We start from the raw sequence: 260,729 nt of genomic DNA, 5'->3' as shown, positions 1-260,729 counted from the left end.
AGCAGGTAAAGAACAAAAGTTTCCTTGCTAGTTGCTGCAAACTGGTATCAGTGCCTAATGGACTTACCTTCTTGCGCAGGACGCACGGTAAGAGATACGGCGACAGCACTAGCCACTGACCATCAATCCAGCCAAATGTTTGGCAGCAACGTTTCCTGCTCATTAACACCAGAGGTCACTGTTGGGCCGTACTGGGCCAGTGGCGAGCTGGTCCGGAAAGATTTGCGGGAATCTCAACCAGGCGTTACTCTGTATTTAGACCTTCAGGTCATTGACGTCAAGACGTGCAAAGGCGTTCCAAACGTTTATCTGGATATCTGGCACTGCAACTCTACCGGAGTTTATTCGGGAGTAATAGCAGCCGGTAATGGAGACTCCAGCGTCACAAGCCTCCTGGTACAAGCTTCTGTAAAAATAATTTAAATAACTTAATGTTACTGTAAAGTCAAGCAGCATACGTATAGGTTAAAAAGAAAGTTACAGTGGAGCACGGTGCATTATTACTTAATGCTGGCAGAAAATCCAGAAATGTAAAGTGAATCCGTAAACAGTTTTTCCCAAAACAAGAGCAAATAGATATGTTTTTAGTATGCAGATAAAAATTAAATATTGGAAGTGTTTCGATATCGGATTATTTAGTTGTAAACTGAATAGTGAGTACGTGCTAGGCATCGCGGTCATCTGGTCCTGCTACAGAATGCGACATTCCTCCGGGGCCTGCAACCAACGAACAGCGACGGCGTGGCTCAGTTCACCACTATTTTCCCTGGGCATTATACCGGTCGCACAAATCACATCCACACCATGGCGCACATCAACGGCGCCGTGCTGGCCAATAATACATACTCCAGCGGTACCATTCCCCACATCGGACAGATCTTCTTCGACCAAAGCCTCATCACTGCTGTAGAACAGCTGGCACCGTACAAGCAGAACACCGTTCAAGTGACCGGCAACGCCAACGATGATATCTTCAAGCAGGAATCAGCGAGCACCTCCGATCCCGTTATGAACTGGTCTTTCTTGGGTGCCACTCTCCAGGATGGACTAATGGGCTGGGTAACCTTAGGCATTGATCTGACGTCGGACCAGACCAGTCAGGCCAGTGCGCATTCGACACTGACAGCCAACGGGGGCGTCGACAATGGGAATTCCATGGGTGGTCCGGGAGGACCGGGTGGCGGCTGTGGTGGTCCGGGTGGTAACGGAACCGGCGGACCCGGTCAGGGCGGCATGGGCCAGCCGCCACCCGGTGGAATGATGGGACAGCCACCGCCTGGTAATTTTACTGGCATGGGCATGCCAGGAGGGAACATGACAGGTTGCCCAACAAATAATCCCAATACGGGATCACCGTCGGTGACCCCTGTTGCCGGTAGCACTGCAGCACCCGTTACGCCGGGTTCTCAGCCGACCGGTACTCCCTCCGCCACTGGAAGTTCCTCTTCTCCAGGCGGGAACCCGTATTACGCTTCGGGATGAGTAGCCACGGAATCCTTTATACCGATCTATCACATAACTGGAAATGACACCCAAGGAGTTCTCTAATTTTTTGTTTTATACTTTTTCTACATGTTTAAGAATGGTTCCTCACTTCATTCATAAGCTGTACGCGTATTTCACAAGCCAAGCTCTTTACAGTTTTTCACTCTGATATACAGCTATAGGAAAACCAACGCACATGCACCTACAACCAACGCATTTGCACTTTGCACAATAGTATTTGCCCAGTAGCCATTCTACAGCGTATAGTCATTCTACATTCTACAATAGCCATTCTACAACGCATTTGCACAATAGCCATTCTACAGCAATTAGCTAACAAGTAAGTTTCTTTCGTCGCCATAGTAACAATAACCGGCGGTCCGGCATAAGCCACTGGATGTACGAGATGTCCACAATGTTGTATCGGTACTGACGTGCATCATTCTAATGACTGGGTGTGCACAGTGCATAGTCTGATTTATTTCGTGATGTTAACGTAATGCGTAGAATGCTGTAATTATTACAGTAATAAGCGCACAAGACAAACATGTTTTGTTTTAATACCGGGAATAAAATAATAATAATTATGATCACCGGCGATCATGAGACCTTTCGAAACCATTGGACAGAATTTACCTGTCCTAATCGCCCTGAGTTTAATTGGATTATCGCATAGTTTACCACTGAATTTTCGCTTTTCGCCCCGTTTCGACTATGCTGACCGCGAAACCAATAAGCATGCCAGAGCTGTAGCACAGCATTCCAAAAAGCATCATGCACACTCAGGCGCGGCGCACCGATATCCTGCCCATCGGCGGTATCCGCGGTCGGTGTCGGTTGAAGACAGACTTAAATTCCTTAAAGCCCGGTTAGCTGCCTTGAAAGATGAACTGGCATCCCGGCAATCAAAAACCGTGAATCAAGACATCGATTCTGGAATCATGTTCGACAAAGTACGTAAGTGCGCATTGCAGCTCACAAAGGTCATGCCACCTCGAACATAAGCCGGTTGCCTATTTCGTCCCATAACCCACTAACATCCAGTTTTAGCAAAGAAAATTATTTTATAAATTATTGTTTTTAAGAAAGCTATTTTGACTGATCTAGTATTTTTGATTTAGGAGGATCAACATGGAAAGGTCGACTGGCCAGCGAAACTCCACAATAAGCACATCTTCTCTCGAACCGTTCAAATTCTCGGAGCATTTCCGAAAGCCTTTCCAGAACCTCCCATCTACCAGGTGGCCGCCGCGAATGCTGCAAACGCAGCTGCCTTAGCCAGGAAAACCAATCAGGATTTAGGCGCAGTCAGCGCCGACAAGAAGATCATCGATGATCGTCGAAAACTGTTGGATCTGAAACGGAAGCAGCAAGAGGATTTAGAACGTCAGCAACAGCAAATGCAAGAAGAGCAGGAAATCCACGACAAGCAAGAGCGCATGAGATCGTTTGACCAACCGCGAACCCATATTGTGAGTGATGAAATGACAGATGAGAATGTCATGACCGCCGATACACCTTTCTAGTGATGTGTCACCCAGATGCAAAAAATATCTGTAAGGATAACTGTCATTCCTCTTACTGGAAAAGCAAAGTCTCCGGGACATGTAGCTGAAGTGGTATGAAGCTTTATATTGTATAATAACTGTGTATTAAAGGCTTTAAGTTACGGTACGACATATTGCCAACTATTTCTTGGATTTTTGATTGTTTGATTAAATCCTCCAAGCACATTTAGATTACAATGCGTATTTCTTCTCCTTCATTTCGTGCCATAATTTAAAATTTATCCATCATAACACTTGTACAGTGTACTGTATATATATTTCACAAATGATATGAAGCGCAATTTATTGTACATGGAAATTGTTCATCCAAACCTCATTGACACTGGCGACACATTACAACCACTTCCAGTCAACCAAATCACAGAATCAGCATAAAGGATATATCGTGGATCAGGATATTCGCGCAAATCATTGTACATTAGGTATACAGGAAGACACACGGATTCACCACCACACCACCGGATTAGCTTTCAACCATCCGACACTGTCCGGCCTTTGGGGCTTTAGGGCAACGTCATCATTGGTTCACTGTGACCTCGATCCAGCGATCAAGTTCACAGTGTCGTTGAAAGCGTCCAGTTTCGAATAAGATTTCTACGAAGATCAGGAAACCCGAATGATGGATTCTTCCGGTGGTCGCGCATCGTATTCAATTCTGCATTTTTTCGGTGGCCGAGAGCAGGATGGATTATCGCTTTTAGCATCATCATCCACATTAGTAACGTTTGCTTCCGGTCCCTCCACTGCTTCGTCAAATGCCGTAAAATCTGAGTACCGAATCGACTCATCAAACGGATCCTGCACAATTCAGAAAATCATTATGAAATCCCAACGACTTTACAATGAGTTTTTAACATCTGCAGCTTGCGTTATCTCAATTAATGATTTTCCGCTTATGTAATCAGTACCATTCTACAATAACCGGCAGCAAATACCGTTCGATGATAATCTGAAATCGCAATCGCAAAAAAAGAAAATCGTCTGTTTCAAACTAACCTGGAACGCTCGTAACACTCGTCGAACCTCTGAGTAATCTCCCTTCTCAGCAGCATCAATGGCGCCTTGCGCAATGAAATTCCGCAAGACGATTCTCGGATTGGTGCTGTTCATAATTTGCACTCGATTCCCATTGGGATCTTCCTGACCCACTCGATCAGCATACTTTCCCAGCCATTCCATCCACAACTTCCGGTCACTTTCTTTTTTCTTTTCTGGTGTTAATCCCTTCAGCTCCTCGGCTTTCTGGATCATTTCCATTTCCCGTTGCAGAGCATCCGCTTTTTTCCCCAACATTGCGAGCAGTTCTGGGTTAGACGATTGCAGGAGCAGCAACATTTGCAACTGCGTCGGGTCCATTTGGGGAGAAAAAGCTTTGCGATACTGGGCCGCAGAACAACACTGATTCAAAAGATACTCTAACAGCGCCAGAATATCTGCAGCGGACTGAAGTTTGCTAAGGATACGGAAACAGTTCGTGAAATCCGCTCCTGTACGGTACATTGTTTCGAGAAAACCATCCATTAATTCCCTAAAACAAATGGAAGTTCTTACGACTTAAAAGAGCAAACTACAATACATTTACCTGTCGTTGGGTATTTCTCGCAAAAATCCAAATTTCTTCCTCATAATGCCCCAATATTCCGCTTCAAAAGCCTCGTCATACTCCTTAAGAACCGGTGCGGATTTACTTAGCGGTAAAAGTGGCTGCAGCGCCTCCGCTAGTTTGCCACAATTCCAACGACAAATTTCAGGCTGTTTATTGTATGCATAGCGTCCTCCATCGTCGGAGGAATTACAGATGAAATCCGGATCATAACGATCCAGAAACCCGTATGGGCCGTAGTCGATCGTCACCCCAACTATGGACATATTATCGGTGTTCAGCACTCCATGGCAGAATCCAACGCACTGCCATTTGGCAACCAAGCGCGCCGTACGCAGGCACACTTCTCGGAAAAACGCAAGATACATCTGCTCCAGATCCGAGCTGTTTTCTTCCCAAATCTACAAATATTAACGTCATGCCATCAAGTAAAAAACGAAAATTCAAGAATGCATTAAGCACAAACAAAGCAGCTCACCTTAGGATAAAAAGTCTGAATAACGTAATCCGCTAGCTGAGGCAGCAGATCCGGCCTATTATTGCTGGGGCCTTTTCGACCGGTTTCTCTGTCAGTGCCTTTAAATATCTCAAATGATCCGAAACGGATGAAGGTGGGTGCAATTCGCGAAATGATGGTACATCGCTCTTGAATGTTGTTTCCGGTATAAAAAATATCTCGCGTCACGTAGGAATCGGAAGTCACACAGCTTCCCGATCTCGTTGTAGGCACACCCAAATTATGCATCACCTAGAAAAAAAAATTTAAATTCCACAATGCACATCTAAAGTACATACATAGATATAATTTTACAATCTGTATACAGCCTGCACCTACTTCGCTGCAAAGAAATTCCCGAATACTCGATCGCAGCACTTTCCGTCCGTCCGCTGAACGGCTGTATGGCGTCTTCCCGGCTCCTTTCAGCTGCAACTCCCATCGTTCGCCTTTATTATTTACCACCTCTCCCAAATACCTGCAACAAAGTGAAACTTGATGTCACCATACGAATTAGGGTTGCTAACTGGAAGAAAAACGTCAGTCGCAGATTCGATCTTAAGAAAAATGCCACCAGAAAATATCACATGATTAAAGTGGGATTCTCACTAATTTTAGACACAAATAAATCAAATACAGGTCACAAGAGTATGAAATCATAACATTTAATGATAAATCCCGTCAAAAATTAAAAATCTACTGAAAATCCAACAAAGTAAACAAATAATATCACAACTATTACCAGTAGCAATATTACAAAATTAATAATATTACAACTCTGCAAATTACGTTTGGTAAAACCATAAATCTTAAAAAAACATTCCTTTCTCTGCACAAACGCCAGCCGCTGCAATAAGACGCAAATAGTTGCCATTCTTAAAATTTTGTTAATTTATGGCTATTTAATGACTGATTGACTAACATTGCCGCACCGTCTCCGAGCTGGCCTGAAAAATATCCAAACTGATGTCCGCAATAGCAGTGTGCAGCGGATTCGGCTCCCGGAGGTAAAACATTTCCCGAGAAATATTTAGCGAAATCCCCTCTTCGGCATTCTTCGTCCGGTAAATCAAGCAGAGCCATCGCTCCACTAGAGTATGCCACCACTTTCGGGTTCTTGACGGGGGTGGGAGAAACTCGGGAAAAGCACGCACCATTCACCTGCCGTACGTAATTGTCACTCACTGGATCGATGGGCAATCTTTGTAGAGCAAGGTTATCAAAATTCAGGCTTTCTAGAGTCGCCATCGCCGTGCTGTGAAAGGACGAAAGAGCAGAAGCAATAAACTTTGGCAGCTTCTTTAGGATCGAAGCACGGACTGATAATGCTGAATTCATACAGAGCTCGGACAAACGTTAATTCACATGAATAAAATAGACTGTAAGAGCCGAAGTATCAAACTTATCATACAAAAATCTAGATACACAAATCACAACTGCACAAAGTTTGTTTGACCAAAACCGAAAGCCAAAATGGTACGATAAACCATAAACTGATAAAACGCACTCAAAAAATTAGACTAATTTCCAAAACACCACGCTAACAAGTAAGTCAGCGAGAGCGGAATTTTCTGTAAGTTGCAACAGCTGATTTCCGAGCATCGGCGCCGAGGCCATTAAGTATGACTTCAGGACCACGGACGTGCCTTCAACCGGAAGTTGGGTTGGCCGCTACCGGATACGGCGCAAAAACAATACAATACAGTGCCCGGAAGTCAAGAGTGCGCAATATATAGATACAAGAAACAGCCTCGGCTTCGCCTCCGCGTTTCTTGCGGTACCCAGTCTATGGCCGGTTTAGTCAAATGATTTCGATCAGCTATTTAGTTACCATCTTATTCCTTCAGCGAAACTAAGCTAAAATGCAGATAGGATAAAAAGTGAATTTATGGCTTTTGTGCACTTATGGTTAGACGCATTCACTTTCACACAGAAGGAATTTTGTAAACTTCTCCCTCCAGACCCCAAGTCTACCAGGTACTAAATTTGAAATTTCCACCGAAAGAATGCTTGCAATAGATTCTGGTCGTAGTTCGGTCACTCATTTTCCTAGCGGGCTTCTGGACAGTAATGGAAGTTCGGTCACTTGCTCACCCTGCGGGGATCCATGCTCTGTACAGCAGCGGTAGTTGGGTCACTCGTTTACTTAGCGGACTGGGTGCTCTGGACAGCAGAGGTATTTGGGTCACTCGTTCACTTAGCAGGCTGTGTTTTGGACAGTAGTGGTACTTCGGTCACTCGTTCACCTAGCGGGCTGGGTGCTCTAGACAATAGTGGTACTTCGGTCACCCGTTCACCTAGCGGGCTGTGTGTTCTGGACAGTAGTGGTACTTCGGTCACTCGTTCACCTAGCGGGCTGTGTGCTCTAGACATTAGTCGTACTTCGGTCACCCGTTCACCTAGCGGGCTGTGTGTTCTGGACAGTAGTGGTACTTCGGTCACTCGTTCACCTAGCGGGCTGGGTGCTGTAGACAATAGTGGTACTTCGGTCACCCGTTCACCTAGCGGGCTGTGTGTTCTGGACAGTAGTGGTACCTCGGTCACTCGTTCACCTAGCGGGCTGTGTGCTCTGGACAACAGCGGTAGTTCGGTCACTCGTTCACCTAGCGGGCTGTGTGCTCTAGACAGTAGTGGTAGTTCGGTCACAGCGGGGGCTCTGTGAAACTAAGACCGTCTGGCCGGGTTTTGGAATATGAGCACTCAGATTACGGAAATGGTTTTTGCTGTTGGAATATGAGCACTCAGATTACGGAAATGGTTTTTGCTGATTCCATACGGGAAAGCTGGGTTCGTGTATCCCTTTTTATTTTTTGTGGTAAAGATCTAGAATGTAGATACCGTATTATTCCGTATTATGCGGAATAATTTAAGGACTGTACATGCTGATAATTAATCCCTGTCCTTAGTTTTGCTCGGACTGCAGTGAAAGGTCAGCCCGTTTAAACGATTACTATGGTCAGTTTGGTTTGCAGCTGCCTTCAAATGGCTTTAAACGAGAGTTCTTATTCTTAAGGGAAGTGGGCCGGTACATGGTACCAAATTCGTGTACATGCACGAAACCTTACACTTTCGCGCACTCCCAAACACATTTTTGTTTCGGTTTATGACTTTCTGTAGCCCGAAGATTTGTATACACTGGCGTGAAAACCGTTTGTGCGCGCAACATCCGGTTCGGGAGTTATGGCTTTTCGAAAATTCCAAAAAGTTTAAATGCATTCAGGTGTACCAAAAGTCTCATTATGGACCGATCTCGCTCAAATTTTGCACGTAAATGCGCATGTCCAGGAAGTTCGTTTTTACACCAATCCAGGCTTCCATGATTTTTTTCAAATTTTAAAATGAATTTTAAACTTTTTGAAACTCATTTTAAAATTTGAAAAAATTGCTGGAACCATGGATCGGATCATCGGTGTAGAAATGTTCTTCGCGGTTATGTGCATTTACGTGCAAAATTTGAGGGAGATCGGTCGATAATGAGACTTTTACACCTGAATGCATTTAAACTTTTTACCATAACTCCCGAACCGGATGTTGGTACCATGTACCGGCCCACTTCCCTTAAGTCATGTTTTTGAGCGCTTTAAATTGTTAATGATTTATTTAAACAGAGTACCAGTTTAAATTTACTGGATTCGTGCTCCATGCAACAGGACTTTGAAATTGTTTTCAAAGTCACCTTGAGCTTTCAGCTCTACCGGCACCGGTGTCTCTGCACGGAAGCCGGAGCGGATAATTACCAAAACAAATGCATGTGACACAGTTTCCAGACATGCTGAATCGAATGGCGTTAGCAGTTTTTCGAATAATTTTTTGGTTTGTTCTGACCACATCGTACGGGGTTTTCCGTTGTAATATAGATCTTTACCTGGATACTGTACAGTCATAGACATCCAGCATTTACACTTATTTTACAGTACGAGGGAAATACACTGTAAGTTTTATCTTGTTATTGTTATTCTCGCTTTATTAACATCTGATTCTGTCATTCAACTTCTGAGCACAGAGAGAAGATACTGACGAGTGAGATCCAACATGACGAAAAATCCAGGAGCAACCATTAATAAAGCACTTTCAGAAATAGCTACATTACGGCAAATTTGTACAGTTTAAAGAGACCGTTACGGCTTGTTTACACTTTTACCGGGCCCACGCCGGAATTTAGATAAATCCACTGATTGAAGTAGGCAACATCGACGTACACACCGGGATGATCCGGTCCAGCACAGCCAAACCCCCACGACACCACGCCCATTAGAATGTGCACACCATCCACGATGGAGACGATCGGACCACCGCTATCTCCCTGGCAGCTGTCTTTCCCATTTCCAGCGGCACAAAACATGCCGCTAACAACCTGCCCACCGTATGACGCCGGTGCATTGCACGTCTTCGTATCGACAGCCTGAACTTCCACCGACAGTAGCACTTCGCTGGCTTGACCACCGGAAGTGGTGTGACCCCATCCGCTAACGGTCAAAGCGTCTCCGCCAACCGGTGACGCCTGGGTCATCCCAATGGGTTGGACATATTCAGTAAAGGCAATGGTTTCCACTTCCAGCAGCGCCACATCGTTGGCCATGGTGTCCGGGTTGAACTTGGGGTGTTCGATGACCTGCAGGACCTTGTAGTTTCGTGCGTGTGATTCCAGGAGAGATGAGTCGTGCTGACCGACGCGGACCAACATCTTCGACGGTTTCAATGTTCTAAACAATAAGCACAAAACCTGTATTTATGGATGTAAATCTAATTCTTATGGATGCTTTCGTGTATTCGTAGCAAACCGAAGCGAAACCACAACCATTTGCATAATTACGAGGCTGTTGTTTCCTGTTTTTATAAAACTGTCATCTATAATTATACATAATGCAACAAGAGATGACTCATTTATTTTTATTTAACTATTTTTTACAACATAAAAAGACTTACGTTCGCCCATCGTAATCTTTGATACAGTGGGCCGCTGTCAGAATCCATCGGTCACTAATGATAGATCCTCCACAACCAAACCGTGTCATCTCAAAGATGCCGAAAACGCTGAGGGTCATTTGCAAATGAATCTGGTATGGATGGTCACCCTTATTAACAGCGCTGCCTCCAACAATTTTGTGTGGCGTTGGGAACGCATCGGAAAGTCCCGCTGTATATTCAAAAGGTACATTTGATCATGCCGTTACAACAGCTGCTTAATTAATTAATCTTCTGAACCTACTTACCGAACAGCAAGACGGCGATCAGCAAAACAGGGTGCATGATTGTATCCATGATGGAAATTTTTGTAACTGACAAAATTTCCAAACAAGTGCAGCAGTTGCAAGATCAATTTGACAGAATGCGCTTCAATTGTTTAAATGTAAGTTTAAATGTAAGTACAACTGTAAGATGCGAAGTGATGAGATGTTAGTAAACTTTGTTGGATTTTATATTGTGATACCAGCGCGTTGCACTGTTTCGCTATCAGGACTTCCGTTGGCACGTGTGGTGTTATCACAACATATCTCCGACACCGCTCGTCACTGCGGCACGGTACCTGCTGTACTGTAATTATGGGAGTGATTATTACTTGCTTCTAGATAGCAAGACAATGTACGGAATGCTGAGATAGCGTATTTTGTCTCGTTTGATCGAGAACGGAAACAAAAACTTCCGCGGCCGATATTAGAAAAACAAAGGCCGACAGCCGTGTGTATGACGTTGCAAGTGGTCATTACCATGCTATTTGTGCGTTAAACAAGCAATGAATAATCACAGCTCGCGGTATCAGTTGCCGGCAATACTTAGTTTCCAAAGGTCACCATGCTTTCCAAGCCGACACGTGAGGCGACACGAGACCTTACAGATTTACAACGGGCACCCCAGAAATCAGATTCTGATTGCACTTTTGTATTTCGACGGAATCACCCAGCACAGTTTCATGTATTATCGAAATGAGAGTTATGGCTGTGTGTTACATAGCGATTACACGTTTTGCAAGATATATTATTATGCAACACCATCCATGTCTTTGGCTGCAGTGAGCATAAGTTACCAATAATATGCAGTGCATACCTTTGCTGAACCCTTCAGTTCAGCAGTGGTATGCACTGCAGTCCGTAATTTGGTAATCGAAAATGCAGGCACCATAAAGCATTGTCGACGTTGGTAGAATTTCCTGCAGATTTTTATTATACTTGATATCAATGCTCAAAATATCTATCAATGCCACCTAACCACCATCAGTGCAGTTTAGCAAGTATTGAAACAATAAGCAAAATATCTCCTTAGCGTTAGAAAATCCTCCGTTCCTTCTTCTTGTGGCGTTAGCGTTATTCTCCCGCCGGTCTTCCTCCTTTTCGAAAGTCGCTATTGGCCTCTAAACTGCCGTCGGCCAGCCTGTGAATTCCCTGCACAGCCGCATACGGCGCTTCCTGCATGTGGCTCGTGTCCACTTTGTGCCCTTTTTGCACGAGGCTTACGACGTCAGCCTAAACGAAACAAACCATTATCTGTAATACTGTTCAATTCCCAAATCCAGAAGGCCTGGCATTCTGTTTGCGGCACCGAACTACGTCTGATTATTATGCACATGACCACACGGTCCACACTCACTCGTCGCGTTCCTGGTTCGTACTCCAGGTGCATGGGCAACAGTTGGTGGTGCAATCGAGGATGATCGATAGCTTCCTTGATGTTCAGACCGAGGTACATTGCCCGCATGAGAACCTGTGAAGTGTAAAACTATCAGTAGAAATTAATCATTAATTAAGCAATAATTAGGCGTTTACGCTGGCCGTTGCGGAAATTATTCGCGATCCACCCGAGGCTCCAATTACATATGTGACGTCACCATGTCGATCAGCCACTATGGTTCCGGAAATGCTGGACTGTGGCCGCTTGTGAGGCGCCACATAATTGGCTTTGGATGGCGGTAAACCGTAAAAATTTGGTTCGTTCGGATTTACACTGAAGTCGTCCATCTCGTTGTTGAGAAGTATTCCGGTAGACTGCGACAAACGCCGCGACCCGAAGCTGTAAAAGAGAAACGCCGATAGCGTAACGATTGTTCCGTTTACAGTCAAAAGATGTACACGGCACTGCTGTTGGTGTTAATTTTTAAGCATTCATTCGCCTTATGCGTGCTCATTTTCACTAGTTACAAGTTACATTAAGCTTAATAGGCATTATTACAAGCATTATGTATTTAAATATATTATTGCTTAATTATATACATAAACCAACGATGAAATTAGTGCCATACAGCTAGAAGCGACTCACAATGTGTTGATTGTCGTAGTTAACGAGACGGCATTTCCATCTTTATCCAGAACACAGAGATGCGACGTTCCTGTTTTGCCAATTTTAGCAACAGTTTTAACACCGTAGGTGCTCGTATCATTAGAGGTCTTATTTTCCATAATGGATCGCCGTGTAAAATCGGCCAACCACGGATTGAGCAGTGCTTCTTCAATCTGAAAGTAAGTACGGTACAAATCATCGGATATCCCAAGCAGAACGCCTCGATAAGACAAGACCCAACAAGAAATAGATTACCGTCGGAGAGCGATAATCTATCAGGAATACAAAAATCTCAACTCAAGGGGTTTTTCTACATAAAGGTCACCTCCTGTACTTCCGCCTGAAAATCTTTGTCACCGAGTTCGGTTCTGCGGGCATAACCGTATTTCATGGTTTCCACCAGGCGTTGGTTGAACAAATCCCGGTCAGTCTGCTTTGCAGTGCGCCAATCGAGACTCACATTGCCGTAGTAGCCATCCATAACTTTCACCATATACTGCAGTATAAGCCCGCTTGAAGGCGGCGGAATGGTGTACAAAAGAGAATTATCTTGTAAAGTAGTGTGGATAGCCGGTTCTACAGCGGCCGTGTACTGTTGCATATCGTCCAGAGTAATTATACCACCTCAACAGCAAATGCGTTGGTGTCAGCAATAAATGTCAAATACGTTTGCGGCAAATAGCAGTAAATTAATGGGGATCCTATACATAGCAGATACTGTAGTTTACCTCCATTTTTTATGTCATTAACCAAGTTTTCGGCGATTCGGCCGGTGTAAAACTCTTTTATTCCTTCGGGGTCATCCGCAATCATCTGCATGGTATTGACCAATTTTTCGTTGGCATAGGTCTGATTTTCGACCAGTAGCCTGCCGCCTGGTGCGAACAACGTGGTCAAGCCCTTATCGTAGCCTCCCAAGATATCGTCCTTGGCAACCCGAATTGCGAAGGCAAGACGGTTATTAATGCGAATCCCTTGTTGCAGTGCTTTTATGACCGGTGCAAAAAGATCTTTCCACTGTAGTTTCCCGCCGACTGATTTAGAATACTGGTACGCTGCCCAGAGTCCAGCAAGTTCACCTAAAGCATTAAAAATGCATAAGTTTTGTCGTCATTTTTGCAAAGCACAGGCAATGTACAGAATAGTACACATTCGGCACAGTAGAGCACGCATGAAAGATGCATTCATAAAAGTCATTTTTATGTGTCATTACGTTGCAATTGAGTCCATACTTTTTGAATGCTTTTGAATTTATTGCGCTTGGTTTCACTGTTCCTGCTAAACATAACTAATCGAACTGCTATATGCCATGCTTTGCTTATTGTGAATAGTGTTTAAATATATGCAGTACACGACAATGCGTGAAAATTTACCTGGTACGCCGGCCGCATGCCATCCTTTGATGGAGGAAATGTTCTTGTTGTCCACATACATGAAGGTCGTAGACGCAGCTGGGGCCATTTCTCGTGCGTTGATTGTGGTGGCACTTTGGTTCTTCCGGTTGTATATCACCATGAAATGACCCCCGCCCAAACCGCAGCTTTGCGGGTCGTAAATACCGACACACAACGAGGTGGTGATGGCTGCTTCAATGGCATTTCCTCCTTTTTTCAGAACATCGCTATAAAAACTTTTTTATTAAGTTTTTGTACTTATCGCGACGACACTGTACTCACTTATTTTAGGCAATAACAAGTGGCGGTTTATTAAGCGATTCAGAGTTATGAAAATACCCATCCGTACTTTCCCATTTCCGAGCATTCGACCGAATCGGCGGCCACAGCCTGTTTGGCATATCTTCCCAAAACTGACTTCGAAGGTGGAAATTTATCTGCTACAGTCCCAGGGTATAAATCCTTTTTCGATTGGGCTGTTGTATTTTTCTCCAATTTGGGAATGGAGGCGGTGGAGGAACGCTCAACCCCAACGGTTGCTAATACCAGCAAGCTTAAGGTCACCCAGATCAGCGCCATCGCGATGCTCCGAAAACCTGTTGGCAATGTAGCCGAAAGCGGGAAACTAAACAAGTGCTAGTGGAGACAAAGTTTAATATACATAACATAACTGTGCATTTTTACGTCGGGTAGGAAAAGCCGCAATGCAAATGCATTACAGGTGAATGCGCACCTGCCAGTCATAAAAAATAATAATACCTTTGACAAATGGATATGACTTCGAGTTTTGCAAAATTGCCGCACTAAATATTATGCCATCTCACGCTAGTTTTTCATTTTGGAGCGTTAACAGGAAAATTTAATGCTGCGTGAGTGCATGTTGATTGTATAAACTGGTTAACGCGGAACTATTTAGCGGAATTCGTTGTCCATAGGATGGAGGGTGTACTCTCATGTTATACTTAATTTTCCAACTGCGTGTTTACTACTTTTTTACGAGCTGCTGGTAATTCTAACGCATTATCAGCCAAGCAAAAGTAAGAAAACGACTCCACATCTGGTGTTTTATAAAATTATTTTCGTAAAATACCGTCGTATGGAAAATTCCGCAATGAATTTAATCTTACGATTAGAGGACCTCAAAACTCTATGAATGAATGTCGGGAACATTTTATTGTGACAATTCAGCAATGTGCGACAAGTACTCGTAGTGAAAGTGATAATGCCCACAGCTGCTGTAAATCTTTACCATATTATAGCATGCAGTGATGGTCAACTATTGGCGAAGGTTGTAATTTGCACAGCAATCTAACAAAGCTGATATAACCACTACAATTTGTATCACCTTTACGCCAACAGATTTCATAAACACTTTAGGACACAAGCCCGTCACAAGTCGAAACAAGAATCAAGCTCCAGCAGGCTTTCCAGATTTGCGGTGGTCACTGTTCGCTTCCAGACTTCCATCGGCCAGTCGATGTATGCCTTGGACAACGGCATAGGGGGTCTCGTTTATGTGACTGGTATCGAGCGCATGACCTTTCTTAAACAAACTCATCAAATCAGCCTGCAATAAACAAACAAAAGTACGTCAAAATTCCTCGCAAAACAGGAAACAGATCTTAATTACCAGACGCGTTCCTGGCTCATATTCCAAATGCATAGGAAGAAGTTGATGATGCAGACGAGGATGATCAATAGCCTCCTTGATGTTAAGGTTCAAAAACAGTGTGCGTATTGTTGTCTAGAAAATGTGAATAGTCTTGCAAATGTGAAAACTGATGGTTATTATCGTCAACAATTATCGAAACCGTTTCATATGAAGCTTACGGTAGCGGTTGCCGAGATAATTCTAGATCCACCGGAGCCACCGATAACCAATTTGGCATCGCCATTGGGGTCAACAATAACGGTGCCGGAAATACTTGACTGGGGCCGTTTAGCAGGAGCCACATAATTAGCTTTAGATGGCGGTAAACCATAAAAGTTCGGTTCGTTGGGATTAACACTAAAGTCGTCCATCTCGTTATTCATCAGTATTCCCGTCGATCTGGACAGGCGTCGTGAGCCAAAACTGCCAAGTAAACGTTCTTTTAAAATACTGCTTATGCGTTACCAATCTGAAACAGCTTATAAAAATGCTGTCAGAATCATAGCAAGGCTGCAGTCGATGAAAAATGTACAACACGAAGCAGAAGTGGACTATACTTGAGTTATTGTAGCCACCGTAAAATTGTCATCTAATTTCCATAATACATTACGCATAGCGCTTCAAATGGGCAAATAAAAAACTCACTGGGTATTGATGGTTGTGGTCAAGGACACCGCATTGCCGTCTTTATCCAAAACACAAAGGTGAGACGTTCCTGTTTTGTCGATTTTCGTTGCGGTTTTCACGCCATAGGTGCTGGTATCGTTGGAAGTTCTCTTTTCATTTATCATTCGACGTGTCAAGTCAGTAAACCATGGAGTGAGAAGCACATTTTCAATCTGGGAAACGATGCGCATATGCTTATTATGTCACAGACGAAAGTAACCGTGAAAACACAATGACTTACTTCGTGCACTTCCGGTTGGAAATCTTCATCACCCAATTCACTGCGTCTTCCATATGCGAACTTCATTGTTTCCGCCAACCGCTGGTTGAACAGATCCCGTTCGACCTGTTTAGCCGTATGCCAGTCCAACGTCCGGTTGCCGTAGTAGCCATCCATCACTTTGACGATGTACTGCATAATGAGACCACCCGCCGGAGGCGGCACGGTGTACAGTGTAGAGTTGTCGGTTAACGTTGTATGAATCGCCGGTTTAATAACCACCTTGTAATTCTTTAGATCGTCCAGGGTAATTATACCACCTAACAGTGTAAATTAACATCAACAAAATTTTCCAACGGCTGTGTTTTCAGAGAAGCGCTCTAACATTCTAATAACTATCTTAATCCAAACTGAATGACTTACCACCCTCCTTAACATCCTTGGCGAGCTTCTGCGCGATTTTGCCGGAATAGAATTCTGCGGTTCCTTGAGGGTCATTGGCGATGATCTCCATCGTGTTGGCCAGTTCTTTGTTGGTGTACATGTCGCCCTCCACCATCAGCTTCTTATTCTTCACAAACAAGGCCGACAGTCCTTTGTCATACCCACCAAGAATGTCATCCTTGGCATCGCGTAGAGCATCAGCCAGACGATCATTTATGCGAATTCCTTCTCGTAAGACCTTTATAACCGGAGCAAATAAATCTCGCCAAGGCACCTTTCCACCGATACTCTGTGAATACTGGTATGCCGCCCACAATCCGGCCAGTTCACCTAAGAAATAAAAAGAGAAAAATAAAACGCATGTTTGCTTTTAACTGTTGATTGACAGTTTTGATTTTAAAAAATTATCACTTCTCACAAGACGAACAGAATGTTTGTACACATGTGAACAGTAAGAAGAACTGCCCGTAAGGTCTCACTTTTCATCGGCATTCACGAAAGTTTGGGTTTCAAAATCAGTGCTCGGAATCTGCGTTATTCTTACCGGGAACTCCTGGCGCATGCCATCCTTTGATAGATGAAAGGTTCCTGCTGTCGGCATACATCAAGATGGTCGACGCAGCGGGCGCCATTTCGCGAGCGTTGATCGCCGTGGCATTCTGCGCCTGTCGGTCGTAAATCACCATGAAATGACCACCGCCCAGACCACAACTGTGCGTGTCATATACTCCCACGCACAAGGATGTCGTAATAGCGGCTTCAATGGCGTTTCCTCCTTGGTTTAAGATGGCACTAAAAAAATCCAAAGAGGAAATGACTATATATAAAAATCTTAACCAAAAAAGCATTTTCCTAACAGGAATCTTTCAACAGTTCGAGTAATTTCACCTTGTAATAATTTCCGGTGATTCCACTTACTTTCCCATTTCCGAGCATTCGCCGGTATCAGCGGCCACCGCTTGTTTGGAGTACTTTCCCAGCACTGATTTAGAAGGCGGAAAGTCTTTGGTAACAGCTCCAATAAAAGTCACCGGCTTCGGCTTTGTTGGTGATGGCGGGCTGGCTACCGGACTGCCCAGCGTGGTTTCGCTGAGCACAACCGACAAAAACACCAAGAAAGGTACTGTCGACGCCATTGTCGTGCGCCCTTTTAACGCTGTCCCGCAATAATTTTCCAACTGCACCACTGCGCTCGTCAATGAAATTCGGTATTTATGGAAACATAAGTGTACCAACTGCCTCGTTAACGCTGTAGGCTAGAAAACGTACTATCCTGGAGTCCGAGTTTTACAGTTAAATGAGTCACTTTATCACAATACTGCAGCAAAACTCAATCCAGAGAAACATCGACCAGCAAGCCTCATTGTCAGTTTGCCAACACCCGGCAGCCATAGCCAGCAAGGTTGGACAAACTTCCAGTTTTGTAGTGTGTTCACCAAAAGTCACACATAAAAATGAGAAGTTAGCCTAACGGCTCTGGTTACCAATTACATTTTAAAATGACACAATGCACAATGCTCTTTGTGTCTGCTTTATTAAGCAGCAAATTCTCGGTGTGAAATATTAATTTAGCTACAGGATACCTTGACTGTCTTCTATGTTTTACAGGACAAATTATTTCATCAGTATTCACGCAGCTGCTCAGTTCACCCTCGGCGCATTCTAACGAACAGAATGCAAATGCGTAGTCAACACACTGTATTAGTTGGTCATAAAACAATTTTTTTAGAAATGCTACTCTGTACTCTTTGTACTGTACAATAAATGCATAAAGGTTACACAGCTACGTACGGTATGCAGAGAGAAAACACCAGCGAGCGTCACCACAACAATCATTAACAATGACAGCATCAACTTTTCTGCTCAGCATCCGTTTCAGTTTTATCCTTCCTTATGACATCAATGGGCAAATCGTAGCTCATAAACAATTTATAAACTTCGTTGTCGATAAATTCCTCCGGATTAATAAACAGCGGAATCTTCTTGTTCCCCTGCTTAACCGTTATCGTCGTGAAAGCTCCTCCGATAGGCGGCACTTCCACGTCTTCTCGCGGAAACGTCAGGTACTTCCACGAAGGAATAAACTTGGTCGTCACCGCCGTGAACAACTTCGTCGAGGGATCATAATATATCCGAAACACATAACGCTTGACAACGAGGTGGAACAGAATCGGGGTAATGTAGATGAAGAAGCCGAAAAAAGAGAACAAAATCGCCTTCACCCACGTTGGGAGAGAATCCACATTGCGCAAAATAATCGGCTGGCCCATGAAGCCCAACGCACTGCTACCGAAAGACAGCAACTTCACTAGCACCACTTGCTTGGAAATCGATCCCCGGTAGACCAGGTTGCCGAATCCTAGCTCAATGGGCGGCAGTTGTTTTCGTGCGGGGCTTATCTCTTGCCGCGAATCAGACACGGGAGCCCGAAGGCACGGATGCTGTGCGGTGTGGAAACCAGCGGAAGTGGTGGAACAAGCAGTGATGTTCGCCAGCAAGGGAGCGCTGCGCCTGCACACCAGTACTGGACTGATCCACGAACAAGCCAGACGAGCGTGGCAGCATAAGACGGAAGGATTTCGGAAGGCCATGACAGGCGTGCGTCCACAGATATTTCGCAAGCCAAACGCCGATTACTTCGCACTTCTGCGTAGACCGCAAATCGGTTGTATGTTCTAATCGCAAAGGTGTAAGTCAGTATTAAAGTGAAGTCCTGCGTTTCTGGTAAGTTCTCCAAAGCTAATCGGTGGCGGCGAGCCCGGCGACCAACGGATAATCGAAGGCGCAACCAAGCCAATCAAAAACCATTACGTACTCCATAAAACTCGGATCAAAGCAAGGAAATATCCTGTAATCCTGTTGTAACGTTTTCCAGAAGTGAAGATCAAAATTTGCAGTTGGACGTCAAGTTGTAAACGGATTTGTACGAGTATGACGGAGTATGTACTGTATACTTGGATCTTATGTTTATTACATGATGGACCGGAGGGGCTTCGAGTGTATAAAGTCAGGTAACCGGAAGTTTGGAATCCGGCGGTACATAATAAGCAAAATATTAGAATGGGTCCTGTGTAAGTACTTTTATGTTGTGCCACATATTAAACGGAAATTATGGAATAATAATTGTTGCTGTAAAATTACAAACTGTTTGTAATTTTCAATATTCACGTGAATCACGAGTTCACGACCCATACTGTCATACAAACACTGGGAGAAATGATCAGTTCTCCTTGGATGCATCAGTGTACTTCGACAGCTGATGTACTTATTTTGGGCCGATTTTGCGCAAGTGATGTTTGGTTTTCTTCATTTCTAAATCTGGGATCCTCTGACACTTCGCGATATTTTCGCATTTGCATTCACCGATTTGTAACGTAGTTTGTAAATTGTAAATTTTGAGTTGAGCGACGAAATTACGAGTTAATGTGTTACTTTGCGTAGCTGTGTGGTATTGTCACTATTGTGATTAGTGATTGTGTCCTGTCGCTGTCTTTGTGGTTCCGCGGATAGAAGGGCGAACAGCGAGAGCATAGCCAGCCCGAGCCTTTACCTCATTCTTTCTAATCAAGCAGTTCAGACGATTCTGAAGGAAACGAGTTGTTTGACATTTGCGGATGGAATTTGGTTGGTCTTCGCTCCGGGATCGATCAGATGTGGCAGCAGCAGCTCGGACGAGCTGTTGAGAGCAACTGGAGAACTCTTCTGAAAGGCGTCTTAGTTTACGGCGCGTATCGCAAATTTAAAACCTCCCCAGCCATGTTCCGCACACTGGTACGGGCGTTTTCTTTTGAATTTGCGCCGATTTTGCTTATAGAAATGTTTAGGTTGGTTTCGCTGCGGGACTGTACACCGGAGTTTATGCAGCGCAAAATTATGAGGTATGTCGTATGGTTGCAACAAGGTAGACTGGTAGAAGCTTCCCTGTCTTGTTGGTGTCTTATTTAGTCTTACGAGCTGTCTTTCTCTGATCGGAACAAATGCATTTATTGTGTGTAGTTTGAAATTATTCAGTTTAAATTAAATTCTTTGAGTTTTTAAGTGCATGATATGCTTCCTGCAGTTAGAAAACGAAAGCTTGGTTATTAAAGACACCATTGATTGCGATTCTGGCATTGTTTATGTACGTTTTGCTTTACCTAAAGTCTCAAGACGATGAAAAGTATTGTGCGTAAGTTAGATTTGTGGAAAATAACATCCTTTTAATTATGTGCTGCAATAAAATTTAAGTTGGCTTCTCTTACTCACCACACTTTCTATACGGGATACAGGGTAGAATTAAGATCCTAATTCATTTAATTGTAACTTGCATTGAATAACAGTATGTAATGGCTAACGTTTTTGTGACGATGGATTTTCACAAATTATTATTCGATTTTCAGGTACCTAAAGTGATGAGTCCCGCTGAAGGGTGGAACAAAGTGACTTCGTTAATCGAAGATAAGAAGACAACACCGCCGCCTCCAACAAAATAGGCCGCCTGGTTTCGGCTTTATGGTTTGCAACAACTTTGTATAATTACAGTGAATTCGTTTTTACTGGTCTATTCATGCTTTGCTCCGGTAAATTGGTGTGGTGGTTTGAAACTTTACAATACGACTGGTGACGGAATGACGGTTGCTGCATCTGTGATGGTGCACTTTATTGCATTTACAAGAATTATCAATTTCTGATGAATTACGCATCAGTAAATGCATAAGCACAAGTGGTCAGGGTGATATTGTTAATTTTATAGTTTAATCCAACGCAAAAAGGTTGCAAAACGTTTTTTTACATTTGCACGATAAGTACGAGCAAGGTATATAGGGTTAAACCCTATATACCTTGGTACGAGTATTAAAAAAACGGCATCATCATATTTACAATTATTCATAAAATACTCTGCAAGAGGACAAAAGATTCATGCGTCGGCAGCATTCAGTTCATCCAGTATTTCCAGACACGAACCACGGTATCTAAAATTTTAACTGTAGTTGCAAGAAATCTTATTCAAGTGTAGCAGTCTGAAACAATTAAAAAAACTTTCTCACCCAGATCCAAAATGGTTATAGTGGTTTAAGTAGTGAAACTGCAAAACGAAGAACGTACTCGCACATCATACACAAGTAGATATAGTAAAACGTCATATCAATAAGTAATCATTAAGGACGAACGAAGTGCGAACTGTCTCTTACCAAACGGTAAAGTTGCTGGCGACGCTCAAACCCGGGCGATTTCGGTATAACTTTATGATAAGAATTAAAGAATGCCTTCCCGAATCCGCCGAACATCGTGGCGATGGCCAAATCAAACTCGTGATGTCCGTACACCACTGCCGGATCAAAGATAACCGGCTCTCCGGTGCCCTCAGCTGATGCTGCGTTTCCTGACCACAAATCGCCATGCAGTAAGCTGGGAAAGATGTCGATGCCTCCGAAGAATCCGGGAATCCTCGGTTCCAATTTGCTCCATTTCTCCTTTAAAGCAGTATCTCTATGTTCCTTCACCGCCATTTCAATTTGAGGACACAGACGACAATTCGAGTAGAAAGTCTGCAAACAGTTCCAATGACCCGTTATTAATTCAAATTAAATTTACACGCAAGTATTCATATTATATTATCAATAAACAATAAATTTTTAGCAACAAATTAAAAGCACATCATAATAAGTATAAGCCCTGTATAACTTCAGTGAGTTCGCGAAACTTACGGGCCAGTCATCGTGCCACGTGTTGTCCTGGGGAATGTACCCGCAGCAAGTGCTGACATGGAAGCCAAACTTGGTAACCAGCTCACCAGATTCCGAATTGCCGTCGGTTTTCAACGAGGCATTATGCAAGTGCAACCTGAAATGCAGCAAGCAAATGATACAGAACGAGTAGCATAACGATACTTTGCAGTGTATCTACGACAAAAAGACTGGGAAAACGCAAAAATCCAAGGAAACGATATCCAGCAGATATCTGTCAACTGTCAAGCAACCAGTTGGAAGACGCAAATAAGTAAGCACCAACATTCCAACAACAAGTAACTCAACAGAAATAGAAATACCGATAGAATGATATTTGCACGATCGCAGTCATTCACCCATATACCTATTCTGAATACACAGTACATATTCTGAGTCCCCCAGCTGATATACTTAAATTCTCAGCACACCCGTATTAAAAGGCTAATTTCTATCGAACGATTAGCAAGCAGGCATACGCACCTGGCCAGTTGTTGGCCCAATTCCGCAGCCTGAGCGCCCAGTCCCCGCATCTCAATGTATTCCATCACACAGGCAGCTCCTCCACCTGGAAGATCAATCACCTAATCAAACCCAATCTTCTTGTCACACGTTAAGGAACCGTCTCAATGCCTAACTGACTAACACTGGCCATCTGAGAGCGTTTTCCTCGTACTGAGAAGCACTTGATCTTAATTGACAGATATTATAATATTGGCTTGCTAATATTTAGCCACTGAAACCAAGTGTTTTCAAAAATACGAGACGTATCGCTTTGCCACCATATTCCCATGCCCACAGTACGCGTCCCAGCTCAAGCGTCTAAACTCCAAAGACTTGAAGATTGCAATATTAATCATTTCAAACCTTACCAGCTCGGGCTTCAACTCGCAATTTGTGAACTTCAAAGCGTAAGCGCATGCGCGTAAAGTTTAGTAGGTTCATCATTCATGAGTTGCGCCTGCGCTTGTTGCACTTACTGAGTTACAGAGTAGACTTACTTTAATCGGCTTGGGCACACGAATACATCCCGTAGCATTTAGCGCTTTCAGCCCCTCGAATTCTCCTTCGAACATCAATCGAGCCTAAAATTAATACGCAAAATTTCTTCACCATAACAGTCTTGCAAGAGCTAAAGTCAATTTCAAGAGCGATATTCAACGGCATACCCCGGGTTTAGAGTTTTCCTTGACGAAGACAGATCCACTGTCAGTCAGATATCCCTGTCCGTGGTTGATGCATCCTCCGCCACCTTTGCCGAACTTCTGAATGTTAGCGGAACTCAATAGCTTCTTCAATATTTCTTCCATGCTGATCTGTTCAAGAGTATTCGTAGAGTCGCAAACTAAACTAGAGTTATTAGTTTCCACTTTCCAGCAGACTGCGAAGACGCCAGACGGCAAAAGGTGGAAGAGATGAAAACGAAAACGAGCTGAGAAAGCATAGTATGTAACTGCCACCTCGCGTAGTTCGCGCTGAATTTGCTAACTTTGCTTCAACTGTTAAAAGGCAGAAATTTATCGTTAATGTAAGTACTATAAATACTGTACGTTTGTAGTAACGTACTGTACAATAGTCAACACTTATCCTGAAAATTTTGCTACCTGCATATTAGAAAAGAGAAGATTTCTGGTTGCATAAAAAATTTTCGAAAAGCACAAAAAAAAAATCCCGGGGAGACGTCCGGAGTTAGACCGCACATTATTGCCTGATGTCTCCCGACTCGGATGTGCATAACAAGATGGTGCGGCCACATGCATGATGCGCGAGAAGGTCAGCATGTCAGGTGCCATCATGCGTTGACTGGTCTCCGATCCCACTCCCAGCGCACTACCAGGCTCAAAGCAACGCGGCGGGTATATTGCAGATTGTTGTTTATGGATTTTCATTGTCATATTATGAATTGTCTCACACTGACATATTATAAACAGTTTCAGAAAGTTGAGGGCACTAACGATTTATGTATACAATCTGTTAGCTTAGAATCGTGTACTAGGGGTTGCAGCTAGGACACTTGTACTGCGCATGGACCAGCAAATGCGCTGGACAGTAAATATCTACTATGTACCCAGACCGGAAGGCAGAAGAACGGTTAATCATGAAAGAGTTGCTTGTGCGCATACGGGTAATTTGAAATCTAAAGTGTACAGCCGCCGGTTCCGTCTCGGCCGTTCCCTCTAAGCCATGGAAATCCGCCCCCCGGATGGTATCGTTAGCCGCTGGATAGACATAAAATACGCCAGCAAAGCACACGTTTTCGCTAACAGTACATGACACTGTCTTCGTTCAACATACAAGCCCCTGATACTTCCGGTGTAGTACTTCCATCTCACCACCCACTACCTCACCCAAATACGCAGCTTAAAAACTTTATTGCTCGTCGAGACAATCAGTTTGTAGACATTTGATTTTTAATGCACCTTTGTGTAATAAAAAACGCGAAAACAACAACCAACAAGACAACCTTCGACAACTCCGTTAAGATAATTATATTAATTAATAATTTGATTTGCTGTACGATAGTTCTTATGCTCTTGAATTGCAATCACAACCATAACAGCTTAAATTCGAGATTTCTAACTGAATTAAAGGTATGCGATTGCATTCCAGCTTGTGCAGGTACTGAAAATTTAATTAACCCAACTTGTTGCCGCCGATTATATTCCACTTTTTTATCATTGCCTTCGATTGTGCCAGCTCTGCCGGCAGCCATATCGGGCAGGTCTAATCGCAAAAACTGTGCAGGCATATATATGAGCATACATAACATTCCCACGGATACAAATCGCATTTGATCAGTAACCAAATCGATCAACTTATTGCGCAATCTTACAATCGTTAACAGCCGACCACGGAAAAGAGCAGCCATATATTACACATTCGGAGTATCGGGTGAATTTCATCCGTTTTACTTTTCTGGTGTTCGTGCTTAACAATCGCTCTTGGGCCACGGCAAAAACGCCGGCCCGGGAATGCAGCCAATCAGATAATAATAAATATTCCCGAGCCATATGTGCGCGGCCTGCCAATATCGCCATCGTTTTTCGCTTTCTATTTACTTTTCCATCCTCTCCTATCTGCAACACACCGTCGGTACAATAATCGCACTGCTATGACCGTATGGACACAATCGGGTTGGCTGCTGCATTTAAATGGATTATCATGATTCGGTTAATCACTTTCTACTGGTAATGTTACCATTTCATAATCAACGCTGACATTCTGTCACCGCTTCAGCCTGATTAAGCGCCGCTACGCATTACAACACACGCCAGCTCCTCACGGCATCTCCACCTTTGTGTGGCCTGCAATATCCAAGGGAATATTCAATTATCTCATTTATCTGCAATTCTTTTCAGTCGACGTAATACTACTTACTAGGTAGGTGGTTGTTCCGTGGTTGTACTTCGCCGAAAATAATAACTGTGCTCTTTTCCATGATATACAGGTAATATTCCGTTGTAGTAAGCGCTTTGTACGTGATCATGACCTTAGAAATTCGTCAACAGCAAACTTATCGGCGTTCTGAATTCGCCGGCATTTCAGAAACCTGAGAATTTTCGAACTTTTCGAACTTTTCGTTTCGAATTCGCCGGCATTTCGGAAACCCGCATAAGATGTTTTTTTTTCTAAATTCTTTAGTACCAACTAGTATGTTTCGCTGCCCGAGTATTTAAAAATCCCGGAGATTTATAAGATTCTCTGGAGAAAACTTAGGTTAAGTTCACAGCACGCAGCTTAATTGACATTTTCAATTTTGACGTATACAGACTGTAACAATTTAAGCAGAATGTATGCACGGAGCAAATACATATACGTACACAACTATATAAGTTTTCTCAATTTAATTTATAATTTTTTGATAATTATTAATTTTAAGGTAACTTATTGCGAAACATTCATACAACGATAAAATACTCTGTAATAGTCTCATAAGTCTCGACACTAACCGGTAAGATATCGGAAAACCTAATAAAACAAATAGCCTTAAAAATCAGAATTCGAAATGGACAGCTTTCGAAGCAGTTTCGACAAAATAATACATATAATTTATATGGTCAGTAAAGTAAACCGTCTTTCAGTGAGTACTGCATTTCCAGCACTTCTTGTTTGTATAAATTACTGTGTTGTCGAGTACCATGTATCTAGGTATGCAGTTCAGTTTAACGATGCGATAGCACAACCAAGCCGGCACTGTAACAGCTAGTTTAGAATTTATGAAATTACTACACAAAATTAATACAATAGATACCAGTTAGTCGGTATATACTGTAATTAATTTTGTTGTTTGACTAACACGTAACTTTATCTGATTTATTTCTGCTCAAGGTAAATGATGGCAAAATAACATTTTAAATTGCTGGCGTCGATAACATTGTTCCAGCGATGCAATCTAATCAATTTGAAACGCTTCGAAACACTTGAAGTGTTTCGCGGCGTCGCGCACGCATAAGCCACAGTATAAGAATTCAAAACACAAATTCATCGTCATGTCGAACGGTTCGACATGTGTGAGTTAACTGCATGTGTCATTGCGAGATAAGGCTGCGCTCATAGATTGGATGCACGAAACCGTCAACACATGCCCACTTTAAGGCAACGTTGCATAAGTCTGCCGTATCGTAAACCTAGTCGCGACTAGATTTACGATTCGGCATCGTTGACTTATCCATGCAGTCTGCAGTTGTTTTAGGTCGTGTACAAAGTTTCATCTATGGAATATCTGAATTATTATTAAAAATAACCTCTGCCATTATTATGAATCTTCATTAATTAGTTCACCAGCAGAGCGACTTCTTTATTTTGGCAACAATTAAGTCTGAAATTTATTTAATTAGACAAATTGATTAATTTCAGTGCTAATTTGCATGAATATGTCATGTGGATATTCTGGCTACTGTGGTATCGCATAGTAAAGTGGAAAACGTTGTTCACCTGCCGTACAAATTAATTAAGTACTGTAGTAAATTTTTCTAATTTTCGTTTCGCGTTCCTTATACAGCGCTCACCATACCGTATGATACGTATAATTTACCGTAAGTTGGGGCGCTCAAATATCGCAGCTGCAACGGTTGCTTCGTTATCGCGTTATTGGATGTTTTTTCTATGCATCATTCGTGATTACTCATGGGTTGTTGCCGTATCGTACGGTTAACGTTCGATAAGTCGCCATAGTTGAATTCTTATAATATGGTGAATCGTATAGTTCCTAAGCACCGAGCATAAACATGTGGATGTAGTTTCCCTTGTTTGCTAATTTGCTTCCCAGCACGTACAACAACGCAGTACGATCAAAGGAATTCGAAATTTTTCAGCCGTTATGAAAGCATTTTTATTGTACGGTGTACCCCATCTCCTAACGTTCTCCTGCATACATTATAATTTCTTAACGCACTAACGTGTGTTTTCAAGACGTAGCGTTAGCCGTCATAAATCGCCTTATTAGAGCAAAAGTGGATTGTTATTTTGTCGTTTTTTAGCTCATGCGAATGTTGGGAAATTCCTTCGCTGTGGCAAATTCTATCCATGCATTCCTAACTGTTAGTGCGCTGCGGCAGGCTGCAGTCTTGCAATGAAATCACCGTCTCGTCGACGTCGCCGGCGGAATTAATTGCGGCAGGAAAAACAGCTGATGCGTGGGTGGATGAAAATTGATTGCGACAGACCAATGGGCACGCAGGGCATCTGCTTTATTTTCGCCGTGGTATAAAGTCGGTATTGTGGAAAAACCGGTATGAATTTGATAGGTTCAAGTGCACTCGCTACGTCAGAGATGCCGACTGTTTCAAGCAACTCTTTTCCGGGTCGCTCTCGTTTCTGCGGTACATGGCCGTACACGAGGAATGAGCAGCTAATAGACAACATCCACCAGCTGTCATGCACATGCGTAAACAATTATTTAAGGCTTTTTAACGAGTACTTTTTGCTACGTTTCCCCTGTTAAAGCTACTTTACAAGCTGAAATTAAAATACAACCCTGACATGAGGAACTTTATATTTATGTTTATACATTTTGGCGGCCACTAGTTTTCACTAAGGTGACCATACAATTTTAATTCATCACATTGTGACATTGGCGTGATGCGCGTAATGGCATTATAACCACCCGCACATGGATGTGCATTATTGATGTCGTGAAGGTCCAGCGCGTGAGCGCCGTGATCTACCGGCGGATCCTTCCCCGTAACCATTTGATTATTATCTCCGAAATCATCTCCGCTTTCCTCCAGACAACAATGGCCGGAAACACTGCTGTCCGCGCGTGTGCGCCCTAAATCAATACAATCTAATTGGCCGATATATCGCCGCCACGCAGCGTCCGCCTACGTTTGGGGATCGTTGTTCCCTGAGCGCGGTTGATATAGTACGCGCGACACAGCAGCGGTGTGTGTTGGCGGCACTCTTAAGCGCCTGTCCTTGAGGCATCTCGCACCATGAACGTACACACAACAAAACCATGTCATTCGACATTTTGTCTTTATGTACAGCAATTTAGAACATCCACACAGAGTGTTTTCCGCCACCCTTGACAAGTTCTGGCGTAAATGTGTAAAGTGTCAAACCCTATTCCGGTCAATGCGATGTGATCAGCAATTTCTCATTTTCTCGTATCACTGACACAGCGGAAAGGTTTATGTTGGCTGAGGTTATGCTAATGCCGCATATACTCCAGCTAAAGCCCACCGACTGGTTATAAATTTAATAACCGTCCATATCGTGCAGACCGCAGTCTTCTCAGTTTAATATTAATCTGATTGTAAATTTTGGATTTTTTCTTCCCTTGCGTCCGGCCTTGTACAAATTCGTAAAAATGGCGAAATTTCACAATAATAACGATTATGCTAACGATGACATCTCCCATCATCACAGGAAAGATTCGCACCATTCGCAAGTCTCCACCCATTCTGATTATCGGCTAAGTGATACGGATAGTATTGGCGGCTGCAAGATGCCCACCATACTGGAGAATGGACCGATTAATAATCGTTATCAGGCCTCCTCGCTCTATTATGGATTACGCCGCGGCCCGGTGGTGATGGGTTTGATTGAGATGCTCTTGGGGATCATCCTCTTGTTCCCCAGTTTGCTGGTCGGTAAGCGGCAGTTTGACGATAGAGCTAATATAAAAATAGTAAAATGTTAAGAGCTAAACGACAGATTTTGACAATGATGCATGGGCATGTAGGTGCCTTTGCGTGTGTAAATATAAACTTTTATTCTGATAATGTGATATCAACCAATATATTTCGGTTTTACGCGATCTTGCTGGTTCTAAAACGTTTGTTGCATGCAAAGCTTCTCAGCAAACGCGCAGAATTTTGTACGTACGGTAATCACGGAGAGATCATTCTCATAAACAATAACTAATACGCTGTGCAAAGTTGTGTGTCGCTCGCTAGTGGTAAATTTGTTTGTTTTCATTAGCCAAAGCTGGTTGAGCCAGTCAGATGCGATGAGTAGAAGTACTCCAGTTAAGCTGTTTATTTGTAAAAATACGCCGGTCCATGCGGCATTGCCGGTTCATAATTTTTTGAGTTGCATTGGTTGAGTTGCGCTGTTTTACTTCATTCCTTGAGGATTTAGGCACGTTCTGAGTCTGACAATATTAGGTAGTTTATGCCGTGTGATTAAACGTTTTTGCCGTCAATCGTCGTAGCAGCCGGCATTTTCGTCAGTGCACTCTGTTCGATTGCATGTTGTGTAAGTGCAGGAAATAATGGTCGGCGCGGCATTGATACAACCACATAATTCAAACGCGAATAAACTTCCTGTTTTCCACTTTGGCCTTGATAGTCTGTGTGTATTTACGTAGTTGAGCTCGTAATCACACGATCTTTGTGCTCCTCATAATCGTGAATCACATATACGAAATTCCATTCTGCTTTGTAAACATGAAACTTACGTTTCCATTGTAAAGCAACCGGCAGCGTATTAAAATTTAGATACCTACTGCGTACTGTACTAATTGGTTGCCTTAAGTAACATAATTATATTTAAGTAACAATGCTTGCCTTAAGTTATTTCAGTAATAATGCTAGCAAAGCAGCCAAAATAATTACTATGATTTTTATGCCGAATTTAGATATGCTGCCATAATTTGCACAGTAAAAAGTTGCAGTTATTTTTTCCCGTTTTGTTTGAAATAATGCAATCACCGCAAGTATCTTACAACTTGCAGTTTGTTGGTCACAAGCAATGTAACAAAGCAATTCTGAAGCGTGTCCGCACTTGAATTTTGGTCAATGTTATTGCTACATGCTCACAAATAAAATTCGAGTAACATTGTATGGCATAAAATACATAATATTGTTGCATCCCGCTGTGCTCTACGAAATGAATATTTGAAAGCGGGAATATTCCATGTCGTAAAACTAAAACGCAAAGGATGCGGAACTTAGAATTATGCGGAAATCCATATAAGCGTTTGCAGCTTTTTGTGGCACTAGTACACACACTGCATCGCTTGTTCGTGGAATAAATGGCTGGTACTTGACGATGGGGCGTAATGGAGCCAGACGATTGTAATTATATCGCCCTTTCCGATCTAATTTTGGCTGCACTGCTCCTGGAGGTTGCCTTTTTGGCCAGCTGCCGGAAGCAGTTTTGGCGAAGTGTTACTCACGTTTTCCGCGGCAGATGGGTGGCGTCACATATACCGTACTTCTCCTGCCTGTGTATATACGGCCTTATGTAACGGCGTGTTTATGCAACACGGGATCAACAGGGTCATATGCAAATTCCGGCCAAACCGCATTAACTAAACAAATTCAGGATGAGTGAGCAAGAATACAAAAGAGCACAATGATTAACTCATTAAAAATGCGTATTTGCTAACATCCTAATGGATCAGCGCTGATTGTATTACACAAATTTGCCGTACGCTTAGGGGCGTAATTCAGGGAACAAGGAGAACGCTGTCAACAATCCGAATGAAATTACGGCACACATGATCTTGTTGTCGCTTCGCATACCATCGTTTGTAATAAAACATTCGCTGGGGAATTGCGCTGCCAGAAATTTTATTTCCGGCGGAATGTTTTCTACATTTACGCGTGATATTTTCACTCGTTGGCCAAATCGACTGTGAACAGAAACACATATCTATATTTTTACAGTGCAGTACGATTAAGCTTTTCTCAATTATTATCTTGAATATCTTCATTTGTTGCAGGAAATTTGCCCACGTGCTATGCCACAATTGGTCTTACCATAGTAAGTGAAATGCTAACATTTGTACTACTAATTAACGAGACAGCCAGATCATAACGGCCATATAATTTCTGAAGCAAAACCATTGAATTATTGGTAGAGAATGCATAAAATAAGTAGTAATTTATTTGTAAACTGTTGAACATTTTACCTACAGATCTAAAAATATGGTTGTTTTCATTGTACAATAAATGCTGGCCTATTATTTGTGCAGTTTACGGGCATCGTGGGGATATCCCTGGGCTGCATCTGTATCCAGCCGCCTAATCCACTGGAGATTACCGAGCATGATGTGCAGTCATTATTGCCCATGCTGGAGTTGTATTTGGCCCTGTCCATCCTGGCGGTATGCTTATCATTAGCTTCCATAACCCACGGTGCAATCATCATTGCCCTCCATGCCATCCCGGAAAACCTCCTGGGCGTGGTCAGCACCACGATGGGGCTCTTTCTCCTCCTAATGAACACATTCCCCACCGTTATGGTTATACAACAACTGCACCGCTTAAAGAAACCCAACGTTATTCAGGTATACATACGTTGCACTGAAAACTGTTTTGTTTGGTACTCATAAGTTGCCAGCTTAACATCTGCATTTTCGGATTAATTAATTTCATTCCTCCCACCACCAAAATTTTCAAATTAACCATAAGTCAGCGTCACCGTTTGATTTGTACTACTAGCATAGCACAACTCTCCATTCGAAAATTTTCCAGTGCACAGTAAAAGTGTTGTCTTGACGTCGTAGAAGTATGTTTGGAAGAATATTTGGGAGAGTACACTAGCTAAATTCGATTCTGTGTACAGTACATCGTCAACTTCTTTTTTGTAAAACGTCGCACAAGTACTCAGTGCTTTCTATTAACTAAGGATACATTATCCATGTACTCGTCTTTCCGCAGGACATTTTATTAGACTAGGATGAAGCGGCGTATCGTATTTTAGATCGCTCTTCCTCGATGTAGACAGCAGAAATCATTTTATTTACTTTGATACGGCACGCATACTGTATATATATTTCCATCTCTACATCCCTTTGAATGTTCTACAGAATTTAACCGAGCAGCGGCGACGACCGCTCCTGTTGGGTGGCTACCATCCATCAGCATCCAGTTTCAATTTAAACACGATGGCCCACATCCAGACGGCCATGCGGCGCTCATCGTCCTCCAGTAACACACTGCACTTACTGCCTAACGTCATCAACGACAACCAGGCCAGTCTACTGCGCCGGCTGGATAATAATGGACCACCGGTAGTCCACGCCGGACGCGATGTCTTCAACACAGCCAGTGGACGGCAGATTAGCGTTACTGTGGATGAATACAAATGAACGGCGCACCTAGTCCGTAGCATATCAGTTGTCACAAAATCTCTATTGCCACAACAACGATAACCAGAGGAAATTATTTATTCAAGAGGAATACAAAAAAATCTATTTCTTGCAATGCTGTTTTGTACGGACCAATCGTATCCGGTGGAAGTGGTGCCGGTAAATGTCATACGATGCTCGTTGACATTTGGGACAATATTATGAAAATGCTTCTTATCCGATCCGGTGACCGAGAGTTAGTGGCGTCGGGGAATCCTGTTGCCGACTGTACAGAGTACAGACTATAGACCGTTGTAAACAGCTGATTATCCACTACCGCTTATTCACAGGAAGCCTGTCGTTGATTTCCGGTGTCCTTGAGATGGCTTCTCTTGGAAATGCAAATGGGCTCGTCCTACCGCTCACGTTTCGGAATGCTAACGACCTCATTTCCCGACGTACCACATGCTCGACGAGTGACAAGATAATATTATTGATTGTGATAAATGTGTACGGTGGCATTGCCGGAAATTTGTAAGTTAAATCGTTAAGCAGATTTTTGCAGTCTATTTTCGGGGCCAAATTGTGTAGCTGTCCACTGTAGACCTTTCTCTTTATTGTGATAGTATTTTTTCTACGGATTGATCTATTTAATCAATTGTTTATTTTCGGTCAGAATTGTTACTACGAAAAAGAAAACAAACCACTCGAAATTTGCGCGCGCAATAAAATGAATGTCAACCGGTGTATTTGCACGAATATATGATCAGTGATTCCACTGCAAATCTTTTGATATAGTACTGCCAATCCTTCGGCAACATGCGCATAAAAACTGGAACAATATGCCTAAAAACTGTGCTTGTCAGAAAGATGTACACGCCACAGTAAAAACCAAAATAACAGAACCCATTAATTTTACAAATCTATATTTGCAGACCGTTGTAAGTATTAAACGGCAATTGCAGCATGCCAGAAAAATATTAAAATACCAGGTAATTGTGTTGTGCGTGTTTTAACGCTGAAGAAGCTTGTGAAATTGGCTCAAACAGCATCTCTTATAATCTTCTTGTGCGTGACGTTTAATCAAACTGTTAGGTAAAAGCTGCAATCCATATTCCACCGGAAGTTGCCGCACTGCAGCCTGCAGCAACTAAACGTGACTGCTACACATATCCGGCAAGCAAAGCGTGTAAGCGATACAAACGTTATAATCCTCCTACGATTTCCTAACGATAATGCAGTTAGCAGGAAGCATGATTGTCGCACATTAATTCCAACAACGCGCTGTTAACATTTTAATCGTGTTGCTTCTGTGTAGTATTGCGTAGTGATGTATTGTACTCTGTATAATATACACTAAAGTACGAGTTCTCCATCTAGCATTCAAATGCCAACTGATAATCGGTAGCAATTTATATAGAAACAAAAATTAATGTGTCGCCAAACTGAAATCTGCAAAGCTTTGTTCTCTGCACAAACATTTCCATGATACATAATTACATATTGTACATCCCTTTAAACAAGGCTTGAATAACTAACAATGCTTTGGATTACACCAGGAAAGTATAAATTCAGCCGTGGCATACAAGTTCAAAAAAACATTTTGTGTGCAAATTCCAGAAATCGACATAGATGTTTTAAAGAAGCTTAAAGTTCGAGTTTTTTCATTCGTTGCTTAAATGCTTTTATCTCTTGTTTCTTCCTCTCCATGTCCGCTTGAACAATTTTTTGTCGTTTTTCGCAGTCATCATTATAATGATTTTCTTCTACAGTAAAAAACTTCTGCTGCCATGCTGTTCCATTCTTTAGAGCCCCTTCGAGATCATCGGTGAGAAGAATATTGTCAACAATAGTACCGGCATGCTGCTGCCATGATTCGATCCCGATATATGCAATATCTTTGAATAAATACAATTCCGGGTCTTCCTGGTAGTCGGGATTGTCAATTTCTTGCGGTGTCCAGACTCCTTTAAAAGCTGGGTTAGGAATAAGACGAGTTGGATTCCAAGAACCCTAGAAAAAAATGCAAAACATTAAGCGGTCACTGTAAAGTGATACTTAAATTTTCATCACAGTTGCCCACGCATAAGAACAATATCGTACAGTATAAGCATATAATATTAATATAAGCGCATTGCATGTTAGTCGGACTACATAACATATGATGTAAAATGCATCTGACGCTAAAATTCATGTACTCGTACTTGAACAAAAATGACGAAAAGCGCAAGGTTGGGAAGGTTCGTGAAATCTCAAAGACTACGAATATCGTACTTATACGTAGGTTATGCGCCAGTATTCGTGTAACACACCTTGTAATCAGGATTAGGAATAATTGGATGTTCCCATTCTCCATCAGCAACATCGTCCCACTCTTCTGGCTTGCTGGCAAACGGATCCGGAATGGTTTCCGGTTGATCCCAGTCACTTGGCTTTTCTTCGGTTGGATCAACAATAAACTCCCGCTCATCCCAGTCGTACGGGCGTTCCGTTTCCAGCTTGAGTTTTCTTGGAGGTAGCATTTCCCAAGCTCCTTCTATATTCCCGCTTTCTTCGATCTTTCCGTCAATGAGTTTTTGGTAGGTATTATCCGGGAAGATTGCAAAAGTGTACAGATGGGTAAACCCATCCTGTGGACACCACGGGAACGGGGAATAAACGAAAGGATCACCGTACGTACGACTCCACTGCTGACCTTTGAAGCAACCGCGAAACATAACAGTAAAGGCAAGGCAAGAAAATCAAGGATAAATGTTTTTTTAATAAAGCTTGATCGTACTCCAGCACCGACAATTATAGCGCTAACTTTTGATACACTACAAGACTACATCATAAGTTACGTATCGCAATTTTAAACTTATGTATGGACATAATCTTATCGTTACGCCGGTTACACGTAAAATAGGCATAAATTAAACAGGACCTTGTGGTCAATATGGTGTACTTTTAAATCCTAAAATTATATGACATTGAAAACATGGGCTAAGTACAGTAAACAGAAGAACAATCATACAGACGCAAACTTAAGTTACGTCAATTATACAGTATTTGTTTGTCAAAAGTGTCGTATGCATATACTTTTACTGTTCAAAATGCATTTGTTGTATAACATAACGTTAGCTTTTAAACATTACCCATATGTGAGTAGTATTTCCCTTTATAGAATAATTCCGCGTGCACCTTTCCACCAGCACTGCAGAAATCCGGTCCATATTTGATGTGAAACTTGGATTCGGCGTTGAGTCTCTTGGGGTTAAGTGAGGACGGAAATAATTTGAGCAACACAGCCGCAAATAATCGCAGATCCTCAGACTGATTTTTTACTTCATGCTTGACAGTTAACTGAATAACCAGTGTTTTATTCCGATTGGAAAATCGCGGGAGTTTGGCGGAAATGGCGTAATAACTCTCATCATCCATGCTGCGAATACCTTTATCACTTGGATCGGCACTTACTTTTCCTATTACACAACCATGAATAACTAATAGATATCAAATGGATATAAAATTTCTCTGTATGACATTCTGCTTGAGTACAAATTGAATATAAAAAACAAATATATTGACATACTGCCTACTAAAGTTCTCACAGAGTAGTTTTCTTCGAAACATAATTTTATATTACCGGATGACAATTCAAAATGCCCAAAAGGTTTTCCCATCCACTCCTTCTGTTCCGTTTGAATCCATCGCTCTTTCCAGCTGATATCGTCGAATGTTTCGGAAAACCATATTACCGCATTTGAAAAATTTACAAAAATATTTAGTCCAATAGTACAGATAAAAACAAACCATATTCGTACAGAAGCCATGTTGGAGACTGGCCAGTGTATGATAGTAACTTTTTTCATATAGAGCCTACATCTTTTCGGTCAAGCACAAAAGTTGAGCTTCTATAGCGTTCGACCCAGTTTTCTACAGTGTTACTTCAGTTACGAATTGCCGTGGGTGCCGCTGCGACATACTTACGCTACGGCATTAGTAGTATTTTATAAATTAATAATCTTTTATTGTGGCAGAAGCCATGATAATTTGTTTAAATAAGCAAAGGTACAGTGCGAATATGGAAGATCCGTGAATCACCCTTAAAATCAGCACTCGATCATATTAAAAATTTAAAATAAAGCGGTGCTCCGTTTGTCACATTGTATAAACCAAATGCTGAATGGTAAGGGTTTCCCGAATAGTTGAAAAATAAATTATTAATAAATTAATGGCTTGAAAAAATACTGGCTGTCACTGTCAGCTTACCGACAAAACAATCACAGAAAAGTATGATTATGCTGAAGTGACTTTTATTCTCCCGATTTGCTGCACTGCAGCTGCTCCGGCTCTTCGAGTTAATTCGATAAACCCACAAAACATAAATCTGACGCAAATATCCTCTCTGGACTTTGGTTAGCAAAAGTCAAAATTATTAGCAATTTAACCGTTTGCCAAAACACAGTTTGCGCACTCATTAGAACATTTCGAATCCGAAAAGAAAGTATGTTGCTTGTCGACGGGAATATTAATACAATCCGAATCTGAAACATAGAAAATTTTAGCAAGCTCTTCAATAAAGCTGTTCACTTCATAATATATTACAGTACTTATGTGAAATTATACTCCTAGCTGCGATTTACAAATGCAGTTATTTATTCATAGTGTTACACACATTTCAGTACTTAAATTAAATATCTTTGCAAAACTGATGCTGGCTTGTTTGTGCTGCTGATTTGACTATGCTTTTGTACATGGCCGCCAATTTTTAACGGTCCCGGCATCGCAACTAACATATCAGTTAAAAGGCATTAATGATTACAGTCAGGATGCACAACTGTTAACGCTAACTAGCGAATGATAATGTGCTGACCGGGAGTACATGAGTTATTTTAACATTCTTTCAACGTATTTAATTCCACACTAAATGCAGTGGGGCCGGGTACGCTACTCTCTAATAATTTTACTTGTAAACTTACTAGTGCAGTTATTTTTTATCCAGCACTCCGCCACCGTTCCTGTCGCTTCTCCACCTGAAATAATTGGAGATTACGTACGATCAAACACAAGTATGGATAGCTTTGCGCTGGTGTTGCTCCAATAAGTTCAACCATACTTTTATCACACTTGTGCTGAAAACTTCTTCGGTTTTCTTTATTGAAAACTATCCAAAGCTTTCTGTTAGATTGTCTACGTACGTACAGTATTATCTTATACTTAAATATATTTTAAGTGTTACGATGCGACGGAAAAAGTGCATGTCCGGCACAAACCTTTATGTTCTGGATCTGCAGCAGGTGCGGCAGCTGCTGTCGCATTACCAGCTGGAAGTGTCGCTCCCCTGCTCAAGGTTACGGTTAAGCCAATAAAGAGGAACATTACCGCAAGTTGTACATCCATGTTTAATACGCTTTATATGTTGTGACAAAGTAATCCGGTGCAACAAAGTTCGCTTTGAAATGCTACACTAAACTTGCGGGATCGATTATACGTATGCGCCGCTGCACTTTTATTATAAATAAACATCTCCGAAGCGTACAGGTATGAGACAAACTGAATTTTATATGTTGGGTAAAAAACACTGTTAAAAACTTGCGCAATCTTGATACCTAGTAGTGTGCCAGTTTTAGTATCGCTGCTGATGTTCTTTAGCTGCCAAAATCTGCCGGATGTAAAATTTTGGCATTTATCCTACTAAACAATCTGGTGGTAATACAAAATTTAATTCCGGAACGATGAAATAAATCAAAGACGATTTATAATGTGCTGCGAAAATAGTACCTTGGAGCGCCCCAGTAGGGAAAAAGACTGTTACGAAAAAGGGAATAAAATTTTCGAATGTTTAATTGGCGGTAAAACAGTGCACGCAAACACTATAGGCTAGCTGTAAATTTACTTCTGTGCAACGCCGAAATTTATCGTGTCAATACATTCTTGTTGTATTTTTACCAATAAATAAATCTACTCCTTGACGTGCACGGTGTTGGTTTATTGTACAACACATTTGTACTTGTATATGCAAATTAAGTTCGGTTGTTCTTTTATAAAGTGATATGGTGCAAGTGAAAAAAGCAATGACTCTCTTTTACAAACTTTTGCACTACGCACCCGGCCATCATTTTACAGTTAATTAACCACAGCGCAATAAGTCTGAGCTGTGTTGATTACTGATTCTCGTTGAGTGTGGGGTTTCTGTAGTCACCGGATGAATAATCTTCAACAACATTGTAATATTCTATGAAAACATTCGCCAATCTTAATGATGGATTTTAATCATTGTGTAAGCAAATGACCTTTACCTTTGCCTTGAAGCCATAATAACGGTGTTCATTGCCTTATTTAATGGTTGACCAACCCAACAAACGTCTGCAACGCGGAAAGACTTGATTGGTCCACATATGTATTCTGTGACGTTGGCCGGTTGAGTACTCGTGTACTTTTTTCTCACAACCATTGTATCGCGGTATCTAGTTCTAGATTTTATATCGCGAATACCGGTAACATGAATTAATAATTTCCTCGTCGCCTTTCTCTAGAGTATATCTAGCAAGACAAGATACTAACCTACTGGCGCTTCCCAGAATCATATACTTTAGAAAAGCGATTCGCTTTATTGTCTACAACTTGACCTGACGTGGACTCCATAAAGGGAGACTAGCACTACTTTTATGCTTCTTCTTTCGGTATCGTGATTTAAGTGGTCAAGCTTATTATTCTCTGCGCACTCAGGATTATTACAAAATAGTGAATCGTGACGCAAACCACAACAAGAAATTAACGCAACGGAGGCAATTCAGATTAAGCAAGCATTCACCGTGCTAAAGTCTAGACTAACGCTAACCATTCGGACGAAGTTACTGCTACAGAAAATCTTCAGGCAAGCAAGACAGTCAACATATTTTTATTTTCCAGGTTTTCTCTGTCTGTTCAGCACGGGATTACGGTCAGTCTATTTATAAATAAAACAATCAGAGAATAAACACAGAACAAAAAAGAAAGAAAAGTCGTGAAACGAAGAAAAACCAAGTAACAAACAACGCGTGGGTGGCACGTTCGAGATGGAATCCCAAACAAAAAAAACATCAGAAAGCTACGCGGACTGCAGGCAACTTGTCACTTTTGAACATTTTGGTGCTGGAAAGATCGCAAACAAATCCATTAAAAACCTGCAAATAAAATATCAAAACGTGAATGAGCATTCAACAGTGACAGTTCAGTCCTTATTGCCATAGAGTATAAAAAGAAACACTAAGAAAATTTAAACTCGAAACTGTTTAAGGTTTCATTATTTGTAACATGAACTGCTTTGTACTAAAAAACGAAAATTTCAACATGAATACCCGGCGATGGAAAATCTTATCGTGTACGTTTAGAAAATTTCGCTGTAAGTTTCGTAGTAGTTACTTACAAAGATATCCCGCATTTATAGCTCATCATGGTCATGATCATGATCGTGATCATGCTCATCCTTATCATCATCCTTCTTATCATCATCATCCTCATCGTCGTCTTTCTTATCAGCGGCGTTCTTCTTAGACTCTTCCTCGGCCTTCTTCCTCTCCTCTTCGTCTTGCTTCTCCTTGGCTTTCTTCTCCTCGTCCTTGGTGGCACCCCATGTGTCTTCGGCGTGCTTCGCGGCTTCCTCAATGTCATCGGTTATGATGACGTTGTCGAATATCGAGCCGGACTTCACCTGCCAGAGATCGAAGCCGATGGCGCCAATGTCCTTCAGCTTGTACAGACTGGTGTCGGGTGTGTATTCGGGATTGTCCACTTCCGGATGGATCCATTTACCCTTGTAGGCGGGGTTGGGAATATCTTTGGGTTTCCATTCTCCTGCAAACAGAAACACCGATTAATGCAGTGCAGTTTCAGCGATTTGAAAACGCATTCGAATACAACCATGAACTCATAATGCGGTCTTTAATAACCCACTAACAAATTAACCCAAAAAGCTTACATTATAATTCAGCAAACAATATACTAACACTTAAACGCCGTACTGCATTATGTATTTGAAAAAACGAATTAAAATAGATAAAAATATTTGAAAAAATCAAATTACTAAAAATAACATTAATATAAATTCCTAAAAATTTAAATCAAAGATAAAACTGAAGATAATACCTTTGTATTCAGGGTTTTCAATATTGGGAGGCTCCCATGTGCCGTCCATCTCTTCATCCCAGTCTTCGGGCTTCTTGGCCTCGGGATCAGGGATGTGCTGAGGCTTGTCCCAGTCTTCGGGCTTGGTGTCGGCCTCATCGGCAATGGTCTCGCGTTCGTCCCATTCGTCCTGCGAGGGCTTCTTGGCATTGGGATCCTTGATCTTCTTGGGCGGCAGCAGATCCCAGTCCTCCTCCAGCGTGCCCTTCTCCTCCTCCTTGTTGTCGATCTTGACGACGTATGTGCTGTCGGGGTTGATGATCAGCGTGTACACGTGGGTGTACTCGTCATCCTTGCAGCGGATGTTCTTCTTGATGAGATGATTCTGACCCTTGTAGTTGATGATCACGTGGACTTTCTTGGTGCCCGGTCCGCAGATGTCGGGCCCGAACATGAGCAGATAAGCCGATTCACCGTGCAGATCCTTCTGATCCAGATCCTTGCCGAAGACTTTCACATAGCCGCCGCCGCAGTCGATGTTCTGCTCGTGTTTGACGCTGAACTGCACGACGAGCGGCTTGTCGTCGTTGGAGAAGGCATCGAATTTGGAAGAGACGGCATAGAAGCGGGCATCCTGAGACGTCTGTATGCCCTGATTAATCTTCTCGTCACCGAAGAATTTACCGGCTGTCAGCTTGAATTTACCGAATTCCTTGCCCGCATGCTCGGACTGTACCCAGCGATCTTCCCACGATTTATCATTGAATTCCTCTTTAAAGTAGGTTTTTGCAAAGGAATACGAGGAGAGACATATTAAAAGGGATAAACTTAAGAGATGCATGGTTGTGTCTGTTCGTGTGTGCGGAAGTTCGCCACCGAAACGCTAGTTTCCTGAGAGGACGAAAGACCAAGGTTGAGTTTAGGCCGTATTAAGACAGAAACTAAACTCTCCGATCGCAGCACAAATTCACTGAAGGTAAATAGGGTCGACACCCTCACTGCGCCGCATATACAGTAGTGTAAAGCGTACAATGCGGTCAACGTGGCACACTTGGAGACGTGGTGCAGTGCGCGACGGAGAGCGGAGTTGCATCGAAACACGTACAATCGAGGATTTATCTAGGCGCAGGGAAACTTCGCGAACTCGTATGGCAGCGTTACACGTATTAGTGCAGGAGGAGGGCCCGGAAGGATATGGACACACCGATGGCGAAATACGTACTTGCACGGGCTCATCTTGCAGTGATGCGGCGAAAAGATACTGCATTGATTTTATGCCTCATGGCAAGTCAATTGCCGCAAAATTTTATTGTTGCAAAGTGAATCGACAAAGGCTTCCGACAACCGGCTTGCATTTGGCACGTTTTGATCGTTCGATAGCCCACGTAGCATATTTCGATTGGCTGCCGCATGGATCTCCAATGATTCAAGCTGACCCTGGATTTTTGACCTGGTTTGTGACGTAGCATGTTTACTGCAGTTATAGAGCAGTGGTTCATAACTTCAGAAAATATTATAAAGCGCCGGTGAAAGCAAACCGGTCGCTAACTTTTCTGAATCTCAAACTGAAGATCGGAATATCCACAACAGAAAATGTCAAATAATCCAGTGTGAATTATGTTTTAATAAAGTGCAAAGATAAAGATTTTTTTATTTCGCTTTCCAAAAAAATTATAGTCACGAATTAGGACAACTGGACAAGAATGCAATGCGGAACAAAAAATCACAAAAATTCCAATTGTAAGTTAATCCATTCATGGATTCCACTAACAATATCCAGAGAATTTTTAAAAGGCGCTGCCATAAACCTTACAAAACAATTCAGCTTAGAAATGCAAACGGGTATTACATCAAATCCCAACAAAGACCCAGCTGAGATTACTTAACACAAAAAACTGCTGAAAGACAAAGAGTAAAAAACACGATTCTCGGAACGCTAATGCCTTACAATAAATATTTCATGGGCACAGGCGCACAAGAAAGAGTTTTTAAAAGAATGAAAATTTTAAAAGCAATAGCTTTTAAAAGCAATATTTACTCCAAAGCCGGCGCCACCACTACATCAATTCCGGATATCTTTGCTATCACATCAACAACAACCATCTGCTGCAAAATGTCGGTTGGCTCCATGGACTCTTTCATTCCCGGGATGCCCACTTCGTTAAACCGCCGCTGTTGCGCAGTTAACAACTGATCGATTGCTGCCACAATCTTTCGATCCAATGAAAACAATTCCTCTTTCTGTCGAGCTAAAATCTGAAACAATGTTTTTCGCAAATATTAACTCTTGCTATCCCGAAAATTTCAACACATACAAAACAGCAATGCGATGAGTTACAACCTTCTCAGTTCTGAGCGGGGCATGAGTACGAACCATACAAAGGTATGTACTCGTACATGCAATAATTATGAGTTAAAGTACTAAATGCGGCCGATATGCACGTACATGTAGTAATTTTTGGTGCATTAAACTGCACAACATTGAATGATTATTTTTATGTTCGTCAGCATTCTGCATTCAAAAACAAGAATTTTAAAATCGACATACTTTATGCAATTCTTCGTCGTTCTGTTTGGCTATTATAGGTTTCCTGTGCGGTGTATTTTTGTGATCACAGTCAGTCAAAGCTTCCTGGTGAGTCTTTTGCAAAGTGTGGAGTTCTTTTTGCTGAGCATTTACCATATCTTCCCGCTTCTTATGAAATTCTGCCTCTTTTCTGTAAAAACAATAAGTAGTTAAATAATTCACTGCTGCTGCTGCTTAATTAGTGGGCTACTTACACGGAGATATCTATGAAAAAAGAAAATTACCGGACTTTTTAATACATAGTACGGCGGACTACGGATTAAAATTACTCATACTGAAACTGTAAGGATACTTCGCAAGCCAGTAAAAATACAAACGAAGCATCCGAAGAAAGTCAGAATGCTTCAGCAAAACTAAAGTCTGCAAAAATTGGACGCCTACTCCCCGGACGTACCGCTTTACAGTCAGTACGAGTACAGCATTTATACATATTAATTTTTTGACGAAGGAGCGCCGGACACATACAAAACCTATGCTCATATTTAAACAAAACTCAAATGTGATCGTACCTTATACTTTTTTTGTTTATGTTTCGAAACATAAAACTGACAAACCTAGTCTTGGAGAAAAGTTAGTAAAAAGTAAAAACAACTGACCAGACCAGTGCAGTTATGGAAAATTCACCCAGAGTTAGAGTTACTGTAGGACTTAGGAGTTATAGGTAGTTTGCGAGTTACGCTACGAGTTACGCTATTTAAGGAAGGAAACCGAGTTTCGAGTTATTCAGCGAGTTACGCTACCATAGACAGTACATACAATTTTTCTGCGAGTTACGTTAGAGTTAAGTTTTCGGGGAAGCGAGTTACGCTTCGGAGTTACGTTATAACTCGATAACTCAAAAATAACTCGCGTTACGTTGAATAGTTAAAAATAACTGCACAGGTTTGCAACTGACTTAACCTGAAAATTTACATGTGAGCGGTGAGTGTATGTATTATGTATGTACTGTACATTATTGTATGCAGTGTAAGTTGTAAAATGTAAGTATTGTGGGAAGCAGCTCATTATTTTTACGATTAATACCGGCTTGATTACCGTCATACTGTCACTGTGAAGAAGATGACCATTTACAGTACTGATTTACAGTTACTGTACCAGATATTAGACATTAAGTGCAATATATTTTAGTTTATGAAAACCTACAGCTTTAAGCATTAATTATTTACCTATTCTGATCCAGAATGCATTGTTTGATAACGTCCGGTTGATTGTGGTTAATAATCCAATTCGCCAAGGAAAAGAGAAAATCTTCGGGGAAAAGCAATCTAACGTCTCTGAAAATAAACAAACAACGTGAATCGGAGCCACATCCATAGCAAATATTTTATTTGTAAAATCAACCAGGATAGGGGTCGAACCGCCGAAGTTGCAATAGACTGATTAGAGCTGCGGCGGCTGGCGCGCTGGTCGTAAGTTCGTAATACTGTAAGAAACCACAATTAACAAACAGGCTGAAACAGCCCACCAACGCACTCGCCAACTGCATCCCAGTCCATGATGCTTTTCATCTGTGCCACGGTGGCCTCTTTTCGGTTCTTCTCGTCCAGCATCTTCTTCAGTGCGGCCGCCACGCCTGGCGTCAACTCTAGGCCCTGCAGGGAAATCGCAGGGGAAAGACCAGGAACTGCGGGGGACGAGGCAACCGGGAACGAAAGTGGACCTTGACAACGAAAAACAGATGTGGAACAATCGAGACTGACCGTAATGGAATCGCAAATTTCAGATGTCCATTATGATTTATACTCGTAGAGAGGAAATAATAAAACCTTGAGCTTTAGATTACGAAATAATTTCATTGTAATAATATTGGACAACAATTTGTTTCAATCACAGCTGAGTCCATTTAAAATACCTGTATGATCGGAAACCAGCATCTCCTCGTCTTCGGGTTCGCGCTTGGAACCATTAGGTTCCATTTCACTATGGCTAGCATTCGGTGTCGTTGCCAAGTTTGAATCCAACCCCTCTCCGAAGTCGATAACTATGTCAGGCTCTGGACTATCTGGTTGTCCGCGGCGTTCCATTTTGAAAGCAAATTACAGTGAAGATTCAAGTGAATCAAGTGTCAAGTCACTTGAAAAAAATTATTAAATCGTAAAAACCATCAGAAACGATCATGAGAGTCATGAGACGGCAAGAAAAGCGAAGACTACAGTATAGCAGAGCGGGAACTGTATCAACGATCGGGAACTCACAATGGTAAGAATATCCGTCTCTGGGATAAATATGACGATTCAATGGAGAACTACGCAGAACCTGAGAACCAACAAGAATCCCGACTAGGGCTGGATGGTAAATATTGGTAATGAATCTAATGATTAAATTTAGTTTGTTAGTTTTCCCAGAGTCTACCTATTAAATTTTAAACAACAATAAAGTCACTCGATATCGCTCGCTTGCATCGTCTCCCAATTAAATTGTAACACAAAAGTGACCAAGTCCCAAAAAAGGCCGGATACTGGATGATTTTCCAGGATTTTTCCGCTCGCGATTTCTGGCGCTCATCAGTTTCCGTGATTGTGTGTCACATTCCACCGCTGAGCGCTCCATTGATACCAATGGCCATGCCGCCACACGCAAAGACTGCCGCTACCGGAAATCCATTTCCATTGTTTCCAAATGGAATGGGCTGATGATTATTAGTGATGCGTAAAGAAAAACGTTTACTGTAGCCGCCCGCACAAGTTGCCCCACAGAGTGAGGTATACGGATATTTGGCTGCCAATGGAGCAACTTGTGCGGGCGGCTACAGTATCATCACTCATACAGTCATACCGCAGTCATCATGCGGTTTGTTGCACGCAGTCTGGAATCTTTTCGAAGTTGTTAAGTTTTAACGGCTTAGTTTATAAGGCAGATTTTATTTGTTGTTCTTTGGCAATAGCACCTGTAATTGAATTGTGTATTTCCGGAAGATGTGCGTACGGTTTTTGTGGAGCATGCAAGTCTCGGCTCGTGACTGTAGAAGCTCCAAATCTTAACTGTTGTTTCTAACGATATCTAGGCCGATCGACACATCATTTTATCAAGCGCCAGAGCAGGTATCTCCCGACTTTCATTCGGAAAATATTTGTGAACTGATGCTGATGCTGATTAAGGAAATCTTCCCTCGGAAGTGGCAACTCGACAAAACAGTGTCCTGTTTTCACCGAGGCTGTAATGCCTATCTGGCACTGACAGTGGCAGATTCACAAGATTCTCGAGTTAGGCGAGAGCTGGATTTCTTAAACGTTGCCAGTTGTGATTCATCTTGACTGCACTTGGCTAGCAGAGGAGTCATGCAGGAGAGCCAAATTCCTCGTTTCTTACATTATGGTGCATCCGTGCGGGTCGGTAATTTAGATCCTGTCCCAGTGATATCGGTTGTTCCCGAGATTTTTCTGTAATCGGTAATCTTGCTGATTAAATGGAACTGTGGACAGGAACAGCCGACGCTGTTCGTCGGAATCATCTCTTGTGCGCTACGTCTGCTCTGCTGTGCTTGCTGGCCTCATTCCCCGCATCAGTGACAGCTGCGAAGACTACACTAGTCACGCACTATCAGGTATCACTGGACCGTTGGTACTCTGGGACGGTTAAAGCGGATGCCAGCATTACCTTCACCTTCGACTATAAGTCGGTGGCCAATGAAACCAGAGCTCTCCGGCTGCAAGTGGCCAGCACCAACGCCACTTCCGCGCAGCCCATGATTGTGGTGGTGCGGGAGGCCAAACGGGTGACATCCTGGGAAATTCCCATGTATCTGGAGAAGACCTATCCCTACTGGGCTGTCAGGAGGACGCTTTGCCCGGGTACGGCGGTTAAAAAATGAAGTCATTAAAGTTGATTAATTTAAACAAATTTTACACGGTTGCGAAGATTATGAGAAAATTTTTACAGCTATTCGGAGAACATTTTGTAAATTTTATCTACACTGCGAAAATAAATTTAAAATTTGAGTTTCTGATTACATCTTGCCAGATTGTTTTATCATAGATTTCACTGAAAATTAATTTTAGTGACATGACACTTGTTGTTAGTATTGCTGCTTAATTAACTGCTCATTCTAAATAAAAAATATATATGTTGCATTTCATGTGATATTTAATTCGCATCCAGAGTTGTATCCTGTTTATGCTTAATCTTGCAGCCAAAGACTTCTTGGATTATGTGTTGGGTAAGTGTGGGCTGAGTTTTGGCATTTTAAGTGTTTATAAGATGGGAAGTGACGTAACCTCTATGGCATTCGGAAGTGGATCTCATTCAAGTTGATAAACACTTTTTATTTTCGTTCTTGTCGGAGTTATGTTACACTGCGCTGTCGCCGCATTCACCCAAACCGCAGACCTTGTTTGACTTTGATTTATGCTTTTCTATGTTTAGCCCTCTCGTTTAACTATGGATCCGCAGTGTAAAGTGTTATCTGCATACTTTCACTCCATGCATTATCAAATTTATTGCGTAGGATTCTTCGCTGTTGACCAATGAGTGCTGCTCATTTATGATAAACCCAGCTTCTTTCTCATTTTCAGTAGAATGCATTCACCAAATTCGAAAATGGGGAAAAAGTACGCAACAGTTTTGCAAACGATTTCCGCTTATGGTTGAATTGATTCGTTGTGCTAACCATTAACAATTTATAGCACTACGGGCCGTATGTTAGGGAATGCTGCATTACTTTGCCTTAAGAATGAAAACTGAGAAAAGCGTATTAGCATCCTGCGTTTTAGAGATTTGAGTTAATAGGACTTTTGTCGATTGCGTTTTAATGGCGTTTGGCGTGGCTACATGAGCTTTACGGAAGCTGGCTGCCAGGCGGCCCAGGCCTGAAGAAAAAAAAGCATTAGCACTGGATATGGTCATAGGATTAGCACTTGACTGGATAATGACTAATTTTAGTGACCATGTTTGCGTAATGGCATGGTAGCACATGTAGTCTGATGTAGACAAAGCAGTATTCAGAAAGGGGTAGACGAAATTTCAAGTACTTATTGTTGTTCTGTTCTTACCTGCAGGAACTGCTGGAAATGGTAGCGTACCGGTAAATCAGCAGCTCTCCGTGGATATTACTACGCAGTCGACGGTGCCCATCGAATATTACTTTAACATCTGGTTTGTTCCAGGTGGGTTGCAGTCTGCATAAGCCGACTGGCTCCGTTTGTGGTATCGTTTTACTGTCCGTGCTTGATTCATTTTTAATCGTTCTTTGATAGGTTTTATACTTAAAACCAACAAAGTCATTGAGTTCCGAATCTCGCCGTCGGCGCCGGCATTTTTCCAGTACCAGATGCCGGATGGAATTGATCGTGTGCTGGTGCGCACTTGGGCACCTAAAGCTGACACGGTATGCTCGTATCTGTCCGTTCAGCCGGCTTACTGCCCAATTGCGGATCTATCGGGCGAAATCACCGCTACGGGAGAGTATATGACGTTCACGACACGAGCGGGTGTTCTGATCAAACGGGAGGATGTGCAAAACGGCAAATTTGATGTGGCGCTCGTGGCTTTATCTGAAGACCACAAGTGTGTCAAGCAACAGGTTTGTGTGTTTTGCAGATAGTTCGTGCCTGTTAATTTTCTTGGAAGTCACTATATGAAAGAAAAGTATTTATATTCTTTAAGCTTTTTCAAATATTAGTTTGGTTACTTATTCGAATTTAATTCGTTTTTCCATAGGGGTGGGTACCGCAGCTGCAGAAAGACAATATTGATATTGCGATTGCGATCGAGCGCAATCTGACTGGTGAATGGGATGATACGACTTTATACCATCGTCGGGCCAAACGCGTGTACTTAGTGGTGGAAAATGTCTTGTCCGATACGCAGTACTGGGTGGCCGTTGGCGGTGTGGCGGGATTTTATGCCTTATTCTATCTGATTTTTCGAATTGCTTTGTTTTTTGGATTCCTGACAAAACGTACCGTTAATGTCCCCGAACGACCGGGTACGCCCGATGTGGAAAGTAGAGGAGGAGCCTTAGGGGAAGACGGGCATGAGATGTTGCCCCAGACCAGATCACGAACGGTCAGCTTTAAAGACGAGGAAGATGGAGCTGCTAAGCGGACGAAAGCGAAAGTAAGTTTATTCTGATCGCGATTTGTTCGATTTCGGATTTTGCATTGTGGGAGATGTGAGCTTCGTCGTTCTTCATTTTACCGACATCTGCGGCATGCGATAAATTTGTGAGCTGTGTTTGCATGATTGATACGCGCAACTCACTCCCTCCATTGTTTCAACGAAACATTTTTGCTCCAATTTCTATCTTTTGCTGCACTGGCAAAAGTGATACCTCTATGTTTCTATTCGAGCCTGATCTCAATTGGGTTTCCGCTACTCTGTTACATTCAACTTGCCGGTATTTATTGTTCGGCACTGCACGCACTGGGTTTCCCTTCCCACTAGCAATTTTTCGTCTTTACTTTTTAAACTTTTTGCTGATTTGTTTTCAGTTTTTCCTTTTTTTCCTACGTTTTTTCTGCATTTCGTTTTTCCATTGGTTCTTTTTTTGTTGCGCCTTATCTCTCGAAAAGTTTCTTATGGTTCAGCAAATCTTTTAAATAAAATTGATATCCAAATCGCATTCTTTACAGAATAAAATAGAACCAGAGGTCGAGCAGACTGATGATGGTACGAGCAGTCACGATATTAAAACCATAACGCCCAATGATGGTCACAAAAAAATCTTGCCCGAAAATAAGGATCAGAACGACGCCGGGCATGCGGAAGGGATAGATGCTGGCGTTGTAAGTTGTACTGTCGTTTTTAACATAACGTTAAGTGGTAGAATTTTTTTTCTAAAAATATGTGCTTAAATCTGTTTCAATAAAACTTTCTGTTGATGAGAGTCATGAGACACTACTTACAGTTATGTTAGATCAACCTTTAGATAAGGTAGATCGTATAGGTAAATTAGATCAGCTGCAAGTCGCTAGAGTTTTGCGGTATTTAACCGGTAGCCTGTCTACATAAAATTAGGAAACCTTCGTCGCTTACGTGCGCTTTCTGGTCACGGTTTATGTCCAACCTTAACAAGAAATCGACTGATGGTGATTGATTTTACCTTCTGTTATGTGTTCTAGCAAACATCGCGAGGTCTCTCTAACATTCATGACGGCAAAGGCGGAACCCGTTCAAACCCCGAACCATCCGATGACTCTTTGGTGAAAGAGAGGATGGACAAGGAAAAGGATGCGTCGACTGTAGAAGCGGAGGAGGAGGCTAAAGCCGTGGCCACTGCCGAAGGAGAACTGGCCGCGACCAACGAACATCGGGAATCACTCGCAACGAAAGCCGTTGTCACCGTCACGGAAATCTCGATGCGCCCTATGCGACGAATGCGACAACGGGATCGAGCGTACAACTGGACGCTGTTAATCATTGCGGTTTTCTACTCGCTTCCGGTAATTCAGTTGGTATTGACATATCAAAGGGTAATGGAAAGCACCGGAAATATGGACATGTGTTACTACAATTTTGAATGCTCCCATCCGACCGGTAAGTACTAGCGGCGCAAGCATGATTTTGATAAGAAATTTAAATAAGCAATAGCCACCCGAGTAAGTACAATGCACGTGCGGGCAATATATACTCGTAATACTCGATAACTAATTTTAAAAAATGTAGTGGTTTTTTTCCATATTTGTGCTTTTTCAGTTGAGCACTTTCTATTTTACGTGTTTCTTTTTCACAGGACGAATCAATGATTTCAACCATGTATACAGCAATATTGGCTACGTGGCGTTGGGTCTGTTGTTTTGTTTGATTGTATGGAAACGCCATAAATACCATTATCGCCATGAGCGGGAAATTTTAGAGGAAGACGAGGAACACGCAGTCGGTCTGCCGCCGCAGTATGGATTGTTCTACGCCATGGGAATATCCTTGGTGATGGAGGGTATAATGAGTGCCTGCTACCATATTTGTCCAAACTACACGAATTTCCAGTTTGACACATCTTTTATGTATCTGTTGGGAGGATTATTTTTGCTGAAGATCTACCAGTCACGTCACTCTGATATCAGTCCCCATGCGCAAGTGGCCTACGCGGTTTTCGCATTTTGGATCTTTATTGCCGTACTGGGCGTCGTAATCGATCGGCAGTGGTTTTGGACGTCTTTTGCGGTGATTTTGATTGTGCTGTCCGTGCCGGTTGGTGTACAGATTTATTATATGGGCACCTGGAAATTTGACCCCGGTAAATGCAACTGCAGACAAGAGCTTATCGTAAAGTTGTTTCTATTACTCACTGTTTGATCACTGTTATAACGAACAAGTATTTTGTCGTCAGCTACAAGTTGCAGTATTATTTGCGAGTTTTCTAATTGTTCATGTATTTCAGGAATGTTTTCCCGAACTTTGAAAATAATATGTCAGCGTGATCGAATGGGATTTGGATGCACGCGGCCAACAGCTTTGGATCGGTTCGCGTTGCTGATGATGATCTTTATAGTCAACTGGTTGTTTGCAATCGGTGGCGCCATATTTACGCCTAGTGATTTCTCCACGTTCCTTCTGACAATTGTACTGGCCAACGCATTTTTATATTTTGTATTTTATATCGTGATGAAAATTCGATCAGGAGAGTCCATTCCGCGGTTGTCGCAATTCTTCATGTTATTGGCGGGCGCGACATGGGCTGGTGCCATATACTTCTTCTTTTTCAGGTAAAAATAATTAATAACTTTTATAATATATATATTTTTTTCATGGCCCGCAAGTGCATTTGTTGTTATTGTGTTCGATGGTTATTGGCTTATTGCCTAACAAAGATTTACGAAATATGCATTAGCTTTGGTTGGTAGGCTTTCGATCTTTTACTGTACAGATACATGCTTGACCGTTTCGTTTTACTGGTTAGTTGAAGTTAACAGACTGGTTAGTTAAAGTTGTCTTCGTTTTTACAGATTGACAAACTGGGTACTGACACCAAGTGTGAGTCGACAAGGAAATAAGCGTTGCTTTTTCCTGGATTTCTACGATGAACATGATGTATGGCACATGATGTCAGCTTGCAGCATGTTCTTCAATTTCATGATTCTCTTCACCCTGGATGATGATCTCTTCTGCGTGCCCCGACGGGAAATTATCGTTTTTTGATGTTTTATTGTTGTGTGACACTGTGGCTGGCGTTAGTGGCGTATAGGTGTGCCATATCTTCCGCTGTGGTGTGCTGCGCGATGCTGCAGAATGGAAATGGCTGACATATGTATTATCGGGTGTGCGCTTCAGTGACCGCTACAGTTTTGTTTTTACTGAACTTTCTATGTAATTGTTTTGTAGATGTTTTTATGCTTGTGGTTCTAATCGGTGATTATGATCATGTGTATAAATTATCTGCGGCTAATAATTAGTCTTGGTTTTGTGAGTTATCCAGCACTTCGGAGTGAAACGGGGTGTTGTGGCGGTTTTCCTTTTTGTTGAAATGTACCGCAAAACAGTTTGCTCTTTTGTAATACATACTTGTACTTGACTTAAAGCAACTGAAAGAGAAGCCTACGTTTTTCTATCCCGAAGTAAATATTAAAGTGCACGCTATGACTTTACATACAAAATATATAGAACGGCAAGTATATTTATCTGGATCCTGAACAATAATCCGAAAATAAGTAATTATCAACATTCAGATTACTGTTTTTACTTGGACAAACAGGTCACTGTGCGGATAACAAAAGCATTTTTTGTACAAAAAGAAACAACAATTCTCTTAAACGGCAGTTAGAAACCAAAAGCAATTCGCCATCGTGTTCGCAGCACCACAAGCTACCTGCTGAAAGGGCCGCACTGAAAGAAGAATCCAAGTTATAAGAAACATCTTTGGTAATAACAATGCAACAAAACATCCAGGCGGAGCGATTTCCGGCGCAGATTAGTGAGTTGGGACCAGATCAAAAGCGGAATAAGGCAGTCACGGCGCTGTACTCGTGGGACGAAATCGCAGGCTTCAATGGACAATTTGGTGTAACGGATCCGCGCGAATACCGTCAAAATCCAACTGGGAGTCGAGTTCTTCGTCGATGTCTCCAACTACAGCACTACGAGTACAAACATGCACAATCTGAAATTTATCCATTATTCTTCCTTGTCTACTCCCGCTACAAATTCAGATGCAGAACAGCAATGAATATGAGCGTTATTAGCGTCAAAATAATGTTAAATGTCAATGTTCTGGAATAAGGCTTAAGTTTAGAAAATAAAAACAGAATTTCATAAGTCATGTTAAAGTTAAACTCTAATTCTTAAACGAGCGTAACCGAGTGCGCGATGCACTTCGGAGAGTACAATTTTACTGCCAACAAAATCGACTTACATGTTATCGCCCCGGATCATGTAAACTCCCAGGGCTACCGTTTCCACGGCCTTGTAGGAACTGAAGACCCTCTCACTGGCATCCGTCAGCACAACGTTAATGGTCTGATCGTAGCCCTGGAACGTACCCTGTCAACAACAACTCCCCGTTATAGACTGTTAGAACTCTGAGCGCCTTCAAGGACTGGATAATATCTAGCTGCACGCACCAGCAGTGTACGTCCATCGTTGGTAATAATGAGCACTCTTTTATTGAAGAAAGACTCCAGCGTTGATGTCATGATGGATAATCTGGACTGACACGGCTTCAGCCGGGCCAAGTGTCCTCTCACGCAGACAGTTGTGTTGTGGACTGAGCTCACAATCAGGTCTCAGCTGTAGCAAATAAGACTAAGAACCTTCAAGTTTCATACTTGGTTTATACTCTGACCGCATAATGTATGTCGAAACCGAAAAGCAGAAAGTCACCGAAAGTTCTAATCTTCAAGAAGAGCCAAAAAAAACAGCAAGAACTGGCGGTGAGTTTTGGTTTTCTAACCCGCAACTGCGCAGTGTCTCCGCACACATTTGCAGAGTAAATCGCGTAGACTGTAAACGCCGTCCCGGGTGGTATCCATAACATACATAATAATTCTTTGGTTTCCGCCCATCCCATGCCAGTTTGGCCACTACTCCCTACGAGTCCCTGCCATTAGGTCGTCACAGAATATCTTTTTGCTCGAAGCCTTTATTCTGCGTCACCAGTTTCAGAATAAAATGATCAATTCAGATCGTACAAGTTATCGTTGAGATGTATAATTTGAAGCAAGTTGGCAACAGTTCTGTTTTATGACAGCACGACTGCACGAGCATTAAGGTTAAATCGTTATGTTGTACAGGCGGCATTTGCTAATTGCTTGTATAAAAAATGCGCCATGCCCGATCCACTCACGATGTTCGATAAGTCGATGATATCCTTATCACTGTATCTCCACGACGTTTACACCATAACATTATACCCGTATAAAGAAACACAATAAGCAACACAATGTAATGAGAGGAGAACACTAGGCCAATGAAGTACAGACAGTATACAAGGAACACGACAAGGGTGACTGGACGCTTTCTAAAATTATTAAGAAATTCGCTCATTGAAATCCGTTTTTGACGGCTCACAACGTTAACAGCAGCACAAGTGATCAATAATATAAACTAAGCAACGTGTTTCGAAGTTTGGAGGGTAAATCGCATCCTTTTGGGCGGCATGATGTTAGCCTGCACTACACCAGCTGCTGGACCACCGCCGAAAGGATTACAACAATTGCATCGCGAATCTTGAAAAGAAAACCCTGGCAAGTTGGCAACGTTCCCTTTTTTGCGAGGGTTTCAGGAAGGTGTGCTCTTTACCAGACAGTCGTGCATTGCATCAAGCTCACCCTGCAGATCAATGTGAAACCAGAATTACGTTACCAAGTTACAGCAATAGGCGCGAATACGTAAGTATGTCAATTTTATAGATAGGTCAGTTTTATTTTTGTTACTAAACTCTGAAATTTCGGTAAAATGACCCACATCTCGACAACGCTGTGCCATAATTAAAATGTTTAGGTAAGTACAGTACACGTGCAGAACTAGCACATTAACTACTGCAACAGTGCAACATGTAGTTATCTCAGTAATATAGATATAACAGATGACCACTCTTAAACTATCTGATGTGTACAGTTTCACGCGCAAATATCCGTGTAGCAAAAAATTAAGGTGGCCCTTAGGGCAGCACGCATTAACAAAGGTCTTCGCCAGATCGGAGGCAGTAGGTACAACATGTACAGGCTACAGTACAGCTGCAAGGTGCAGAATCTATAAAGCCGTTTCACGGCATAGAATTTATTTTTTGCTAGTTATTTTAAACTTATTTTCATAGGTTAGCATAATTCTAGTTACTAGACGTTGACATTATTAATGTAGATATTCTGTCGTATTTAGGGAAGAAGCATTGTACAGTGATCGATGCGGTATGATAATGTTTCGACTTAAAGGTCACCGCAGAATCGCACAAACTAGCAGAATCCTACCTTGCACGCATGGTATACCGCCATCACTCTTGGAGCTTGCACAGATTCGCAGTTCCCCTTACCACCAGAAAGGGCAACGCCAGACCGTTTACCCCAGTTCGGCGAAAAGTTGAACTGTGCGTCGACCAAAGTCAACGTTCCGACCATAGAAATCACCAGGACAATAGCAAAGAAGCGGTTCATTTTTCTAGTGGGATTTTAACGTAAACTGCCTTAGAGCGGTATGAGGAGGTAGTAGGTACGGAATTAAGTTCGATTATAACTTTGAAGAAATGGCTGAATGTGATGCACAAATGAAGTGACTCACTGCCTTCTTTTATATCTGCTTCCTGCATTCCGGTCAGGAATACTTCACCTGGCTGGACAACACGGCATTTCCGACAAAACCGAGACTCCTTCCCGGTCTGTCTCACCGAATGCAGTACCTTGGGCAAAGCGTGCGCGTCTGGATATGAGGGTTTACGTAGGCTAATACGCACATACTGCAAGTAAAAATATCTACAAAGTATATACACATACAGGAAGCGCATCATTCTGGCAACGCAATGCCAAAAAATAAGTTTGACCATTATGCCGAACCGGCTACAAACGTATAAGTACAGTACAGTACTAATAAAACTATTTAGCGCGAGTGAGCTGATGAACTTTAACTACTTGTATTGACATTTGCCGTAGCATTGCATCTATATGTGTGATCATGCATTGGCGTACTTATATGTTTTGTATTGTGTTCATGCAATACATACCATTGCCTTACAATATTATTACTTCTAGTAAAAGCGCGTACGGTATTAGTGTAGAGCAATTTCTTAGTAAATTTTTTCATGGAAAAGGATAATATACAGTTGTTATGCCAGTGTTTATGGTTCAACTGCCTTGTAAATATTATAGATCCCACTTCATCTCACTGATGCATGTCGGCATACCGCCGTACCCTTATTATTTATGCAATACAGTAACAGATAGGCTGTCTATTACTGTATCAAATTAAAATAAATTAATAATAAGTTATTATTAAAGAAAAAAAATTGTGGCTTAATCGCAGTGTATTATCGCATTCGATAATCGCAATGTATTATGGAAGTGACTAGTTTGTAAATTGTAAATTCTAAAGTTGTAGTGTCCCGCATGAGTATCGTTTTTGTATGTTGAATGTGCTCGCGCGTTTTTTACACTTGTTGATGTTGCCGATACACAATGCCCTTATGCACGTCGTTTACAGTGCCTTTTCAATAACTTATAATAACCATAACAACCATGCAGAACTACGAAGCCATTAAATGCTTAAACTTAAAATTAGCATTAATTGTATCATATTTCCGGAGATATCGCATCTGTGATTATTTAATGCTGTCACACTATTGCTACCCTAGTAGTTTCAGCAGTTCAATTCAGCTATACCCGATCGAACTTTCCCGCCTGATCCCTGCAGATTCGCCCAATTTATCAGCTTGTGCTTTTAATTTCTTTAATTTCAGCCATTCTCTTACATCGCATTTGATTTTTTTAAATATTCTGATGTAAGCTGTAGGTTTCACGTAAATACTGTTCAGCTTACATGCGGTAATCGTCATGCACAATTTTGTGAGCGCTTTCGCTTCAATCACAGATTCAAGTCCACCTTTTAGCCTTATCGCAGCAGTTGGAGTCTGCGCGATTTTTGTTATATCACTATCATTTCTTGGTGCAATTATTTTTAAGCAGCTGCCTACTATTCAAATTATGGGAACGAAATCTCTCAATTTCGGGCAGGTCAGCCATTTATTGCAGCGGATAAGGAGGGTATTGATTCTGATCTTACACTGGATTAATCTGCGTGTTCTAATCATTTAAAACAGCTTAAACGTTAACCGTTAGATGCAAATCTGATATACAATACATAAATTATGTTACTGTTGTTTTAAAAAATATTAGTACGCGCATATAAAGGTATTGTTATTTTATAAATATTATTTCATCGCAACGGTTAAACTGTGCATAGTTTTGACTAGTCCAGTCAAAATTATACACAGTTTAACTAAACATAGGTCGCCTATGGATTGTTTCCAATTTGCACTATCCCATTTTCAAATACTTTTCTATTTAATATTTAAAAATACATTTAAAAGTACATATAAATAAATTTTTCAAAGGTATATACATACATTATACTCTGTATGTTTAATTAATCTCTTATGGTACAGGCGTTACTTCCTCAGTCCAGCTCTTTCCCCATTTTACTGCACGCAGTTCCAGACGATTCATTTACGACAATACCGCGCGCATATATAGCCATCGACGTCATAAAACAAACACTAACAACGCTCAGGAAGTTGGTTGATAATATGGATGCAGAACTGACTCACTACGTCGATAATCAGATGTCTTCTTTGCTGGGCATCGGAGCTATAAGCATTTTCCGGTTTATATTGTTTGTCAATAGGTTTCGGTTTCGATGTTCCGAAATTGTATTTGCTGCATCTGTATCGTTATTAATTCTTTTCGTCCTTCAAAATAAACGCTTCTTCACAGATACTATGCTCAGTGCATACTCTTTTTTCGAGCATATCTATCTGGTAAATTTCAAGCATTTCCAGCAAAACACGTTTTACGTTTCTGCAGTCCAGTTCGCTTAAGCACTAAGTAGTGTTATCGACTTACTACATCAGCGACTTACTGAAATACTACATCACAAAAAATGTACAAATAATACTTAATTAATTTACAAACATTAGGACAACAAATCTACAAAAAGAGCATGCTATACAGAATTGGCAGCCCCTCGATTTTCGTACGACATGAGCTCCTCCTCTACCGGCCGGCCTAATTGGCTACGCCTTCTGCTGTACAGGAAATATATAACAAACCCTGCAAAACGAAGAAATCGGTCAACATCGAATCAACAGATTATTTGGGTGCGTAAACGGTTCGTGTTACTCACCGGCACTAGACCACACAATCAACCGCAACCATGCCAACACCGAAAGATGGAACATCATTACCACCAAGCACGTAAATGCCAGCATCGGCAGAAAAGGCATACCGCCGACGGAATACACCAACGGCATCCCATTGGCTGGACCACGGAAAACGGCCAGTGAGCAACATACAGTTATGAAAATACAAGTCACCGACAAGATCACCCACAACCAGTCCCATTCGGAATCGACTACGCTATGACCGAATGCGATTGTAATGGCAAGGATAATCGAAGAAACCACGAAAATCCATAGTGCGCGAGTGATCCGGTTGTAGGATTGCAGACTGGGTAGACTGGCCACACTTTCAGCGGGGGAGATTGACGATGAAGGCGGTGAACTTGAACCATAAGGTCCGGTACTTGTGGCTTTATCCGCAGTTCCAGCCAGTAAAGTTGTCAATTCTTTTAGCCGCACACTTTCCTAGAAAACCCAACTGGTAAAAAACGTGGAAATCAAGATGGTTTTATGACGACACCGAGTTCTTCATTTACTGCGCTAAAACTGCGGCTTTACTGTACAGTACCGTACTCGTGATTGGCTGCTTTTTTGTGACATCCTGGACGTCGATGTAGACAGATCCGACTCATTAGACATTTGAGAACTGGCCCGGGATAATATAAAACTATCCGCCGATACAGTTTTTCTTAGCGGATTTCCTGCAGCGAGCCCAATCTGGCACGGATCATATCTGACGGATATCGTGGCTAAACACGTCACAGCAAATCCCATTATACTTCCGATGGAGACCGACTGCAGCAGCCAATCATATCGTATGGTCAAGGTGATAATGCATGCTGCCAGCGTGACACACAGTCGGCATGACCACGGAGTATTAGTCCCGTAACTCCATTTGTGGAACCATTGCGGAAGTAGCCCATCACGTGCCATACAAAACAACATCCGTTCCGCATAATTTAGTTGTGTATTTATGGCCAGTAGAAATCCGCATATGGCACCACCGCCGATGAAATACTTGGCATTTTTTACACGCAGAGTGTCAAATAGATCGAGGATTGGCGCGCTGTCACTCAGCGCGCTGGCATCAATACTGCAAATTTAAAACTGTCTACGGGTGCAACAACAACAACACATAACAACGATTCAGTTTTATTTGGGCATTGGGTGAAGACACTAGCACCGGAACACGGGACACCGGCGCAACCGGCCCCGCAGTCCTTGCTAAAACAACCCCCTTTCCCCTCGCAAAAGAGGGTGGGCGGGAGGGGAAGAACGACTTGTTAAATGCAAAACATCTTTACTCCAATACGACAGCAACTCAAATGCACTAACAGAAATGCACAATCACTACAAATGCAACGTCCACAACCGAAACTGCATTGCTTATACAGCATCGGGATCTGCCTCCCAGGACACACCCTAATGGTTTTCTTGGCTGGACACTGGTTAACCAAGTCGTCCAGCCTTGCGAATACCTCCGCTGCGTTAACCGGAATTAGCTTTGCTAATTCTATTTAACGCAGTCTACGGGTGCAACAACAACAACACATAACAACGATTCAGTTTTATTTGGGCATTGGGTGAAGACACTAGCACCGGAACACGGGACACCGGCGCAACCGGCCCCGCAGTCCTTGCTAAAACAACCCCCAAACCCCATCAAATTAGTACGGACGCAAGCCCTCGACAGTACGCGGTAAACGAACGTATCGGGCATACGCATCACTTTTCCACCGACCAGCTTTCATTATAGCCTCGGATGAGTAATTACGATCGGCAGCAACAGTCGCTGCGCCGATACGAAACGAATGTGGAGATAAATCTTTAAGTTCAGGATGATAACGCAACACTAATTTAAGCAAACTTGCAAATCGGCTGCGAGACAAGAAAGAACCGTCATCAAAGGTACAAAGGGAAGGGTACTAGAAACCGATCAGTACACAACAACAAAACCGTTTAACAGCCCGGTACGGGCATACTGACCGATGAGTGGGACGTAAATAAAGTTTATAGCCTCTTCCGACTTGATCGGTTTTGACCGTTTGATATTCAGAAGCACATAACGTTCTTTAATTAGAACATCACTTTGCAACAAAGTACGATGAGTGATAAACGAATGTCGATGTGAGGTAACAAACTCACTTGGTCGTAAAATCCGAAGAATGCGATAGTGCACGCTGCCCAAAGCAAACACTGTGCATAGGCAGACAATGCCGAATCAAGAATGCATTGTTTAATACATTTCATAACGGAAAGTGTCACGGGACATCGACGGTCTAGCACCGGTGGAATCAACCGGGCATAACCCTTTACTGCCTGTCTTACAGCACTACAATCTGTGTAGTCGGAATATCCGTGTTCCTTATACCAGTTAGATAAAGCCGCTAAATAGACTTTTAAAGTTGAATATGCAATATGTTTGTCAAAAAGATTAGCAATAAACAGTGCAACAGACGAAGTGCTGAATACATTTACACTCTTTACTTTACAAAAACGAAAATATGACGATACACCAGCTCTGTATGTACGACGAGTCGACGAAGATATGTGGTTACGTAACAGGCGCTTTAATGTGGTATTCATGACGAAAAAGAAGTAAAGAAATCAGCAGGCAACACGCATGGCGATGCATCAGCCAGCGGTGCTAATGACCGAAAGCGAACCCACTGTTGCCGAGATAACGCATCGGCAATCTTATTTGAACAACCCGGAATATGCGAAATTTTCAAATTAAAATTATACTTAGCCGCTAAGAAAAATATCTTACGCATCAAAATATTTACAGATAAAGAAGACGTGGAGAATTTGTTCCAAGCTTGGACAACTCCCAAATTGTCACAATGTAACAGCACTTTTCGCTGACAGAGATCAGGAACAAGCTCGCACCATTCAATTGAATAAAACGGCCGAGAACTTAGCTCAGACCACAAACAACTAAACCACTTCCCATTAAAATAACCACCAAAACCAATGGTACTGGAGGCATCAGTATAAAACTGCAGCACATCAGAACCCGACCAATCGACATCGAGGAAACAATTCGAGCCGTTCCAAATAGGGAGAAAATCTAACCACCACTGAATATCTTCCCGGATGTCTTGTTAAATGCAAAACGACTTGTTAAATGCCATGTTAAATGTTAAATGCTAACAGAACGACTTGTTAAATGCAAAACATCTTTACTCCAATACGACAGCAACTCAAATGCACTAACAGAAATGCACAATCACTACAAATGCAACGTCCACAACCGAAACTGCATTGCTTATACAGCATCGGGATCTGCCTCCCAGGACACACCCTAATGGGTTTTCTTGGCTGGACACTGGTTAACCAAGTCGTCCAGCCTTGCGAACACCTCCGCTGCGTTAACCGGAATTAGCTTTGCTAATTCTATTTTAAAACTGTTTTTATCCAAAATTGCGAACGCCAGATGATGATGGTGTCAGGCGCGTCCCAAACTGTTTCATACCTGAGCGTTATAAGGCACGAAAGAACGAACAATGTGACGGACGTGATCATCACAGTCAATGTATGGGTTAGGGGAATATTCCGGCTGGGCTTCCGCGTTTCCTCAGCGGCCATGGCAATACTTTTTATCCCGTTAGCGGACGATATTAGTAAGGCGGCAGCAGACATGATCTATAATGTAGTAACTTATTGTTCACGATGTGGAACAAGGCAGTATAGTTTCAACGTGCGACCGCTTGGCACAAATCGAATTGCTTCGTTTCACGCTGTCACTTGATGCGAAAATAATTTGGGCGACAGTCCGTCACAATTTCAATATCTTGTAACACGTAACGTAAATCGAGTTGTATTTCTGAATAGCCCGGTTTAATGTCATGATCCGTTTTTAATAAGTACTTATCGTTAGTAGAACTACACTTGGTTAAGCGGGATGAAGATAATCCGTGTAATTCGCACTTACTCCATGCGAACCCGGACGAAAGAATGTTTCATCACTTCCCCAATTATCACTGCTGACGTGGAACATGGCCAAGAAAGCTACAGCGATGATTACAAGAATGTGCAGTACAAAAAGGCACGAATGAATGGTAAGCGTCCCCTGCAATACAATCCGTGCGTGAGCAGGTCATTTACATAATCGAGAAAATTACAGTTTACTGAAATCAAAAAACCTCAATACGGACATTTTTATTCCGGCAGATCGCCGCCGAGGCCACGAGAGCAATTAATCCGACAGCGACAATTTGCGGCGGTTGATCGGGTTCCCAGGGGGTGCCGCCCATCAGCTGCCGGACGGCCGTGTTCATGCGACCGGATGAGAGCACGTTGAGATGCTGTGACAATGCTAAGCCCGCCAGGGCCACACTCATCACCGATTCCATGATTAGATTCCATCCCAGGATGAAGGCCATAATCTCACCGTAAACGACGTAGGCATACAGATATGATGAGCCCATCAGCGGCAGCCGACAGGCCAACTCCGAGTAACACGAACCTACATACGAGCGTTTGCCGCAAATCAATAATTATTTGTAGTTTCAATCGCCACCAATTAAGCAACAAGTCATCCAACTGGAATAACATAACTCTGTTACAAGCAATTACTGACTCGACAACATCAGTTTGTTCATGTCCCTGGACAAATTTCCGAATTTGTTGTTTAGGTATCTCACCATTGCAAAAGGCCGGCAACGTTATAATATCATGTCTCTCAACATATCTCGAGCAAAACAGCTTGTAAAACAAACGTTAGTCGAACGTGTAACTACCGTTAAGTAAAGGGATGTGTTCGAATTTTGGCCTTTAACTAACGTGTAGCTAAGGTTTTTTTTACAAACTGTTTTACTCGGGTATAATTATTGTGAACCGAAGGTTTGTTAGCTGCATTAAAATACACAAGTAAAATGTCAACTGTCACCTGTCTACACGTTTTGCCACGCAATACAGTTCGAGGGAAACATTTTGTTGATATTCGGAAAGGACTGCAATGAAACTTTAATATATAGGCTATCGGATGACAAAACACACATTATCGCTGTAGGGTTCTGAACTTGTGTTGATTTGGTGCGGTGTCAATTCCACCGCAATGATGATAAAGTCAAAAATAATGCAGTATCGGCAGCCGCACTTTGATGATACGAACGGCTCCAGATATACGCAGTAAACAGAAGTTGTTTAAAATTAAGACACTCAATTTTTTAGTTTGAACGAATAGTACCGCAACGGAAATTAAATCTGAATATTAATGTAAATGAAAGTTAGACTTAACATGAAATGTCACCCTGAACGAAGCAGAATCGTATAATTTGCCAACAAACCGGTACTGGTTAAAAATGTATCAGGTGTATTATTAGGGAACATGTACCTGTTATCCAGGTTACGACCGCCACTCCCAATGCGGACAATATTATTGCTGGACCGGCGAAATTCTTGGCCGAAACCGCGATGAACACGTACACCCCCAACGCATTTCCGGTGCCGATCCCTGTAACAATAATTATACAGGGGAGAAATAGAATTACGGCATACTGAGATTAATAAATCGACAATGTGGCGGTAAAGATACGATTTACCAAAGTTAACCACAGTATACCATTACGCTTGAGTTATTGAGAAAATATACCTTCTTTATTTTGTTGGAAATAACTAAACAAATTTGATGACCATAATAATTAATTATGTCGTTCATGTTGCCTGTATCATGATACTTTCATCACACACAGCTATCTGATTTACGGAGTGACTTGCATTGCTTGTTAACTGTAAACACACTGATATTACCAAATATATAAAAGCTGCTGTTTACAGTATGTAAAACTTTTTATGCTATATTTTACAAGTTAATAGCCGTGCTTATTCACGATGTTAAAGCTGAAGGCAGCGCTATTCGATATTCTATCCTTATAGTAATTGTACTTACAAAAACATCGAAAATTAATTATCGGTCGATGTACAAATATATGTAGTTACATATTAAGCATGTCTACTGAATAGAGTATATATGTAACTGTGCCATGCCAAAAGTTAAAACGTAATTTCTTTATACATCGTTAAATTTTATTTCAATATGTTGTAATTGCTTAAGAACATGGCGAACTGTAATTACTTGTTAGACCAGTGGAAAGGTAATAAGATTACAGTAACCGTACCGAATTCCCGTTCATTAGTGAACGCTACAAGACACACACACACCTTGAACAAGAAGATGCAGTAGCCCTTTATATCGAGGTGCGTATCGGCATCGGAAATACTCAAACTGAACCGTCTTAGTTCTGAACGTTGTCCGAATAAAGCGTCGGAAGGTTTCCATTACATTAAAATTGTAAATTTCTCCTCAGATTACAGGGAATTTCCAAACGATACAGATTTGGCGCATTTATTGCGGCATTCCACTACAGTTGGTTTCGAATGAAAACGATGCGCAGTAAAGTGCATGCATGCGGCATTTGCAAGGTGACGGTAACTTTGCCAGTACATTTCACTTCCATGGCCCGAGACAATTACTAACCAATAAAGCGTCCACTGATTGCTGAACGATTGTCAGTGAGCTTGTGAACAGTAAATTAGGCAAATGAAGGAAAACAAGTGGACCTCCCACGCCAGCGTTAGCAGCCGGGTGAAAAAGACGCGATCAACGCATCCAGTGTTCTCGCGAATACCGGCTTCGAGCCGGCTGATTTGCTCTGCCGGTTGCGGCACCGGAAACTGGTTCGTAAATTTCAAAATTTATCTTACTTCTTTTCCCGATGGCATTATTTACGCTTACCCACCACATCCAGTAATATGGATTTGGCAGTTCGCAACTTCTAAATTTTTGAATTTATAAAGCAATGCGATATGGTGGAAAATATATGCAGGATCATCCATATATCGATGTACTCGTACATCCGTTGCACTTAATGATGGCGTAAAATACCGACAACAAAAGCAGATACCAAGCAGCCCCTATAAACCAAATAAGATTTACGACACTTTCTGCAGATTAGTTAGTGTGTTGCGATTCTTCTTAAACCAGGACTTTCTACAAAGCTGAAAGTAACTGGAATACTTCCGGTTGTATCAAGTACGGGAGTATACTGCATCTTATTAATATGATCGATTCGAATCTGCGACCATGACTGGGACGGCATAGCCGACTGCCCTTCTGACGTTTAGTCGCTGAGTGCAGTAACAATCGCCTAGTTAAAACCGTGATTCCGTATCCCGAGAAAATGGAAATTTGCAAATATTTAACCGCAAATCTGATATACAAGTATAGTTCCCCATCTGGCCATGTATCTATCATTCAGCGCCATGACGGTCTTATGTCATTTGACAGCACAAATGCTTCTTGAAGCAAAAAGGACAAGTTGTTTTCTCACTGACATTATCTGCAGTTGAGTGCACAAAATGGGTATGTTCGCCAATACTTGAGGAAGACGACATTTCCGGGCGGAGCAGACGTGTGAGAACAGCACCGAGTGCCGTTTTTGTAGACAGCAACGTGTGTAGTATGTACACAGGGCATTTTGTCAAAAAGTGTTTTGATATTCGATGTATATTGTATAAATGTATGTCAACAAGGTTGACAAAAATCACTATGTAAATAATATTATACGTGTATGATCATGTCTCTGTTTACTGCATCGAATGACCTTTATTTCAACGAATTCTATGATAAGTGTTTTTGAAATACATTACTACTGCTGTTCTACACCAGCAATGGAGCTAAACAGAATTAAGTAGTATTCAGACGTGCAGTATTTTAGTTTTCGTAAGTTTTAAACTTTTGTGTACAACAGAAAATTATACGGTCTTGTCAAAGTGAGTCGGGGAATCAGCATAGTCCCAGACGAGAAAATCGAGACGTCCCCCATCATCTTTCCAACAGGAAGCAATTTACCATCCTTCAGGCCGGCTTTTCTATCGCACTTGCACTGAAGTGACATGCTTATTGTCCTTTGATGAGTTACGCCTTATGCTGCTGATTTTCCACAAGATTTAATTGACGTAACTTCTTGCCTGATCATCAGCTCACTAAAAATGACGTCTCCGTAAAAGCTGAGATTTATCCTATTTTATAAGAAAACTTATTTAATACAGAATAGCATAACGCGAAACATGATAATTACTTGATTAATCCCTCACAGTTGGGTTCAGGCAAAATGTTTATTAAATTTAAGCAATGAAAGTACCTGCAGGTACTCGTAAATACGTACTTGATATTTGTAACCTCTACTCGTAGCCGCTCATTAATGCATCCATTCATTCATATGGTAGAAGTACCGATATATTTGTCAGGAATACGTCGTACGTTTGCCGGTAATCAAGTGATGTACGGTTTCCGCTCCCAGGAGATGTTTCGTTTCTATCAGTTGCCGACGGTAATGAAGCTATTTAGATTATCCGATTACTGTCATCATAACAGTAGCGGAATGTCAACCGTCCCGATTCCGCAGATGAATAAATTTCTACTCTTCATAAGCCAAGTGAACCGCCGACAAAGCACCACACCGGATGCAAAGTCATAGTGTTATTTATCGATTTTCATTTTCATGTCAAAACTGTTTACTTTCGGACGCTCTGAAAGCAGACTATTCTGTATATGCTTCTATATAAACCGTTATGTGTTTGAACCATACAAAGGGTTTTGTACTGCACTTAGTGGCAACATGAATTCGGACCGGAAGTGCTGCAAGCACCAGAAGTACCCAGTGTGGTGAGTATCCTAAGCAATTTTCTCAGGCATGGGCAGAATGCTATAATTACGTTCCTCTGTGTAAGTTAAGTTTTTAACTAAGCCATATTTCTGGTAATCTGGTTTCTAAGCAAATGAACCAATTGCGGCCTAAAGTGCCGGCAAGGACTTCCTGAATTCATGAAATTTTAGCCGGTATTACTGAGACCTGCAGGGAACAGTCTGCAGAAGGAATTGCTTTCCCAAAAATTAACATCTCTGAAATGCAAAATTATGCTCGTACGTAGTGCGAGACAACAACAGGTTTTATAGTGGTAAACTGGTAATTCGAACTTTGAGCGGAACCTGGACAAGTACGGTACATACACAGGGAAATGTGTCGTTGCAAGAAACAGCGCTCGAACATCAGGTCATTTTAAAATTTGTATCTCTTATAATATGCACTACCCCTACATCCGCAGGCTTTAATTGCACATTGCGCCGTGCTTCAGCTTCACTGCAATCATGGGTTTTGTGGATAAAAGTCTAACAATAAGACTGAAACCAGAAATGTAGCGTATGGGATGATGTTCATAAAATATTACTCGTATAACCGTCCGCAACAATTCATTTTATTACACACACGATGTCACTGCCGCCAGAACTCAGTAATTTACTGGGTTCACAGCCTTCAGATCACATCGAAAAGTCTTGAATCAAACAAAATTAACATAAACCAGCAGCCAGTCTAAACTATTTTGGACTGCTCTCCAAAATGCTGCATTCCACATTAGCACACCTGCAACTCATGACCATATAAATAATTACGTATGCCCGTACTGGAGAAATGTATGCTCGTACTGAAGAAACATATCTGCCGATCATAACATCAAAAGTTCAAATGCACGCTCACAGTAACCAATAATTAGTCAACTACTGTTTCTTCGGTACAGCGGGCTTCGTGGACGTATCTTTCATCTCTTGATCACTAAATTGAGGAGGATGCGATTCCAGAGCCGAATGAACAGGCTGCGAGGGCTTCGGTAAGGAGACCTGTACAATAACGCCAATCTTTTACAAAACACGAAACAAGTATTGTAGGTACTCGTATCAAAATGAGTCAAGTAAATTACACGTCCAGATCGAAAAAAGATTCACGGCGTAATTTATGCCAATGTAACCGCAACAAGTTTTATGCAACAGTGAAACGGATTTTTGCACGAGAAGCAGTTGAAATGACCGGCTATCTATTCTGCATGGTTCATTTTCTAAATCAACCAATGGCTCATGGTTTCTAAAACCATGAAACCTACTGGTGACTACAAAAGAGCTCACGACAAGCAAAAAATACATGCGCTACTATAGGGTTTGCATGCAGCAGCTGCATTTTGAAAAGCTGCAATAAATACCGAAATCACTGCAGCGCACGAACCGTAGATGGCGACGGAGGAGCGGCGACCGGCTTCCTCCGCACCGGCCCCGCTTGATAAGGATTGTGAAAAGCATTCTGGCAGTTGCTATAGCTCATCCCGAAGCCCGCACCAGTCCCGAACAAGATTGGCCATGCCCTCCCTGTAGTGAATACCATTCCTTGCAAAATGGAAACTTATTAAATAAAAAATGCGACTTCCTTACTTTTGAAGAACAACAAGGAGAGAAGTCCTCCGATGGCCACACCACCTCCTGCAAATACACAACACACTATACTACGGTCTATGAGAACAGCAGCTTCTGTAATGTGGTAACTGATTTACCGAATGCCAACCGCTATCACATTCACAAGACAATTTTACGAGATTCAATGTTTTACCCTCTTAGAACAGTTTGAAAATTTTGCTATCAAAAATTAACAGTCAACACTGGAAAGCAACAGAAAAACTTGCAAAATCTTTTTGTAAATTTGCAAATACGCTGCACAAGCAGCAGCGGAATCCCTGTAACTGTCCATTACTTCTGAATGCAGCTTACAGTGAAATCAACAAGAACGCTTTTGACCCATTCGCTGGAGACTGACGAAATCATCGTCGCCCCTGCCACAAAGTATCGTTCTCAACGCGAGAATTTACTCGGAGGAACAATGCCACTTACCGACTTTGATAAGTCCATCAGAAAGACATCGGTCCCACTTCTTTCCGAGTTCGTCTTCGGATCGAACAATCTCCACTTGTTGGGGCATTTTCAATCTCTTGTGACTCTTAGTCTTGCCTTATTGCGTGCCTGCCTTGTAGTCAACGGCGATTCCAGCCAAGATTGTGTTGTAAGGGCGGTAGCTACCCACCGAAAACGATAGCTCCGACAATAGTTATAAAAACCTACTGAGAATTATTGTAATTCATAAAAACTCATGAAAGTCGGAGACTGACACGACAACGAGAAATCCTGCGGCTTCTTTTTTTCCGGAAAAGTCAGAAAAGCATCTGAAGCAGCAATGCCACCATCAGAGGTACACTGGTACACTAAACGTTCGGTCTGCACAAACTACCCTGCCGTTAGGGCGTTCGCCCGGAGAGGATGCTGATTTCGGTGGGTACCAAGTTACTGCACAACTTATCAGCTGTTGGTTAAACCTTCGCACGCGACGCCTAGTGTATGTATGCAACTGGTAAAAACGTTTTTGAAAAACTGAAAAAGAGGCTGTTTCGTACTTCGGGAGTTTTGTACTCGTATGGTAGATCTACTCTGTAAGATGTCTTTGCGCAGACGTCGCTTTATAGCCTAGTCTATCGAAATGTTTCAGTTTTTATGCCACCGGTGTAGTGTTCGTCTTTGTTGCAGTTCGTCGCTCTCGATAACTGCGCGAACGTCACGGCGGACATTGAACACGAAACAACCAAGCTGCCAATCCGTTGTAGCTCCAGCTCCTGAGGATGTACCCTCGGACAATGTCCGCACTGGTGCTCCTGCGAAGGGTATTACATCCTCATCCGCTTCGCCCACCTGCCGTTTTAACGTTGCTCAGATTCAGATGATACCAAACAATCTTCGGGATGTCTTGTTTGGAAAGCCTGTCGAGCAGTTGTCTGTTAACGATGCGGAGCGCTGTATCGAACATTTAAGATCTAAAGGACTCTGGGGCTTTCAACCTCAAGTGTTGACCGAGCCGAATCTCATTTTGCCTAATCTCTATGGTAAGAATATCGAGGAGCATCTGCGGAAAATTGCCAGCGACCAGATAAGGCCCTACGTTGCTGGGGTGGATGAATTGTTGATTGTTGATCCTCCAGCTTTTCCGAAAAAATGGGAATACTCAGCAGGTTTGAGAAGCTATAATTGCGGGAAAATCAAGATACTTTCCGCATAGTTCTGGAAAACGGAGAATCGATTTTTACTAATTTTGGCAAAAAATTAAGGTAAAATTTGACTGTTTTTTTACCTTTACCAAAGGACTAATTAGCTACTAAATTGTATGCTGCTACTAGCTGCTTAAAAATTTGCGATTGGAATATTAGGCTGTTTGGAATATTAGGCTGTATTTATATTTTCTCATCCGTGTTCTGACTTTAGCAATAAGCTTAGGTTTTTATTAATTATAGTTTTACAGTCGTTCAGTTTTTCATGGTCTTAGTTTTTTTTCGTGTACAGGTTGTACAGTTTTTTTTCGTGTACAGGTTGGACGAAGTACTGCGCGGACGGTACGCGCCATTCTGTTCCCTTTCCGGATGAGCCGGCATTAGTGTTTGACGTGGAAACCTGTCTTTCATCGGGAAAATATCCCACTTTAGCCGCAGCTGTCTCTGCCTCGTCGTGGTATACCTGGTGCAGCGAACAATTAGTAGATGATTCTCCAGCGGAGCTTACCGCTGATGGACGCCTGAAGCTGCAACATCTGATCCCTTTAGAGAGTCCCGGTGTTCATGGGATTAGCGGCACGAACTGGATACCACGGCTCGTAATCGGGCACAATGTCGCTTTCGACCGATCCTATATTATGGAGCAGTATTTGCAACACGGCAGTAAAATGCGCTTCCTGGACACCATGTCGCTGCACATCGCACTGGCCGGGTTTACGACAGCACAACGAGGCCTGTTTCTCAAGTACACGGCCACGGATAAGCGGGTGAAGACCGCAAAAGAAGTGGCCAGGCAGATTGCGATAGTAAGATTCCCTTTGCTAATTTCAAATTTAAAAAAGCTGCGCTGTGTTCTTTGAGTTAAGTGGTTGTTGCTTGGAGTTTTTTTAGGTAGCGCCAAAATTTTGTTTTCTAAACATCATTCCGGGAAATACGTATGTACCGGCATTGATGTGTCTTTTGTTTTCAGAAAAACAATAAAAAAAAATCCGGCACGGATACTAGTCCAGCGCGCCGGTGGATGGATGTAGGGTCGATGAATAATTTGGAGGATGTGTATCGTCTGCACTGTCAAGCGAAATTACCTTATGACAAGACGTTGAGTAATGTATTCGTTTCTGGCACATTGGACAATGTGCGCGAAGATTTCCAGTCGTTAATGACATACTGCGCCAGCGATGTCCGAGCTACACATCATTTGGCCCAGACTCTGCTTCCACTGTTCAGAGAAGCGCTACCGCACCCAGCTTCTTTTGGTGGAATGCTGGAGATGAGCGCGACGTGTCTCCCAGTAAACAAGAACTGGGAAGTTTACATCCAGCGGTCGAATGAAGCAACAAATAAAATCGAAGACGAACTGAAAATTGGTACGTGATGAATATATATTGGTAGTTTAGCTTAGATAATTATTTAGTTTAGATATACGGCGTATTTCGAACGGTACAACACATGGCATGTTAATTGGTACTTTTTATTTGCGGATTAATTTCTTGATTGCAAGGATGATCAGTGCTGTAAATGCCAGAGTGTAGCGCAATTTTTTCTTTTTAGGCTTGGCAGCATTGGCCAAAGAAGCTGTGTTATTGCAAAAAGATGACGCATGGCAGGACGACATGTGGTTGTGGGACTTGGATTGGACATCGCAGAAAGTCACCGCGCGTACCAAGAATCCCAAATATGCCGCACTGCCCGCATGGTACCGCGCTCTTTGCGACAACGATCCATCGGATAGCTCCGATATTCCGACGGCGACAGATATTAGTTTGAAAAAACGTGCTGTGCCGAAGCTGATGCGATTGACATGGAATGACTGGCCTTTGCATCATTCTCCCACCTATGGTTGGGGATGGCTAGAACCGCTTCCTGAAGGCGTTGTTATCCCGGAATCCAAGACTAAGGTGCAGGATCCCGATAAGAAGATTACCCCGGCAATGAAACGTCAAATGGAGGCGGTTTTTCCGTTGCACAAGCTGAAACAGCTAGCGGAACAGCTGAAACGTCCAGTGCGGCTTCCTGTAGGTGGCAACGTTGACTTGGCTAATGTGGCTTAATTAAATGTCGCTGTTCGTTTTTAGAAGATTACAGTCAACGAAGAACCGAAACAAAAATCAACAGCTTTGTCGGACGAAGAGTGGGACAGGATGGCCAACATGACGCCGGATGAGCAGCAGGCTTTGTTGTCGGGGAAATTGGAGGAAGCGGAAATGCCGCACCAGACACCGGCAACTATGTTTCCGACATCGTCGCTTGATGCTGCCGACGCGGAATCGGACTGGGAAATCATTGCGACCATACACGACCAACTGGAGCTGGAGGAAGCCAAGGAACGCTCAAAGCCCAAACCGAAGAAAACGGCAAAAGCGAAAGTAAGATTCACATTTATCGTGCGCTGTTTAGAAATATTCGAGAATGTTGGTAACATTTCTGAACTATAGAAAAATAAAGATCCCGCGGAAGAAAATGCGTATTATGACGTGGTACCGGGATGCATTTTTCGCCGTCTACCGCATACTAACGGCGCCGCATACAATGTTGGATCGCCGTTGTCTCGTGATTTTCTGCAGCATTTTGAGTCGGGTGTTCTGCGGGCATCATTTGGTAGCGCCAGCGAGATTATTAAAAGAAGCAAAATGGCGTCATATTGGCATAACAACAAAGACCGTGTGGAAAGTCAGTTGGTGGGCTCCTTAACGGAAGACGAGGAGAAGCGTGGGGTCATTCTTCCCCGTGTGGTGGTCATGGGCACGGTGACGCGGCGAGCGGTAGAAGCAACATGGATGACAGCCAGTAATATCAAACCGGATAGGATTGGCAGTGAATTGAAGGCTATGATCCAAGCGCCCAGGGGGTACAATATTGTCGGAGCGGATGTGGATTCCCAGGTAATTCCGTCGTTCTGATTCGCATTACACCGCTGTTTCTGAGGATATTTTCTCTGCTGAATTATAGCGTGACGTATTGTAGTTGAGGTTGTGCATGTCGCTCTCTCGTGATCGTGGCGATTAAACGTTTCTTATATTAACGTGTTTTAAAATGCGGACAAATAACTTGTGCAGAATGCGGACATCATGGTGTTCTTGTAGGAATTGTGGATTGCTGCTGTTCTGGGTGATGCGTATTGGTTGAAGCAGCACGGATGCACGGCATTCGGTTGGATGACACTGCAGGGCAACAAAGCCGACGGAACCGATCTGCACAGCAAGACTGCCGAGCAGGCCGGAATCTCACGTGATCACGCTAAGATTCTGAATTACGGTCGTATTTACGGTGCTGGACGGGAGTATGCTGCACTGCTTATGCGCAATTTCAACCGGGAGCTTACGGAGGCCGAGTCCGAGTCCAAAGCTAAAAAAATTTATAGCTTCGCCAAGGGCTCGCGGCTATACACGCTGAATGCAATGGGAAAGTTTCTCGGGGAACAGTGCGGATTTATGGATTCGGAGTTGGATATGCAGTTTAAATCGTCAGTTATCAGACAGATCTGGGAGCAGGCACATCGAAAGAAAGTCAGTTTCGATGACCGGAGCGAGTTTATCACTATCCTGAGGCAGATTACTGAGGATTCAAAGTGGACCGGTGGCAGTGAGTCGAATATGTTCAACAAACTGGAAAGTATTGCTAGGTATGCATACAGATGGTCAAACCTTGATGCCGGTATATCCCATGAGTTATTATTTTTTTTCTTAGGTCGCTGGAGCCTCGCACTCCTGTACTGGGATGTCGCGTTTCGCGGTGCCTTTTAAAAGAAAATGTCGAAGACGACTTCATGACCAGTCGCGTCAACTGGGTGGTCCAATCATCCGCTGTGGACTATCTGCACATTATGCTGGTACTAATGAGGTGGCTGATCGATACGTACAGCATTGATGCCCGTTTCTGTCTATCCATCCACGATGAAGTACGATACATTGTGGCGGAACGCGATCGGTACCGGTTGGCGCTGGCCCTACACATGACCAATCTCATGACCCGTGCCATGTTCGCCCACAAGCTGGGCTTCAATGATCTCCCGCAGAGTGTTGCGTATTTCTCAGCTGTTGATGTGGATAAAGTGATGCGGAAGGAAGTGAACACGGATTGTATGACGCCGTCCAATAGCGAGGGGCTGGAAAAAAATTACGGGGTGATGAAAGGCGAAACGGTCGATGTGTTCCAGGCACTGGAGAAAACGGGTGGTGCGCTTTGATGGGTTGACAGTTGACACGTGTCAGTTTTTTACTGTTTGAATTTCAGGTATTTTTGACTGTGAATTGTTCGGTGATGCATTTCCGTAAACGGAAAAATTGTACAGTTGTTGCGAATTGTTGGACCGAATTGTTGCTTGTTATTGCAACAAGAATTTTAATATCAAGCCAGTATCGCACGAAATCGTAGGGTAAAATAAACTTGCAACGGCACGGCTACAGTGCCTAAAATGATATTGAGCACACCGATGATAACTAGCCAGACTGTAACAGAATGGTATTCCGATTCTTCGGTGTTGTCCAGAATAAATCTGGCCACTTCCGGGGACAGAATTTTGGCGACACTGTATACGCCGTTCCAGAACATGGCAAAGGCCAGAAACGCCGCCATGGCCGCCATCACAGTAAACGTGGTTATGATGCATCGACCGATCTTCCCCAGTGCCACATTTCGACCATAATCCATGCTGGCTAATGTCGTGCGTGCCGAACCGGCCCAGAAGATAACGAACCCGCTTAGCCATTCCCATACGGAAAATCCCATGGCGGCGTAAGTGGTACCTGCAGGTGATCGCATCCGGTTAATTAACTTATTCGCTGACCTTATGGAGCGCGCAAATAAATATGACAATGTAAAGGAGAACATGCCGGGTTGACCCAGCAAACCAATAAATATGCAATGTGGCTCAGATATTCATGGCGAAACCCATGTAATGGCATGCCACATAAACATACTACTCTAGTATGCGATTATGGTTAAAGTGTGCGCAGGCAGATCATCATGTTACAAGATCATGTTGCAAGTAGCCCATAATTTTTTAATCAAAGACCTGTCGGTTCAAGGCTGCTTCGCATCGGTGCCATGTTCCAGTGCACAGGATGAATTACAAAATCGTTAAGCATGCAAAACCATATTCAGTACTTATTTACATACTTTACGTCAGAATTTCGTTTAGACTATATAAGTATTGTGCAATACGCACGTGCCGATATTATTCCGAACTGCCAAAGTCGACGTTAAAATATTTTGTGTTGATTTTATGCGCAAAATTAACAGCAGGTCTCGGTATTGGTAAACTGTAAACTGACTCACTTGCAGGATATACTGCCCGAAGATGTTCAACAGACTAACCGGAACTGCATATGTACCCGTCTCATTATCGATACTCGTTAATTAGGTGCCCTTAGAAAGTTATTATTCCAAGTCAAATTAAAGATGTTATTAGTCGAAGCAGCTGACAGTTGCAGTATACGAAAAAGTTGATATAATCTCCTTTATTCTTGTGAAATCCTAATACGCTCCAAAAGGAACCGATTTAAGCGACGGTAATAGAAACGCTACCTAGAAATTATGGAATGTAACAACCACATGAAGGATATATACCAGATATATATACCAGATACTTAGACTTTATATATACCAGATACTTAGACTGTCACTCAAAGCCGGAAGAGAGATTTTTTCGCAATAACCCACATCAGAAAAGATTTACAGGCGCATATACACACACTTCCGGTATCGATCTGGGATATATTTATTTCGTTATTGTGGTACATGCAGGGATACACAGGAAGTTAAAGAACAAACGCGCACACTTACCGACTGTGGCCCACTGGAGCGTGGACACCACGGCAAAGACCGTGTGGCAGGCGGCCATGCGCAGCAGCAGGCTCTGCAGATCATACGGCACCGTCATGCAGGAGCGGGATCGCGCCGGGTTGGTGGAGGTCGTGGTGTGGGAAGCGGGTCGGGAGATGGCGGGATGAACGGGCACCAGTGAGTCCTGGACGGTTGGCGTGGTGAGTGCGCTGCGTCCACGCGGCTGCAGCTGCAGTGAACTATAATCTTTACCATCCCCACCCGACAGTACAGCGGCGTCTTCGCCATACGGCGAGGATGAACGTCGGTTGGGTTCCATGGAATGGCAGCAGACAATCACATGCGATGCGTCGCTCTAATGACGGAAGTCTCTCCATCTCATGCAGAATTTCCGATTTACCAAGGATAGACAGCGGGAAAGGCGCATGATGCGCTTCGGGAATCAACTGTCAGAATTAGGATACAGTTCAGTAACCTTTCTGTATATGCCGGCAGAATAGCTTATAACAATTGGTAATATCATTAGTACACCGGCGGAATGCTGTGTCGAGGGTGGTACATATTCATTTACAATGAAAAACACTCCTGAAAATCGTTATACGGAAATTAAGACCCGAAACGGATGCCAGAGCTTACTGGGCGTTGAACAATAACGGCCGGGGAAAAGAAATCTGGTCAACTCGTGCACATCCGATGTATATGGCGCTGTGCTGTGCGCCGGCAAATGCACTACTGCTCACTGTTAATCGATCATTATGTCACGATACACTACTCTGTAGCTGCAATGGGAGCCATTTGACTGCTCGGCGCAGCAGCGCGTCCATTACATGCCGGTTTGATTTTGCGGCTGTGATTGTGTGTTAAGAGGTCGGGCTGCAAGAAGTTGTTGATGCCGTCTTATTAATGAGCGGATCGTGATCGTCTTCTGTTGATCCTGGTTAAAAACGGCAGCACTTCCTGGATTTGCACAATTAATTCAGGGAAGCGTATCCCGAAGAGATACTTGATGCCGAGCCTCCATCACTTACCGTGCCGCACCGCTCTGCCTCAGTATTCGGAAATCGTGTACTTCTACCCCGGTAGAAAATATATTTTTAATTGCTTTTACAATTGAATGCTGCGCTAGTAATTTACCGTATATAGACGACCAATATATGTCACAGATTAAAAGAGAAGTGCCGCATCGCACAAAAGACGAATTAATATGATTAACTCCAATATAAGAGTATTTGCGATTTATTAGATGTTGTTATTTCCGTTCTATCAATGTCTCTCCTTGTTTTCCTGGCATTTGAAATCTTCTTCGTGACCAATTTGTTTAAATTTGTTATGAAATTTTCACGTTAGTGTTGCTGACAAGTATTATATTAAAATACACGTATTTGTTTATAACAAGTACCATCGAGTACATAACGCTAGACTGATAATTTCACGCGTACATATCTCTTTTTTTAGAAAGGGAGTCGCTTACCTGGAATTAAAAAAAGCTGTTTCAGGCAGATCTGATAGCAAAGCACATCAGAGGTTTCGTAATACACAGTTCCGATTTAGCAACACACAAGCATGTCATTCCGATCTTGGATACGAACAGCAAATTGGGTTGTTCGTTGGAGCAATGATTAAATCAATCTGCATGCTGAACTGAGATTAAAAGTTAGAAAACAGAAATAACTCACCTTACTGCATTTTCGAAAGTACAGTGGTGCAGACGGCATTTTCGAACAGGATGCATTTATATGAAGAGATACATCCGTGCGCGATACCATACACTGGACGGAATCGCTACTAGTTTGCCCGTGGCAATCAATCCCAGCAAAGTGTGGATTTCGGAGTGAGTGGAGGTAATTGCTAATTCCGTGAGAAGCAGTAAACGCGTGTTATTCTGTCTACTGGAGCTGTTTGACCTTTAGGTTAACCCGGAAGTGTACGGCAAGACCGCCTGGCAGATGTTAGCCCGTGTTGGTAGTTTCAACGCGAGCATTTTCACAATCAGTACCTCATTCGCTACGCTTCGCGGAAAGGATTAAACGGAAATCAATCTTACTAATTATACGTCACATATGTACCAACAAATGTACTTCATTATCCCTAATTGAGGATCTTAGAAACACGAAGGCAGTATGCACGGTATCGTGCATCAGTCCATACGCTTTTCGGAATACCGCATCGAGTGCTCATTTTAAAATCGAAAGCTAAAAGCTTGGAAGTCAATAAATGATTATATCTAATTTAATTGGAAAACAATTACAGTATCCGTGTCGAAAAACGAGCATGCGTAGTGTCGTCCTATTGCGCCGAGCAAAGGTCAAGGCTGAAAAATAAATCCAGCGCAATGGGAATTCACTAAAAAATACGGTAAACATGGTATATTCTTTGTACAAATCCGTCTGTAGTGCTACCATTATAATTTTTAGCATTTATAATCTAGCGCAAGGGATAACCGTGCTTGGTGTCTAGGGGTTTATGTTTTAACAAACCTCAGCTAAACATAATTCGCGTTTGTTTTGATTATTAAATTTTTGGTAAAAAATGTTTCAAGGAAACTGATCCTAAACAACCACTGAAAAATTTTTCATAAATTATTTAGTGCAAAGTCATACATGTCATAGATCAATATAAGATATGACTACCAAACAAAAACTTCAGAAGCGCAAAACAATAGAGCAATGTGCGAGCGGACGTGCGAAAATTGTTCAGCGACTGTACTGTAATTAGTGTAAACTACAAATAATATCCGCACTGCCGCAGTTTTATCATGAAAGTTATACGTCTATGATGCCGGCGCAAGTACTGTTCAACAAGATTTTGCGTAAATCGTTCGAACAGCGCTCGTAATTTACGCATAATAATGCTTCCCGATCGAGAGCGGGCGGAACATTGTGTACAATCAAACTATATCGATAACGGTGTAGTTTTACACAACAAATGTAACCCTTGTTTATGATCAGTTATTTCGAAAGCAAGCTTACATTGTTAGTTTATTCAGCACTGTTATTGTTATTATTATTAGTGACGACCGCACAGTGTCAATAATAACCGCGAAAACAACGTTCTGAAATTTTTATTGAAATAGTTTTTGCAGTAAGGTTCTGAATTTGGGTTGTACCTACTGTACTATACGCACGATTACTGGTTACGATGCCTTACAGTTCAGCTTATTCTATTGTGAAGTAACTTAATGAAAACCAAAAATTCTTGTTTTCTTCAAAGTGCTTTGGCTGACAAAAGCGATCTTCAGAATTGTGATTCCAGTTTTACTACTTTGTTTTTCCCGGTAACCAGGCCCGTGCAATCCCTTTACTCGTGCATGCTGGTCAGCAAATGAACGGGCTTAATTACCGTGCTGCCGATAAAGCGGACGGGAAATTAACATATTCAGCGGACTTCTTTTTAGCCAGTTTTCAAAGAAGAATGTAAAAATCTACTAATATAAATTTAAAGCTGCGGTACAAGATGTTGGCGCTATACGGTACAAAAGTGCTGATTTTTTCTGGGTTTGCCATTTCTTGTGTTCTTCTTTTTGCTAACATCAGACACTTTCAGCCCTGGCAGCATACAGTTTTTGAAATTACTATGGACAATTTCAGTATTATGCATCCTTTGCCAGTTTTTGTTGCTAAAGGCTTTCTAGCACCTGCTGCCAGTGCAGCCCAACAGTCCCGGCGTGTCCGCTTTTTGAAGTGCTTCTTTGTTCGCTGTATGATCACCGAGAACGATCCGTGGAGAAATTATTCGGCTGCTTTTAATGCCAAGTTTCACAATGCATTTCAGTCTTTTTCCGTAAGTGCCTTGCAGATCCTTAACTTGTCACTGGTCAGCATGTGTACTTGTCAATAATATATGTGATTTAAGAGTATCCCAACGGTTGTTGTCATCTTGATCTGGCAGCATTAATCGCAAACACTAATACAGGCCGATCCGATTCTGTATCTCTTTGCGAATTAAATGGTTACGTAACACTTTGTATTGTAAATTTACTTATATATCACAATCATAATTTAATATGATTAGTCAATTTCGCAGCTATTTGAGCGCTTTCATTTGTTGTTCACAATATGGAGCCCATTTCCAAGATCAATTTACAGCCGCACCCTTCGTTTTAATTGTTGTAAACTTCCTGTCATAACTGCGGTGTAGTAATATAAATATATCCGCGAAACAAGGAAAATATTCGCTACCACTGCAATGTGCGTCATTTATCGTAGCACTCATGAGAAAGATATGCAATACCTTTGGCTTTGTTAAAACGAAGCATGTTCTAAAGTGGTTTGGAATGTTTTACTTTGTATTTGCAGGTAGAAGAATTTATGGCAAATTATACAGTAAATTGTCGTCCTGATCGTCCGTTGTATGCCGGCCTCCTCGGGCACTCGGCACGGGGATTTGGCTCCGTAATGAATAACGCACTGGGCGCGTACCAAGTCGCTGTTGCAGCTGGTCGCCGGTTCCAGCTTGTCTCTCACCACTGGGAATACGAATCTCTTGCAACATTCTTCGAAGACTTTGCAATTCACACCGCGTGTCCGTTGTTTGACGAGCTATCCGATCCAGAGGCCGATGCTTTATTAAAAAATCAGGACGCATATAGCGCATCATATACCAAAGGAACAGTGGCCGTTACGGGAAACTTTGATGTGGCTCCGCTGCATCTTACTCAGCGATTCCAAGACTTGCACGATATACTGCAGAAGCTGTACGACACGGATCGTGACGGCTCATTCTTGACGAAATCGTTGCTCACCAAAGCTATGTGGCAGTTGCGATCAGAGCTGCGTGATTTTGTCAAAGTATTATTGTATCCCATTATCACCGCTGGCGGGTTCATTGGTGTGCATATGCGGAGAACCGATAAGATTTCGCTTAAAGAAATGGGCGACATCCCCGTTCAACATTACGCCGATAAGGTCAACAGCATAGCCGAAAATAAGTCGTTGCCGAAAGTGGTGTATATCATGACCGACGAGCGATCAGCCTATGATGAACTGGAAAGGTCACTGGCCAATACTTCGTACAGTATTTATGGTTTTGAATCGTTGATCAAATTACGCAATTTTGAACCGACAGAAATATTTGACCGTCCAATGGAGCAGCTTAACCATAGTGTCTCGTACACGGACAGGGACTACTGGAGCAAACAAACGGGACAGTTAATAGTGGAGCTGACGATACTATCTTTAGCGGATGACGTTGTTTGTACGATGAGTTCGAACCTTTGTCGGTTTCTTGCCCTTTTACGAGGTGCCCGAGAAGGGACAATACATTCCTTAGATTCATGTTGGGGTCCTTTGTGAAAATTTTGTTCGTTAAACGAAATTTCAACCCTATCAAAGACATTCCGCAGTTGGCAAAAGGACGGGGGATTTACTGTTTGCACAATTATTATGAACTAATTTTGACGAACATAAAAAAAATTAAGGAAATAAAATAATTGTTGCTGTATGTGTATAAACTAGCACGCTCTTTCTCTCACAGGCAGGAAAGGGCAGTTACTCGTAATTATGATAATATTACTTAAGTCCGAAATTAAATTAGGAAGCACTGTGTTGTATTAAACGGACGTGGATGCATGCCCAGTGATTTACGTGATTATTACTTAATTAAATCTTTATATACAACGGAAAAAGCAGTACAGAGTAATACGTAACCAGGAAAGTGCACTCGCTTTTTGCGGGCACTGCATGACCGAAGCGTAGCAGGAATATGTGTCTAGATTACAATAGTTTGTGGTAAGCCTCTAATGGTAAGGCAATTTAAGCTATTTTCACAAGAGCAGCATTACCAAATCACCAATGAAATCGGGAAAGGCATTTAACAGAAAATCCGTCTACATACTGCTCTACCAACTGTGTTTTCGCAAGTTTTGTTTAAATGTACTTCTGCTACACCAAGCAGATGTCATGTTGTTTTACGTTAGAAATATTGTCTTCTCTGCTAAACAAACTTTTCTACTCGGGATCAGAGCTTTTTTACGGTTACTCCGAAAGAACAACCCCGTTTTGATTAATTCTGTGATGTTATCACTTTTGTTAGGCAGTAGCAGGAAGGGTCTAAAAGGTCACCCATTATCCCTTACTAAGGGGCAGTCATCTCAGTAATTTTAAATTTTAATTACATGCTGGCCAAGGGGGGGGGTCAGGTTTAGTGGCTCTGCCGGTAGGACTTCTTGTTTGACTAAATGGTCAACCTCTGTCAGTAGCGTTGAGGGGGCAACGTTGCCTTGACATTAAATAAAATCCTGGAAGAGCAAAATTTACTTACGGCGAATTGTTTCTGAACCGACGGATGCTTCTATCGGTTAAGCAAGCGGTATACTTCAACTGCAACTGATGGGAACGCTTTTAGTGGAGGCCCGAACTGACAAATTGAACTGGTCATTTCATCAGTTTGACTGGAGCTCCGCTCCTCCAGTGAAGTATACTACATGCTTTACAAGCGCATTGTCGGCTGTTGGGAGAGCAGATTCAAAATGTTTCCAACGCCTCGTTCACCACAATTTTCTAAGGTCCTAAGTGTACGGGGCTACGGTGCACCCTCGTTTTTCGATCAGATGGGGTGATCGACGAACGGACAACCCGAGTTACTCGAGGCGTGAGTATGTATATACGGCCACCTCGCATTGGGCATCTCTTCCTAATAAAACCGTGCATATGTGTATTTGGTCGCGGTGACGGTGTGACCGACGAACGGACATCGCCAGTTACATGGGGTGTGAGTATATTCGGCCACCGCGCTTGGTGCACCTCCTCCCAGTGCTACTGTGCATATGTGCATTTGGTGGCGGTGACCGACGAACGGACATCGCCAGTTACATGGGGTGTGAGTATATTCGGCCACCGCGCTTGGTGCACCTCCTCCCAATGCTACTGTGCATATGTGCATTTGGTGGCGGTGACCGACGAACGGATATCGTCAGTTATATGGGGTGTGAGTATATACGGCCACCGCGCTTGGTCCACCTCCTCCCAGTGCTACTGTGCATATATGCATTTGGTGGCGTTGACCGACGAACGGACATCGCCAGTTACATGGGGTGTGAGTATATTCGGCCACCGCGCTTGGTGCACCTCCTCCCAGTGCTACTGTGCATATGTGCATTTGGTGGCGGTGACCGACGAACGGACATCGCCAGTTACATGGGGTGTGAGTATATACGGCCACCGCGCTTGGTGCACCTCCTCCCAAAAATACTGTGCATATGTGCATTTGGTGGCGGTGACCGACGAACGGATATCGCCAGTTATATGGGGTGTGAGTATATACGGCCACCGCGCTTGGTGCACCTCCTCCCAGTGCTACTGTGCATATATGCATTTGGTGGCGGTGACCGACGAACGGACATCGCCAGTTACATGGGGTGTGAGTATATTCGGCCACCGCGCTTGGTGCACCTCCTCCCAGTGCTACTGTGCATATGTGCATTTGGTGGCGGTGACCGACGAACGGACATCGCCAGTTACATGGGGTGTGAGTATATTCGGCCACCGCGCTTGGTGCACCTCCTCCCAGTGCTACTGTGCATATGTGCATTTGGTGGCGGTGACCGACGAACGGATATCGCCAGTTATATGGGGTGTGAGTATATACGGCCACCGCGCTTGGTGCACCTCCTCCCAGTGCTACTGTGCATATATGCATTTGGTGGCGTTGACCGACGAACGGACATCGCCAGTTACATGGGGTGTGAGTATATTCGGCCACCGCGCTTTGTGCACCTCCTCCCAGTGCTACTGTGCATATGTGCATTTGGTGGCGGTGACCGACGAACGGACATCGCCAGTTACATGGGGTGTGAGTATATTCGTCCACCGCGCTTGGTGCACCTCCTCCCAGTGCTACTGTGCATATGTGCATTTGGTGGCGGTGACCGACGAACGGACATCGCCAGTTACATGGGGTGTGAGTATATACGGCCACCGCGCTTGGTGCACCTCCTCCCAAAAATACTGTGCATATGTGCATTTGGTGGCGGTGACCGACGAACGGATATCGCCAGTTATATGGGGTGTGAGTATATACGGCCACCGCGCTTGGTGCACCTCCTCCCAGTGCTACTGTGCATATATGCATTTGGTGGCGGTGACCGACGAACGGACATCGCCAGTTACATGGGGTGTGAGTATATTCGGCCACCGCGCTTGGTGCACCTCCTCCCAGTGCTACTGTGCATATGTGCATTTGGTGGCGGTGACCGACGAACGGACATCGCCAGTTACATGGGGTGTGAGTATATTCGGCCACCGCGCTTGGTGCACCTCCTCCCAGTGCTACTGTGCATATGTGCATTTGGTGGCGGTGACCGACGAACGGATATCGCCAGTTATATGGGGTGTGAGTATATACGGCCACCGCGCTTGGTGCACCTCCTCCCAGTGCTACTGTGCATATATGCATTTGGTGGCGTTGACCGACGAACGGACATCGCCAGTTACATGGGGTGTGAGTATATTCGGCCACCGCGCTTGGTGCACCTCCTCCCAGTGCTACTGTGCATATGTGCATTTGGTGGCGGTGACCGACGAACGGACATCGCCAGTTACATGGGGTGTGAGTATATTCGGCCACCGCGCTTGGTGCACCTCCTCCCAACGCTACTGTGCATATGTGCATTTGGTGGCGGTGACCGACGAACGGATATCGCCAGTTATATGGGGTGTGAGTATATACGGCCACCGCGCTTGGTGCACCTCCTCCCAGTGCTACTGTGCATATATGCATTTGGTGGCGTTGACCGACGAACGGACATCGCCAGTTACATGGGGTGTGAGTATATTCGGCCACCGCGCTTGTTGCACCTCCTCCCAGTGCTACTGTGCATATGTGCATTTGGTGGCGGTGACCGACGAACAGACATCGCCAGTTACATGGGGTGTGAGTATATTCGGCCACCGCGCTTGGTGCACCTCCTCCCAGTGCTACTGTGCATATGTGCATTTGGTGGCGGTGACCGACGAACGGACATCGCCAGTTACATGGGGTGTGAGTATATTCGGCCACCGCGCTTGGTGCACCTCCTCCCAGTGCTACTGTGCATATGTGCATTTGGTGGCGGTGACCGACGAACGGACATCGCCAGTTACATGGGGTGTGAGTATATTCGGCCACCGCGCTTGTTGCACCTCCTCCCAGTGCTACTGTGCATATGTGCATTTGGTGGTGGTGACCGACGAACAGACATCGCCAGTTACATGGGGTGTGAGTATATTCGGCCACCGCGCTTGGTGCACCTCCTCCCAGTGCTACTGTGCATATGTGCATTTGGTGGCGGTGACCGACGAACGGACATCGCCAGTTACATGGGGTGTGAGTATATTCGGCCACCGCGCTTGTTGCACCTCCTCCCAGTGCTACTGTGCATATGTGCATTTGGTGGCGGTGACCGACGAACAGACATCGCCAGTTATATGGGGTGTGAGTATATACGGCCACCGCGCTTGGTCCACCTCCTCCCAGTGCTACTGTGCATATATGCATTTGGCGGCGTTGACCGACGAACGGACATCGCCAGTTACATGGGGTGTGAGTATATTCGGCCACCGCGCTTTGTGCACCTCCTCCCAGTGCTACTGTGCATATGTGCATTTGGTGGCGGTGACCGACGAACGGACATCGCCAGTTACATGGGGTGTGAGTATATTCGGCCACCGCGCTTGGTGCACCTCCTCCCAGTGCTACTGTGCATATGTGCATTTGGTGGCGGTGACCGACGAACGGACATCGCCAGTTACATGGGGTGTGAGTATATACGGCCACCGCGCTTGGTGCACCTCCTCCCAACGCTACTGTGCATATGTGCATTTGGTGGCGGTGACCGACGAACGGACATCGCCAGTTACATGGGGTGTGAGTATATTCGGCCACCGCGCTTGGTGCACCTCCTCCCAACGCTACTGTGCATATGTGCATTTGGTGGCGGTGACCGACGAACGGATATCGCCAGTTATATGGGGTGTGAGTATATTCGGCCACCGCGCTTGTTGCACCTCCTCCCAGTGCTACTGTGCATATGTGCATTTGGTGGTGGTGACCGACGAACAGACATCGCCAGTTACATGGGGTGTGAGTATATTCGGCCACCGCGCTTGTTGCACCTCCTCCCAGTGCTACTGTGCATATGTGCATTTGGTGGTGGTGACCGACGAACAGACATCGCCAGTTACATGGGGTGTGAGTATATTCGGCCACCGCGCTTGGTGCACCTCCTCCCAGTGCTACTGTGCATATGTGCATTTGGTGGCGGTGACCGACGAACGGACATCGCCAGTTACATGGGGTGTGAGTATATTCGGCCACCGCGCTTGTTGCACCTCCTCCCAGTGCTACTGTGCATATGTGCATTTGGTGGCGGTGACCGACGAACGGACATCGCCAGTTACATGGGGTGTGAGTATATTCGGCCACCGCGCTTGTTGCACCTCCTCCCAGTGCTGCTGTGCATATGTGCATTTGGTGGCGGTGACTGACGAACAGACATCGCCAGTTACATGGGGTGTGAGTATATTCGGCCACCGCGCTTGTTGCACCTCCTCCCAGTGCTACTGTGCATATGTGCATTTGGTGGCGGTGACCGACGAACGGACATCGCCAGTTACATGGGGTGTGAGTATATACGGCCACCGCGCTTGGTGCACCTCCTCCCAGTGGTACTGTGCATATGTGCATTTGGTGGCGGTGACCGACGAACGGACATCACGCTTCCCATTTATTCTGAACATAGAGGACCTTCGCTACGCTTCGGTCGACAAAAGTACTGCACGATACATGTAATTTTGTACGGTGCAGCTTGCTTTAATCTTCACCTTTCCAGTGAGGAAGAAAATAGTCTTCTGAAACAACCATTTTCTGAAAATTACTTCCCGGCTTTGGCCAGTTTTTAAAATAAAAAACCTCTTTGGCCTGGCTCAAGTAGGAACCCCACCACCCGTAACTGCCCACACTCATAATCATTACATCCATAAAAGTCATAACCGCCATATCTACTTCCGCTGGTTTCTGACTAATAAACACAAAATTCTTCTCGCGAAAGAGTTTCCGACAATATCCTATGTCGTTGCTTAAAACGAAAAACACAACGTTCTTGTATTTAGTTTGAATGTGCAGGGCACTTCGTAATAAATATTCTTCAGATGCGGCAACATGGCCGTGTCTCTTCTGGTTTTCGTCCTGTACAATGTCTCCACGGCGTATGTGTATACCCGCTCGAACTGGTGAATTCGAGGCAGAAAACAGACCGAGAGCATACAGTGGTGATATTCCTTGCAAAATGGCAGCGATAGCTTCCTCCTGTATGGATTCTCTGAAGGTGTACATTGCCCGGATCTCGTTAGACGCATGATCAAAATATTTCCAGGACTGCCCGTAACCCGTGATGGCTACACTGTCGTTTGGGAAATATGTGTTCAGTTGGTGGAATTTGGGTGTAAACATGCCGGCACCGTTCTCACCTGTGGAATAACCTTATTTTTTTATCTGCTTATTACCGGTATACCGGTACACGGTAATGATTTTAAAAAGTATAGTTACCAACGGTTTTTGCATCAATTGTATTGAAGGGAAAGAGCGCAGTTTGTGCAATAAAACTCAGGTTCATCCCTTCAAAGTAACCCATTTTCGGTTCGTACGTGAAGAGAACTGGAATTCGGTTGTTCTTTGCGGCACAGCCAACCAGTGTTGCGAACTCGAACATGAAGTTTCCTAATCCGCCTTGTGGTGGCCGGTAGGTCAGGAAACGGCCACTCTGCCGGCTGCTGTTGAAATCCTGGTAAGCATCTTGGAACTTCTTTTGTTGCTGAATTCTGTATTGTCTGGCTGCTGCTAAGCGAGAAGACATTATTGTGCGCAGTTGCTCCCGCAGTTGCTTGACATCGTCGTGAAGGTTCACAAGACGGTCTGCGAAGGCATTGAAATGTGGAGAAACCGGCGTCATTGAAACCGGTATCACTGAAATCACCGTCACTGAAACTGGTGTCATTGTTGTTGTTGGTTGTGAAAACTGCGCTTCCTTACTGGCACTAATATTAAGCGCCGTATCGGTGACCTAAAATACGAGTACATACAGATGGATCGTTGCCAAAATAATTATATTTCCCTACGGGTACGGAAACATACAGTTAAATGAACGCCCTTAATACTAATATTGTAAACTATTATTACGGTATCTACACTTTACGTACAGTAAAAAGTTTGCGACCACCAAATACTGCTCAAATAAAAATATCTAAAGACAAAACTATACAAAAATTTTCTGCGCAGGCGGGCCTGTGGCCTATGAAGTAGTATACGTATGTATGCACTAAAAACTAGTAATAATGAACTATGGACATACAAATTGCGTATAAATTTAAATTAAACGCGGGCTAATACCTGATCGTAACCATTTTCCACAGCAGCAGAATGCATTCGGATGTAATATATGTCGCCATTTATCGTCAGATAGGTAATGAAAATTAAAGCCGAGAAAATTGGTGCGAGCCATCCAATTAATGTGCGCTCCATTACTTATACTTACAACACTGTAGCACTGACAAAAGTCAGGCTTAAAAAATTAATCATTTATAGCATTAAAAAAGCGACCAAAATAAAACCTTAACGTTATCAGATTCATCACTTTGATGGTAACAAGCAAGGAAAACACGGAATCCGATGCGTTTCCTGGATAAATTGCGGTGATTATATCATTGCCGCACCACCGATATGTAAATTCAACGGCTACTTCTTGTGCGTATGCGGTCGGAACAAAAAGCAGGCCACTGCTAAACAATATTTTCACGCTATTTACATCCTGACGAGCTTGAACTTTGGACATAAATATTGTCCTTTACGTACGTAACAACACAAACGTCGTATATAAAATCGGCGCCTACCGAACAGTTAAATGAATCGCTGCACACAAACAGCACCGGAAGTCTTCAAAATTTTTCGAGTTTATTGCTGGGATGAGGAATAAAATTAATAATAAGAGAGTCTCTGTTTACGTCAGTTATTACTCATGCAACGAGTTTTATCAAACAAGATGGTCAGCGTGATAGAATAAATTATATAAATTACTCCTGGAAGTAAAAAGATATAAAAAAACGAACCATCCATTCACGCAACCTAAATTACATAATACAAGTGTACCAGGAGCGTTTACGTATAATAATGAAATTTTAATATGTATGCTTGGAAATTTTAGTGCATGCATTTGTATGCTTGTTGTACCAAGAGTTGGGATTATATAATGAATTGCCGTACCAGATTCAACTTCCCAAACTGCAATTATGTGAGAGGGTTAAAGGTTTTATTTTAGACTTATAGCAGGGGAAAGCAGTTCCAAATTTATCTAATAATAAATTCAAGTTAATGTTATTAACTTTCATGTATTTATTCATCAGAAAGCGCGCATAGCGAGCTAAATTGCTAAATAAATGTTTTTTATAGCAGTAGCCTCCCGAATGAAATAGGTAACTGCAAGCGCAGATCACCACTTAATTACTAGCATAGAAGGTCGTAACCGCCCTTAGGGCGAGCGGGCGGCGGTGTTAAGCTTTTCATGTAGAAAGTAGAGGTCTTATTTTTGACGAGAGACGAGTTACGAATACGATAACGCAATATAATAATAACGCAATAAAATTAAAATGATAACGCAATATCAACCCAACCGATCTTACTCAACGACAGAGAATGAGCTGATAATTTTAATGTGGCATAACTAAATAGAATGTGCATACGCTACGATCTACGCGAAGCGAGTACACGATTGCATTCCGACGATATATTTTAATAGTAACTCCGAAACTGCCATACTCAGAATTAGAACGAACTGATGCTAAAAATACTGCAACCCTCGGACTTATATAGGCGCGAAACGCATCCGGTTAGCAAAGCCAAAAGTATTACCTCAAGCAAAAGAGAAATGCCAGAAAGTACAAATTAATATAGCCGTAAAGTACGAGCACCTCAGTACAGATATTATAGAAGTACGTACATTGCTGCTACCGTACAACATATTCCGTCATGTTAGAAAGGTAGAAACTTGCAATATCAAAGCTGCATATTCGTAACTTACAATCGTATGTGTTTGGCATTTTAATACGTTAAGTTATATATTTGTTTAGCTTTAAATTTTTGCCTTTCTGAATAAGCAGTTAAGCTGGAAACGGGTATTGTCACCCCTTTCACCCCCTTCGGCCACTGTCGCTCCGTTTTCAAAAACTTAGGGCACTACCCTAAGCTACTGTCACCTTTTTGATCATAGCAATTCTTCGGCCACTCCTCTTGATCAGTTGACCATTTAGCCCAAAGTAACATTGACGGAAAAGGAAAAAAAGGCCGGTATGAATTTAAATATAGCTCACAAAAGTTGCAGTTGCAACAAAACTATTGAATCAGGAAGGTTTTTCAGGCGTCGGTCCAAAAAAGGATTTGTAAAGCTCTTCTTGTCCCCTTTGCGAAATATACTTACTTTTGTGCAATCCCATTTATTCCGTTTACTGGGTAAACACCTTCGTCAGAATTTAGCAATTAGGTTGTGTTCGCAATCACAAAAACGCTTACGATATACGGTATGATATACGATAGGCTCTTGCACGTCTTCATGGCGAACCCTTATCGGACCGTCTGACGATACGACTGACGATAGAAAGCATAGATATCGTCAAGCTTACCCTACAGCTCTGCGAAATAGCAACCGCTCTCGTGGAGAATGCATCGATTAGAACGGCAGCAGTTACCAAATAACGAAACTTTTGAGGTATCAGAATAAGTTCGAATGGTTGTTGATTAGCAAGCGAAGTAAATCAGAATAAGTTTTTTGATACCAAGTGAGGAGAGTTTGTCCTAAAACAAACGGTTTTGCAACTATTTAAATTTAACATGCAAAGCTCACGGCGTCGTTGACGTACTCAGTGCGAACTTTTTACTCGAACTCCGTAGACGCCTGTTTTAACTCAAATGTTCATAACAACGCTCATTGGCGCTCAAATCTAGCAGCTTTGTTGTCAAAAAATAATTTATAATTTTAATTTTCATCGGCTTCGCAGCTAGAACCAATTTCGCACAAACAAAAGCGCCAAGGCTGATTGAAACATTTCACGTTTCATTTCAGAGGCAACTCTCGACCATATAGCGTTTATCGTTTGTCGGTTGTGATGAGAGCGAACACAATAAATCACCGGCGATATGATTACGGTGCGGCGTTCGATCGTGTCGTACAACGGACCGTCTATCGTTGGTGTGTCGCGAACACAACCTACTACATCAAGTTAACCGACTGCTCACCCCAAAGCAGCAACATGAGACAAATTATTATACATGGCTGAGTTACAATTTGCAGTCTGAAAAAGGGTATCTTAAGTTCTTGTTTTTTTCAAAATCCACCCAGTTTATCAAACAACAGATAAAAACGTTCAACATTTCTTTAGCCGTCCGGCATGTTGCTTATTCTGTGAGGATCATTGCCTTGTATCACTCGTGCAGTTTACCTTCTAAAGCAAAAAATCTGTTTCATAATTTTAGTACAACAGCAGCCAGAGGTGATCAAGTTGTAAAGCAGTAAATAAAGTAAGCAGAATACAATAAAGTATGTAGTATACATTCAGTGGAATAAACAAATGCGATGAGAACAAGTCTTTGCAAGAAACGTTTCGAAACAAACCTTTTCGTCCAAGCCAGACATTCAAGAAAACACTGGATGATAAAATTAAACAGGTCACTTGATTTTTAAACTGAAATAAGCAGCTCCTTGAACCTCCGCAACAAACAAATTACAAATTTTACTTTTACTTTCTACTAATATTAACATAAACGAAGTGTGCAACTTTGATACGCATTTCACTTCAAATAAAGGATGTAAAGTACAGTGAATTTAATTACTAAATAAGCAGTAGAATATAACGCAGGTATGTACAACTGAATTGCGCAAATTATTTCTTCGTTTGTTGCCGCTGTGATAGAAAGCAAACTCACTCACGAAACGGGAGCGTTAGACATTCAAAATCCGCTTATAATTTAACTAACCTTTTAAACCACTGAACAGTGGCTCTACATAAAGTCTGCTTTAAATCAAGCTTAAACTCGATATGTAGAACGCTAGCGTGCAACTCAAAGTTGTAGCGAAATCTGTGTTTGCGTTCGAGCAAAAGATATTCCACCGAAACGTATCAATAAAATTTCTTACTGAAATCAGGGAATCAGTGACCTTGGGGTACATATAGGCCTAAGGCTATAACACAGGGAGCTTATTTTGGGAAGGGCGCAATCTCGGAAGGTGTCATTGTTTCTTGAACGATATGTTTTGGGAGGGACACCGTAGTTTATAAGACTGCGCATTCTGTTCTAGCAAACGCGAACATAATAGTTGCCGGAACATGCAACCGCCTAATCGTGCCAGCAATATTGTCAGCATATATTTAGTTACGTAGAAATTCTGCAAAAGAATGTTCTTTGTTTGCTCACAACTGCAACAACTTTTATGAGGCAATTTGCAGCATTCTTATCATCCTGCAGGGCTTTATATTTATAAATGGCTCTTTAGGGCGTAATTTCGAGAGGAGGTGTTATTATTCAAACAGGCTTGGTGAGGTGCGCTTGATGCAGTGGGACTTATTTCCGGGAGCCAAAAAATGCGATAATTAATGTATTTATATGGAAGGTTTTCTTCTTGTAATGTTTTAACCATCTATTTTACAGTTATAAGTTTAATGAAGGGTATCAGGTAATTTACACGCTATCCACCAACCAGTGAAAGCAGGATGTTGCGCAAGAAATATGCTTTCCGTAAGCGTTCTATGACCTGTCATTGTAACCGTAAATTTTTGACGAGAGAAAACGTTACGCTTACGGTAATTTGCTTAGCACAGCGGTAAAACATTGCATAACAGTATCGTATCCTTTTATGGTTTCTTGAGATCACCGCTATAGTAGCAAATTACAACACACTAAACCGATTGCTGCTAGGACATTATTCTTTTAACGTTTCCGAATGCCTGCTAACGTAATGGGCTGGTACGGGAACTGCAGTTTTTAATGGGATAAGTCTGCAGATTTTGGCAGAAACGATATGTGGGTAGGCGTGTCGTTAGTGCGAATCCATTACGGTAACCCTAGACTTCCATGGTAGCGGTGACTGAGACCGTGGTTCATTATGCTGAGGAAGCCCGTAACAGTTACCATCGCTCGTTACAGCAACTAAAGCCAGTCACGAAAATAACAAAAATCAATCTGCCGCACTACAGATCGGTGCGATAGCTGTTATTCCCACGGTAATTTCGAATTATTACGTTAAAGTACGCAAATTTTGAGTTTGATTTTGTCCAGTTTGCCCCCAGTTATATGCGTGCTATCTTATTGTGTGCGTGAGGCGGCTTTGTACCGTTGCAGAAGGCATTAAATTCATTATTATCAAGCAACAAATGTCCCTGTAACGCAAATCCGTAACCTTAGTTAAGGCTCAATTTATTAGTGGTGGCCCATTACAACAAACCGCTGTGTTAACTACAACCAATTAAAGTAACGTCAGCCAGCTGCATTCGCGATAACCTCTTGCAGTTCGGGTGAGCCGAAGTAAAGCAGTCACGATTTTTGCTTTCATTGTTATAGCTAACAGTCACAATAACGCAAACTTAAGCCAGTTAAGGCAAAAAGCAGTGAAACACGGATAAATGCATTAAATGCAATAACTGCAGCTTTGTACGCTCACGTTATCTGTTGAGGTAACGTGATATCCCTCATGGTAAATAAATTGTAGCTTAATAGTTGTAGCACCGCCATTGTGTCACAGTACCCGCGGCTCGTTACGACAACATTGCGCCGTTACGCCTTAACGTGACATTATGGTCTTTAGTCGCCTGCATTAGGAGAAACGTCATGTTAAACGTTATCTCATAATATGCTAAAAAGAGCCCATCTTATTCAGAGATGACGCATAACGCTGATTACTGCAACACTAACGTGCACACCAAAAATCAAGAGGTATAGTTTGCTGTGTAAGCACGTAAGGTTGAGAAATTTAAGCTCGTAGAATCGCGGTTGTGTGGTTTCAGGAACTGTGAAGTCACTAAAGGTCACTCGGCGACCCAAAGGTCAGGGTCGCCGTGTCTTAGAACCGCAGTTTCGGGGTGTCGGGAACCTAAAGGTCACAAAGGTCACAGATGGTCACACGGCGACCCAAAGGTCAGGGTCGCCGTGTCTTAGAACCGCAGTTTCGGGGTCTCGGGAACCTAAAGGTCACAAAAGGTCACACGGCAACCCAAAGGTCAGGGTCGCCGTGTCTTAGAACCGCAGTTTCGGGGTCTCGGGAACCTAAAGGTCACAAAGGTCACTAAAGGTCACACGGCGACCCAAAGGTCAGGGTCGCCGTGTCTTAGAACCGCAGTTTCGGGGTGTGAGGAACCTGAAGGTCAAGGTCGCCGTGTCTTAAAACCTCAAAGTGCTTATATTGAAAAAAACGCGGGCTCGCTTCGCTCGCCCGCTCGATTAGGAGTAAATAGTATTATTTAACAAAAGTTTTTGCAGATAAAGCTGCAGTTCTCAAGCCAGAAAGGTTTAGGAACATTGACTGCCATCAAATTACACAGTTTTAGATTCAAAAATTCCTCGTACTAAGTACTTTTAGTCGTGATCATGCCTGTTTGTCGCGGTTATACTCGTACGTTGATAGAGTGAAAACAACTGGTTACAGTCAAAAAAGTAACAACATGCAAGCCATATCTGATTGCTTTGTATTGTAAAATGTTGCAAGTGGACCATCGACAGATCGGCCTTGAAAAGCTTCCCAAAACCACATGTACAGAGGGTTATTCAGCCAAGTGTGGACACTTTTTGGGAAATTTCTCCTTAGCCGTCGCACGCTCATTTTACTTTTTTAAAAATTTTATCAGGTAGCCACAACATCCAGTCATACTTTAAATTCAATCGAGTCACGATTTTCTCATCCTGTAGCTCAGGAAAAAATTAAGTTTGTCCCCCCCATGTTGGCAACAGTTGACCAGTTCAGCCATAGGAAATGGATTCCCTTTATTTAAAATTCATCTAAAATTTGGATTTTCGCCATAACCCGTTGAAAACCTGTCGGGGGTTTCGAGCAATCCTTTTTCTGAAGGAATTACTAGTTTTAGAGGATTGGGAAGCTGCATCCTTGTTTACTCAGCAGTGCTCCCGGGAGCACGTCTCGGGTTCTGGATGACTTCTTCTTCCCTGCCAGGCTTGATCCGTGGAGCGTCTTTCTCGACCAATGAACATTGTAAACGGTAGAGAAAGACCTGTTTTACAACTTTAGTTTATGGAGGGACGGAAAGGATAGCTATAGTTCCGTGCATAAGAGTTCGCGCAATGGGCATGGCTCCTGCGGGTCTCTTCCTGTTTTCGCGTTTTTTCCAACCGTCCTACCGCAAGAACGCGCAAGAATATGAAATCGTTCTTGCTATAAAAAATATTCGGATCGTCGTTTTTCGCAATTAAAACCATGCAGATTGGAAAAATTGACGATCCTTTTAAGGCCAGGTGACCGAAAGCCAAATTTTGACTGGTCAAGGGTTAGTAGTCTGAGACTTTTGGTTAACAGACAATATCGCGAGCATTTTTCGCTGGATTTTCACCAAAATTTGCAAAAAGCATTCAGATTAGTTAGTCGTCATATTGAGATGCTTATGGCATCATTTCTCTTAAAATGAAATTTCTAAGGAATTTTTTTTCGAAGTGTCCACACTTGGCTGAATAACCCTCTGTACTTGCACAATGGTGAATGTCGTCAATGTTTTCAGAAACTGATTCCGTACGTGCTTGCTTAAAGGAACTTGCTAAATTTTAACTACTATTAAAAGTTTGGAGACGATGCAAAATTCACTTTTGCTATCTCGTATATTGTATACAGTGCGTTCGCGCATTTTTAAGAGCAGTCAAAAATTACGATTCTTTTATTGTAATATTTTGCATACTCGTATAGATATAACGGATTACCTTTGCATACGTAATTCAAGGTGCGACTGCTTTAAAATACGTAGTAGCGATGTGGTTTCGTTATGGGTGGGCGTATACTTGTCATATGGACAATGCATTCAGCACTCACCAGTACTTACTTGTTGTATTTCTGTATTACGATAAATGATTATTATGCTTCAACGTGCAATGCGCCGCATGAAGAATTTTGGGTGTGATAATGGGACATCTGTTGCTTTAAAGAGAACTCCAAAGCAATGCAGTTGAGTCAAGCGATTAATTTTTTGATATCTAAGAATTCTTCAGTTTATGTTTTATGTCCTAGTGTGCCGTGAAAGCTTATTGATTTACAGTCAAAAGGTCGACTAGGGGACGGCTGCGTCAACCACATTCCAAACAAGGCATATGACATAAGCAGTTATACTCTGTCACTTCCTGTTATTCTACTGCCATTTACCACCGTCATTACGGAAGTCCGACCCAGCCCGAGTTAACCATGCCCTCAGATAAGGAGGCTTTCCGGCCGTCACCAGCCAGTCTGTTCTTTTGCAGCAGTCTTGCATTCGAGCTATAGGTACTCGTACCACAGTTGCGGTTGCGGCCACGTTGTTTAAGACGCTCATGGTTAAAATACGCTGGTGATGCTTGGTTGTTTACCATCGGCACGAGCACGGTACCGTGGCCCGAGTATATGTACACCGTAGACATATGACCTGGACACATATAGTACAGGTCACCTTTCCCATAGGGTGCACTGCGTAGCACGCAAGGACTCAGTTCGTTGGCAATATTCACTGCAGTATATCTTTTTTACTTTAATATCTTTTTTCCTTTTTGCAGTATTGCAGTATATTTTTGTTATTAATGTTGTAAAACGAGTTTGAAACCCACACCTCTAGAATGGTGTTCTGGCACTTGATTTTATTCGTCAGCCAGATCGTATAAGTGCATAAAAAAGCTCACGTAAACATGTACAATTTGGAAAACAAAAAATACCACCGTTCTGATCGAATAACCAAATACGTGTACAGCACTCACAAGCTTGTAAACGATCTGTCAGTATTCTTTTGCTCTTGAATATAAAACTGAAGTGCCGTTTGCCTGCTTAAAACTACATGCGCGCCAAAAGAAATTACTGCAACCGCTGTATTGAAAGCGCCCAAGAGAATTTCCCGGTTTTTCTCAAAAGTCTGATAAGTCTCTGATGGCTTTGGTGCTGTTCCCAGTTGAGCTCTGAAAATGGCAAAGACACCGTCGGCAATACCGCCCACTGCCAGTAACAGGGAAATGATTTTGATGATTAGTAGTCGAATTAAATTGCGCTTCAAGGTTAGGTTAGCCATTGGACAAAATGACTGGTTATGGAGAACTGGTGACAACACATAGCTTATGACGACTACGGTCAATGTCATCAGCCACTCCCACACAACCAAGGCTGCTCCAATATAAGTAGGCCCTGTAAACAAATACTGTAGATCGATTTGCGTGTGTTTGCATTCGCTTTAAAGATCAAGCTAATAACAAGAAACATAAAATAAAGAACAGACAGAAAATGCTATAACATTTGTTGCGCTGTAACCGCTTCCATTAATTGATACTCGTACCGATGGCTCGCCAAACAACGGATCCGAATATGGCCACGGTGAAATGCGTGGCAAGCATAACCCATAACAAAATATTCAGTGCCTTTGTATCTACCGGTACCAGTTCAAAAACAAATGATTTTGACCGACGGCGACTATCTGTACTGGCTGCGGGCTCCGGAATATCGAATGATTCGGGCGGTGCCTCTTCAATGTCAATATTGTCGGGATCTGCTGGATCAGCTGTTATGCTGATTTCCCGATTGAACAAGACCCTTCTCTCACGCTGACCGTAACTGGCTCCGGGAAATGACCTTTTGGAGAGATTCGATGGGCGATCTTTCGAAATGATTGGCACTACAGGAACACTTGGTGATCTGGTCAATGTACGAGAGTTGGACATGCTTGCACTGTCAGGCACAAACACGACAGGCGATACAATCGCAGAGGCTAACAGAGTTTCTGTATTCTAAAAGAGTTGTTAACTTGATACCAAGTTTCTCTGTAGTGTCAACCATAGACTGGGTTCGGTTTTCATAAGTTTCAAGATTATCTTCATGCTAAGATTACTGTTAAACCTTAAGTCAAAAATTGTTTACGCTGAGCATTCTCTAGCTATGACATAACGCCACTTATCATAAAATTATGACAGAGGTCTTTCAGAGTTTCTACCGCATGTGTTTCCTCGAACGCTTTGCGAATTGCTCGTCTCCTGTATACGATCCCGTGAGCTTATTTGTATTTCTTGTACTGTGAGTCTCTCCATCGATTTCAAAACACGTGCTTATATTAAACACCACGCGGAGCTCACTCTAAGAAGATCAAAAACGACAGCGCACTCCACTGTGATCATGCCTGCAAATACATGTGTTAAATGAGGAGCCTTGACCTTTCTAGCATAAACTAGTTAATGCACGTATGTATTTTACCTATATTGCACGCAAGTCGAAGCGTTTTTTCTTTAAACACTGGAAATGATCTAGAAGCAAAAACTTTGCATTTACAGAAAAAATGCCACTGGCTACCTCAGAAGCCGAAAAATGCGATCGTGCTGTACAGCCCAAACCGATCATCAAAGTTGTGGACTTTGATGAAAGAACGATAAAATCGACATCCTTCAACGAGGAAACATGCGTTCTGGTCGGGCCAACAAATTCACTTGTTCCACCGCGACCTGTGCGATATCCTGCGTGCAGGAAAATGCCCAGCCGTGTGGTTGTTCTGGATGAAGCATCGGTACAACGAAAAGCGGATTTCGAGACGCTCTTGTTGAACTTGATGCAGGGTCATTTTGCGTTAGCGCTTTTGGGCTCTATACTCTGGTGCATTTTTGGTAAGAAGTAACATCCATTACAAAGCATTTTTAAATTTGCAATTTTAGTTGTTCATTTTTATTTAAATGTGGTTAATCCATTGCGTTTTCCTAGGCGCATTCATTCCGATTGTAGCCATCAAAACATCCGCATCGTCATCACGTAGCCAATGGCTATACTGGTTGGTATCCGCTGCAGCCTACGTGGCCGTGGCACTGGTAGTGTGGCAGTGGATCTGCATGTTTGTCATTGGTTATTCTCGTTTCCGCTTCAGCAGAATAACAAAGAAACTGCTTCATCTAACCGGGAAAATCTCCTCGGCGGATATCAAGTATCTAAGAATCTTCAACTCCATGGCGACTGGAGTGTTTCTCCTTGCGCTCGGCACATCTTTCGAAGGAATGTTCAGTATCATTCGCATACACTCGGTGGAGTTCCAGACGGAAGAGAAGTCCAGCATGTTTCGTGTGGTATACATTTTCTGCACAACGAAAGTTGTCTATGGCCTTTTTGTAGCCGTAATCAATGCGCATGTGTTTTCCAAACAGATCACATACTTTCTACGGCGCCGTGAGTTAGCTGTCGCTCTGTCGCAACTGGCGTATAAACATTAGAACAAGGATGCGCATTCTGCTTGCCCAAAAATAGTGCAAGTAAATAAGCATCCGCGTGCCTTTTTTTAGGGATTTCGTGTTCGATTGATTTAAAGCAGCAGTGTCGTAATGTACGTAATTCCCTGACAGCCATACGGTTACTACTATTAACGGCTGTTCCTGCTTCCTAATAGCTTCTTGGATGTCTGATGTTTGCTAGATTGTCAAGCTGCGGTAATATTACATTGTACAATATTTTTAAACGCGGCATATGATTTGGCGGCACATCGAACAGTTATGATCCCGAAAGATACAGAACGAGCATGCACTTCCGTGGTTGTGACATCTGACAATAAACTACACTCCAACCCTGGTGGGCCATTCCGGTCGTCGTGGGCACTCTCCCTTGAGCAAGTCTCCGCTGAGAAGGCCCAGGCGTTCCAAAATCTGTTGCTACAAATAGCCATTGGCAACGCAGTCCTGTGGTTTTTCGGAGCCACTCTTCTCATTACTGTCGGTACGGTAAAATTAAGCTACAACTGCTTATGCAGCTGCACATTGCACAACGCATAAGCATTACTTACTGTATTTAGGGCGTACATGAATGCTGTATTTGCCAAATGTTTAATGATTCACCTGTGCAGGTTTCGAGCATGTGGAACTAGCGTTGGTTGGATGGGTTTCGCTGATTTGCTGCCTCACTTTCGTGGTCCGTAGCCGCAGTCAGACAACCAGGCAAGAGATATTGACCGTCACGCGCACGCATCACATCTTGTACACGGATGTTTTTGCGCTGAAACTATTGGCCGGAATGGTCATCACATCCGCCATGCTCGCACTGGCAACACTGTCGGTGAGGATAGCCGTCTTCACACAAACATTCTAGCAGCAATACGGACTGAGGCCCATAGACTCGTATGTTAAAATTTCCCGTAGACTTTGTATAGGACTGTTTGCCATAGACTGTATGTTATAACGATCCCGTAGACTTAGTGTAGGACTGTTTGCCATAGACTTGTGTGCAGGACTGCCTGCCATAGAAATCTATGGTTAAGGAAAAACGGAACCACTGCTGGGCGGGTGGCAGTTATATTTGACTTCCACCGTAAATACTCAAATTTAAAATTGCAATATGCAAAGTATGCGATGAGCTCGCCACTTGCGATTTTGTGTTGGTTCTCGGATTTTGGCTAGTGTGACAGTTTTGTTTGCTGATTTCTGTTCTTTGCCAGTCTGTTTCTGACCTCACGATATCAGCTGCAGTAGTTTTTGTGGAAACTGATTGTGTGTTTCCATTAGTTGTGCAGCTCGAAGCATTCTCCCATTTGGATACTCAGACGCAGACGGGATTACGCAGTTTCTGTCGTGAAACCTCATCGTGGAATCACCCGTGTTGACGGCCTGCATCGTTGTTTGTTTGTGCAGCAATATTGTTTGCTTTTAGGCAAATATTTCGCTGCCACCACCGTATTTTATCTGTGCTGTTGTTTTGCAGCATCGTTGTGATCGGTGCAGACGGTTAACTGCGCGGTCTCTCCTTCACACACGTTCCTCATCCTTCCCGAATTTCTCCTCGTCTTCCAAAAGCCACTCAACGAAAGGTAAGCCGCCTTGCTATGCATGTGGTTTGTGTTTAATTGTTTTTAACACTGATGGATTTGTGGCAAGTGCAAGTGGAGTGCTGTTGTTGCTTTTCGTATCTTTATCTTGTCTCATATTTAATATGTGTTCTCATGTTCTCTCATGTTTTCTTATTTTCTCTCATGTTTTCTTATTTTCTCTCATGTTTTCTTATGCTTTCTCATGTTATTTATGGTTTTGTTTTGCAGAAATGTTGACAGTCGAGGTAGCTGTTCCTTTCAAGAACTCCACCGTCACAATCGGGGTTGAAGGTTCCTACACGGTAATTCGTGAACCGAAACAATTCAATTTATTGTTTGACGCTGGTTTTCACGGTGTTGTGGCTTTTGTAGTTGGAGCAAATTCGGAACATGATCTCTGCAAAAATCCGTGCTCCTGTTGAGTCGATCGAGATTGGCGGTGAGAAAAAATCAAAAGTCAAAGTCGTACAAAGTAGTGTTAATTCTTTACATTTCTTGTAGGTGTAACACACTATAGGAACTGGACGACGACGAGGCTCAATAAGACTCAGTTTGCGCCGGGCATGGTCTTAATTGCCTTTGAGACGCCCTCTGGACGCCATAGCCCAACACATTTCTCTCCGGCGCCAGTCAGTCCTGCGCCATCGGCCTCCGTCTCGGCCCCTGCTCGGGTCTATCAGCTGGTCCATCCGTACCGCTCACCGTCACACGCCAGATCTTCGGCAGGGTCCATCCCGTTGGCACGCTCGCTTTTACCAGGAGCCCGAGCCACGTCCCGAGCCGTGTCTAACGCTGGTTCCACGGGGAGCCGGCCGAGCCGCCCTGCAAGCGTTATGGAGCCTCCGCCAGCACCGGCCCCGTCACGCAGCCGTTCACCGGCAGAGTCCGTAGCTAGCCGTACACGCAGCGCTCGTGGTGCCTCAGATGCCAATCGGTAAATAAGACATTTCTTCCGTTTTGTAGATGGCCCTACTTAATAACAAGTTGTTCTGTAGGTCCGCACCGGCGGCAAAGCCTGGAAAGCAGCTGATTTCACTGCGGAACAACACCGGCTCTTCTCGGACTCCCGTCACGGCACAGCCTGGTGCATCAGCGGCGTCGGCTGTGGGATCTGCTCGCGCTCTCGACGGTGATTATCCCGTCGACGTTATCCGGACCATTGTGGTCGAAAACAAACGTCTGCCGGTAGTCACGTTTACGGATTGCCTGATGGACTGGCCGGATATAAACACCGAAGAGGTGTTCTTCGAGGAGTCGACTGCCAAACTCGAAGACCTGGTCGATCTGCGTCGAGAAGGGACGGGATATGCTAAGGTAGTTTCCAGTGAACAATCAGCATGTACCCTATTTTAAACCCCCTCGGACGTGTCTGTGGCCAAGTCCACGGACCCGTCTCTGAATACCCCCTCACAAAACCCCTCGGACGTGTCTGCGGCCAAGTCAACGGACCCGTTTCTGAATACCCCCTCATAAACCCCCTCGGACGTGTCTGTGGCCAAGTCCACGGACCCGTCTCTGAATACCCCCTCACAAACCCCCTCGGACGTGTCTGTGGCCAAGTCCACGGACCCGTCTCTAAATACCCCCTCACAAACCCCCTCGGACGTGTCTGTGGCCAAGTCCACGGACCCGTCTCTAAATACCCCCTCATAAACCCCCTCGGACGTGTCTGTGGCCAAGTCCACGGAACCGTCCTGAATACCCCCTCATAAACCCCCTCGGACGTGTCTGTGGCCAAGTCCAATTCCTAACTAACTCTTTTTTGCAGATTGCCGAAGATACCGAGGCACGGAAAAGAGCGCATCAAGGCACAAAGTTCTTCCAGTGCCCGTTTTGCCTCCAGCTTCAAGGAACTCCGGGTCACCCGGACAACATGGTCCGACATGTGTTCGGAACGCAAGGACAATTTCCCTGCAAAGACTTCTGCAATGGTCCGTTCCGTTCGGACTATCTTCTCGGCAGAATTGCGTTGGAAGCACTGGAAGTGCCGTTCCCTTATGTCTACAAAGATGAAGACAATAACATCATCGACCGACAGTTTCGCGAGTGGCCGGAATCCACAGCAGACATTGTCTTGCGAATCCGGCCTGAAGATGAAGCCGATGCCGAGCGGGCGCGCCGGGACAACAATGTGGTTACGGATGATGAGGACGAGTCGGACGACGATGGCGGAGCGGACGAGATGGACCCAGCGGCCGGAGCGGACGAAGCGGACGCGGAGGAGAAATCGGATGGTGGCGTAGGACGGTCGGGAGGCCAGGGACGAGGCCCGCGCGGTGGACGACGAGGCCCGCGCGGTGGACGACGAGGGAGGGGCGGTCGTAATGCTCCACGTGCTCGACCTCAACGGAAGTGAAGAGCAGTTGGTTGCGTATTCGTGCAACAACTCTAGCCATGACTTTTTGTATATTCTTTTGTTTTGGTTCATCCCGTGTTTAAGGGAATGGTTATCACTGTATTACTTCTTTTTTGTAAAACATGTTATCGTTGTACAGTGTGACAAATGAACGGTCTGTTTTGTTTTCAAACCGAAGAAACTGCAACGTGCGAAACAATCACGGGTCGAACGGTTGTTATGGTTTTCAGTTCAACTGTAAAATTTGTACGTAAAATATCACCATAAAGAATTAAACGGTTCATATTTTATTAAAATAAATTCGGTAGCATTGGTATACGCACCTTGTTGGAATCCAAAGTAAGTACTTCGCTTTTACTATTATTTTGGTCACTTTAATTGCATGGTTCATCTTATTAAAAACTGAATGAAACATTAAATTTTAAGGAAAAACAAAATTACTAACAAAAACTCTGAACCAGGTGAGACGCCGAACACTAAGCCTTCTGTAAATAAATTTCTACAAATGAAATTTAATGTAAAAAGTGCGAGAGGAATGGAATTTCTCAGCGAACTGCACATTCGACAGGTGGCTAAAGGTATTGCAGTCAGCAGCTATTCATGCACTGCGCCACAAGTGCAGTTGCTTCAGCGATCGGTGACCGAAATATGAAATTATACAGTGAAAGTGACCGTAGTATAAAAAACAAAGCAGTCCTCAAAAAAAAAACCTCTGAAATAAACATTTTGATTATTTGGTAAATTATTAGAACAAATACTCAGCGAATCCAGCTGCCATGATGTTGTTCCCGCGCATTTAATCTTAAGTGCACCCGTCACTAATGTGACGTAACGAAACAATAGCAGAAGAGAAAAGGGGCGGAGCGAGCGCAACTCAGCTCCCACCACACATTATCTTGAGAACCAGAATTCGAATTTCGCTCAAGTTCTTCATTCTGAATTCATTGCAACCATGACCGGAACGATGGATGACTTTGAAATTCCTAATTTTTTTGATTTCGACTTCGACAGTGTTATTAGCGTACAACAGCCTGAACTTGGTAACAATCCTGTGGACGCTGATCAGCAATATGCATTTGATATGCAGCAGATGTTTGCGGAGCTGGCTGAAAATGCTGAGGATTCTCCAAGTACGAGCGATATGCCAGCAATTGTGGAAGTGTTGCAGACCGGGTTTGCCGCAGTAGCTGACGAAGTCGGTAGCGGAATGCAATGGGATCAGTTGTTTGCCATATTGGGACCAACTTCAAATGAAGCACCTGTTGCTGACGGTACGTAAACACATTTTGCTTGGTACCCTAAAGACAGCTCGATTTGTCAAGTTTTCTCGTCACAGTAGATTTATTACTACTCTAGTTCACTGATTTGTAGAGGGAGTGGGTGTTGCGGGTACTATGCTGTTTGGGAAGACCACGCTGCTGCATATCCTGAGAGACAACCGAAACGAAGCGCACACTGTACGCCTGGAAACGCCCAGAGATAACGTGGAGATCACCAGCGATCAATTCGTAGCGTTTTTGGAGTACATGCTGTCCTACAAGAGCAAATTCGATTCGCGAAATCCATCACCGAATCCCGTTCAGGAGAAGCGCCCATCTTCAGACTTTCAGTGGGACGTCCTCGGAAAACCTTTGCGCGGGGGCTTCAGAAAACAACTCTCCGGAAAGAAAGAAGTTACATTCCGCATCGAGATCGCTGCCACCTGCTTTCGCACTATCCGCATGGAAGTCTTCAAGAACTTTCGGTTTGCGACTCCCGACAAGCTTCTTATACTACTGAGCAGCTTTGTGTCGGTCATGAACCGCGGCTCGGCGGGTGAGTCATGTACCATTTTATTTATTGATTATCTCTATCTCGGTGGTTTTGCAGAATTGCCGATGTGGTTCTGGGACCAGTACATGGTCGAACTGAATTGCGAAATCCAGCTATTTCTGCCGGATTTTTTGAAGCAGGATCTACAACTCCGTGTGAAGGAACAGCTTCTTAAACAACTGCCTAATGGTTGTTACTATGGCATTTTGTTCAAGTATTCCAGTTTCTTGAGAGATTACAATTTGCAACAGTTATGTGATCTACGAACGACAGTATTGAAGCGATTTTTACATAAAGTTGACATGTGAATAAATCATGACAGTGTGCCGCTCATTTTATTTTTAACCAGCCGACCCCCTCGGGGACCCCCTCGGGTATTTTCCAAGTACAAGCATTCACAAACAGCTGATGAACTTAAACTACAAATCAGTTGCTTCCGGAGTGGTGTCGACTTTCACGTCCAGCCGTTATGCTGCAAAACGCACAGTCGGTAGTTTCTCTTAAAACAATTAACGGGTTTCAGCTTACCGCGGTTATATTGCGAACAGTCTGGTTCCAGTGGTCTGTCTGGAGCACTTTTCCAAATGCATCCAAAATTACGAAAAACGTAAACATCGCAAACAATAAAAAGTAGAAAACGGCGACAACAATTTTCTCCAGCCGCTTTTCACGGCGATTCATGTCCGGCATCATGGCTTGGAGGTTTGCCATCGCCGAAAATTTTTGTAAACACGATTGAACATGAGTGAGCTGTGGGGGTTGGCTTAAATGTATGGAAAAGAACATTTTCACAGGAGTAACGTGTGCAAAAAAGTTAAAATGCGTGGCACAGAGATGATATAAAGTCATTAAGCCGGGCACAGTGAATCTTCATTTTCGTATTCAGGTTTTTTTTGCAATGGAGTCTTACGGTACATGTTCCTATAGCACAGTCGAAAGCCGTCTTCTGACATATCCAGTTGAAAAGTTTAATTCTCACGTCCGTATTCCCCGTCGGTTGGCCGAAGCCGGTTACATCTACGTGCCCGACCAGGGTTGTTTCTGCGTCAAGTGTTTCTGTTGCGGTCACCGTCTGGCGTCCGCCGACTGGGGCGACGATTTCTGGAAGGAGCACGCGACATACAATCCGGACTGTCGGTACTTGCTAGCCCTGCGACCGGCTTACGCGGCAAAGCTTCGGGATCTAAATCAGTATTGGCAGGAGTACTAACTGAATGTGCGTTTTGATTATGTTTATCCCAACGGCAGTGCTTTGATGAACTTTGTTTTACAGTACAAATGGCTCCTTATAATCCTCGGATGGCTCACTACCTTGCCCGTCTAAACAGCTTTAACCATGTCAAGAACTGGCTATTTACTACGCAGACCAAGGAAGACATGGCGGCGGCCGGATTTTCCTACACCTGGTCCAACCTTATTCACTGCTACCACTGCGGACTGGGATTGAGGGATTTGCTGCCGTACGAACAGGTTGATGTTCACCATGCCCGCTACCGCCCTCATTGCCCAGTGGTTGTCAGTCGTCTTGGTCTGGAAGCCATTGAAGAGATACGCGACCTTGAAAAGAGAGCCAACGCTACCAGTTACCGTGTCAAAGATTTGTGGGACCGGCAAGGACCGAGCAACGGCTTTATTTGTTTCTGCTGCGAAGAAGACGCTCTACAACCTCCCAAAGACATGAAAACGACCAAGGAGCGCTTGGCATCCTATCCAGACAGCTGGAAATCCGAGATCGTCCATCCAGTGCGACTAGCTGCAGCTGGATTCCAGTATAATTGGGGGAACACGGCCGAGTGCGTGTATTGCGGACTGGTAGTGGACAACTGGGAAAAGGGCGACGATCCGGAGGAGGTCCACCGTTCCCGGCAGCCTGAGTGTAAAAGTTTGTGTTGTTTGTATTAAAGCACATTGGTTCTCTTTTCAGTTCATCAGAGTCATCATGTATAGTGTTTTAAAAGAACACCCGCGCTTTCAGGCGCCCTTTGGCATGTGTGTTTGTGGGCCCACAATGTCGGGTAAAACGCAGTTTGTGTTGTCTTTAATTAAAAACCGCGCGCAGATGATTTGTCCGCCTCCTGATCGAGTAGTGTACTGTTATGGTGAATGGCAAAAATCATTTGATGAAGTGCAGGATTCCGTTGATTTCATCAAAGGCATTGAGACCGTCTTTGAAACACCAAATTTTTTTGACCCTAATCTGCACACGTTGTTGATTATCGACGACCTGGCTAGTGATATTTGTACAGATGTACGCTGTTCAAACTTGTTCACGCGTGGCATCCATCATAAAAACGTTTCGGTTGTGTTGCTGTTGCAAAACCTTTATAAGCAGGGAAAGTCAATGAGAAACATCACGCTCAATTCCCAGTATCTCGTTTTATTCAAGAACGTGCGTGATATAAATCAGATTAAATTGCTCGCGCGCCAAACCGGACTCAATCAGCTGACTGAGGCGTACCGCAAAGTTACATCGGAGCCGTATGAACCGCTCATTATTGATATGCGCTCGATGTGCCCAGAGTATTTAAGGGTAAGATCACACTCACTTCCGACACAGTCTATGCGGATATTTGTGAAAGCCAATTCCAATGATATGCCGAAACCATGTCGGAACGCGTGAAAGCCCTTGCCCCATTTCTAATCACCTTGAAAGGCCTGAAGCCGAAACAGCGCCGCGTCTTGATGGGATTTGTCAACAAACCGCAGCTTAAAGCCTTGGAGGAAATTGCCGTCAACATCATCAAAAATACCGTCAGCCTCCCGCCCGCCGATCTTGACAAGTGCAAACGTCACCGCAAAGCATTAAAGCTGTTAGCGCTGCGACGGTATCCAATGAAAGCCAAAAAGCGGATTTTGCAGCAAGGCGGTTTCTTGGGTGCCATTCTACCTGTTATTGCCGGTGTACTGACCTCGTTAATTAGTAATGGATGAATACTTTATTGTTCCCCGCCGCGTCATGGAGGAGCGACTCCATGAAAAGATTCAAGTCAACCGCGAGCCTCCGGAAGCCAAAGCCGTTGTCTCATTGGACAAATTAGTGGCCGAAACCCTTCAGCGAAAAGATATAAGCGAATACGAAAAAGCCAGTCAACTATCTTGTATACTGGAACGCTTCCTTGCTCTAAAACAAAAAGCGATGCCCGATGAAAATCCTGTTGAACCACCCAAATACGAACCGCCAGTGCCTCCACTTCTACCGAAAAAACCTCGACCTAGCCGACCCAAGGAAAAACCCGATGAACCAGTACCCATTCCGCGCTTGCGTTCGCGTAAACAGCAAGGAGGCATGAAGCGCAAAGTTAACTGGATAACGCTGTCGTAATGTCTGGATTTTTGCCGTCAGTTATTCGGTTGTGCCGATTTTTCAAGATCAACTGTGTTTCTAATTGTTGCAACGATGGATCGCCTGATGAAGAGATACCTAGACCCCCGTCATCCCGGAAGTTTTGGCGGCGTCGAACGCTTTCGAAGAACACTAAAGACCAGAGCGAACAAACGGAAAGCCGAGGAGATGCTGCAAGAGATCGATGCATACACTGTCACCAAAGAAAGCCGGAAACGATTTCCACGCAATCCAGTGGTAGTTACCAATCTGCAGCAGCAGTACCAAGCTGATTTAGCCGATTTGTCCAAATACTTCAAGGAAAATGATGGCATCAAATATCTGTTGTTTGTTATTGACTGTTTCTCCAAAATGCTGAGCGTCCAAGCCTTGAAGACGAAGACCGGCAAAGAAACACGTGACGCTCTCCAAAAATCCTTTGAAGAATTGGGTCGACCAGAAAAGCTACAATACGACAAGGGTACCGAAGTGTTAAACGCAACTGTACGGGCGTATCTCAAAGAACACGACGTGCAATTCTTTACTTCACAAAACGAGGATGTGAAATGTGCCATGGCCGAACGAGTGATTCGAACGATTAAATCGCGGATTTTCCGGCTATTTCGCTACCGCGTTAGCACCCGGTACATTGACAAATTATCAGATTTTGTGCATTCGTACAATCACTCGGTGCACAGCGCTCATGGAATGCGGCCCATCGATGTCAAGCAGGAAAATTCGCTGCTGGTGTACAACAAGATGTACCCGGCTGTGAAAGTGAAAAAACCACGGTACAAAGTTGATGACGCAGTTCGTATTTCCATCCGGAAAGGCAAAGTGGAAAAGGGATACACGTACCGATTTAAGGAGGAGATATTTTTTATCAAGCAAGTTATTCCGCACCCAGTTCCGGTCTACCTTTTGAAAGACTATCAAGACAACACCATTGACGGAAAGTTTTACGAACCCGAGTTATCGCTGGTCCGCAACGTTCCTGAGAAAGATCATACTGTGGATTTCATTGTCAAACGCCGTGGAAAGAAAGTTCTAGTGCGTTGGTTAGGTTACGGACCGGAACACGATCAGTGGATTGATGAAAAATGTTTGAAGGTGCGCCATTCTACCTGACGCTGCCCAGTGATGTGGCTACCGATCCTGCTAACACGCCCTCTAATTGGACTACCAAGCTAAAACATCCAATCACATTGAAAGGGAAATGGGAAATGGCACTGGTGGAGCTGCAGTATCTCAATTCTTTTTATACTTTGCCCGTTGAACAAAAAATCCAGCTGGATGTTGTGCAAGAATTTTACGTGAAAAAAGATGGCGAATTTATTGGAACTCCAAGATATGTCAGTGTCCAAAAAAGCATTGTTGTGCCACCGGGTAATTACAAGAACGCGGAGTTGCTTCTGCAAACCATTAATTCTTTGGCTCCTGTCGTTAAATCTTACTTGCTGGATGGAAGAGTGACAGAGGACAAGAGTGCACTGCCCAACAACAAAATGTTCGAAGTGCAGTTTTTTACTCCAACCAATCACAAGGTCAAGCTGAGCATCGGAAATGACCGGGTATCCATATACTTTCCACCTGAATCCTTAACGCTGCAAAAGATTCTGGGTTTCGATCAGAGCACATTCGAACCCAATCTTGCTGCTGAAACTATTGACACCTCCCAGGGTCAAGCAAGAGCGAAATACTTGGCATTCTGGGACAAAGCTCCACCACCACAAGTAACGACGTTCATCTCCGACCGGCCTGTCAACACTTTGCTGGGAAACCAGAGCCTATTCGTTTACAGCGATGTGGCTGACTATAGTTTGATTGGAGACACGGCGGCGCAATTTCTGCGTGCCGTACCTATTAGAGGCGAAGTGAATCAGACTGTGGAAGCACGTTTCGACATTCCTCATTATGTTCCTGTTCTTCGGCAGCATTTCGAAACCATTAAACTCATTATTGCCAACGATCTCGGAGACGAAGCCAAGTTCCAGACCGGGAAATCACTTGTCAAGCTGCACTTCCGCCCGCAGCGGTTATATTGAAAATGCCTTTTGTACAATACGTGCCTGATCCTCGGCGCTACGACGACGTGTTCGTCAGCCAAACTGGAGGAAGCGCCCTCATTCGGTATCGCGGCACACTGCAGAACGGTTCCGGCCTCCCACAGATTCTCAAGAGTTTGTTCGCCAAAATATCATCATTCGCCAAGCCTATAATCCGTCGAGCCGCCCCGCATGCCAAAGCTGCGTTGGATGCTGCCACGCCCCATTTGCAAGAAGCCGCTACCGGGGCCATTAAAGAGGTTGCTGATAGAGCTAAAGAGAGCATCAGTAAACGCTTAGCACCCCAAGAGGGAAGTGGTATCCGTAAGAAACGCCGTGTTGTACGCAACCGACAACGCATTAAACGCATTCCTCCGACCAATATCCCGGATTACTTTTAACCATGGCCCTGCTGATGATGGAAAACTCCGAGCCGGCAATGCAGCTGGAGAATCAGCTCTTTGCGTTACCAGCCACGCTAACCGATCGGTGGCGCACCGAGCATGAAAAGTTGAACCCCACAACGATTCTTACGGACAATGGCTCGGCTGGCGATATCAATTTCTACATTCCGCCCAGCACAGCCGGCCTACTTAGCCTGGCAGATATGATTCTCGAATTGGAGGTTGGCATCAAGGTAAAGAAAGGAGCTGCTGATTGGGCCTTGATGACCAACAATGACAATGTGGCCCCTGTCAACAATTTTATGCACTCACTGTTTTCATCATGCCACCTTACCGTGGCGAATCGACTAATTTCGGATGCCGCGACATTTTACCCATATCGGGCGTACATGGACTCGACACTCTGCTATTCGGTGGATGCTCAAAAATGCCAGTTAACATCAGCCGCATTCTACCCCGACACCGCATCTAAGATGAATGACGACAAAGACAACAAAGGCGAAGTCAATCGCAAAGCCTTGTTTGCTGGCGGCAACTATGTGCAACTCTCTGGAAAAATCTTTGCGGACCTGTTTGACCAAAGCAAACCGCTATGTACCGGCGTGCCCATCAACATCCGCTTGGTAATGAGCCGGCCAGAATTTTGTTTGCGAGTGTGGGATACCGATGCCACCAAGCAGTTCAAACCGTTCATACGCAATGCGCGCTTATCGATCCGCCGCTACATTCCGGCGCCAGACTTTATGACGGCTGTGGCCGCGGAGATGCTGAAAAAGACTGTCAAGTATCACATTGAACGTGTGGTGATGCGGGTGTCGGATATTCCCCAAAAAACCCAAAGTACCGTGGTGAGCAACCTGCAAATCGGGCAGATTCCCAAAGTAGTGATTATCGGATTCCTGGAAAGCGATGATTTTCACGGCAGCCTTAAAACCAATCCCTTCAATTTTCAACATTTCAACATCACTCAGATCAGTGTGGAGGTGGACGGTCAGAGCTATCCCACAAAGCCTTACACTGCCGATTTCGGGCGGTCACAGTCACTGGAGTGCTATGACGGTTTGTTGGACACTTGTGGATACCGAACGCATCCGCACAACAGCCTCAATTTTAATCGGACCGCTTATAATAATGGCTACACATTCTTCGGCTTTGACCTGACACCGGGACATACCGGAAGAGGACCGCTCACTTTGGTGAAACAGGGCAATTTAAGCGTGTCGGTCAGCTTTGAGAAGCCTCTGGATAAAACGGTCATGATGGTCGCCATGTTGGTGTACGACAGTATTATTGAAATAAACCAGCATCGCCAGCTGATCGCGGACTTTTCAACATGAACACCGACCAGATTCTGAATGCACTGCAGTCGAATCCGGCTACAAAAACAGTGCTACGTGGAGTGTACGCCAGCAACGAAGTGCCTAGTGAGCTTTGGCCCTACCCTGGAGCGGCGGTGGTCAACATTGATTCAGCGGACCAAGACGGATCGCACTGGATTGCTTTCTATCAAGAAGAACATGGCCTTTTGGAAGTGTTCGATTCGTTTGGGAGGAAACTGGATTCGTATTCAAAAGACTTTGCTAATTTGATTTCGTCAAACCGGATAATAGAGCAATCCGAACAATTTCAATCTGAATATTCTACCGTGTGTGGACAGTATTGTTTGTTTTTTATTCTTCGGCGTGTCAGTGGCGAGTCTTATACCAATATTGTGCATTTGTTTACCGATAACCGAGCAAGCAACGACAAGATGGTCTGTCAGTATGTAAATTCTTTTTTTGACATACATACAAAAATAGTTGACGGTGCATTTATCCGTCAGATATGTAAACGCATTACAGAAATAAAATGAGAAAAAAAAATCAGACAGCGGTTGATTAAATAGGAAACAGCAGAAAGCCAAACAATACGGAAGAACATTATTAACAGCGGTTAAATAAGCTTAGCAAACATGGCACGAAACTCCAGAGCATTAAGTTCCAAATACCCTTTAACGTCCAATCCAATAGCTTGCCCAATGTCCACTTGATCAGCTTCCAGCAGAACAGCCTCCACATAGCGCGACTCCAAAATAGCTTTTTCAGCCGCAGCCCATTCGTCATCGTCGGCACTCCCGCACACCATCTTGCCGTTGCGTCCACGCATCTGGTAGATCAGCTCCGTGAATTCTTCAGCCACTTCCTGTACAAAACAATGCACATGGACTACTGCACATGAACAGGGAAATGAAACTCACTTCTTTCAACTTGTCGTAAGCCAGAGCGGACTTCAAGGTCTTTGGCACGTGGTTGGCTTCGTCCATCGCGAAGAGCTCTTTCAGCAACGTCATGTCCACCACCAGCTCCTTCAGTCCTTCGTAAGTCTTGAGTCCAAAGGTCACACCCGCTTTGGTCGGAATGAGGTCCCCGTTGTTCCCAAGTGTATAACGACGGACGGTGGCCGTGTTGACACGGTTGTAGCGCCCCCATCCAAAGTACAGTCCACTCTCCAAAGCATACAAGGGCGTCAACTTGCCGTCGGTACCGCTGCTGAGCTGGGAAATCTTGTCCAGGTCGGCCTTTCCGCTCATAATCAGGGCACACAGACGCATGAATCCGGGTTTCTTGACCGTGATGGACTTCTCCAGGGTTCGGCGGTAGGTGTCGTCGCTCTGTTTCTTCCATTCACCAATGACGATGGCGGAGACTCCGTCCTGGAAGCGGGCGTAGACATACTTCTCGAAACCAATCTTGTACACGTTGGAACCTTCATGGGTAAATGCAAGGCGGGGATGCTTGGTGACCTCTGCTTCTTTGAACTTTTTGGCCAGGTTTAGCTTGGCGTCGTCCATCTCCGGAGCGCGGCGCTTGGCAAAGGTACGTGGCTTCAGCGGCGTAGCAGGAATCTCACGGGCGGCTCCGCTGGTTGATGGCTTCGGGGACATGGTGCGCTCGGACGAAATAAAATCGGGAATAAACTCCATGGCGTTGATGCAGAGAAAACTGTTAAAGAAAACTGAAAATGTACTGAACAACTAACGTAGCAATCTATACTCGCTAGAGCTTTTTATGGGTTGCCCGTCATCCGCAAAGTTCGTAAGAAGGTTTTTTCACAGCACCTTGCTGTGAGTTTCAGGGAAACTTTGCACTCGTACGTGCGCATTAAGGATTTTTCACCGGTTTTTCATAGCGTTTTGCTACGCGTTTTAGGGAAAGTTTGTACCGGAACGTACGTGAAAAGACTTTTTTCACCCCGTTTTTCGTAGCATTCAGCTACGCATTTATCAAAACTTGGACCCACGCCAAAGTATAAAAGAGCACGGCTTTTAAGTTCAGTTGGTTCAGTTCAAAAATGGCTCTGAGGTGTGTTCTTGATGCTGATTGGTTTGTGATTAACCAACAAACGTTCTTGAAACAGCTATCGTTCTTTTGCCTTGAAAAAGGAGAAGTGGGACTTTATACTTTTACGCTACCGCGCGGTGCTTCCCATTGCGCAAGAGATTTGGAAAAGCAAGCACGCCATTCTCATGGGCTTGTTTGGCACACCTACGGTGACTATCGCCACAATCAGACGGCGGTAGTCTTTGAAGATATTTTTGAAAGAACTGGACGTCCAGCTGACGTTACTTTCTACGCTAAAGGGTTGGAAAAGTGTCGCCTCCTGGAAAAGTACTTGCCGGAAGTCATCAATTTAGAAGATTATCACTGTCCAACGTTTCGACGACTGACTTCTGCGGCTCAAACCACCCAGCGGAAGGCACTCATCTTTGGAATGTGGTTGCATAAGAATGGTACGGATCACCAATGTTGTGGCCACCGCGAAGTTGAACTGCCATCTGAACTTGAATGACATTGAAAAACGCTTGCCTTTGGCTCAATACACCCCTCGTTCGTTTTCTGGGCTCCTCCTTCGTCGCATAATGCCGCCTAAGGCACATTGTCAGCTGTATGTCAACGGTAAAGTGACCGTGAACGGCGGAAAGAATTTGGACGAATCGCGTTCTCTTTTAGAATATTTTGTACGGTTGTTGTCTAAAATCGGATACTCATGTTGTGTCACTGATTTTAAGGTGGTCAACATTGTGGGCACACATGACTTTGGTCAGCGGTTCGATCTCGATGCTGTCAGTAAAAAGCTTAATGTTCCATATTTTGCTGATCGTTTTTTGGGTTTACGTATTAAGATGCCGGAATGTACGGCTATTTTGTTCGCCAGTGGTCGATGTAACTTTCTAGGTGCTAAGACAGAAGTCGATTTGACATGGGCTATGATCGATCTGGTGTTAATGTTACCAATAAAATAACGACGGCCTTCTTCGGACTTTATTTAACCCAGACTTTTGATTTACTGGGAGGTGTACCCGTAAGGCAGAGTATTCCAATTTGCATTAACAATCCGACGTTTATCATAAGTGAAACTCAACCGTTTAGCAAGATCGACTTGTTTTAAAGTCATAGATTTCTTAACACGTTGGATGCTGTCAGGGTACTCCGCAACAAGAAAATCCGTTTTCTTCTCCAACACGTCCACCATTTTCTCAAAGGTGATGATCTCGCTGGTGTGCCCGTTCAGCGTGAAGCCTTTCACCTTTACAACACTCTTTCCATCGTTGGTCTTGTACGAGTACGTCTTTGGTCCCAGGCTGACGAACTGACTAATGAATTGACAAGGCTGCAGCTCATCCGTAAGGTCGCCGAGGAACTTTCCAGTCGGCGGCGTTGGTGATCCAGGTTTATCCACGAAAATTATGGAATCTGTAAACCGATATCATATTCACATGTTTGTAGAACTGGTCTTTCAGGTCTTACCAGTGTCAAAGTACAGCAGTCTGTCCTGCACTTGTTCCATATAACCGTAGAGGTGCAACCGCGCCCAGCAGGTTGTAAACCTGATAAAATATGAAAATTCATGCCACAAGTGCAACAACAAATGGACCAACACTTACGCAGCCAAAACGACGTTGGTATGCGGATTTTGCTCGACAAACAGGGTCTCCTTCGTATACGCCAATTGTAGAACGTCGTCACTGAACATGTCCCACGACTGAATGTGGTATTCTCCAGAAAGAAGCATCCTGTAGAATTCTTCTGGAGAGGAAATGTACTTGGTGTTCGGCTTATTATCCTGCATACCGAGGCGTCCCCAAAAGCTGCAAGCAATAATACTGACTAATGTTCAATGAAGTCAAATAAATAATAAAATACCTGTTAAGACACAGTTTGGCAAGCGCCCGCATGCCCGGGTTACTTTCCATTTTGTCGCGGTCTAATTCAATTCCCTCGTGCTCATGGAAATCCCGCAAGTACTGGTCCTTTTGTTGGTCTGTGACAACATCAGTTGGCCATCCACTTGCTTCAGTCTTGATTTTAAGAAAACGGTCAATGTATTCGGCGAACAATCTCTCTTCGGTCTGATCAAAGTGCCAAACTTCAAAAACTTTTGTCACAACGTAGCCGCGATCAATGGCTGCATGTATCTCCGGTGTGCCTGCAAGAAACATTTACCGAGGGGGTTCCGAGGGGGTTTGAATTCTACTTACACCATGTCCCAGAGAGTGCCCTTTCGTTCTCGGTGTGTCCGCACGGAGCATTCTGTTGTGTCTCCGCACAAGTCCGACAAAGAGGAAAGACCAATTTTCCATTACTACGGTATGGAAGAACTGGAAGATACAGGTCGGCCGGAGGAACGACTTCACAGCGGATAATCCCAAAATAATCCGTCACTGCATCGAAGTCTTTAACGATAATGTTCGGATGGCCGATGGGATACCGCTTGTTCTTATTTACATAAGGATACTCGCTGCAGACGTCGAAATACCGGATTTTTTCTTCTTTTGTTACACTGTGGAAGAGCTTTGTGGCGTTCGTCCGGCCGCCATAGAACGCGTCGCGGGGGTTAATAGGTTGGCACACGGTAATTTCCTCAATGTAAGCTGCGAACCATGGCACTTCTTTGACAAGGCCATCGAAGTCATGCTCCCATATCACGTGCAGTCTGTATCCCCGGCTTTGGATGTAGTCATCCCGCTGCAGGGTTTCTTCGTAAATCTTGCTCATTGCAAGATTTCTAAATGGATGGATCGTGTCAGGAGCAGTGCATTCAGGACAACCATGAAACCAGCAGCCGTGAAATTCAAAAACTGTATTCGTTGCGGCAGAGTAACCATCCACGAAGTACTGACCAATCTTGAACTCTGCCCCCGACGCTCTTGTCTGAATTTGGCAGTTTTCTTCCAACTCCATCCATTGTAGCCACTTCAGCGCTTTGACGGACTGGTTACGGTTGGAATGGTATCCCTGTGGTGGAATCAATCCGATCTGGTTAGCTTTGAGGATGTTGCTGCGCCAGTACAGACCGCATAGTCCCGCAATGGTCAGCGTAGAGGAAAATGGGCAGATTCCATTGCTTATTCCCAAAAACAGGTTCCGGAACTGAAGACAGCATTTGCGGAGGACAGTAACGTCATTGCTGCAGTAATCCACGAACTCTTTTCGGAAATCAAAAGTATTGTGCTTGGCGGCGATTTCATCTTTGTACCACTGTTCAAAGGCCTCACGGTCTTTCTTGCTCATGAACTGGTGTCCGTATTCCATCATAGAAGGGAACTCCGTAACCTGATCCCAGTTCTCTGGTCGGTTAAAGCGGTGCGGGAACAGACCTTTAGAGGCGTCTTCAATCCCAAATGTCGCTGGCCACTTGGAAAGGCTCTGTGGATTATAATTGATGCTGTCCCGGAAGCGAATATTCAGTTGAACCACGTCAAGCTGCATGATCTTGCCGCCATTCATAATCACTCGGGGGATGATGCCATTCTTCAGCAGCCAGTTGGTAATAAAGTAGCCATCAAAAGCCTACAGAATTTCTACCAGTTAAAAGTCGGCGGGAAAAATTCTTAAAAACGATTTACCTTGAAATTATGAGCTATAACAATGTGGTCGCGATGATCTTCACTGAACAGAAATCGGCAAAGTGAGTCGGTAATGTCGCTTAGTGGTTCTCCCTCTGGCGGGAAGATCCATTCCTCGCCTTCATCATTCTGTACGACCTGCATCAACAGTACGATTCCGAGGGGGTCCCCGAGGGGGTATATCTTACTTCAGCAAAATTGTCATTCAGACTTACCGCAAGGTTCGGGTACAGTCGTCCATCATCAGCAACGTACGTTTCAAAATCAAAAAACAGAAACTGGGCATCCGCGTACTGCATCTTCTGAAACGGGCCCAGCTTGTGTGGTTTCATGTAGCAGCGATGGTCGCCCACAACGTGCTCCCGGCAGGTCTTACAGAAAATTTCTCCGCACCGGTGAACGGCTCCTGGTTTTCTTTTAAGCAGGGAATAAATGGAGCCACACAGTAGGCAAAGTTTCACCGTACTGCATATGCTGCGTCGGTTGTGGAACAGCTTATCAGCGCTGGGACCCAGTTTGTGGTGATCAAAACACGACTGCCCATTAAATTTCCGACTGCAGTCACCGCACGCCAACACATTAGATGTGTCCATGGAGCAGTTGGAACGGAGACACTGATTACATTGGCCAGTGCAACGATGGTTTCGTCGGTCGTTATATCCTTTATTGCACCCAAAGCACCAGTAGCCACGATTAAAAAAAGCCGGCATGGAGGTCAACACGTCAAAGTGACGGTTGTGGAGTAGCAGGCAAATATGCTTCTCTTCATGCTTTCCGCTGTACACGATGCTGTTGGCTTGCATGGTACTAACAACTACGACCTGGTAACCACGAAGCACATTCTCGAAAGCTGGAATGTCCGCCAGAGAATATTCACGCATGGGCAGACCGGCTTTTTTAATAAGGTCCTTCGACAATGCAAGAATTTCCCTTTTACCCTTGGCAATGTGCCTGGCATACTCCTTGTGACCATCCGCAAACGCTCTGCCAATTACTAGGGCACGGGCCATGCAGATCTCGTCGTCGTTGTTGACCAAGATGACTGACGTCATTTTCTTGAGCTTCTGGTACAGCATTGGAGGGACGTCCCGGGCACACCGACCCGAAGGAATTTCCGTATGCTCCAGCAAAACTTCGAAAGATCCATCTATGACAAACTCTTGATGGGAATTCAAGACTTTGGATATCTCTGCCATCCACCGCTGTACGGTCAACTGGGATCGCAGTGTTGGTGGCGTCCAAATAGGGAACGACAGGTGAGCCGAGTCCACTGACACGCGAACGTACTGATGACGAGCTACTCCAGCCAACACAGTGTCAAGGATGTATTCCAACACAGCCACGATTACTGCCGGAGCATCAATAAAGCTTATACCATCCAGATCATGGACACTTATTTGAAACAACTTAAAATGCATACTGTGGGTCTTGGAAAACCGGTGGCCCCTGGGCTCTACTGCGACATGTTCAGCTGCACGAAAATCATTCGGCATACCCGCTCCCGCCTGAGGCTCGTCGGCGACCCAGTCATCCATGCCAGCCAACTCGGCAGCATCAAGCATATCATGATCAGTTAAGCCGTCATCAAAGACCCAATCATCTAGTGCCGCCAAGGCAGCGGCGTCAATAAGGTCATCATCTGTTAGATTGTAATCCATTTTGCAAAGGTCAAGAACTTGCAGATGTAAAATTTTGATGAATATTATTTAACCAAAAGCGATTTCTAGAGGCCGCAAAAATATCAGAAGTGAAATTCAGACTACCGATATTTTACTCTGAGTAATTTTTGTGCGGTCGTATTTTATATTTTTTGCAAAACCGAAATTTCACAGCAACGTCTCCTACGCATTTTGCTTTTTCTTAACACGTACGAGTGCAACGTACTACCCACAACATAAAGACAAAAAAACATGAGCAACGACAATTAAAAATATACGTAACACCGTTTACGGTTTCCGAGGGGGTGTCCGAGGGGGTGTCCGAACAGTAACAGAACAATAAACCATGAGATAGTTAACCACAAATAAAATGAATACATAACACCCGTTATATGGTTACCGAGGGGGTCTCCGAGGGGGTGAAAACAGAAAAAAACGCACAAAGACAACTAACTAATTAAGCATAATCACGTCGTCGTCGCTGTCTTGGCGGTCGCCGTCAGGTTCCGAGGCCGAGTCCGGGATCTTATCCGCGTCCTTATCCGAGGCCGATTCATCTACGTCCGAGGCGGAGTCGGAAATGTGGTCCACATCATCGTCCGACAGCAACCAAGTACGGTCTGCAAGTGTTCGCGAGAAACTCTAAGAAGGTCACACAAACCGTAACGAAGCAAATGACAAATAAATACCTGAGCCAGCCATTGACGCATCGTCATCCTCATCGTCCTCGCCATGGTCCGACTCGGGTTCTATGTACATGAAATTTCCTAATCAAAGTTCGGCAGAACACTGTCAACCTCTAGTATCATGCAAGCAAGAAAAAATGCTACTCACCATTCATCTCTTCATCGCTCTCGCTTTCGACGTCTCCATCCTCTCCAGTCCATCGCATAACCTGTGGGATAACACGGATCAATTCACTGGAATGGGTCCGGTTCACACTGTTGCGGAACAGGTCCACGGTATGGAGTGCCGGTAGGTTTTTCAAAGGCTCCAAGAAATCCACGGTGCTGATGCCGTTGTGGGCCAAAGTCAGTCGCTTCAAGTTAGGTGTCGCCGTCGCCAGGATCTCAAAATGGGGATTGGTGGAGTACCCCAGCAGGTTGTCGTTGAGTTGCAGATACGTCAGGTTGGGTAACGGTGTCAAACCAAGCAGAGAAGACACTCCACAAGCATTCGCGGACAAACACTGGAGATCGGTGAAGCGAGTGAGAGGTATGTCGCGAAAATCTGCAAGCGGGAACTCATCCAAAATAATCGTCTTCGTATCGGCAGGCTGGTCCCACAGGTAGCCATACATATTGATGGTAGTATAAACAGGTGTACGAAACATTATAAAAATTATTACAAAAAAGACCAAAGTAAATAAACACACAGGTTGTATGTGCAACACAAAAAAAAACTGCGGTGATCTACAGTGTATAATTGTTCATACCATTTTGTAGTGGATCCTACACTACGGCAATCTTGAGAACGAAGATTTCACAGCAGCCGTTAGTGAAAACTCATATCAGTCTGCTGTGAAAATGTGCAATAGTTTGTAACTGCGTACCCAATGGTGGTTGGATGTCAGTGCAGTGTTATACAGGCGTGCTGTGAATTTGGGTAATGCGGTAGTAAGTAACTGTGTACTCATGGTGGTTGACTGCTTAACGTAATTGCCACCCGCCCAGCAGTGGTTCCGTTTTTCCTTAACCATAGATTTCTATGGCAAACAGTCCTGCACACAAGTCTATGGCAAACAGTCCTACACTAAGTCTACGGGATCGTTATAACATACAGTCTATGGCAAACAGTCCTATACAAAGTCTACGGGAAATTTTAACATACGAGTCTATGGGCCTCAGTCCGTATTGCTGCTCATTCTATCGTCCAGAAAAGATCTTGACAACGGTGTCAGTGGAAAAGAGTCTCGCTGTCGGCATGCTCCACTGCATATTTGCCATTAGCACAATCGGTAGCACTGTCTTTTTCTGCATTATGATACGAAATTTCTTACCAAAGTAGCGCTACGATTACAAATGCTGTTAATAAAGTTTAACCCAATTGCAAGTACTTTGCGTCGTTAATTCGCTATATATATATATCTGTGCTTGCTTAAATGTGGTTTAAACGTGGGCTGACGCCTGACAGTTTTTAGAAAGGGTTAATATCTAGCTGGCTTCAGTTTCGAATTGGACAAGATGATTCTTAAGATTGTAAGATCTTAAAAGGAAAAATTTTATTGCGAGTAACACCTTCTCACTGCTTGCATAATTACAAAACGAATAGGCACAATCTGGAAAGTTTCTACATCAAAATATCCACACTGAGAAAGTACACGAGTCCAATCAACCGCACATAAAAGCGCGTTTTAGGCTAAACGACAGTCGCAAAGCAAAATGTGCCGCTATCGTCAGCAGAAATTGTCCACGCGGTCGTAAGTACATGAAAACATCTATTTACGTTTCTGTACGTTGACCTCGAAAACATTTAGACAAAACAAAAGAGAAAAGAATCCAATATATCAGTCATAAGACAAATTTTTGGTATTCAATTAACCGGAACCGAAGTCTGACAAGCAGACTTCATCATTGAGCAATCGGTGGCACAGCAACCGAAACAACCTTATACCATCGCAAACCTACAAAACGCCATCATTTCAGTTAATGTTACCAACGTCGCGGCAAACTGGACAAACGGCCCCGACAAATCACACTGTTACGTACCTGGGACATAACGAATTATTTTCCATTTCCATTGTACTGTGATGCCTGGTATTGTGAGGGATCTGCATAGTTATTGTACATGTAATTTGTTGTTTGTCCGTTGCTTCCTTGGTTCGATCCATACTGTGCCTGGCCACCGTTGCCTGTTGTCGTACCATACGAAGCGCCGTTGTTGCTGTTGTAGTTCTGTTGTGTCCCGCTGTTCTGCATGTAGTTATTCTGCTGGCTGTTGTAGTTCTGACCCGAATAAGCCGGTTGGGCGTTCTGCTGGTACGTCGGTGAAACCGTTGCGGCGTAGGCGGTGGGATAGGAAGACGCGGAGTTGTAGTTGTTCTGCCCGGATATCATGGCGTTGGCCGCTGTGTACGACCCTCCGGCCTGTGTAGCGCCGTATCCGGTTGTTTGAACATTGCCTCCGTATCCATTGTTGTTAGCATAGTTGGGATTGTAGCCACCGGCTTGCTGAGCGTTGGAGTTGCCGTTACTGGAATAAATTGACTGCGCTGCCGATGCTCCCGCTCCTTGGTCTAACGCTACTGCGGCCATCTGATCCGCTCTAAAGATTTACAATAGAAATGTTCAGACTGCTGGACATATACATTTTTTATCAAATCTGAATTTTTGTATAAAGAATTCTGAAGATTTCGAAGTTTTTCTCTTTCGACTTTCGAACAACAGATTTGTAGCTACTTACTCGGGATCAGAGCCCCATCCATCTTTGACCTTTCCGAAACCAAAATAAGGTGGGTAATCAACATAGATCCCATAACCTAAATAATACGCCGTTTAAGTCTAATTTCATACTTAAAGTCAAGCTTGTAATTATAATATTCACTGGACAATGCATTTATAAATGCAAGTAATAATGCAAACTGTATCTGTACGGTATCTATACAATTCAAGCAGGCTATGGCTATATGTAATGCCGCGGATAGTTTCTTAAACTGTGCATGTTTACCGGCTAATAAGAAGACTGTTAATGTTATTAGGGGAGTATGTATATTCAGTTTTTAAGCTTTAAAAACATATTAAAAAAGACAAGATTTTATCTGCTAGACAAGAATTAACTGATTTATAGCGTCAGACGTCAGCAAATTATTGTTTTACGGTCTTACCATAGAATGGACCGCGACGATATCCATAACGGCGCTTGTACCCGACAAGAGGAAAATATCCGGTTGGTAATCTATGAAAGTGGAAGTTCGTCACTGTTTGTGCAGAAAGTAACAAAGCGTCCTTTGTAGTAAATATAAATTGTTTATTGCGTTATTGATCTATCAATAAACACCACGATTATTGCAGCGGCATGTTGCCCCAACGCCCAACGGTCAATAACGCAAACCTGACGCGTATAGTTACAAGTCTTTTAAGTTCTTTCTGCTATAAATTTAGTTGCACGCACGGTACGATACTTAATATTGACAAACTTCATAAAACCATTAAAAAGCTGGTATTAGTTGTCAAGTGTCAGCTTAATTTAATCGCAAACCAGGTTAGAGTGTTCAGCATTATAAATGTATAAGTCCAACATTGAAGGTCAGCCGCAATATCTTCGTGAGGTCGATTAATTCCTTTTAGCCCAACAATAATAATAATACACTATTTTTGCATTCACAAATTCTGCCACTTGTCAGTATTGTCTCCAAGACCCGATTTAATATATCCGAAAATTAAAAACAGAATCCAGATTTGTCACTCCTTGAACTACGGTAATAATCACTGTGCCAGCTACAAAAAGTGATACTTCGTTTTTGAAAGTCATTCTTAGTGTGCGTGCTCGCCGGCAAGGGGAGGCGCACATTACTAACTGTAGGCATTTATTCAATATACAGTAACAGTATCTTAACAGCATAAATACCGTAAATATTGCACTGTTTCAGAGTGTTTCCAGCCAAAAAATGCGTTTTCCGTTACTTCTTCCAAAAACTTTATGGGTGCTTTTAGTGGAAGGATTATGCGGAAATGCAACATGGTGAGCAATGTAACATGGTTAAACCGAACTTGAACGGAAATGCCTGAGCGGGTGATTACTGCCGCCTTTTGAACACCAGCAACTGTATTAAATCAAATGCCTCTAGTTCTTCGTTTTTTTCAAAAAAATGTAAAGAAAATCATGGCAGCAAGTGTAATCTTATGGGACAATGATCGCGCGACGGCTCTCTCGAGTCACGCCCAGACCCTAACGCTTACTTGTATTAATTTGTTTTATTCGGGACATGGTAAAAACGTTTCGAAAAACTTCTACGTACGTCTTCTATCTTATGATTCTGGTTTTCGCTTTGGTATGGACGAAATACATATAGAGGACACTTAGGTAGTTATATCTGTACATGTACTGTGTTGTCGAGTCAACTTGGCACCTTTTAGTATATATGAGTCAAATTACATGGTATAAAATCTTCAACCTTTCGTAATGGAGCGCTGGGCGCTGTGGATATTTTCAAAACTTGGCTAGAGTTTGAAAAAGAAGAATCCTTTGTTAATAATTTCTATGGTTTCGGGCAAAACAATAACGAAAGGAAAAAAGGGCGTTACTTTGTAATTGGCATTACAACTCCAGGATTCGCTCTCCCCGCTCCCGTATCAGAAATTAATCCATAATATTGCTAACACTGATATTTGGTAGTCACTCAGTACTAGTTAGTGCCTAAACAACAGGCAGACGACTTCACGCTTCAAGCAAGTGCAAGTCTGTTGCACGTGTCGAAGATGTCGTTCAGATTACAATAAGGTAAACGACCTAAATAACCTATCGCTTATGATTTTTGATTAATTTTCAAATTCGTGCTACTCAAAAAAGTAAGCTTCCAGTTGTAGATCGACTTACACGGATTGTTCCCCTTGATCGTATCCATATTCAACGGGGTAATACAGATAAAAAGGATAAAGCGACGCCGCCGAGAACGATCCGAAACCGTAATTCTTATTCGTTGCGCCATAATATGACGGATAAGAATTGGTTCCATAACCAGGATTATACACCGAACCAGATGCCACATTGGGGCTATTCTGCGCATAACCATCTTGTCCGTAGCCGGTGGCGCGGGCATAGCTCTGCGCCGGGCCATTGTACGTCGCACCTTGCGGTGTATTACTGGCCGCATAATTATTTCCAATCCCGTTATTGTACTCGGTTGTGCCGGTCTGGAAGGTCGTGCGGGCGCTTAGCCCGGTGTCCACCAGCTGATTCAGTAGTTGTCCCACATTCTCCCGATTCCGCTGCACATTGGGGGCGCTGAAGCCGGTGGGCGGATTGGGCAGGGCGAAGCTGATCTTTTTGGTCTGGTCGCCGTCGGCCGGGTCGTCGGGTTCGGCCGGGTCGGAGCTGCGATAAGATAAGTCATAGTTGGCTATGTTAGTCTGATAGGGGAGCGACTGCAGGGTGACGGGGGTGGGCGTCGACTGCTTGTACGTGTTCGAATAAGCATTATTAGAGAGATAATTATTAGTGCTGCCGTACGGGGAAAATGATCGCGGACTGGCTTGTAGCGCCGATGCAGCGACGACGGGGGCGGTATTGACGGCGCCGCTCGGCTGACTGTACGAGGCAGACGGATACGCTGCATACGAATTGGGGTTGCTGTAAGTGAGAAAAAAACGTATGAATGAGTGTTCTGGGTCAAGTGAAAGTGTCGCAACGTACAACCGGAAAAATAAATAGGTACGAAAACATAATTCGTAAGCATAAAGATGTGGTTAAAGTGCTCAGTTTATAGCGTCACAAGACTCACAACTCACTAGATTTGCAATTATAATTATGGGTCATCCGTTTAATACCAGTTTTTATCACCGAATGCTCTTCTACTCTACTTACAGTTTTTAATGCTTACTTTTCGGTACAGTAATGCATAAGTAAAACAGCAAACTCAGCGGAGAATAAAACTCGGTTCACTTATCGATGATAATTTATATGTATTACCAAAAGCTACAGACCGTCAATGGGAAAAATATTCGTGCGAACAACAGTAAAAACTTTCAATTTCATTTCTCTAATTATACTCTTAATCAGCAGCGTAAAATTTGCCTGTCATCAACAAATCCATCAAGTCATCAAGGAATCAATGAAGGAATTCTAACATATTCTATATAAAACAATGATTACAACCATTTTCGACCGTCTTTATTGCATTATTGAACGTATTTCGTTTAGAAATTGGATTTATGCGGATAAATCCTACAAGCTTATAATTTTCAAATTCCTGGGAATCATTGCGAACGCTTACGAGGATTACTGAACAGAAAATCTACGAAGCGAATTGGTTCCATCTTACGCATGCATAATTTTTCTTTGTTGGACATTACCTGTAGCTGTAACTGTTGCCTGTGTAACTCCTCCCTAAGGATACGGCCCCGCTTGGAACAGAATAACCTGCGTTTGGTGCATAAGAGCTAGGATACACAGGATAACCGACATAAGAGGGATAGGAAGTGCGACTGATACCATTTGACGAGTACGCAAATGGCACTGGTGAATTCTGATTGGCTATCGACGACGATATCGATACGAGTACTGGATTGGGGGCGCTGAGAGATTCTGCGCCGCCATTGGCAGATGTGTCATATGTTCTGGATTGTTGAGGGTACTGTGATTGGGAAAGACTTGATAAGAAGGAAGAAGACGTTGCATCTGCAAATCAGGATAATTGTTGTCAACAATGTGCACCATAAGGGAAAATAAGATATTTGTAAATACTTAACATTTCTTGTGCTGTGTAACTGTGTTTGGTGAAAATAAAATGAAAACCTTTACACCTACAGACATGCATAGTTAGGACTGTGCGGTAGCGTATATTAGTTCGTGAAAATGATGCAGAAGTTTAAACGAAACCCTAACTATTTTTACCTCGAAATTATCTGTATATTACGTTAGTACTGCTTTTAATTAACACATAAAGTGCATATTATTGATTTCCGACAAGCTGACCTTAGGATATGAGATTTGCATGCAATATTTTTATCCAGACTAAAAAAGGCTGTATTGTAATACCATCTATAGAGTACTATTAGATATCAGCAGTTAACTTTATGTTCTCAAAAGACTCGTCACCACTTCAGTGCAGATTAGTCTGTGGCATTTTGAAGTGCACCAGTTGTTTGGATCGGCAGCTTAACGAACTGTTCCAAGCATTAAAAAAAGGCAGTTTACTAAATACTATATTTTAGTTCAATGTGTTTTGGTTTTATACTGTACTTTTGTTCATTACTTTTATCACAAAACATGACACCGCTGCATTAATGTTAGCAACAATTATGTTTAAAAAATGAATTTTTAAAACATCTGGTACATTTATTTGAATGTTTTAAGAAAGATTTCTAGTTAGCTCGCGGTCAGGTTACATTTAACTTGGCACGCATGATCCGCCTCTTTATGATCATCGAGTGTTTACGGAAAACATGCTATAGCCTATAAACCATAAACCACGCATTTAACCAAAATGTTTGCCGGCAATGAACTGACCTGCAGCTGCTAACGTCCTGGTTATTTCCATGAAAAAGGTCACAACACAGATATTGAGTAATCCCCAACAACCAGAACTCCCCATGCTGGATGCTGATTCTACATATAAAACAGTGATTTAAATTCCGGCAATTATTGCTGGCTTCTTAATCCATGTTCACGTCAATATAATGTTATTTCCACAGAACATATGACGCCAAGAATTCCTCCAGTATGTGCACCATGCAGGAACACCATCCCATTATGTTAATCATGCGCTTTACAATGCAGATTATAACGTGTATGCTGCTTTAAATCTTTGTGGAAATAGATAAATACCAGATCCAGCAAGAAAATATGAATATTCCGTTATACAGTTATGCGATGATAACCATCGAGACGCAACATACACAGCAGAACAGTCTAGCCTATGCAGACAATCTTTACTGTAGTCGGCCTCACTGACTGATCAACCAGAAACTCACTTCCGCGTTAATATGTTACAGGTGAAAATGATCAAGTATTCCGACAAAAAAACTTACTCATTCGCATCCACCGCAGCATCTCCGCCAAATGCTCTTTCTCTCTCGTCCGATCGCCCCGAGGGCCGACTTTGATAAATCTACATTACAATCCGTACAGTCTGCACAATACACATAATAAAACCATCCGCCTTTTTCTACACTTACCGTCAGTAAAACGAATCTCGCGTGCGTGCGATAATCAGCGACAATTTTTTATAGCAGAGCTGCAAGAGAGTTGGAGATATGTAGCATCGACTTTTATTACACCTACCGTTTCGACGTGGTTGTATCCCGTGCTTGTGTGACCTGCTACTTTGCAATAATAAAACAGTAAATCGAAGTATGCAAAATCGCATCAAATATTAATTTTCTTGAAAGATTTACATCCGGTTCGTTTGGCGAGAGTGGCCGGGCATCGGTGTTTAGCTTCTTAGTTGTTTATCATTAGCGACTACGAGAAATGGATTACAAAATTGTAAAGTCAAGGGATCTGGGTTAAGTCAGCCATTCGTGAAACCGAAAGGACCAAAGTTTCGGACGGACGGGCGATAAAGGTCAATGGCTCTCATTAGCAATAATGCGGTGTTTCGCCGCTATTGTCCGAGACTCCGCGTCCATCGTGTAACCGTTGGGTGTCGACGAACTTCGCTACACTCACGATTTCTTTGGCGTATAAAATTTTCAAAGTACCGTAATGCTGTTGAAGTTGAAGTATAACGATCTGTCATGGAGTTAATATCTTTGCGATGGAATCCGAAGCGTGAGCTTGTGCGGTTTATGCCATAAATTAGCAAAGAAATATGGTGAATACGCTTTGATGATACCACCAAAAGTGTGATTAATTAGCGAAAGCGGTACATTAAATTTTCTGTTTGACTGCGGAGGTATTAACAACCGCATTTTGCATTGTTTCAAAGATATCGTGGTAAACATTAACAAGGTAATCATGATCAGTCGTACATATAGTCTGTAAAATATTATTTTATCAAACGGAACCATTTTATGCATCACTGTAGAGTGTAGACAGCTGACCGTAGAGGGATCGTTTGACGTAAAACACAATTAAATGAAGCTCCAATCCGAAATGCAGTAGCATTAAACATTCAAAATCTGTTAAAAGATAATATTCCAGAAGTATTTTCAAATTTCACGAGTTAGTTATGATCAGTCTTATACGGGTATCTCCGGAAGTCAAACATCCAAAATTGTAATGCTTTTTATTGATCGGATTGCTGAAAACTACTCTGTATGTGTCTCTTGCATCAAGTTTTACTTTTAGTCAAATATATATACTTCTATGCCAGTTGACCTGTTGACACTATTGGTAAGTTAACTTCATACTACTTTTAACATGGACCGATAAAAAAAATATGGTCCATGTGTACGATGCCTTTTACGTACAATACATCTATATAGGTATTGTGTAGGCAGAACTGCGGCATATGTACTGTGCAAGATAAAATCCGCATAACACTTCCAGAATACTGCCAGTGTGACAGTGTTCAACTCCCAAGACGTAATCAAAACCAAAAAAAAGAAACAACTGCATTGGAAGAGTGTATTATATTATTACGGTATACAGAGCATACATATATTGCGTACTGTTGTAAGTATACTACGTTTTTGATTATCGCATATTATTCCAATACCACTTGACAAAGACGATCTGGTCTATATTTCTCCTAACTGAAATGAGCATAATCAAGCGAGCGAGCGAAGCGAGCGAGCGTTTTTAAGTTGTAGTGCGTCACGCGAAGAGCTGGGTCCCCGGGGTCCAGGGGCGAAGCCCCTGGCCGGGGTTTGGGGCGGAGCCCCAATAAGCAGGGGGTGCGGGGGGCGCAGCCCCCCGCTGAAACAATTGAGAAGGTACCACAAAATTTATCAGTACTTACCGACCCAGGTGGAGTGTTTTGGAAGAATCGTCACACGGAGAACCACCCGGGCATTTTTGACGAACCCGCCGTACTAAAGTATGGCAGCTCCGTAAATTTTGACCCGGTCGGAAAATTTTGACCGGCCCAGGTGGCGTATTTTGGAAGAACCGTCACACGGAGAACCACCAAGGCATTATTGACGAACCCGCTGTACTAAAGTATGGAGGGGCCGTAAATTTTGACCCGGACCGGAAATTTTGACCGGCCCAGGTGGCGTGTTTTGGAAGAACCGTCACACGGAGAACCACCCGGGCATTATTGACGAACCCGCCGTACTAAAGTATGGAGGGGCCGTAAATTTTGACCCGGTCCGAAAATTTTGACCGGCCCAGGTGGCGTATTTTGGAAGAACCGTCACACGGAGAACCACCCAGGCATTATTGACGAACCCGCCGTACTGATGTATGGCGGGGGCGTAAATTTGGACCCGGTCCGGAAGGGGGCGTGTTTTGTAAGAACCGTCACGCGGAGAACCACCCGGGCATTATTGACGAACCCGCCGTACTAATGTAAGGCGGAGGCGTAAATTTGGACCCGGTCCGGAAATTGCGACCGGTCCAGGTGGCGTGTTTTGGAAGAACCGTCACGCAGAGAATCACCCGGGCATTATTGACGAACCCGCCGTACTAATGTATGGCGGGCGTAAATTTGGACCCGGTCCGGAAATTTTGACCGCTCCAGGTGGCGTGTTTTGCAAGAACCGTCACGCAGTGAACCACCCGGGCATTATTGACGAACCCGCTGTACTAAAGTATGGCAGAGCCGTAAATTTTGACCCAGTCCAAAAATTTTGACCGGGCCAGGTGGCGTGTTTTGGAACAACCGTCACACGGAAAACCATTTGGGCATTATAAGCGAACCCGCCGTACTTATGTAAAGTGAAATTGTATATTTTAACCAAGTCCGAGAATTTTGACGGGTTTAGGTGGTGTGTTGGGTGAGTCGTTAACCGTCACGCGTAGAACCACCTGGTCAATATAGACGAAGCCACCGTTCTATTGTATGGGGGCGTAAATTTGGACCTGCCCCGGAAAGTTCGTTTTCGGTCCGGAACTTAATTTCACGACGGAAAAATAAATCCAGGGAACAACGTTTAACAAAACTGAAGAACTTTTGATATATCAAAACGGCGTTGAGCATTGTAAAAGGGAGAAGATTCAACTTTAAAAATGTTTTTTGCGGCAAACTTTCAGTAGGCACTTGCTTGGTTCCCAAAATGCAGAAAGACCAAGCAGGCATAAACCTCGGCTGTATTTTAGAATCCAGCCGGCCCAATCGAGGCCAATCTACCTATTGCTGAAACTTCTACGGCTGTGCCGTCGCCATCTCGAGACTGCTACTCACTGATGGGTCGAGACTCCGAAAAAACTGATAGTACTTGCGTGTCACGGACCAGAATATAAAGCAATTTTTATTTGTTTTGTTATTAAAATGAAAGACAGGTGCAACATTTTTGATGCATCTGGCGACGTCCGAATCGTTGCCAGCTGCAACAAGAATGTGACCAAACGCATCACGTTCACAAGCAAACCCGATGTCGCTATCACAAGGTATACAAGAACCTGAATTGGCGGTTTAATCTTGATCGGTAGTTCACCCACCACTAGAATCCGCAGCTCGACAGTTTCAACAGTTCAAGCAGGTTTCCGATTTATTGCGCCTTTGGAGGCGGGCTTCAAACAAATTTGTGGCTGCCGCTATGAAACTTACTTAAAGCCATTTATCACAATCACAGGATACCGTCACTAAAGATTAAAGGTAAATATTGCAACGTAGTATCCAATAATGCATCGTCCAAATTATGCAACGTAGAATCAAGCGATTGCAAACTCAATCGTTTAATTGACTCCGATTAAGTTTATCTGGAGTTTCTGAGCGAAATCAACTCCGTCCTTACCGACGAGTCGCCAGAATGGCATCATACCAAATTGTTGTGCAGAATTGAAGTGTGGATCGGCAGTCGATCCTTAATCTGGGTCCAGCCTTGACAAGCCCTTCGTAAAATTTTTTTGGTCATTTTAACAGATATTTACCGGCCATTTGATCTTGCTTTCACCGCTTTTCGGCAGGATCGGTTAACCAACTTAAAGATATTGAGGCACCACTGAACCACCAGTAAATTCGCGTCAGTGAGTATCTAAAGATTCGACCAGACAAAATTTGGAGCGATCCGTCAACAATTTTTGGAAGTACCCGTATCGTTTTAGTATCGAGCCGCAGGATGCAGATCCCTGCCAAGTTCCTCGGGCCAGAACTAAACTCTAGCAAAAGCTACACTCCGTTGAAAGGCCTATGGTGGTTGCTGTAGCTGTACAACATAATTACCTCACTCAAGAAAACGTGGTCGCAGCTCATAGCAGCAAAAACCCGCCCGTCGGAAAGTGCAAAACCTGGGTAACTGTGATACGACATTGAGAGACGGCTCTTAAGTCCCGCATGAAGACTCGAGTTGAAGCAGACCAGCTACAAATAACTGCAGACAAATGCCTTTAATAACTGGTAGATCAGTGATTCGAGAAGTTGTTTTCCTAAACTCCACCGGAGTAGACAAAAATCATCCGAGCATTGACACATGAAATCTACAAATGGCCGACGCCAACAACCGCAATAATTTACATGGAGCTGAAACCTCCACACAGACAAAACCGCAAACAGAAAGAATGGCTTGCAAACCGAACCAGCTGCACCTATGGGGTGCCCCAGCCTATCCCGATACCAAAACCCCAGAGGCAATGGAGAAAAAACGAAGTTGAAGCAGATCACACGGCTATCTCTGCTCCCCCCCCCAACACCCTAAAAGGAAGAAGCTATCAGGCGGGAAGACAGGCAATAGTCCTCCACATGGAGTTTATGGAGTATGAGATCCCTGTACCACATGGCTTTGAAATTCCGCGCTTAGATTTAAACATGCCCACCTGCCGGTCCATGGAATACCCGCACCCATCTGGAAAACAAGATACCAGCATTGTGCAGAACATGTGGCAAAGAGCATCTCATGAAAACGAGGGCCCTAAAAAAATTTGCCATCAATGACGAGCCCTTATGCGCGGAAATTACAGTTCAACAGCCGGAATGAGGGGAAAGAAATAAATGCCACCCCCTTGGACGGCTCCGACTATCCTTGCTTAACGGTAGATTGCCAGATTTGGCACTGCGATACGGATATCGTTCAAAGCATCCGTTACCTGAAGTGACGGCAAGTCGTCGTTCCCATTCCCACGGACAAGGTAGAAAAGAACAAGGCCTACTCGGGAGACCCTTGGTATGCTAACCAGGATATTTACCTAAGTCTACAGCCTGCTGGCTAAGGGTGGGTAACCGACACTATCGGCGATTGATTACGGGTTGCGAAGCCACTGTGCCACCGAATAGGGTACGAAAAAACCACCGCAGCCAGATAGCCCAGCCACAAAACGCAAAAAATTGATTGTCAAATATTCACTATATGCTTTGTCAAATGCAAACCGCCATTTTCAAACAAATTCTCGCGTAGCTGCTCCTGCTTTTATTCATCACTGGAACCGAATTTCGTTGTTTCAAATCTTCCGCATGCCACTATGCGCAAGAAAATCAAGAGCCACTGTTGTTTAACTGCAGTGGCTCTGACATCCCAAAAATCATGGACTCGAATGGGTTTGGGAAAAGTTGGCTTTGCATTCATTTATTCGTTGTTTAACTGCCAGTTACTTTATCGTTTTCCGTCGTAAGTAGTACCTTATGGGTTATTACCATAATTACTATATCATTTTCCGCCACCACTTACCCTTGTTTTTTCGCTTTTACTTGATTAACCACTTTTTGTTACTTGAATCATACTTTTACATTCAACTGCCTTAAGACTGCGCTTTCCGCGAAGTGAAGGCCAACTACTCTCCTTATCTCTTGCAGTCACAGCAGAAATGCATCCCACTGAGTGGAATAGTGTTTCTTCTGTATTGTATTTGAAATAAGGATATGTTTTATTCTCGTTTCATTTTTTCGCTTCGCGACTCTTTTTGCTCTTTCGGGACCATCCCTTACGCCGCCAGGTGTAGCATTGTTTATTGGCTGGTTGCGGCCGTCAAGTTGAAGAGCTGCCTCAAAATCTTAAAACATGCCGGTCAGCACTCCCTGTGACCAGGATGCTTTTGGCTGCTATCCTAAGGCCGGCTTGCGCTAAGCCAGCTGTGCTTAACGATTTTTCTCTGTGCTCCGACTGTCCACTACCCCTTTGGAGCTAAGCGCGTTATGTCAGACTGCCAACCCGCTCTCGACTGCCTACTCTTTTCTGCGTGCAAAAACCGGCTTTGCTATTCTCCAAAACATTCCATTCGGCTGACCGCAATCAGAAACAAAATCTCAATGTTATAAGTCCCGTCGCCGCTAAGTTACCTGTCAGTACTGGTGGTCGTGTCCGTGGACGTCAATGTCGTGTCAGTGGGCTGACCTCACTAAGCCGGCTATAACCCGGTGTGACCCGGTAGCCTGAACATGTTTAATTTGAAAAATAATTAACGCTACTTCTGCACAGACAGACATCTGTTTAATAATCGCTTTTTGTCTATAACAAACAGACAAGTTTGCGGGTTGCCAGAATTGTATGAGATCATTTATCGGGTTTTGCTGTGGGTTCTTATTAAAAATTTACAGCAGACTTCATTACCCAATAAAAGGATGTACCCTTCTATACCCTATTTATACCCAATAAAAGGATGTACAAACAAATACGGTCGTCTTATTCTGAAAGTCGGTGCCAGGACCGACATAGTATAGGACGTCTGACGTAAAAGCTTACCGATATGTCCCAGCATATGATGCAGCTGGGAACGGTAAGACAGACCCCCGCATGTTTACTGTTGTTGGTGTTTTATCCAAAGAAGTTTTTGCACAAAAAAGTCTTACACGCTCGCTCGCTTGCGCTAAGGGCGGTTACGACCTTCTATACTAGTAAGAAAACAGGAAGCGTCCATGCAATACAAAACAAGTGCGCCAAGGAATCCACAGCAAACCGTGATTTATTGTAGCAACGTACAAGCCTAATGCCGGCATTGCAAGCATGTACAGTATGCACTTGTGCAACTGCTGAACTGCATTAACGATTTTTTTCGGTCCCTTGTTTTGCAGTTTTTTAAAGAAGTGTTGGCGTACATTGCATAATTCGCACTTTAAACCATTTTTTTACATCGATCGAAGCTTTGCAAGCCCAGATTTGCCACTCAAGCACAACAAACTGCCAATAAATTCTTCGCAGTTGATTAGCTGACAACGGCTAATTACATTTCCTTCCCGTTCTTAACTATCCTTAACCACTGTGTAATGAAGCACGAAATTCAGGCCATGTCTTTTTCCATCCTGAAATCTAATTACTGCGTACTGACCACTGCTGGAATGAGCTTAACGCGAACTGTAAAGCGGATGATCGGAGCGGTCGCTGCGTCTCCAGCAATTTCTCAGCCCCATCCATCACAATTCTTCAACTGACTCTACACGGCTCTGTCAACAATACGAAGTCATCGGAAAGCGAAAATGCAGTTAATTCCAGTTTAAAAGTGTCTGCAACTTTTGATAATAGTATCCAGTTAATCGATGAATACGCACATGCGAAAAGTAGGTTACACCGCTGGCATCTTCACTTATCACTTCATTAAGAAACCTTCTGACTCATCCGCTGTGTTTTCTTCGGCCAGTATCGTCGCCAAAGAAAAATACATATTTTCCGGCTGTAAACCATGAAAACTTAGTGGAATGTTGTGCGCAGAGGGCAATTTGTATGCATAGCATGTGCCGTAGTGATATTTGCACCGATGTATCATTCGCAACAGACCGGAAATGTGATCGAATCTCCCTTGCTTCTTGTCAGGCGTGTTATTACAATTCAAAACCATGCAGACAAATTCGAAATGCTGTCGGTAAAACCGTTAAAGGATTTTGCAACTAAAACCGGCTGTAATTCCACAATGCCACTCAAACCAGATATGCATATATTTTCTCCTTATAAACACAGCCAAGAGAAAACACGATAGGTTCAGAATGGTTATCCGGTTTGTACTCAATTACTCTAACACTAAGATTCCAATGCAACATTTTGATGATTTTGTAATTGTTCACAATATAGTAATGCCAATTATTGCAATGAAGTAGAATAATTAAAGTGCAGTAAAGCAATGATCAAGTAAGGTTTGCAGTTCTTTACCGATGTAGGTAGAGACACAATAATATTTACCATAAAAAGTGAAAATGTTTATCATGACTTTTACGACGTTTAAGACGTTTCACAAATTTTGGGCTAATTTATACTCTACGTAAGCAGTAATTATTGTGCATATGGATGCAACTTTCATAGATGTACTGGATAACCTATGGTAGTATTTTCATGATAAAGAGGTGTTTGATTTTAGTAACACTGGCGCGCACGTTTAATTAATTTTCACATAACGTATTTGAGGAAATGTCATACAAACATTAATACGACTATAAAAATCGGCACTGCAGGCATTCGATTATTTTTGTCTATCGCATAAACGTACGTGTCCAGTTTCCCATTTTCATTTTGGTAATCTCAGTTATGGACGGTAATCAAAAAGTGCTATGCTTACACATTACGCCGCTTATTTGTATAGCAGATAGGGAAAAAGTTTTGAACTTTAAACATTTATGGTTTTATTGCCGTTCGAGCTTCCGTTCGTGGTTGCCACAGTTCATGGTGAAGCTCCACAACGATATACTCAACCAGTACACCCACAGAATTGTAGGCTATTGCAAAAGTTGATAATTCGCCAGTTGTGCGGGCCGAAAGATTCCATTACACGATTAGAGCTTAAACTACCAAACAGCCCATCGCGACGGTTATCCTTGTTAATCACTGGGCTACAAGTCTCAAGTCTCAACCCGCGTTTAAAACCATCTGATCCAGTCTGGCGCGCACACAGGGATGTAACTGGCCATTTCAACATTTCAGCTGACCAGCGCGATCGCATGCCGATCGTGCTCCATATAATCCGCATCATTGCCGTATAAATACCGGCATAAATACATACTTGTATTCCATTAATCTGCTGGATACATTTTCCCGTATGTACTGGTCATTTTGATGCTCATCATCGTAAACATGTCTTCTTTTTTCCCACCGTCACATGCAACAGCACGTCTCTGCATAAATGGAATTTAAAGCCAAACTAATGGATCTCAGCTGTTATTGTTGTCTTCCATAACACATCAGACAGGAACATTGCGCCATCATGCATCGCTTCGTGTTTTTCGAATATTTTCGTGAAAAGTGTCGTTTATCGAAACAGTTTGGCTAGTATGTGTCGCCGCGTCGGCGATTTTAACCGTTCCCAATTTAGCAATCCGAATTCGTTTTTCTTTGCACCATTAGCGCTGTATATATAACTGTGCCATCACTGCCATGGATCGTCGGAATTTTCTTTACGCTTTCTTCACCGCATTTGTTTTACCGGTTGGGAGCTACGTGTCTCCGTATGCTGTCGCTGACCCACCATGCCCGGCCGTACCTATCATTAATGGGAGAGTGTCTTACAAAACCGAAGAGAAGAGGGCATTGTTTACGTGCGATCCCGGTTTTCGATTGTTTGGTCAACCAACCATTCGCTGTCGCGGTGGAACATGGGATCAACCTGCACCGCTCTGTTATAATACAGGTACGCCTAGTGCGACATCAGACCTGTGCTGCATAGTGTGCAGAAACTTAACTCTGCCGCATATCACCGTTCCGCGAATTTTCAATTTTTATCCGCTGTACAATAATTTTATAGGTGTGCACTGTACAGTTAGGTTGCAAATAAGATACGATGTGGTACTGTATATAGTATTCGTATCTTCGTAGTACGGAAATCTGAAAAGGGTTTTGCTAAACTTACAACATAAATGCATTTAATTGTGCCGGTATACAGTATAACCGTCTTTCGTGGTCAAGTACAGTGCCAAACACAGTTACAGATACATGGACAAAGTGCCGCAAGTTGGTAATTCCAACAAAGTTATTTTTATGGACAGCGATTAAAAACCATTTAAATAAGAATTATTTCGAAGTATAGTTGGTTTCGCTGTTCTGCGGCCAGCTTTATCAGTGGGTGAGCTGGATGTTTGTGTTTACCGAGTTAAGGAGTTAGAGTGCACTGGAAATAGCTTGATCAATGAGGTTGCAGATGAGGTTTTGTTTATTATGATAATGCGGGTCCCAGGATAATACGCGATAGTATCAGTTGAATGTGGACTAATCTCTGCCATCTGTGCTATACCGTAATTTATGCTTAATTGATGCACTTCGGAATTGGTTCATGCGATACAGAAATAATAGGTATGAGTCAGTCTGAGAAAATCTGATCAATCTACTAGGCGCAGCTTTATTTAATGTTTGTATACTGTTTTAGAATGTTTATACTGCGTTACACTAATACACTAGCTAAATGGAACGGATATATAAAACTGAGCTCATTTCTTTGGTAAAGCGTTTAAAATCGTTTCTTCCCTGACAGTTCAAATTAAAATTACTGACAGTACTTAGTTGAATAATGTGCAAAATCGTGTCTCCGTATGCATTCAAAGAATCGAAACTTTAGTTTCCAGCAGTGCTTCTGTTTTTATTGTTAGCACACTCACACTAAGTACGTACATGCAGCAATGTCATCAACAATATGGAACCATAATGTTGTTATACTGAATTACTAATAATTATTAGAAACGACAAAAACAATCTGTGTCCGTTATGTTCAATTATTATACTGTATTTAATCAATATTGACAGTTCTAGATACTTTAAATAAAAGAGATATACTTAATTACCATAATTGTATATTATAAATTTTACCAATAAAGGAATAAAGCATACGTGTCTGTACTAACCAGACGAAGGTACTTATCGTTAAGTGATTCACATACGAAGGCAATGTATTAAAGGGCAACATGCAGATTGAACATGTTGTTATCCAGAAACACTATGTACACAAGTCGCGTTAAACTGGTGCTAGCAGCAAAACCAATACGAAACCGTAAAGGAAAATTTTCTTTTCGGTGAATTAGTTATCTTAACGTGGGTCCACTATGCATATAAGTAACGACAAAGAATTTCTTACTCTAATTGTAGAGCCAGGATGTCCACCACTACGGAGTATGCCGAATGGCTATCTCGTCTTTCAGGGTTCGGGAAAGGGTGTCGCATTTGCGAATTGTCACACAGGATTTGAACGCTTGGGACCAAATGTTTTGTATTGCAATGGAACGCACTGGAATGGATCACTTCCTGTGTGCAGATGTAAGCGAACATTTCCTCTTACCGCTAATGCACAAATTTTAATTTTACTCGTATTATAGCTCACAGTCGTAGTGTGTTTAATTTGGTATCCGAAGATATAGTCAGTATGAATTTTACACAAAAAATGTTTTCACTGAAAAAGAGATAATCTCAAAACTTGTATTAATATTTTTGCATCATCTATAGTTTGCATTTTCAGCGAAACCGGCAACCAAGATAAAAGCCTTAAACGTGGACAGTATGCGCAATAATTCACCTCCCTTGCCCGTAGAATCTAATCAAAACGGATTTGACTGTGATTTTGAGAAATTTGATATTGGAAAACCCTGCATTTGGGTTCAGAATTCCGATGCAATCTACAGGTGGACTGTACACAACGGACTAGACCACAGTGGACCACCCAAAGCTGTTAGCGGAAGCTGTAAGTCACTGCGTGTAGAACATAGAAGCGTAGAAGTACAGCTACATACTACTAACTACTGCTCAATCATCAGTATCATCATCCTTATCAATTTGTTCCTTTCTACCGGTAGCGGTTGTATTATCAATTATACTTGAAATCAGCTTGTTGTAAGTGTTAATTAAGTACTTAATATAACTTCGAACCTCGATAATTAAAAGCCATTCCAAACTTTCGAACTAAACAGTAGACTATATAAATCTCATCCATCGATTTATGTTTAATGTAGCTAATTTGCATATTTATATCGTACGGTACGAGTTACAATAATGCTGTTCTACCTGGCAGATTATCTGTATGCAAGACCGTCGTCTTATGGAGAGCCAAGCGATACTGCCAGTTTGATTTCTCCAGCCCTACCAAGTGATAAAGGAAACTCATGCCTGTTATTTCGATATTACATGCATGGCATCCGAATAAGTAAGAAACAAATTATCTAAAAATGAATTATCAAATATTTACATATTTCGATGTGCCAAAACGTAACCTAAACTATACCGGATAGCAATTTAAATTTTTACTTTACTTATATGGAATTTCTGTGCCACAGAAATCAAACTCTGATTTGGTATATTTAGGAAATTTAACCGTTAGAGGACAGGAACAATCCGGTGTCGCACCTATATGGGAAAGTGATTTCCTATTTCGTGTCAACAGTACCAACAGTGATGAATGGATGATGGCTCAAGTCCCGTTGCCTTCCAAAATTATACGGGTACTAGTGTCCAGCCGAAACATCTTACCATCTCTCGCTAGATTATTCAGGCACTTACATTTATTCTACGTCTTGTTCTTGTGCAGTCAACATGTTGTAAGTACCTCTACGGTGGCTCTACGATTGCCTGCTTCGTCAAAACTAATCTTCGTAGTTCTTTATTGAAGATGCACTACTCTAGATATATAATGCATTTTTGGTTTTATGCAGGTAGCCATTGAGGTGCAGAAAGGAATTCCATATTCTGCAGATGTCGGTAGGTCCCGTTATTAAACAATTTTGTGAATGAGCATATCCGTCGATCAAAATTAATTAGATCTTAGGGCGCCATTGGTATGCGGTATTACTGGTATCATTAGTTGTGATAGATTTACGAACAAAATATTCAAAAAAATATAAATCAGCCACTTATTTTATTTGTCAATTGAAATAAGTCTGTCCTCGCATGGCTCGAAATTTTACTGCAGTCTCCCGGAAGCTGAACTGATTTTTGGTTGCAGCCATCGACAACCTTCGAATTATACAGTCCACCAATTGTCCTCCGATCAATGCTGACCTTATAGACGTAGCACCTCCTGATGCTGGAAACACAACCAAGACAACGAAATCATCTCCCACAGTCCCTGCGGCAATCCCCACTCCCCGCCAGCTCGGTGACCTTTCGACGACCTTCAACAATCTATCAACAATTCCGCCATCGTCCGGTGAGGTCAACATCGACATCTACGAAGTTGGCAATCGGTCCTTCGTGGATGAGCCATCGAAATTCACCCTGCAAGTTGTACAGCTGCACAGTGCCACGATTAATCCATCGGACATGGATAATCGGGGCTATCTTGGCTATCTGCAGGCCAATCGTTCGGCACGAGTGGTCATTGATGCTCAGCCAAGCAAAACGGACAGCACGGATGAGCAGCCAGTGCGCAATGTATCGCTTATCACCGGTGTAACAATTGGAGCGGCGGCGTTGACCATGATATTGATCGCCACGGCGTTTATGATCATGCTGAGACGGCGTAGTCAATGTAAACAAAAACCTATTACCGAAGAGACGGAATTTCAGTATTTTTCCTATAGTAATGATGGATTTAGGGAGATTGGTGCAACACTGCCGGCAGATCAAGTTAATAAACGATAAACATGTCCGTAACGGGAGATATGAATAATGCACATTCCGGTAAAAATATATAAAAATATCAAAAGTAAAGTAAAAGTAAGTAATTTATTTTAGTACAAAATTGCATATGTATTCTTTGAAAATTATTAGCATTCGCCGACCGAAGGAGATTTTTATAATTAAGGAGATTGTCGTGATGTCTGTGATGGTCAGCCATATCAAAACTTCACGAAAGATTTAATTATGAATGTCTCTGCTAGACAAAACTGCGCAAACAAATACAATCACCAACAAATACAACCCGAATTTAAGTGTATCAAATATCTTCGTCAGTATGGATCAGTTAAACTCATCGCGACGCCGACTTATCAATCCAAAAAATCAAGAATTACAAATTTATGAATTTTGAAAGGGAAAGACAAAACACGTAGAGGTATGTAAGTATTATTTGCCACCGGTCTGTGCAGAGCTGCTTGCGCTAATTATAAAAACGGCAGGCGTATGCAGCGATGCTTCGTAGCTCGGCGGTGGTTCACTGGTCAACACCACCACCTGATCCGGACTGATAGCATAAGCCGGCGGCGGCGAATTACTGGCCACTGAATGGAGATCATGTCCGCTGCCGGTAGCGTGTGCTCCGGTTAATTCCGCATCCCCGGCCGACACCGTATATCGGGGCGGTCCTCCCACAACCTGGACGGTGGTCCCCGCGGCGTTGTTGCGTGCTGCTGTGGTCTGCGCTTTCTGCCAGGTAAGGTGCATTTTACGCAGCAGTACCCCATTTCCGGCGGCCCCGCCCAATCCGGCCACCAGGTTGGACACGCCCAGGATGATGTACCATATGGCCATATGGTCGGCGTCCACGTAGTCAGCCATGCGGGGAACGGCTAACTGCGAGGCGGCCGACAGGATAACAATGCCGTGGACACAGGTGCCAATGGAGATCAGAACAGCGATGGCCGTCATACACGAATACAGTCGCAGCCATGTTGTTGTGGGAAAGACTGGGCGCGAGTCGGAGGTGGTGGTGGGCGGACGCTCTAGGCACAGAGCGCTAAAGCCGATAATACCGCAAAACAACTGCCATACCGCCAAAAGGGCTTCCGTCACGGTTGTGCCTAATTATAAGCAACAGCATTAGAATTTGTCATTTTTATTGGCCAGTTAACATGACGTTCAGTTCACTATATGTGCGAGCCTTTTGCCGGTCAGGAGTAATTGTAAAATTACATTAATACGGGTGTAATTAATGTAATTTTACGACATAATATGATCACATAACTGCTTTAGTCTGCTTATGCACTGCGCAGCGTATAAAATGTTTATTTCCGCAGTTCATTCATCTATGGACTATCGGCAAGGTAAACTCCATTTTCGCAAAAAAATTAGTACTACCTTCAGTTTCTTAAATAATTTATAAAAAAAGGTGTGTATCAAGTGTAGACAGTATTATGAGATTCGGCGTCGCAATTGTATGTAGAGCGTGCTTAACAACTGCAATGGACATATTGTGTTGAAATTGCCAACACACTGAACAATGGTCATCGCCTTCCGGCAGCGCACTGAAGCGTGCAACACTCGCAGCTGCCGTAACTGAAAATCTTCGCCCAACAAGTTACTGGTTCACAACTTAGGAGGGTCTTAACTTCCTGATTAACCGGTAACAACTGTATTACATTGCAGGGTCAAGCTGCTGCACCAGATAAACTTTTCTCATTCTCTTTGTCACCGTCCGTCAGAATAAAAAACGTTAAGCACTTGTTGACACTGAAAATTCAGTCTTGGATGCTTCTGTGCACATAATTACGGCGAAAATTGATATCTGCTGTGCGCACTGGCGCATAAAATGATGTGATCTTTAGATTCTATTATGACATTTATTACTAACGTTGTAGTACCAAATGAATATATTTTTATGAGCGAAGTGCAACTTTGTATTATAGAATCGATTGCTTGGTTACGTTAACTAATTAGTTAACGGGCAACCCATCGCTAGATCAGCGGTGCAGTTGTTCCACGTATTAACATTAATTGTAAATTTTTGCATTCAACTAGAAGTGATTACACTCTTTTCACGTTCAATAAATCCAGTAAATTTTATGGTTTTAGAACTATATTCAAGCAATGAACTTTCAAATGTCTACTAAAAGCTAAAGTTATTTCTTTTGCAGTTTTTTGCTTACTAAAAATCATCAATTTTAAGTGCCAAAGTGCACGCACAAACTGAAAGCAGCGCAGCACACGTTTTTACCCTTGTAGTATACGCTTGTCTTCTACTATATTATGTCACTGCAGTATTCCAGTGTTATATATACGAGTATCGTATCTATATTACGTATATTTCGTTACATCATAGTGCAATGTAATTCCGAATATACGATACTGTATTTGGTTCAATATCATTCTGAATATAATATCAGGTACTTAAGTGCTGACCGTGCCGGCGTAGCAGAAAATAAATCATACCTAACATTACGGATAGTAACACCGTAATAATTCCCATTCCAGTATGAACTAGCGCTGAATGGAGAAATAACCGTTTCACATAAACATCATCCGCTGTGTTTCCTTCACGGATAGAGAATAACGCCGGAAATGAAAATGTGTTAGACCGGGCTTGTGCAGGCAGAGATCGAGAGCTTGCCGCGAATGATGCTGCAGTCTGGGATCCTGGAACGTCTGGCGTAGACTGCAGTGCGGCATTGAAGGATGGATGATACCTTACTAATCGATCCGATGTAAATTTGGGAAAAGCCATTCGAAAAACTGAAGGCGAAGATTTGACCCGACCATATGTTCACGTTGTACCGGTATTTGTCGAGCTAATCAACGATAATAATAATCCACAGGGAACAATTTAATGGTGGTCAATTCAGCGCTCTCACACAACCGTAATGCTGGGAAAATATAACCCCGGTGAGCCTTCGTTAATAAGGAACGTGCTCGTGCTTAGGTAAACTCTGGCAAACCATCTGTTTGGCAAGAAAACGACAACACGGATTAAGCAGTGTTATAAAAACATAACTTTACACTAGGAAATAGGTGACGGATTGGGCCAAGTTGCCGTTTAGCCGAGTAGGTGTGAGTTATGCGGATGAAGCGTTCTTGTCAAAAATTCGGCATACGTTGAGAAAAAACTACCGTTGATCAAGTGCGGTTAGTGGTGTCTCAAGCGATTTTATGATGAATCAGTTGCAGGCTACTAAATTGTAAGGTAAAGGTAAAGGCAAAGCGTAACCCGACTTTAAAAGCAATCTGCTATCCACATCGTCGCAGGGTGATCAGCCGCAGCGAGCCGGTAAGCACAAAAACGGTGGATGTACATGTGAGTACCTGCGCAGTGATCGTTCTAATGCATTAATGCGGTAAGACTTTCACATCCGTACACATATGCCGCTTACAAAAGTCATGACGCGATATTATAATTTGGACGTGCAAGATTTGTGCTGAGTAACCGGGCCAATTCAAAATCGATAGTCCTGCGGATCAATAATTTGTGTGCAGTAATATAATCAACGCTAATGGTGAAAATGGGTGGAGTAGCCGTCGAATATTTGCATAGTATACGATGCCAATCGGCCAAAATTAAAACCGATGGTATGACAGGGATAATGAATGACAGAAATTCATTAACAATTCATGACTTGTTTTTTAATACGTACGCGCTATTATGATGACACTCAGAAGTTTTGCATTCACGTGATACTTACTGTACATGCTTTGAAAACTATCACTCTATTCAAGTTTTTTACATTAACCGCGCACACTTTCCAAATGTGTTGCAACTTCGGCATGACTTGCTCGGCCTGGAACAGCGTTTAACAAAAATCGAAAACAAATTATCTGTACAGCACACTACATGAGTTAATTATCTGCATTAAACACGGCATGTTAATTAATCGTTTTCTTCCTTCAGCCTTTTTAAAATTCCCAAACTTAACCTAACAAACCGTAAGTCACACGGTAAACGCGTTTAAAATAAATTAAGTACGGGTCAGCATGTAGCCTGTAGGTAACCGTAATTTACATTTTCAGTGCCGACTGCAGAGTATACAAAAAAGTTGTTGCTTACGTACAATCATGATATTATCAAAATCATTATATTATACTGCTGTGCGCTCAAATAAGTAAGTGATACGAGCGTCCTTTTGTCTCTTATCTGAAAGGCATGATTAATAATTCATTATGTGAAATAAATAATTTTTAAAAATTATGTAATTTTTTCCTGACCGCACATACACTATTTATCAGTAGGTCACTGTATGTTGTTTTACTGATGACGCGACTACGTTTATTTTGACTGTTCCTAGGGTTAGTGTCCCAAAATGCGAACTAACAAAATTTAAATTCTTCAGACACGCGCGAACTTCTAATTTTGAATACAATGCAAGCAGAAACTCTGCGCTCTTTTTTGGAGTGGAGAATTTTTAGGATACGAATACGTACAATCGATTCCATTTAAATTCAGGGTCTCCTGTGGGTACGTGCTTAACTTGATGTAAGCAGCGCCCTTGTAAAGAATAAACTATGCGTGAGTCTATAAAATGATGTACTGTACTATTTCCGATAAAATCACATCTACAGAGCAGAACCAACAATTTGATTTGCACAGACAAAAGTTTAATAAATAAGAATAACAACGCTAATGTAAAAAACAAAGCGGTGAAAACTAAAACTCAATACCGTGATACTGTCAATTGCTAACCACATCTTTGCTACTGCATCAGTAGACATGAACAAGGCCATACAAAAACGTCCAAAACAGAATGTATGTCAGCAAACTCCCGAAGAGTCCATGGGAAAATATTAAATAAAGCTGCTTGAAGTAGGGTCGATACTGTGCACTGTACTTCTGCAGTACGAAGGCTCCAGCCAGTCCGTTGGCCAGGAAGAAAAACAAGAACCCATACAGTCCCGTCAGGCCGAGAATTCCCGCTGTGGAACCGCCGAGCAGAGCCGTGAATATCCGACAGTAGTCCACTGCAGCCATGTTGTGCATTACGGCCATTTCATTGTAGACAGGCAGCGACAGATCAGGCTCTCCGCGATCTGCAGGCATTCTGACGGGGCTCCGAGGGGAATGAAATATTTAGTGGAAATAGGCGTAGATCACTGCGTCCTCCGGCCTTGAGGATTCGAGGGAAGAATGCCTACTAAAGTAGTCCAAAAAACGAGGGTGGCACTGGTAAATCACAATCACGGTAAAGGTGGAATCAGTTGTGCACGAGGCACAAGCGCAACAACTGAAAAAATCCAGAAGAATCTTCCAGATCTTCCAATTTTAAGAGACGTCACCGATTTTTACAATTTTACTGTTCCAACTGCAAACTAACTTTAATCCATCGTAAGTGAATAAAGCGAAGAATAAAAACTGATTACCATGTAACTGTGGACGGCGTACAAAATTTTGTAAAGCAATAAATCTACTTTGGGTACTGGATCAAGAAATTCGACTTAAAATTTTTGATGTGAATTTTACTTCTGCTTGATTTTTGCGGCATGTGGAAAGTTTTTTCCCTTTGGTCCAAGTAGCACTTTCCGATTTCCGGGGTGTGGTCTTGCCTCATCCGGATTGGTCGGTTTAAATTCGTAATAAATAAGCGTAAACAGTGGAAAGAAAGCGGAAAACAGTTTGATAAGGCATATAAGGGCCGGGTGTTTGTATTTTTTTAGTCTGTTAATCAAGCGAGCGAGCGAAGCGAGCGAAGCGTTTTTAATTTAAAATGTGTGACGTGACGAACCGAAGAGCCGGGTTCCCGGGGTCCAGGGGCGAAGCCCCTGGCCGGGGTTTGGGGCGGAGCCCCAATAAGCAGGGGGTGCGGGGGGCCCAGCCCCCCGCTGAAGCAATTGAGAAGGTAGTTTAAAATCGTAAACCTAACCGGGTTATAATTGACGGACCCAATGGGGAAATGTGTGTTCGACCGTAAATTTGGACCCAGCGCAAACGCGTAGACCGGGTCGGGTGGAGCGGTTTTGGGGACCCGTGACGCAAATTATAACCCGGTCATTATTGACGAACCCGCCGTAGTAATGTACGGGAGGTCCGGAAATTTGGACCCGGGCCGGATTTTTTTAGCGGCCCCCGGGTGGAGCGGTTTTGGGGAACCGTGACGTAAATTATAACCCGGTCATTATTGACGAACCCGCCGTACTAATATACGATGGGTCCGGAAATTTGGACCCGGGCCGGATTTTTTTAGCGGCCCCCGGGTGGAGCGGTTTTGGGGAACCGTGACGTAAATTAAAACCCGGTCATTATTGACGAACCCGCCGTACTAATATACGGGGGGTCCGGAAATTTGGACCCGGGCCGGATTTTTTTAGCGGCCCCCGGGTGGAGCGGTTTTGGGGAACCGTGACGTAAATTATAACCCGGTCATTATTGACGAACCCGCCGTACTAATATACGGGGGGTCCGGAAATTCGGACCCGGGCCGGATTTTTTTAGCGGCCCCCGGGTGGAGCGGTTTTGGGGAACCGTGACGTAAATTATAACCCGGTCATTTATTGACGAACCCGCCGTAGTAATGTACGGGGGGTCCAGGAATTTGGACCCGGGCCGGATTTCTTTAGCGGCCCCGGGGTGGAGCGGTTTTGGGGAACCGTGACGTAAATTATAACCCGGTCATTATTGACGAACCCGCCGTACTAATATACGATGGGTCCGGAAATTTGGACCCGGGCCGGATTATTTTTGCGGCCCCCGGGTGGAGCGGTTTTGGGGAACCGTGACGTAAATTATAACCCGGTCATTATTGACGAACCCGCCGTAGTAATGTACGGGGGGTCCGGAAATTTGGACCCGGGCCGGATTTTTTTAGCGACCCCCAGGTGGAGCGGTTTTGGGGAACCGTGACGTAAATTATAACCCAGTCATTATTGACGAACCCGCCGTAGTAATATACGGGGGGTCCGGAAATTCGGACCCGGTCCGAATTTTTTCAGCGGCCCCGGGTGGTGCAGTTTTGGGGAACCGTAACGTAAATCATAACCGGGTCATTTTTGACGAACCGGAATGTAATATACGGGGACCCAGTCCAAATTCTTTTAGGCTAGGAACAGTTTTCGGGAACCGCAACGTTAAATATAACTGGGTCAGTGTTGACGAACCCAGTGATATACGCGTGGTAAAATTTGTACCCGGGAATGATTTTTTTGCGGCATTGTTTGGTTGGCGTTTTGGGAACGTTTTGGGAACCTTTTATCGTGAAAGTTCCTGCAACCATTTCTAAATTTTATCAATAAAATTACCGTACCCGCAATACGTTACTTTAGCAGGGGATTACTGTTACCATAACAGATTACGTTTTATGCAACGGATAATTATTTTCTTTAACGTATTACTATGGCGGAATACTGTTAGTGCTACCGTTACCGTAATAGATTACCGTGCATATTTTTTTCATCGTTTCGGGTCACCGTAACCGTTATTGCTCACTTTTAGCATCGGCAGTTGTCCCAATGGGTTGCTGTTACTTTAATAATTGACCGCTTCAATAAGAAAGATGATGGCGACGCCAGGCTGCACCGCGAACAACCAAATGATTATTGCTTCAAAAAAAGGATGTAAAAATCTTAAAAAAAGCTTACCTGAATTAAATTTAGAATTACTAACACTGGTATTAATCAAGAATTAACAACGGAAATTCGCGATCACGAAGGTTGTGAGTTATAACATTATTTGAAGGGGTACGCTTAAAAAGCGCACATTCAAGAATTTGTAAATTTTTAAACAAAATCCAAAGGATTCTGAGGCTTTTGAGCAGTTGTTTAAAATATGTTTTAAAACGTTGCCATAGCAAAACACCTCTTTAATAACGTCAGCATTAAGCAAGCGCAGTGCAGCATGAGAGAAGCAAGTAAAACGAGGGGATTCTATTGCCTTTTTTTTCTGAAGCAATTCTTACAGTTCCGCTTGAACTTTTCGTTACCGGTGTTGATACGGTAGCGGAAACTGAAGGCGGAGCCAAAGTCGACGCCAAGCTGCGGACCAAGCGAGCGCAGCGCAGGAAGTAAAACAAGGGTATTCTATTGCTCTTTTATTCTAGACAAATTCTTACAGTTCCACTTGAACTTTCCGTTACCGTGTTGATGCGGTAGCGGAGACCGAAGGCGGAGCCAAAGGCGACGCCGAGCTGCAGCGCGAGCAAGCGCAGCGCAGCGAGCGGAGCACTAAGTAAAACAAGAGGATTCTATTGCTCTTTTATTCTAAAGAAATTCTTACAATTCCGCTTGAACTTTTCGTTACCGTGTTGATACGGCAGCGGAAACCGAAGGCGGAGCCAAAGGCGACGCCGAGCTGCGGCGCGAGCAAGCGCAGCGCAGCGAGCGGAGCAGCAGGCAAAACGAGAGGATTCTATTGTCCTATTATTCTCAAAAGATTCTTCTTACAGTTCCGCTTGAACTTTTTGTTATTGTGATGATACGGCAGCGTGCTATCGTCTCTACGAAAACCGAATACGAAGTCGAAGGCGACGCAAATCTGCGCCGAGACAAACGCTCTGAAGCGAGCGGACCAGCAAGTAAAACAAGAGCATTCCGTTGTTCTTTTTATTAAAAAGGTAACTTTAACGGACAAACTTTTCGTTAACATTATCATATTCGGTAGCGAACTATCGTTGCGAGGAAAACCGAGGGCTAAGCAAAGCGGGTGCGCAATTGAAGCATCAAGTAGAACGAAACATTTACTTTTTTCACTTCAAACTTTTTTCAATAAATATTACAAAACCTTAATAAATTCTGCATGAAATTTCAGATATCAGTTCTCCAAATGAAAAAGAAATTATTTGACTGCTGGAAGAAAGTTTCTCGGCCTGGGCTGCAACTCCCTATTTCAAACTTTAAAACAGGCTCATTTCTGAAGGTTTATATAAATCTGAAAACAAAAGAACAAAAACAATAAACGTCAGCGTTTAACGTTCATGTTTTTTTGCGGAGAAAAAGAAAGGAGATCTACCTCAAAGGTCTTTACAATTACATACACCACTGTTCACAGAAATTTAATCACGTAGCCTTGCCCTCACGAGCATTGCGTATGTTGGACAAGGTTCAACGTAGTAAGTAAAGCGGTGAAATTTCCTGATTTTGAAACGACTTTTAACAAAATTCTTAAATTTTTAAAGACTTTCGAGGAAATTGTTGTAGAAATTTTTTGAAGATAATCACGCGATCCATGAACTCTATTATAAACCGAAGATTCTGGTAAGCTTATTCAAATCAATACCAAAACACTAAAACTTTATCGCGCCAGGTCACGTTGAGTTAGTACGATGAGACCAAAAACGACCGTGGATTACCAGCCATACTCATATGCGGGAAACGGGCACTTGGTGTTCAAAACCATGGTAAGTATGAGTTACTCGACCGCTGTTTTGCTTCAGAATTAAATCAACCGAATAAAACTAAAAACCATAGAAAAGCATGGTATCCTTTACCCAAGAAAGTTATCCATTTAGTAACCGCTACTGCGTTATTGTTACGTTGCCGCTGCCAACAGACATCGGATGAGGTGTTGAACCGATAAATCGTTTGCGCAATAAATTAAGGCAAACCACGCTTTGCGAAAACTTCGACCTCTAAAATAGAAATGTGTGCCGGCGCTTCTCGGATCCTGTGTGGTTAAATCGGCATATGCGATTTGTATAAGTCAGTGTGTTAATTCATCTACAGCAAAACAATCTTTCCGTGAATTTGAAAATACTAGGATTTAAATGGCTAAAACTTCTATGCTTCTAGCAACCAACTGAATAAATTAAAACAAAGAGTTTTTTTGGGTTGTTGACTACCGGCGGAGAATCATTAATTCGGTTGAAAACTAGGAGGCGAGCAGTTGCGGAATAGTGACTGCATAGTCAGATATTTGCGCCAAAACGGGCTTTTCTGCCAATAAACGAAACGATGCGGCAGCTTTCCATGTAAGCAATGGCATCGAGTTCTGGCCAACTGCCAATCTAGCGAAAATTTAAAAATCTGAAGCGGAACATATTTTCTGCTTTTCCATGGACCACCAGCACGAAAAGTAATATTTCTAAGTTTTTAATTTACCACCAACAATTGGTTTGATAGACCGTCACGAACTGTTAGAGTATTTTGCAGAGAATCACTGATTCACGGTTAGTCATCGACTGCGGTGCAGCGTGAATGGCGAATCAAGGCCGCCAGAAGTGTAGTGACGTGGACCATGTTTAGTACAGCCGTCTGTTTAGTGAACTGAGCTGCCAAAGCATTTTGCATAGTTCGCTCTTAACTGCGGTTGCGTTGGGAAATCTCTTCAATTAGCAGGTTACGTTTGGTTTTTTTCTCTGCAAGCGGTAGTTTTGAAAATTCAGCCTGTGCAAGCGATTGTACTTGACGGGTAACGGCCTGTGTTGCGCTTGTTGAACAGGCTGTAAGTCCTTCGGTCCAATATAAGCGTACAAGTTGAACGTACCTATTGAATCGGCTCTGTTGGCGATTTTCATAAAGTTTTTTACAAATCTAGAGCAACGACCAGTATCCTAAAATAAAGAATCGGGTGCGAAATGGACGGCTATGGGCGATAGGGTATTTATATTAGTAGTGCCCGAGTCGCATTGGCTTGCGTGGGCACATCTGATCGTGTTGCAGTGCTTCTGTGTGACCCGCTGGGTCGTTATTATCATTTAGATCAGCATTATCATCCATATTACGGAATAAGATGTCGCGTGCGGGAGCACGGAGAAACTTAGACAGACTGGTGGATAGCGGTAAACTCATGCCAGTCAATCACGCCGACTGTTGACTCACAATCGGCTCTACAATGGCGAGCGTAACCGCAAAAAATATTTCGGCCAACACACAAATCTGAATTGCCTTTTGCTTGGTTAGCTCAAGCGTCTCAACCTCCCCCCCCCTCCTGCGTAGTGCCCAAAAATTTTAATTTTTAATTTTTAGAATTAAGATTTACGTGAAAAGTTAATTAGAAGAAATTTACGCGTTGTAAAAATACATCTTTTATCTTTTTACACGCAATTTTCTGCCAACCAGAAACCATTTCATCTTACGAAATTCATAATTTAGTTTCTTGGAACGCATGCATCAGTACGAAGATCAAAGAATATTATACTTTTTTTAACGGAATCAAAAATGAAAAACATTCAAAAATAACATATTGTATTGGCATAATTCCGCAAACGGCATAAAAATAATGATATCATATCGGCATCGTAGCGGTGGTAAAAACTGATATCTGAGCAGCTCTAATGAGAAGCCTTCCACAGCATATGCAACAGCTACAAAAAAGAGTAAACTCAACTACTCCTGTTCCAGTGACGCAGTCTTACCCAACCGAGTTTTTTACAACAAGAAAAATTTACACGCTTGCTCGCTTGCAACTAAGGGCGGTTACGACCTTTATACTAGTAAATGTTTTACGAAAATTCCGGAAGGAAAAATTAGCCTTGGTTCTTCATAAATTCCTTGTGGAAATTCAAAGTCGCTTTTGTATGGAAACCTATAATCCAGACGCCAATCGGAAAGTGGCGTGATATTCGCCAGTCGCAAGCTGCAACATGTATGGACCTCGTGTCCACGATCTGCCTTGAATCGCTATCGTTTGTTTTATCTTGGCTCGCTTCCCTGCTAAAAGGCCAATGTTCGCGTATAAGTTTTGATCAGGGAAATGCTGTGGCGACAGGTTTTTCGTAGTCCATTTGCAGTTCCCTCACCTCGAAGAACAGTATCCAGCCCCTCAGTCGACGCTTGCACGCCATCGCTGGCAAGACGGTACGGTTTTACTTTTGGTGCGCTGATTTATTTTGATATACTCAGATACTGAGCAATATTACACTGTAGCAGTTTGAATGTATGAAGGGTTTAGTGATTTGATTCTGCTGAAATCCGGAATGTAGGTTTGCTTCGATGTAGGTTTGCTTCTACCCATCTTTTGGCGAGTTCGTTGAAGATGGTTGTGCCAAAGAGCAATAACATGCCGGAAACGCTGGATCCTGTTCAGGAAGCTTTGCTCAACGAAGTCTGCATTCTGGTCGATCAGAATGACCAAAACATAGGTGCGGCTACGAAAAAGGATTGCCATTTACTGGAAAATGGAATCTGTAAGTAGTTGTGAACAGTGGTCAGGAAGATTTTGATTTATGTAAACCTGTCAGTTCTCCTAATTTTATAATTCTGCAGTGTTCTACGATGTTTCTGAATCTACGTACATAAGTTGAATAAGTACTAGTACAGTCTGATCAGATACAGTAATTGGCACAATTGTAATGCATAAATAACATGCCGTAAAATCAGGTTGGCACTGTTAAATGCTGCATATGTCCCCTACTTTGTGCCGTATCTTAAAAGATTTATTAACCAGAATTTTCAGATGAATTCTTATGTAATATAAAGATTTATATAACTTCACGCGTTAAGTTAGTGATTATTGTGCGACTGTAGGCCGTCTTCACCGCGCATTTAGCGTGTTTCTGTTCAACAAACGCGGGGAACTGCTGTTACAACAGCGTTCTGATGCCAAAATCACTTTTCCGGGGATGTTCACCAACACCTGCTGCAGTCATCCGTTGGCTGTCAACCGCGAAATGGACGAAACAGAAGCGCGCGGTGTGAAGAAAGCTGCTCAGCGGAAACTGGAGCAGGAACTGGGCATTCCTCTGGAGCAGGTGCCCTGGGAAGAGTTCCACTATCTTACGCGCATTCACTACCAGGCCGCATCCGATGGAAAGTGGGGCGAACACGAGATTGACTACATTCTGTTCCTGCAGAAGGATGTCGATCTGGTGCCCAATCCCAATGAAGTCAAGTCGGTGCGATACGTCACACCGGAAGCGCTCAAAAACATGATGGGTAGGTATTGTGAGTAGCCGTTTTCCGTGTTTGTTTCGAGTAATGGTGCATTTTTTAGAGGAAGACAAAGCCGGTAAAATTCACCTGACACCTTGGTTCCGCTTAATATGCCAAAGTCAGCTGTTTGAATGGTGGGAAAATCTGCACAATTTGCGCAAGTTTGATGAGCACGCCGTGATACATCGTTTGTCGTAACTTTTCATTGTTTATTGATTGGTTTTATAGTTTTTACTTGTTAGCTCCAAGTTTGCTGACAAAAGCAGATGGTCCATAAAGCATACTATATATGCACCGTTTTGAATATGAACGAAGAACGCTCGTGTTTTGTAGAAATAATTGTGATAGTAAACTCCTGCATTGAGTGTATTCATTGCGTAGAAATATTTAGAAACTCTTTTCCATCAGTAGTTTTCCGTTCTAATTCCTCATTACACTACCGGAAGCACTTCGTGTGATCCTTGCGCGCGTGTCTTCTGCGGCATTCTGCATTTGCAGAGCATGGGCCAGTTGCGTAAAGGTTTTTTCCACAACTGCCTGTCCTTTGTTCCCCACCTGTTGCACAAAACGGATGGCTGCGACAGTCTTGTCCAGCAGCAGTTTCTGGCTCTGACTTCGCTTGGGAATCGTTTTTGAGAGTTTCCTTGCCTCCAGAATTGGACCGACCACTTTCTGCGTGGAATTAAATTGGGCCAATCCTTTTCCAGCGACGCCCAGTGTTCTCGGGCGCACGGCAGCATTTTGCGATCTTGATAGGGGAATGCTGTTGTGGAGGCGAATTTGAGGCTTGAAAGCACTGCTCGTCAGTACGAAATCGCTTGACTGCATCGGCGACAGATACTGTTGGTCACTGACGTGCTGGAGCGATAGCCCTTGCAGACAGTCGACAAAATCTGTCTTCGATGGCTCGGGAATAGTTATTCGGGGATCGAGTGAATCCGATTTCGAAGTTGGGATGGTTTTGTTTTTTCGCCACGGAACGCAACGATTGGGAATCGGCGCGCTGGCACCGAAATGCCCGCGACAATACGGACACCGGTCTTTGGTATCGGCATCGCCGTTGCGTTTCCAAAGGTCACGACAGGGAATGTGAACGTAATTCTTGCAGGTTCTGCATCCAACGAATATATTAGTAATGATCAACATTTCCTTATTTTGGAGTTATTAGGCCCAGATTGACTTACTGGCACTGCGTGACTCCCTTCGAAGACTGGAAGAACTTGTCGAAACAGATCGGACACTCATCGTCACGTGTTAGAACCCTTAAACCTGTATTCCCATGGGTTGATTTTCGAGGTGCTTTCTCCACAAGAGTGTTCGATTTCCCTTGGGATACATAGTCCTTATTGAACAAGGAGCGTAGGCTTGTCTCGCTTAGACCACTCTGAAATAGCACTACAATAAACGTTTTTTGTTAATGGAGTTTGATTACCGGCATAGGCTACTTGCTTTCGTCTTTAGGGTGGACCTTGAACTTCTTGATGAGAATCCAACAAATATGCTCACAAGATTCATGCGGCATGGTTTTGTAGGTTTTGCAAGTGCAGTGATTCCTTTCGCCGATTGTGACCTCACAAGAACACGTATTCCGTTACTGCGCTCTTAATGTTGCTGCGTTGAGTGCGTTCAACGTTGTTCAATAATAAAAATGTGACTGATTAGTGATTATATCACACCAAAATGGTATGTGTGTATTTCAAGTATTGTACAGTCCGCGCGACTCAGAAATACGGAAAATAAAATAATGGTCTAACAGCAAGTGACATCTACTCCTATGTACCTTTTCCTCCTCATTAAGGGTCACATCATGCACCACAAAAGACAATGGTCCCAAAGCCTTGACTATAAGAAAAGAAGACTGATCCGCAACTGCGACATTTCTTGCCACTGTATCAGTGATTTTCGTAGCCATTGCAGGTTTTGACCACATCGATCGATTTGTGAACCGAGGATGCTCAAATGAGTACGCCGCGCACTTCCGGTACGTATTAAAACTCACTGCGATATCTTATGCTTCTCCCAAATACTAGTGCCATTTAGTACTAACAGGAAAATGAAAACAAATTCGTTCCAAGTGAGGCTTTGCGTGCAGCAAAACTTTCTTTAAGCTATACTTTGGAAAGCCCGTTATTATCGTTATGGTAACCCGGCCATTCTGAACTTCTCATTAATTGTTGTTAAGTACTTCTTTTGGCTTCGAACCGGCATTCCGAAAAACAGTAAAACGGTACAAGCAGCTAACTGTTTCCAAAGAGAAGCGCGCAGCCGCGTTTACAATCCAAACTGTTGATTTCCAAAATTTAAATTTAACTAATACAGTACAACATGTAAAAACAGTTATCACAGATGAAGAATTTCATGAAGGTGCGATGCAATCAGTTTCCGTCTTCCTACTGTCCTAATCAGGATATCGAACTGTGCCAAGTTTTTTCATGGCAGCCTCGTACAACGCTCTCAGCTTGGCATTTTCAGGAATATCAGCCATTTTTTTGCCCTTAATCTTATTTTTTCTCTCGGACGTCGAAATTTGCTGATAATAAACGTAGCGGCTGAAGTCTTTCCAAAAGTCAGGGTGAAAATCGCGTTTTAGAATTTCCACATCATTAGCCTCTTTCCAGCGTCCCACTCTACAAATACTGGCTGGACATGTGGATTTCGCAACCCGGACATGGTAGAAATAAGAAATCAGAACATCATCCTCGCCAGTTTCATCAACGTAATCATACTGTGGGATCCGCTTGATCGCAATCTCCGTGGCAGACTGCAGTAAAGCCTGCACAGATTCGCGGACAACGCTAAGGGATTTTTCCGAAGATGCAGCCATCTACAAAATAAGGCTAATTTTTTTGGAATGATCTGCGTGATTTGTATGCCACAAAACTTACATCAGAAGGAATGGGCACGTGCAATAAGCGCACTCGGTCGAAGCCGTTCCCAAAATTCGTAGAGTTATCCCAAGGAAAAAAGTATGACGGCGTTTCCGGGTCTTCCACAATACAAATCCCACGATGCAGTCGCTTCTTCGGATTCTGACAGGGATAAGCGGTTACTCCGGAAATACTAGCGGATCCCTTTGTAATCCGGCTATCCGGAACCACTGAGCACAAAAGACACTCTTTACCGTCTTGACAGGTCTTCTCCAGGGAGAACATCAGGTACTGCGGTGCCCGAACGAACAGAGACAGAAAGGATGCTTGCGAAACGTACTGCTTGTACGCATTGCATATCGACTTGAGTGGGCAGTCGGCGCACGACGGCTCCGTTTCTGTGCAGATTTTGGTGGCCACGGTCCGGACTCCGTCTTCGATATCAGCAATACGCGTAGGATCTAAAAATAAGACGCGACTGCTAATGAAACAGTATGATAACTGGAAGTCAAGTTGATGGGCCTAAGTCCGTCCAAGTCCGGTAACAAAAAGAAGAAATTAGCTAAATCATTCCACGGCCTTGTAAAGTGTAACGGTCTGTAAGACAAGGACTGCCTTCATAATTTTCTTGATCTAAACAATTTTAATTTATTTTAAACAATTTTTTTAAATTTTCTCAGCTCAAGAAAAAATTTTAAAGAGTGCTTAAACCCATAAACGAACCTTGAGATTTCAAGGATTCCAGAGTCGTTTCGAAATATTCCCTCACTGGCAGTGACTTAACATCCGCGGTGATTCGACCAATTCTAGACAACATACGAATAACATTCCAATCTTCTAGTAAGATCTGCGGCGCTACGAGATCCATCGCAAACTTCTGAGCAGAATTCGTAGGGTTTCGCGAAGTATCAGAGCGCATTTCGTCGATGGGCAGAATTTCCCACGACAACCGGTTGAGATCTTTCATCACCCCCAAATACCTCGCAAATTCATCTTCCGACCTCGAAAGCAGGGGAATCCGTAAAAGTTGTTCTTTTATTGCTTGGTCCCCGTCTGCTGCGGTGGAATCGAACCGGCGGATACTGTCCACATCGGGAAAATGACAGATCCATTCCGTAAAATGGAAACCGATATCGTCAGCGATCTCCGGGAGAGCAGCTCGGAGCAGTCGATACACAGCCGCACAATAAATGAATTTGCGGTCACATTCCGGAGTGTTTCCTTGCGCACTAAGTTTTCCATACAGCGGATTAAGGTAAAAGGGAATTCTGGAATTCAGCTGGCGCTTTTCACTGGAGACGATCCAGTCTACAAGGTGCTTGACAGCCTTCTTCACCACCGCGTCGCCACTCAGCTGAGCATCATCAAACACGATCGCGTGGCGGTTTTTGGGATGGCGGACGAGAAGGCGCATCGCATTGTCGATGGAATGGATGTCCGCCGGCGTTATGCATGCGCGCAACTTGGTCCGACAAGGACGATAGACATACGGAGATTTTGGTTTGCTCGGACTCGTATCCGAATTTGAACTGCTCTCCATAACTGCGATCCAAGCACACAGGTTTATGGATAAATGGTTATTAATCTCAATAGGATCTTACGATAAATTGCATGATCCGTCAAAACGCATCGAGCTTTCCGATTAGTAAGCTCTTTTAACTTTTAAGCTGAACAAACAGAAAAATTAAAATACTAACAGATATTTGAAATCAAAACATCTAATAAGTACTGTACTTACTTTTTAATAAGAGACACTCACCAGTCAGCGTCGGCTGCGTAGCGGCCGTAGCCGAGCAGACAGTTATACGGAGCAGCCGCCATGGGGCGGTACTGCTATCTGTAGAGGCCATAGGTTAATTGCTGTAAAATTTGAACAAGCTGTTTAGCTGCTGATCACAGCGCGTTTGCACAGACAGACCATGGCGTTTGTTTTCCAAACATGCGGCACAAACTGACTTGCCTCGATTGTCACTTTGTCATGTGTGCTAGTTTCGGAAACAGCGTGGAACGTTATACCATCTGCGCTTTGTTTTTCGAGGAATGATAACTTTGATTAATTAAGATCTCCGATTTATCGAGTTCTGTAGCCAATGTTGCGATGACTGAACAAAATGTATTATCAACCAGCTGGTTAGCGTCTTGTGAGTTGTGACATGTGAGGAATTTGTGGATTTGGTGCCATTGGTGCGCAGAGTAGATCCGGAAACCTGTTGCTGTATTCAGTTTATAGTGATGTTGCACGCATTACTGCATGGCGTGCATTCCATAGCTTTCCTTTCGAATGGAAAAAGTTGTCAGCATTCTGGTAACTCTAAAAATAAGTGTCATTTATTGCGTTAGGACGCCTTTTACATTTTTCATTGTGAGGCGTAATTATTATGAATGCTATGATAATCGTCAAATGTCGGTTATGTCGTTGCAGCGCGCCGAACGTTTGCATGATTTGGATTCAGATTGCAGCAAGCTGTTGGGACACCTAGATCAAATTCGCAATGGCCACAGATTCTACAAATTCGCTGTTGACTTTCAAGACCATTGCCGAAGTATGTACTGTACATCACAGAGTCAAACAGCGTGTTTACTGGCGCACTTTGAACTGTTACCATAATTTAATTCATTTGGTTGCAGTTGTGATTGTTATATAACAGTGGTGGTATGTTCGTTTTTTTTGCAGATTCCCGCATTAACGCAATCGAAATGGATGAGCGGCAAGTGCGTAACAATGACATCCGACCGATACATCACGGTGTGCGATCAGGGCGGTCTGTGGTCAAGCCCCTCGGTGACCTATATCGATCTGGCTGGCGGCAAGGGATCGCAAGTCTTCACGGTCGTGTACAAGCGGCACGGAATGGACGGACGCATCGTCAGCGCCACTCGCAGTCCCAACGGGAAATTATGCATAATGCAGAGTGAGATAATTGTTAAAAACACCTAAAAATACTAAATATTTATGACCCAGGGCTTATAATTCGATAATTACGGTATTCGGAGTTCGGATGTTGTCTAACGGTGGATTAATTTGCACGTGATCCACATTGATCAGTTTCGGTGACTTGTGTATGACATACCACGATACCAGTCTGCACTCTGCAGACGCATTAATTAACCTTGAAACTTGAAAATGTGCTGTGTTAAACGACGCAATCGCGTGTTGTTGATAAGTATGTTGATAGGTCATTGATAGCTCGTCCGATATGATAAGTTTATACGGTAATGTTGTACTTAAGCTTATCGTTAGTTTTATGAGGTATTTCTGCAGATGCCGGCAATGTGGTATGGATAACGGGTGCCGCTGGTTTTGATGCGGGAAACGATCTGACGGTCAGCAATGGGCGGTGGCCGATACAGTTCACGGGATGGCTGGACGATAATCGTATTGTAGTCATCCCCGGGCGGGAAATCTTCCACGTGGATATGACAGGAAAGGCCAGCGCCAAATTACAGTTGTCGGAGACTTTTGTGAAAAATCATACGATAACTGATTACCAGCAGAGCCAGGCAAGGAACTGGTCTTTTGTGGCCGCCGTCCAGCTGGATGTAAGGAATGAGGAGAAAACATGTGCGATGGTACATACGAGTACTTTTGGATTTTTAGGTCGATCACGCCAAAGGCTCATTGGAAGTGTTCAACGTGAAACAATCAGTTTCCGGCAAAGTCAGCGGATTTGCTGGTGCTTTTGTAAATGAAGCCAGCCGTTTGCAGCAGATACTTGTTGCCGATACGAGTGTGGATATGACATGTATCCTTTTAAAATGCGTTGAAGTGGACTGCGTAGAACAACCCGCTGCTGCTGTGAAATGTAATATTAGGAATTTCGCCGAATTGAAATATCCTGTTGACGAAAATGGGATTGAAAAAGATTTCCCAGTTGCTGTGAAGGTTAGAACTTGAAGATGTCGATGTTTTTGGTTTCTTACTCTTACACTGCTTGATTTTCGTTACAGATAAGTAGTCACGCTAGCGAAACTTTAGCGTTTGTAGTCACTAAAAGGGGATACGTCCATATATTTGATTTCCGGGGCATGTGCCATCTGAAGTCTGTGAAACTTAATGATTCTGCTACTGACTGCATTTTGGATGTGGTACGATCGAAAAGAGGAGTTACTGTTGTGAATAACGAGGGACAGGTGAGAAATTAAATGGTTTATAATATTATTCACTTTCTACCTGAAAAGAGGGTTTACAGGTGATGAATTTGAATTATATCTTAGGTTATCCAGATAACTGCAACCTATTCTAGTATCATTCCCCTCTTGTTGGAGAAGAATATGCCAGATGCAGCAGTGCGATACGCTTTGGCGCATAGTAGCTCATTACCGAACGATGTGTTTATGTCTGTATTTTTGGCTATTCTGCGTTCCGGCTCCAGTTTGGATAGGCTTCTTCCATTTTGCCAGTTAAATATGGACCATCTGTCCGCCGCACAGGCACTTGAAGTTCTTAGGGAATGCATAGTACGGCTACATGGCTTACCACACCTTCCTTTGAGCCATTTTGCTGCAAAAGTTGGCGAAAAGGTCGGCGTTGATAAGGTTGTTACAATTTTTGAGCAACATTCGGACGAGAAAAGTGAGTACTTAATTGTTTTGATTGTGAAGTGGTTTGAGTGCAGTACTTAAAGTGATAATACTGCCGTGTTGTTAGAATGTATTGCCACCTGATAAAAATATTTTATTTTTTATTGAACCTTTACAGGAGTGTTTCTATTTTTAAACACACTTTCGCCGGGCAAGATGTCTGAAAGTGCTGTGAGCAGATATGTCAAGGTATTGAACCACATCTTCGTTTTTTCTTGATTTATTTGGACTGTATTGCAGCCATAAACCATACAATGCATACGAAAACATTTATTATCTAGGCTGGATTGAAAACTGATCAGCTGAAGGCTTTGACACATTTTGTTTCCAACATAAAAACTCCTTATCCGAAAATTGTACTGGATTGCTTGCTCATGGAAAACGCTCCGCCGGCTGTTATTGATCCGCTTTTGGAGACGTTTTGCATTAAGAACTCTTCGCTCATTCAATTGGTCATCTACCGGCTGAAGAATCGGCTTCCAGTGCGACTTCGGCCACTGTTAAGAGAGCTCCCTGGAGAGGTGGGTTTTCTGTTTTTTGGCCAAATTTTTCTTTGGCTGTAATATTTATGGGACAGTTGAATTTGTTTTATAAGTTCTAATAACTGTGTTCCTTGGTTTTCAAGGAAATCATCGCGCAGCTTGAGTCAGTTTTGAAATATTTACTGGGCTTAAACGATGATTTAACGATATTGGACGTGAATTTCGATATTGGATTGACCGCCGGCATGCTCCAAACCGTTCAGGATAGCATTTTGAAGGAACTGGAGCAGGACCAAAGCCAGTAAATATCGTAAAAAATAGTTTAGATTTTTAGCGTACGTGTTTTGACGCTTGGATTTTTTGCAGAATTGCTGCTTTGCGAAAGTTTTTAGAATTCCTAGTTGCAAAGGGTGTCACAGACCCAGCTGTACATTCTCGTTTGGCCAAGCTTTACATCGAACGGAAACACCTTGAAAAGTTATATCCGTTCCTCAGGTCTGAAACCATAATATTGAAGTCCTGTTTTAGGATAATTTTAAGCAAAAGTTACTGTGTGGAAGAGTGATGTATACACAGAACATGTGCTGTCATTGTTGAAAGATTTCTCCATTTTAGAAATAATAAATTATATGATGCGGTTGCCATCGGTCAGTGGTGTGAGGAACAGAATGATTTCTCCATAGCCCTGACAATTTATGAAGAGCGGAATCTCAGTGAACACTTCATCCGAGTATGAGTTACTTGTCCAGCTGCGTCTGCGATCCAGTTGTAACTTTCCGTTGGTTTAGGTTAGTGGCCAGTTGGGTTCGTACCGCCGTCAATTGAGTCACCTTTTAAAGTCACGCAGTGAAAATTTGTGGGACAAGGTTTTAAGCGCCGATAATCGATTCCGGTTGGACCTTCTGACCACAATGTTAGAAATGACCGAGGGAGACGAAAACGCAATCTACGATGTTTTCGAAGATGTTTCCGTACTTGTCCCAGTTATTGGCAAAACTGAGCTGATATCGGAAACACAAGCATTAATCCGGAAACTGTTCAGAAAACACTATGCCCCGGAGCAAGTTCAGTGAGTAACATCCTTGCATAAGAGCGTCGCATTTCTAAATTGTCGCTTGATGGTTTCTAGGTTTTTGCAATTGTGGTCGCTCAGATCGCTTTTGAATGGAGAATTATCGGAAGAACAGATGGAGATAATGTACGGTGAACAATTATATTCATACGATCCCGGTGTAGTGGGTTCGGTCCTTCAAGAAGCAGGGATGCTGCGAATTGCAAAGAAGGTTTTTATCAGAGGAAAGTGTTGGAATCAGGCAGCACAGGTTGGACTGCTAAAGACGACTGTGGGTGTTAGAAAGCTGTGTGTTCGTAAAATGTTTCATTGCAGTTGTTGTCGTCTCAAAAAGACATGGATTTAGGCACGATGAAAGAGTTGGCGGATTTGAGTCGAGATCCGAAAATGTTAGCTGCAGTTGGCCTAACATATATGAAAAACGGCGAACTAGTGTATGCCTTGCGCTATTTTGTGGATGCCGGTTGTTTTACGGACTACAACTGGGTTTGTTCCATGGTGCATTCCGACGATGCTTTCGGTAATCAAGTGCAGTGTGAAAAAATTTGCGAAAATTTAAGGTTACGTATTTAGCTGAGTGGGAATTACTAATCCAGTTCCTTGAGGGTGCACGCTCCATTGCGAAGGATTCATGTATTACTGTGACCTTGGCTCTTGCGTACGGGAAGACAAGCCGTATCCAGGATCTGGACAGACTTAGTAAGATTCATGCACAATGTTTGTTTTTCGACTGTTTGAGTGATTTGCTTTGTGCGTGTTTAGTGTCGGGTGATCTGGAGATGAGCGTCCCTCGTGATGCTAATGCCTGCCGAATCTGTGAAGATCTTCCTAAGAATATCACATTCGTTCCGTGTGGTCACATGGTTGCTTGTGAAGGGTGCGCGAAAAATCTGAAAGCATGCCCAATCTGCCGCAGCGTTATTGAGCTTAAAGTTAAAACATATAGCGCCTAGTTTTTTGTTGCCTTTTTTATGGTCTGCTTTTTTCTGTTAACATTCCATCTTTAAAGGCTGTGTTTCAGTTCTCGGGTTGTTCAGCTTTGCCCTACGCTGCTTAATGCAAACTTGTATATTTTCTGAAAATTGTGTAGTTCATTGCAGAAGGTATCATTAGATCCAGCCTAAGTTTTTATGGAAGCGAGAAGTGAATGAAGATTACGGTAATAGCATGCACAAAAGTCACCCTAGCACAAACAGATCAACAGGAGGATATTAATGTTGATTTTCACACACACATTTTCTACACGTTTATTACAAGACTGCATTAAGCATGCATTTTAAATTCTTGTTTTTCTAAAAATTGTCCGTAGTACGAAATTTTTTAGGAACTCTCAACACAGACATCGCATTCAAAAGAAATAGGAAAATTAAATAATTATCAGCGCTCAAATAATCCCAGCTGCATGGCCGCAATCAGCGGAGCCGGCTGTCCCATGACGCCCGACGACATTGGTTGTACTGCGCCCTCCAACGGCGATTCCGTCATCGTCGAGCCCACCTTGTACATCGGTCGTAGTGGACTGGTATTTTCTGATCCAGCGTTCATTCCCGGATTCAGACGTCGCTGGGGCTGCGCTGGAGTACCTTCCGGTTGCGCTGCCTGACTGGATTTCGCCACAGGGACCCGCCCTGTCTTCGGCGTCGGTTCCGATAGCGCGCCTCCAAACAAGCTAAAGGGCAGCATACCTAGTGCCCCTAACCCTTCCAGCCCAAACCCGTTAGACTGGTAATTGGGGAAGTAACTGCTGCGCTGCATACCACCCATATGCATCCCGCCAAAAGATCGCGCTTGCGGCATCATCCCGTATGCTGGCGGCATCATCGGTGACGGCCGACCCATATAGTGCAACGCCCCCAACAATTGGGTCAACGCCGGTCCGCGTCCCTCTTCCAGAACATCAACTACCGCTTCAAAGGGAAACGGATCCTTCGTCGGGGCCGGTTTATCGGTGGTGGTTGTCGGCTGTGGATTGCTGGCTGCGCCGGTAAAGATCGGATTGGACCACGGATTGGACATAGTCGGATACTGAAAGTGATGATTTTGTGAGCCGAACATGGAGTTATAATGGGCCAAGGGTTGGCCGGTTTGTGATGGAGAACCGCTTTCTGCCGCTACCATGCGACCTATGGGGGACTTCGCTGTGGCGGTATCCATCGAGCCGTTGGGGAACACTATCGCCACGGTTGGAACTGGCGTTGTAATGAACCCCATTTTCGTGTTCTCCACTAACTTGGCCGCCATGGGACGATTTGGACTCTGCATCATAGCAGCTGCCAGCGCCAGGGCACCGTCACCGGTTCCGCCTTCCGCCAGTTCCTCCATGGCATCCTGCGCAGCAACGGCCGCAGCCAGACGATTGACCGGATTGCCAAGTTGTGGTTGAGGTTGCGGCGGCGCCCCCGCCAACTGCCCGCCAATGGACGGCCCCGGAGGGCCACCGCCACCGCCTAACATGGCGGCCATCCCTGCTAATCCCGCTAAATCCCCGCCGCCCAACGGCTTCAATTCTATCTCCGGCATCATGCCAAAGCCTTTGAACTCCACTTCGGTCATGAACGGCAGGAGGGGACCACCGGGCCCACCCAGCCCCGGCATCATGGGCGGCAGCAGTTGACCGGCGGATTTCGGCCGGTTGGGACGAGGCATTGATCCGAACGTCACCACCTGGAAATCAGGTGGCAGTGTAACGTTAGCCAGTTGACTGGAGTCTGCCGCCGCCAGTAGATCAAGTTCAGTGCTGCTCGCTGTATCGTTGCTGCTGCTGGTCACATTGGCGGCGGTTGCATTGATCAGCGGTAATCCGGCCGCCGGCTGACCTTGTGGTGCGATGAAATCCGAACTGGTCGTCTCGGTCGAGTTCAAGGTAGCGTTCGCAGCCATCTCCGCATCGGAAAGCAACAGGGATTTGGCACTGCGCGCTGCTGCGGATGTCTCGCCGAGCGGGACTCGGAAGAAATTGACACTGAACAGTTTGTACGACAAGTCATCGGCTAAAAAGCCCGCATCCGCTGAACTCATAGAGTATGCGGCGTCGGTGTGATGACGCGTTAAATTTCCCGTGAGACCCAAGGCGCCGCGATTGAAATTCGTTGGGGATTTCCAAAAGGACGAGCCAGAAAGAACGTCTGCTGTGGTATTTTCAGCAGACAAATTGGACACAGTTTTACCATCCGCGTGGCCGGTTGTTATCGAAATTGCTGCGATGGTATCGCTCTCAAGATTCTTGGTGCTCGTGTTCACAGTACTGCAAAAACAACAAGATTCACGGTTAGACATATTACCAGTTTAGCTAAATTTAACTAAAATCATGCTTCAAATACAAATGCTAAAGTGAAAGAAAATTTTGCGAATCATTGTTCGAATTCGTCAAACAAATCGTGTAGCAAATCCTTTGCATATCTGGAGTCACTCGTGTATGGTATACGATATTAGAGATACTTATTCTCCTTAGTCTGTCTTATTATGCTACCGGTTCGTCCTATCATACACTCGAAGACCATAAACAATTGATAATCCATCTAAACAGACACCTGATATACATCGCAGAGCAACATACAACCGACTTACCTAGTTGTGCTTTCACTTGAACTTGACACCGCCGGCAAAGTGGTCATCCCAGTCGTGGACGATTCGACATCCTCCACCGTCGAGTGACCGCTTCCCTTGTCATTCTTCTCCGCTATCTCCGTGGTGGCTGCATCCGTTCGATGGCTAGGCGGGGGCGTCGTTGTGACCGTCGAGGTGCTTAGCGATACTTCGGGAGTCGGTGTCGATGCCACCGTTGTCCATATTTTATTCATGACTTCCGGTGAACTGCGAGTCGTATCGGTTATCAGCGCCGACACATCGTAGCGCAGTATGTCCGGACTATCGCTCACCGGGGGCGTCGTTCGGGTAATTTTCTCGGCGACTTTTTGGAAGACACGCAGCAACGGATCCTGCGTGGTTTTTGTCTCCGGCTGCGGCGGTGAAGGATTCTTCACCGTGCCATTCACCTCCGCAACTTCACCTTTGACAGTAACAAACACCCCCGATGAATTACGCCCACTTTTCGGAACCACTTCAATTCCCCCGATAGGAATGGATATCAAGCGCATATTCTTCTCCACCGGGCGCTTCGAAGTTTCCGTCGTCATTTCCACCGTTGTGGTGTCCCGCGTTGTAGTCACTGTGGCAGTTGGTACAATTTCCACCTTTTCCGTTGTCGGCGGTGGCATATCGTCCGATCGTCCCAGCGGTCCCGTTGTATTACTGACCAGTGGTAGCCCGTACGGCAGAATATCGTACTGATCACGACCGCCGTCGATATACCGCTGTGCGGCATTGATGGACGTGGAAGCGTACTGCTTGATGGGAGCCTCCAGATTCTGATGGTACTTCATTCCAGCACCACTTTTAACGGCACTCCCCGGACAATCGTAGTCAACAGGACAACAGTCATCACCACGATAAATGGCACGGCATTTATCCGAAAATTTATACGGTAATTTGCAGGCGACCGGCTGACAGCTGCTGACACCGGTCGACTTTGAACACGAGCAGGCTGAGCAGCGTGCAACGCTCCGGGGACCTGTGCTGAGGAGTGTCTCATTGAATATTGTGCACTCTGCAAATAAGAAAAGGTCACACAAGTTGTACATGCATGTTGAGGACCAACAATCTTAAGCAAGTTAACAAAGCTATACAGAAGATAGGAATAGGAAGGAACTACCTGCCGAGCCTTTTTTTACTCTCTAAAAAGAACCATTAGAAAAAGTTTACTTACTGCACAGATAGTCCGAGGGGCAGCATTCCTTGCCCGAATATACCGGCGTGCAATCATTCCCACCCAGTTCAGCAATCCACGCAGGCCTCCCACAGTGGGCTGCAGCCTCACAAATGACCTTTCCATTGGATCCACAACGGCAATCCTGGCATTTCTCGTTCCCGTTTTTCATTGAATCGCCTGCCCTGTATACCGCTCCTCCGACTAGGCAAATCGCTAAACCTGCATTAAAAGGCATTTCTTTACATGATTCCAAAGGCTGAGAACACCCAGTAGGCTGACTCGCATGTGCAGGACGTTGCGTATATGTTACCGACTTTGATTTTTTGTTGTACTGTTACCAAAAGCAAAAAGATCTCAAAAATCACAACTACTCGCAAAACAGCAAATCGATACCAAATTTGTACAAAAATGTTACTGAACGACAGTTTTGCAAGAATTTTCGCTACACATTTAATTTTCCACAGATGAGACAAATCATCAATGTCATCCAATTTTACGTCATTGTGACATCGTATAAATTTCCAGTGTCGCGCTTGCGTTCTTCTCCATTACTACATTATGTAATCGACCATCGGTCACATTACAGATCAATTTTATCAGAACAGACAGCAACGCTGCACTCACGGTCGCAAGCGAAACTCCGTTCGCAGCAGACATGTCCGCTAATATTGCGGCACGGAGCATCCGGTGGGGGTCGGCATTCTGTGATTTTGTTCAAGGATTCGCATAAGATGTTCCCTTTGGCACCGCACACGCACTGGCGGCAGGGATGATGCAGCGGCACAACGGCGCCCGGGGAATAAACGTTGCCGGCAGAGTCCACGCATGGCGTTGGCTGATTACCAGTGTCCGGTAAATTTTGAGCAGATACTAGAAAATCATTTTTCAATGGGCAGCATGTTAGTTTTACAAACTTTCCATTAATGTTATCATGCCTTTAATATACAACACGAAATTTAAGACTATAATAACAGGCACATCCAGTATTTTTCGGTACACATCTCCATTAACTGCCACAGATGACGCCAACCTAGCTGATGACCTTTTACGTGCACTAGATGCACACCAGAGAAGTATAATGTATGAGCTTGCGCATATCTATCTATATTTTAAAACAATAATAGTTTAAGTGATGCAGCTAATACATAAGTCGGAAATGTTGAAGGCCAAACAACACTAAGCCGCAGAGAACATAAAAAACAACCAGCTTTATAAATAACGTCGAACAATCAAATACACTGCGACAGAAATTAATGAAAAGTATTGCAAATCTCGTTTCCATAACCATCTCGTTTCTCGTTTCCATCACGTTAATACGTTTAATATTACCTGAATTTGAGCAAAAGGATAATAAGACACAACAACATGAAAACAAAAAGATTGATTCTCGCATTATGGCGAAGAGTGTCACCGGTTAATTGGCGAACATAGATGATGCGGCACCGGATCCTCCCAACCAATTAAGCCGCATTGGGCTACAGAAATAACGTAATCCAGCCGCAGCATACAACGCATTACGCCACAAGCAAACTTTGATTATCCAAGTATCATCAACGATAAATATCAATATTTACACTGCTCTTAAAACATATTTGTATTCGACACCTTTATAATGACTATCAACGGCTTGTCAGCTGGACATGAGCAGTTTTTCAAAGCAAAAACACTTTCACCCAACAATAACCATGTACCCATCCACTGAACTCAGCATACAAACAGCCGCGGTAATACTGAATACCTGTTGAATGAAACAGACTCGACCGACCCGGCTGCTCACCAACTGCTGCCACATCCGCTCATAACGCGTATTATTAAAATGGCAGATGAGTGAGAGGGAACCCCATCATTTACCGGAAACGGCCCATTCACTCGTTGGTATGCGTCAATGTACGATCTCGGCTGTCTTCGTGATCCTACCATTGTACAGTACCGCCACGAGAAATGCTCTAACAAGCCCCTATCCTTGCCATCCTCCATATCAAATTTTCGTACTTAAAACTATAACCCGGGAACAATACACACAATTCTATGATTTCTATCCATTTCCGTTAATGGCAGTCCGCTGCGTGGTTCATTCGTTCACAAGCTCAAGCATTTTTCATCGAGCAACTCATATTTATCGGTACAGTACTGCTTGAAAGCTCAAACGAAATGGAAAGCGATATGTCACAGTAAATAATAATTTACGGCATGTTAATATTGTCAAGATAATAATACAGTACTGCTCATTTCCACCGCTGATGGTCAATGATCTGGTAAATGGTAGGCGGAGGTATCGTATGCTAATTAAAATGCAGTCATGCAATTGTTGTATCTGCCGCTCCGTTACTACGTACTCGAAATGTCGTTAAACAAACGTGATTTAAGGGTTGCCATAATAAAATTTTTAATTCACCACTATACATAAAAATTTTAAAACTACCGGGCATGCATTAGAGGCGCATTAGGCAGGCATGTACAGGCATGCTTTGAATGTAGGGTCGTACATTTTGACTTACGTTATTTGAGAGCGGTGACTCAACATGCACGAGCATTTCGCCACAATCACAGTCCACAGATGGTCTTAAAGGGTCGTTACAGGTAAAGGGTCGTTACAGATGCTTTCGCATGTAATGTACGGTTCCTTTCGTATTTTGCGCGGCTGTCCGAGGTGGCGGACCGGGTGGCGGAGGGGGCGGTGGTGGTCCATTCAGCGGCGGCTCCGGTACAGACTCCACGAGTGCATGATTTACATTATCTCCGTTATCCCCCAAAAGGGAAACAATGTTCTGATTGGCCGTGGCAATTCCGGACAGGAGCTTTTCCATCTGCAACAACCAAACAATCCAAAGTCAACGAATCAACGATAAACCATACGCAGTTGTAATATCGGTCTTACCAGTGAACTGTTATACCAGCTCGCAAATAATCCCGCAGTGGCCACAGTAGCAACGGGAGAGCAGTATTCATATCCTAATTTCTGAAAGCGTTACGTTGAAATTTATTACAGTTTACAACAATGCGTAAGAGGTTTAAAACAAAAAGAAATCCCGAAACAGCTACCTCATAAAAAGTTCGTGCGTCCTGGGCAGACAAATACATCTCGGAAAAGCCTTTCCTGCAATTTAACAAATATCAAAAAAATATTTTCGTCCAAGCATTAAACAACACAATATGGTTACTTGACTACTGAACCACAAAATCCACAATTTCACACTAAAGCAACAGCTTGCAACGAGTACACAGTACAAGCCACCACACCACACTCATCCGTAAAGTAAGTGTGGAAACAAATTGTTGCAGTCTCATGTCCAACGTATAAAATCTCATTATCTTAGTCGAAATAAGTATCAAATCCTCATTGTCAGCCTCCATACCTTCTCGCGTGATTTTCCGCTCCTTCCATTAGCAGACGCCCATATCCTTTGCCACGACAAGCTTTATCGATAACAACTGAAAAAGGATAACATTTTAAAATCCTCGTTCGGCAAAAAATAACAGGTACGCGTATAGCGCGTGCTGTTCACTAGTAAAGCTAAATTAGCTATTAGCCGAATTTATTACTTTAAAAAAAACGGAGAAAGCTGCACAGCTCGAAAATGAAATATTGATGACCGGAGGAAAACCGTGTGGTCAGTGGTGATCGCACTTGCCTGCTTCGAGGAAGCATCCTTCCGGTCTGCCGGGTACGGACAACAATCTGGCATGGCCCACCACACGAACAAGCGTCCCGTCACTCGCTTTCTCCACCAGTATTATCGATAGCGGTAAATTGTCCGAACTTTTTTCAAGCATCTCAATTCTGCAATGAAACAGTCTGATTCTGGACAGCAATGTAGAGTTCGGGGTAATACAAGGCAGCGCGCGATCGGAAATTAAACGCACCTAGTTTGAAGACTTTTCTTCCATTCGTCATTCAGAAGGAGTGCGCAAGGTTCAACGAATTCGGGATGATTGTGCAAGGGAACAACCAAAAGGTGCTCCACTTCGCCACTCTCCATTGCTGGAAAAAAGATATTTCATTTCAAATCCCTGTTGCATATGCAAATCTGGAAAGCGGCTGCAAGTTCTTACTTACAGAGACTCAACAGTAAAAAGCAAAGGTTCACCTAAAACTACTTCAAACTGCAAAGCTGCAAGCAACAAGCACAAAATTTTAAGAAATAAAAACAAAAACAAGGTAAAGTCAGCCTTTTAATAAGTTTACGATTTTCCGACTTACGAGTCTTGTAAAGTGGCACAACCGCCTTGGGGGCCGCCTAGTTGTACCTTTGAACGTCAAAACTCACTAAAACTTTTGTGCTTTTCGTTTTGATTTTTCTGATAAATTTCTTTTTTGTTTATGATCCGGAGCTGCACTCCACTAAATCTTTTTTTGATACGATTCAAAGGAATAAGCAGGAGAATAATTTTTTCCATCTCGTATTTTAAAGGCACAATAACTAGATAAGGCACTGTACAAAATGCCAAACACTGGCCTGACTCATCTTTTATTACCGCTATTTCGGCTATGATGCAATCGTACTCATATTCATGAAGATCGTGCAGTATGGCGATTATTTCTGGAAAAATTCACCACATCACCCAGAGGAACTGCTTTGTCAATCTCCCAGCTGGATGGATGGCCAATACACAGCGAACTCTGGTGAGACAGTTTGTATTCGTTTGTCACACAACATGCGTGAACTGTTGAGATGGAACAACCCTTCCGAACCTCCGCAAATCTTCGTAAACGAGAAACGCTGCAGTATTTTTTTCTTGCAGTCCGGAGATATTGTTGTACTGCGAGTCAGTTCCCTCGTGAACAGTGCCAACGAAGTATTCCTAGGATGGTCTGGCAACTCGTCGTTCTCCTTTGGCAGTGGAGAACATTTGGTGGAAATAGATGGGAGTTTTGCTGGACTGCATGGACTGCGGAACGGTGACGAGGTTGGCCAACGAGCCCGTGTGTAATCAACGTTGCGCGAAGAGTTAGAGCCGCTGCGTTCGATCTGTTGCAGAATAGACGATTCTGAGCAGTTGTGTTTTTATTCCAGGTTTACGCGGAGTTTGTTGCGGGTGCGAATGCGGCATGTGTGCGAATTGTTTTGACGCTGGATGACGCGTCTTCATGGACGGAAATTGTAAACATTTTACTGCACCCCTCTCTCGAAAATTTAAATTTCGCAGTATAAAAAATATGATAATTTTGGTGCTGATTTTTTTAATGTAAAAAATTGACAGCATTGTGAGCATTTTAGTGCGCGTCTTTGCACTGGCTCGAAAAATTAAATTTTCGATGAATAAAACGATGTAAATTTTTGCGCTAATTGTTTTACTGTTAACATAGTTTATGTATCTATCTGTATGTATGTACTTACATGTCATGTATGTACATGTTCATGTATGTTCATGTATGTATTTATTGAAAGCCATTTCCGGTGTTTTGCAGTCAAAGCATGGAGAATTCATTGAACAGCATCTGTTGGATGTTATCAGAGTGGTGTCATTGGGCATCAAATTTCCCATCTGGCTGCCCAATTCATCTACCAAATCTCACGTTTTTTGCGTGGTGAAAATGGAACCCGAAATGCCTTTTACAATTTTAATGCCGGAAACCGTTGTTGAGATCCTTCCGCATAACAGTGCGAACGGTACCGTTAGCCCTTTCATCAACAATTCCACTCCGCCTCGTCCTTTTTCGGCACTCCGCCCGGAACAGGCGTCTTTTCCTTTGACATCCATGATTTGGGATTTGTTTATCAAACGGGCCAGTCCCGTGTCTCCGGCAGCGGTGATTCAACGCGACCAAACAGAGACGACGGATCAGTCATCAGAAATATTTCGGAAAAATTTGGAGATTCCATTATTTTCTGAACGGTATTTACGAGGCTTGCCAAAACTTGTTGTGTTCAATTTATGGCAACTGTTTGTGCAGAAACATGTAAATTTTCGAAGGACCAGAAAATTTAGTGTACCTAATGCATGTGTAACAGCTGACATTGTGTAATCGTTAAGAGCATTTTTTTGAATACGAGTTTCTTTCCAAACTCATTTTCCTGGAAACGAGACCGCAAGCCATTTGGCTGGGCCTATACATGTTTTTGCCAGTAGGAAAGAGGAGAAAATTGAGGCTAACAAGGAATATTCCGCTCTTCTCCGGGTACAGGAAATTTTTCCGCTGGATCGCATTGCGGAACCTAATGAAGAAATGGAAAACGTAGCGCTGGCCTATTCTTGTGCCTTTGATCATGATATTGGATTGCATTGTGATCGTATTGTCAACGGCTCACTGCGCGTTATTGCGGTTCCACACCCCTCAAGCCAGTCTGATGCACAAAAAGAAAAACCGGCGCCGTCCTTTGAAATCTCGATAAGGTTAATTTGTGACGACAATAACGAAGCGGTCATCAAACGGAAACATATCGGATTATCTAGACCGTTGATACAGCGTCTCAGCTTGTTGCGGTTCTCCGTCATCCTGGTGACGTTTTCTGAAAACTCTCTCAAAGCAGCCGAAGAGGCAGCGTATTCTGTGGAAGATGTTTTCACCAATTCATTCCGCAAATATAGTATTTCTTTGGCAGCGGCTGTATTTCCAAAACTTTGTCAGCATATTATCGGTTATGCCGACTTGGCATTGTCCTTAACGAATTTTTCTACACACTTCCATCCTCCGCATTATTTCGTGTTTTCCGGTTTACTACTTCTTGGTGGTATCGGAACGGGGAAAACCACGATCATAATGGATATCGCGGAAAAACTGACAGCTGCTCCGTATTTTGTCCATGTGGAAACCATACAATGCAAACTAATTCGCGGTACTGCTTTTATTTTAATACTTTGAGCGGCTAGTTTTACATTTACCTAACCTGTGTTCAAGCTTTTTATGCCTATAGGGAAACGCCCAGATACGCTACGGAAAGTATTGGAAACACTTTTTGAAGAAGCAGTCCATAAACAGCCATCGGTACTGCTTTTCGATGACATTGAATATTTGGCGGCCAACATTACCAACGACAATGACACTGAAGTCGAGTACGCGTACCGCGTTGCGCATATTTTGGTGGATATGCTGAATTTGCTGCGGCAGCGGCGCGATCGGGTACTGTTTTTCGGTACCTCGACATCTCGTGAAGGAGTGAATGAGTTGCTGGTTAAGCGGGGATCTAGTTCTGTGTTTCACCGATTTGTCGATGTGCCGACATTACATGGGGAACAACGCAAGGTCATGCTTGAGATGTTGTTCGAAGATGAAGATGATCTTTGCGACGGGGGTGTGGATTTCGCCAAAATTTCTGATAAAACTGAAGGGTTTATAATGAGGGATTTTCGGGTATTCATGAAGAAAATCCGAAACGGCAGTATTTTGTCCGATATTAAATCGAAAGGTGAGGTAGTTATACAGCAGTTTCTGTGGAAATATCTGGAAATTTTACTTTTCAGATGGGCGTCTTAGCGTTCCGCTTGAAATCATTGACTCTGCACTAGAATCCACGATTCCTGCATCCATGCAGAAGGTAACAACATCGCGTCAATTGGACTTATCGGCCGGATGGGAGGATGTAGGGGGCCTACAGTCTGTGAAGGAGACATTAAAAGAAATTTTCATTCACCCTGTAAAATACCCCACATTGTATGCCAAATGTCCGCTGCGCTTACCGCGTGGTATCTTACTTCACGGTCTTCCGGGAACAGGAAAGACGTTTGTTGCGGGTGTCACTGCAAAAGAAATGGGGATAGGCATGATATATGTCCGAGGGCCGGAGCTGCTGTCCAAGTACATAGGCGCGAGTGAATCGAAGGTACGGAAAAGAGTGACGGTCGTTCGTTGCTTCTGAGATTTGGACGTAGATGTTGAAGGTCTTTCAGGTTAATTAAATTTTCCAGGTACGGGATGTTTTTGAGCGTGCACGGTCTGCCAAACCCTGTTTAATACTATTTGACGAATTCGATGCGATCGCTCCGCGGCGTGGTCATGATTCGACGGGCGTCACGGATCGCGTGGTAAATCAGTTATTAACAGAAATGGATGGGATAGAGAGTCTGGATGGAGTGTTTATTATAGCAGCAACTAGCCGACCGGAACTGATTGATCCTGCGGTAATACGATTAATTTTGTATTGTATTTGTTATGGCTGCCGCGCGATGCCGTCTAGAAACTTCACAGCATGCTTAAGCAGCAATTGCTCCTCTGAGCACTATACTGTGCTCAAAGGTAGCCAATTGATCAATTTTTATTTGAAAATTTGATTTCGTGTCAGGGAGGGTTAATTTCTCATTACCATTGTAAACAGTCAAAATGGTCTTTCCACTGGCAGATTCTGCGACCCGGAAGAATTGATAAATGCTTGTACTGTCCGTGCCCCACCCGCGGCGAACGGTTGGAGATCTTGGGGATTCTGGCTCGAAAAGTGCTTTTGAATGATGACGTGGATCTGAGCGAACTGGCCGATCAGACCGATGGTTTTACCGGTGCAGACTTGAAATCTGTGATCACCGATGCTCAGCTGTATGCCATTGAGAAGCGTGTTTACCACGACTTGTCTCCGGAATCGGTAATGGGCCCTGGGAGTAATCCTGATCGGATGTCCGAAGTATCCCGTGATAACACTTCAGATAACAACATGATCAGCGCAAATGCATCTCCATCGAAAATAATAGTAAAGGTTGCAAAAGCAGACATCCTGCAGGCAATGAAAGAACGGCAACCATCGGTTTCGGTTGAAGAACGGATTCGTTACGAATCTCTGTAAGTGAAATTTCCCCACCAAATACGGAGATTTTTGATTGCTTTTTTGTGTTATCTCTTGCTTGTTTTCTTGCCTTTGCGCTGAGAAACGCAGTTTCAACAAAGGCATGGTTTTTTTAGAGTGGCCAGTTTACGGAGCAATGGAGCATCCGCTTTGCACCGGTTCGCTAAACGTGGAGTTTATGCCACCCTAGCTTAACGTGATAAATTGGTTTAATAGCTTTTGAATGATGAGTTTCTGTGATGCTGATTGTGATCGTCTTTTCTTACTTGGTCTGATGTTTTAAAAATCAGTTGTTGCGTTGCCTGGTTGCTTCTAGGCTGCGAAAACTAGTAAAATAGGATAACGGTCCGATAACTATATAAGGAACCAGATAAATCTTTTACGAATGTGTAATCCGGGTGTCGTTGTGTCGTTCTGAGATTGTCATGTGAAACGACATTCAGTTACGTATACGAAAAATCAAAAATGTTATGATCCTCAGTCATATTACACAAACTAATGCTACATTTAAAATTTCAACAGCTTCAGATCACTGGAAGCATTTTTCAAAAAAAATTAAAATAAAATATTTCAAAACCATTATTTGAAAGTCATGATCACTGAACGGTAATGACCATCTGCCGAATTGGTCTGCCGGAAGCCGGAGATTATTGCTAAGCATGAAACTGACAAATATTGGCGCTGGTGTTATCGGGTATTTACCGCATCGAGCACCTGCACGTGCGGACAATTGCATTAAAGCGTGTGGTTTCCTGTGACGTCAGTGGGGAACGCGCATTTGGGGAGGAGACAGTGATCAGCAGTCTCCTGCCGCGTTTGCCCATTTATTTAACATAGAGTAGTCATCGGATAGCATCATGCCTACACGTACTGGATTCTAAATCTTTGTTAATCAAATTACATCGACATGTGATCCCGAATCTCGAGCGGTATATATATAAGACCAATATTTGATGCATCATGAAGCAATAATTTGTATAGAAGTTTTGGACCGTAAGGAAATTTAGCTAACATGTACGAAAAGGGTTCAACCGACGTTCCATACACGGCAGGTGCCGGCAACAACACAACCGCCGTCGAGGAAGATGAGTTTGGGGCGCCACCATTTCGGCGATTTCGTTTTATTTATTTCATTCTTCTCAGTGTTTTAGCCACCTGCGGAAGCGTTTATCTTTTCCTTGCTTTGTTGAGGAAGGGTTTCTTTAAAATACATTTCTACTTATTTGTTGGGCATCTCTCTATTATCTATTTCATTTTTGGAATCTTTATTATACCTTTCTACATTGCAATGTAAGTGACCTTTACATATTCGCACAAGTGCCTTGTTTCATATTACCGGCATAGTGCAGATACTATTTGGGATAGACCTAACTCACCATCAGTAACTGTTATAGAATCAGTGCGTTAACCGAAGGACATAATAATTGTGCCGGGTTTTGTCGCTTGCTGTAGGTTCACGCTAGAGGGATACTGGCCTTTCGGCGTGGGTCTTTGCATCACGTTTAACATTGTGCACAATGTATGCGTGTATGAAATGTTAGCAACAGTCGTTCTAATAGCTGCAGACCGGTGAGTTACCCTAAAAGTAAAATTTACTAATACGCAGCGATATCGAATTATACATCACATTTTTCTAAAATGCTTTACGCGTTTGCTAAAGAAACGGAAACAAACATAGATAAACCACTTGATTCACAATTAATCACCTGTACGATCACTCGTGCACAAAATTAGACAAAATACTCTCTACATAGTATATGTAGAAATATTTGTAGTATTAAAAATTAAAAACGTCTGTATAAGACTCTGCATAATGTTGTTTCGTGGATTCACATGCAGGCTGTGGGCGATGCAATGGCCGCACCATTATCGGGCAAAACGCACTTTTGGAAACATGGTTGTTACACTGGGCTTGTCTTGGATATATTGTTGCTTTACAGGTAAATCTGCGTCTCGTTTGCATCTGAATGTCTTAACAATAGTACTATTAACTGTTTTTATCATTACCAATTAACACTATTGACGGTACACCGGTAATATTGTTTTGACGGTACACAGTATTAGTGATGTTACCATAATATATGCTAAGCCTCTAAAAAGCGGTAGCATTTTTTCTGATAACATTTTCTAGAACGCCCCACGAATCACGCATAATCTATGCAGTACAAGCAATAATTAAGTGTACTGTGGTTCTGCTAACTGTATATAATTGTTTTGTTGCTTTCGAACAAACGTCCGAAGTATGTTGAATCAAAAACAGAACTAAAGCCTAAGTAAATATTTATATGTCATATGTAACGTAAATATTGGGCAGCTACCCACGCTTTGCTTATGAATAACACAGACTATTATATATTGATACAGTTTCTGATTTCTAATTTACATGCAAACCTGATATGCTTCAGTTTTCCCCACCGTAATTCACGATCGAATCACACAATCGTACGCAGCGACCGTGTGCGACATTGCAATTACTCCCAATTTCCAGTACTGGACAGCTACGATCACAATGGGATTTCTCATACCATCCGTGCTGGCGTTGTGCATCTATGGCACTATTTTCTACATCGCTCTTGTCCGTATCTTCAGAAAGCGATCCAAAGTGTTTACAGTGGCAACAACAACGAATCCAACTAGCCAAGTCACGTCTCATTACGGTAGCTAAGCTAAATTAGTTCTTCATCCGCGTAGTGTTTTCTCATAGTTAAATAAGTACTGCAAAACCATATCTTAGATTATGTATGCCTATGAAAATGTAGATTATGTATGCCTTAATACTATGCAGATAACAATGAACCAGAGCTCAAAGAAGCTGCGGATTCACGTAATAAGAGGAAAGGGTCAAGGACACCACCGCATCCTGGCATCGTGTCAGGGGCCACTTCGCGCAAACCCGGAGATTACTCTACAGAAAAAACTGCCGGCGGCACATTGGTTCGGCAAAACACAGAACGCGAGCAGCGAGTTCTGTTCGTAATGTTGGTGGTGATGGTCAATTTTATTGTGTGCTTACTGCCCTATGCTACCTACTGTGTCCTGTGGTTCTACAACTTAATGGTAAGTTACAGCACTCCTCTTTATTATATTCTTTGCAACATAAAACTACTTCGCTATATTGATTAGTTATTTTAATTATAACCATGTATGTCATATGATTAAAAATTCTTTTGCGAACGCTTAGTGAGAGCGGATGACGATCGCGATTTTCTGGTTAAGACAGCACTTTCCGGTTAGCTAAAGGTGCTTAACCGAATGCATTGGTTTTGATTGCAGGCACCAAATCGGTATTTTTTCACCGTTGGCCATTTGCTGCTTTTCAGCCATCCTGTTCTAGACACATTCGCATTTATTTTTACGAACAAAGAACTGCGCCAGCCACTTCGTTTTTGGAAATGATCATGGCATGCTCTAGAGTACGTACGTACTGGAATGAGAATTATTCGTAGTGGAAGATGATCTATATGCTTCGTACAATTCTGCTTTCTATGCTTTGTACAATGCTTTGTTCATATGCTTTGTATGCTTTATTTTCATATGCTTTGTCCAATTAACACCTTTCTACAGTTATATACGTAACGTAGTTATATAAAAATATTTACATACAGTACTTATATAAAAATCTGTCGCACTTGGAAGTCTACGTATACTGCGCATATCATCCTTGCAACACTTGGAAACGTAATTACTAGCCCGGCCGGTACCAACGGTAACCAGCTTAATCATTACTATTATGCCGGCCAGTAACTGCCACTGACACTCCGAATTCCTGCAGATCTAGATAGGTTAATCTTTCCAAAGGGTAACGTAATTTTGCTGTTCACTTTATTTTTACTTTTTAGTGAAATGCCGGTTATCTAATTAACTGGACGATCCCTTGTATAATGATAGTGCACTGCCCGCACTAATAGCCCCTTGCCAATCCCCTTGACGCGCTGTGCATTTTGCATGCATGCAGATTTTGGAATTCGCTTTTCCGTTTTCTGCATTATGGTCCTTATATTTAGCTACTTACACTAATGACTTTTACGCTATCATTAAGAGATCTGCAAACAATTTCGTGATTGGACGGATATGCCGCTTGTTGGGCATGCAAAACACTTCCCGGAATCCTGCTGCAAAACTGGACGCTGCACGCTACTCCAACATTTGCATGCAAAAGCATAATAGTAATCGGCGTGTACGTTCTTTGTAATCGGCGTTTCATATTTGCCAACGTCTGTACCTGGATTGATATTAAACATACTTTATCATCATGCTTGAGCGTTACTGTAACACGTCAAATGTTTTGTTTTCAGAATTATTCAAACGTATGTAAAATGTATGTTCAATATATTAAATATTAATGCGTATATGACTTATAATTATGCATAACTTTTCCCATAAATAGACTGAGAGTTTGGGAAGTTATTATGATTAGCATAAATTGTCTGCATCTTTATCCACAAACGTTCAGAAATCAAACAGACATAATTTTGCGCATTCCATAATTATTTAATTCCAAATACTAATGTGCAGAACAGCTGCAACTACATTTGGCTGTAGTGCAAAATGTACCCAGTGTCAAAAGGGCTGATTGCTCCCATGATTGTATATAAATTAAAGCCGATTTTAACAATGTACTCGGGACTTAATTTCAGTATCCTACCTTGGACAAGGTTACTTTTTCTACTAAGAAAAATACCACGGTTGCATTGAGCATGCAGGTGCCTGGGAACTCAAGTGGGAATGCGTACCAGCTCGACGCAATTCAACAGCTGCAACTTCATATTTCGGTCGCATTAGGTAAATCTGATCATCTTAACTTGCAGAACTGTCGAGGGTTGGCATGCTGTAAACTCTTTAAACAACCATTTCCTCATGCCATTTTTTAGACCGAGAACAAAATTAAAGGTCATTCACAGAGAAGTGTAATGTATGCCGTATGCATATGTCATATTTATGAGCTATGGTGTAGCAACTATGATACATCGAAATTTTACAATTTATTGGGGACTGCTTACATGCAGTCTGTGCATGAAAACTTTTTAAAGGGTAAGGTGGGAAATTAAAATATCGAAGGTATTTAAGGGTGCGAATTAAACAAGAAATTTGGGGAGGAAGGATGGGAAAGAAGGGCTTTTGGTTTTCCGAGGGGAAATAAAGCGGGCAACATTCCATACGATATCTTGCAAGTCTGCGCACTGCAAAACAGACACAACCCCAGTCAATTAAAAACCATTCTTCAAAGCTAGAGCTTGCAATTTTTGTAATTTCGGAATGGTTACCCTTCTAACAGTCAACATATCCTTAAAAACCGGGTGATCGATTCCGTGCGTAACGGTCAATATCCGCTCGGCTTCCTCCAGAGATTTCTTTGCTTCTTCAAATTTCCTTGCTCCCACTTGATAGCCGCCCTGAAGAACAAGGCGGATACCCAGAAAGGACGAAAAACCATGGTAGTACCGATAGGCATTGGTTTCTTCGAGATAAAGTTTCCATCCCTGTTCAGTTTCTTGATCCGTCAGATGCACAATGAGCTTAACGTAGAAAATATTTAACGGGAAAAGAGTCTTCTTGGCTGTGGTGTACAATAATGAAAGGTCATTGCGAGCACTGCTTAGCTGGCGTTGGTCTGCCGTGCTGTTTCCTGTATCTTCAAAAAGAGCAGTGTATGCATCAACGGAATCTTTGACCTTTGACATCAGATCTATAGACTTTTTAACAAAAGGGTCGTTTTTCGGTATCAGATGTCCACACTTTGTGCAAGGTTTCGGTGTGAAGATTTCCGTCATAGGAATTGCTCCGTCACAGAAAGCTTGTGGGCAGCGCACACTTCGCATCATATTGTCGCGGTGTTCGTCTAAACAGTATTCACATTGGCAGAGAAAATAATAGTGTTCCTGAAACCAAAAACATTAAATTGATTAGTGTATAAAGAAAGTACTCGTACGTTAAATTTAAATGCACAAATTTAACGTGATTCACTTGTAGTAATGTTTGCCGTTGCCGGGTCATGTCCATACAGTTACAATAGCAGATTCGGACATCCTCGATGGACGCTATATCTTCCAGGGCCCGTATAACAATTTCACATCCATTCGTCGTACAAATCATGTAATCAGCGTTTGGTTTGCATGCATGGTCAAAGCGTGTGGCACCCAGTGGGAGCGCTGCACCAATGCCGTAGGGTCGCGCTCCGTCGTATAAGGTCATGGCGTTGACAATCAGTTTACTATACGCGTCTTTTATTGTCTCCTTGTCATCTGGCATGTTTTCTTGACCAAGGAATGCCACAAGTTTTTCTATCGTCATTGTAAAGGCAGTTATTTGCAGAATCGATGACTGAATCTGCAATTGCGAAGATTTTTTTACATAAAAACATAACTCAAGGCTATTATAACTGCAGCAATTATAATTTCTACTGTCTCACCTTATCCGCATGTGTGCACAGGGAATCGTAAGTTCGATCACACGATGGCCAACAAGCATCCGGAGGATCAGAGCGCTCTCCACGAGACACCTTGCTAATAATCCGGGCTAATAATCGGATATTGGCTTCAGGAACTTCGGCGCCTTGCTTCCGGCCTAATAACAACCTCTTACATTCCGTCTTGTGATCCTTCCACGCAGCTTTTGCGCATTTTTGGTCGCAAAACTGTGCAAATTGGCATTGAGTGCAACGTTTTAGTGGCGTGCTTTCACCTTCGATCGGTCTGCACATAGCCGAACAAAATTAATAACTGTGTATAACATTTTAGCTTTGATATGAAAGTCTGCATGCTGAATTCAGGGCAATTAAATCACACACAAATATAGTCGCTAGATGCTTTGATATGGTGTTGAATGCGATCTAAGGCTGTTAATTTTGTAGTACTGCAGATGCATCAATCATGAATTTGAACTTTGAAAGAGCTTTTTGAGATGCTTCTTTAAAAAATGCATATACGTACGTTTTATGTATGAATCGTTTGGAAACACTTACTACTGCATACTCAAAAGTATGCGTTGCCGCAATGAAAGGGTGCTGGGTTTACATGCGTATTTTGCTGCAAAACAGCTGGCGCATACCGGGCGAAATTGCCGGTAATGTTAGAGGACAATTACGAGTAAAATAAGTCAATTAAAAATCGATTGAATTTACCTCCTGAAACAGTAGTGACAGTACGATGAGGCATGTTTTTCGTCCAAGACGTAAACCCAAGGTTTGTTGCGCATGATAACATCTCCCTGTTTATACGGCATTATGTCCACTACGAATTGATCCAACTAACCCAAACTTGTTCTACCAAGTTTTTCTAACAATATGCGTTACTAGCTGTAATTAAGAATAGTTCTATACATTTATGCTTAAAGAAATTTCTGAATCAACGCGATAACTTCAGAAATATAACAGTTTTATCCGCATCATCCGATTGCCTTGGCGAACTGCATCGTGTGGATGTAGTTTCGAAGCATGCGTGCGGCAAGCATGGAGTGTATTTTTAGAAACTGATTTACTACAGTAAGTTGTATGTTGCCGTTTTTCGGCGTGTATACGGTTAAAGTACTTATCTAGAAGCAGAACTATAGGTAATTCTTGTACTTCGTATAAATGTAAAAACTCGTTCATGAAACTTTGGATCCGCAATTTGTGAATTTAAAAAAACGAGTATAAACCAGAAATTTTGTACTTTGGGGCAGTTTAGGAGTATCAGCTTGAAGTCTGTAACGAAAAATATATGCATATGTGCTTAATTTTATGTGTACATAATAGTACATCATAATTATGATATGATACATAATAAGTGTGTTCTTATTTTAAGTATTTTGTGTCTAATTTACAACATACTAGCAATACGATTTAGAAGCAAATAATACGACTAGGATTAGGATTAACTACAGTAGTATATTTAAGGACTACCAACTGTAAGCTTTTAAAAAATCGGACGCGCCACACTTTGTTGTGGACTAATTTGCTATTCAGCTTTGTTATCACGATTAATCTACCCGAAAAGCTAGTTTATTTTGACTTGTTGCGGATAGAGCCATGGTTCTACAAAGTAAATTAGCGACGAAAATGCATTTAAAATTTTTCTGAAACAAAATTGTCCATAAACATAAATTGGCAATATTGCGCTACAAAAGAGCCGGGTGAATGTATTGTACAACGTACGTATACATTATACATACTTGACCGCATTATTCTTCGATTTACAGTGCAACAAGCTCACCACACGTTCTTAACAAATTTTTCTTGTCTAAATACAAAGTGTAGCGGAGAAATTCTCACTTTTCCTTGATAATAACGCTGCGTTGGAATATCTCTGGTCACGTAATTTACGGTCGTAATTGGCACTTCCTGTAACGTCATGCAACAAGATAACAATTCCGCATTTTTTGTTTACAGATTGCCGCAAACCTGATAAACCCACTGCAGCCGTACAGGAAATGCAATTTTAATAGTTTAAAATATCAACGTAGCAGGATTATCAACAAACAACTTACTGCTCAAACACCTTTCCGCTTATCACAACACAAACGACCAGCAGCCTTATCACGCCAGTCTAATTTGCAATGCCATGCGCGTCTCGTCTTGGGCCTCTTGGCACACCGCGCAACAATTCGCTGATGCAGCACATATTCCGATAAAGGCAAGATATTGTACTGGTGTAAGCACCTGTTTGCTGCCATACCTTAACAAACGAATACAGTATAAAAAGTCAGATGCCTTTTCAACATGTCTGTTGAGGAGAACGAACTACAGGCCGAACTAGCCAACCTCTCCGCGACCATCCATTCCCGCCAGTACATTCCCAATGACCAGAGCTATCAGGAGACATGGCGCAATCCGGCCACCACCGTCAGCCGTGTACAGCTGCACAAACGACGAACCCTCAAGGGACATTTAGCCAAAGTGTACGCGCTGCAGTGGGGCTCGGATTCCTACCAGTTAGTGTCGGCTTCGCAGGACGGGAAGCTGCTGGTGTGGAATGCCTACACGAATAAGAAAGCCGGCGCGGTCTCCCTGAAATGCAGCTGGGTGATGGCCTGTGCGTATTCCCCTTCGCAGCGTTTGGTGGCCAGTGGCGGCCTGGATAATATATGCTCAGTGTACAAACTAAAGGACGAGAAGCAGACGTCCACGGCGGTACAAGAGAAAGTGTGGCGGGAACTGTCCGGGCACACGGGATTCATCAGCTGCTGCCGGTTTCTGACCGATGAGCAGATTTTAACCAGTTCCGGTGATAAGACGTGCGCGCTGTGGGATGTGGAAACCGGTCAGACGACGACGGCGTTTGCTAACCATGTCGGCGATGTTATGCACGTGTCCGTTTCCCGAGATAATCGAACTTTTGTTTCCGGTACGAAGCGGCTGATTATATTTCTTAGTATGATCTGCATAGCGTACAGTTCTAATATCTATATGTAGTGATATGCAACGCCAGTAGTGATATGCCTATGCACGATTCCTATATATACTCCATAGAATATCTTAATGCTGCGCAATTTTCTGGTAAGAATATTGCCAGATTTTTTGAAGTACTCTATTTTAATTCAGTTAACTATATTCTGAGTACAAAAATTTTAACGCAAACCCATTGTAAAATATCATCGTTCACGAATCTCGATTAATAGGCTTAAAATAAACGAACACACCCTCGCTCTCAACATATATTATCCAGCTGAACGCCGGAAAATAAATTTATTATTTTCCAGGATCCTGTGATTCAACCAGTAAACTATGGGATATTCGGGATGGATTGTGTCATCAGACGTTTTTCGGTCACGAAAATGACGTGAACGGCGTAGATTATCATCCCAGCGGATACGCCTTCGTCACGGCGTCCGAGGACGGTACCTGTCGTCTCTTCGATATTCGGGCTGACCGCCAGGCGGCCGTGTATAAGCACGAGAACATGGACCGGGCAGCGGCTACCTGCGTAGCCACTTCCAAATCCGGAAGACTGATCTTTGCCGGTTATGACGATGCCATTTGCAATATTTGGGACACTGTGACCGGTACGCGGGTTGGAGTTTTGTTAGGCGATGAGAATCGCGTCAGTACTGTGGGTGTGGCGCCGGACGGAAGGGCAGTTGCCACCGGCACATGGGAATGTTATGTGCACGTTTGGGCCTGAAAGCTATACCCTCAAAAAATCGAGTTTTCCCTTTTTTTGGTCACTGCTCGAAACGTGTCCGTTACACTTCGATTCTTTGTGAGTTGCAAATTCGCACCGTGAAGTTCCATAATTGCTACTCGTAAACTGAGTATAAAATTTTTGTCGATAACTTTTTTCTTATTGGCATTTGCAATTGTGACGCCTGCTGAACGAAGAGATAAAAATGAAGTTTGGATGTCCATGAAAATTCGCCTCAAAACTGCAGGCGGGACTACCGGCAGCGTAAAGCTGGGATGCAGTGTTCTTCCGGTGACAGTTGCAGATGCAGTCGACGCAGAATATATATCGTACAACGACGATTTACCTCTAGACTACAATAAAATTTAATATGTAATACGTAACCTCATGTAGAGTATAGAATAGACTTAATGAGCCGGAGGCCCGGAATTAGTGTGTAAATTCAAAAGCAGAACAAATTATACCGTATAATTTGTTCTGCTTTTCTGATTCAAACGTGTAACAATTTTGTACTTCAATAGAATGTGCAGTATTGTACATATAGTTCTGCTACAGATAAGTGATAAAATACAATATGACTGACATCTATATGTAAGTAAAAGCATTAGCAATCTTGACTACTACTACTACAGTGAAACCTGTCTTTTACATACACCGGTAAATACATACACCTGGAAATCACATACGCGGAAATTTCAACCGGCGCGTCCCGTAGACTGTAATATAACGCTGTGCAGGACCTACTATATACAGTACTAAGGTCCTGCTCTGTGTAATACATACATACACCTGGATAGTACATACGGTTTTGCTTTAACCGAAGGTGTATTTAGTAAACAGGTTTCACTGTATCGTTAACTTTATGGCTTCGTTATTATCATGATCAATAGTTTTGAAGATAAATAGATATGCTCATCTTAATTTTATGGTTAGAAACTTAGAAGTGCTCGTACTAATGGAAAAGGGCAGCCACAAATGCAATACTAGAGTACTGTACTCGTATAACGCCACATTATATTTAGCATACTGTACTCGTACATTAATAAATTTTTTTCATAAGTTTCGAAAATTTCTTGACATGCATAAAATTTTCATTCGGTTTATAAATTCGCTTATTAATTGAAAAAAAGCTGATAATAGACTAGCGTTCTGGACTCGTTGAAACGCTGACTTGAAGCGTCTGGACTCTGTATATGAAAATTGATGATTCATACGCGTGTGCGATGTGATGTCAACACATTCTGCAGTACACGTGCACGGTACATACACTGACTGTTTTCTATTTCCTGTTTTTCTTATTTCTGGATTAGCGAGTGTACTTTATGTGTAGATCGTAGAAGAAAGTTGGTTTGCGTCGTGCTGTTTGAGAAACAATAAACATCTGTTTAGGTAATTGTGTTTATGGAGGATTTGTGATCCTTTGTTGAAAGTACTTCGAAGCCCTATAGCCTACCTTACAAGTTATTCCACTCTACGAACAAGGTCTCTTAGTCCTGTGTTGCAGTTGCTCATTTCGCCCGCACTAGAGATCGGGCGAGCGTTCCCTGATTGGATTTTGGATTTTCGGGAGGATTGTCGCGGGGTTGTATTCCAACTTGTTCTGTTCCGCTCGGTTAAAGCTTGTCTGTCGGGGACACTTTTCAAGGAGCGACTACCCCATAATTATCCGTCAGCGCCATGGAGGCAGCACCCAAGTATGTTGCGAACCTGTTGTGTGCCCGTACCGTCAGTTTTTGGTGCTCTTAAATCAGTTCATTAAATACGTAACGTGTGAAGGCTGAATGCATGAAATTTGATTGCAGGCTGGCGATGCTATCGTTGGATCTGAAAGAAAGTCGGAATAATCCAAACTTTCGAACTGTGTTTCGCCAGGTAATTCATATGCTTGCATTCCTCTGAATGATTCGCTGCATTTGTTTTTTAAATCATGAGTGATGAGATTCGTTAGATTGCTACAGTTTTCGATGAAGAGCTTAGTTTTGCATTCATTTATAAATGTAATATTGCTGTGTTGTATTTACCTTCCATCTCATTACGAAATTGCTGTGATTTCTGTGCTTTTAGTTTATATCTGCTAATTATGGTGAATCAGGAGCTGCATACGACAGGGAATTGGTGGAACTGGAAGGCCTGCGCAATGTTCGTATAAACTCGATTTATGACGCTGTATGCGTACCGCATTTGTTATAGTAATTTTTTATTTTACATTTCTTATAGAGTGCGGTTAAAGCTACCCGGGATATCAGTGGATGTAATGTTTTGAAGCGGTATTTCTGCCAATTAAAAATGCTCTATCCTCGATTTCCGATGAAGGAAACGGAGGACGCCGCGGTGGAATATTCTTGGTAATTTCGAGTGCACGATATACGGTGTCTAGCATGGCTTGCGAAGCGAACGAAATGCATCTTTCAATTATAGGCAAGATAATTTTACTGCCAAAACTGTGGATTCCAAGGATCCAAAGTTCGAAGAGGCCAATATATTGTACAACATTGGAGCACTGCACTCCATTTTGGGCGCTATCGATCGCCGTGGTGATTCCGACGTAAGAATCGCGAATGCGAAATAATTTCTCGGCAACTTTTTTTTTCATGTGATAGTTCAGTATTTAATTGACATTCATTGTCCGTACTTCAACGTCAGCAGGAGAACGCTTTTTTGCGTGGTTTGAGTTACTTTGGGGTTTTTTTAATGGTTGTGATTTTGGAAGCAATGTGAATTGCATTTTTGGTTTTTATGACGTTTACCTTTTTGGGTCTAGGCGATGAAAGTCTCGTGCACACATTTCCAGTGCGCTGCATGGGCGTTTGAGCATCTCCGAGACAAATATCCCCGTATGCCGACGTTTGATTTATCCTTCGATGTCCTTTCCTTTTATATCACACTGATGCTGGTAAGTTACTTTTATCAGTTAAGCATTATTCTGTCAACGTATTTGTATAATATTTTAACTGACTGTGAGAATTTTCAATGGTAACTTTTTGTACTCAATGCAGGCACAAGCTCAAGAATGTATATTGGAGAAATCGTTACTGGACAATCGCAAAAGTTCCATTATTGCCAGAGTAGCAGCTCAAGTTGTGGAATATTATAAGGAATGCTTGAAAACGTTGGACAGCGAGACTACAACACGAATGCCTGGCATGGATAACTTCAAGGTTACTGGGTTGCTAGAAAGTTTTGTGACAAAGGTTTTAAGAGTTTATGGGTCGAAGGATTTTATTCCTCGTCAACTGTTGGAGTTGAAAGTGCAGTACTACCAGTGCATTATGAATTTCCAACTGGGATGTCAGGCCGAAGAATCACAAAAATGGGGCGAAAGGATCGCATATTTGGATGCAGCCGCGAAAGAGTTAACCGGTTGTTCGAAATTAATTAAAGTAGGTGTAGTCGAAATTGATTAAAGTCGTTTGCAGTATTATCACATTCTTCTGTGTTTACGGAAATGGGTTAATGCTTTGCTTATTCTTTTGCAGAACTGTGGCGATGACGATAACTGCCGAGAAGCGGTCAAGTTCGTGGGCGATATTGTTCAACAGAAGTATGCAGCAAGCATGTTTGTTTAATTTTTGTAGCCTTTTGTGTGATTTTTGTGTATTTTTTATTGAATTACAGATCCGCTGCGGCAAAGAAAGACAACGATTTCATTTATCACGAGCGAATTCCAGATGTTCTAACTTTACCACCTACAAAAGGTAAAAAACATTTACTGACTCACCTGTTTGCCTACGTAGTGAAAGTGGTTCAATAATTTATCGGCTTTTTGCAGGGGCTTCCTTGGTAAAAGGCATTCCATTGAATGAGACGGACTTCGCGTCGCAAGATATCTTTTCGAGATTGGTCCCAATATCTGCGCACGAGAAGGCATCGTTATACAGGTTGGTGAAAGCTTGGTTCCAAGGAAGTGTTCTTTCGTATGTTGCCGGTATTAGTGTTTATCTGTGCTTTGATTGTTTTAGTGAAAAAAAGGCTAGCTTATTGAGGGAAATCACCGAAAAAGTCGAGAATAAGGATGTGGAGTTAATGTATGTTAAACGTATTCATGCTGGAATGTATTCTATGGCTTAAGAACTTTACATTAGGTCGATCGTGTCTGCCTTACGCTTGGAGCAGTTACTAATTCCGGCTTCCTTCACGGCGATCCCGCAGAGCCTTTTAGACACGATGGCGTCGCTGCGCGGCGAGGGAGATGTTTCGCGTAACATCTCTCGTCAAGCTGAGACACTGAACGATGCTACCGAAGATGTTCGGAGGTTGAACGAAGACATCGGAAGACTTCTGGAGGAGTTAAAAAAGGTGCGCTGTGACCTCTTATTGAAGCTGCTGTCTTCTTCCTTTGGTGCCGTTCGAAGCTGAAATAGCTGTGCTAATGAAATTTTTCTTAGAGCGCTCTGGATGATGCTCAACGATCTCAAATGGCGCAGTTGGATAGCGAATTTTCTCGATATTCTGGCGCTCTGGCGGCTGCAGTGTCGTCTAGCGACGATCTGCAACATTATATGGACTCTTCTAGTGCTGTACTGCATTTACTGAGCGGACCGGTAGAAACCATGAAAAATAGTTTGCCAGCCATCGATATGGAAAAAAGTACAGTTTTCAAATGAATTTAGCGTTCTTTACTCATTATTCTCTTTATCTGATTATTTTCTAATGCTGCAGTGACCAATGAAAAGGATGATTTGAAAGAACTGGAGCGTTTGAGGGGCAAAGTAGACGAAATGAAGCGTCAGCGACAAGAGTTTTTGCAAGAACTGCGGGCTAGCCTACAGAACGACGATATTACGGGGAAAGTGTTAGCTGTGGCCGATGAGAATCTGGATAGCTTTTTCGAAAAGGAGCTGGGAAAACATTCATCCATCACCACCTTACTCGAACAGAACATAAGCGCTCAGGAGAATATTATTGCCGCAACGACCGCGGTTGTGGAGCGCCTGGCGGATCTGCGAGCCAAATTGGTTACAACCAGTATGCGGTAAATGCAGTGCTGTCTTGTCCAGAACTACTTTGGCGGAAATATTGATTTGTGCAAATTTTTTTCAGGCGTGAAGAAGAATTGAAGAAATACGAATCTGCTTATCGTTCGTACCAAGTATTTTCGGAAAAAGTGGCAGAAGGACTGGAATTTTATCGATCTTTCAAAGATATGCTTAGCAAACTGAAAACCAAAGTCGAACTGCTACTGAAGCAAGCCGCTCCGATTGTGCCGAAAATAACGCGTCCTCCAGCCCCTGTATTACCACCAACAGCTACACCATCTGCGTCCAGCGTGCAAGGCCCGACATTGCGTGATTACCTGAACAGAAAAAATTCCCAGTCGAATGAACCAATCCACTCGGCTGTTCCCACCCACCACGATGTTTCTATGCCGTTCTCTCCTCTCTCTGCTCCATTTATGCCACCACCACCATCTGCTAATTCTGCGTTATCTATGCCTAAGCCCACACTGCGAGATTATTTGGAAGCGAAGAAAATGAGCCCTCTAGTTGCTAATTACCATAATCAGAATGTACAGCACTTGTTAAAATTTTTTGTATGTGATCATATAATGTTTTTTCATAACAGAATATGGGGATGTATGCGCCAGTTCCTTCGTATTACGGCGCTGCGATGACGGAACCACCACAAATGCCGCATTACCAGCCGCAAATGCACCAGCCATATCCCCCTCAGCCGATGAACTATCTCGAGCGTCAACCTTCTGCTGCTCCCGCTGCTCAGCCACTTCGTCCGCCCAGTGTCCGCATGCCTCCTCCTCCTGCCACGAATCAACCGGCGCTGTATTCAGCAACTCGAGATGGACAGTAAGTTCGCTTCGCCCTTCTGAGTATGTCTTTATGGTGATTTGAAAATACACTGGTTTACAAGCTGTCGGTCATGTGAGACAAACCTCAAACACTTAACTTATGGTTTATAAATATTGCTCGTAATTACTGGTTTGTGCCCTATGAATAATTAGAACAATGCTGAATGTACTGCATTTATTATACGACTTTTTCCCGCCTTCAGCATGCCTTACCCGACCATGTCAACGACCCCGAATCCGCCAGCGCAGACAGGATCTCCCGGAGCGATGACTATGCCCTCGCAGTCTAACTTGAATCAGTTTCATCCGCAACATTCCGTAAACCCGAATTCGGCCTATCAGGGCGGCGCTACAAGCATGTCCGGTCATGGACCTGTGAGACCGAGCTTTCATCATGACAACAACCAGTTTTCCAACCAGCCTTACTCGCCCACCCCGTATCAGCCAGTCTCCCAACCGGCAGCTTCGCAGCAGTTTTCTGCTGCTGGTGCATCGTACGGCATTTCTCAAGCTCCTGCTAATTTCGACATGAGCTCCTTTCCTCAGCAGACACAACAGTGGAATTCGCCGCACACTTCGAGTGTCTCTTCTGCGATCGCTCATTCGAACGGCCAGTTCGCTCAAACTGCAGGCCACCAGCATTCCCAGCCACAATCTCAATTAGCAGCACAGCAGCAGCCTGCATACCATTCAGCCCCTGCGACTTACAGTGCCGGTTCGCCTACAACATATCCACAATTCCAGTCGATGCCAACGTCATCTCATGGGTTCTCCGGGAATATCCAGCCACAGCCGCCGGTTTCTGAATACTCATCGCAAAACGGCGTCCTTGCACCAACCGTTGCGAATACCTTTCCTGATGTTACGGTGAATACGAAAGGACCTGCTGTTGGTCACCCTAATACGCAAAATCTTGGCAATTGGGGCAACACACCGTCCCAAACAGAATATGCGCAGAATCATGGTCACCCTACGCAGCAACCAGAACAGAACAAACCGAGCACAACGCTGCAGGTGATACAACAAAATGGAAACAAAAGCATTCCCCCGCAACCGTCATCTCCACATCCTCCGGTCGCCATTCCAAAGAAAACCGTTTCTCCGTTGGATGATATCGATACACCCTTGCCGGAAGCTTCTGTTCTAACGCCGCGTCGAGCACCGTTCAAATCCCAGGTTTCAGCTGATGACTTGTTGACAGTTTTTGCTTCGCCAGCCATTAAGGAAGACGTCAGGATTTTACAGCCGGAAGTTTTGACGGTGGATGATATAAAGCGGCTTAAGGAGCAGCAAGACCATGTTGCCCCGAAAGACCCATTAACTGATCCCGTGGTCTTGGAAAGAGTTGCTAGCGAGCTGCGGGAATTCCAAAAGAATGCGGAAGAAGCCGTTAGTAGTCCTGATACTCTGGAACGGATATGGAAGGTGAGAATGTGAAAACGGCGGGAGAGAAATGTTGCAAGACAGCTTTATCGATGTAAAACAAGCATTTCGAAACATTTTAAAATTTACTTTTTTTATTTTGTAGCAACTGCGAGATATTCAAGATCGTGATTCGAGAAAGCATCCGATTGGTGTTGCCAGGTGTTATCCCACCAAAAACCGCGATGTTCGAGTTATGCCATGTACGAAATTCTTTAAACTTGCTGAAGGCACATTCGCTAAGCGTCACACTAACTTCTTTGTAGACGATTCGACTAGGGTTGTTCTCCAAGGAACGGGTGATGATTACATCAACGCATCCTTGATTGATGTACGAATGTGACGGAATGTCTACAGATAGCTTTCCGTCGTTTCTTTCTAATTTTTTCTTATGAATGATGACATTTAGTTTGTACATTTTAGGGGGTTAGCGACCATTGCCCGAAGGTGATTGCCACGCAAACGCCCATGTCCAACACAGTACAGGATTTCTGGATGATGGTACTGGAACAAGGGGTGGAAGTAATTGCAGCGATCATGACAGAGTTTGAGGTTGGTCTGATTCTTTTTCTGTTGCTGCGGCTACGTGAGCTAATATTAATTGGATGCTTTAGGTTAAAGAATACTCCTACTGGCCATCACAAAGGCAGACGGCATCGAATGTTGGACCAATAACTGTCGTTCTTCAGAAGGAGCCAACTGAGACTGCGAATTTTACCTTGCGAATGTTAGCTGTCACTAATCAAGTGGTATGAATTTCGATTCCTCAAATATCACATATACCTTTTTAAATACATAAATTGGTATGATTTTAGACAAAGGTTACACGCAACATTGTGCATCTGCTGTTTAAATCTTGGCCGGCTGAGTATGACATTTCAGGGTGAACACTTGACGTATCAGACTTACAGTCTTTTCGTTTTGCAGCGGCGTTCCGCAGGCAAGTCTTGAATTGGTGAGCTTTCTTAAAGAGGTCCGTGGTTATCACAAGAGTCAGAGAATTCCCGGCAAACCGCTGATAGTGCACTGCAAGTACGTTGCGAAGAACACATTGCCCGTGGAACACTTATTCGTGTGCATAAATATGGTTTATTCGTTCGTAGCTTGGGCGTCGGTCCGACTGGAATATTTTGTGCTGCGATGGTGTTTTACTCATCCCTGGTATGCGGGTCAGCTGCAGTGGATATCACTGAGACAATTTGCAAATTACGAAATCGCCGAAAATTTCTGGTGGACCACAAGGAACAGCTGAAGTTCTTGTATAGCGTTTGCATAACACTCAGCCGACAAGTTTTACATCGTTGTAAGTCAGTGTTTCCAGTATTCAGGTATCACACATTACCTATAAGCTGTAGAAATTTGTTGTTCAGATGGTTTGTTACCGGATTATATCGAAACTACAGCGGTACCGCCGCGAACTGCATCACCGGCTAAATCCCGGCCACCACAATCCGTGACACCACTTCCCGACGTACTGAACGATATCCGCCAGGAGCTGCAACGAACCAGCACTACACCACCTCTGCTATCTGAAAAAGTTGTTGTAGCAGTTGAACTGGAGGCGGACGAGAAGGTGGTTGAGAAAATTGATAAAACCGGCATTTTGGATCAGTTGCCGCCGAGATTAACGGATCTGAATCTGCAGCTGGATACGATGGTGTCAGACCGCAAGAAGCGCATTACGAAGGAGAATTTCGTTAATCCCAGCGGTGGACTAACCGGGAAAAAGAATGAGGATGCTAGCGATCCCTTCGCTGACTTCGATCCACTATGGTCAATGAAAAAATAATGCACAGGTTTTTTCAGCATTGCTGTTTGGGCTTTCAGTTTTTACCGCTTTCGATTGTCTGGTTTTATTTATATTTGGTGCTGGACTGTTTTATTTCTTTAATATAAAGTATTTCTGTGGCATAGTCTATCAGATTTGTAAGATTATGATTGAGTTATCGGCTGCGTTAAATTGCCTCTCCTTTTGCATTGCCGTGTTTGGCGTATTATCTGCCTTAATTCTGTTTAAATTATATTCCCAAGCTAAATACTGGACGAGTACTTTGAATCTCGCATCATTATTATACAAAACCGATAACAGGGAGATAGTGCAGTGCATCACCAGTGCCTACAACCTCATATAGAACAATAACTATTCTATAGAAATGATAATACAAATAATTCGATTCTATACAATAATTAAAGATTTACTTTGGTACGTATTCGTTCGGGTAAGTTGCAACAAAAGGTTGCCTTCTCTGTATTTAATAATTACACTACGTACTCGTGTTTGTACGAGTACAAGTTCGTATGGAATCAAGACGGTTATGTAAACGGCGAAACCGAAGTTCGCCGATAAGACAAGACAAGATAAGATAACAAATTTTCTTTCAGATACGGCCCATACGGGAACTTGAGATTAATACTGACAGCAGATAGCACTTGTTGCGTGTAGAAAATACAGGTAGCGTACGTAGTGAGTGCCTTTGACGGATACTGCAATTTGCCGCTGTTTTTCCCTGTAACTTTAATTTGCTGTATGCATAGTGTGTGGCTGCTTCTCGTCTGCTTTTTCGGAAAAATTAAGCAAATTGCATTCTCCTGTATTTGTTTTTGTGGATGCGATAAAAGTTGAAGATCTTAAATTTCACATCTGGTGGTGCAAATCGATCCCGAAATATCCGTGAAACGACTCACTGAATCTTTTTGGGACAATTATCGTTGAAGTTGCGCAAGAGCTTATCGACCATGGGATTTACATTCTGTCCCTGTCGCAAATGTTGGGGATCAAAGCTCGACCCGGAAGCACAAAGGATCCACGATGCCGTTAAAAAACAGCTAACCCGGGACAGAGAAATCTACCGCAATAAAATGAAAATTCTTTTGCTGGGCGCCGGCGAAGCAGGGAAATCCACCATTCTCAAGCAAATCCAGATGATTCACGGCAGACAGTACTCGGACGGCGAGCGGAGACAGTTTGTCGTACTCATCCGTCGCAACCTGCTGGATGCCATCCAAACGCTGATACATGCCATGGACCAGCTGAACATCCAGTATCAAGACGACGCCAATGCTTCCCTTGCCCAAAAAATCCGGTCGCTGTCTCCCACTGACAGCGTGTTCGATCAGGACACAGCCAACAAAACAGAACAACTGTGGCGCGACGAGGGCATCCAGCAAGCGTACGACCGCCGTCGGGAGTTCGTTCTGAGTGACTCGGCGAAATTCTTCCTTGACCAAGCGGCCGCCATCGGGACGGATGATTTCCTTCCCGATGATCACTGCATCATGCGGATGCGCGTGGCCACAACGGGGATCGTGGAATATCCGGCGCATTACAGAGGCATGGATTTGCTCTTTGTCGACGTGGGCGGACAACGGACGGAGCGACGCAAATGGATTCATGCGTTTGACAACGTCAGCTCTCTGTTCTTTGTGGCCTCGTTATCGGACTACGACCAGATGGTGGTGGAAGCAGCGGGCAAGAATCGTATGGAGGAAAGCGTGAATTTATTCGATACGGTGCTTCGCACACCGTACTTTCGTTCGTCGACTATCATCCTGTTCCTGAACAAAATGGATCTTTTGGAAGAGAAAATTCCCCACAGTCGTTTGGAGGAGCACTTTCCGGAGTACAAGCCTAATTTACCGGGCTCTGGCGAAAGCGACTACGAACGCGCTAGGAAGTTTATTAAAAGTCTCTATACCGACGTTTTCGCCGGCGCCCGATTAGCGGGAAGGGATGAGGATTCGAGCTTGTATTCACACTTTACGTGTGCTACGGATCGCAGTTGTGTCGAACGCGTCTATTACAATATTCGTGATGACATTTTAAACAGGGCGCTAGGCGATTATGCTGTAGGCTAGTAACAACGTGCCTTTCGCAGTTTTTCTGTAAAATTTCCTTCCTTTCTTTAGTTTCTTGATGTTTGTATATGTATCGCATATCCTTGCTTATCTGTATAACAACCAACAGTGATTATGTGATGCTTTTGATTAACAGCAATTACGGACCTGATTGGTACATAAAGAGAATAAGGAAATTTGTGCAGGCTAAATCTTTGTAAGCGGTAAATAACGGTTTCACAACACACTTCCAGTACTTGCATATTATATGTTTGTGTATTATACCCGTACAAAAATACTCGTAGATATTTTCACTGAATTAGGTTGGTCAAAAATTCAGGGATCTCCGCTGGTACATAAGCACAGTTAGCTTTTTTACCTGGGAACTTTCGTGCATCAATAGAACCAGGGAAAACAGCAAATGTTGGTGCTGTTTACTATAATACGACCCGGTGCAGCTTCAGAAGGTGTTGTGAAAAAACGTTTTCCTGTTCTCAGTGCTCTGCAGTTTTTAATGAACCGCGAAAGCAAATTCTTTGCAAGAATAAACAACGGTTTGAACGTACTAATTGTTTTCAAATTTGAAGCAAATATGCACATTGCACTTTTCTATCGATAACGTGATGATAACACTGATAACACAGTAGCAATGGCTAATGCAGTGCGAGAGCTCATCACGAAGCGTCTGTATCGTTCTTTACCGAAACAGCGTGAGCTTATGGCTGAGACAATATTGGAATATTCGGTATTGTGCTATGGATTGCAGCTTTTCGTGTTGTAACTTGAAAACGTTACGATCTCCATAAACAGTCAAAATGAGTAATTTATGTTGCCATTCGTGCGACAATGAAATCGACAGGTTGGAGCGGGAAATCAATAGAGCCATCGAGCGGGAACGCAAAAAGATGCGCCGTCAGATCAAAGTACTGTTTCTGGGGACCGGAGAAGCCGGAAAGTCGACCATTGTCAAGCAGATGAAAATCATTCATGGCGACGGCTATGCCAATCAGGAGCGGATGAGTTACGTGCGGCACATTCATTCCAATCTACTGGAATCCATCCAGCTTCTGGTTGGAGCGATGCGCGTCAAGGAAATCGCTTTCCAAGATCCGAGTAACGAACACCTGTACAACACGTTCTTGCGAGATCTCGACTTCAACCATCTGCAACAAGATCTCCGTGCCGAAATACTCCTGGCAATACGCACACTCTGGCTAGATGACGGCGTGCAACAAGCCTTCCAACTCCGCAGAGAGTTTCACCTAAGCGATTCCACGGAATATTTTATGGAGCGAATTACAAACCGGCCACCAACACCGCCGCCTCTTGACCTCGGTAAAATTATTGACCCTTCTAATAATTCTCACTATGTAAAACTACAAAACAACAGTAATAGTGTACCCTTAAAACTCCATAACACGGCCTGTTAAAAATCTTTCAATCATAATATTATGTACTCGTATGCTTAATTTACTAATCTTACAATGTATTGATGTATCACAGACTTGTGCCGGTAACACTACTTAAGTATTTACCGCCAGTGGTCATTGGTCACATTGCTTCGCTTTTATGCCATCGCTGTAATTATTGTACTTACTACACGTACCAAAGTTCCAGAAAACTGCAACAGTTACGACGAGTCAATTTCGTACTCTAAAGACTTCGGTGTATAATACAGTTTACACACTACTCATAAAATGTCATAGTTGTATTTACATAATAATATGGAAAAACACTCGTAGCTGAAGTACTCGTACTTCTCTACATACTGGTGTACGTAAAGGCTTTAGAGTACGAGTATGATTGCTCGAATCTAACTGGCTTGTAGTCTTGTACCTATCTGTAGATGACCAAATACCAGGTACTGCTACACCGCGTCAAGACACACGAGAAAGGCTTCCAATTGTCGACCCTAACTATATTCCACGAAACAGCGACATTGTTCGCGTTCGTGTACGCACACGCAAAATCGAGGAGTACTCCTTTAGGATTGGTAGAGCCGAGTTTCTCTTGGTGGACGTTGGCGGTCAGAGCACAGAGCGCCGGAAGTGGATCCACTGTTTCGAAAATGTGACCCTAATTATGTTCATTGCCAGTTTGTCGGAGTATGACCAGACCATGTTCGAAAGACCGGGTGTCAACCGCATGCGGGAAAGTTTGGCCCTGTTTGACGTCATACTGAATTATCGAGAATACTTGGGAAAGGATTCTTATGGCATCTGGTTCCTGGATGTGCCGGTTGTGTTGTTTCTCAATAAAGCTGACATTTTCGACCGAAAAATTGCAAATAGCGATTTATCTGCTCATTTTCCCGAGTACACCGGGCCATCTGGGAATGTGGAAGAAGGAAGGGAATACATTCTAACACAATACATCGACACTAGAACTGATCCAAGGAGAGACATTTTTACACATTTTACAACGGCAACCGATACAAGACAAATGGAGTTTCTTTTCAATGTCGGGCGCCACAGTATCTTGCAGAGAGCGCTCACAGATTTCAACCCCTTTTGATTAATGTTTATTACAAGCACAAAGGTAACGCCGTAACGGTACTGTACTGGGGAAAGATCACAGCTGACGATAGCTGATATGCTTAATTACTGATACGCGTCCGTTCATTTGTCATTAACTAATATTTCGCAAATTAAGGTTGAGTAGCATTTTCCTGGACACTATTTATGCTTTTGGCGAAAGTGTGGAAATGAGTGTTAGTTATTTGGGCTGCTGCTGTACAATATACCAGATATTATCGATAATAAATTTTTACTTTTATGGACTGCGATATACCCCATTCCTAATTTGGTGTGTATTCCCAAAATGCGGTAAATATTGCAGCAGTGTAATCTACGTGACAATGATGACCCTGAATTCGATTTTAAATTGTTGAATTTTATTTCGTGATTCGCTGGTTGTGGCATGTTTTGCATTTCATAAAAAAAGTTCAAGCGCATTGTACTGCGTCAGTGAAAGAAAAGCTGAACTGCAGAAACAGCCAAATGTATTAATAAAATATGTAGAGTGCGAATTTTTCCCGTGAGGATCAACTCAACGGTCACTGGAAATCCCGCAATCGGCAATATTACGTAACAACGTAAGCATCAAAAACGCTGTCGCGTTCGTCGAGTATTGACTACATACATTGAGTCACACAATGCTTTTAAATAGGGATGGATGCATCACTGGCAATGCCGCAAATATTTTTACCACGGGCTATGTAGATGTATCCTTTCTCCCCCCAGTCGGCTCCTGAAAAGTTGAAAAGTATTAACCATAAGGCATTTGAAAAGACTGCGAGGAAAAGGCATTTTGAAAAGAGTGCGCTGCTTTTGAAAAGAGATGCGCTGTAGGTACGGTAGTTCTGTTCTTGCCGCTGTGCAACTGTACATACGCTGGGTAGTTGCCATTAATGTGTAGTTGCCATTAACGCATTTCAACATGATTCAGCCATCTCACCCCAGCTGTTTTTGCAGATCCAGACATCCTGTCCTTCCAGCTGGCCATATCCCACGACCAAGAGCGCATGATCCAGCATGGTGGGGTCACAGCTGGTATCGTCATATACGCCAGACTGATACGTCTGGAACGATATGGAGGCCGCGTTGAGAATCACGGCAGCCGGATTGGCATACACCGCTGCTTTCAGATCAGTTTCGTTCATTGGTTTCACGGAGTATCCACCTTTGATCTGCACAAAAACAAGCGATATCTAATGAAAAGCCTTATCACAATACATTACGATAAATGGTTGATCCCGTCAGATTCTCCCACACGCATCTTGTGATGTTCCGGCGTGATGTGATAACTGCTCGTGTGATCAGTACGGTACGTAGCACTCCCAAATTAATATAATTATTGTATTTTATGTTCACAATTAGTACGTCCATCCCGTTCGGCTTATAACACGAGCATTGCGCACTAATTTTCGCATTATATAGTGACAATTGATTGGTAAAATAAATTGCAGTATTCGTCATCAAACGACTTTAATCGGTGATCGATAATTAAAACTTATTAGTAATGGTTGAAATGAATTGAAAAAAAATCCAGGCTTAAAAACCTTATGTATTTGCATTGCTGTGTAAGTCATCCGGACGTCACCGTTTCCCTTCCACAGTGCGGACAAGCATTATTGTAGGCACTTATATCCTGTTCTGTCGATTGTTCGAACATGCGCACAGAAAAGAAGTAAGAAATAGTCAAACTATGGTATGTTCTGCTCATGCTTCGGTATTTTCTTCTCATTACATCTGAATAATATTATATTTATAAAATTATAATTAACAACTGTGGGAAGCAAATTACGCACCACAATTTCCGGCGCACACTTATCGGCCATGCAGGCTTCTGGGTTGATGACCGGTGGATAATCAGCGCCCCAACAGAGACCATGCAGTCCCACAATGCAGTCGTAAACGTCGTCCGCCTGCGCCGATTTGTGAGTCAGCTGGGGAGTTGTGCCATTAAAACAGCAGTCCAACAATTCCTGCGTACTGGCCTTAACCAGCTTGCCGCTTTTGATAAATCCGTATGCAGAAACCGCCTCGGCGACAACGATAGCCAAGCTGTTCCCGGACTCTCCTTGGTCAATGACCGGAAGTACTGCTCCCTTGTCGCGCCAGTCCCACGCATCGGGTATGGGATCGGATACCGTTCCAACTGTAAATTAAAAATAAAACTCCGTGTTGTGTTATGAGTCCATGTCATTTCGTAATAAACAAGTCGCAAGTTAGTATTCAGCACGGATGTTCTTTTCTTTTTGAGAACACAATAATTATTTTGTTGCGTTTACAGCTGTTACAGACATATGTAGTAGTACAAGTACTTTATTTTTTTGCTTTAGCATTGCATGCGCCTTATTTATCAAAATTTTTTACCGAGAGTGTGATTTCTAAGATGAATGCGATCAGCCCGATTTATACGCGCACAAGACTTACAATTAGTGAAGGTACAAAACTTACAATTAGTGTCACCGTTTGTACAAACTTCGTTTTATTTATACACCATTTGTACGTACTCCGTTTTATTTATACTAATTATTTGGTAGGATGAAAACATTAAATTTTATTATCACACCCGTGATACTAATGGTAACCCAACAACATGCATGTTTTTGCCATTGTCATACCTTTATGCTTCCGATGCTTGAGGCGACGTAGAGCATCCGCACTTCCTGAAGCGGTCATAATCACCACAATTCCTACGCACAACGCTGTAAAAATGGTCCAGGATGTTGTCATTGTGGAGCCGGTGTTAGACTGGTAAACCGTGCAAGAAGAGTCGAAATCGAACACTGCAATATCATTAATAGTGTCTGATTTCTTTAGTGTACTGACATTTATATTTTCGTTGGCTCCAAAATCTACATCGTCTTATCTATGCCTAAAAGTGGCATTTGTAAGGGCTTCATCCAAAACAGATACAGTACAACCACGCGCTCACGAGATAAAGCTGTACAATTTGACCAAATTAAATACGAAATTACACACAGTAATCAGCAACCTTAAACCCGCTATCCATATGTAGTTAAAAAACTGATCTTACATCTTTCAAAATTTTGAATAGCCATATTTTCCTTAAATATTGCGATTTTGCTGGTGCCATTTTTTTCGCTTAGGGGTGTCATAATATTTTTTCGATGTGAAATTTTATTTGGTTTTGTTAATGCCGCTAACCAACAATGCCATACAGTTTCATACCGAATGCAGTAAGAGTAGAATTTATGCAACAGCCTGACTCGGCCACACACCGGTGACAGCGCAGAACACTAGTTAATATTACAAGGATGAACTGTGTTTCATATGACACAAAACAAAGTTACTTGTCCGAGCATTATTAACTGACTATATAATATATGGATCACTGCAGATGGAAATCCATCAGGGATATCCGTAAGTTATAATCCTCCACGGCGGTAGTAACAAATCGCATCCCTTCGGTATCTGTCGCACACGTCAAATGCGAGTACAACAACTTATCCGGATCGTCCGCCTCATAATCCCGCTTCTTTCTTTCGCCCGCCTCTTTTTCGGCAATTTCCGCGTTATGCAACAGGTATGATTTGACATAGGCCAAGAACATCTGCAACACAAACTCCTTTGCCATATCCCCCTCGCTCTTCGATTTGGCCGATCTATGCTTGGATTTGTATTCGTTATACTCCGGTATGTATTTGCCCATATCGCGGACTTTGATCTTGTCATCAAAAATATCGGTTTTATTCAAGAATAATATTATGGCCGCTTCTTGTAGGAACCGCTCATGGATGATCACATTGAACAGAGCTAAACTCTCTTGCAACCGATTGACGCCCTCCTGTCCCTGGGCATCCACTTCCAGTACCATTTGATCGTAATCCGACAGTGCGGAGACGAAGATGATGGAGGTCACTTTCTCAAAGCAGTGGATCCATTTGCGCCGTTCCGTCCGCTGTCCACCCACGTCCACCACACGGAAGTACACCTGTCGCACTTTGAAGCTGTACTCTTTGACGCCCGTTGAACTCTTTCTCACCCGGAGAATATCGTCTTGTGTGGGAACGTAGTTCGGCTTAGCGATCGCATCCAACCGTTGCAAAAAGTACTTGGTTGAATCGCTCAGGTACACGAAAGTGTATTCGTTGCGTCTGTGGTAGGCTTCTTGAACACCGGAATCTTCCCATAATTTCTTGGTGGCTTGCATGAGGGAATTCAGCGCTTCTTGATCTTCCACGCCCTTATCTGTTCGGCAGTATGTTTTGCCTTGCTTTCTAACCAGTTGGGCATGTTTCTGGTTGCCCTCGTGCTCCAAGGGAATATCAAACTGGTCCATGGCGTTGAGCATGATAATCATGGCCTCAAAGATATTCTCCCGAATGGATTGGACGAATTCAATGCGTTTTCTCTCGTCCGCGAATTCTTGACCGTGGATGATCTGCATCTGCTTTAGTACGGTGGATTTACCCGCTTCACCAGTTCCCAGTAGAAGCATTTTCAGTTCTTTGCGGGAAAACTTTTTATGGACATCCATTTCACGGTCGATTCCACGGCTAACTGCATTGCGCATACGCGACTCTTCGCTCAGCAGACACGGACAGCATTTGGCTACTGGATCCATAAAAGCGAATGCTTCACACTTTATATCAGAAATATCGTAATTTATAATTACATAAAGGAAAGCCAGCCAGCATATTATAAATATTCTAAGAATTATCAGAACATTTGCTTTCAATGAAGAAATCTATAATGTACAGATGAGCAACTTCCGATTATCACAACGCATATCTCTATTAACACGGAATGCCAGCACACCTCGAAAGTTTTTTCTCAAAAACCCTCGACTATGTTGTTCAAGTTCATGACTCGGAGCAGTGAATGGCTGCATGCGAGATCCACTTGTAATTTCGTAACTTTTGCGCACTTTTCCTTAAACGTGAAAGACTATTGTCCTATACTTAAAGCTTCTAACTGTAAGTTCCAATGTACTGTACCTGACAGTAAGCGCCAGCTGCACTTGCCGGTGGTATGTCAACCGTCTTGAATCGCTAACTAACGATAAGTATACAAGTGTGTTGCCCAAAGAAATCTTGTAAACGATCTGTTGTGCGCTTAGCACGTATTGTACGTTACAGTCTAGGTAAAGTCAGATATTATTAAGTGTGTGACAGTATTTGTGTTACCTTAAAAAAATGGTTAGAAGTGTAAGAACTACTGCTGCGCTGTTTGCCTGGCAGTGACCTTCTAAACGTCAGTGGTTAGTCAGCGACAAGCTGAGCAACAGTTGCCGGTTTGACGGTTTCCATTTTCGTCACAACCTCGGCAACATCAACCCAGGAACGTTCAAACTCTACAACTGTCTGTTGGTTATATGTTAAATAGAAATTAACATAAATGAATAAAAATGTTCAGTTTAATGCACCAAAGCTTTGTAATTATGACATGCGAGCGCAAAACAGATCCCTGTACATTAACAAAAATTCTACCAGATACCACATAGCTCAATACGAAGGGAATGGTCAAGGATGGAGAATTAATCTCAGCTTCCCATGCTTCACCATTTGCGCAATTATTCTTGCGGCGTTTGGAACATTTGTTTTAATTAGTCAAATTTGCTTACTGGTTAGCTAATTAATTAAACCATTGCTGTTGTTTAGAAAATGCAATTTCAACTTTGCACAGAAGCGGCAATGTTAAAATAATTGAGTATTCTGTGATTTGGCACTTTTCTGTTGTACAATAAATACTGTAAAGTTGTATATAGATGGTATGTGCGTACTTTATCTATAGATAACTTTACCGGGTACAACTGTATCTGCCCGCTCAGTGACACAATGCGAGCAAATGAATGCTACAATATTGAATTTTCCCAGTGGTTCATAAGCGTAGGTAAAATTATCTTATGGACAATGCCGGCTTAAGCTTGTTTATGTTGGCGCTGCTGGCAGCATATATCTATATATCTTGCGAAGATAACTTTTAGTTTTTTGTGATTTGCGCGTTATTTCTTTGTACAGGTGAATCAGCGAATGTAGTATTCTCATTATAATTAGTTAATGCAATTCTGACTCCCCATTTGTTACCAGTACTTTTCTGATGATTTTAGAGGTAGAAGTATACGTAAATCTCTCGTTGCGTCGGTACACTCGACGACTGTTGTAATGAACTGCACAGTAAAGCTTCTACGTAGCTGTTTTCGCTCGTACCTTTATCTGCAGCAGCATAAACCAGCCATAATTACAAGCAAAGGTGCAAGCATCTGTTTCGAAACGATTAAATTTTTTATTACCCTGTAAAACGTGCGGAGGCATCTATCAGCTGATCATACGTGTTAATACGTACATAAACACGTATAACGTGTGATAAGAAATCTGATAAGCAAAGGTTAAGGTGGCTCTCATGCCTGGGCAGCAGCTGTGTACTGGAATTATAGTGCAACCGATTGCATGTTGGTGGTTACTGTAAGCACTTACAAAACTCCAAGTCATGAGCTGCAGCATTGTCTGCAAAGTGCAAACCAAAGCATCGCTCATTACTGATACTTTCCATTCCTTAAGGAATAGAAATACAGTAGTACAGTGCTTAAAATTGCAGATGTTATTGGCGAGTTTGGGTAAGCAAGTAAGCTTATAACTGATTAATCATTTTGTTGAAGGTGCAAAAGTTATGTACAAACACAGGTAGTCTTTCCGTCAACATGTTCAACATTCTCTTATCGTAAACTTTGCATAGCTGCGGGAAATTCAGTTCATTTTTAGTTGTTTCGTCTGACCAATCAACTGGAAAATGCCCGTGCAATTCAAACATTCGGGAATTTGTGTGGGGACGCTTACTCCTATGAAGGAAAATGGGTACGTCTTACTGTTTCTTCTTAAGCAAAAGCTAGTACATAGCAAGTTACAGTACATCTCGGACGATCGCCATCCTTGAGATTATGCCGTCAAAAAAACTAATAAAACTTGGACGTGGAGACATATATGCTTCTGCATTTTTTGTGAATCCTTTTACGTTAGCATGCATTTTGGATCCTGATCTTCTTGATGAATTTCCAGAGACATAAATTTGGATGTAATTCCGCAGTATGCGGAATATCTCATCAATGCAAAAGTTAATGCTGTTTTCGGTGAGCTCACAGTATGAACTGAACATGCATACCGACTCTGCTAAAGTACTCGTAGTTACTGTCATGAGCCTACAATCACGAGCTAGCCAATACAATTATATTCACTTAAAAAATGCTGTTTTTGGAGCTTCCATTATTTCTACCCGTAGTGAATGGGACAACCAGCGAAGGTCTATCACTTTCCAATGAAGAGCGTAAACAGCTGGCCGAAAAGTGGATACAAACCGCCAAAGGAAAATTGAAGGTCATCGTCCATTGCGGCGCTGTCGCACTGCGAGATGCGCAAGAACTGGTAAGTCACATTGCGCAGAAATCTGCAAGATTGTATTGATATTGTATATCTTTCCGTGCCGGACAATATGACCGGCGAATCCGGTAGAGAAATTTAAATGCTCTTTTTGGATCTGGTTATTCTCTAGCGTAGTAGAACAGCATTTCGTTAAATTTATATTGTTTTGTGATTAGGCAAAGCACGCAGAAAAATGCGGTGCGGATGCGATTGCTTCAATCCCTTCCTTTTATTTCCCACCCCGTACTGTCCGTAAGATCAGAGCTTTAATTTTGGTTTGCCTAAATAGACCTTACAACTTACAAACTTGTTTTGCAGAAGAACTAGTTCGGTCGGTCGCCGAAATCGCGTCTTCGGCTCCAGATATTCCTTTTATTTATTATCATTCGCCTCGCACCCATGTCGATTGTATGTGCAACAAATTTGTAGCATAATTATTACAAATAACTTGCAACCGACCCCTTGTGTTTAAGACAATGGAGATGCAAGTCACAATTTTCGCTGTATAATACTTTTGCTGTTGTCCCTTCTAAAGCGTTACATCGGTTGCACTATATTTCCAATACCTACTCGTACAAACTGACAATTTTTAAAAACTGTTTATGATAATTTAAAAAGAAAACATGGTTTAACGAAAGCAACATAACTGCATCTAATAAGCTGTAATACAATGATTATGTTGCAGTGGACATTGCATCGTTTATGCTGTTGGCAAAAGAAAAGATTCCAAACTTTGCCGGTATCAAGTGGGCGACGTCCAATGCTGCTGACGCATATAAATGTGTGACAAAAATTAATAACGATGATGTTACTGTGATGTGGGCAGAAGATGACGTAAGAAAACAAATTTATTTCCATATTGCACCAAATGTGCCATACATGCATATCTTATGCATACTGCATACTGTACATGCATACTGCAAGCCGACTGATATCAGTACATATTGGCTACCTACAGACTGTAGGCTACAGTCTGTAAATCAAGTATAATTTATATAGTATACGAATTATAATTTTTTACGTACTGTAATTTTCTACCAGCGTGTACTTCGTATTGATAATTTTAACTGCTATTTTTTCCGTTCTTCAGACTATTCTTGGAGCATTAAGTATGGGAATTAGTTCCTTCAACGGGAGTTCCTACAGCATTACGGCACCCTATGCGCACAAGATTATCGAAGCGTACGAGAAGAATGATGGGAAATCCGCCGATATCAGCCAGATCAAAATGAAGCAGATTGTCGATCTGCTGGAGAAGAACGGAAACTGGCTACAAAGAACAAAGGCGGCCGTCAGTATGATTGGTCTGCCTATGGGTCCGACCCGACTTCCGGTGCAAATGCTGGATGCGAGTGAACACAAAGAACTGGAGCAGGAACTGAGAGATATGGGTCTTCTCCACAGTTGTCGTTAAAAAAAGTGACAAAACATGCTTGCTATTGATACAGCGTATTCTTTCCCACAATGTACTTCGCATTTTCAACTAATAAAAAGAGATAAAACGATCTCAGTTAAACGGCTTGCAATTTGGTAATCAACAATCTTCGACAAAATGTTTTACATTTATTGCAGTTATAGAGCTGGCTAGTCCTGGCAGACATGGGTACCTTGTTGCAATATTAAAGAGACAATAGGTAAATCATTGACAAAATAAAACCGCCAGCGAAAGCGGCGAGATCAACCAGAAGTTCCAGCTCTCAAGACATAACAATACGATCACGTTCCCGCCCAGTACTATCACGCCTCCGTGAATTGCTTTCCACCTTCTCCAGATCTCGTTGAATATTTTCCATCTTCATATCGAAAAGCTGGTTCAGGTCTCTCCAGGCAGAATACTACAGAAAAAAGTTTAATTACATCATTAAATACTGTAAATAAGGCAAATAAGAGAACATTGGCATCCCCGTAAAACAGGAAAGAAGGAGTATCCCCTCAAATACTCCATGGTCACCGTATTCGCATTTAGGACAAGTAAGTGTTACCTGATGATTATTCTCAGCACGAGATATCTTCAGATTCTCTTGTTGCTGCTGTAATTCAGCTAATTTTGATGTTTCCGAATCAATGCTTGCTTGTAGCATTTTGCTGCAATTACACCATAAAACTGTTGGTACGTGATACTTCCAACACTCAGTAAGGACATACGCAAATACATAGTGATAGTACCTGGTTTTTTCCGTCTTTTTATTTTCTTCTGCTCGTTTCAGCAGAATATCGCTGTACTGTAACTCGTACTGCTTTTTAAATAGCTTGTCTTCCAGATCACCGACTTCAGTGTGAAGCTGCGTGCTGTCCTAAAAACAAAGGTCAAAAAATAAATCCTTTACTTGAAAATGCAATGTAAGAGCCAGTTTATTACTTTTTCTAGCTTCTCCAACGGTCCAGAATATCGTTTCATCTCAGCTCGGAATTTATCTCGCTGTGCGTTCGCCTGCTCTTGCTGCGCTTTACTGGCTTCTCGTATTGGCTGCAATTCCGTCAGCAGTGCCGATATGTCGTTCTTTTTACTGGCGATCCGTCGTTCCAGTTCCCGTATGTTGTTTGTTAGCGATCCAGCATCTAGTTTAATAGTGGTCTTACTTTCGACTGATGTCTCTTTAAAAGGAGATTGTCCAGTGCGTTTTTCCCATTCTCCCTACGAAACCGCAAGTGCTGATTTAAATATTTATTGACTGCTTATTTAAACGTTTATCGATCGCAAGTGCCTATTTAAATGTTAAACGAAGCTTAGGATCACATAAGTACAACATTAGGTATCCGAAATTCAGACACAAAGCACGGCATTTGATAATACTCGTAGCTTCAACATCAGATAATCAGCTTACCAGAACAGCTTCGATGCGATCATTTTCTGCATTAAGAATCGCCTTCGTTCGCGCCATGATGCCAATTTCCGCTTGAAGCGCCTGGATAGTTTGCGTCTTCCGGTCATAGTCGTCCATGCTGCGCGCGATACTAAGCGACAAGGCAGTCACATCCACATCGTCGCCTTCTCCCATCCGATGCTGTTTGGCTCGCTTCTCCAGCTCGCGCACCTCTTTATACAAAGTATCATTCCGTTTAGCCAGATCGTGTTTTTTGTGCTCGGCCGCTTCCGATTGGCTACGGTAAAGATTTAATTGGGCCTGCAGGGCTGAATTCTGGTTGACACTGCGTAACTTGTCGGAAAGGTTGAACACTTCCGTCTGGAGCATTTGCGCTTTTATCTAAAGCAGAGCAGACCATTTTAGTTAATATCCTCATATACGGTATTTGCAATCAGCGACTGTAGAATAATTACCCGTAATTCGTTGAGATTTCTGTCGGTAAAATCCGTTTGGTCCAGCAGCTCTGCTAACTCGGTAACGATGGTTTTCTCCTGCTCAATAGCTTTAGGCAACACATCGTGCACAGCTCTGCGCTGAATCGCTAGCCTATCTTCCAGTCGTTTGAATAATTCTGCAAAAATATTTATTCACATTGCTTGATTTTTCCGGTTGCGCAAGCGTCATTTGAATGTACAAGTACGTACTTTCCGGTGTCATGTCCAGCCAATCATCCGTGATCTTGTTCGTATACTCTTGCAACCGACTGATCTGTTCCGTTTGAATCGGCGCCAGATGTATCAGTTCGGTTCGCTTATTGGCCAACTGGACGGCAATATCCCGTTCTTCCCGGAGAGTTCGAGCCAGAGACATTCGAGTCTCCTTTTCATCCACTTTCCCCGGCATTTCGCGCACTCGCACGAGCAGTTCGGCTACGCGCTTCTCCGCTTGCTCCTTCTGTGCGCGAAGGTCACGGATCTCCTTGCGTATACGCTCCACCTCGTCGGCGTTAGCTTTCAAATGAGCGTACTGCTTATGAACAGCGGCAAACTGGGTGATGGCATTCTCTTGCTGTAAATATGCAAAACGTAGATACTAAATATTCCTTCTAAACAGTAATTGGTAACAACTTAAAAGTGACCCTAAGCAGGTGTTCAGTGTCAACTCTCATGGTCACTGTAGACAGTAAACTCATTACTACTTTAATGCAAACTTTACCTAGACGCACTTATGTAATTACTGAGCGATTATGGACAATAAAGCCGTGCAACTTTCGTAATTACAAATTGCGATCCATAGTTAATTTCACACCTCTTCGTACAATGCGTTGATTTCTGAATCAGTGCGAATTTCATTTGGAACATCCACCCGCGTCAGGAATTTTGCCAAGTACAAGCGCTGCTGTATTGTGGGAACGTTTTGAACAATCCACAAGAGAATAGGCAAAACTGTGCGACGACGGCCTTCTATCACTTCCTGTCTCCAAACTGACCTGAAACATATTATCACAAGATGATATCCACAGGCAGGAAAATACTAAAAACTCTTGATATTCTCATGGTCCCTTACCTTTCCTCAGCAGTTTCAGGTGAAGGGTAACGAATCATCCGCAGAAAGGTGAAGATCCGAATTGCACTTTCCTGTGGTGACTCATCCTCAATGGATCTTTTTTGCTATAAACAATCAACCCGCCATAAAATGGACTTCCCTGCCAATTCGACATAATTTTAAATTAATGTAAAGTATATTCATATCTAGAATACTATTTCTCTGGCGCAAAAAGTTTCGTGAACGGGGGCAGTAGTGCAATCTCTGAATTTTCTAGAAAGCTAAAGAATTTAAACTAAAACGGAAAATTGTAAATTCGTAAGCTTTCGAAAATTTAATTACTTTTAAAAGAAATTGCTTACATTCTCATACAGGTGATTAGTCTGACTACGATCTAATTTTATTCACCTTATGTAGCCTATAGGGTTAGAGGTACTGCCGAGAAATGTTGCCTTTAAGAAAACTTACATGCCAGAAAGGTCACTAATAGGTAAAGTATTTTATGCACATACTGTAAAGTATTGTAATATAATGCAGCAGTCATATTAAAACTGTTAACTACTTACACTGGCGTCCAGTTCGGCGAAAATATCATTGAGAAAATTAACGGCTGTCGCTCCGTCGAGGGAATCCAAATCCAGAATTGACACCTTCCTGTTGAAAGGCTCCTTGGCCAATCGAGAGGCCAATATTTGGAAATCTTGAGCCATTCCTCTTTACGCAAGCGGCAGACCCACAAGGCTCAAAAAAGGTCCCAAAAGAACGAATATTTAACTACTGTCTCTGTTTAAACTTTGTTCAGTTTTGGATAGTGCTTTACAACCCACGTATAAGCAAGGTTGCTGACAAAAAATTACATTCAACTCGTGTTAGTTCTTTTTTAATGAAGCACATGAATGATAAACCTACTTTAACAATTTTACAACATAAAGTCGCAAAGGTGCAAGTCAAGCAGTACCGTAAGTTGGTATTCCCGTGTTTCTGTCCTGCACCTGATATCGAATATGATCGGCCGGATGCTGTACGGTCTCTATCGAACTCCGTTTACCTGTACCGATTGCATGCTTAATTTGCTTATCCCTTCGCGGCTACGCTCCTACACGTGAGAGAAATCGATCCCGATTTCTAACCAAGTGCTACTCGGAGTGTCAGTAATTCTATTACTTACCATGCAGTGCATGGCACATGCACTCATTAGCTAGTTTTGCTCTAGGATCCCTCATATGAATACGAAGGTCCTGCAGTAGTAAATAATAGCAACTTCAACATTTTACAGTGACCAACGTCCGTCCAGTTCATTAATGTTTTGAATGGATTTACAGTAGGTAGCAAGTATTTTCTGTCTGACATGCTACTAAAAAACCTTACACACTGCTTCGTCACTGCAACACTAAATTCGCCGCAATTTAGCATTAACGGTAATTCTAATTTTAACGGTAATTCTAATTTTAGTTTTAGAATTCGTTTTAGAATTTTCGTTTTAGTTTAGCATGCTAGAAGATTAACCAATATTATGCCGACACAGTCGCTAAATTTTGCATTCTTCCTCAATGGTCTTCACATCCCAGATTACTAATGAGAGGGTGGAGTAAATCTGGAGTGAGGGTAGACACGTGTGGTGGAGTGATGTGGCAGCGAACACCCCACACGATTTACGTAAAAAGGTACAGTAATATCTAAATTCGGGTTTCTCAATTAATGTACTTCCTAAGAACCTGTGAGCGGAGAAGCGGCTCACGTACAGCGATAAAGTCTTTCAAAGGATTTCAACGTATTTGCGCCGTGGTGCAGTGGTACTGCCTACGCGGATCTAACGACGTAGCCGGGGTTCGATTCCCCCATCGGCGCCTTTTTCAGCCGTTTCTCGGTTTCCCTCGGATTGCGCCCTGCTTAGAAACCTAAGAATCGAAACCGTAAGCATGCACCGAAGGTGACTATACACGCTGAAGTAACTTTAATCAGTCTAACATCAAAGAAGTAAAAAACATTTGTTATTCGCAAATTTGAAAGGCGCGATCGGTGTGTGTAAAACAAAAACCGGATGAGAATAACAGCTAAAAACTGCATGTTATAACTAGCAACTGCCTGCTGTCCACATCAACAGTAGCTTTACCAGCGTATATTACGCACGAAACTTTGTGCAGCGTTTTGTAAAAACGAACAGTTTTAAGAGGTCAACAGTAAAGTAAAATGAAATTCGGAACGTTAACGGTGATTTCGACAATCAGACATACTTCTTTGCATTAACTACTTCGCTCCGGCGGCTGCGGCAGGCTTCTTCGGAACTTTCGGTTCCAAAGGTGACCCTTTATCCTGCAAAATGCACAACGTATCACTTGGAGAACGGATACGTTCAAGGGCAATTTAGGAGCAAACCGCTCGGACCAACGATAATGTTGTACACGCTTGCGAAGAGTCACAATTCATTTAATGCGTACGTATTTGCAGTTTATTTCTACCGTTCATAAGCATTTTATTTTATGGTTAATTTCAAATGAGCGTAACAAAATGAAAGCCTTCTCAGGCCCTACTGTCATTCCAGCACCACACCCCGCAACAAGGCTCAACAACACTTCATACCTTTCCACGCAGCTTAACTTCCAGAAGTCTTTCCAGTTTGTTCATAACCTGGTTGTTTGGAATGGCTTTACCCGCTTCATACCTATGTAAGAATTTTAAATTTAATAGTCAGTCGGTCATGACATCAGTTCTCAAAATCAATTAAAGCGCAGTACGCCAGCATTAAATAAGATGTAGCGCAGTAGTAAGCGCTTTAATAGGCCAGGTAGTTCGGTCTTTAGTCTCGTACCACACATTTGTACTGCAACTAACTTTGAGAAGATAAACCATCTTCAGCGACGGCTCGCAAATTTCTGCTTGTGTGGTTCATTAAAGAAAATCGAGTGTTAATTAAAAAACCAAAACCTCGATGTCAACAAATCAAAAAAAGTTATAAAGCACCAAAAGCAAAATGAAGTTAATGAACCAATTAGCAGGCAACAATAATGAGCCAGTAAACCAGCTACATAAGTAGATTATACATGGTTCTTGTTAATTCTAACTACGGAGCCATACGCATATTTGTTTTGGGTGCATATTATGTCATATTAGAAACCTGCACATACTCGTTGATAACTTGCTGTTTTTCGTTGGCCCGGGTGGCGAGATCCTTCTGCGTCCAGCCCTTGGCGTTGCGCGCTTGTTGGATGATTCGACCAACCTGATCAGCAAAAAGCACTTTATTGTTTTCATAGAACAACAACTTTGTTTACTAGAAACTATATTGTAGCATCAGTGAGTAACGTGTTTATCTTGCACATACGTCGATCCCAATCGTGTCGTGATGGAGATCCTCGGTTTCTGCATCCAGTTTTGCGGTGTTTTTAGCGGTCTGGTGCTGTCTGTTTGAGCCCGCTGCGACTGCAAACCAAGAGGAATGTGGCAATTGTCAGACGTAACTGTCGAGGTACGTTCTTGCTTCTCGTTTATCTTCATTTTTTCAATCATGCTGTAACTCACACTTCTTCGTGGTATCAACTTGTCCACCTGATCGCATAGCCTGGTTCACCGCCTGTGAAGGATAAAATCCGCTACATAGGGGCAGCAGGAAACTAGAAAAAAATAGACAATTCCGGCGGCCGTCTGATCTCGTACCTGCGCGGTCCGCAGTTCGCTTGGCTTGGGTGCTTTCTTACGGAGAACTGTCACGGTGTCCCAGTCGGTGTCAGATTGCGGGTTCACTGACATTTTTGGTCCTGAGTAAGCGAAGCCAACACAAATTAAAACAGAATCAATAATAACACAGTCAGCGCGTGTACTACCAAATGACTATCGAGTAATAATTGGCGATATCAAAATTAATGCGCTAAATGTTCATTTGAAAAATTTTATGCAAAATTATGTCAGCAGTGTTATTAGTGTGTCGTGTTTACGTCTTCCGAGGCGCCACTGCGCTGGATGGGTAGCGTAGCGCAGCGAGCGTCCTTGTCTAGGGTAGGTGGAATTTTAACGTAGAAACAGGCAAACAGCTGATCGAAAGTTGGAAATGTCACACAACAACAACTCACATTTTCTTTTCCGCCTGTCTTTTGGAGTGTCGAATTATTACTCGAATATGAGAATTATATGTTAATTCATAACATTACAAAAACATGTTCCTCGAGGGATATAGAGACCGGCTGTATACATCTCTTTCCTGAAAAACTCTGGCTCATTATTCGTGGGCTGATGCAACGGGAATCACATGTTTCGGTGTGCGCTCGCACTTGCAGTAACATCGCCACTTTATCGCCTTTGTGAAATCAGCGCGGATTATCCCGATTTTGTATCCCATTGGGTCGAGCTATTGGGTTTCGTTTTTTGGATCTTTGGAGCGTTGCATCTGTTTTGCTGCGCTGTTTCGGTTGCAAAACCAAATTCGGCTGTAAAACGCTACGTCAGTACGATGGGGCCTCTGCTGCCTGACGTCCAGAGGGACGATCTGATATTTCCACCTCTGGCGCTGCCCAACCAGTGCTCCTTAATGCGAAGCGTGTCCAAAATCAACCACATCTTCTTCAGTGAATTTGATAACGTTGCTGGACCAAAGATAGTATTCGAAGTAAGCATGGATTTCCTGCAAATGATTTCCTAGAGAATACTTTCTGTATTCTGTAGTGTTGAGACGCATAGCACAAGCATGCTCTGTAGATTACGCACCTAAATTACGTTAATTATTGATAAGCGTAGAAGTATGATTAATTGTAAGAGCAAGGCTACATAACGTTAAAATTGCATGGCTTTCATCTTATTTCTGACTTTTGTAGGTTCCTGAAAATAAATTTACCACCACGGGGATTTTCGACGATCAGATTTCTTCTTTTATAATTACCAAACCGGAACTAACGTCGAGCGTGCTGACAATGTAAACGACATGCAGTAACATACTATGACATGTACTGTATCTGTATGTTGTACTGTACTCTAGCTATTGGAAGAAGTTTTCCTGGCGTGAAACATTTCACTGCATTAGTTGGTACATGAAATAAAGAACTCTCTTGTGAAATCTGTCATTACTGAATTGCATTCGTATTTTTTATCGTTACAGAACTGCCGGCGACTACAAAATCCTTGGCTATCCTGTTCTGATTGAAAATACGAAATATCAGCGTAATGCCCTGATATTTAATTTGTGCTTTGTCTATGACTGTGAGGACGATATCCGGCCATACGAATCGATCGTCAAGAAGCTTGGCGAATATCTCCGCACTGTCGAAGTAAGTAAGCGGTAGCGTTTCATGGCTTAGAGCTTTTCTGTCCCGCTGTTTCAAATTTACTTTGCATTATTGCCGTTCCAGGTCGAAACGAATTTTTTATCAAAACCGGAATCAAAACGAACCCTCCCGCAGCTGATGGAAAAACTCTTGCATGAACTGAATTCACTTGGGCGGTGTTCGATTGCGATAAGTACGGTCAACGGCCTATATTCCTGGCTTACAGTACTTTGTTAATATTGCATGGTACTGTAGTAGTTTATTCCTGTGTTTTCCAGATAAGTCTAACACGTTGTTCCTGAAAGTTGTCCCGCCCGACCGGAATTCAGACATTGTCGTGCATGACTATGACGTCCCGGTGCTGGTGTCGGATATGAAAGGACTGATTGCTCTGGAGAAGGATTTAACCACAAAGCAGATTGTACCACTGATTGATGGAACGCGGAGTGTCCATCAGATTTCGGACGAGGTGGATGCCGATGGAGATCTGGTGAAATCTTGCGTCCAGAATATGATGTGAGTTTTTTTGATTTGGTATTTGATACACAGTGCACACTAGGCATATATTAAAGCACATAAGACAAGCAAAACATTTTGGTTTTTATTAAAGCGAAATATGTCCTCCTGTGGATGCTTTCATGCTGTTGACGTGTAATGAACTGTGCGCCGTATAAGATTCTCATTTACTGTGAGCAGAGAATTGGACATTCGCTAAAATGAATTGCAGCGTTATTCCAGGTTCTACGGTGTGGCGAGGGTTGTGCCGGCGTTTAATTTATCCAATGTGTATCGCGTTACTCCTGCCATTCGGAAATTTCTCTGTGATGCTGAATTATGTGAAAAATGTATCCAGTTTGTTGCACGCGATAGTAAGTTTTTAACTGTTGGAAAGAAAGCAAACTATAAAGGGTAGTAATTTGGATGAAAAAATATCTATATTTATTTACCAATAAATAAACTAAATTTATAGAGAATGATCCGCCTGGAATTCGTGATATTATGACTATTTTGGGGGACATGCAACATGGTGTTGCGGTTGCTGACTGGTCAGCCAGGCACAGTAACATCATTCAGAAACTGGACCAAAAGTAAGTAAATCGGTTATGCTTGATCATTCTTTTCGTCTCATTGTTGACTCACATGATTGCTTCGCGAGGGCAGTGAAAAATTACGTTTCCTTTTGTTCGTACAGGAAACTTTGTGATTTCGGGATTCTGCAAGGATTTATACGACGAATGTACAAGTATCCGGTCAACATTCGATTCAATCATATCAGTTCCCGGTCAAGAACCATTCAGCGCTTTTTTAATGGCACCACGCACACCGACGAAATAAGAACGAAACCTGAAAGTTTAGCCGATCAGAAAGATCTGGATGACAAACTCGATGCCGATGCCTCAATCAGGATTTGCTGGAAATGATCGAGAAAATGTCAGTGCAGCTCACAAGTCCGTGATCAGCACAGTTATGCTGCAAAGTGTGAACAGAAAATTACGTAAATCAAAGGACGTACTCTTTGAGAAACTACGTAACCTACGGTAGGGTTTATGCCTGCCAGACTGTATCTTTTTATGCATGGTACAGATAAATTGGCCGGTGTCGGTGATTCTCATATTGAGAACTTTGTGTAAAGACATAAGAAGATCTTTATTCGGTGTTTCGGTGTAGACCGTTGATTTGATTGTGATTATTGAAACCAAAACGATAGTGCAAATTCTATACGCTGGGTTACACTTCACTATGCAATGTGCAGACTTGCATACTTGCATTACTAACTGCATTACTAACACGACATTAATTCTTACAAGCATCAAGTGCATAATGATAATATAGGACCACCAGGAGTACTTTTTACAGTCCTTATTCGTTAGTACAGAACACTTGGTACAGTCAACCCGACAGATTCGTAAAACTGAACACTTATGCAGAAATGCTGTAATAAGTGCATAGGTATATATACGATGCATCATGCAAGTAAACGAGGATTACCTTTACGTGAAAAAGTTTCAGAAGCGCTTTATAAACTTCTGAAGTTGTTGAACAAAATTACAAAAAAACAAGGCTATAACAAGACAAATACTCGCCATTGAATGTTGTGAATGAATTACAGGGTGGAGTTCGCGTAGTACATATAGTACATATCTGGGTCATCTAGAATACTGCGCTGCCAGTCTCCACGGGTCACTGAAAAGATAATATTACAATTCATTAACCACGGCAAACGCAAAATTCGAACCTTCATTACATCTACGATTTGTACTTGGAATTAATAGCTACCTCTGGTAATGAAAATCTCCGCCATCACGAAAAACTCATCTGGATATTGAAACGAGCGGATGACAATCGCGTAGCGACCCGGAATGTGGATTACGATGTCCTTGAAGATCGCTATGGACGGCATCGTATGGCCGCAAGACTGAAGCCGGATCAAGTGGGGACCATCGTACCGCTGTCGGTCGATTATAATCCACTTGTCAACATCGCAGGATTCGTCATCCACCTCCGGAATGCCATATAAAGCCAGTTCTAAGAAGGCGGTACACTGCGGATTAAACGCGTGGACGGCGAATGCGGGAAGAGTCTCATGCGCATAGGCGGTCTGCACTGGAGCCATCCACCACTGCAGGCCGGTCAGCTCGGTCATGGGAGCTACAGCAAAAACGCTTGTTTTCGCAACCTTACGGAATGATTGATCCAGCGAAACAGGATATAGTCTTACTGTCACTCAGTACATGTTATATATTTAATGTTATAATTACATGTTCTATACTTAATAATAATTAAGGTCTCCCTATTTCGCAAACCGCAAAATTTTAGTACCGGGTGGCTTTTTCCAGACTGGATGATTGTAGTAATCGACAGGAAGGCGTTGCCGGCGTTTTGGTGGCAGCGGCGGTACCGGTGCACCGGCATAGCTGTTGTAGTGGCAGTTCTCTTGGCCGCCTTCCTGCCACGCCGACAGTGAAGCAAAATAGTCGTCCTGAGGCGCGTGTGGTCCTTCCAAGACTGTACGTGGGTCACTAATTTTAAAACGCGTTATGGACCGAAAGCTTTCAGCGTAATGCAAGCAGAATTACGGTCCTGTATAACAGTACATGTACTGTACGTACGGATTTATATAATAATATTAAAGTAATATGATCTATCACAACAGAAGCATTACAGCAAGTCAGTTTATCTGTGTCGTGGGATAAAACATTTAGATGCAACAGGAATGTGTAATAGTTGCTCATTTTTCCATTCCGTTTCGAAAAATCATGCTAAATTATACCGAAACGCAAGTGCAGATGTTTCTTACCGTTTTTCTCGGTTGACCAGCTTGGACAATTTGGCAAACGGCTGCCCAAAAAGCCTTTTCAGTTTGCTGCTGATTCGACCACCGTTACGCCCAAGTTTTGCGTATGACCTTTGGTTGCGTTCTTGGTGGCCGCCCTTTTTAAAATAAAAAAATGGGATTCGCTAAGACTGATTACAAAACCGCAAAAATTAACTGGCGATAACGCCCACAACAAATTGCTAAAACTCCACAGCTTGTGGGCAGTTATCAGCAACGACAGCCTTTTCGGCAACAGCCTAATTAAACTTCGCTTACCCCATCAGCACAATCAGTCGAGTCACTGGACAATGAGTGCAAGGAGCCGTTAACGCTACCGCGTTTTGGCAAGAGAACTTGCCTCTCCATACCCCCTATTCTGTACATGGCCAGGTTTGAAAATATAATAAATGGTAAAAAATACAATTATTCCAGCAAAGAAATGTCTCCGCACCGATATCGTCAAGAAGAAGTCGCTACAAGCAGGATGCAACTATCTATTTCGATGTAACCATTTAGATGTAGCTATTTAGATGAAACTATATGCTGATGCTCGTATTTCTTCTTTTATAATAAATTTCTTTGCTTTGAGATGAAGCATTTTTCTGGCGGTTTTCTGGTCTTTTCTACAGGTTGCATTTGACGCGACGTCGTCCAATCAAACTGCACATACCGCTCGCTGCATGCTCAAGTAGTTAGTTAGTCCAATCCCAGTCCATTTGGGCAAACGTAGGAAGGGACAACGGTCAAACCTAAACTGTTTTTCGATCTTGGTGTTCCCGATGACGGCTGCCTGGTGGTGCTTATTGATACATCATTTGCTTAATGCATAAACATGTCCCCCACCGTGCGGTGATTGGGGTGCGCCAATGGAAGCTATTAACAACTGTATATGAACCGATAAGCTTTTGCCGTTTGCCGCGCCGACACTTTCTTGTCACTGCACCGCCATCTCTTTATTGTCGCTGTCTCGCTGATCTTTAACAATAAAGTCTGCAGGCACTCGAAAGGTTTTTCGGGGAAGATGAGCTGTTCTAGCTTGCCGAAAACAAAATATAGCCGACGAAAGTTGTATGTGCTGAAACCGAACACCTTTGAGTGCTAGTAGCCGACTAATATCATTAGTACCCTTCCTATTCATCTTTTTTGTCTTTGGGTTTTGGAAATCATTGGTAAAGTTTATAGGTAATGATTGAGTTTTGCTGGGTTTTTTAATTTTCGACCTTCTTCATTTTTTCTCGGTTTTACTGCTCGGGTTACTGCTCGGTATACAGCCGGAGTTTGTTTGAACAGGTAAACGTAATCCAAAACATACCGGTATTGCGATATATAAGTACTGCAAACACAGTATCGTGGTGCAAGTGCCACTGAATGATCGGAATCATCGGATCTATGGTTAAAATGTTATTAATCCGCTGTTAACGCTGTATCATATTGTTAGAGAATATAGTCAATTATACACCTGTTTGGGTGCTTTTGCTTTGTGCGACGATACAATATTATTGTACGCTTTGTTTTAATTTTATTAAAACTGCAAAAACTGGCACAGTCTACAGTGGTCATAATCATAATGTGGACCACAATCTACAGTGGACCACCGTGGTGGGAATTGCAGCATTAATTACTACTTGTAGTACTGCAACATATGTGTGAGTGTGATATCCCCAGTGCCATGCGCAACGAACAATAAACCGACTAATTTGGAAATTAAACAAAGAGTATAAAACTTGAAATATAATAGTTCCAATAAATACTTTTAAATTCGTACAGCATAAACAAATGAGTAAACTGTTGCACTCATAATCCTTGAGTTCCCAAAATGCCGCAGTACCACTTGCTGAATGAAATACTTGGAGTCATCGCTGCATCAATGGACGCGCTGGATGTGGTCGAACTGGTATAGTCAGCGTCGTCACTACCGGACATCCTTCGCGTCCATTCCTTGTGAGTTTCTGCAAAATTCCGACCATCAAGTACTTAAAAAAGGCAGTTTTTGAATAATCTCTTCTTTACCTATGGTAACGGGAATGTCGTAAATCAATGAGAACCGATCTGGATGTCGTACGGAGCGGATTTCAATCGCGTATTGACCGGGAATGTGCAAGGCAATGTCGGCGAATACCGCGACGGACGGCTTCTCGCAGCCTTGGGATCGGAGTCTAACGAAGCGTGCTCCGTCAAAGTGGCGAGCGGCGACGATCCGGGTGGTGATGTCACCGACACAGTTGGCACTGGACAATTGATGGACAACAAGTTCCAAGCAGCCGGTGCACTGTGGATTTGCTTGTACAGCGAAGGCCGCAATGGTCTGGTGGGCGATGCCGGTGCGAACAGGAAAGGTCAACCAGGCCAAGCTCGTTAGTTCTACAGGTTCTATGGATGATCAAGAAATAAAGAGGGATATTTACTCTAGGGGGGCTTTTTTTAGGGGGGGGGGGGCTACTGTATTTGCTCCTGTGTTGTAACACTGTGTTACAACACAGGAGCAAATACAGTAGCCTTTAAGTACAAAGTTACTGTAACAAATAAGTACAGTACTCGTAGATTGTGTTGCATTACTGATCATAATCACACTAGTACGTTATTACCGAAGTAGGGGTACCTTGTTTTTAACCGCCGGTAAATTTATGATAAGATATCGAAAAATATTAACACAGTATTAAACCCGTAGTGTAATTTCGACAAAATGGGTTACCCGATGCAGATTCCGACAATGGCGGGTTGTATAGGGGATTGTCATAATGTCCGCAGACATTCCGCGAAAGGTCGCATGGCGTTAACATCGCTGTTGGCTTGTCGAACTGGACGGCTTCTGGACTCACGCTACATTTCCGCCATGAAGCAACATAAGCCTGGGGAGACTCGTCAGACGTAAATGAATGCCCCGCCACCTCGGTCGCGCTCCTACGGATACATATTACATGTATCCGGACACCGGTTCTGTACGTATAATAATAATAGTTATTTAGATAACAGCGTTATTAAATTTCCACTGCAGCGGATCCGGAAGATAATATTATTATATATGACTAAATGTACTGTTACACTAACAAGTGGCAGGCCAAGAATTAAGGCCCAGAACCAGTGAACATACTTATGTTCGCGTTTTGTCAGCTCAGCTAGTTTTCCAAATGGATGTGCCAAAAGATTCTTGATTCGGTTGTTGACTCGGCTATTCGTTTTTTCAGATGTTGCACATGACCTTTGATTCCCACTTTTCCGGTTTCCTTGTACATAATCCGGTTTAATGAAGGCCTATCAAAAAGGAAAACACTCACAGTAAAGGTTGCAACGCCAATACATCATTTCGTGAATAAGCTTTCCAAGGCATAAAGCATACTCGTAATTATATAAGTCAATTTTTTCCGGCTAGAACTTTTTTATGTAAAAGCATGTACAGTACGCGCTCTGTTTACCTTATCAATACAGTAAGTAATATTACTGCATAACTTACCGACGTTACCGTAGCATCGTAATTAATTGGATGACATCCGTTATAACGCTTTGGTAACAGCGGCGCTTTTTCCATATTTGCAACTGCTCGAAGTCTGGTAGACTCAAAGTTTTAGCCGTTTATATATCCCGGATAAAACTGTCAAAATTCCAGCAACGTCAGAAAGAATTGCGCTAATACATTAAATAACATCAGCAGCAAGTAGCTAACACCCAAAAGAGGAAACCAGAGAAGCAGTCCAAATATCGGCCTCATGTTACGTCGCCGTTACGGTGGTACTTCCGTACTTAAAACTAATAAGAGATATGAAATTACGAAAGATAGTGTAAAATTACAAATGCAATTGCGTACTTGAGCGTTGCACTACTGATAACAAACCATTGATAAAACCACTTTCAACGAGGTAAAATCGAGCACAATGTTTTGTAGTGGTGCCACTGTCCAAGGTCTATATGTAGCGGCTGTTTGACCAGTGGTATTACGACTGCTGTTGTAACTTTGCACGTTAACAAAACCATGCCCCCTTGCTACCCTTATCTCCCGGTGTCCATCCCTTCTTCGTAAGTAAATACATGTAGTAGGCCAGTCTGGCCAGTATGGTCGATCAGATTTCGCCGACACTCGGTTGTGACCAGCGCCATCATGTTACCAAAAAGCACTTGAGAGGTGTGATAAGAACTTTGTATCATTCTTCTCCAAAGGAGACCTCATTCGTAATTTCGTGGAACGTCGGCCATAATCGACAAGCTTTGCTAGTGCCATCTTCGCCTAAAGAATATGCTGCACTCATTACTCAAGTGCAACGCTTTTGCAATGTGCAGTGCGTCCAAAATGTCGCTTTCGCAATATGTCTAAAATGATAATAATGAAATGAATTACCAGATGTTGTACCATTATAGTGTCAAAACAAAATCTGAAAGTTAATAGGATCTTTATTTAATTCGTATTATTGGAATTTGTCAATTGTATTATATAAAGCAAACTTACCAGCATTGCAAGTACAAATTTTGTGCGGCAGCTGAACAGTAGATTGATTAAATTAAAGAGGTGGTGTGGCGAGTGCACAAAGGTTAATCCTGCAATATAGAGTGACATGTGGTCACAAAGCATCTAATATTTCTTACAAATAATAATTATTAGTAATGCAAGGGGTTTGCCATAATAATTACAACAAGGGACATGGTTCCGGCCAGTAAAGAAAACGCGCCAAAAGTGATGAATACAGGCTTGCGATTAAAAATCCTTTGCATTCTTATCTGCATTATGTTGCAAGCGGTTTTATAAAAAATACGGCATGAGAATATGAAACTGCATAACTTATACAGTTATATTTTTGCACAAACGACCAGACGAAAACCAACGATTGGTACCATTAAATAAGTATTTCGAAACACGGGCAACCCTGTCAATTGTGAACAACAGAAACAAGCAATGATACAGTGGCAGAATGTAAAACACAAAAAGAAGCGGCGACAAAATACCGAGTCAGCAATGTAAAGTGCACAAACCGACATACAAGAAGAATGGTAAACTTAACACGACTGGCAAATTAATTAAGTAACCATCAAAAGTTATTTGTTATTTATCGTGGTTCCACGGAAGACGACCTTGCGAAACAGGAAACCCCGTGTCGCTGTTATTGGGCGATTTCGAAAGGCTACGAGCACGTGTACGAGAAGGTTCTTGACGGGGCATTTGCGGCTTGTGGGCCGGTTGAGGCGCTTGATTTTGCGTTGCTGCCTGAAAGATTCACAGGTTAATGTTGTCAAGTTGTTTTCGCTATAGATACAATCGCCAGATATAGAATAACGATGCAATCGAAGCATACGCCGCGAAGAGAAGCGGAAATTTATTTTATAAAGCATCGATACTTGTTTCGCGCCCGCGCCACGAAAGGATTGTCTGACTTTACACTGCTACTCATTGTACGCAGATAGATATTCATGGTAACAAAAACACACAAACATTACCTAATAAGTCTCGACTCAAGCCGAATAATGCATTATTTGCTAATTTTCCCGAAGCTAAATGCATTTAAGCAGCGGTTTTACTTTGATTTTATGGCTTGTACCAACAATTTCAGATTATCTGAGGATTCGTACCTGGTACTGCAGCTGATAAGCCAAGGGATGAATCTTGAACCCAAATAAACTGGAAAGAACAAATCATACACGGTTTAAGGAACATGGCATGTTACGTCAATGCACCGTAATCAAATAATCAACCACAACCAGCAACCAAAAAAGGAGAAAGCATGCCTTAAAAGAGGGAATGAAAATAATCACAAAGGACGGTCAGGGACGCGACTACCAGGCGTCATTACGGCCATGCAATGTCACAGGTTGGCCATTATTTGAGCGGGGAGCGGATGAAGCCGCTCTCCATTGCTGTTCGTATGCCTTTTCGTGGATCTTGAAGCCGTACAGCCTATGCAAAATAAAACAAAAGCCGGAAACAGTAGGGCATGCTCGGTTATTGTTTCAATGAACAAAGCAAAACAACCAGAAACCGTTAGCCACTGAAAGCGCTGTACAGATTACCATAACTGTACTACAATACTGTACTGTGCAATCCCTACGAGTACAGTCTGCTTCACGTCAGTTCAAGGCTACAAGATCCACAACAATGTCCCATACAAACAGCTGGAAAGTGCCGAAAACATTTATCAAAACTTGACGAAGAAGCGTATTTGTCTTTGAATCGAACAAGTTAAACAAGTCACTGACGAAAGTGGAGTTAGCAACTAAAGACTAAAGTCAATTCAAAAAACTTCCAAAGCAAAACATTCCAAGTAGTTTCCAAATTCTCGGATTCTTGAATCCCGATATGATTGACGGATGAATCGCAAAACGAAGCAAAATGATCACGAAAGCATCGCTCAAACTTATGTAACACTTGTGAGTTTTCGAAAGAATCACAACCCTCTATAAAACCAGATTTGCACGAGGCAAAATATTGTGCATCGACAGAACCAGCCCAACGATCGAAAGTATGCAAGAAAGATTCATAACGCAATCAAGAACAAATACTTTCACTGCTTACCGAGCAACAAATTGATTTTGCGGACGCTTCGGTCGCAGCTCCGGATGCACCATATACACCATATGCGGAAACCCCGTGCCGAAATACGCTCCGTCCGTATGGTGATGACGCGAAGACTTTGGTGTGTAAACATCCATACAGCGCGGACAGTACAGCTTCACCATGCTTTCGCCTGATGCGCAAAAAACGACAATTTATTGCATCTGAATTTCCATGCAGAAGCATTCGCAAAACCGATCATCCCTGCATTCGCACCTGGAACATCTGACAGTCCGATCGGGAGAACTGGTTGGTTCTCGCAATAAACACGCGGACAATACCCGAAATCTCCGTTTTGATACTTGTCAACCTACAAACAGCAGCGGAAAAAAACAACCCATGACTTTTCCCACTCGAGCAGCGCGCGATGAGAGATGCATACCATTTGTGCGATGCCGCGGTTAGTGAGGATGTATCGAGAGTGAATCAGTCCATAAAGCTATCGACGACAGATGAATACATCAGAATATTCGATCGAAACATTAGGCAAAACACTTACCATTTCAGCAGCTTGTTCTATCAAATCGCTTTGATTGGGATTATCTTCCAGTTCTTCTTCTATGAACGAACAAACAGACCGTGCCAAATATGCAGCAGTGGATGCAAGCATACAACGCATGAAACGGCTATCGACAACAACATCCATGCATGGTCAGAAATCCAGAAAGATATTCAAACTAACCTGGTTCCAAGTCCAGAATCATATCCAACGCCTGTCGATAATGCGGGATCTGTTCGTTCAGTCCCGTTAGATTAAACTTATCCTGAATGTAATCTTCATCAACCTGAAGAATCAAAGCAGTTAATTTAGCTGCTTCAAGGCAGAACAATCACTTCTGCGAGGGACCATACCTCGCAAAAGAACTCATTGCCTCGGAGACCACAAAACCACGATATCCATGACACTTCTTCTGAGCTGCTCATGATGACGATGTGCACGCTTATCCAACTAGCCTTGACTTTCGTCGGTCAAGATCTTCAGATCAGCAAGTCTAAAAGATAAATTTACTACAAAAAATGTGCTAAATTCAAAAATCATCAAGAAATTGGATCTTCTGGATGCCAAAAGAATAAACCGTGTTATTACGATATGAACGCAATATGAAATCAGTCAGTCTGGAATGCGACTCCTAAGCAAAGCTCAATAACCACAGTTAATTCACCCAAATCAAACATGGGATTTCAAACAAAAATCAGGAAAATAATTCCAGGTTTCGATTGTCAAATCCGATCCAAAACTAACAAGAATAACTCGCGTTTCAGTTCAAAAAAATCAGTTTTCTGCCTGCGACTGCAGCGAAAGCAAGTCATCACGCATCGCTATGGCTACTACCTCCCATCAGATAAAACAGAGTACTCCTGATAAAACATACCATGCTCGAGATCAATATCATGTCAACACATTAAACAATCAATCTCTGCCATTTATAAAACGCAGAGCGAAAAATCGTGCCCGATTTACGCAGCGGGACTTCGAAAGAGAAAACATTTACAACACGGTAAACAGGCTGAACTGCTTGAAGAGCGTTTCGTCTACACTTACCAATTGACCCCGGACGATCATCGATACCGTTTCAACTTGAAGGGGAAGGGAACAGGGGGAGAAACTCTATCACAGTACTGGATGATGATAATCTCAATCGCTATGAAAAATTGAAATGCTGATGATCCGATCGGATGCAAGTTGTCGTGTCGTCGACCTACTAACTAAACGTGTGTACGGTGACGTCACAGACCATTCATATAGACTAGAGTACTTACGGCACGATTCACAGCCGTAGCCGTCGTCTCGTGGAATCACGCCGGCGCCGGCTCTACCCATGCACGATCAATCATTGGACCAATAAAAAAATTATTATAGTAAATCAAGCCCTAACGGACCTAAAAAATTTGCATCGAGATTCCAGAATTGTTCTCCGACATCTCTGGTTTGGTAAAACAGTAACACTTTACGGTTGAGGCGAGCAATATGACGTACCAGGATCATAGAAATGTCGGTAGTGGTTAGTAAGACAAAATTACAGAATCTGGGGGCGGTTGCATTATCAGCACCAAAGATTTGACCGGAAATGACCCTCCAGGCTGCAGCTAGAACTGTAGATTATTGTAGAAACAACAAAAAATTCTAAAAAAAAACAATATCAGCCAAACATCGTGAAAGTGACCTGCAGCAAATGGTTGAAAGTGATGCAAGTGATTTGTAGCAATTTTCCGGGCTTCATTTCTCGGCTACCTACCAGGCTCCAGCTGGCCCGCTTTTGCCGATCCGTGTTTCGTTCACAAGGGAGGAGTGTCACATAAATAACACACCCATGGGCCATGGTAGAATTAGAAAGTATAAAAAATTGTAATAGCCTGTTATTTTCGGAACAGGTTTTCGATTTCGTAAACTGAAACGCAGATAATAGTTGTTGCTTGGTTCCTTCGACCTTGTTCTGCCGTATTTTGGCGACGAACTTGAACAGTCTACCATTGGCATTTGTCAGCCTGAACTTGGAGTTATTTCCCACACGGTAATCAGAAGTGTGCTGTCAATGGACCAGGAAAACACTACCCACGAGAACGACGCAACGGCGACTCATGTGCGTGATGATCATGATCAGGATACCTCTGTTGGGGATCACGAGCAAGGCGATGTGTCCAAGCAGGGTACAGGCGACGCAGAGGAGAGAATCGAAGATGATCCGGTGCTGCAGGACCTGCAGGAGCCTAGCAGTGGCGAATCAGGCGACACCGTCATCCGCAACGATAATCCTCGCTCACGTTCTCCCGGTTCTCCCCGCTTTCAGACGCCTGCTAAGGGCGAGCAGCATCCGGAATGCACTGAAGCCGATGAAACCCCGCAGTCTCCGGAATATCACACTGGCACCACGGTGCGTGATGATCCCAGTTTTGACGATTCGGCGTTCACTTCGCCAGTCTCCGATGAATCCTTGGCTGATAGCGGTCGCACTGAGGATTTCTTTTCGCCCGTGATGAAGGACGAGTTGGAGGAAGCTGAGGTGCACGGGGACGGATATCGCGTAACCGATAATTATGGAAGTAAGTAAGCTGGCTCTTGCATTGCGTCAGCTTTTCGAGTATAGCAGCTTTTACTTCGCCTATCGCGTGTTCTGTATTCCAGTATTGTCATTGTGTAAACAGTAAAAACTTTTTAGTTTCTTCTTGAACTATTTTTGGAGTAACATAAGAATTTTACTTTTGAGGAATACAACTAGGTATATGAATACGCAAAGAGTTTTTTAATATTCTTGCAGTAGCGATTAGTGCGTGTAGAGGTTTCAACATTATTACAAACTTTCTCGCTAGACGCTAGATAATGGAAATACTTCAAACTTTAAAGCTTTAAAGATGTTTATGATCTCAGTTTTGTATGAATGCCCATCCTAGATATAAGGCACGAGGAATTCTGTTACTGAAGAATATTTTGAAGCTTTGAGTAGATTTTTCGAATACGACGATAGTTACGCCCCTGCTTTTTTGTCTTGATGTTGCGATTAAATTACGAAGGTTGATAAGTAAGTGTTATTATGCTGTTGCATTTTTTATACCATTTACGAGGAAGTAGGAACTTGTACGTTACCGTTTTTTATATTATTTTAAATCATTTTACATCATTGAAGTTGGTGTTTTTGGTGATGGGTAACAATCAGCCATCAGTCAACCGCAAAACGCACTTTGTGATGATTGCAGACGCGGAACTTTTACGCACAATTTCCGGTGGCGATGCGCATACAGAAAATGTGGAAGGCGTCTCGGAATCGTGTCCCGTCCCGTACGTGCCTGACTTGAAACCCGCTGAAGTGGCCCGCGAAACCACAACCGTGATCAGGGATACGGATGTTGCACTGGCCACCGCTAAGGCTGAGGAGAAACTAGCTGAAGCCGAAAGTGAGTGGCAGGATCTTGTCGGCAATGGACAGCTAATGAAAAAGGTCAGTATGGGGATAGCAGTTAAGCAGTACTTTCATCGGTTGAGAATCTGTTGTTTGTTATGCAGATACTTCGCCAAGGAAAGCCAGACAGTCGGCCAGAGCGCGGCGATGAGGCATCCGTGCAATGCAGTGCCAGGGTTGTGGATAACGCCTTCGATACGTCAATTGTCGCAACAATTGTGGATAAATATGACAAGTTGGATTTTGTCGTGGGCGATCAGGAGGTGATTCCCGGTCTCGATTTGGCTGTACAGCTGATGAACATTGGAGAAGTTGCTGAAGTAAAGATGCAACCGCGCTTTGGATATGGCGAAATGGGATAGTACGTGAATTGTAGGGCTGTGTTGCCATTAACATTAACGTCTTTGAAATGTTTAATTAACCCCGTGAACGGCGCAACTGGATATTATCACGCAGATAATACCGTTTATAACTGTCATGGTATCTAAGGGTCACACGGAACATCTACTCTAGGAATCTTAATTTAGTGTAAAATTTTCTTCGTTTTTAACAGTTCTTCAGCGGCTTCGTGTAAATGTGCATACATTAATACTGTATATTGAAAAATAAATGGAAACTTGTTAAGTGGTTTTTTTTAAGTGGTCAAAATCATTTTCAAATTTTCGAAGTTTGAAATATTTTGTATCATTAAAAACGTATCTGCATTCTGAACCTGAACGTGCTGTTTGTTTTCGCAGTCCGGAAAGCGGGATTCCCTCTGATGCAACCTTATTGTACACGGTGGAACTGCTAAGTGCCAAACGGCTTCCTGATGCGGAGCATCTTCCTCTAGCTGATCGACTTCGAATGGCGTATGTGGATGTTTACCAGAGCTAATTACTTATTTAATGCATTTATATTTGTCGACGAGAGCCTAAGTGTGCGGCATCGTCGTCCGTATCAATCACAGTGATCGATTTTCGGAAGTGGATAATGTTCCTTTTGCGTAATAAGAAGCGATATGACATATTTCAGTTATGATCGCATGTGTATACAGCTTTACATTTAAGCAGTTCTATAAGAAGCATCGAAGAATCGTCTCTTCTGCAATCGATACATTGTGGTGCTAATTTTCAGAAACAACAAGGTCGATCGCGGCAACTTCTGGTATTTACGGAAGGAAACTACATCGGCTCTGGGGCTTTACCAGAAAGCTGTGCATCTACTGGAAGCACCTGTCGGCACTTACATGACACCGGAAGATGTGGCTCAGATGGGTTCGGCGAAGGCGAGAGCGTACGGGAACTTATCGTCGGCACAAGTTGAAGTAAGCTTTATGCTAGCACGCGATAGATCTAGTAGTAGTGGGAATTGTTTCTGTTTACGCATAATTAATTATGTCTGGCGGCTATTCCTTTGGCGTAGGTGCTGAAGTTTTTCTTTTGCAGGAAAAAATCTGGGATCAGAGCTTGCAGTCGGTCAATAATGCCCTTAAATACGATCCCAATAATGGTAAGATTTTATGTCGCAAAATCCGGATTTACCGGGAGAAAGGCGATTACGACCTGGCCTGTGAAGCTTGTGAAGATGTGTTCCAGAAGGGTGCTTTAGTGGGCGAGTCTTTCTCCAAGGTACGAACATATATTTAGGAATATGTGTTTATTGATTATTCCACTAGATTAGTCGTGTTGCTGCAGGTTGTACTCGCTAATCAGTGCTCAAAAATCAAGCGTGACCGCAAATAAATGCCAATTGATCCATGAATTACAGAAAATAACTTATGCCTTCTCGTGAATAGCGTTAGATTTTAAGTGCGGTGTAGAATCGTGTTGGTGACCTCTACAGTACGATGTCCTCTAGTGGTATGATAGCGTTCAAAGCAGGATTACTTCTGCAGAAAGCGCGCGAAGAATACGCTACTCTAAGAAAGAAGAAGCAAAAGTCCGACGCTGACCAGAAAGCCATGTACCAGCGGATGCTGGGTGGGGCGGCAAAGCAGTCGAACGGCTCAAATCGTTCATCGCGGGCAGCTTCCAGCTCACCTCCACCAGTGAACTCCGCGTCACCCCGGACGTGGATGATTGTAGCCGGTGCCACCGCCGTTGCCGTGCTGGGAGTGGCCATCTGGTATCGATATTACCAGCATCATTAGGTGCGTTACAGATGGCTTGGTAGCAGAGGTCCTTTATCTGCCACTAAATTGGGTTTGTTCATGACAGGCGGACGGAAACGGGCGCGTATGCGTAATCCGCCTTCGAGCACCTTTGAGCTTGCCGACAGGATCATTGGCAGTGTGCTTCTGTCTGTGTGATTTTTGGGTGTGTTTCATTGCTTTTAATGGTGAGTCTGATGCGCATGGAGGTTGAAAGGTGGGGTTTAGCGGTTAGAGGGGATTTTGAGTGATGTGTGTTTTCTGGAGCGATTTGAACTTCTTGCATGTCGCAGTGATGCTGTTAATTTAATGCTGTATGTCTTAGGCTACGAGTACGTTGAAATGTGCCTTTTATTTAACGGTTCGACCGGTTAATAAAATCTTCGTTTACAGTAAATGTAAAGCTGTACATTGCAGTTCGTCACTATGAACATCAACAAAACTAGCTCGCTGATTGTAGCACAGGTTTTTCTTTCGACAGTTCAGTATGGCAAAAAATAATGAGTACGTTTTTGAACTGTGTAAATAATTTGACGAAGCTCGTCATTCTACTACTGTACTGCCATCCACAATCTACGGTAGCTTCTGCTTTTTGCGCAAGCCCCATTTTTTTCAGATAGAGTTTAACTTGATGTAAAAATTTTAAAACATGAAAGTAGTGTTTTCTTGCTGCCTAATGCGTACTTTATATGTATGATACCGCTGACGTTGTCCTCGAAGTGGCCACACCTCCTCATCAGAATGGGTGTGCTGGTATTCTGGACTCAGAGGAATAATCGTGTCTCGTGATAAGAGTTCTGGTGCATTGCCACATTACATATGCAGATGTGGGGTAATAATTGGGGATCACTGGATTCTAGGAGAACATTAGATTTTAGCATACAAGATGAATTGATGCCTTTGTTGGCCTGTGCCGATCAATTGATTGCTGGGAAAAATCGTTATTCGTAATGGCTATAATTTAGTCAGATTGACATAGACGGAGAAAGAGAGCATTTTTCATATCGTCAATAGTTGCCGGCGCTTGCCGCTCATGGCACTGAATTGCACTCCCATAACTGTAGTGTCCCAATAGTGAGCCAAAGAAATGATTTTACACAATTGCCATAATGGAACATGCATCTCGAACCGGTCTTTTGCTCCGTATCACGCAGCTTTCGGCCTGTTTATCCCATTTACTATGCGGCGTGTTATGGATGTTGAGGAGTCATTGAGCACGCTGGAATACATGGGAGAGTATGGACTATTACAGTAAATCTAACCAAATTGTCAGTGACATTTGCCTCTAATTTTCATGGCCGTGCTCTGATCTAACAGTTTATATACGGTGTGTGCAGACTCACGGACTTCCTCCCAGAGAAACCCGTAATTCAGTCCGTGTTGTTTTGCATACCATCATTTCACAGGTTTAAAGACCGCTTAACAGTTTTTTACTCGATCATTAGATAGACAGGCGTGACCTTTAGGACAACTCACAGAAACCAGCGCAAGTACTTCAGGTGCTACTATCACATTGCATGAATAGGATGAAATTTAAAACAGAAGATGGTTTCAATTTCATTCGCTTGTGATTATCCTCGCCACGCTATAGACTCACCAAAAAAATATGAACAAGGTAATTCGGAATTTTTTTACAAATAGAAAATTACTTATTATATAATACCACAAGTTGTAATCAACTGGGTTTTGTGCTAATCAAATGACGATGAGTGGAGATCGCTGTTGCTTTTCGGACAGAGGCTAATTTTATAGGCGGCAGTTACTCGCTGGTAAGCAGTGTTGCGTCCTACACCGTGACAGCTGCGGGCTTTCTCCGACACCAGAGACTTCTCCGACGACGTGGAATTGGCCGAAAACGAATACTGCTGCACATGACTGTGGGCCTTTTCGGACTTGTTGCGGCGTTTGGACAGCTTCCGCTGCTTCGCATCAATGTGGTCAACGGATCTAGACAGACCAGGATAGCCGCATGCGAAGGCGCGTGACTTGTCCGCGCGACTGTTGCTGGTGTTGCTGGTGCACTGGCCAATACTGCAGTAGAGGGGGTGGGCTTTGTGGCCATTCGGAAGAGCGTGCTGCTGATTGGTCGTCGCATTGGAGAACGCGTGCTGCTGCTGCTGGTAAGGGTGATAGGGCATATTGTGGATATTGTGGACGGGTGACTTGACCAAGGGAACGTACATAGGTTCCGGCTGTGGCTGCTCCTTGACGTCCCTGTACATGTCCGAGGAACTGCCGCCATAATCGTTTTTTTGCATGAAACAATTACGCACTGCCCGACACAGAAGACTGTTGCTGATCTCGTTACGGAGACTCTTGGAGTAGATGCCATAAAGATAGGGGTTGATGATGGAGTTGCTGACAGCGAACAAGAAGAGAATCTCCTGAATGATCACCGCCACCAATTCGGCGGATGCCTTATCGATCTGGTACCAGAAGAACATGACGGTGTAGGGAGTATTGAATGTTACGAAGCACAGTACGATGAGGATGGTGAGTTTGAGTGTGCGGCTGCGAGCGCGTTCAATTTTGGATAAATCGGCCATGCGATTTGCCGCGTTGGCCGTTGTTGTTGATCCCGTGCCGGGCAGCCGTTGGCTGTAATTGCGGATTACATTAGCGCTGGCACTGCGGTTAACGCTGGTGTGCAGTTGCACGTGGCGGGCGGCGGGGGTGGCCGCGTTGTTGAGCCCGTTGCAATTGCTGGTTAAGCCGGAATTCTCATCGGCCGTACATGTCATTCCGGGCTGCTGTTGCGGCGTTTGTAGGGCCTGCGTTAGGAATGATGATTCGCCCACGCCGGAACCTTCAAAGACAAACAACATCTTTCATTGAGGGACCCACAGAGCATCCGTCACAAGACCAGCCGTGCGAATTGGGTGCGGATCAAGTTGACAGTGCCAAAAATGGGAATTTGGGACATGACAGCGCATTAGCTAGGCATTACGTCGCAATCCCAACCGAATTAACCAAAAATAAATTAAGCACTATTCAATTTGAGTCTATCGAAGCGGTGAGGCGTGCAGCCGGAACAAAGGTCACTGTACTGTCACTAGCGCAAGAAACTTCGCACTGTGCATTTTTATACCAATCAAAGCATAACTAAACGTTTCGAAGAAATTCGCCTAGCCTATGGTGAATTAATAATCAGCTAAAAATTCCTTGCATGCGAGTAAAATATTTAGGTGCTGCCTTATCTTATTTAAGCTGTTTCCATTATTCCGAATATTTTGGTAGCCTGTGGATAGCGTCGTTAATCAGAGGAAATACTTATCTACTTAATATTTTCCTGGAATCCTACAAAATTGCTTCACAGCTGTTTAACTAGGAAAATGTATGCCTGAACAATATCCCGTATGGTATTTCACCCTGTAAGTACATGCGATTATCGATCCAACGGTAACATAAGTAACGGTTACTTAGGCAAATGCGGTAGCAGCGCGTGCTGTTTACAGTTTTCATAAGTCGATCAGCCGGCAACGTCAGTCAGCATCAGGAAGGTGTATTATATTACCCGTAATTGAAAAATTGTGCTAAACGCTGTTCTCATTATTCGGGCCGTAATCAATAATAATATTGTCCATAGAGGAAAGCTGAGAAGTTGCGTTTAATGGGCAGATTACGGTAGCTCAGCCCGATTTACGGACCGCGAGTGCGGCGGCATCTCCGCGCGTCAACGATGCGGCTGCAGTTGCACAGTGCATGCGGCAAGTGAAATGTGTTTTCCGCTGACTACTTGGGATCAGTTTACACTTTGTCAAGGGGATTAAATGAGCAGTGAGCAGATTTATTTTGACACTTCTCCAAAGTGGGCATTTGCATGAAAGACTGCGTAGCCGGTTGTGCGGTGGGCGCGTACGACTTTAATGAGCAATTTATTGCTGCATTCTATCAGCGGACCGGAAACCTTCTGATTCATGAGAATAGGCGAACTGCGAATCACTGGGCTCCTTCTCCACACTAGAATGGGTCTTCTGTTTATAAACCGTACAAAGGCGCTTATAAATCTCGCCTTTCAACAAGCCGAACAATAAACCACGCGCCGACCACTTGAGATTTCATTTGTTATGATTGACAATAATAAAATATACAAGCGACGATAGCGCAATTATTGATCCACGAAATGCTTTGAAATAACCTTTGCAATACTACTCTTCTATAACAGCAGATTTTTGTAATCAGATTCCTGTGCTCACAAGCGTACGAGCACATCAAAACATTTAGTTAAACTTAAACAACGGCTGTACCCAACAATCCTTGCGAATACGTTTACTAAACGAGTGTGCGTCTGTTATGCATAAAAATGCATGATGCTGTACAATCAAGGTCTACGACTCTACATATATTTATGATGAAAACGCCGGTCAAGTAGTTTTCATTAAAAGGGTGCAACTGATGGTGAATAATTTGTGAAACATGTGCTGGTGCGAATATTACACGTGGGGCGTTTTGTGGGGTGCAGTGGGAACCAGAGATGACTATGTACAAGCATACCTTGCAGACTGCTGTGTTGCCCCATGTATAATAGCGCTAAAAAACACCACGATTGTTAAAAATAGCAGCTACGTCACATGTCAGATTTGATTAATTGTAAAGAATAATATGTATAATGCTTAATTACCGTGACAGAAACAGATCAGCAAGCGCAGATTACTGCAGTCGTGTCTACTACGTACTATATATACCAGTTACCAACAGTTTCTTACTCACAATTAGTGAATATAAGAGTCTTTTACTTTTATGTATTTCCTGCTTTTCCTGACGCTGGCTGCTTATTTCAGTATTTCAGTTCTCCGTGTTTAAAAACTACACGATATAAAACCTTGGAAAATTGGTTCGCACGTATTGCTGCAGAGCATAGCACTGTACGCGTATCTCGTTCCGATTCCAAGTCCAGGGTGCAGTTAAACCAAACGATTTTCTAGTGTAACTCCATATATACGCGCTCAGATTCCTATTATATTAATTTAGTAATTTTTCTATTTAATTTCGTATACCGTACTCGTATATGTCTTTGGAATTCATGGGAAATAATTTAATTCTGGTTAACAAACAACAACAGCCGCAATAAGAGCCGACCCGAAAAATTAACCTTTTTGATCGCCCAGCGGAAACAGTGTTTACTGTATGTAGTAGAGCTCTAAACGGATACATGTATCTCCTCTCTAGTCACCGGTGTGGGGGACGCGCGTGACTAAGTTAATTTCCTACACGTTGGCGGCGCAGGTGGTTTAATTAGTTGTTTACCTTCAGTCTGACTTGTCGCCTTCAGTCGCCGGGTTATGGAGATTTCCCATAATATCCTGGTGTAAGCGGCCACAGTCACAGCCAACGGGAGCACGTACATGACACACACGGAAAAAATACTGTACAAATCATATCCTTCGTATTCGAAAATACCTAAATATAACCAAAGACGCATCATAACACTGAAAGCACCATATCTAATAACAGTTTTATTTATTGAAATACGCATTAAGGATAATATCAATCAGCAAGGGGTATGTTCAGTGTTTTTTTGCATCGGCAGTCGATGACTGCAGCTATTTCGAAGCTCATTTCATATAACATTAAGTAGTACCACGGTGTAAAATTGCAATAAACACACTCAGCAAGTACTTTCATTACATCATGATGGCAGTAATAATAACCTGTTGAAAGGCAGTCGGTAAATGCGATATCCGGCCAGTCCTGCAATCGAACTAATTCGCCCCGGAAAACGATCACCTGCAATTAAACAAAAGCAAACATTTGAAGTAATGTTATTACAGTACATTGTGTTAGCGTTTTCCGGTTTAGTGTTATGTTATAAATGCAACAAAATAGCGTGCAAACAAATTAATTTGCTTTCAACAGTGTTTGCACAGATTTCATTTAGTTTTTATTAATTCAAAAGTTCTTGGTATTCTCATAAAACAATGATTAGTATCTGTATATTTTTTGTATTGTTCATGAACGAAACGGCAATTAAGCGCCAGAGCAATATTTTATTTTTTAGTGATGTTTGACGTTGATCACAACCCCCCTCTCTGGAAGTGAATGCTGCTGCTGATATAATCACTCAGTTCTAAGAAAATTTCTCTAGAAAAGAGGATCAGTTTTCAGTAAAATAAAACTACAGACTTCGACAATAGTATTTTTATGCACTATGCATATTGTATATTTGTCGCGGAAAAATACACTTTTTCACAAGCACAAGAGACGATCTGCCTTTTGTCTGATCTACAGGTATACCGTTTATTACAGTTATTTATTTAGCTGTAGATGACATTAGAAGCCCTCGAGAAAGGCTCTTGGCTTAAGGAGCACGATAGCGCTAAAAATATAGTTTTAATAAGAACTGAGAGGTTTTTGTCGCCTTTTATTTATGAGACTGCACCGATCCCATTTTTGCGGCATAGTACGTATACAAAGTGCTGCGCATCTATGTCTTTTTTCACGTGTGCTCGTACACGAAATGGGAGCGCACATATTATATAGATATTCCATACACGTGGGCTTACACGCCACTGCAGTTTGCACATGATCGACTCGGAACGGAAAATGCAGTAGGTACGGTACATACGCAATTTCAGCATAATAAGATACAAATACTTGAGTGGTGAACAAAATAGCATCACAAAACAAATTTAACAACCTAGAATTTTTGCGAGATACATAAATACTATTAATCTGAGCACTGTGGTTCTGCAGGAAACACTTTCCAGTATCTGCGTTATGCTGTAAACAGAGGTTACACAAGCTAACTATATTGTCTGGCGGTTTACTAATTTGTTTGGATTTTAACGATTAGACGAATTTGCGGGTTCGAGGTGATGGGTACAGTCAACTATGGCTTACAAGTACATTAATCCATCACAATGATGCGTGCCATCGATACAGTCTGTGTGCGTATCTTTTTTGGCGCTCGACAAAAGCCGCAATCGATTAAACGAGATCGGTTAGAGTTTTTTGACTGGCCACCATAACTGTCACAAGCAATTGCCGAACCTCTTGCTCATAAAGAAATATATTTCCAATCTATCGATTTTGTTGCTCCCTCTGCGGACGTTCGGCATTTCTATCTGTATAGTGGGCATGATGGGGTTCTGCGGAAATGTTATCCCCGCTGTAATCAGTCAAGCGATAACGAAGTGCATCAAGAGTTACGAGTATGCCGACAAAAATGCGCGAAACATGCGATCTAAGCACAAACACATTGGCAGAGAAAATGATGGGGATAATGTGCATCCTAGCAATGGGCAATCCTGCTGACGGCAGGATAACTTCCGGTTAGCACAGGAACACTTCCTGTCGAAGAGTTGCAGCCAACCAAAAAAATCCAACCGCTCATTCACTGACAGATTCAAAAAAATACACATACATTTGAGCGTGTTTGCGATCACTTGCATTGCAGCATAGTGACACCAAAATTCAGATTTAACTGAATGCACACTTCTCAAGATCTATGTAGTTAATTATTGGTGTACATGTGTACGGTGACCTTTTTAAGTGGTGCAGTTTCAGTGTCTGTTAATAATACGCGCATGATCTGAAATTAACGGCAATACAATTCCTGATCTATTTGTTTACGAAAGCAACATGGTTTAATTTAACTCTAATTCAAATTTTGCATAAAATTACTCTATAGTGATCTGAGAACGCGTGTATGCGTTTCTTTGATTCGCTGTTTTTGATAAGTAACTGCAAACATGCAACAGTAAACCAGTGCTGACACGCACTACTTTCTTATATCTATAAAATTAAGATATTTAAAGAAAGCTATTTATATCTCGGTTTTGTGGAAGACAGTTCTTTTGGTGACAGCTATTTGAGCCGAGTAGACATTAGACATTTAAAAGAATCTGAATCGATTTCTTCGCGACATGATGAAACAAACGCGACCACTCATGTACTGTATGAATACATGCAGTCCAAAGTTAAACTTGTCATTAATTATGATCCCTGTCAATCGACAGTTGGCTGCAAAAAAAGCGAAACCTTTCACTTCCGGCATTATTTTAGCCTCTCTTCTAAATTAAGGCCCTGTTAACGCTGCGGACATTGCATAAGGGTAGGGATTCCTTTTCGCTCTATCTATTAACCGAACGGAAATGGAAAGATTTTCCCTTGATGCACTGTTGGGCGCTGTGCCGGCTCATGCCATCTCTATCCACTTGGACCCAATTAGCATTATAAATAAGCGCCTCTGGCGCAACCGGCTTGGCTGGACCATCGCGCTACGCTTCGCTTGCGGTATAAACGATTTCAGGGCAGTTTTTTACATAAAAAAATATTAAAGGTACAGATCCGGTACCCTCACCTAAACACGTGTATACTCGCTTTTAATTACTTGTCAGAACAGTGAATCAGGACTGTCACGAGAAAAACCAAATTTACAGAGGTAAGTAATTGTCGGTTCGGACTGCATAATTAAAGTCTACTGCACCATGTTTAATTTTTACAGCGAATGGTATATTATCCACGTTTGGCGTTCCCCCGACGAAACTCAGCGAAGAATATGCACGAGATTTCTTGCAAGTTAGGAGTTGCAAGCATTAGTTGTAGCCTGTTTATCGCCGGTCACACATGTGCAGTGTTACTACGTACCGTACCGTATTACGTATGTTACTACCGTATGTTAGTACGTACCGTACCGTATTAGTATTGTATCCCTATGTACTGTAATCTTTTTAAATTTGTTGGAAAAAGCGAACAATCGTGAAACAAAAAACATTTGCAAAAAACCAGCGGTGTACAATACATACCGGCATTTGATCAGCCAGTGTGTATTGTAACGATAGAAAATGGAGTATTGTACACATAAGAATCTGTATTTAATGTAGCTAATATCACGGGAAAAAGCGTAAAAATTATAAACTCAAAAACAAAGTAAAGCATAATTATAAACCAGTCGCAAAATACTAGGTGTTCAAACATTCAAAAGCGGATTACAAATTTTGGTATCTAGATTGCTATCCCGGCTTCCCTTCATATAAGACAACCAGTAAATGTGAAGAGCGGAAGTCATCCTCGTAAATCCTAACAGCATACATGCATGGATGGTACTGATTTAGCGGAACGCAGATGTTTACATAACCAAATTTAACCCTTACTCGGGATCATTTAGCAATAAGCTTGTGTCATTATTATCATACAAAGTGTGCAAATGGTCCACTGCTTCGCCCTGGAAATATCCAAGAATAAATGCCGCTGCTATTATGAAAACTGGAAATCAGTTATCATGGACTAACTGAGAACAACAAAGCCCTGTATGGCCTGGCCATGGCATTACATAGATGCAAAGTACGTCCATGTAAAGATTATAGAATTTTCAGTAACAATTAAGCCAATTATTATTTACAAGTTGTTCGTGATATCGATGCAGTTTACAGAACCGTTTGGCGGATCACTTTGTACAACTTGATAGTGACGCCATCAAATAATACGAATGATTATAAACAAGGCCGGGAGATCATGATATTTATTACACAATAGTGTTATACATGCTAATTGTAAGCATTACTGGGTGATATTATGGATTTTGGTTGCATGACGTAGGTTATCGAGCCCTTTACTGAGCGCATGCCGGCTCATTTTCTGATTGATTCTTCAGCGAGTAAATTACTAGTTTGATTGCGCTAAATGCTAAATATTGCGAAATTGCAAACGTTCGCTCATGCGATACAGTAGAATCCCTGTTCTGTTAATATGAATTAATTTCTCGGCATGTCCTGACTAACTTCCTTGACCCATATATTACGGGAAAACGTGTGTCACTGCAAGCATCATGTGGCAACATTTGGAAGAAACTTCCCTAAATTGGGTTCGTAAGACCGGCTGCAGGCGTAACGAATCTCGTCAAGCCGATTGGAACACCAGTAAGAGGAGAGCGCTGCCTACAATTTCATTTAATTATCTAGCCACTTAAAATTTAATGTTGGCAAACAGACTGTCGTAAGTTAGATTACACGCAGCGCCACCTGATGCTTTACTGCACATCTAACGGCAACGAAAATCCATTTTGCTAGGAAATCACCTGAGAACGATAAACACAAGCGATATCAGGAAGTCATGAACTTTTGCGATCACTGGAAAGCTTATCCATACGGATATGCAGTGTTACAACTCTCCCGGCGAATACACAATACTTTGTATATATTCGATCTACCGGAAGTGTTCATTTGAATTCTCGGATCTATAGATTTTCCGCACACACAAAAACTTGTAAATGAATGTATGCTTCCATAAATACATTATATACAAGTCGCCGGCGCACAAAAATATGTACAGATTAATACTGCGCAATACTCAAGTTTTATTTACTTTTTCTAAAAAATTTCGAATTTTCTGAATTACTGTAAGTATTAACGGCGCTGCGCATCTATATGAACTATGTAGTTCTGTTTCGAAGTGATATTATTTACTGGTTTGTTGCAGCTAGTTAATGGTAATTAACGTTTGTGATTGTTTTCATGGCGCGATTGATTGAATTATCGATTTCTAGTCTGCGGCGGCAGAAAGGACATGCACTCACTTGCGGCGCACTGCAGATCACGGCGAATATCCACGCCGCAGCGAGCATGATCCGTCCGCGCCGGCGGGCATCGGCCAATTTCAGCGGCTGGACAATGGCAAAGTAGCGATCGAGAGAGATGCAGATAATGGTATTGGAGGAGAGATACAGTCCGAAGGGACGAAAGAACTGAAAGATCCGGCATCCCACATCCCCGGCCTCCCATGTGACCGTTATCCTCGAGCCAATCTCGATGGGAATGGTGAAGCAGCATACAATCAGATCGGCGATGGCCAGATGCAAAATTAGTTTGTTCACGCGAGAGGACTTCCGGTAGCGACTTTTCAGCAGTGTCGAGAAGACCACTAAGTTGCCGATTAAACCAAAAAACAGTAGCACTGAGTAGACGGATATGGTGAGAATCGATGAGGGCTGTGAGCGCGTCAATTCCTTGAAATCGTTCAATGTAAAGTTGATAGCGGTGGCATTATTGTTTGCAGCGGCGACGACGGTAGCCGCCGTAGCACTGGTTGTCTTATTGATTACCAGCGAATAATTGGGCCAGTTTATCAGCCCATCATGATCCATTACCGTTATTACCGCACAATACACAAATATCCGCACACACTAACAGATGGACAAGTGTTGCCTGCTGCGATCACCGGCGCCGGTCTCTTCATGGAGGGTTTACTCCGCGCCGCTCCCGGCCGGCTAATACAAAAAACAAACATTTTCATATGGAGATGAGCAAATGGATGAGACGGTGGAGCGGCACTGGTGGCACTCGCGCAACGGCCCAGTGGACATGTGATTAATACCGCGTTCTGTTAGCTTAACTACTGCATCGAACCGGGATACTGCAGGCAAAAAAAGACGTCGGGACAAGGTTTACTTTTTGCATGAAAGAATGCCGGGCTCAAGCTGTCTATCACTTTGGTTGCAGCGGTTCTGACTCAAGTAGCCGGCATTGTGAGCACATACATATCGATTCCCATTGGCCAAACACATCGATCAGGGCGCGCCTGTCGTCCGCCGCGTAACCGTGACGTAAACCACGGCAAATTTATAGTAATGACTGGGGACCTTTGTGCATAATTACAGATTTCGGTGTATGCCGTACGTGTCTAGCCGGGCCTTCCTATTATTAAAATAAATAGGCAATTCTAATTTTCTTATTATTATTTTAAAATGTCACTAGTTTATTGCACTTACTCAAATCATTATGATTGTTGTAGTTTAACCAGATTAGTAATCAGACATGCGTGGCTAATCCACGTAATGCGACGCAAGATGGATTTGCTCACGCGAACAAAACACAATTAGCAGCTGCTACAGCAGCTGAACATAAACTGCTCTCGAAGACTACATTTGGATTAAATGTTAAATAAATATCAATAATAATACTTGATAATGTATCGTTGCCCACAGACTTCCCGTCGTTCATCCGGTCGAATCTCGGAGAATTCGCGTGGGTTTTGTATGTCAGTTTTACAAAATTTATGTCAATTCGAGTTCAATATCCTGTTCGTGCAGTCACACTTATGAATAGCGCAGAATTTTCCAAAACCGTGCTTTTAAGTATTCTGGAATGTGTGTTGTTTTCCTCAAAGCTGCACAATGACGCACTTCCGGCTGGAAATCGGGGCTGCGCACCCCGCTTGCATGAGGATCCGCTTTTGTCGTCGCTCCTACTTGACATGTGCGATTCACCTAATCTCCATCAGGGATGTTGCCCACTGCCGTCAGATTAAAGAGGAGCGTTCAATGGTTGTCATTAAGTGAGCCTGGCATGTTTATCTGACACCTCCGAACTGACTTCCGTTAGGTGCGAACACTGCCTATTATATGGAAGATTAAGCGCTCCACGCATATCACCCGTTCTCAAGTAGCGGTGACATTTTTTAATTTGAAGATAGCAGGTTATCTGCGTTGCTAACCTCTCCCAAATCAAGTGAACGTTCTCAATCAAGCGCTACGTACCGATCAACTAGATACTTTAGGTACTTATATAATTACTCTGCCAGTTACAGTGGATTGGAGCGGGGCACTTGTTGTTAAGGTTAATATACCGATAATTTTAAATTGTACCGCATATGCAGTACAAAATTTGATTAAGTACCACATATCTATAGTTAATGCTACTTTATACTAATCCTTTATGATAGGACCCAAAGTACTTGTACATGATTCTTTCAATCTTAACATAATACATAGTATTTTCGCATTCCAATCGGAACTGAACTGATACGAGTGACATCAAGCGAGCAGAATTTTACGATTTGAAGCGTCCCGGTTCGATGCAGGGTACCACACAATCTGTAAGGCGTAGAGATATCAGTGTGAAATAGCATTTCAACGTTTCAAAACAATGAAATCAGTACATGTAACTGATGCAAGTAGGTGGAAATACTATTTAAATACTGTAAGTTTACGCCTTAGCGGTACTGTTTCTTGCCGACTAACTTCCAGGTCCATGGCGACTTGACAAAAATATTTCCACAATTGTAGGCGGAAATTATTGACACACACCCTGTTATACCGTGTTTCTTTGATTGTGTTGCACCCAAAACGTTTTTTTCCACCGTGTTTTTTTATTTCATTCCATGAGATGGTGATTGTTGTTCATATCTGTACAAATGTGATGCAGCAAAAAGTATCTGGACCATAATTCTCCCTTTGTGAGACAGTAAGTAACTGAAATTTCTGCCTCGCTCAGATTACACAGATTTAATTAATTATAGCCTTTCTATCGAGTACACAGACCGCACCGAAAGTTACTCAAGCACGCATTCGGGACAGTTTTGCCCAGTTGGGAATGCCCTAAAGTAAATTAATCTGCAGTACTCAATCACAAATTAGTCCAATAATCTGAACGTAAGATGGGCTTCAACTAGCAGATCCTTTCAATTAGGCATTAGGGCATTTTTAAGTTGGCTGTTCCCATTCTTTCTATTTAATCACAGCTGCTGGAAAGGGGCGCCCCGAAACGCACCGCTCTCACGCTAGACGTGCGGTATAATACTGGTCCAGTAATGCGTGACCTCTCAATCTCATGCAAGGTCATAGTGTGGGATGGAAGTAAGCCATTATTAACAAAGAATCCAATTGAAACCTACGCATGAGACGCCGAAATCCCCATTAAAATTAACACTGCCAGCGCGGTTGGAACGTGATTCATCAAGTCACTGCAGGAAGTTTAAACAATGTCCCCGTGGGAATCACAGGGATCGAAAATCAGAACATCGAAACTGGTGGATTTTTCACTGGAAGAAGCCAGACAATAGTCTGGTAACAAAACACGTGCAAAATAAAATTAGAATAAAACAATGAATTATGTATAAAAGACGGTGCAGCGAGGCCATAACGCGCAAACACCCGCAGCTTATTTCCGCTTGCTTTTCACTTGCGCCTGGGCCGAGGTGACGTTTCCATATGCCGTACCGGACATTTTGTTTAGGTAGTACAGCGAAACGAATGAAAACAGCAAACTGCAAAGTAAGAAAAAGCTAGGCATTAATTAATGTATTCATTTCTTTTTCAGATACAGTCCATAAGCTATAACTATTTGAGTATTCAATACTTAATTGACTACCTAGAGTAGGTATAGAATTATATAACACACCATTAATAAAAGTTTTTATGAGTCGAAGTTACAGTAGTTTCATATTAATTTAATCCACCGAAGTACTCGCAGTTTGTACCCTGAATTGTAAAATAGTCATATATTATTGTTAAATAGACTGTCTTTTCGTGAAATCTATTATCATCAAAACTTTTGTGGAGCTGTACTGATAGTAGCTCAAAATAAAAATATGCGAAAATAGCGACTACAGATGTGATTCGGCAAATCCCGTCAGAGAGAGACCAGCCATTAGCTCGCTTATTAATTTTCATAATGGAAAAATAGCTTGTATGACGCTGCGCCGCTGTCGCGTATTAAAAACTGCAGAAAAATAAACAATTGTCGATGTTGTGTAAAGATGCAGCCAGAAAATTAAAGTACTGTAACATGCTCTGAGTCTGCTGTACGCATCCAGTACAGGCGAGCCAGGATGCAAAAACATAGTCAAAAAAGCGGCTAGCTGCCTTATTGATTTTCTTCCATCTCGAATAACATACGGAAAACAGTTTTGCTAATCGTAATATTCAGCTATTCTAATATCCGTTAAAATTATGGACCTCCTAGCGAATGTTACAGGGTGAATTAAGTAAGGATAACGACCCATGTAATTTCACACCACTGTAAGAAAAATGCTTACCAGGTCGTTACGCAGACACGATGCACCGATCCCGCAACAAAGAGAGCGATCAGCAATGTAGACACAACTGCAAAACCCATCATTTATTCGCAATTCTCCAAAGATCGAACAACACCAGCTGCTTACTTTCCGGGAACACTCTGGCCTGGAAGCCAGGTCCGAAAGCGCTCATCTCAAAATTAGACACAGCCTGCAAAGCAACACCATCACATCGGCATACATACATATACCTTTATGCGCGCAGATGCAGTTATCACTTACGGTTAATAAAAGGACGAATAACTGCGAGCCCAGGAATCCTCCGAGAACGGTGCCAGGCTGCGAGTTGCTCAGAGGCGCTTTGAAGAGCTGCATCGCTCCAATGAGCAGAATGCTGGATGCTACTGCGATTAAACCGGAGGTACCCGCAGAAACGGCTGTCACACCGAAAACAATCTCATGAAGAAACTCATCCCGTCACACAAACGATAAATCGGAATGCACTTACCCATTTTCAGCTTGAAAATTAAACAAGATGCGCCAACAGCCAGAGATACACCTTACAGCTTCCGTAAACGGTAAACTACTGCAGGATTTTGGAGAGATTTAATTTCTTATAAAAAAATACTGTACTATTAGTTCAATACGGGTGAAAATAACATGATCCGAATTTTTTATAAGTTCCAATGTTAAAACTGCTTGACGTGGCCGAAAAAAAAGTTCGTCACAAAAATGGAAAGGGGGCATCCATAAATTACGTACGCAGAAAACCATGGTTTCTTCACCCCTCCCTCCCCCTTCGTAGCGGTCCGTCACGTTTGCTTGACCCCTCCCCCCTGGTTCGCTCAATCATAACACATGGAGCTGACCACCCCCTCCCCCCTGGGTTCGCCGGGGCCGTCACAGCTTGTCACGTTTTTCGGACCCGTCCCTCCCTGGTTCGCTGCGTACGTAATTTATGGATCCCCCCAAATCCATAAACTGCATGTACAGTACTGTACGTGTTGGTTACACGAATTCCATTTCCAAAGCTGCCATGTAACTCACATCCGGCGGCGATTTTCTATGGAAACGCGATGCGAGCCAGCAGCGCAGGGTTTAGCTGCCTGGGACGGCATCCCGGCGACCTTAAAAAAGCATGGTTTTAACACTCTTCCTCCGTTTGACGTCGAAAATTGTATCTAAACATAAATTAATAGATTTTACAGGCCCATATTCCTTCTTTGTCAGTTAGTCTATGCCAAATCTTATATGGAAGTTTTGGGCTCGCACTTTATTTCCAAGGAAATCTTCGCGCAAGTCTGCAGTGCACAAAGATGCAGAAGAGACTTCACCATCCGTGCCACCCCCAAAGGGAGCGCAGTCACAAGCACGGAAGTCCATTTTGTCGTGGACGACGATATATCCGGCCATTACAGAATACCGGGATAAAACCGGATGTGTAGTTTTCGATGATTTAGATTCTGATGATCACTGGTACGGCATTTTGTTTTCAAGTATGAATAAAGTAATCGTTAAAATTACTAGTTATTAACACCAATACTGATTATCTCGATAAATTTCTTCCAGAAATAGTCAATTAAGACTCAAAACAGATACTATCTCGGGAGGTGGTCCTTGTAGGCGTCGTAATTTTACTTTTCTAGTTTAATTTATTCGGATTTCCAAAGCTGATAGTTTTTACCTATTAGCCTACAGAAGAAGATTACGACAGTTAAAGCGACTTCCAAATGGTGAATGGATGTGGAGAGCAGATGTGCTACTGCTTGGAAGATTTCATACTTGGTCACCGGCTATCTTGCATATTGATAGCAGAAAATTGCTGATAATTGAAAACGTACGGACTTCGTAATTTATAATACGTATCCGTATTTTTGCAGGGTTTCCCAAAACCGGTTTTTTTCGTCAAATTGGCGTGGTATCAGATTTTAATAGGTGCATATTTTTATATTATTGAATCGTTTAGTAATTTTGGGCCGGGGTAGCACGGTGCATGGCCTGAAAACCCCATATCATTACAGTAATATTGTAGGCTATTAGGCATGCAGCTGTAGCCGGCAGATAAATTGGCCTGTTTCCTGTTGGCGAGCCCGGCAGGAAAGTGGTTTTGCTCCCATAAATCTGCCGAAATGCGCCCACATTTCTGCCGACCCAACGCTATGCATTGTCTATAGGAACTCCAATATATCAGTCGAACCGGCGCAGGTGAAATTTGTAACTTTTGCTAAGCGCGAGCCGCCAATAGCACGGCCGGGCTGCAGCATCAGATATAGCTACCTAGGCATATTGACCCGGTGCTAATCAGAAAATAGTGTTAAATGTAGATTTACTTTAAATGTAAGTTCAATCAGTTACCTATTATAATCTGCAACTTTTTCTCCTGCATAATCTCACAGACTATGCATATTACCGGCCATTTTCTGAGAATTACAAAAAACTTGTACAAAAACTTTTTTCGAAAAAAACGGCTTTGTAATGCTGAAATAAAGAATCTAGTCGCTGTTTCTTTACATCAAAGCGAATTGGGCATCAGACCTTTTGCCACGAGTGTTCAGCTGCATACATCAGGCACTACACAAAACGTTTAAATCCCCACTTTTTCAAACCTCTTTTTATCCCCTAGGAAATAACAACCGAATTTCAGTAAATGTGTTCTGTGTATAATCAACTTTTTGAATGTGCAACATTCATAAATGTGAAACCTGTTGAGGTGCAACAATATCCCCGCTGGTACAATATCCCTATCATCAGTATGTTAAGCTGCAGCACTTCCGGACAGTGGAAGCCGGCATGCACTCATCAAGGATATCGAGTTGCACTGTTGTGCCCGTTCGGCAGATATATTGGAGTTCCCATAAGCAATGCATAGGGTCGGGTCGGCAGGAATATTGGCGCAGCTCGGCAGATCTAGGGCCGTTGTTTGAAAATTACTTTTCAATTTTGGGTGCATTTTTGCATGACATCACCAGTTAAACTGACAGTATGTTGCCATATGTTGACAATATTTCAGTAATACGTTTTATTAGACTTTTTGTTTTCGTTTACAGTTACATCAAGCGCAGGCAAATAGAATTAGTTTATGGAGTGGGTAACATTAACGATTTTGGTTTTTTCAATGTTTAAATCAGTTATTTTAACTATTGTCCAGCGCGCAGGCATTTTTTGTTATGTAGGGGATATTGCCGAATAAGGGATGTGGGAATTTTTATGTAAGGCTGTCTAAGGGTAACGTACATCATCCACAGTTTGTAGGTGTAAGCAGAATAGTTGTTTGGAAAAACATCGATCTATTAAATCTAATAAATTTACTATTTTTTGCGATGGTATCTGTGCACTGTGCAGTGTGCATGAACCCACAAAGCAGAAGGCTTCTCTGTAAGAATTAGACACGGCGCAAGGGATAGCGCGCGCATCTATCTGTTTAGCGCCGGTACAATATGCTTAGGCGGCTGTATGGTGGACATGATGCAGCCCGGCCGTGCTGTTACCGATTCGCACTCAACAAAAGTATCAAATTTCACTGTTGCGCCGGTTCGGCTGATATATTGGAGTTCCCATAGGCAATGCATAGGGTCGGGTCGGCAGAATTGTGGGCGCATTTCGGCAGATTTATGGGAGCAAAACCACTTTCCTGCCGGGCTCGCCAACAGGAAACAGGCCAATATATCTGCCGGCTACATGCGTCCTAAACTGGTAAAACGGTCGCACAGTTTTCTATAACAAAGACTAAATGCTAAAATAACTTATAAGAAACTTTTCAAGGTTTTGCCATCCTTACAGAAACATGTGGCTGTTATAATACCAATCCTGGAAGTAAAACAGAAATACCGCATTCTTGCTGGCCCGAAATCTCAGATAACTGCCGACTGTGGATCATTTCCCATAGAAGTACGCTTGCACTTAAATCGGCGGCTTGGAGAACCGTCGCTCGTTTCGAAATTAAATTGGACAGCAGCACTCAAAGATGCCGAATTCGCCAAATGATTTCTCAGTTCCGCAGTCTGTCAAGATTCACTGTACAACTAACATTTTGATTCTCGCTGATGAAATCAATAATTAAAAAATTTTAATAAAAGTGATTGCTCTATTAAAAGTGTACAGTACTGTACTGCACTCAGTGTTCTGCTACCCTGCACTTCAGTGTCCATTTAAATTTTATTTTGCAGTGCCGGCGGACGTACAGTACGTTGTATGAGCCCATTCAGCTCACTGTTCACGATTCACATACGCGACCTGCAACTGCGTACAGTACTTGGTGAAAAGGTGCATAAAAACAGAAATGACTTGTATATAGAAGTACTTGTAGCAGACTTAAAAAATATTGAACTGTTTTGGTCACTTCTGAGTTCCACCCCACCCCAAACACCCCTTTCTTTGATTTGTTATGGCCGTTTTAGGGCCTTCCGAATCCACAGACCGATGCGATGGAAGTCGACTTCCAAGTACAGTACTAGAATCGTCCATCATGATGCGAGAGAGGTCGACCTCAAAATATCATGATGAGCCACATAACCATATCAGCGATTCAGCAGCATATGTCGGAGCTCCGAAAAATGCAAAGAGGTCGTCCTCTAAAAACGTATTACCCAGTTCAAAATCCCGGCACGATATCGACAACATGTCTCGGAGCTCCGGGTGACAATGTGTCGACACGTTTGAGCGAAGAAGCGATCTCGTGGGCACCCGACCAGGGCAGTTGGCAGGCCGGGGCAGAGTTTAATGAGCTTCTTCACGCCGCATAGTTCTGCCGAACGGTTTCCGCGAACTCTAAAGTTTCCAGAACTTCCGTCCAGTTTCCGGTCGTCGGCGTAACTTACGATGTACTCTTGGCGCAAAAAACACAAACACTTTTGGTTTATGGTTTTATCAAATTCTATTAACCGAAACTATTTATCAAACGCACTGTCAAAACCATGATTTATGTCTTGCAAAATATTTACTAATTTACCGTGTGGTCAGTAGTTGTCGTTTAACGGTACACGGTACGGTACTCTACTTTGTAGTTTGTACTACGAGTACACTAGTTACGAGTAGCCACCAGCTTCTGAATGAGTTTTTTATTAAAAATGTAATAAATGATGATTGGGGGATTGTGGGAGTATTGATTGTTTTACCGTAGAAGCAATTTTTAATCTTGTAATTGCGTCATAGTAGGTAAATGGAGTGCACTTTTGTTTGGTTTAACTTCAAACTTTTATAATAATATTTTTTAACAAACTGAAGATATGCCGCGTCAGCCCGGCCAGGAACAGACTAGGATCTCATCGGAGCGCCGAAGTAAGCATGGATGACTCCATGATATAAGTGGGATCTGGGATTTCGCTTCGCTGTTTCGCTTCTCCAGGACCCCATAGTAAGTGCGGTTGGCTGCTTACACACATGATCCCAAACTGGATAATGCATGATTGCCTGCGCTCAGCGAATACGACGTCACGGCAGAGGATACAGAAACCGGAAACGCTTAACCGGTGTCTGGAATGGCGTTTCCAATTCGCAACACCTTGATCACATCATCTTTATTGGAGAGCACTTGCCTTGTACTTCGAATTGACGTCGGATGGTGTTGGCCAGTAATTCGAATTTTTCTCCTCTTGGCCTGGGCCGGCGAATTCGGCTCATGTTCTCTTATGGAACCTCCTTTCCCCTGCCATTCCGATGTCATCACATCATCAGTTATTTGTTCAACTGCAGATCAGCTGTTATTGTTGCTGGATTTTGGGATGGTATTGTCATATCGTGGAAGTGATTTTTTTCGTATGCTCTTGTTATTTGGATTACCATTAGGCATTAGAAGCAAAACAGGGTTTTATTTAATTTTACTTATTTCTACAGCTTTTACGTACATGTGTCGCTCACGTTGCGGCAAATAAGAGATCAAAATTAATTATTATGCAGTTGTGAATTTCACTATAAGTAAGTACAAGTATACAAAATTAAAACATGAAATTTTAGCGTTAACTTGCGCATTTTGAATAGAATTAATTTTGCGCGGAATCAGAGGAATAACAGCGGCAGTACATAATTTAAGGATGAACTAGTGACACAAGAATATCTTTTCACGTGTAGTTTGGAACTTGCTCCCTGCTTGTGTCAGAAAATCATAATCTCACTGGTAAAAAAATGGCCGCGTTGGCTGCTGATTTGGATACCCAGGAGTTTGAGGATAAGCAGATGACTGCGGCTGCATTGGATAACCCATGAATGCCGGCTCCTGGGCTCTCCATTGAGGAGCGTAGGGAGCCGAAACTGGATTTTGCAGTGCCGGGGGTGGAAAGTGTGTCTGACCGGCATAGGGCATCTGACCAACTGGAACGTTCACGTTGTGTGTGTATCCGCCAGTCCCGCCTGGTGCATATCCAGGTTGAGGTTGGACCAGATGGTTAGCACCAATATTGTTATTAGCTGCAGTGTACGGCCACTGTGGATTAGTGTACTGGAAGGGTTGCGGTTGGTCTGCTGTAGCCGGCCCGGGCGGTATTTCCCCGAGAAGCTGATTAGGACCTGCATCATGAGTAAACTCTATAATGAACGAAGTTGCCGTTGAAAGATTATGGTTGAGTATGCTGCATGATTACCCTCGTTTCTGGGCGGGTGATGCTGGGCAGAGCGTTTAGTGGGAGGTAAGGAATCTTTTTTGGAAGATGCGCTGTCAATGGTACGCGTGGTCTCTGAGCCTGTTCCGCTTTCCTCGTTTTGGCTGACCACAAGTGATGGAGTAACACTGGTAGGCTCGGTCGACTGAGTCAACTCCGATTCGCCAGTATCCGGTATTATGGATAATTTTTTGCTTGATCGCTGCCATGAATTGCGATTGCCGCTTCTGTTCAACAATTTTACGTTAGACAAAAGCAGCGTTAATTTTTATACGATACAGTTTTTTTATATTGCTCCCTTCTCGAATACAGTATGTGTTTGCTTATCATAACAGAGATATCTGTAAACAGCAAAGTGAAAGTATAGATTTTGTTACGGACTGCCAAATATTTAGTGATTATTTTAAGCTGCCTAAAATATTGTTTTCGCATTTTAAATCGTGTTTATACGCAAATGCAGGATCCACGCCCGTAAATGCAGCATACAGCTTAAGTTAATTTTTTTAATTTTTAGATCAAATAAATCAGTGTTAAAGTAATAAGCATCATAAAATAATTACAGTAGTTATATTAATTATAAATACTGCGTCTATTTGCACTGAACGCCCTCAAGCTTACCGTGACCCTACAGGCAAAAACGCATCCGGATTTTTGCGCACATGGTCTGGCACTCGCATCGATATCCTCGTGCTGCGCCTGTACGGTTCAGTTACCGGAGGCGGAAAAAATGTTCCTTCTGACTGCTGTCTGGCAATCGGCGTTTCGTAGTCGGAATCAGGATCATACGCCAGCAGGTTATTGTCTTCCGCTTGTAATGGCGTATTCTCCGCCAGTGCGTCCGTTACCGGGGGCGGTATAAACTCGTTAACGGATTGCTGCAAGCTAGGTCGAGAGGTTCGACTTCCCCGCGGAGCATCAGCCATCGTTGAAGGTGGATTAACGCTCTGACGTCCAAACCCGCGCGGAAACTCGGAAGACGCTTGAATGGACTTCTGTTGCATAGTTAAAACCCTGTGAATTTCCTCCGGGTTGTATATTCCGCTTTTCTTCAGGCTGGTTGAATGGCGGCGAAGAAAGTCTTTTCGGTGACCTTCGGTGAACCAGCTAGGTAAATGCCGAATAATGGCGTTGTAAGATGGAAATCTGGAAAATAATATTATTGATGTATAAAGTTAAATCTGGAAAATAATATAATATTTGTGGAAATCTGGAAAATAATATAATATTGTGTGTAACGTTATGAATAAATAAATTAATACACAGTTTTAGGTACCTTCTCAAACATCCTAATTTCAGCAGAACAAGGAGAGCTATTATAACAAATAAGCAGAGTCCTAGAACAATGGCTAGAACTGCAGTCTCCGCAACCTCCACGATATCAGTTTCTGGAAACGTAAAAACGTTGAAAAAGTACAAAGGAAATCAAATTCGCCATCGTTACTATACTCACCATTTGCGTCATCAAAACTGACACCAAAGACATGAGTCAATATTTCATGATGATCAGTGCGAAGTAAACATCCATAAAATCCGTCCTTCGTATTGGCTTCTATGCTGCGGACGGACATTTTTGAAGAATGTTTCATCCCAGGCACCTACTTACAATAATGGTTCTCTGCATTCTACAAATTAGTGTCCCGGGATTACTAGTAAGGCCTGAAGGGGACTAAACTGCGGGTATTTAATTAATCAAGTGTGAGCCGGTTTTGAAAAGTATTTGTATGACATACCTTTTGAATCTCGATCCCGGTAAAATTCTGAATAATCTCTGACTCTTTCAGCCAGAACAAATACGCTTGCTGGCCATCCAGAAGATCCACGTAATCGGAAAGGTCACAAATGAATTCCAAATCGGTCACAGGCGGTTCATGGTATTCGTCGTACCTGGCTAAAAAATTAATAGGTTACCATACGTATCATGCAACTTCGCACAGCAGTATAAACACAGGTAGAGAGTTTTATTCACATACTAGGTACACACCTGCCACACTTGTAGTTTCAGAACTAACCAAGCGCCCAGTTTCTCGCATCCCAACATTATTCCTGACATCGTAGACCTTTTTGTTGATCTTCAAGCTAAAAAGAATGCCTTCGAAACCTCGTGTTTGACGAGTCATCATGTAAATTGTTGACCACAACTCCTGTTCTCCCCCAGCAAAATGTAAAAATGATCGTGCAACAAACTGATGACCATCCGCCACCAATATTTGGGCTCGCTCATGATTCAGTCTGAGTTTTATCTGGATACCGGAAAGGGCAAAACTAATGGCGAGCCATTCGTTTTTCTGCAAAAAAGAAGTATATGCACAAAAATTACTTTCTTAAGCGTGGGACATTTAATTCCTAAGTAATTAATCAATTACCTAGGCTAGCAAGACGTAGAAACTAATAAAGTGTAGACAGATGAGTAGCAAAACATACCGGTACGACTTCGGTCGACGTGCATCTTTTCTTGAGCCCCATATTCATACACAGAAAGATCGAACCTTTCCTGAAATACAGCGCGACAAATGAACCAGGCTCCTCTCCGTAACTGATCCAAATCAGTCCATTGTCCGTCTGGAAAGGCTTAATCACAATCTCCACTTCCAAGTTCGGTTTACCATGGCAGTCTTTGCACAGAAACGTAATATAGTCGTCACCGTTGAAAATTGGATACAACTGATCGGAATCCATCTCGGTCAACTCTACGTCATGAGAGAAACTTGGGCGATTGGATTCCTCACTGACAGCAAGGCCTGTATGAGGCTCAATAAAGTAGTCTTCATAATTAATTCGAACTGTTGCCACATGGCCGATGAAACCTACAAATTAAGCATACTAAATGAAAAGCATTTTCGAAAACTGCACGCGTTATCAAATTACTTGCATTACAGTTCACAATTTTATCGATTGAGCGATATCACAACGTTGACCTTTAGATATTTTGCTTTTCTTTACGACGTACCTGGATAGGAGATCTTCGTCTTCAGAACAAATGGCGGACTGAGTCCTCCGACAAACATGTGCTGATCAAGATCAACGTTCTCCACTTCCAGATTGGGAAATGAGTAGTCGATCGGGTGTCCGTTGTCTACACGCATGGCAACCTTGGCGCCAGCAAAGGTGACGAACACATCATGCCATTGTTTCATTGTGAGCGGAAATGGAACGGTCAACCACTGGGAGATCCCTCCGAACTGAATAAACAAATCCACCATTCCGCTCTCCAGTCGCAGAATAATGGTGTCGTTGCGTGTTCTAGACGTATCGTTCCCATGATGTCGGTAGATGATGACTCCATCCTGCTGGTCTGGACGGAATTTCACATACATGGTCAGCATGCGTTTCAGCACCATCGTTTTCGGATAAAGCAGAAAGGAGTTTCCATTAAAAACGCCAACCGATGTTGTCTCATCTAAAAATATGAATGTGCACGTGCTGCTAATAATGAGACGCATCTGCTGTACAGTCTGTACTCCTAATATACTGAAATTACAAATTAATGTACCTAAACAGGGCTTTTCAAAACAGTGTGCCACTCGTGTTCCGGCACCATGACAAGCCGGACCACCGTTGGAAGGCGGTGGATCCTCACATGTCCGGTCCTGATATCGTACTCCTGGACCGCAGTTTGACGAACACGAACTCCATTCACCCCAAGCGCTCCAGCCGCCAGTAGCTATCGATAAGGCACTTTTTAGCGTACAGATATCTAAGTGTTTGCTTTTTTTCGTTCTGTGAGAGCAATAACGTAACCGTTGTATGAACTTGTATCCCGTTCTTGACCAAACGTGCTACTTACGCTGATCAAGAGTCGCAATATTTTTAAGATTTAAGGCGTATGTATAAATATGGTAGTAACAAGTTACAAAAATAGTTATATGAATAGTTACAAAAATAGTTATATGAATACTGATTATCTGTGCCAGGACTTCGGCCCCTGTCCTTTGAGGCAAAGGATCTCGGCTTCTACTTCACCAATTTTGTTGCTTTAAAGTACATCAAAATTCTCTAGGTGTAGCGGTGGATCCAAGATTGTTGACTTTTGCAAAAATCATTTGTCTAGGTCCAGTGGTCAATCATAAGCTTGTTACCATGGACGCGATAAGAAATGCACACTGTTCTAACACAACTTGGCCCAGAACAGTAGAAAATTAGTATCTGAGCTGCTACTTAACAATAAGTACGAGTACGACTCACTGTACGAGTACAATATCGTACAAAGTAAAAAATTCATGTACTGTACTGTAACTTAACACGTTAGTCGTCATTGCAAGTTATATGCAGTACTGGATGTCCAAGTAGACAGTCCGTGTTTCGATTAACTTATGCAAAATGCATCATAATGTAGATATTACTAAACATACGTACGGGTTCATTAATATTATGACAGTTTGTAAGCGACCGCAAAGCAACACATCCTTGAAAACACTGTACTTATTTTTAATAGTCAATCGGCCAATATTCATCCGTGCTGGGCTTGTACAATACTATTCATACCTTTACAAGCGTGTGTATTACAGAGTTTCACTTCCTTATTGCCGCCACTGCAAACTCCTTGAGTTGACAAGCAAGAGCGAGTGCGACTCATGGTTCCAATTCCGCAACGCCGAGTGCACGGAGCCCATTCGCTCCATACGCTCCAAATTCCCACATCTAACAATCAACAAACTGAAAAAATTTTAAAATTTGGTACAACTAGATGTATGTCTGACCAAAAGCACCGGTAGGCGGTAGTCCCCATAACTATTTTTCAACATTTTGCAGAACGGTGTCACATACTGGGGCAGGTTTTCAGTTGACATTTTTCGGTTTCTGTGACTGTCCCATTGCATACAGCGTGCAAAGGGTAACATGCACGATAACGTTGGCGGATTCCTGGACCGCATGTTGCGTCACATGGAGACCATTGATCCCATGGGGTAAAACACCAATGAGTTGTGCAACTGCAAGAAACGATTATGTCAGAAAATAACTGTCCTGGACTCTTGGCAATGGAATTATGGAATTAATGGAAGCATAAGTACCGTGGTTTTAAGTAAGTACTTGTACTGTATCAAAATCTGTGTAGTAGCTCAACGTTCAGAAAAATGTTCAAACAATATCAGCAAGACTTACGGATGCAGTTTACTAATCCTAAACACGAAATACAGGATCGCAACCATGTCTGTACAGAAGGACCCATGCCACTTCAAGAATTGTTTTGCGTTGTATATAAGTAAGGTCACCACAACATGTTGGCGTTTAAGTCTCAGAATCTGAAAGAAGAATTGAAACAATCATTATTATTTTCAACTGATTTTATGCCATA

At 43.0% G+C, this 260,729-nt stretch overlaps 52 protein-coding genes and 3 long non-coding RNA genes across 88 annotated transcripts; 21 read left to right on the top strand and 34 right to left on the bottom strand.

Moving 5' to 3' along the window:
* Positions 1-1,924: 1,924 nt before the first annotated feature.
* LOC129586695 (uncharacterized) lies at positions 1,925-3,154 on the top strand. The gene is made up of 2 exons (XM_055480040.1): positions 1,925-2,438; positions 2,607-3,154. Exons 1-2 carry the CDS (start codon positions 2,088-2,090, stop codon positions 3,009-3,011), a joined length of 756 nt encoding a protein of 251 aa, XP_055336015.1. The 5' UTR covers positions 1,925-2,087; the 3' UTR covers positions 3,012-3,154.
* A 62-nt stretch (positions 3,155-3,216) lies between these two features.
* Positions 3,217-6,700, bottom strand: LOC129586694 (protein adenylyltransferase SelO, mitochondrial-like). The gene is made up of 6 exons (XM_055480039.1): positions 6,075-6,700; positions 5,492-5,630; positions 5,135-5,404; positions 4,636-5,057; positions 4,050-4,581; positions 3,217-3,851 (listed from the first exon to the last, which is right to left on the bottom strand). Exons 1-6 carry the CDS (start codon positions 6,488-6,490, stop codon positions 3,657-3,659), a joined length of 1,974 nt encoding a protein of 657 aa, XP_055336014.1. The 5' UTR covers positions 6,491-6,700; the 3' UTR covers positions 3,217-3,656.
* A 2,387-nt stretch (positions 6,701-9,087) lies between these two features.
* LOC129586744 (trypsin alpha-3-like) lies at positions 9,088-10,555 on the bottom strand. The gene is made up of 3 exons (XM_055480117.1): positions 10,366-10,555; positions 10,079-10,289; positions 9,088-9,855 (listed from the first exon to the last, which is right to left on the bottom strand). Exons 1-3 carry the CDS (start codon positions 10,412-10,414, stop codon positions 9,282-9,284), a joined length of 834 nt encoding a protein of 277 aa, XP_055336092.1. The 5' UTR covers positions 10,415-10,555; the 3' UTR covers positions 9,088-9,281.
* A 751-nt stretch (positions 10,556-11,306) lies between these two features.
* On the bottom strand, positions 11,307-14,523 carry LOC129586823 (scoloptoxin SSD14-like). Its single transcript, XM_055480273.1, has 8 exons — positions 14,168-14,523; positions 13,798-14,045; positions 13,153-13,503; positions 12,750-13,048; positions 12,404-12,597; positions 11,914-12,157; positions 11,738-11,851; positions 11,307-11,613 (listed from the first exon to the last, which is right to left on the bottom strand). The coding sequence occupies exons 1-8, from the start codon at positions 14,395-14,397 to the stop codon at positions 11,455-11,457; spliced, it is 1,839 nt and encodes a 612-aa protein (XP_055336248.1). The 5' UTR covers positions 14,398-14,523; the 3' UTR covers positions 11,307-11,454.
* Positions 14,524-14,972: 449 nt separating this feature from the next.
* Positions 14,973-18,129, bottom strand: LOC129586701 (scoloptoxin SSD14-like). Its single transcript, XM_055480049.1, has 8 exons — positions 17,718-18,129; positions 17,344-17,591; positions 16,779-17,129; positions 16,377-16,675; positions 16,115-16,308; positions 15,649-15,892; positions 15,449-15,562; positions 14,973-15,385 (listed from the first exon to the last, which is right to left on the bottom strand). The coding sequence occupies exons 1-8, from the start codon at positions 17,933-17,935 to the stop codon at positions 15,227-15,229; spliced, it is 1,827 nt and encodes a 608-aa protein (XP_055336024.1). The 5' UTR covers positions 17,936-18,129; the 3' UTR covers positions 14,973-15,226.
* A 272-nt stretch (positions 18,130-18,401) lies between these two features.
* LOC129586703 (transmembrane protein 70 homolog, mitochondrial-like) lies at positions 18,402-19,976 on the bottom strand. The gene has a single exon (XM_055480052.1). It carries the CDS (start codon positions 19,388-19,390, stop codon positions 18,650-18,652), a length of 741 nt encoding a protein of 246 aa, XP_055336027.1. The 5' UTR covers positions 19,391-19,976; the 3' UTR covers positions 18,402-18,649.
* Positions 19,977-21,429: 1,453 nt separating this feature from the next.
* On the bottom strand, positions 21,430-23,967 carry LOC129586702 (fructosamine-3-kinase-like). Its single transcript, XM_055480050.1, has 7 exons — positions 23,674-23,967; positions 23,506-23,589; positions 22,988-23,088; positions 22,487-22,622; positions 21,971-22,327; positions 21,827-21,864; positions 21,430-21,751 (listed from the first exon to the last, which is right to left on the bottom strand). Exons 1-7 carry the CDS (start codon positions 23,812-23,814, stop codon positions 21,697-21,699), a joined length of 912 nt encoding a protein of 303 aa, XP_055336025.1. The 5' UTR covers positions 23,815-23,967; the 3' UTR covers positions 21,430-21,696.
* Positions 23,968-25,384: 1,417 nt separating this feature from the next.
* Positions 25,385-33,739, top strand: LOC129586774 (uncharacterized). 3 transcript variants are annotated; one of them, XM_055480180.1, is made up of 6 exons: positions 25,385-25,885; positions 27,985-28,236; positions 29,375-29,598; positions 31,677-31,717; positions 31,929-32,243; positions 32,766-33,739. In XM_055480180.1, the coding sequence occupies exons 3-6, from the start codon at positions 29,454-29,456 to the stop codon at positions 33,045-33,047; spliced, it is 783 nt and encodes a 260-aa protein (XP_055336155.1). In that variant the 5' UTR covers positions 25,385-25,885; positions 27,985-28,236; positions 29,375-29,453; the 3' UTR covers positions 33,048-33,739. The 3 variants fall into 3 exon arrangements, with proteins under 3 accessions (XP_055336155.1, XP_055336157.1, XP_055336154.1); XM_055480182.1 differs by lacking the exon at positions 25,385-25,885 and adding an exon at positions 27,734-27,841; XM_055480179.1 differs by lacking the exons at positions 25,385-25,885; positions 27,985-28,236 and having other exon boundaries at positions 28,259-29,598.
* Positions 33,740-34,439: 700 nt separating this feature from the next.
* LOC129586843 (calreticulin-like) lies at positions 34,440-37,090 on the bottom strand. The gene is made up of 4 exons (XM_055480309.1): positions 36,652-37,090; positions 36,161-36,487; positions 35,339-35,721; positions 34,440-35,039 (listed from the first exon to the last, which is right to left on the bottom strand). Exons 1-4 carry the CDS (start codon positions 36,875-36,877, stop codon positions 34,674-34,676), a joined length of 1,302 nt encoding a protein of 433 aa, XP_055336284.1. The 5' UTR covers positions 36,878-37,090; the 3' UTR covers positions 34,440-34,673.
* Positions 37,091-37,288: 198 nt separating this feature from the next.
* Positions 37,289-38,635, bottom strand: LOC129586903 (uncharacterized). The gene is made up of 3 exons (XR_008690232.1): positions 38,282-38,635; positions 37,988-38,041; positions 37,289-37,552 (listed from the first exon to the last, which is right to left on the bottom strand). It is a non-coding gene; the product is annotated as an uncharacterized LOC129586903 (long non-coding RNA).
* A 1,259-nt stretch (positions 38,636-39,894) lies between these two features.
* LOC129586687 (calreticulin-like) lies at positions 39,895-42,228 on the bottom strand. Its single transcript, XM_055480030.1, has 3 exons — positions 41,136-42,228; positions 40,417-40,844; positions 39,895-40,174 (listed from the first exon to the last, which is right to left on the bottom strand). The coding sequence occupies exons 1-2, from the start codon at positions 41,953-41,955 to the stop codon at positions 40,432-40,434; spliced, it is 1,233 nt and encodes a 410-aa protein (XP_055336005.1). The 5' UTR covers positions 41,956-42,228; the 3' UTR covers positions 39,895-40,174; positions 40,417-40,431.
* A 519-nt stretch (positions 42,229-42,747) lies between these two features.
* LOC129586688 (protein DGCR6L-like) lies at positions 42,748-46,293 on the bottom strand. 2 transcript variants are annotated; one of them, XM_055480032.1, is made up of 6 exons: positions 46,054-46,293; positions 45,554-45,957; positions 45,175-45,361; positions 44,868-44,975; positions 43,663-43,831; positions 42,748-43,370 (listed from the first exon to the last, which is right to left on the bottom strand). In XM_055480032.1, the coding sequence occupies exons 2-6, from the start codon at positions 45,723-45,725 to the stop codon at positions 43,149-43,151; spliced, it is 858 nt and encodes a 285-aa protein (XP_055336007.1). In that variant the 5' UTR covers positions 45,726-45,957; positions 46,054-46,293; the 3' UTR covers positions 42,748-43,148. The 2 variants fall into 2 exon arrangements, with proteins under 2 accessions (XP_055336007.1, XP_055336006.1); XM_055480031.1 differs by having other exon boundaries at positions 45,554-46,293.
* A 175-nt stretch (positions 46,294-46,468) lies between these two features.
* Positions 46,469-53,209, top strand: LOC129586683 (SID1 transmembrane family member 2-like). 2 transcript variants are annotated; one of them, XM_055480022.1, is made up of 10 exons: positions 46,469-47,492; positions 47,831-47,857; positions 48,696-48,803; positions 48,894-49,219; positions 49,357-49,755; positions 50,271-50,423; positions 50,760-51,174; positions 51,371-51,874; positions 52,019-52,343; positions 52,584-53,209. In XM_055480022.1, exons 1-10 carry the CDS (start codon positions 47,108-47,110, stop codon positions 52,774-52,776), a joined length of 2,835 nt encoding a protein of 944 aa, XP_055335997.1. In that variant the 5' UTR covers positions 46,469-47,107; the 3' UTR covers positions 52,777-53,209. The 2 variants fall into 2 exon arrangements, with proteins under 2 accessions (XP_055335997.1, XP_055335998.1); XM_055480023.1 differs by lacking the exon at positions 50,271-50,423.
* An 89-nt stretch (positions 53,210-53,298) lies between these two features.
* On the bottom strand, positions 53,299-56,453 carry LOC129586801 (U6 snRNA-associated Sm-like protein LSm8). Of its 2 annotated transcripts, XM_055480234.1 has the most exons (5): positions 56,040-56,453; positions 54,917-55,401; positions 54,195-54,360; positions 53,987-54,114; positions 53,299-53,711 (listed from the first exon to the last, which is right to left on the bottom strand). In XM_055480234.1, exons 3-5 carry the CDS (start codon positions 54,264-54,266, stop codon positions 53,621-53,623), a joined length of 291 nt encoding a protein of 96 aa, XP_055336209.1. In that variant the 5' UTR covers positions 54,267-54,360; positions 54,917-55,401; positions 56,040-56,453; the 3' UTR covers positions 53,299-53,620. The 2 variants fall into 2 exon arrangements, with proteins under 2 accessions (XP_055336209.1, XP_055336208.1); XM_055480233.1 differs by lacking the exons at positions 54,917-55,401; positions 56,040-56,453 and adding an exon at positions 54,524-54,895.
* A 2,048-nt stretch (positions 56,454-58,501) lies between these two features.
* LOC129586753 (cationic amino acid transporter 3-like) lies at positions 58,502-65,963 on the bottom strand. 2 transcript variants are annotated; one of them, XM_055480133.1, is made up of 8 exons: positions 65,120-65,963; positions 64,293-64,412; positions 63,112-63,422; positions 62,889-63,026; positions 62,430-62,599; positions 59,528-60,047; positions 58,960-59,419; positions 58,502-58,886 (listed from the first exon to the last, which is right to left on the bottom strand). In XM_055480133.1, the coding sequence occupies exons 1-8, from the start codon at positions 65,235-65,237 to the stop codon at positions 58,780-58,782; spliced, it is 1,944 nt and encodes a 647-aa protein (XP_055336108.1). In that variant the 5' UTR covers positions 65,238-65,963; the 3' UTR covers positions 58,502-58,779. The 2 variants fall into 2 exon arrangements, with proteins under 2 accessions (XP_055336108.1, XP_055336109.1); XM_055480134.1 differs by lacking the exons at positions 64,293-64,412; positions 65,120-65,963 and adding an exon at positions 63,601-63,780.
* A 2,236-nt stretch (positions 65,964-68,199) lies between these two features.
* Positions 68,200-70,020, bottom strand: LOC129586812 (MICOS complex subunit Mic10-like). Its single transcript, XM_055480255.1, has 4 exons — positions 69,672-70,020; positions 69,219-69,266; positions 69,016-69,155; positions 68,200-68,636 (listed from the first exon to the last, which is right to left on the bottom strand). The coding sequence occupies exons 1-4, from the start codon at positions 69,757-69,759 to the stop codon at positions 68,517-68,519; spliced, it is 396 nt and encodes a 131-aa protein (XP_055336230.1). The 5' UTR covers positions 69,760-70,020; the 3' UTR covers positions 68,200-68,516.
* Positions 70,021-70,198: 178 nt separating this feature from the next.
* Positions 70,199-75,224, top strand: LOC129586691 (DNA polymerase subunit gamma-1-like). Of its 2 annotated transcripts, none has more exons than XM_055480036.1 (8): positions 70,199-70,837; positions 71,192-71,679; positions 71,844-72,240; positions 72,425-72,888; positions 72,952-73,239; positions 73,309-73,755; positions 73,957-74,495; positions 74,561-75,224. In XM_055480036.1, exons 1-8 carry the CDS (start codon positions 70,312-70,314, stop codon positions 75,057-75,059), a joined length of 3,648 nt encoding a protein of 1,215 aa, XP_055336011.1. In that variant the 5' UTR covers positions 70,199-70,311; the 3' UTR covers positions 75,060-75,224. The 2 variants fall into 2 exon arrangements, with proteins under 2 accessions (XP_055336011.1, XP_055336010.1); XM_055480035.1 differs by having other exon boundaries at positions 72,949-73,239.
* LOC129586692 (uncharacterized) lies at positions 75,213-78,345 on the bottom strand. 2 transcript variants are annotated; one of them, XM_055480037.1, is made up of 3 exons: positions 78,129-78,345; positions 76,658-77,103; positions 75,213-75,618 (listed from the first exon to the last, which is right to left on the bottom strand). In XM_055480037.1, the coding sequence occupies exons 2-3, from the start codon at positions 76,974-76,976 to the stop codon at positions 75,221-75,223; spliced, it is 717 nt and encodes a 238-aa protein (XP_055336012.1). In that variant the 5' UTR covers positions 76,977-77,103; positions 78,129-78,345; the 3' UTR covers positions 75,213-75,220. The 2 variants fall into 2 exon arrangements, with proteins under 2 accessions (XP_055336012.1, XP_055336013.1); XM_055480038.1 differs by lacking the exon at positions 78,129-78,345 and having other exon boundaries at positions 76,658-77,290.
* Positions 78,346-80,887: 2,542 nt separating this feature from the next.
* LOC129586904 (uncharacterized) lies at positions 80,888-82,008 on the top strand. The gene has a single exon (XM_055480395.1). The coding sequence runs from the start codon at positions 80,965-80,967 to the stop codon at positions 81,946-81,948; it is 984 nt and encodes a 327-aa protein (XP_055336370.1). The 5' UTR covers positions 80,888-80,964; the 3' UTR covers positions 81,949-82,008.
* Positions 82,009-87,442: 5,434 nt separating this feature from the next.
* Positions 87,443-89,348, bottom strand: LOC129586842 (galactoside alpha-(1,2)-fucosyltransferase 2-like). The gene is made up of 3 exons (XM_055480308.1): positions 89,018-89,348; positions 88,178-88,691; positions 87,443-88,098 (listed from the first exon to the last, which is right to left on the bottom strand). The coding sequence occupies exons 1-3, from the start codon at positions 89,147-89,149 to the stop codon at positions 87,443-87,445; spliced, it is 1,302 nt and encodes a 433-aa protein (XP_055336283.1). The 5' UTR covers positions 89,150-89,348.
* Positions 89,349-96,665: 7,317 nt separating this feature from the next.
* Positions 96,666-104,239, top strand: LOC129586751 (uncharacterized). Of its 2 annotated transcripts, XM_055480131.1 has the most exons (11): positions 96,666-96,830; positions 96,894-97,142; positions 99,158-99,484; positions 99,579-100,574; positions 100,702-100,910; positions 101,553-101,658; positions 101,887-101,960; positions 102,031-102,097; positions 102,160-102,592; positions 102,654-102,972; positions 103,427-104,239. In XM_055480131.1, the coding sequence occupies exons 4-11, from the start codon at positions 100,355-100,357 to the stop codon at positions 104,012-104,014; spliced, it is 2,016 nt and encodes a 671-aa protein (XP_055336106.1). In that variant the 5' UTR covers positions 96,666-96,830; positions 96,894-97,142; positions 99,158-99,484; positions 99,579-100,354; the 3' UTR covers positions 104,015-104,239. The 2 variants fall into 2 exon arrangements, with proteins under 2 accessions (XP_055336106.1, XP_055336105.1); XM_055480130.1 differs by lacking the exons at positions 96,666-96,830; positions 96,894-97,142 and adding an exon at positions 98,246-99,067.
* LOC129586752 (uncharacterized) lies at positions 97,475-98,750 on the bottom strand. Its single transcript, XR_008690201.1, has 2 exons — positions 98,173-98,750; positions 97,475-98,024 (listed from the first exon to the last, which is right to left on the bottom strand). It is a non-coding gene; the product is annotated as an uncharacterized LOC129586752 (long non-coding RNA).
* Positions 104,240-107,125: 2,886 nt separating the features above from the next.
* Positions 107,126-107,728, top strand: LOC129586841 (baculoviral IAP repeat-containing protein 1-like). The gene has a single exon (XM_055480307.1). It carries the CDS (start codon positions 107,126-107,128, stop codon positions 107,726-107,728), a length of 603 nt encoding a protein of 200 aa, XP_055336282.1.
* A 3,868-nt stretch (positions 107,729-111,596) lies between these two features.
* LOC129586840 (uncharacterized protein F54H12.2-like) lies at positions 111,597-112,934 on the top strand. Its single transcript, XM_055480306.1, has one exon. The coding sequence runs from the start codon at positions 111,597-111,599 to the stop codon at positions 112,932-112,934; it is 1,338 nt and encodes a 445-aa protein (XP_055336281.1).
* A 510-nt stretch (positions 112,935-113,444) lies between these two features.
* Positions 113,445-114,594, bottom strand: LOC129586902 (uncharacterized). The gene is made up of 2 exons (XM_055480394.1): positions 113,834-114,594; positions 113,445-113,778 (listed from the first exon to the last, which is right to left on the bottom strand). Exons 1-2 carry the CDS (start codon positions 114,557-114,559, stop codon positions 113,530-113,532), a joined length of 975 nt encoding a protein of 324 aa, XP_055336369.1. The 5' UTR covers positions 114,560-114,594; the 3' UTR covers positions 113,445-113,529.
* A 1,326-nt stretch (positions 114,595-115,920) lies between these two features.
* Positions 115,921-120,141, bottom strand: LOC129586839 (uncharacterized). The gene is made up of 7 exons (XM_055480305.1): positions 118,699-120,141; positions 118,484-118,621; positions 117,116-118,427; positions 116,781-117,063; positions 116,522-116,725; positions 116,385-116,464; positions 115,921-116,330 (listed from the first exon to the last, which is right to left on the bottom strand). The coding sequence occupies exons 1-7, from the start codon at positions 120,139-120,141 to the stop codon at positions 115,921-115,923; spliced, it is 3,870 nt and encodes a 1,289-aa protein (XP_055336280.1).
* A 293-nt stretch (positions 120,142-120,434) lies between these two features.
* On the bottom strand, positions 120,435-121,492 carry LOC129586932 (acidic leucine-rich nuclear phosphoprotein 32 family member B-like). Its single transcript, XM_055480457.1, has 3 exons — positions 120,976-121,492; positions 120,831-120,890; positions 120,435-120,761 (listed from the first exon to the last, which is right to left on the bottom strand). Exons 1-3 carry the CDS (start codon positions 121,472-121,474, stop codon positions 120,595-120,597), a joined length of 726 nt encoding a protein of 241 aa, XP_055336432.1. The 5' UTR covers positions 121,475-121,492; the 3' UTR covers positions 120,435-120,594.
* An 861-nt stretch (positions 121,493-122,353) lies between these two features.
* Positions 122,354-129,252, bottom strand: LOC129586745 (uncharacterized). 5 transcript variants are annotated; one of them, XM_055480122.1, is made up of 10 exons: positions 128,976-129,252; positions 128,829-128,908; positions 128,308-128,406; positions 127,152-127,476; positions 126,310-126,429; positions 125,677-126,174; positions 123,965-124,035; positions 123,544-123,619; positions 122,850-123,405; positions 122,354-122,764 (listed from the first exon to the last, which is right to left on the bottom strand). In XM_055480122.1, the coding sequence occupies exons 2-9, from the start codon at positions 128,848-128,850 to the stop codon at positions 122,865-122,867; spliced, it is 1,752 nt and encodes a 583-aa protein (XP_055336097.1). In that variant the 5' UTR covers positions 128,851-128,908; positions 128,976-129,252; the 3' UTR covers positions 122,354-122,764; positions 122,850-122,864. The 5 variants fall into 5 exon arrangements, with proteins under 5 accessions (XP_055336097.1, XP_055336096.1, XP_055336093.1 ...); XM_055480121.1 differs by having other exon boundaries at positions 125,677-126,429; positions 127,152-127,218; positions 127,291-127,476; XM_055480118.1 differs by having other exon boundaries at positions 125,677-126,429.
* An 8,214-nt stretch (positions 129,253-137,466) lies between these two features.
* LOC129586773 (uncharacterized) lies at positions 137,467-142,344 on the top strand. Of its 2 annotated transcripts, none has more exons than XM_055480177.1 (7): positions 137,467-138,384; positions 139,830-139,997; positions 140,197-140,418; positions 140,746-140,877; positions 141,036-141,268; positions 141,383-141,428; positions 141,673-142,344. In XM_055480177.1, the coding sequence occupies exons 1-7, from the start codon at positions 138,132-138,134 to the stop codon at positions 142,308-142,310; spliced, it is 1,692 nt and encodes a 563-aa protein (XP_055336152.1). In that variant the 5' UTR covers positions 137,467-138,131; the 3' UTR covers positions 142,311-142,344. The 2 variants fall into 2 exon arrangements, with proteins under 2 accessions (XP_055336152.1, XP_055336153.1); XM_055480178.1 differs by having other exon boundaries at positions 137,471-138,384; positions 141,036-141,172.
* A 173-nt stretch (positions 142,345-142,517) lies between these two features.
* Positions 142,518-145,688, bottom strand: LOC129586821 (uncharacterized). Of its 3 annotated transcripts, none has more exons than XM_055480266.1 (2): positions 144,756-145,688; positions 142,518-143,407 (listed from the first exon to the last, which is right to left on the bottom strand). In XM_055480266.1, exons 1-2 carry the CDS (start codon positions 145,045-145,047, stop codon positions 142,734-142,736), a joined length of 966 nt encoding a protein of 321 aa, XP_055336241.1. In that variant the 5' UTR covers positions 145,048-145,688; the 3' UTR covers positions 142,518-142,733. The 3 variants fall into 3 exon arrangements, with proteins under 3 accessions (XP_055336241.1, XP_055336242.1, XP_055336244.1); XM_055480267.1 differs by lacking the exon at positions 144,756-145,688 and adding an exon at positions 143,966-144,193; XM_055480269.1 differs by lacking the exon at positions 144,756-145,688 and adding an exon at positions 143,685-143,935.
* A 7,912-nt stretch (positions 145,689-153,600) lies between these two features.
* On the top strand, positions 153,601-155,504 carry LOC129586923 (isopentenyl-diphosphate Delta-isomerase 1-like). The gene is made up of 4 exons (XM_055480434.1): positions 153,601-154,031; positions 154,173-154,360; positions 154,701-155,108; positions 155,167-155,504. The coding sequence occupies exons 1-4, from the start codon at positions 153,928-153,930 to the stop codon at positions 155,301-155,303; spliced, it is 837 nt and encodes a 278-aa protein (XP_055336409.1). The 5' UTR covers positions 153,601-153,927; the 3' UTR covers positions 155,304-155,504.
* LOC129586922 (E3 ubiquitin-protein ligase Zswim2-like) lies at positions 155,294-157,186 on the bottom strand. Of its 2 annotated transcripts, none has more exons than XM_055480433.1 (4): positions 156,886-157,186; positions 156,555-156,716; positions 156,290-156,500; positions 155,294-156,216 (listed from the first exon to the last, which is right to left on the bottom strand). In XM_055480433.1, exons 2-4 carry the CDS (start codon positions 156,625-156,627, stop codon positions 155,526-155,528), a joined length of 975 nt encoding a protein of 324 aa, XP_055336408.1. In that variant the 5' UTR covers positions 156,628-156,716; positions 156,886-157,186; the 3' UTR covers positions 155,294-155,525. The 2 variants fall into 2 exon arrangements, with proteins under 2 accessions (XP_055336408.1, XP_055336407.1); XM_055480432.1 differs by having other exon boundaries at positions 156,555-156,675.
* On the top strand, positions 156,866-165,284 carry LOC129586920 (clathrin heavy chain-like). 6 transcript variants are annotated; one of them, XM_055480427.1, is made up of 17 exons: positions 156,866-157,086; positions 160,395-160,515; positions 160,647-160,884; positions 161,235-161,512; positions 161,571-161,855; positions 161,921-162,103; positions 162,188-162,545; positions 162,672-162,742; positions 162,835-163,074; positions 163,179-163,336; positions 163,402-163,530; positions 163,651-163,765; positions 163,824-164,104; positions 164,165-164,357; positions 164,423-164,627; positions 164,681-164,806; positions 164,870-165,284. In XM_055480427.1, exons 2-17 carry the CDS (start codon positions 160,465-160,467, stop codon positions 165,058-165,060), a joined length of 3,102 nt encoding a protein of 1,033 aa, XP_055336402.1. In that variant the 5' UTR covers positions 156,866-157,086; positions 160,395-160,464; the 3' UTR covers positions 165,061-165,284. The 6 variants fall into 6 exon arrangements, with proteins under 6 accessions (XP_055336402.1, XP_055336401.1, XP_055336400.1 ...); XM_055480426.1 differs by lacking the exon at positions 156,866-157,086 and adding an exon at positions 159,909-160,113; XM_055480425.1 differs by lacking the exon at positions 156,866-157,086 and adding an exon at positions 159,909-160,156.
* On the bottom strand, positions 157,288-159,689 carry LOC129586921 (uncharacterized). Its single transcript, XM_055480431.1, has 3 exons — positions 158,696-159,689; positions 157,991-158,433; positions 157,288-157,929 (listed from the first exon to the last, which is right to left on the bottom strand). The coding sequence occupies exons 1-3, from the start codon at positions 159,510-159,512 to the stop codon at positions 157,504-157,506; spliced, it is 1,686 nt and encodes a 561-aa protein (XP_055336406.1). The 5' UTR covers positions 159,513-159,689; the 3' UTR covers positions 157,288-157,503.
* LOC129586919 (uncharacterized) lies at positions 165,211-170,619 on the bottom strand. Its single transcript, XM_055480423.1, has 5 exons — positions 170,205-170,619; positions 169,500-169,745; positions 168,873-169,094; positions 167,675-168,713; positions 165,211-167,351 (listed from the first exon to the last, which is right to left on the bottom strand). Exons 1-5 carry the CDS (start codon positions 170,266-170,268, stop codon positions 165,485-165,487), a joined length of 3,438 nt encoding a protein of 1,145 aa, XP_055336398.1. The 5' UTR covers positions 170,269-170,619; the 3' UTR covers positions 165,211-165,484.
* An 847-nt stretch (positions 170,620-171,466) lies between these two features.
* On the bottom strand, positions 171,467-172,855 carry LOC129586838 (N-alpha-acetyltransferase 80-like). Its single transcript, XM_055480303.1, has 6 exons — positions 172,740-172,855; positions 172,508-172,656; positions 172,232-172,307; positions 171,918-171,972; positions 171,754-171,834; positions 171,467-171,682 (listed from the first exon to the last, which is right to left on the bottom strand). The coding sequence occupies exons 1-6, from the start codon at positions 172,853-172,855 to the stop codon at positions 171,467-171,469; spliced, it is 693 nt and encodes a 230-aa protein (XP_055336278.1).
* A 323-nt stretch (positions 172,856-173,178) lies between these two features.
* On the top strand, positions 173,179-177,935 carry LOC129586697 (peroxisomal ATPase PEX1-like). 2 transcript variants are annotated; one of them, XM_055480043.1, is made up of 10 exons: positions 173,179-173,499; positions 173,619-173,783; positions 173,891-173,977; positions 174,286-174,713; positions 174,948-175,654; positions 175,733-176,224; positions 176,280-176,638; positions 176,724-176,936; positions 177,155-177,585; positions 177,706-177,935. In XM_055480043.1, exons 1-10 carry the CDS (start codon positions 173,404-173,406, stop codon positions 177,782-177,784), a joined length of 3,057 nt encoding a protein of 1,018 aa, XP_055336018.1. In that variant the 5' UTR covers positions 173,179-173,403; the 3' UTR covers positions 177,785-177,935. The 2 variants fall into 2 exon arrangements, with proteins under 2 accessions (XP_055336018.1, XP_055336019.1); XM_055480044.1 differs by lacking the exon at positions 173,179-173,499 and having other exon boundaries at positions 173,710-173,824.
* Positions 177,936-178,043: 108 nt separating this feature from the next.
* Positions 178,044-181,833, top strand: LOC129586698 (alpha-2Da adrenergic receptor-like). 2 transcript variants are annotated; one of them, XM_055480045.1, is made up of 7 exons: positions 178,044-178,879; positions 179,042-179,158; positions 179,429-179,529; positions 179,995-180,246; positions 180,375-180,646; positions 180,863-181,002; positions 181,429-181,833. In XM_055480045.1, the coding sequence occupies exons 1-6, from the start codon at positions 178,602-178,604 to the stop codon at positions 180,983-180,985; spliced, it is 1,143 nt and encodes a 380-aa protein (XP_055336020.1). In that variant the 5' UTR covers positions 178,044-178,601; the 3' UTR covers positions 180,986-181,002; positions 181,429-181,833. The 2 variants fall into 2 exon arrangements, with proteins under 2 accessions (XP_055336020.1, XP_055336021.1); XM_055480046.1 differs by having other exon boundaries at positions 180,863-181,006.
* A 298-nt stretch (positions 181,834-182,131) lies between these two features.
* Positions 182,132-184,976, bottom strand: LOC129586808 (histone-lysine N-methyltransferase set-18-like). Its single transcript, XM_055480250.1, has 5 exons — positions 184,710-184,976; positions 183,999-184,281; positions 183,554-183,916; positions 182,854-183,468; positions 182,132-182,769 (listed from the first exon to the last, which is right to left on the bottom strand). Exons 1-5 carry the CDS (start codon positions 184,808-184,810, stop codon positions 182,665-182,667), a joined length of 1,467 nt encoding a protein of 488 aa, XP_055336225.1. The 5' UTR covers positions 184,811-184,976; the 3' UTR covers positions 182,132-182,664.
* A 1,014-nt stretch (positions 184,977-185,990) lies between these two features.
* Positions 185,991-187,905, top strand: LOC129586809 (guanine nucleotide-binding protein subunit beta-like). Its single transcript, XM_055480252.1, has 2 exons — positions 185,991-186,909; positions 187,265-187,905. Exons 1-2 carry the CDS (start codon positions 186,285-186,287, stop codon positions 187,684-187,686), a joined length of 1,047 nt encoding a protein of 348 aa, XP_055336227.1. The 5' UTR covers positions 185,991-186,284; the 3' UTR covers positions 187,687-187,905.
* A 901-nt stretch (positions 187,906-188,806) lies between these two features.
* On the top strand, positions 188,807-196,960 carry LOC129586761 (tyrosine-protein phosphatase non-receptor type 23-like). Of its 3 annotated transcripts, none has more exons than XM_055480164.1 (27): positions 188,807-188,945; positions 189,191-189,380; positions 189,489-189,558; positions 189,751-189,825; positions 189,904-190,031; positions 190,105-190,231; positions 190,448-190,579; positions 190,683-190,844; positions 190,902-191,066; positions 191,163-191,227; positions 191,302-191,381; positions 191,456-191,564; positions 191,646-191,711; positions 191,769-191,982; positions 192,072-192,273; positions 192,346-192,658; positions 192,727-193,192; positions 193,249-193,487; positions 193,693-194,914; positions 195,018-195,114; positions 195,178-195,242; positions 195,335-195,463; positions 195,526-195,660; positions 195,727-195,779; positions 195,839-195,943; positions 196,015-196,214; positions 196,282-196,960. In XM_055480164.1, exons 2-27 carry the CDS (start codon positions 189,364-189,366, stop codon positions 196,698-196,700), a joined length of 5,055 nt encoding a protein of 1,684 aa, XP_055336139.1. In that variant the 5' UTR covers positions 188,807-188,945; positions 189,191-189,363; the 3' UTR covers positions 196,701-196,960. The 3 variants fall into 3 exon arrangements, with proteins under 3 accessions (XP_055336139.1, XP_055336137.1, XP_055336138.1); XM_055480162.1 differs by having other exon boundaries at positions 188,939-189,075; XM_055480163.1 differs by lacking the exon at positions 188,807-188,945 and adding an exon at positions 188,986-189,115.
* Positions 196,961-197,321: 361 nt separating this feature from the next.
* LOC129586811 (guanine nucleotide-binding protein subunit alpha-11-like) lies at positions 197,322-198,936 on the top strand. Its single transcript, XM_055480254.1, has one exon. It carries the CDS (start codon positions 197,648-197,650, stop codon positions 198,764-198,766), a length of 1,119 nt encoding a protein of 372 aa, XP_055336229.1. The 5' UTR covers positions 197,322-197,647; the 3' UTR covers positions 198,767-198,936.
* A 477-nt stretch (positions 198,937-199,413) lies between these two features.
* LOC129586716 (guanine nucleotide-binding protein subunit alpha-14-like) lies at positions 199,414-201,520 on the top strand. Of its 2 annotated transcripts, none has more exons than XM_055480072.1 (2): positions 199,414-200,080; positions 200,574-201,520. In XM_055480072.1, exons 1-2 carry the CDS (start codon positions 199,561-199,563, stop codon positions 201,257-201,259), a joined length of 1,206 nt encoding a protein of 401 aa, XP_055336047.1. In that variant the 5' UTR covers positions 199,414-199,560; the 3' UTR covers positions 201,260-201,520. The 2 variants fall into 2 exon arrangements, with proteins under 2 accessions (XP_055336047.1, XP_055336048.1); XM_055480073.1 differs by having other exon boundaries at positions 199,416-200,080; positions 200,592-201,520.
* A 214-nt stretch (positions 201,521-201,734) lies between these two features.
* Positions 201,735-204,107, bottom strand: LOC129586717 (digestive cysteine proteinase 2-like). Its single transcript, XM_055480074.1, has 4 exons — positions 203,874-204,107; positions 203,055-203,404; positions 202,202-202,433; positions 201,735-201,994 (listed from the first exon to the last, which is right to left on the bottom strand). The coding sequence occupies exons 1-4, from the start codon at positions 203,983-203,985 to the stop codon at positions 201,906-201,908; spliced, it is 783 nt and encodes a 260-aa protein (XP_055336049.1). The 5' UTR covers positions 203,986-204,107; the 3' UTR covers positions 201,735-201,905.
* Positions 204,108-204,385: 278 nt separating this feature from the next.
* On the bottom strand, positions 204,386-206,044 carry LOC129586715 (guanine nucleotide-binding protein G(q) subunit alpha-like). Its single transcript, XM_055480071.1, has one exon. It carries the CDS (start codon positions 205,838-205,840, stop codon positions 204,605-204,607), a length of 1,236 nt encoding a protein of 411 aa, XP_055336046.1. The 5' UTR covers positions 205,841-206,044; the 3' UTR covers positions 204,386-204,604.
* Positions 206,045-207,660: 1,616 nt separating this feature from the next.
* LOC129586736 (N-acetylneuraminate lyase-like) lies at positions 207,661-210,275 on the top strand. Its single transcript, XM_055480104.1, has 8 exons — positions 207,661-207,832; positions 207,978-208,070; positions 208,272-208,342; positions 208,492-208,634; positions 208,808-208,883; positions 208,950-209,039; positions 209,317-209,465; positions 209,722-210,275. Exons 2-8 carry the CDS (start codon positions 208,006-208,008, stop codon positions 210,043-210,045), a joined length of 918 nt encoding a protein of 305 aa, XP_055336079.1. The 5' UTR covers positions 207,661-207,832; positions 207,978-208,005; the 3' UTR covers positions 210,046-210,275.
* LOC129586737 (intraflagellar transport protein 81 homolog) lies at positions 210,093-216,923 on the bottom strand. Its single transcript, XM_055480105.1, is given in 18 exon segments — positions 210,093-210,466; positions 210,614-210,716; positions 210,798-210,925; positions 210,991-211,266; positions 211,457-211,837; positions 211,912-212,069; positions 212,143-212,506; positions 212,747-212,927; positions 213,005-213,108; positions 213,550-213,764; positions 214,023-214,056; positions 214,352-214,354; positions 215,240-215,296; positions 215,564-215,645; positions 216,109-216,203; positions 216,306-216,403; positions 216,503-216,554; positions 216,638-216,923. Coding segments are annotated over 18 exon segments (2,562 nt in total). The 5' UTR covers positions 216,731-216,923; the 3' UTR covers positions 210,093-210,328.
* Positions 216,924-217,007: 84 nt separating this feature from the next.
* Positions 217,008-219,949, top strand: LOC129586735 (GATOR complex protein NPRL2-like). The gene is made up of 8 exons (XM_055480103.1): positions 217,008-217,583; positions 217,789-217,886; positions 218,070-218,238; positions 218,320-218,428; positions 218,514-218,751; positions 218,974-219,104; positions 219,206-219,323; positions 219,428-219,949. The coding sequence occupies exons 1-8, from the start codon at positions 217,227-217,229 to the stop codon at positions 219,654-219,656; spliced, it is 1,449 nt and encodes a 482-aa protein (XP_055336078.1). The 5' UTR covers positions 217,008-217,226; the 3' UTR covers positions 219,657-219,949.
* Positions 219,950-223,063: 3,114 nt separating this feature from the next.
* Positions 223,064-226,054, bottom strand: LOC129586728 (uncharacterized). 2 transcript variants are annotated; one of them, XM_055480092.1, is made up of 7 exons: positions 225,990-226,054; positions 225,709-225,770; positions 225,003-225,140; positions 224,643-224,803; positions 224,244-224,452; positions 223,562-223,921; positions 223,064-223,500 (listed from the first exon to the last, which is right to left on the bottom strand). In XM_055480092.1, exons 3-7 carry the CDS (start codon positions 225,075-225,077, stop codon positions 223,346-223,348), a joined length of 960 nt encoding a protein of 319 aa, XP_055336067.1. In that variant the 5' UTR covers positions 225,078-225,140; positions 225,709-225,770; positions 225,990-226,054; the 3' UTR covers positions 223,064-223,345. The 2 variants fall into 2 exon arrangements, with proteins under 2 accessions (XP_055336067.1, XP_055336066.1); XM_055480091.1 differs by lacking the exons at positions 225,709-225,770; positions 225,990-226,054 and having other exon boundaries at positions 224,244-224,488; positions 225,003-225,239.
* A 304-nt stretch (positions 226,055-226,358) lies between these two features.
* On the bottom strand, positions 226,359-229,926 carry LOC129586729 (casein kinase II subunit beta). Of its 5 annotated transcripts, XR_008690192.1 has the most exons (11): positions 229,845-229,925; positions 229,627-229,783; positions 228,936-229,075; positions 228,766-228,868; positions 228,583-228,641; positions 228,466-228,522; positions 228,300-228,393; positions 228,045-228,216; positions 227,261-227,429; positions 227,105-227,153; positions 226,652-226,742 (listed from the first exon to the last, which is right to left on the bottom strand). XR_008690192.1 is itself a non-coding variant. In XM_055480094.1 (10 exons), the coding sequence occupies exons 3-10, from the start codon at positions 229,005-229,007 to the stop codon at positions 226,581-226,583; spliced, it is 768 nt and encodes a 255-aa protein (XP_055336069.1). In that variant the 5' UTR covers positions 229,008-229,075; positions 229,627-229,783; positions 229,845-229,926; the 3' UTR covers positions 226,359-226,580. The 5 variants fall into 5 exon arrangements, 4 of the variants coding, with proteins under 4 accessions (XP_055336069.1, XP_055336070.1, XP_055336071.1 ...); XM_055480094.1 differs by lacking the exon at positions 227,261-227,429 and having other exon boundaries at positions 226,359-226,742; positions 229,845-229,926; XM_055480095.1 differs by lacking the exon at positions 227,261-227,429 and having other exon boundaries at positions 226,359-226,742; positions 229,627-229,786; positions 229,845-229,860.
* A 444-nt stretch (positions 229,927-230,370) lies between these two features.
* LOC129586727 (peptidyl-prolyl cis-trans isomerase FKBP8-like) lies at positions 230,371-234,504 on the top strand. Its single transcript, XM_055480090.1, has 8 exons — positions 230,371-231,125; positions 231,777-232,018; positions 232,084-232,340; positions 232,717-232,830; positions 233,096-233,285; positions 233,407-233,589; positions 233,856-234,110; positions 234,178-234,504. Exons 1-7 carry the CDS (start codon positions 230,618-230,620, stop codon positions 234,108-234,110), a joined length of 1,749 nt encoding a protein of 582 aa, XP_055336065.1. The 5' UTR covers positions 230,371-230,617; the 3' UTR covers positions 234,178-234,504.
* A 1,027-nt stretch (positions 234,505-235,531) lies between these two features.
* Positions 235,532-245,527, bottom strand: LOC129586704 (gonadotropin-releasing hormone II receptor-like). 2 transcript variants are annotated; one of them, XM_055480053.1, is made up of 5 exons: positions 244,627-245,527; positions 239,762-239,837; positions 239,358-239,510; positions 238,605-238,640; positions 235,532-236,916 (listed from the first exon to the last, which is right to left on the bottom strand). In XM_055480053.1, exons 1-5 carry the CDS (start codon positions 245,191-245,193, stop codon positions 235,802-235,804), a joined length of 1,947 nt encoding a protein of 648 aa, XP_055336028.1. In that variant the 5' UTR covers positions 245,194-245,527; the 3' UTR covers positions 235,532-235,801. The 2 variants fall into 2 exon arrangements, with proteins under 2 accessions (XP_055336028.1, XP_055336029.1); XM_055480054.1 differs by lacking the exon at positions 238,605-238,640 and having other exon boundaries at positions 244,627-245,526.
* A 2,236-nt stretch (positions 245,528-247,763) lies between these two features.
* On the bottom strand, positions 247,764-249,524 carry LOC129586868 (protein KRTCAP2 homolog). Its single transcript, XM_055480338.1, has 5 exons — positions 249,352-249,524; positions 249,126-249,280; positions 248,991-249,054; positions 248,865-248,931; positions 247,764-248,093 (listed from the first exon to the last, which is right to left on the bottom strand). Exons 1-5 carry the CDS (start codon positions 249,353-249,355, stop codon positions 247,988-247,990), a joined length of 396 nt encoding a protein of 131 aa, XP_055336313.1. The 5' UTR covers positions 249,356-249,524; the 3' UTR covers positions 247,764-247,987.
* Positions 249,525-249,928: 404 nt separating this feature from the next.
* Positions 249,929-253,103, top strand: LOC129586897 (uncharacterized). The gene is made up of 3 exons (XR_008690231.1): positions 249,929-250,319; positions 250,535-250,680; positions 252,624-253,103. It is a non-coding gene; the product is annotated as an uncharacterized LOC129586897 (long non-coding RNA).
* A 1,595-nt stretch (positions 253,104-254,698) lies between these two features.
* LOC129586828 (uncharacterized) lies at positions 254,699-260,655 on the bottom strand. The gene is made up of 13 exons (XM_055480279.1): positions 260,537-260,655; positions 260,201-260,364; positions 259,919-260,074; positions 258,927-259,097; positions 258,384-258,833; positions 257,858-258,240; positions 257,418-257,721; positions 257,167-257,324; positions 256,887-257,031; positions 256,710-256,821; positions 256,055-256,579; positions 255,419-255,663; positions 254,699-255,344 (listed from the first exon to the last, which is right to left on the bottom strand). Exons 1-13 carry the CDS (start codon positions 260,581-260,583, stop codon positions 254,950-254,952), a joined length of 3,255 nt encoding a protein of 1,084 aa, XP_055336254.1. The 5' UTR covers positions 260,584-260,655; the 3' UTR covers positions 254,699-254,949.
* Positions 260,656-260,729: the final 74 nt, after the last annotated feature.

The sequence above is a fragment of the Paramacrobiotus metropolitanus genome, unplaced genomic scaffold (assembly GCF_019649055.1).
Source record: "Paramacrobiotus metropolitanus isolate TYO unplaced genomic scaffold, Prichtersi_v1.0 Parri_scaffold0000022, whole genome shotgun sequence".
NCBI classification, from domain to species: Eukaryota; Metazoa; Tardigrada; class Eutardigrada; order Parachela; family Macrobiotidae; genus Paramacrobiotus; species Paramacrobiotus metropolitanus.
The sequence above is the reverse complement of the archived record's forward strand: the minus strand, read 5'-3'. Positions and strand labels throughout refer to the sequence as shown.

Excerpts from the sequence above, each read along its gene's own strand:
- LOC129586704 (XM_055480053.1), bottom strand. The coding sequence starts at position 245,193 with ATGGATCATGATGGGCTGATAAACTGGCCCAATTATTCGCTGGTAATC. Across the intron at positions 239,838-244,626 it reads TGATCTGCAGTGCGCCGCAA|GTGATCGTTTTCCGGGGCGA; the intron begins GTGAGTGCATGT and ends GTTTAATTGCAG. Across the intron at positions 238,641-239,357 it reads GGCGACAAGTCAGACTGAAG|CGCTATTATACATGGGGCAA; the intron begins GTAAACAACTAA and ends GGTGTTTTTTAG.
- LOC129586919 (XM_055480423.1), bottom strand. The coding sequence starts at position 170,268 with ATGCGAGAATCAATCTTTTTGTTTTCATGTTGTTGTGTCTTATTATCC. Across the intron at positions 169,095-169,499 it reads ACGGAGTTTCGCTTGCGACC|GTTTAGCGATTTGCCTAGTC; the intron begins GTGAGTGCAGCG and ends CTTTTAATGCAG. Across the intron at positions 168,714-168,872 it reads CCCCTCGGACTATCTGTGCA|AGTGCACAATATTCAATGAG; the intron begins GTAAGTAAACTT and ends TCTTATTTGCAG.
- LOC129586717 (XM_055480074.1), bottom strand. The coding sequence starts at position 203,985 with ATGACAACATCCTGGACCATTTTTACAGCGTTGTGCGTAGGAATTGTG. Across the intron at positions 202,434-203,054 it reads AGTGTGCGCCGGAAATTGTG|ATCAAAGGTGGATACTCCGT; the intron begins GTGCGTAATTTG and ends GTTTTTGTGCAG. Across the intron at positions 201,995-202,201 it reads GATCTGCAAAAACAGCTGGG|GAGCCGACTGGGGGGAGAAA; the intron begins GTGAGATGGCTG and ends TCAACTTTTCAG.
- LOC129586753 (XM_055480133.1), bottom strand. The coding sequence starts at position 65,237 with ATGGAAACCTTCCGACGCTTTATTCGGACAACGTTCAGAACTAAGACG. Across the intron at positions 62,600-62,888 it reads TTCGTCCGGGTTCGCATGGA|ATCATGTCTGCTGCCGCCTT; the intron begins GTAAGTGCGAAT and ends ACTACATTATAG. Across the intron at positions 60,048-62,429 it reads TCGTGCCTTATAACGCTCAG|TATTGATGCCAGCGCGCTGA; the intron begins GTATGAAACAGT and ends TTAAATTTGCAG.
- LOC129586843 (XM_055480309.1), bottom strand. The coding sequence starts at position 36,877 with ATGAAAAAAGTTACTATCATACACTGGCCAGTCTCCAACATGGCTTCT. Across the intron at positions 36,488-36,651 it reads GCATTTTGAATTGTCATCCG|GAAAAGTAAGTGCCGATCCA; the intron begins GTAATATAAAAT and ends GTTGTGTAATAG. Across the intron at positions 35,722-36,160 it reads GAAATACTACTCACATATGG|GTCAGCAGTGGAGTCGTACG; the intron begins GTAATGTTTAAA and ends GTTGCTTCAAAG.
- LOC129586841 (XM_055480307.1), top strand. The coding sequence starts at position 107,126 with ATGGCTCACTACCTTGCCCGTCTAAACAGCTTTAACCATGTCAAGAAC.
- LOC129586702 (XM_055480050.1), bottom strand. The coding sequence starts at position 23,814 with ATGGAAGAAATATTGAAGAAGCTATTGAGTTCCGCTAACATTCAGAAG. Across the intron at positions 22,623-22,987 it reads TTGGGCCAACAACTGGCCAG|GTTGCACTTGCATAATGCCT; the intron begins GTGCGTATGCCT and ends GCTGCATTTCAG. Across the intron at positions 21,865-21,970 it reads GCCAGCAACTTTACCGTTTG|TTTCACTACTTAAACCACTA; the intron begins GTAAGAGACAGT and ends TTCGTTTTGCAG.
- LOC129586828 (XM_055480279.1), bottom strand. The coding sequence starts at position 260,583 with ATGGTTGCGATCCTGTATTTCGTGTTTAGGATTAGTAAACTGCATCC. Across the intron at positions 257,032-257,166 it reads CCGGGATCGAGATTCAAAAG|GTGCCTGGGATGAAACATTC; the intron begins GTATGTCATACA and ends TATTGTAAGTAG. Across the intron at positions 255,664-256,054 it reads TTTTTGCCTGTAGGGTCACG|AAGCGGCAATCGCAATTCAT; the intron begins GTAAGCTTGAGG and ends ATTGTTGAACAG.
- LOC129586691 (XM_055480035.1), top strand. The coding sequence starts at position 70,312 with ATGTTTCAGTTTTTATGCCACCGGTGTAGTGTTCGTCTTTGTTGCAGT. Across the intron at positions 72,889-72,948 it reads AACGTCCAGTGCGGCTTCCT|AAGATTACAGTCAACGAAGA; the intron begins GTAGGTGGCAAC and ends GTTCGTTTTTAG. Across the intron at positions 73,240-73,308 it reads AGAAAACGGCAAAAGCGAAA|AAAAATAAAGATCCCGCGGA; the intron begins GTAAGATTCACA and ends TCTGAACTATAG.
- LOC129586736 (XM_055480104.1), top strand. The coding sequence starts at position 208,006 with ATGCCCGTGCAATTCAAACATTCGGGAATTTGTGTGGGGACGCTTACT. Across the intron at positions 208,343-208,491 it reads AAAAGTTAATGCTGTTTTCG|TGAATGGGACAACCAGCGAA; the intron begins GTGAGCTCACAG and ends TTCTACCCGTAG. Across the intron at positions 208,884-208,949 it reads TTTCCCACCCCGTACTGTCC|AAGAACTAGTTCGGTCGGTC; the intron begins GTAAGATCAGAG and ends CTTGTTTTGCAG.
- LOC129586773 (XM_055480177.1), top strand. The coding sequence starts at position 138,132 with ATGGATCGTCGGAATTTTCTTTACGCTTTCTTCACCGCATTTGTTTTA. Across the intron at positions 139,998-140,196 it reads ATCACTTCCTGTGTGCAGAT|CGAAACCGGCAACCAAGATA; the intron begins GTAAGCGAACAT and ends TTGCATTTTCAG. Across the intron at positions 140,878-141,035 it reads CATGCATGGCATCCGAATAA|GAAATTTAACCGTTAGAGGA; the intron begins GTAAGAAACAAA and ends TGGTATATTTAG.
- LOC129586842 (XM_055480308.1), bottom strand. The coding sequence starts at position 89,149 with ATGGAGCGCACATTAATTGGATGGCTCGCACCAATTTTCTCGGCTTTA. Across the intron at positions 88,692-89,017 it reads TGGAAAATGGTTACGATCAG|GTCACCGATACGGCGCTTAA; the intron begins GTATTAGCCCGC and ends CTCGTATTTTAG. Across the intron at positions 88,099-88,177 it reads AATTGATGCAAAAACCGTTG|GTGAGAACGGTGCCGGCATG; the intron begins GTAACTATACTT and ends GTTATTCCACAG.
- LOC129586745 (XM_055480118.1), bottom strand. The coding sequence starts at position 128,850 with ATGCTGCGGTGGATGCGAATGA. Across the intron at positions 124,036-125,676 it reads GATCAAGGGGAACAATCCGT|ATTACCAACCGGATATTTTC; the intron begins GTAAGTCGATCT and ends CCACTTTCATAG. Across the intron at positions 123,620-123,964 it reads TCGTCGCGGTCCATTCTATG|GTTATGGGATCTATGTTGAT; the intron begins GTAAGACCGTAA and ends CGTATTATTTAG.
- LOC129586701 (XM_055480049.1), bottom strand. The coding sequence starts at position 17,935 with ATGGCGTCGACAGTACCTTTCTTGGTGTTTTTGTCGGTTGTGCTCAGC. Across the intron at positions 17,592-17,717 it reads GAATGCTCGGAAATGGGAAA|TGCCATCTTAAACCAAGGAG; the intron begins GTAAGTGGAATC and ends GGATTTTTTTAG. Across the intron at positions 16,309-16,376 it reads TCCAACCGGAAGTGCACGAA|ATTGAAAATGTGCTTCTCAC; the intron begins GTAAGTCATTGT and ends ATCGTTTCCCAG.
- LOC129586823 (XM_055480273.1), bottom strand. The coding sequence starts at position 14,397 with ATGGCGCTGATCTGGGTGACCTTAAGCTTGCTGGTATTAGCAACCGTT. Across the intron at positions 12,158-12,403 it reads ACTACGACAATCAACACATT|CTTCGGGTCGCGGCGTTTGT; the intron begins GTGAGTCGCTTC and ends TCTCTTTTACAG. Across the intron at positions 11,852-11,913 it reads TAATTTCCGCAACGGCCAGC|GTTCTCATGCGGGCAATGTA; the intron begins GTAAACGCCTAA and ends TACACTTCACAG.
- LOC129586694 (XM_055480039.1), bottom strand. The coding sequence starts at position 6,490 with ATGAATTCAGCATTATCAGTCCGTGCTTCGATCCTAAAGAAGCTGCCA. Across the intron at positions 4,582-4,635 it reads CGAGAAATACCCAACGACAG|GGAATTAATGGATGGTTTTC; the intron begins GTAAATGTATTG and ends CATTTGTTTTAG. Across the intron at positions 3,852-4,049 it reads GAGTGTTACGAGCGTTCCAG|GATCCGTTTGATGAGTCGAT; the intron begins GTTAGTTTGAAA and ends TGAATTGTGCAG.
- LOC129586683 (XM_055480022.1), top strand. The coding sequence starts at position 47,108 with ATGGAACTGTGGACAGGAACAGCCGACGCTGTTCGTCGGAATCATCTC. Across the intron at positions 48,804-48,893 it reads TAACATCTGGTTTGTTCCAG|GTTTTATACTTAAAACCAAC; the intron begins GTGGGTTGCAGT and ends GTTCTTTGATAG. Across the intron at positions 51,175-51,370 it reads TGAATGCTCCCATCCGACCG|GACGAATCAATGATTTCAAC; the intron begins GTAAGTACTAGC and ends TCTTTTTCACAG.
- LOC129586922 (XM_055480432.1), bottom strand. The coding sequence starts at position 157,035 with ATGTGGTCAAAACCTGCAATGGCTACGAAAATCACTGATACAGTGGCA. Across the intron at positions 156,676-156,885 it reads CCCTTAATGAGGAGGAAAAG|GTCACAATCGGCGAAAGGAA; the intron begins GTACATAGGAGT and ends TGTTCTTGTGAG. Across the intron at positions 156,217-156,289 it reads AAGGGAGTCACGCAGTGCCA|AACCTGCAAGAATTACGTTC; the intron begins GTAAGTCAATCT and ends CGTTGGATGCAG.
- LOC129586902 (XM_055480394.1), bottom strand. The coding sequence starts at position 114,559 with ATGGAGTTTATTCCCGATTTTATTTCGTCCGAGCGCACCATGTCCCCG. Across the intron at positions 113,779-113,833 it reads CTTACGACAAGTTGAAAGAA|GAAGTGGCTGAAGAATTCAC; the intron begins GTGAGTTTCATT and ends TGTTTTGTACAG.
- LOC129586921 (XM_055480431.1), bottom strand. The coding sequence starts at position 159,512 with ATGGAGAGCAGTTCAAATTCGGATACGAGTCCGAGCAAACCAAAATCT. Across the intron at positions 158,434-158,695 it reads GGAATCCTTGAAATCTCAAG|ATCCTACGCGTATTGCTGAT; the intron begins GTTCGTTTATGG and ends TCTTATTTTTAG. Across the intron at positions 157,930-157,990 it reads ACGTGCCCATTCCTTCTGAT|ATGGCTGCATCTTCGGAAAA; the intron begins GTAAGTTTTGTG and ends CTTATTTTGTAG.
- LOC129586715 (XM_055480071.1), bottom strand. The coding sequence starts at position 205,840 with ATGGATCCAGTAGCCAAATGCTGTCCGTGTCTGCTGAGCGAAGAGTCG.
- LOC129586774 (XM_055480179.1), top strand. The coding sequence starts at position 29,316 with ATGGCGAAATTTCACAATAATAACGATTATGCTAACGATGACATCTCC. Across the intron at positions 31,718-31,928 it reads CCACAATTGGTCTTACCATA|TTTACGGGCATCGTGGGGAT; the intron begins GTAAGTGAAATG and ends TTATTTGTGCAG. Across the intron at positions 32,244-32,765 it reads AGAAACCCAACGTTATTCAG|AATTTAACCGAGCAGCGGCG; the intron begins GTATACATACGT and ends AATGTTCTACAG.
- LOC129586697 (XM_055480043.1), top strand. The coding sequence starts at position 173,404 with ATGGCGATTATTTCTGGAAAAATTCACCACATCACCCAGAGGAACTGC. Across the intron at positions 173,784-173,890 it reads GACTGCGGAACGGTGACGAG|GTTTACGCGGAGTTTGTTGC; the intron begins GTTGGCCAACGA and ends TTTTTATTCCAG. Across the intron at positions 174,714-174,947 it reads ATTCCATTATTTTCTGAACG|GAAAGAGGAGAAAATTGAGG; the intron begins GTATTTACGAGG and ends TTTTGCCAGTAG.
- LOC129586729 (XM_055480094.1), bottom strand. The coding sequence starts at position 229,007 with ATGAGCAGCTCAGAAGAAGTGTCATGGATATCGTGGTTTTGTGGTCTC. Across the intron at positions 228,523-228,582 it reads TAGAACAAGCTGCTGAAATG|CTTTATGGACTGATTCACTC; the intron begins GTAAGTGTTTTG and ends TGTCGTCGATAG. Across the intron at positions 228,217-228,299 it reads CGGACTGTCAGATGTTCCAG|GCGAAAGCATGGTGAAGCTG; the intron begins GTGCGAATGCAG and ends TTTGCGCATCAG.
- LOC129586811 (XM_055480254.1), top strand. The coding sequence starts at position 197,648 with ATGGGATTTACATTCTGTCCCTGTCGCAAATGTTGGGGATCAAAGCTC.
- LOC129586809 (XM_055480252.1), top strand. The coding sequence starts at position 186,285 with ATGTCTGTTGAGGAGAACGAACTACAGGCCGAACTAGCCAACCTCTCC. Across the intron at positions 186,910-187,264 it reads TAATCGAACTTTTGTTTCCG|GATCCTGTGATTCAACCAGT; the intron begins GTACGAAGCGGC and ends ATTATTTTCCAG.
- LOC129586808 (XM_055480250.1), bottom strand. The coding sequence starts at position 184,810 with ATGCCGTATAAACAGGGAGATGTTATCATGCGCAACAAACCTTGGGTT. Across the intron at positions 183,917-183,998 it reads TGTGCACACATGCGGATAAG|ATTCAGTCATCGATTCTGCA; the intron begins GTGAGACAGTAG and ends TCGCAATTGCAG. Across the intron at positions 183,469-183,553 it reads AACGGCAAACATTACTACAA|GAACACTATTATTTTCTCTG; the intron begins GTGAATCACGTT and ends TTTTGGTTTCAG.
- LOC129586698 (XM_055480045.1), top strand. The coding sequence starts at position 178,602 with ATGTACGAAAAGGGTTCAACCGACGTTCCATACACGGCAGGTGCCGGC. Across the intron at positions 180,247-180,374 it reads CCAAGTCACGTCTCATTACG|ATAACAATGAACCAGAGCTC; the intron begins GTAGCTAAGCTA and ends AATACTATGCAG. Across the intron at positions 180,647-180,862 it reads TGTGGTTCTACAACTTAATG|GCACCAAATCGGTATTTTTT; the intron begins GTAAGTTACAGC and ends TTTTGATTGCAG.
- LOC129586812 (XM_055480255.1), bottom strand. The coding sequence starts at position 69,759 with ATGCCCCAACAAGTGGAGATTGTTCGATCCGAAGACGAACTCGGAAAG. Across the intron at positions 69,156-69,218 it reads CTCCTTGTTGTTCTTCAAAA|GGAGGGCATGGCCAATCTTG; the intron begins GTAAGGAAGTCG and ends TATTCACTACAG. Across the intron at positions 68,637-69,015 it reads CTCCTCCGTCGCCATCTACG|GTCTCCTTACCGAAGCCCTC; the intron begins GTTCGTGCGCTG and ends GTTATTGTACAG.
- LOC129586727 (XM_055480090.1), top strand. The coding sequence starts at position 230,618 with ATGGACCAGGAAAACACTACCCACGAGAACGACGCAACGGCGACTCAT. Across the intron at positions 231,126-231,776 it reads CGTAACCGATAATTATGGAA|ACGCGGAACTTTTACGCACA; the intron begins GTAAGTAAGCTG and ends TGATGATTGCAG. Across the intron at positions 233,286-233,406 it reads TATCGTCGGCACAAGTTGAA|GAAAAAATCTGGGATCAGAG; the intron begins GTAAGCTTTATG and ends TTTCTTTTGCAG.
- LOC129586821 (XM_055480266.1), bottom strand. The coding sequence starts at position 145,047 with ATGGCTTTTCCCAAATTTACATCGGATCGATTAGTAAGGTATCATCCA. Across the intron at positions 143,408-144,755 it reads GTTACTATCCGTAATGTTAG|GCACAACCGTGACGGAAGCC; the intron begins GTATGATTTATT and ends GCTTATAATTAG.
- LOC129586703 (XM_055480052.1), bottom strand. The coding sequence starts at position 19,390 with ATGGCCTTCCGAAATCCTTCCGTCTTATGCTGCCACGCTCGTCTGGCT.
- LOC129586728 (XM_055480091.1), bottom strand. The coding sequence starts at position 225,077 with ATGGAAAAAGCGCCGCTGTTACCAAAGCGTTATAACGGATGTCATCCA. Across the intron at positions 224,489-224,642 it reads CTGACAAAACGCGAACATAA|AACCGGTGTCCGGATACATG; the intron begins GTATGTTCACTG and ends TTATACGTACAG. Across the intron at positions 223,501-223,561 it reads CGACATTCCCGTTACCATAG|AAACTCACAAGGAATGGACG; the intron begins GTAAAGAAGAGA and ends GGAATTTTGCAG.
- LOC129586688 (XM_055480031.1), bottom strand. The coding sequence starts at position 45,725 with ATGGAACGCCGCGGACAACCAGATAGTCCAGAGCCTGACATAGTTATC. Across the intron at positions 45,362-45,553 it reads GCTGGTTTCCGATCATACAG|GTCCACTTTCGTTCCCGGTT; the intron begins GTATTTTAAATG and ends TTCGTTGTCAAG. Across the intron at positions 43,371-43,662 it reads ACGACGAAGAATTGCATAAA|ATTTTAGCTCGACAGAAAGA; the intron begins GTATGTCGATTT and ends ACATTGTTTCAG.
- LOC129586744 (XM_055480117.1), bottom strand. The coding sequence starts at position 10,414 with ATGGATACAATCATGCACCCTGTTTTGCTGATCGCCGTCTTGCTGTTC. Across the intron at positions 10,290-10,365 it reads GATCGCCGTCTTGCTGTTCG|CGGGACTTTCCGATGCGTTC; the intron begins GTAAGTAGGTTC and ends TTGAATATACAG. Across the intron at positions 9,856-10,078 it reads AAAGATTACGATGGGCGAAC|AACATTGAAACCGTCGAAGA; the intron begins GTAAGTCTTTTT and ends CTTATTGTTTAG.
- LOC129586687 (XM_055480030.1), bottom strand. The coding sequence starts at position 41,955 with ATGCATCTCTTAAGTTTATCCCTTTTAATATGTCTCTCCTCGTATTCC. Across the intron at positions 40,845-41,135 it reads TGAAAACCCTGAATACAAAG|GAGAATGGAAACCCAAAGAT; the intron begins GTATTATCTTCA and ends TTCTGTTTGCAG.
- LOC129586838 (XM_055480303.1), bottom strand. The coding sequence starts at position 172,855 with ATGGAGAGTGGCGAAGTGGAGCACCTTTTGGTTGTTCCCTTGCACAAT. Across the intron at positions 172,308-172,507 it reads AGGATGCTTCCTCGAAGCAG|TTGTTATCGATAAAGCTTGT; the intron begins GCAAGTGCGATC and ends ATCCTTTTTCAG. Across the intron at positions 171,835-171,917 it reads ACGCACGAACTTTTTATGAG|AAATTAGGATATGAATACTG; the intron begins GTAGCTGTTTCG and ends TAACGCTTTCAG.
- LOC129586904 (XM_055480395.1), top strand. The coding sequence starts at position 80,965 with ATGGCAAATTATACAGTAAATTGTCGTCCTGATCGTCCGTTGTATGCC.
- LOC129586839 (XM_055480305.1), bottom strand. The coding sequence starts at position 120,141 with ATGGATTACAATCTAACAGATGATGACCTTATTGACGCCGCTGCCTTG. Across the intron at positions 118,622-118,698 it reads GACTGTACCCGAACCTTGCG|GTCGTACAGAATGATGAAGG; the intron begins GTAAGTCTGAAT and ends CTGTTGATGCAG. Across the intron at positions 116,726-116,780 it reads GCCAAACTGTGTCTTAACAG|CTTTTGGGGACGCCTCGGTA; the intron begins GTATTTTATTAT and ends TATTGCTTGCAG.
- LOC129586923 (XM_055480434.1), top strand. The coding sequence starts at position 153,928 with ATGCTGTGGCGACAGGTTTTTCGTAGTCCATTTGCAGTTCCCTCACCT. Across the intron at positions 154,032-154,172 it reads ACGCCATCGCTGGCAAGACG|GTTTGCTTCTACCCATCTTT; the intron begins GTACGGTTTTAC and ends GCTTCGATGTAG. Across the intron at positions 155,109-155,166 it reads AGCGCTCAAAAACATGATGG|AGGAAGACAAAGCCGGTAAA; the intron begins GTAGGTATTGTG and ends TGCATTTTTTAG.
- LOC129586716 (XM_055480072.1), top strand. The coding sequence starts at position 199,561 with ATGAGTAATTTATGTTGCCATTCGTGCGACAATGAAATCGACAGGTTG. Across the intron at positions 200,081-200,573 it reads ACCGCCGCCTCTTGACCTCG|TCTTGTACCTATCTGTAGAT; the intron begins GTAAAATTATTG and ends ACTGGCTTGTAG.
- LOC129586751 (XM_055480131.1), top strand. The coding sequence starts at position 100,355 with ATGATCCCGAAAGATACAGAACGAGCATGCACTTCCGTGGTTGTGACA. Across the intron at positions 101,659-101,886 it reads CAAAAGCCACTCAACGAAAG|AAATGTTGACAGTCGAGGTA; the intron begins GTAAGCCGCCTT and ends TTTGTTTTGCAG. Across the intron at positions 101,961-102,030 it reads GGGTTGAAGGTTCCTACACG|TTGGAGCAAATTCGGAACAT; the intron begins GTAATTCGTGAA and ends TGGCTTTTGTAG.
- LOC129586695 (XM_055480040.1), top strand. The coding sequence starts at position 2,088 with ATGAGACCTTTCGAAACCATTGGACAGAATTTACCTGTCCTAATCGCC. Across the intron at positions 2,439-2,606 it reads CTGGAATCATGTTCGACAAA|GAGGATCAACATGGAAAGGT; the intron begins GTACGTAAGTGC and ends TTTTTGATTTAG.
- LOC129586840 (XM_055480306.1), top strand. The coding sequence starts at position 111,597 with ATGGCCCTGCTGATGATGGAAAACTCCGAGCCGGCAATGCAGCTGGAG.
- LOC129586801 (XM_055480234.1), bottom strand. The coding sequence starts at position 54,266 with ATGACATCAACGCTGGAGTCTTTCTTCAATAAAAGAGTGCTCATTATT. Across the intron at positions 54,115-54,194 it reads ACGATGGACGTACACTGCTG|GGTACGTTCCAGGGCTACGA; the intron begins GTGCGTGCAGCT and ends TGTTGTTGACAG. Across the intron at positions 53,712-53,986 it reads ATGATCCGGGGCGATAACAT|TGCTGTAGTTGGAGACATCG; the intron begins GTAAGTCGATTT and ends TTGTACTCGTAG.
- LOC129586932 (XM_055480457.1), bottom strand. The coding sequence starts at position 121,474 with ATGTTTCGTACACCTGTTTATACTACCATCAATATGTATGGCTACCTG. Across the intron at positions 120,891-120,975 it reads GAGCGATGAAGAGATGAATG|AACCCGAGTCGGACCATGGC; the intron begins GTGAGTAGCATT and ends TCATGTACATAG. Across the intron at positions 120,762-120,830 it reads TGCGTCAATGGCTGGCTCAG|ACCGTACTTGGTTGCTGTCG; the intron begins GTATTTATTTGT and ends GAACACTTGCAG.
- LOC129586735 (XM_055480103.1), top strand. The coding sequence starts at position 217,227 with ATGTTTCGGTGTGCGCTCGCACTTGCAGTAACATCGCCACTTTATCGC. Across the intron at positions 218,239-218,319 it reads AATATCTCCGCACTGTCGAA|GTCGAAACGAATTTTTTATC; the intron begins GTAAGTAAGCGG and ends TTGCCGTTCCAG. Across the intron at positions 218,429-218,513 it reads GCGGTGTTCGATTGCGATAA|ATAAGTCTAACACGTTGTTC; the intron begins GTACGGTCAACG and ends TGTGTTTTCCAG.
- LOC129586761 (XM_055480164.1), top strand. Across the intron at positions 190,845-190,901 it reads CTGGCATGGATAACTTCAAG|GATTTTATTCCTCGTCAACT; the intron begins GTTACTGGGTTG and ends TATGGGTCGAAG. Across the intron at positions 191,712-191,768 it reads AATAAGGATGTGGAGTTAAT|GTCGATCGTGTCTGCCTTAC; the intron begins GTATGTTAAACG and ends ACTTTACATTAG.
- LOC129586692 (XM_055480037.1), bottom strand. The coding sequence starts at position 76,976 with ATGGAACCCAACCGACGTTCATCCTCGCCGTATGGCGAAGACGCCGCT. Across the intron at positions 75,619-76,657 it reads GCTCCAGTGGGCCACAGTCG|GTACCACTTACGCCGCCATG; the intron begins GTAAGTGTGCGC and ends GATCACCTGCAG.
- LOC129586920 (XM_055480427.1), top strand. The coding sequence starts at position 160,465 with ATGGCCACAGATTCTACAAATTCGCTGTTGACTTTCAAGACCATTGCC. Across the intron at positions 160,885-161,234 it reads GAAATTATGCATAATGCAGA|ATGCCGGCAATGTGGTATGG; the intron begins GTGAGATAATTG and ends GTATTTCTGCAG. Across the intron at positions 161,856-161,920 it reads ATTTCCCAGTTGCTGTGAAG|ATAAGTAGTCACGCTAGCGA; the intron begins GTTAGAACTTGA and ends TTTTCGTTACAG.
- LOC129586868 (XM_055480338.1), bottom strand. Across the intron at positions 248,932-248,990 it reads GGCCAGAGTGTTCCCGGAAA|TTGTGTCTACATTGCTGATC; the intron begins GTAAGCAGCTGG and ends TGGGTTTTGCAG. Across the intron at positions 248,094-248,864 it reads CGTGTCTGCGTAACGACCTG|TTTGCTGTTTTCATTCGTTT; the intron begins GTAAGCATTTTT and ends CTTACTTTGCAG.